This window comes from Tamandua tetradactyla, chromosome 26, assembly GCF_023851605.1.
Source record: "Tamandua tetradactyla isolate mTamTet1 chromosome 26, mTamTet1.pri, whole genome shotgun sequence".
Lineage (NCBI taxonomy): Eukaryota > Metazoa > Chordata > Mammalia > Pilosa > Myrmecophagidae > Tamandua > Tamandua tetradactyla.
This window is the reverse complement of record NC_135352.1, coordinates 38,206,939-38,495,296: the sequence shown is the minus strand read 5'-3', so window position 1 is coordinate 38,495,296 and position 288,358 is coordinate 38,206,939. Positions and strand designations below refer to the sequence as shown.

At 36.5% G+C, this 288,358-nt stretch overlaps 1 protein-coding gene and 1 long non-coding RNA gene across 3 annotated transcripts; one reads left to right on the top strand and one right to left on the bottom strand.

The window, feature by feature from the left end:
- The first annotated feature begins 53,205 nt into the window (after nucleotides 1-53,205).
- On the top strand, nucleotides 53,206-58,702 carry LOC143669841 (uncharacterized). Its single transcript, XR_013169088.1, has 3 exons — nucleotides 53,206-53,279; nucleotides 55,171-55,262; nucleotides 58,601-58,702. It is a non-coding gene; the product is annotated as an uncharacterized LOC143669841 (long non-coding RNA).
- An 8,414-nt stretch (nucleotides 58,703-67,116) lies between these two features.
- Nucleotides 67,117-277,882, bottom strand: GLRA3 (glycine receptor alpha 3). 2 transcript variants are annotated; one of them, XM_077144360.1, is made up of 10 exons: nucleotides 277,411-277,882; nucleotides 245,724-245,851; nucleotides 220,969-221,036; nucleotides 150,699-150,922; nucleotides 134,307-134,389; nucleotides 105,422-105,559; nucleotides 98,113-98,327; nucleotides 81,226-81,369; nucleotides 79,973-80,017; nucleotides 67,117-67,678 (listed from the first exon to the last, which is right to left on the bottom strand). In XM_077144360.1, the coding sequence occupies exons 1-10, from the start codon at nucleotides 277,527-277,529 to the stop codon at nucleotides 67,400-67,402; spliced, it is 1,443 nt and encodes a 480-aa protein (XP_077000475.1). In that variant the 5' UTR covers nucleotides 277,530-277,882; the 3' UTR covers nucleotides 67,117-67,399. The 2 variants fall into 2 exon arrangements, with proteins under 2 accessions (XP_077000475.1, XP_077000476.1); XM_077144361.1 differs by lacking the exon at nucleotides 79,973-80,017.
- Between the last annotated feature and the right edge of the window lie 10,476 nt (nucleotides 277,883-288,358).

Sequence of the window (288,358 nt, the reverse complement as noted above, 5' to 3'; positions counted from 1 at the left end):
TTATTCTCTTTATTGAAAAGTGTAGTGTCAACTACAGAAAAGGTCAGGTCACTGACATTTATTAATGGGCAAAAACCTTTTATTTTGATTCAGATTTAACAGCTAGAGACATGTAAAATATTACAGTGTAACACCTTTTAAACTTGAAACGATTAAGTTGTTTTATAGGCCAGAACATTTTTCGTCCACTTTGAAAGACATTAAAATTTGATGGTTTGGTTAAAGAAGAAATCACAAGTGAGATTAGGAAATACCTAGAGGCAAATAAAAATAAAAATGCAACATGTCAAAACTTATGAGATGTAGTGAAGGCTGTCGTGAAAAGGAAATTTATAGCTTTAAATGCTTACATTAAAACTAGGAAGAAAGAGATAGAACTTCAGGGAAGATGGCAGAGTAGAGAGCCCCAGGACTCAGGCCTTTTCCGAAAGAACTAATGGACAGGCAGGAACTGTCCGAAACAACCATTCTGGAGATCAGAGGCCAGGAGAGCAGGTGCAGCGTCCAGGGAAGAACGGGAAAAGGGGGCTGAGAAATTGCGGTGAAGGACTGTAACTGCTCTGCGGAAGCTGCCAGTGCCTATCCTCCACTCTCGAGGCAGGCTGCCTTGGGGTCTGGTCCCTGGCTGGCTGCTGTAGGCAAAAAAGAATGTGGAAGTGCTTTTCCCCCAGGAATGGGTTGGGAGTGGTCACAGCTGAGCATGCATCAAGACTTTTGATTGGCAAATTCTAATCTCTGGGACCCAGCTCTTAGCTGATGTGGCGGTCTGAGCAAGACAGGGATAGCTGTGGCCATTGTTTCAACTCAGCTGAGGAATTTTAGGGTCAAAGACAAACAGGGCCTCCTTAGGGCAGTGGGGAGCAGTTTGCTGAAGGGCATCGATTGCTGGACAGGACAGAAAGGTGCAGCTTTGAGGAGGAATCAAATGACTTTAGGTGTCTTTCTTGACCCTCTCCTCAGGATTCTCTTAAGCTGGTCTGTACTCATTTGTGGGTCCTTGGCCCTATTTTAGCTGGAAATGCTGACTTGGGAGCGTCCTCTCTGGGGTGAGCATCCTCCCAGAATTTTCCTTTCAGGCAAAAGTAGCTAGAGGAAACAGAGAGTCTAAGAAAATTAGAGAGATGAAAGAAAAGCAAAAACAGCTGATCACAATTCCCAGAAAAGGAGCAGAGGAGAGGAAGCTTTTTCCTGGGGGTGAAACAATTGCACAAATAGTGCTATCTTAAAAATTGTACGGCATATCCATCTAAGAATTAGATGAAGAAAAACTAAAAAATCTGATCAGTTATACATGGACAACTCTTAAGGTCTAGAATAAACTGAACCAAATATCAAAGAAGAGCTTAACACAAGGCCAAACAACAATGAAATCTTTGGTAAGAGAGAGAAGCAAACCTTCAGAGTAAACTCATCAAGATAATCAGACACCCAGAAATCAGCAAAAAATACAAACCATACTTAAGAAACAGGAAGATATGGTCCAGTTAAAAGAACAAATTACAACTTCAGAGGAGACACAGACTTTGGAACAACTCATCAAAGATGTTCAAACAAATACCATAAGTCAATTCAAGGAGATGAAGGAAATTATGGCAAAGGAGACAAAGGATATTAAGGAGATACTAGCAATGAAAATGTTCAAAAATTGATTGTGGTGATAAATTTACAACTGTATGATGATACTGTGAACCATTGATTGTACACTTTGGATGATTATATGGTATGCTGGTTTGAAAGTATTTTGTAGCCAGGAAGCCATATCCTTTAATCCTGATTCAATAATGTAGGGTGGAAACCTTTGATTAGATTGCTTCCATAGAGATTGACCCACCCAATTGTGGGTGTGGCCCTTTGAATAGATGGAGATGTGACTCCACCCATTCAAGGTAGGTCTTGATTAGTTTACTTGAGTCCTTTAAAAGGGAGACATTTTGGAGAAAACGTTGTTTCAGAGCCGACAGAGATGCAGATATTTGGAGATGCTTGGAGTGCTGACACAGAGAGCAGACAACTAAGTATGGATGCTTGAAGATGCAGAGCCCAGCAGATGTCACCATGTGTCTTCCTGTGAGATGCTAAGAATGCCAGAACCCAGAGTTGTGTCCCAGAGGAGCTCAGTGAAGCCCACAGATGCTTAGAGAGGAAACCACTGGCATCAGATGCTGGAAGCAATGGAACCAGAACAAGGACCAGCAGATGCCTGTCATGTGCCTTCCCATGTGGTAGACATCAGCCTTTCTTGAGTCAAGGTATTCTGTCTTTGTTTGGATATTTGTATAGCCTTAGAACTATAAGTTTGTAACTTTTTAAATTCCTTTTTTAAAAGTCATTCCATTTCTGGTATATTGCATTCCGGCAACAATCAACAAACTAAACATACAGTATGTGAATACATCTAATAATATTGCATAAAAACGACACTGGATGATCTAGAGAAGAAGCCTGGCAAATTATGGCAATGAAAGCACAATAGAAGAGACTAAAAATACTCTAGAGGAATGCAATAGTGGGTTTTGAACAGACAGATGAAAGAATCAGCAAACTAGAGGACAGGTTAGGCACTTTGGTACTTCAAAGGGCTATATGAAATTTAATGGCTTAGATAATGCATGTCCATCCTGGTAAGGAATTTTAGTCCCAAAGCACTGAGAGGCATGTTAAAAATAACTTTTACTCTGAAATTTTACATAAACCCCTATCCATGAAAAAAACACAGGTAATAGAGTCTTTTGATCAAGGCACTTCTAAGGGTAGTGTTGCCCAGAAACTGATTATTGTCAACTGGACACTATAGTAATAGGATAAAAAAAAAAGGTATAATCTTGCAGAAAGGAGAAACCAGAGGAAGTAATTCTTTAAGTAGCAGCAGGAAATAGTACAGAAAAAATGTTTAATTAAAGAAAAATCATCTAAAAATGAGATACAGAGATTAAAAAATGAGAAAATACTAATTATGCTAATTAGTAACCATTCAAATTTGGAGTACATTTCACCTGTGAAAAAGACATGATGAAGCAACATAGGGGCTTCTGAGGAGTTTTGTTTGGGTTTTGCTTTTATTTCTTTGGAGGAAGGGACAGAGGAGGGATAATGAATGTGAATTTGCAGTTGTGATTATCCATTATGGTTTTTAATCTTTCTATATCAGTATATAAATAAATATATATATATATTTCACTCTCTATAGATTAAGTGAAAAGAAGTTTAATCTCTAATTTCCTTTCTTAAATCTTTAATTAATGTTTAATACTATTCTAATTTTTAAAATTTTAATCTATGTTGTCAGGTAGTTTCCTATTTTTTTTCATTTCTAAGAGGAGTATATTTTACATATTACTACAAAACCTGGGAGTGGAGAAATATAGAAATAAAAAGATGTGAAAATAATAAAAATATTCATATAGTAATACAGGTGCTTTATAAAATCTTAAATGTTGGGAGTCTTTTGTAAGGCCGATCTTCTCATTATTAATTTCTTCTCAGTTCTCCCTATCCAGTGAGATGTGTGAGTCTCTGAAAATCTGCATCCATGGTTTAAATAATTCTGGGACAATTGTATAGCAGTATTTGCAGAGTGGATTTCTAATTAACTTTTTTTAAGTTGCTAATAAATTCCAAATTACAGATTTCACCCATTCCTTAATATAGCACACAAAGAGGAGGGCCCATATGCTTTTTAAGATTTAGATGGTACGTAGCACCTTCTATGACTGCAGTTTATCCCTGTCCCAAAATCAGACTGAGGGAAGGAATGAGTTAAAAGGGCCAAAAAAGAATGAGTAATCAAGATGGTATGAACTATTCAATGTTGCATGTTCTTGTCACTAAACTGTTAATAATCCCAAAGGGTTAGTTTCCAGCTGCAAATTATCAGGAAACCCTGCCCATGTTTTGGAAATCATCATGGTAGCCGGCAGTACGAATGCAGGGCTCTAAGCATCTGGAAATGCATACACGAATACAAGGCTCTATGTGGCATGATCACCAGCAGCTTATCTGAAACAAGAAAGCAATGAATTTTACTTACTTGAAACTTTTGAGATTTACTAATTCTATTAAATGAGATTATTAATCATCTATATAATCCATATGCTTGCATCTAGAAGTAAAGGTTTCAGATCTATAGGTTTATAAATATTAAGTAAGTTATACATTCCCCTATTTGTTTCTTTGCTTCTTTATTAGTAAAAACAACACAGAAGAAAGCTTAGAAATAAAGGAAAATCAGCTGCAATCCCAGAAAACAATCTATTATCATTTTGTTTATTCTCTTTAGGTCACTTTCACTCATTCACGTATTTATATATTCTCACTGAATGGTAATCTTCATTACAATACAATTTTCCTGCTATAATTATTTAACTATTCATTGTTGTTAGAAAGCAAGGCTTCCTTTGATTTGTACTAGAAACCAGGCTTGATCATGGTTTTACAGTTCTTTTTTATTTGAGAAGTTGCATGTTTACAGAACAATCATGCATAAAATACAGGATTCCCACAGACTGCCCCACCACCAATACCTTGCCTTAGCATGGAACATTTGTTACAATTAATGATAGCACATTTTCGTGATTGCACAATTAACTAAAGTACATGGTTCAACACAGGTTTCTCTGTTTGTGTGGTATGGTTCCATAAATTAAAAAAAAATTATTGTTATCAAATATACAACCTAACATTCCCCCTCCCCTTTTTTTTGTATGCTGCATAGCGGGGTCACAGTTCATTATTTCTCCAAGTGAGTATCCCATTATTCTAGCACCATTTGTTGAATTTTGTTTGTTTGTTTGTTTGCTTGTTTGTTTGTTTTGGGAAGTGCACAGACTGAGAATCGAAGCCTTGTCTCCTGCATGGCAGGCGAAAATTCTACCACCGAACTACCCTTGCACCCCCATTCCCCCTTTTAATCATATTAAGATATATATTTCAGTGCTTACAGTTTTTAATTGTTTTTAAAGACAGCAAGTTAAAACACTTACATGGGTATGAAGCTATAGCTTGGAACTCATTAATGCAGTAATCTAGTTAACCAAAATAATAAAAAGGCAGAATTGCTAATATATTCTTTAGCTGAGCTGGTGCTCTCTTTAAAAAGTCCTTCATAAAATGAAGAGAAAGAGCAAGAGGCACTTCAGGGGGTTTTACTTCCTGACCCCAATTTTTCTAACTTGGAATAGTTTCTCCTTTGCCCAGTGGAGAATCCTGGGTAAGTGTGATGCTTGACCACCATGGAAAATGAAATGACGGTAGTGGTGAGCTCTGAAATCTGTGGACGTTTTTGGCCAGCATACTAGCGGGTTCAATGAACGCACGTAGCATAAAGTGGGCAAGGAAAATGTAACAAAACCAAGAAATTCCAGAGAAAGTAGGGAGAGCACAAAGTTACAAAAAGATCTGAGTTCTTTCTTCAGAGATACTTAGCTTTCATGATCAGAATGGTGTAAATGGAGGATAAGGAAGAAGAGATTCTTGATTGTATTTTGGCACCTCCAACTGCCATTTAAATATTAGAGTTTGTGGAAAAGTATATCGAATCTAAGTAAGAAAAATTAATTCCAATTCAGTAGGGAGTATTTAAAACAGACATTTGGCTACTTCCGAGTGACCTGGAACCAACAAAATCTGCTTTTGTCAGTTGACCCAAGCTGCCAAAATATTATTTCAATGATTTTATTGTCCAGTTACAACTCTAAGTTAAGTATAAACATATAAACTCATTTAATCTCAGTCTAGTCTTTTTTATAATGTGTATCTATGGAGCCCATGGATTAAAAAAACACATCTTTTCTGGTCACTGCATATATTTTTTAAGATAATTCACTTGTTGGCTAGGTTTTTCCAAGAAGGGTTTCCACGGATTTTTGAGAATAGACGTAAAACTACCCACAATATGGGTCATTATTAAGGTAGTCTTCCTGATTGTCCATTTCCAAAATAAAATTTGAAACTTAGTTGAACCTCCTGTACCACAGTGTTGCCATGTATTCTAAAACCAAATTACATTATCACCACAAATAAAACATTCAATAAAATAGCTGCCATGGAAAACTGATTTTGAATGGGACATTTCAGGGTTTGGTGTTATCTTTAGCATCAGCATGAAATAATCCTTGAGCTCCCCTGGTGTAGCACTCTATTTGGCACTTTTTATATTCATTTTGTATTTTTAAATGATTTTTGTGTGGATTAAGTTAGTATTACTTAATATGATACTAAGCAACACCACTTTGTTATTTAAGTGAAATTTCAACTAAAATATTTTTCTATTAAAATGAATATTTTTTAATTCAATCGATGGTACAAAAAAGGTATTTGAAGCCAAGTGAAAAGACGTGAATTTAAATTGGACTCGTACGGGAAGGCCCTCTGTTGATGTAAGGTTTCTCATCTCTCCTGAAAAAAAGCAAGGAACAGATCACTTTTGTGCCACATGCACCCTTGTCTGTGTTTTGACACGCAGGGGTGGACAGTCCAGGGATTTGGGCATTTATCCTCTGTGTCGCTCTGTGATGGGAAGTCAGAGAGCCAGGATTGAGCCAGTCAGTGACAAAGGGCTGTATGTTTTATTTTCTCTTCAACCGTGGGATAAAATTAGGCATTTAAGAGCATGTTCTTTAAGGGGAAGTGGGGAAGGCAATGATAGAAGCCTTCCTGTACATTTTTTGTACTTCTTCAGATTATAAGCAACTCACTTTGTCATTGTTTTTTTCATGTAGTATTACTACAGATACTCACTTAGATTTAGATTGTGCAGTAACTCACATTTTAGACCCCTTATTGTGCACTGAGCTGTATTTCAAGGACTTCATCTGAATAACACAGGGAGTATTGTTATCCCCTTTTATAGGTGAAACATCTGAGTCTCAGCTTAAAAAATGTAACCAGTTCATGGTCACACAGCCAGTAAGTGGCAGAGTTTCCAATGCAAACCCGGGTGGGCTGCATTAAGAGTCCAAGTGCTTACTAATTATGCTACAGTAACCCTATGATGATCATGATTATTTGGTAGTTTGTCCCTATGTCACAGGTTTTTTTATTTTTTTTTATCTTTTAAAGCTGGATTCTTCTAGCTGTTGCTTTAAAGAAGTTCAAAAAAAGAAACTTTATATGTGCTGATTAAATCTCCTAAACAGAAAACATGAAATATCCAAGGATGTCTGAAAGTTGCACACTTCTCAAGAGACTTCTGAAGTCCTTAAGAAGCTACAATTGAGAAGAGAAAATGAATGGGCAAATATGGTACTTACTGGTGGCCTAGCCCTACAGAGAAAAGGATAGTTCCTTGATTTCTTAGTGCTAGGAATCAGAACTTGGCTAAGCGCTTTCGCTGTGCTAGGAACTTTTATACTAGTGCATTATTTGCTCATTATAATTTGGTTTTTTTTATAGATGAGACAGCAGAGGCTCTTCTAAGAGGTAGGCAATTTGTCAACTCTTAACACAGCTCATTAGCGGAAAAGCCGGGATTTGAACCCTGTGACTTGAGTCCAGAGCTTATACTTTCAATCATAGTACCAAAATATTTCACAGTGTATCTCTGGCTCAAAGAAGATGGAAGGTGACGTAGTACGCTTTGGTCCACCAGGAACTTGCTGCTTCATAAGCCCTGAATGTCCACCCTTAGAAGAGTTGTATTTCAACAATGATGTTGGCAATGGTAGGAAGTAGGAGGCCACCATCCTTATGTGATTTTATTACAGACTGGTGTATCAGGAGAAGGAGGGAAGCCTATATGGAAACTCTCTTGGAACTCTCTTCACCAAATCTGGGGAGAATGTGGACAGAAATATAGCAGATGGTGGCAAGTAGCCAAATACCAGTATTAATGCTATGTGCTTCATTTGTATCCACTTGCTTGCTCAGTCTAAGGTCTCTTGCATGATCAGATACCCTTTCAAAATACAAATTAGCAGTTTTATTTGTCTCAGAGTAAATGAATTCCACAAGGAGAACCCCATAGTTACATAAAAATGTATCACTAGGGAGAGAAACCTCAAGGGGATGTAGACCAAAAGGCATTAAGTTCCTCTTTGTTTTCCTTTTTAGGTAGGAATGGCATAATTTGCAAACATTCCTCCCTAATTAGGGAGGCATTTCCACTTCTCTTTGGATGACATCCTCTCCCCCCCGACTCCCAAAATTTCCTAAGAAGGTGTACTTGGCTGTTCCTGCTTGTCTTTTGTTGTCATTCTCAGAGACTGTGATCGTCCCTTGATCTGGGCAAGTTTTTTGGCCCTGTCATTTAAGATGCATGCCTGTGATAGAGTCCATGAAAGCATTTAGTGTAATACCTGATGCACAGCCTTGCACAATTCCAGACTTCTTTGGCAAAGAATGGTTAAGGACAGTGATCTGTTTGGCAGCATGTATTTCGGAGCTGTGTTTGCCTAGCAAGCATGAAAACATTTTATGTTTTTATGTTTATTTTCAGGTGGCTTTGGAAAGTTTGCCGGAAAGTGTGAAGGGATTTAAAGCCTCAACCCACCTCTCCAAAATTAATGAGAGCATTCTCACCAAGGCTAGTATTTCAGAGTTTGTTGAGATTTCTTTGAGCAGTTCAATGTGCTCTGAGAGATCTAAATGACAGTATTTCACAAGTAGCATGAAAAGAATGGGTTCTAGTTTGCTAAGTTTCTTAAAGCTGATGCCATAAAATGGACTGGCTTTTTTTTTCCTATTTATTCATCATCATGATCATTTCTTAAAATATCTGCATCAATTCAGAAAAAGCAATAAAAAGAAAACAGAAAAAAATTCATGCATACCATATCCCTTACTCCTCCCCTTCAACTATCACCAGCATTTCAATCTACTAAATTTATTTTGACATTTGTTCCCCTATTATTTATTTTTAATCTGTATGTTTTACTTGTCCATTGATAAGACAGACAAAAGGAGCATCAGACACAAGGCTCTCACAACCACACAGTCACATTGCGACAGCCTCATCATCATACAATTATCTTCAAGAAACATGGCCACCAGAGCACAGTGCACATTTTCAGGCAGTTCCCTCCAGCCTCTCCATTACACCTTAACTAAACAGGTGATAGCTATTTAAGGTGTAAGAATCACCTCCAGCATAACCTCTTGACTCTGAAATCTCTCAACCACTGACACTTTATTTGGTCTCATTTTGCTCTTCCCCTTTTTGTTCGAGATTTTCTCAATCCCTTAATGCTGAGTCCCAGCTCATTCTAGGATTTCTGTCCCATGTCGCCAGGAAGGTCCACACCCCTGGGAGTCATGACCCACATAGACAGGGGGAGGGCAGTGAGTTTGCTTGTCGTGTTGGCCGAGAGAGGCTGCATCTGAGCAACAGAAGAGGTTCTCTTGGGGGTGACTCTTAGGGCTAATTTTAAGTACGCTTAGTCTATCCTTTGCAGGATTAAGTTTCATATGAACAAACCCCAAGATTGCAGGCTCTGCCTATTACTTTGGCTGTCCCCACTGCCTGTGAGAATATCAAGAATTCTCCACTTGGGGAAGCTGAATTTTCCCCCTTTCTCTCCATTCCCCCTAGGAGATTCTGCAAGTACTTCCCTATTCACTGTTCAAATTGCTCTGGGATTTATCTGGACATCACTCTGGACAAACCTTCAAAATCTCATGTCCTATGCAAGGTTCCAAGTAATATGGTCTTCCATTAAGCTGTCCACATAAGTTATAATAGGAAATGCACTAGTCAAAATATAAATTTGTACCAAATAAACACTTTTTGCTTGTCTCACACATATGTTAAAGTTTCAAACTGTTAATTACCATCTATTTTCAACACCCTGCATTATTGACATTCCTTTGTTCTTCCTGGTGCAGAAACATCTTTAAATTTGCGCATTTAGTCGCTATCATTATACACTCCAGGCATTCCTAGATTATACCATCTCAGTCTTTATTGTCTATCTTTTCTTGTGATTTCATTTGTGCCCCCAGGCCTCCTCCCTCTATCATTCTCACATTCAGCTGAATGTGGACTGGCTTTTAAGAACAGGGATTTATTAGCTTATAAGCTTACAGTTTTGGGACCATGAAGTGTCCAAAATGAAGACAACATCAAGGCAATGCTTTCTTCCTGCAGACTGGCTCCTGGCAGTCCTGGAGCCCTCTGTCACATGGCAAGGCACATGGTGGCATCTGCTGGTCTCTCCCTTCTCTTCTGGGTTTCCTTACTTTCAGCTTCTTGCAGCTGTGGCTTTCTCCCTCTCTGTTCATTCTGTTTAGAAAGGACTCCAGTAAAAAAAGCAAGACCAGTGCTGGGCCATGCCTTAGCTGATGTGACTTAACGACAAGATTCTATTACAACAGGTTTACTACCTACAGGAAAGGATTAGCTTTAAGAACATGATTTTCTGGGGATAGATCCAAACGATCATAGGGTGATAAAAGACAAATTGTTTAATTTTCAGTTAATGGAATTTGAGGTATCTCTCCTCTCCCCCACCCCTTTTTTCCCTAACAAGAAAGTAGAGCAAGAACTGAAATGATGTGGCTTGCTATTTACTCTTTGCTTTGTTAATATTAGTAAAATACTTTATGGTCATGGCAGAAGTATTCCTTCTACATGGTTGACTGTACAAGAGAGTCAGACATGTAATTTTTTAATGTGAATTTGCTGTACCTAGGGATTTGCTGGGATTAGCTTCATGAACAAAGCTCTTTTGCTTTGTTCTACAGAAGAAGGACTTTCTTCTATGAAAGAAGGACTACTGGATTATAATGAAGAAAATTTTAATTTCTCTTGATGCACTTTCCAAAAGAATTGTTTCAATTTGCTATGCTTCCAGCAGCATGGGATTGCTCTAGGTTTAGCCCACGATGGCTAGGATTTGGGTGTAACTTACTATTCATGCCGTCATTCACCAGATATTTGTGCCAGCACTCTTCTAGGAGTTTGGGAAACATCAGTGAGCAAAAACAGATGAAAACAACTGCACTTGTGAAGAGAGAAAAAAAATTATTTAGTAGGGTTCAAAATAGGTCATTAAATTATTTTCAGTTGACATTCTTTTAATCACTAGTGAGGATGGACAATTTCCCATATTTTATGTACTATTTGCATTGCTTTGTGTTTTAGTTTTCTGCTCATATAACTCAAAGCAGTCTCCACAAGCCACTCTTCAAAGCAGAAATTCGGCTGTTGTATCCTAAATAAATCACTCCATATTTTAGGGAAGCAAGGACTCTTAATAGTCATCTTGCTTTCTTATGCCCTGGTACAGCATTGTACTTTAATGTATGTGGTGGCACAGATTTCTGGTACTGCCTCACATCTAAACATCACTTCCTGGAAAAGGTGTCTCAAGGCAGTGTAATAGGAACTATTAGCAGCTACAGCTGTCACCCACCCATAGAACCCACTCAGGAAGTTGCCATGCCCTGTTTGATCAGCTAATAGAACTCATCCAACACTTGGTGTGGATTAAATAGTTGATGCAGACTTCAACTGTTTAACAATATCCGCTTTTGCTGCCATTTCCTGCTACATTTTTTACTTGTGTTGAGTCAACGAGTTGTCATGTTAGATGGGCTTGTGCTTTTCCCCCAGTGAGTCATATTATAATCTGGGTGTGTCTTAGAGGGTGAGTGCAGTGCCTGAAAAGCCTGTAATCACAATCTGTACTGAGTGAAGCTGGCAACAATTCCTTGTCAGATGATTTTGCTTCAGATGATTTGGCTGTGCGCACTCAAAGAATAAGGAACAGCGCCCAGGGCACACAACACAAACATGAGTACTGTGTACATCATCATTTTAATGATGGGAAAAATGGAAATCACTCTAGGGACCTGTAGTCACGTTAAGGTGGACGATTTTGTGCTATACTTCTCTTAGTCTTAAGCATCCCTAAACACACACAGACACACACACACACATTTTATGGAGGAATGAATCCAAGAAAAAAATCAATTGTGGTCCCTGCAATTACTTTCTTGCAGAAACACAGTGGCTGTCCCATGATAAATCTCCTGCAAAGTCCAAACAAAAGATTAAAATATAAAATCTAAATCTACTCCCTAAAAAGATTTTGAGAGATGTGTCCACACATACATAGTGTAGTTGAATAGTATAAATAGTATAGTAGAATGTTCATGTTTGCTTGTTTTGCAATAGAGAGCGATCTTTTTAAAATGAAAAATTGGTATTGTCTGAGTCCAGCCCCATATCTTGACACTTTCCAACCTGCACCTATGTCCAGCCACCTGTGCTCTCTGTTGTACCCCTAATTTCCTGGAACTGCACACGTGTTCCTTCTGCCTATGGAAATACTTTGTACTTTCTTCTCTGGATAGATAACTTCTGATTTTCTCAAATATGACCACTTCTAGAAAGGTTTTTGTAACCCTTTCCTCCTCTCTCTGTCCCTGTCAGTTAAGTGATGACATAGCATTGTATAGTATTTATTATATCACACTATATTTTAGTATTTTATTCCTCATCTCTTTCCCTCATTACACTGAACAACCCTGTGCTGGTTTGAAATGATTTGTGTACCCTAGAAAAGGCGTGTTTTAATCCTAATCAACCTTGTGGGAGAAACGGTTTCTTCAAATCCCTATTCAGTACTGTATATTGGAAACTTTAATTAGCTTATTCCACGGAGATGTGACTCAATCAAGTGTGGGTATTAAACTGGATTAGGTGGAGACATGTCTTCACCCATTCCAGGTGGATCTTGATTGGTTTTACTGAGATCCTTTAAAAGAAGAAGCACTTTGGAAAAAGCTAGAGAACAACAGGAGAGAAAGCCACGAGACTCTAGGAGAGCAGAGAATGCCACAGAACTACGAAGCAGAGTCCACCAGCCAGCGACTTTTGGAGATGAAGAAGAAAAATGCCTCCCAGGGAGCTTCATGAAACAAGAAGCCGGTAGAAAAAGCTAACAGACTTCATCATGTGCCCTTCCAGCCGAGAGAGAAACTCTGAACATCACTTGCCTTTCTGAACCTAGGTATCTTTCCCTGGATGCCTTAGATTAGATATTTTTATAGATTTGCTTTAATTGGGACATTTTCTCAGCCTTAGAACTGTAAACTAGCAACTTATTAAATTCCCCCTTTTAAAAGCCATTTCGTTTCCAGTATATTGCATTCTGGCAGCTAGCAAACTAGAACAAACCCCAAAGAAGGAAATATTTATTTCGTCATTGTGTTTCTAGGAACCAACAGTGCTTGGCATGTATTGGATATTTTGTGTAAAGAACGAATGAATGAAAGCAACTAAATAAGTTAAGGGCTTCTTATAGATAATAGGACCATTTTCACAATTGAGGGAACAGGATACATTAAAAGGAAAATAAAACAAAACAATCTCCTCCAAATCTACTCAACTTCACAGTGTAACTTTTTAACAAATTTTTAACACAATCATTCATTATCTGCTTTATGAGGTATCACCATATAACATTCTGCTTAAAATGAACAGGAAGGCACAATCTTTGGATCTTTAAAGCTATATTAACAGAAAACTAAGGAGGTCATTTAATACGAAACAACAAGCATGCCTTGTATCATTTAATAAATAAATGAATACCAATATTACCTCAAATACATTTTAATTGAATTGTTAGAACTGTAGCTGATTTATAGTGCACAGCTAACGGGACGCTGAATTTCATCTATTAGTTCTCTTCTACATTGCTGAGGTTGTCTCTGTCAGAACAAAGACATGATTTTCTGAGCTGGCATGATGAAAGAAAAACTTTGTGGAAATTGCTACAAGTAAGAAGAAGAATGATCATTTTGTCTCAGAGAAATTAATAGCAAAGAGAAAAAACAACTTAAAATGAAAAGAAAATACTCCTAAACATCACACTCAATGGAAACATTCACAGAGAAGGAGGAGGAGAAATTCTCTTTGTAGATCTGAACCCAGGAAATGTAACCAAAGCTATTTGAAACAGAAAATTCGGTAAGGTAGTGGGCTATTGAATTAATACATCAAAACGATTAACTTTTTCTAATTACAAATAATCAGTCTTCAGTTAGAAAATATTATGGAAGAAAAATATCTAATAACAGAGGCAAGCAAATATTACTACATTGGTACATATTTAGCAAGAAATGGGCTTGGCTATAAATAAAACCTAAAAACTCAACTGATAGTCATAAAATTGAAAAAACTTTAATAAATGCAAAGATATACTGCTCTTCAGAAGGAAAAATTAGTATGTTAAAGTGGTAATTATTGATAAACTAATCCATTAATTCAAAAATATAATAAATGCCAAAAATATTTTGCAGATAAACTTTCAAAATTTTTTTATTAATTAAAAAAATTAACAACAAACAAACAAAAATATTAACATATCATTCCATTCTACATATATAATCAGTAATTCTTAATACTATCACATAGTTGCATATTCATCATTTCTTAGAACATTTGTATCGATTTAGAAAAAGAAATAAAGATAACAGAAAAAGAAATAAAATGATAACAGAAAAAAAAGGTTATACATACCATACCCCTTACCCCTCACTTTCATTTATCACTAGCATTTCAAACTAAATTTATTTTAACATTTGTTCCCCTTATTATTTATTTTTATGCCATATGTTCTACTCATCTGTTGATATGGTAGATAAAAGGAGCATCAGATACAAGGTTTTCACAATGACACAGTTGCATTGTGAAAGCTGTATCATTGAGCAATCATCATCAAGAAACATGGCTACTGGAACACAGCTCTACATTTTCATGCAGTTCCCTCCAGCCTCTCCATTACATCTTGAATAACAAGGTGATATTTACTTGATGCATAAGAATAACCTCCAGGATAACCTCTCAACTCTGTTTGGAATCTCTCAGCCATTGACACTTAGTCTCATTTCACTCTTCCCCCTTTTGGTGGAAGATTAATTCTCAGCTCATTCTAGGGTTTTTCTCAATCCCTTGAGGCTGAGTCTCAGCTCATTCCAGGATCTCTGTCCCAAGTTGCCAGGAAGGTCCACACCCCTGGGAGTCATGTCCCATGCAGAGATGGGGAGGGTGGTGAGACTGCTCGTCACGTTGGCTGGAGAGCGAGGCCACATCTGAGCAATAAAAGAGGCTCTCTTGGGGGTGAATCTTAGGCCTAGATTTTAAGTAGACTCAACCTATCCTTTGTGGGGTTAAGTTTCATATGCACAACCCCCAAACTGGGGGCTCAGCCTATAGCTTTGGTTGTCCACACTGCTTGTGAGAATATCAAGAATTCAACTTGGGGAAGTTGAATTTCTCCCTGTTCTCACCATTCCCCTAAGGGGGCTTTGCAATACTTTTCCACTCACTGATCAAATCACGCTGGGATTCATCAGGGCATCACTCTGGACAAACCAACAAAATCTCATGTCCTACCTGAGACTCCAAATACTTATGGCATTCAATCAAACTATATATACATAAAACTTTCAAAATTTTATCAATTTTTTTTTTTACTGAGAGTAACATCCAGAGAATGTTACTGGGAACATGTAGGGAAATTTTGTAACAGAAAAGTAATGAGTAGGTGCTAAGTTTACCATAACTTAAAATTTATGAAGTAACAGAGATTGAAATGATTTATTGAGTGGATTAAAGAGTACAGAAATTAGAACTAAACCAATGAGTGAAAGAAAATTAAGAGAAAATAATCAAAAGACATGCAGAAACATTTCAAGGAAAAAGACATACAAATAGCTGAAAACATAAAATGATCAATCTCTACATTAATAAATGCAAATTAAAGCAATAAGTTACCGCTTTTTTTTTAACCTTCATACAGACAGAAATTATTGATGAGCTTTTTAATTAATAAGCCTGGTGAGGATGTTGGTAAACAGGATTCTTACATGTTGATGAAAGGAAGCTAAAATGGTGCAATATTCCTGGTGGACAATTTGGCAATAGCTTCAAAAATAAATACGTATATTTCCTTTCATCCAAAAACCTCACTATTAGCAATTTTTCCCTGTGTACATATTCCAACAACCATAAAAAATTACTTATTGAACATGGTTTGTTAAGGAAAATAATTGAAAGAATAGATAGACATGTCTGTCCATCAGTGAATGTTTAACTACGCTTAATGCATTATAGAATACTTTACAATCATTAAAAAAGTAGATCTATATGTACTTATGTGTGCATATACATACATATATACATATTTATATACACACATATGTATATAAATATATAAAAAGGTAGATATATATATACAGGTAGATATAAATATACAAAATTTATATTGTATATAAATATATAAAAAGGTAGAATTTATTCCTTTCGGTTGAGGTGAGTGCTAGAACCACTGATTAAGAATAAAAGAGAAATTATAAAATGATCATCATTTATCATCTTAACCATCTCGTCGTCCTGGCCAATCTTTGTAGTAAGTATCCTAGGTTTGGAGTAAATGTCCAATGTTGCTGCTCCATGCAGAGTTCTTGGACACCCCACAATAGTGCTTTATCTGAGATTGCTTTCGGTGGCCAGCCCCGGAGCCTCCTCTTCTCATGACTAGTCCTGGGACTACAAGATCTGATTGACAGAGAACTGAGGTATCTGCAAGTAAATTCCACCCTCCTTCTCCCAGCCTCCCTCTAAACCATAACTGTTAGGTACTAGAGTATGAACGCTGGGCTTTCTTACTTATGGCTGGTATGACTCCAAGATGCAACTTAGATTCCTGAGCCTGTGTTAATGTCTTTGCTTGGCTTCTCTCTTTCCCTGTCTACTACCATTTTCTTATTCATGTCCCGTAGGAGAGCTTCTATAATCAATCAGTTGCAAGTGAGTCCTCATTTCTTGACTGATTCTGGAAAACCAGATCTGAGATCCTTACCCAACTTTACGTTATTGTCACTCCAGAGCTACTTATGGCTATACTGCTTTCCCTAAAGTATAGCAAAATCTTAGGAAATCCCATTTCAAATTATTTCATTTATGAAAACAAAAGTAGTCACTTTGTAGGAAATAGGGCAATTGTTTAAAATTGTTAAAAAATACATCAATGTTATTGCCTACTAAAACCAATTGCAACTTTAGATGTTAGCCTTTTCATAATGTAATGCAAAGTTCTCCTGAGATAATGGTATGACGGGGCTGTTCAAATTAAGATACTGGCTTCATTCCTTCCTTACCTAAACTGCTCACATATGGTACCTAAGAATAAATGCCTTGGGCTTTTTTGGTGGGGACTTTGTTAGCTTTCTCTGCCAATTATGGTTTGGTTTTGTACTATGCACCATTGTTCATCAAGCAAGTGTAAAGCATTTGGTATGAAATCAGTGTCAACTGAAAAGTAGATTAGGAGATATGCTTAAGTAATAAGAATTAATTTGTGAGTAACTTAAGAGCTCTTTCTGATTACTTTTAGTTGTCACAACTTGAAAGTATAGGATGAAACTAGATTTTAGGGAAAACACTTTATGCTGTGGTAAGTTTGCTGGTCTTTCCTGATATTTCTTGATTCAAACACATTTAGTGTAATCATTTGATGGAATACGTGGGACCACAAGAGCTTGCTGCATATAGGAGATGCTTGAGACTTGCCTGAGGCCAAATAAAATATTTTTTCCACAGAATATTGGTTCTTTTTTGGTGTTTTATAGTCACTCCACAAACTGTAGTGTATACTCTAGCACTTATTGTCATTCCCACCTACTTCTTCAGGGAAAAATTTTTCCAAAACATAAAATTGCACAACTTTGCCTGTGTTAACAAATGTATATACTCATATAAATTCAACTGTATTAAGATCTATAACATTATCACCACTCCAGAAAATTCTCCTGTACTTTTTACTAGACAGTTATCACTTGCCTCCCCGCCATAGGCAAAAAAAAAAAAACAAAAAAACTATGATTTTTTAAATCACAGATTAATTAATTAATTTCACCTATTCTAGAATTGCATGCCATTGGAATCATATAGTGTGTATACTTTTATGTCTGGCTTTCACTTGGCATAATATCTGGGAGTTTTTCTATCCTGTTGAATGTGACAGTGGTTTATTTCTTTTTATGGATGAAAAGTTTTCCACTGAATGAATATACCACAACTTCTATGTGCATTGTCCTGTTGATGGGCACTTGGGCTGTTTTGAATTCTTTGACCCTCCTTAGGCAAGTCTTTGTGTGGACATAGGGTTTCACTTCTCTTGTGTAAATTCCTAGGATTGCCATTGCTGGGTCATGTGGTAAGTATATATTTAATTCCATAAGAAACCGCCACATTTCCTAAATTGATTGTGCCATTTTCTATTCTACCAGCAATGTATGAGAGTCCCTGTTGCTCCCCATAATTTAATGTTGTCGGTCTGTCAATTTTAGCAGTTCTCGTGGATGTGTTGTATTTCACTGTGGGTCTAGTTTGCATTCCCCCAATAACTAATGAAGTTAAGTACTTTTCAAAGCATCTTTTAGCCATTTATATATCTTTCTGATGTATCTGTGTAAATTTTTAGCCCAGTTGTTAAAAAGGTGAGTTCTTTTTTTCTATAGTTGGGTTGGAGGAGTTTTTTTTTTTTTAATCTAGTTTAGAGACATTGTTTTTTAAGTTGGTGTTTTATAAATACTTTTGTATATTCTGTGGCTTGTATGTTTACGTTCTTTCATTGAGTCTTTTGATGAATGGATGTTTTAAATTTATTAATTTAAATTTATTTATGAATCCATTTTTTCTTTTATGGCTACTGTTTTTTTTCTTTTGTGCCATTGCTAAGAAATCTCCATTTACCTCCAGGTCGGAAAGATATCATTCTCTGGTTTCTTCTAGAAGATTTATAGTTCTAGGCTTTTTGTTTAGGTCTATGATCCATCTTGACTTAGATTTTTGTGAGGTAGAAGTTAAAGTTCATCTCCTTTCCCAGAGGACATGCCATTGTCTGAACACCATTTGGTGGTAAGGCTTTCCTTGGATTCAGGATAGCTGAAGATAATGGTGGCTGATCAGGTCTCAATATTTCCTCCCAAAATAATTGAGAACAACAAGAAGATAAAAAAAAAAATCTATCCCAAAACTATGTCTTCAACATAACTTGGAGAGAACACTCATATCTCAAAATAACCAGAAATTTAAAAAGCAAAAGAAAATGTCTGAAGCATAGAAGATCTGGAAATAATTATACAAAGTGTGCTGGTAGATTAGGGCATAGTCAGCAGGGAAGGGATTTAAAGTTATGTGTGACATGCAGCCTCTCAAGTGCTGGAGGAGAAAAAGGCAAAACAGAAAGGAAGAAGCACCATTTGGTAATTAGGTACTGAAGGAGAAAAGAAACCAAGGGAGAAGTTATAGAGTCCTGCAAACAGAAGACAAATAAAATGCCCAGAAACAAGCATTCCCTCCCCTGCCCTCGCCAGAGACATCCTACTAAAGAATCTGGACTTTGCTGTAGTGAATAAAGTTAAGCCATGAATTAGCAGTCTTGCAAAGCTCCACAGTACCACAAACATGAACAAACAAACAAACAAAAACAAACACATAAATCCATACAGACTTAATACAAAAAACAGAAAATGAATTTTAACAATCCTTCCTTCAAAAAACAAAAACTACAATAAGCAACTACGCACTGGTGAACAAGTCCTTCCCTTTATTAAACAAAAAATCCCAAGAAGCAGAATCAGATGATAATCCCTCCAAATAATAATTTGCTGTATAATTTGCAGATTTAAAAGGATTTATGATCTACAATTTAGCACATTTTAATACTGTCCTCAATATTTAACTAATCCTTAAGTAATCTTTGCGACTCTTATTCCCTAATTTTCCACTAGCTATTGTCTTGAGTTAATAGAGTAATATTACATTATATTTTCTACAAAATAATTAAGTTTCAGCTTGTTGGACTTGAAAGAAAGAGGAGAAAAATATATGTCATTATGAACAGGTCACAAAAAGATTCTGTTTTTTCTTCCCCTGAAAATCTGGTCAAAAAAATTAAGTGAATAGCCAGAAATGACTGATTCTGGAATCAAAATTCAAAGATTACAAAAAGAAATGTTAAGCATGGAGATGACAAAATTTTGCATGAAATAGTCTGGGAAGACTTCCACTTCAGATAATTGAGAAAGTTGTGCTGCTCCTGAAATTTGAAAGATAATCATATTTCCAAGAGAAGATACCAGTTGAGGCTGCAATGTCTGTGACTGTAGATATAATATTGGAAGTTGTTACATGTTTTTTGATATGGTCTGGGAATAAACATGAATGCTTACCAAGAATTAGGCAGCTCTAAAGAGTATAAACTAAACAAGTGCCTCCTTCCTAGATTTGGAGGACACATTGTTCCAATCACTAGCAATGTCCTCTTTAAGGAAGAAGGGATTTTCATGTCAGACTGTTGTCTTGCCTAATTAATTATCACAGAACACCCATCTTCTTGTGCTGATTCAACATGTATTGAACAACCTAGTCTGAAAGCCTACTAGAGGGTCGGGTTTCTCTTGTTCACTGCTGTAATCAGTGTCAAGGCAGCATCTGGAATTTGAACCCAGGTCTGCGTCATTTCTGTATCTGTGCTCTTTCTCCTAGACCACCGTGCTGCAGACCATCATATAGTGCAAAGTTTGGGAAAGAAAAAATGTCTTTATTGAACATCTCACAGGTTTCCTGGAGAATCTTCTACACTGCAAAAATGTAAAAGTATTAAAAACAAAGAAATGAGAATTTAACATGTTGTTAATTAACAAATAGAGTCAAAATAATCTCAGAAATAATTTAGCTAGATTCTGTGATGACTTTGTTTACTCCAAAAGTAGTGTTCCGTGGCTCTCTGGAAAAAGGGGAAAACTTGACTGTTTTGCACACTTACACTTATAACTCTTTTGCTTTTGTTGCTGCAAAGAATTTTTCTGGGAGGTAAATGAACATTATATAAACAAAAGAAAAAGACATCTGCACAAAAGGAAATTAGGAAGAAAGTAGAATAAAAACAAAGAAACCCTCCATAAATAGAAGTTAGATGTTCAAATTGGACATCTTTTATGGTTTGTAGTTTGTTATTATTTATATTCTTGTTAGATATGTTGCAAAGGCAAAAATCATTATCTTATTTTTCCCAATATATTATTATTTATTTTTGCTGTGGTGTGGCTTCTCATTCTGTAGTTGGAATGAATTTGGAAAGTCATGAATGTTTCAGACTTAATGAAAGTATTTTTTCCATTTCAAAAGTTTTCTCCATTCAAACAACCTCTAGTCATGTGAACTAAATATATATTGTATCAGGGTTTCCTATATAGTGCACTAATTTAACTGTGACACATTTCTTCAAATTAGGAATTGGGTTTCAATCCTCTAACTTCTGAGTTTCTGCTAGGCAGGGCTTAAATCTGTGGATCAGATGACAGCTAGTATCCACTGTAAGAATTCTATTAAAGTTTAGAATTAAATACAATACTATAGATTTGTGGAACTTCCCATTTACTTTTCTACTCTGTGCTAATTTCTTTAAATCTGCCATCTGTCTTTCAATGTTTCATCTTAGTATTCTCAACCATTTAAGAATAAATCCTTAGTTTATGCATTGTTATTATTTTTAAATTTAGATGCAGCAATAGAATTTTTAAATCTCAGGAAAAAAAAAGTTGTTAGGGAATAAACTCTTTAAATAATCCAGAACATGTTGATCAGTTGTTGTATTGTTTTTGTTGTGGAAAAAGGAAGACCTTTACCCATAGGTTGTTTATTCCACAACGTTTTTTTGGAATAATGTGTACTTTATGTGGGCCTTTGGTACAGCCAGTGCTCATTATTGTAGTATGCATAGCCTTATGCCAGCTCAGAACTGGGCATAATGTCAGGATTTTCCAGAGAAATAGAAACAGCAGGATTTGGATAAATAAAGAGATTTATTACAGAAATTGGAGTCTGAGCAACTAGGACAATGACATCATAAAAAGACTGCAAGAAATCTGGAAGTGAAATAGTGCGGGGCATAGTTTCAGATATGTTGAATTGGAAATAATGAGCAATTCGGTTGGAAGAGACCTGTAGCCACCTGGAATTGCGGAATTCAAATACAGTTAAAAAATTAAGGATAGAGATATGTTATTTGAGAGGTGTGGTGGTTTGAGTTGTGGACCTCAGTTGAGGCATGTCTTGATTTTGATCTGCATTCTGGTGGGCATGACCCCTTCGCAAACAACATCTCTTGAAGGTGTTACTTCAGTTACGATGTGGCCCAGCTGAGGCAGGTTGGTGGATTACTACATTTATAAGCAGAACAGAATTCAAACAAAGAGAGAAAAAGCCATGGGAGGAAGCCAGAAGACAATGGAACTGGAAGAGAAAGGAGCAGAAGTCATCATGTGCATTGCATGTGAAACAAAAGCCAAAGAAAAAGGGGGGCTCATTAGCTAAAGCAACTAGCTAATTTTTGTGGCTGATTGATCAAAATAGTTCTTAGCTATTTTGATATTTCTTTGGGGAGAAGGCATTGACCTGCTAATGCCTCTGATTTTGAACTTCTCTAGCCTTAAAACTGCGAGCCAATAAGTTGCCTTTGCTTAAGCCAATTCATTTTATGGTATTTGTTTTAGCAGCTGGGAATCTAAGACTGTTTTTACTCTCAGTCCCAAAAAGTATATTAGTCTGGATTCTCCAGAGAAATAGAAACAACAGAATATTGAGAGATTTATTATAGGAATTGGATCTTGCAAATGTGAAGATTGGCAAGTTTGAATTCCAAGGGCAGGCCACAAATTGGAAATTCAATGAAAATGATGAAGAATTCCACAAGGAGAAACTGGTTGGCTGAAGTAGAGATGCAAAAATTCTTCTCTCTTACTGTTGAAATCATCAGTTTTACCTTTAAGATCTTCAAATGATTAGATGAGACTTCTTTCATTGTTGAAGGCAATCTGCTTTATATATTATTATATCTTATGTATCAGCTATAGATGTATTTACTGGCTAATGATTTAAAACCATGAAATATCTTCACAATATCAATCAAGTCAGTGTTTGCTTGACCAAACAACTGGACACCATAAGCTACCCAAAGTGACACATGAAATTAACCATCACAGATATGTAGCTTTGATACAAAAAAGACAACTGTACTTTTTTCTTCATATTTAAATACTAATTTTGGCTCCCTCCTCCATCCACCTTTATTGTTAATAATGAGCAAAATAAGCTCAGTCTCAGGGTCGCTCATCTAATGCTTTTTATATTTATATTATATATATATATTTTAACCTTTAACATGAAATATTATGACAAATACTGAAAACAGGACACCAGAAAGCTTAAGCAATTTTCACTGCTAAGAGATTATTTTTTTCCCTCTCCCTTCCTTCCTCCCTCTCTCTTTCTCTCTCTGTCGTTTCCTTTTCTTCTTCTGTATGAGTTAAGGGTTCTCTAGAGAAACAGAATCAATAGGAAACACTCACAAATATAAAATTTATAAAAGGGTCTCATGTGACCACAGGAATGTAGAAGTCCAAAACCCACAGGCATTCTGATGGAGGGTCTGAGTAAACTTCACAGGAGAGGCTTTGCCAGCCAAAGCAGGAAGAGAGCCTGTCTCTTCTAAAGCCTCCTTAAAAGGCTTCCAGTGATTAGAATGAGCATCACTCATTGCAGAAGATACTCCCCTTGGCTGATTACAAATGGAATCAGCTATGGATGTAGCTGACATGATCATGATCTAATTCTATGAAATGTCCTCATTGCAACAGACAGGCCATCATTTGCCCAACCAGACAAACAGGTACCACCACTTGGCCAAGTTGACACATGAACCTGACCATGACAGTCCATCCCTTGTCAACTTGGCAGCTATATTTATCACCTTAAACCATACCTAATTTCTAAATAGAAAACATTAAAGCACACATTTTTTTTTCTTTCACCTAACAATAATCAACTGTCCTGCATATAACTGGAAACATATTAATTCTGTCCAGAACAGGGCACAAATCCTTGGGTACTGTTCATTCTTAAACTTGATATCTTACAACTTAAATAGTGCAACAGGAACAGAGCAGCATCAGTGTCCTCGTTTCTGTAACTGATCACGTAGTCATAGTTCATATTTATCACTACCTTCTTCCACTACCCATTCCACGTTCCCCATACCCTCAGCAAGCACATCAGCTGGCTGTGGTTCTTTGCCTGGTTGGGTGACCCAAACCTTCATTCCTGAAGTTTCAGACCTATTGGTAGTCCTGCCTGGATTGGGTTGTTGCAGTTTTCCATTGATTTTAATCACAGGGCATGGTAGTACTAAAAGATGTCCTAGGGGGATCTCCTATATTCCAAGAAAACTCTTCTTTACCTCCATTATGTAGTTGCAGTCCTATTTCCCCCTAGTAGTCAGGGTCAATCACCCTGAACAATAATGCAATCCCCTTCTTGGGTTGTTGTTCCAGGGGCATGAGTAGCCCAAAGTGACCAAATGGCAGTCTTAGATTCCAGTTCAATGGAATCATTGTTGTTTCTCTTGGTAGAAGCACACCCCCTTATGGAACTAAAACCTGTAGACCAGCAGAGCTCAGGGTCTCAGGGACAGGAAGCAAAAATTTTCCTAGTGGATCACTAGGAGTAACAGTGAGTGGTGCCATGCCCATTTCCACCCCTTGGCTCCTGGACCCATGGATCCTGGCTTTGGGAGAAACAGCATCATACAAGCCAACATTGATTCAGAGCATATACAGCTTCCTGGAGAACATTACCCCAGACTTTCAAGGTATTGTCACCTAGTTAGTACCATAATTGAGTTTTTAAAAGGCCATTCCACCATTCTATCAATCTAGCTGCTTCTGGATGATAGGGAACACGACAAGGCCAGAGAATTCCATGAGCATGTGCCCATTCCCACACTTCATTTGCTGTGAAGTGTGTTCCTTGATCAGAAGCAATGCTATGTGGAATACCATGACAATGGATAAGGGATTCTGTAAGCCCATGGAAGGTAGTTTTGGCAGAAGCATTGCGTGCAGGGAAAACAAACCCATATCCAGAGTATGTCTCTATTCCAATTAGAACATATTGCTTCCCCTTCCATATAAAGGGAGTGCTCCAATGTAATCAATCTGCCACCATGTAGCTGGCTGGTCACCTAGGGGAATGGTGCCATATCAGGGGCTGAGTGTGGGTCTCTGCTGCTGGCAGATTGGGCTCTCAACAGTGGCTGCAGCCAAGTCAACCTTGGTGAGTGAAAGTCCATGTTGCTGAGCCCATGCGTAACCTCCATTCCTACCACCATGACCACTTTGTTCATGAGCCCATTGGGCAATGACAGGAGTTGTTGGGCAAAGAGGCTGACTGGTATCCACAGAACAGGTCATCTTATCCACTTGATTATTAAAACCTTCCTCTGGTGAAGTCACCCTCTGGTGTGCATTCACATGGGACACAAATATCTTCATGTTTTTAGCCCACTCAGAAAGGTCAATCCACATACTTCTTCCCCATACCTCTTTGTCACCAATCTTCCAATTATGGTCTTTCCAAGTCCCTGACCATCCAGCCAAACCATTAGCAACAGCCCATGATTCAGTATACAAATGCACCTCTGGCCAGTTTTCCTTCCAAGCAAAATGAACAACCAGGTGCACTGCTCGAAGTTCTGCCCACTGGGAGGATTTACCCTCACCACTGTCCTTCAAGGACACCTCAGAAAGGGGTTGTACTGCTGCAGCTGTCCACTTTTGGATGGTATCTGCACATCTTGTTGAATCATCTGTAAACCAGGCTCGAGTTTTCTCTTCCTCAGCCAATTCACTGTAAGGAACTCTCCAAGAGGTCATAGTTCTGGTCTGGGAAAGAGAAGGTAACATGGCAGGAGACCATGGGCATTTGGGCCACTTCTTCATGTAACTTACTTGTGGCTTCAGGACCTGCTCTAGCCCTATCTTGTATATACCATTTCCATTTTACAATTGAGTGGTGCTGTGCATACCCAAATTTATGGCTTAGTGGGTCAGACAACTTCCAGCTCATGACAGGCAACTCAGATCTCATGGTAACTTGGTGGCCCATGGTTAAGCATTCAGTCTCTAATAAGGCCCAGTAGCAGGCCAAAAACTGTTTCTCAAAAGGAGAGTAGTTATCTGCAGCAGATGGTAAGGCTTTGCTCCAAAATCCTAAAGGTCTGCATTGTGACTTTCCTATAGGAGCCTGCCAAAGGTTCCAGACAACATTTCTATTTGCCACTGACACTTCCAGCACCATTGGATCTGCTGGATCATACTGCCCAAGTGGCAGAGCAGCTTGTACAGCAGCCTGGACCTGTCACAGAGCTTTCTCTTGTTCAGGTCCCCACTCAAAATTAGAAACTTTTCTGGTCACTCGATAAATGGGCCGGAGTAGCACACCCAAATGAGGAATATGTTGTCACCAAAATTCAAAGAGACCAACTAGGCATTGTGCCTCTTTTTTGGTTGTAGGAGTGGCGAGATGGAGCAACTTCTCCTTCACCTTAGAAGGTATATTTCAACCTACCCCACACCACTGGACACCTAGAAATTTCACTGAGGTGGAAGGCCCCTGTATTTTTGTTGGATTTATCATCCATCCTCTGACATGCAAATGCCTTACCAGTAACTCTACAGTAGTTGCTACTTCTTGCTCACTAGGTCCAATCAACATGATATCATCAATATAATGGACCAGTGTGATGTCTTGTGGGAGGGAGAAACGTCAAGGTCCCTGCGGGCAGGATTATGACATAGGGCTGGAGGGTTGATATATCCCTGAGGTAGGACAGTGAAAGTATTATTACTGACCTTGCCAGCTGAAAGCAAACTGTTTCTGGTAGTTCCTACTAATAGCTATTGAGAAAAAAGGATTTGCCAGATCAATAGCTGCATACCAGGTACCAGGGGATGTATTGATTTGCTCAAGCAATGATACCACATCTGGAATAGCAGCTGCAATTGGAGTTACCACCTAGTTGAGTTTATGATGATCCACTGTCATCCTCCAAGGTCCATCTGTTTTCTGCACAGGCCAAATAGGAGAGTTGAACGGGGATGTGGTGGGAATCACCTCCCCTGCATCCCTCAAGCCCTTAAGAGTGGCAGTAATCTCTGCAATCCCTCCAGGAATATGGTATTGCTTCTGATTTACTATTTTACTAGGTAAGGGCAGTTCTAGTGGCTTCCACTTGGCCTTTCCCACCATAATAGCCCTCACTGCACGAGTTAGAGAACCAACGTGGGGATTCTGCCAGTTGCTCAGTATGTCTATGCCAATTATACATTCCGGAACTGGGGAAATAACTACAGGATGGGTCCGGGGGCCCACTGGACCCACTGTGAGATGGACCTGAGCTAAAACTCCATTGATCACCTGGCCTCCATAAGCCTCCACTCTGACTCGTGGACCAGAGTGATGTGTTGGGTCCCCTGGAATTAATTTCACTTCTGAACCAGTGTCTAATAATCCCCGAAATATCTGATCATTTCCTTTTTCCCAGTGCACGGTTACCCTGGTAAAAGGCCATTGGTCTCCTTGGGGAAGGCTTGGAGGAAGATTAACAGTATAAATTTGTGGCAGTGTAACAGGGTCTCCCTCAGAGGGAACTGCCCTCCCCTTCATTCAAGGGGCTCTGGGTCTGTAAACTGTCTCAAGTCTGGAAATTGATTAAACGGCTGTGACTCTGTGTTTTTGTATTCAGATTAGACTTCTGTTCACTTGACCTAGAACTCTTTTGTTTATACAGCTTGAACAAGAAGTTAGTAGACTGCCCTTCTATTGTATTTCTAGGTACCCCATGATTTACTAGCCAATGCCACAAATCTCCGTGAGTCACATAATTTTGACTCCTGCTTTGAGTTTGCTGTCTATTATAATAGCCATGTCTACCCTGTCATTGTTGATTAAGTGCTGCCACCTGGTTTCTGCCAACTTAGGATCCTATCATCCCCATTGTGTTTAAGGATTCCAGCTCAATACAGCAGTTCCTACAGTAATATCTGACTTACAGAGAAGTGCAACTACATAGCTATTCAGGGATGTTGGTGTTATCTCACAAATTTATTTCTCACTGTTCTGGTAAAAGGTACATCTTCTGGACACTCCTGGGGATTAAGAGCAGGCTTTGCATGATAAATCCACTCTAACATTCCAATCTCTCTAAGCCTCTGGATTCCCTCATCTACATTATACCAGGGCAGTTCTGGCATTTCAACCTCAGATAATGTCGGCCACCTTTTGATTCATGTTTCAACCAACCATCCAAACAAGTTGTTAATACCTTTTTTAACTCCCTTGAGCTATAACATTGAATTCAGAATCTCTGCTTAATGGGTCTATATCAATAAATTCAGCCTGATCCAACCTAATATTCCTCCCACCATTATCCCACCCCCTTAAAATCCATTGCCACACATATTCCCCGGTTTTTGTCTATATAAATTGGAAAACTCCCACAGATCTTTTGGAGTATAACATAACTCCTCATGTGTAATACTTTGTACCTCACCTTTAGGGACCTGTTGGGACTTTAGTCTAGTTATAGGTCTGGAAGAAATGAGGAGCGGTGGGGGTGGGTCATGAAAAGAATTAGAAATATCTTCCAAGCCATTTGCTTCAGGGCATGCATTTGCAGTTTCTACTGATGAAATAGGATTAATCACTCTAGGGCTAATCCCTTCAGGAGGAGGTTGGGTGGCCAATTCCTCAAGGCAGGCTGAAGGTGGGGTGGCTATATCCTCAGGGCAAGCTATTACAGGGTTATCTAGAGAAGACTCAGCATGACCCAGGGTTTCAACCTCACCCCTTACATCATTATCAATCAACATGTCACCATCCCATTTTTCAGGGTCCCACTCCTTTCCAATCAATGCCCTCACTTTAACGGCAGACACCATGCAACATTGAGATTTCAGTTTATGTTGTAAAGTTGCTACTCCAACAATAAGATTCTGAGTCTGATTTTCAGAGATCTCAAGTCTACAGCTACAAGGAAATAAGATTTTCCTTCAGGATACTCATAGAAACGTCTACATCTGTCAGATGGCGCTTAAGTTTCTCGTTTGAAGCCTTAAGCCCATCCCTTTCACTCCTTAATGCAGCCAGTGTGTTTAATAACAACCAACAATATCTTCATACCTCTTATTTCCACAAAACTCTGTAAAGGTGTCAAAAACATTATCCCCCAGAGCCTAGCTTTGTACAAGTGAAGCATTAGGAGAACCAAATGGTGATATTTTGACTATCTCTTTTGCCATCTCACTCCATGGATTGGGAGTGTCATTCTGATTATGGGAATCAGAGTCCTTAGTGCCTTTTCATCCAGTCAGAGTAGAAAACCATCCATAAAAACCCATTTTTAAGGTTCTGTTTCTTAAGAACCACTTCTGGTAACTAGATGTATTAGTTAGGGTTCTTTAGGGAAACAGAATCAACAGGGAACACTTGCAAATATAAAATTTATAAAAGTGTCTCATGTGATCACAGGAACGCAGAGTCCAAAATCCACAGGGCAGGTTTGTGAAGCCAGTGATTCTGATGGAGGGTTTGAACTCCACAGGAGAGGCTTGCCAGCCAAAACAGGAAGAGATTCCATCTCTTCTGAATCCTCCTTAAAAGGCTTCCAGTGATTAGATTGAGCATCACTCATCGCAGAAGACACTGCCCTTGGCTGATTACAAATGGAATCAGCTGTGGATGCAGCTGACATGATCATGTTCCAATTCTATGAAATGTCCTCATTGCAACAGACAGGCCAGCACTTGCCCAAGAAGACAAACAGGTACCAACACTTGGCCAAGTTGACACATGAACCTGACCATGACACCTTCTTTCTGTCTTTTCCATGCCTCTTTAAATAGACTTCAAGTACACTGAATATCAGCATCTTCTAGGTTTTTGACCACCCCCTTCCATGTAATTTAGTTTGTTCCTGAATATTATTCTATTTGTCATAGCTCAGTTATTAAGAACAAATCATAACTAAAACAACTAAGAATTAGATAGACATGTAGAACGAGAATACAATAGAAATTGGTTTTTAGCTATTTTGATAAATGTGTATCATATACAATATATGATAAATCTCACTGACCTTTGTTAATTTGATTAGAAATAATTCCTCTAATTTGATTACTAAAAATATTATCTGCATCTACATCTTTCTTTGGAAATCTTTCAGTCTTGCCCCTTTCTTATTCTTCTTTTTTTGCCCTGTGATATTGGGTATAAACAATAGAAGGAGGAAACAAGTACGTGCTTCTGAAATCCAAACTCTGAGGTTCAGTTATTTTAATGAATTTTCTCATTAGCTTAAAGTGTGGTTTTTCAAACATGAAAATAAGCCCTGTTCCGAATGCCAGAGTCTTACATTACGGGGCAGCCATCGGCTATGTCTCCATAAAGACAATGGGAGAAATTTAACAGGCTGGAGAATCACATTCCTTTTTCTTTCTTTGGAATTTCCATGGCAGTGTGTGCTAATCAATTCCCAGGATATCTGTTTCAGACTTGTACTTTTGTATGCTTTTGGTAGAACAGTGAAAGAAGTTCTCTAATTCTGAGAGGGAGAGCAAAAGGATTTTGCTGATTTAAGAGGAATTAGGGTTAAATCACTTGTGGGAGGAATCAGGTGGAGTTCAGTAGTTTAAAACTGTCAGAATTCTGTGTATTAATTTTAACGTTTCCTTGCTTTCTTCTTCCTTTTTTTTCTCAAGCTTTGAGGAATGATGTAATTTGGTTTTATTATATAAGGCTCCTACACATAGATATTTTATTCCTTATTTCCCAATTGCTTAGTTTTGGATTGCATTCAGTGGAACATGTTTGACTTTATAAGTTTTCATACTTTGTATAAACATATTATAAAACAAGAAATAAATTTCAGACATATCAAGCCGCATGCAGGAGGCAAGTACATGGGCACCTAACAGGTCTTTTAGGGACCTTCAAAATCTGACATATACCCACTATTTCAGCTTTTTCTCAATTTATTTACAGAGGGACTTACTATCTGTTTGGGGACACAGATATAAATCTAAACAGAAAATAAAGAGATATTAATCTTGTTTCAGTTTGACTCAGAAAAAGCAATGATATTTGAACTGAACTTTAAAGGATGGCTAACACCATACAGGGTGGTGGAAATAATACAAGCAAATTTTCCAGGATACTTTGGCAAGATGTCAAATGTTCTGGTGATACTTTGGCAAGAGGTCAAGCATCCTGGTATGAACTGCTTCCAGGGTTTGTGTGGAGGTGGGGTACATGGAGGTATAACATGAGTGGGGCTAGGCATCCAGACCCCTAAAAGCATGCTCAGAAGTTGTCTCCAGGACACTATCAAATATATTGGGTGAAGATTAAGACAAGGTTAGAGGGTGGGCCGTGGTGGCTCAGTGACAGAGGTCTCACCTGTCATGCTAGAGACACGGGTTTGATTCCCAGTGCCTGCCCATGCAAAAAAAAAAAAAAAGATTACAGCCATGCTTTTAAAAGTCCTCCCTTACTCCAAGTCTTTATCACCTTCTAAAAGAATTAAACAGTTTATTACTGTGTTCATGATCTTTTTTTTGTCTCCTCCCACAAGGAGGATCCAGAAAAGGCAGATTTTTTTTGATTTGTATAAACAAATATTTCCAGATGGCTGGAATGTGCCCCGGTACATAGTAGATAATGAACATTTTGTGAGTAAATGGATGAATGGGTGAATGTATAAATGTTTTGTGAAGTTAATTCAGGTGACAACATAACAGAGAAATTGCTATGAGATACTATTTTCCTTTAATCTCAAACTTGATTGGCCTATTTGTTCATCCATACATGTGTATTACATATTTCCTTCCCTTTGCCTTTGCTAATCTCTTCCTTTAGCTAGAATATTTTCTGTGTCCCACCACTTCTCTTCAGCTCTTTGAATCTCAACTATGAGAAGTGGCGTGAACACCACAGACCTAGGTTCAAATCATGGTTCTCTGCTTCCTGTCAGTGTAACCGCAGGACATTTACCTCATTTATGTGTTGTTTTAGTTTGCTCAAGTTCCCAGAATGCAGTATACCAGAAATGGGTTGTCTTTTATAAAGGGGATTTATTAACTTACAGACAGGTTAACAGTTCTAAGGTTATAAAAATGTCCAAACTAGGGCATCTAAAGAAGGGTATCTTGACTTAAGAAAGGTTGATGGTGGAGGAAGGGCAGGATGGTGGCATAGTGAGGTGTGGAATTTAGTTCATCCTCCAGAACAGCTAATAAATAGCCAGAAACTGTGTGGTACAGCTGCTGGGGAGACATCAGTGAGTGGACCGACAGTGTACACCAATCTGGAAAGGGCAGAACAGCTAGGATCTCACAGAGAACTGCAAGTCTCCAAGCTGTGGAGGCTGATGCCCTTCCCCATGGGCATGGCAGGCCGGTTTCCTGAGGGGAAAGGAGATAGCCTTGTTGAGTAACAAGGGCTTATTTCAACCAAGCTCCATTGCAGAATTAATTAACAAATTCTGACTACTGAAAATAGGCCCAAACACAGATCAACCTGGAATAAGCACTTAAGAAACCAGGTTTTTGCCCTGGCAGAATGGGGGCAGGGTTGATAGGGGGAAAAAAAAACAGAGACTTTTTGAATTGGACAGCATAAAATACTGCATATAATCTGATCATTCTCAGATACTTCAGGTATTTATGTGATAACAGAGACACAGAGTTAGAGCTCTGACATTATAAAAGTCAGCATTGCCCCCATACAGCAACTATTAAAAAGATTGAAAAGGCCATCAGACTTTTACTAGAGATATGAATGAAGCTGATCTGGATAGTATTAAGTAAATAAGAATAGAATAATGGATGATATGGTCCATATTTTAAAACTTCAATTTCTAAGTGGAACCAAAGGGAAAGATGTTTATCTGGTACAAAGTTTATATTTTGGTTAGCACATTATTTAATTTAATTTGTATGGTCAGTTTATTTGGATACCACAATTACATGAAATCTTGAATAGGTGTGGGATCTTGTTGGTTTGTACAGATTAGTGTGATGCCCTGAATAATTTGTGCAGAGAATAAAAAAGTATTTGAAAAATCCCTTGAGTGACTTGGGATAAAGGAGGAAATAGTAAACTTCCCAATCTGGGGAATTCCTGATATTCTTGCAAGCATTGGGGACAAATAATTCAATAAGCTGAGCCCTTGATCTTGGGGTTTGACTCTAGGAAAGTTATTCCTTCAAAGAAGAAGCTAAACCAACTTATAATTATGCCTAAGAATTGCCCCCTACCCCTGAGAACTCTTTTGTTGCTCAGATGTGGTCTCTTGCTCTCTAAGTCTGCTCGGCAGGTGAACTCACTGCCTTGTCTTCTATGTGAGACATGACTCCCAGGGGTGTAAATCTCCCTGGCAATATGGGCCAAGACTCCTGGAAATGAGCTGGGACCAACCATCATGGGATGGAGAAAGCCTTCTTGACCAAAAGGGGAAAGACAGTAATGGGACAAAAATAAAGTTTTATTGGCTGAGAAATTTCAAACAAATTCGAGAGGTTACCCTGGAGGTTATTCTTATGCATTGTATAGATACCTCTTTTTAGTTTGGTGTATTGGAGTGGCTAGAGGGAAATACCTGAAACTCTTGAACTGTCTTCCAATAGTCTTGATTCTTGAAGACAATTCCATAACTATATAACTTTTACGTTGTGACCATGTGATTGTGAAAATCTTGTGGCTGATGTTCCTTTTAGCCAGGATATCGACAGATGAGTAAAAAATAATAAATGATAGAGAGGGATAAAAGGTAAAAAAGTTGAGTGGCTTGAAGTACTAGTGGTCAATGAGAGGGAGGGTTAAGGGCGTGGGATGTGTGTTTTTTTTTTCTTTTCCTTTTTATTTCTTTTTCTTGAGTGATGCAAATGTTCTAAAAATGATCATGGTGATGAATAAACTATGTGATAATATGTGAACCATCGATTGTATACTGTGGTTAGACTGTACGTTTGTGAAGACTTTTCAATAAAAATATTTGAAAAAAATGGAAAAGAAAGAAAGGCTGATGATGTCGTCCAGAACACCTCTGTCAGCTGTGAAGGTACGTGACTGTCGTCTGCTCATCCTTTGGGTTTTGGTTTCAAACAGTTTCCCCAGGGGCATTTTCTTTTTGCATCTCTGAACGTCTCTGTCTGTGCACACTCTGAGCTTTTCCCAAAATGGTTCCCTCTAAAAGGACTCCAGTAAGTGGATTAAAACCCACCTTGAATGGGTGGACATATATCTCCATGGAAATCACCTAATTAAAGGATCCCGCCCCCAGCCGGATGGATCCTATCTCTGTGGAAACAGCCTAATCTAAATGCCCACCCTAAACAATAGGTCTTCCCCCAGAAGATTGGACTAGCAAAAAAAGAGCATGGATTTTCTGGGGTACGTAACAATTTCAGACCAGCACATGGGTAAACTGTACATAAAAATATTTCTTCATAGAATTTCTGTGAGGCTGAAATCAGAAGACCTGTACAATTCCTAAGAAAGAGCTTGATAAATTAAAGAGGTTTACTAAATGCTATAGTTTCTTTAGCTTTCTATTTTTCTACCAGAGCCTTAAGCCTTTTATAAGAACCTGAGCCCGGCATTGCTTCTCTCACTTCTGGAGTACATGTGCTCTCATACAGCTGTGATTACAGGGCCCCTGGGCTAACAGCGGTCCTCTTTCTTTGATGCAGAGATACACACTCCCATTTATTCCACTTGTCCCTGAATGTGTATGGTTTTGAGGAGTTATTACATCTGATTCTTCTGTTTCTGTCATCTCCCAGACCAGCTTGCACATTATGTCATGAACAATACCTGCTTGTATTTGTTGTGTCCTGGCCCAGATCGTGTTACTTTACAGTTGGTGTTCTTTACATTTTATGATTATTTATTAATTCTTTCAACATTATTTACAGAGCACATACTATGTCCAGGATTTGGGGATAAATCTGGGAAGAGAGAACATTTTCTCTTCCTCATGGAGCTTACAATGTCACAGAATAAGTTTTGATTCTATAACAGTTCACTGTTGATGCCGATGTCATCACTTTGCAGTATATAAAAAAGATTCTCTGGAATGTATGTCATGACATTCCAATGATATAAACCTTCTTGAGTTTTATCTGAAAGAGAATATAAGAGAGTTGGATCGTGCCTACTGGCAGTTTTGCTTTGCATCTGCTTACAATCCTCATTATGTAGATTTCAGATTGTTTTGGTCAATATCCAAGGATTCAGTGATACTGATTTAGCAATCTTACAGTGGGATTGTTATGGTTTTAATTAACCAGGCCTTTAAACTATTTTAATAAGAATATTTACCAGATTTAATCCTGTCATAGGTAAATTATTCTCTTTATCCAAGATGCTAAATTAGTGCATACAAGTTACTATTTAGCATGCTTATATTACATGAATTTAGCCATGTTATATTGTATGTTTATAATTCCTTACAGTATTCATTTAAATTATAGGTTCCTTGAGAACAAGAAATCTGTTTCTCATTTTATAAATTATTTTATTGTTCCGAATAATGTATGCCTCAAGGTGGATAATCATTTCCTTTCAGAAGTTAATGATAATAAAAGACAACAGAAAACTTAGTTTTTCTCTTATTTTAGAATCAGTATTTCAGTTTTATATTTGGATAAGGACCACAAAGGTGAGTGTGAATGCTTATTCTACAGTCCACACCTCTCAACTGGAATCTAAAATCTTAAGGTTACAAGTCTCATTTTATTGTATTGTGTTTCTAATACTTGCAGAAAATTAGAGAATCTATTAAAATTGTTTTAAATTTATATGAAAATATAATGGAAATATCTTTAATTTTTAATAAAAAGAGAGAAATTCAGGTCTGTCCCTTTTTAACCAGGTTGTGGCATGTACCAATTTCCTCCAGTTACTTTTAAATAAATTCAAACCAAAGAAATATTTTGATGAATGAACTATGAGGAAGTTATGTTACATTGTATTTGAAAACTTTACATAGCAAAAAGTGCTTAAATACTTAGGGGAAAAGAGAGATACCTCTTACTGAGTTCTCAAAATTATATATTTATATAATATATATTATTATATTATATTATTGTATATATTATATTAAATATATACAATATGAAACAAATTCTTAGAACCTCTGCTTTAGGAGAAAGCAAATAATTAACTGAAAAGTTGCAAAAGTAAAAAAATGTTTGAAACAAATATTTTACACCAGTGATAAGAAGAATGAAGTAGTTAATAGGAGAAACTATAATTAGCCAGGAAAATGAAGGCAGGTAGAATATTTTGATATTCAGTTATGACATTTTTGATATTGTGTTCTGCTCTGAAAATAAGGAAAAGATAGACAGGTTTATAAGAAAGAGAAGCCATGGGAAATAGAGAAATCACTAAATTTATGTGGAAAATCCCTTCCCATGATAGAGATTTCAGTTAAATCCCCCCATAGCAGAGAAGGGTAAGGCAGCAAACAACGTCTTCAATAGTGGAAAGTAAAAACGGAAAGGCCTCTTTGTCATCAGAAGAAACAGAAGGTTGCTTTTATAGGTAAATAAGATAAATCACTTTGAGCAAGAAGAGTGCCTTTGGTAGAAAAGGAATAAGGCATATAAAAGGAAAGGAAAGGAGGAAGAAGCACATTAACAGCATTCTGCAAATGCTCTCATGCTACATTTGTAGCAAAGCAAAATCTCAGGATTTCGATTTTACCAAATTGGAGATGGGGATTAATCATGAACTAGCCAGAGGGCTTCTAACAGGGACAATTTCCAAACCAGTAAGGACTGGGTGCTTCTACCATAAGTTAGAGCTGCATGGTGGACACTACCACCACAACAAAAAGGAAACAGTAAATCGAGAGCAAAAAAAAAGAAAAAAGGAAGTGTAAGGTTGCAAAAGGTGTCAGAGATCCCCCAAGACTTTCCAGAATGTTTCACCTGCATTTATAACTTATGGCTTACTCATTTTTTTCCCTATAGTTCATCTGAGAAGTGATTTATGGGAAAGGATGATTCGATAAACTGGTTCTCCTTAATTAAGTATGGTAAGATGCAAGATAAACCTTGAATTTTGTTTTGTTTTTTAGCATGGGTAGGCTCGGGGAATCAAACCCAGGTCTCCGGCATGGCAGGCGAGAATTCTGCCACTGAGCCACCGTTGCACTGTCCCATATTGCTAATTTGAGATGGTATTTCCTGTGTTTTATATATAAAGAGAGCATATTGCAAAATTGTAGATTAAGCCCACGTTAGGCAGAGCATATCAATTTAATCATATAAGCCTCGTGTTGTGAGCCCAAAGCCCGGGTCCCAATTCATAATCAAAGGCGGAAAAGGTTAAATTTATGGAAAGGAGGTATGCTGGCTAACACCAGAGGATTTCTTTGACAGCTTCTTCGTGCATACACATCACCCAGGGAATCTGCTGAAACGTAAACTCTGATTCCGTTGGTCTGGGGCAGGGTTACATCCTGCCTTACTCAGGCGCCCCGGGGTGTGCATTTCTCCATAGAGCCCCGAGGCCTGGAAGAGCCCTCTGATTTGATTCACGTAGGTGCATTTCAAAATCATCTTGCCTATTTTTGGATTTTTAGTTTTCCAAATAAATTTTAGAGTTGATTTATTCAGCTTCATGAAAAATTCTTTGTATATTCTTAGTGGAATTGCGTTAGATTTGTAGAGTAACTAGAGGAGAAACTTAAAATATTTACGACATTGGATTTTCCCAGCTGTGATAATGTCTTTCTCTAGTTATTTCCATTTTATTTTATGTCCACCTATAAAATTTTATCATTTTCTCTGTAGCAGTTTTGCATATCTTCTGTTAGTTTTGTTCTTAGGAACAGTATTTTTGGCACTGCTATCAAAAATAGGATCTTCTTATATTGTCACATCTTCTAATTTTTACTCATGTGTAAAACCACCATTTACTTCTTCATATTGGTGTTTCCACCAGGATTCCTGCTGAATGCTCTCGTTTGTTAGAATAGTTTGTTGATACATTTCTTTAAGTTTTCTATGTTGACAAATATTTTACAAATGAAAGTTCTGTCTGCTTTACTACCCTGGTACCCCTTATTTCTTTTACTTCTTTTTTTTATTGGCAAGGAACTCCAAGACGATGTTTGTTTTTATTAACAATAATGGGCATTGTGTTGCCTTTTCTTTAAAGGGCACTGCACAGCCAATAGTCCGTAGAGCATAAAGCGTGATTTCCTACCTTAGAACATTTTCACATATCATTTTCTCTGCCTGTAATGTATTTTGTCCATACTCATCATATGACTAGTCCCTCATATCCTTCATTCTAAAGCTTAAATCTCTTTCAGTATAATGGTTCAGGAATCAAACACAAACTAAATTAGGCAGTTGCAGAATAATTTATTGGCTTCCCAAACTGAAATTTGCAGAGATCAATTCTGCCTCTACTTATAGTCGGATTTGGTATTGAGTATTCCATCTCTTTTTCGAAGATGCAAACATTATGATTGCCCACTTCTCACACGCTTAGCAATTCCACCAGGATGAGATCCTTTTAAATCTAGATTGCCTTAGCTTGTGTTATTTCCTCATCCCCAAACTAGTCACTGCTTTAGGGAAAGGAGCCACACCTCTGCCTCTGTGATGGGGTAGGCCCACTGGCTGACTGACCAAAATTTCTCAGCACTGATAATAAAGAGTTCACAAATAACTGAGTGACGGGTGAATAGATCAAAACATCAGTAATCCAATATTTTCAGAAATATCTTTTTTGACATATGTTTTTACTCTCTAAGACTTTTGCACCTTTATGTTACTTGTTATGATTTGAAATAATTTTATTTATTTATGTCACGTGCACTAAAATGTAAGCTCCATAATAGAAGGTCATCGCTTTCCTTGTTGACTGTTGCATCTCCAGGATATAGGATGATGCTTAGCACATCGGAGGAATTCAATAAATATTTTGTTAAAATTATGATAAACTTAACTGAAAACATTGGGGTTCCGTAATTGTGAAAGATAACTTCCTGAAATTTATTAAGAGGTTCTGATATGGAATAGTATAGTCTTATTACCTTTTTTTTTTTAGTTCACAGGAGAAAGTTAAACATTATCCTTTTGCTTCTCTCTTCTAAGGAGTCTGTTGACAGCTGACGGTTAGATTGCTATTTGCAGCTCAACTGATTTATGAATCTCACCATGAACCTGAATGAATGAAATCTTTGGGCTGGTATAAATGCATAATTTTTAAAAGTTCTCATTTTTCATAATTTGAAATTACATCAAATCTTGATTTTTATACTTACTGATTATCAATATATTTTCACCTATGTTCTTTACTGTAGTTTAAGTTTGATCTCTGCCCCTTACCAGCTGTGTTTTCTTGGGGTACTTTACTTTAACTTCTCTAAAGCTTTCATTTTGTTACCTATAAAACAGGGTCTTAATGTCCACCACACAGAATGTCACAAAGATTAAATGAGATACTGTATTTTAAAAACCTAGTGTAACTTTGCGATATTGACAGAAACATGATAGTTGCAATTGTAATTGTTTCCTGCTTCTTGGTGTGAAATGTATTTTGGGGGAAGAATTCATGCTAATCACAATGAACTTGGCTGGATTCCCTTAGGACTTGGCCTTCATATGGAGATTCCTTTGCCATATGGTGCATGTATGGTCCTCCTAGTTCGCTCCTCTGCTTTTAGGTTAGCTGAGCTTGTTTCAGCCATAGTTATAAAACAGGAAGGAATAAAACAGTCATGGCCAATGCCTTAATATATGTCAATGCCTATGGCTTCCTGGGTATCCTGGCCTCATGGCTTGCTCCTTGGGGTTCACATCATTGATAGAGAGCGTTGGAGGGAAGGTACAGTCGGAATTAAATATCTCTTCCACTATCCTGAAGTTATTCCTGCCAAATGGCTTGTAAATCATTTTCAAGGGTTACTAATAAAAATATTATATGGGTTTATCATTAAGGACATTGATTTACTGGTAAAATGGTCTAAACCAAGCCAAATGAAAAAAATAGTAACAAAATGTAAGTTAAATTGAGCTGCAAGGATGTTCTGAGCTGTTCAGATGTGCTTGATAAAAGCTTTTCTTTTGGCATGTCTACTCCCTCTCACCTGTGCCAGGTGCTTTCACTCTCTTGCTCCCAGGTTCACAACCTAGTCCTGTCCTAGAAATTTCCAAGTGAGGTATGAGAAGTAAGGTGGAGGCCGGAGACCAGCTAGTAGGAGGTCTGTGGGACCTCACTTCTTCAGGGAGAACTCTCTGGTATGTCCAAACCCAGTAAGCTGAAAGGTAGCTGGCACCAAAGAGCCAGTGAGAAAGGAAAAATTATCGGAAGCCTGAATTCAGTACCAAGAATTACAGGAGAAAGGAGACAATACAAAGAGCAGGTTATGGTGTGTCTTGCAATGGTTTTGCTGTTTAATTACTTTCTTTTATGTGAAAGCCACAGTGGTGTGTGGGTGTGTGTATATGTGTGTGTGTGTCTGTGCATGTGCATTAAAAGAACAGTGGGTGAGATAGGTTACTTATTCCACCAGTAACCAAATAGTTAGTCAGAGTGCAGCAGACACAGAGCCATCTTGCTTAGTATGATCTCAGTACTGGGATTATGCATTTCTATCTGCTTTTCTAATTTTGTGGATTTCTTATTTTCTTTACATTTCTCTTTTTCCCCCCACTTTCTTCCTGTCTGTTTGAATACTTTATTACTTCATGTCTGAATCTTTGACATGTCTTTCTGCTACCGGTTTCATTTCACATCCTTTCCTGATTGGTTCATCTCCATTTTCATTCCATTGTCTACTTGTGTGTCGACATGCTTTTCTCTTTTCTTTTATTCCCATGTTCATCCAGATTATGATCGCCTGATCATCTTGACCTTAGATACTGGTTTTAGCAGGTGTGGTTTTCCTGCCTGATGACTCGCCTTGTGGATCCCCTGACAAAGAAGGATGGTATTTTCAACTGAGCAGTGGGAAGCCCAAAGAAGTAGAATGTGGAGTCCCTGTGGTGAAAGGAAGGAAAGAGTGCTTAAGAGAGAAGACTGACTACCTCCCCAAATCTTTGGCTCTTCTGTAATTTTATCCAAATTCAACTTGACTGATAATAATGTCTTTTAATTTGAGCTTTTCCCTTAGGTGGTTTCTCTGCCAACACTCTTTAGTCCATTTATCCAGTGCAAATAATCCTTGATTATTTTTCTTGAAAGAAGTGTTGCTCATCTGATTGCAATCTTTTCTTGCATCCTCTTGCCTAAAGTAATGCCCTTTTACCCCTGTGAAGCCAAGACTTCACCTACAAGGGTCTCCGCTACTGTGCACCGTCCCGTTCTCGGCTTCCATCCCAATACTCATCACTGTTTTTTTCACCCTATGAACCTATACTCGGTTCCAACATTATTTTCCCAAATAGCACATTGTTTTACGATTTTACATCATTATATATATTCCCTATAACTGGGATTTTTTTTGCCCATTTCTGCTCTTCAGCTTTTAAGACTCACTTTCAAATACTAACTTCTCATTCCGGGCTTACTATTCCAAATGTCCATTCTTTTTCAAGGCATTTTTACTTATGCCCTCTTTAATAGTTGTCACTGTCTTCCCCTCTCTGTCCCTTTCATCCTTCTCTTCTTCATTTTCTTCTTTCAAAAAGTAATTTTGAAATGTCTACTCTGTGCCAGATGGTGTGTTAAATGAGAATAGAGGGTCTCTGCCCTCAAGGAGCATGCAGTTATAGTGCCATCTAATCATGTATTATCTGTGTCCCCACTAGTCGGAAGCTACTGGGGAGTAGGAACTGTCTTGTTGTTAAAACTTCAGTGACACTCAACACAACAGAAGGCACAGAAGGGTTCCCAGCAATAGAATCTGAGATTGTTTTATAATCCCTTCTGCTACTACAGACAAAACTTGTTTAATTGAAATTCACTTTATTGTGCTTCATAAATACAATGTTTTTTCCAAATTGGAGATTTGTGACAACCCTGCCCGGAACAAGTAAGCCCCATTTTTCCATCAGCATGTGCTCACTTCTTATCTCTGTATCACATCTCGGTAATTTCAAACCTCTTCATTATTATTATATGTGCTATACTGATCCATGGTCAGTGATTTCTGGTGTTAATTCTTTTGGGGCACCACGGATTGCATCCATATAAAATGGTGAACTTAATCAATGAAAGTGTATGTGTTTTGACTGCTCCACCAAAGGGACTATTCTTCTCTATTCCCTGGGATGCAACAATATTGAAATTGGGCCAATTAATAACCCTGCAATGGCCTCTAAGTGAAAGAAAGAGTCACTTATCTCTCACTTTAAATAAAAAACTAGAAATGATTAAGCTGAGTTAGGGAGGCATGTTGAAAGCTAAATTAGGCAGAAATCTCGGCCTTTTGCACAAAAACAATTAGCAAAGTTGTGAATGCAAAGAAAAGGAAATTAAAAATGCCACTCCAGTGTGCATGAATGATGAGAAAGTGAAAGAGCTTTATATTATTTAATTATATAATCAATATATATTAATTATTCATATTATTGCTAATATGAAGAAAATTTTAGTTAGAAGATCAAACCAGTCACGCACGACATTCCCTTAAGCTAACACCTAATCTAGAGCAAGGATGCAACTTTCTTCAGTTCTTTGGAGGCTGAGAGAGATGAGGAAGCTGAAAAGCTTGAAGCTAGCAGAGGTTGGTTCACTAGGTTTAAGGAAAGCAGCCATTTCCATAAGATAAAGGTGAAAGGTGAAGCAGCTAGTGCTGAAATAGAAGCTGCAGCAAGTTTTATAGAAGGTCAGCTAAGACAGTTGATGGAGATGTCTACACTAAACCACATGTTTTTAATGTAAATTAAAAAGCCTTATATTGGAAGAAGATATATTCTAGGACTTTCATAGTTAGAGAGAAGCCAGAGCATGGTTTGGTTTGCAACCATCAAAGGACAGGCTAACTCTTTTGTTAGGGGCTAATGCAGCTGGTGACTTTAAGTTGAAGACAACGCACTTATTCATCATTCCCCAAATACAGGCGCCCTTAAGAATTACACTAAATCTACTCTGTGTCCTATACATGGAACAGCAAAGACTTGATGACAGCACATCGTTTACTAAATAGTTTAGACCTTTTTTGAGACCCACTGCTCAGAAAAAATATATTCCTTTCCAAATATTGCTGCTCACTGACAATGCACCTGGTCACCTAAGAGCTCTGCTGAAGATGTACAGTGAAATTAATCTGTTTTCATGCCTGCTGGCATGACATCCATTTTGTAGCCCATAAATAAAGGAGTTATTTAGAAATTCAAGTCTTATTATTTAAGAAATACATTTTATGAGGCTATCATGCTTTAGGTAGTGATTTCTCCAATGGATCTGGGTAAAGTAAATAAAAAAAGCCTTCCAGAAAGGATTCACCATCCTAGATGCCATGAAGAACATTCATGATTCATGGGAAGAAGTCAAAATATCAACATTAACAGAAGTTTGGAAGAAGTGAATTCCAACCCTCATGGATGACTTCAAAGAATTCAGCTTTCAGTGGAGGCAGTAACTTTACATGGGGTGGAAATAGCAAGAGAACTTGAATTAGAAGTGGAGCCTGAAGATGTGGCTGAGTTGTTGTAATTTCATGGTAAAATTTTAACAGATGAGGAGGTGCTTATCATGGATGAGCAAAGAAAGTGCTTTCTTAGGAAATAGCCTGGTGAAGATATTGTGAATATGGTTGAAATGACAAGGGATTTAGATAGTACATAAACTTAGTTGATAAAGCAATGGCAGGGTTTCAGAGGATTGATTCAATTTTGAAAGAATTAAACTTTGCATGCTACAAAAAACTCTTTCATGAAAGAAAGAATCAATATGGCAAACTTCATTTTTGTCTTATTTTAAGAAATTACAACAGCCACCCAACCTTTAGCAACCACCACTCTGATCAGCCAGCAGCTGTGAACATTGATACAAAACCTTCCACCAGCTAAAAACTTATGACTTGCTGAAAGCTCAGATGGTGGTTAGCATTTTTCAGCAATAAAGTACTTTTGATTAAGTTATATGCATTGATTTTTTTTTAAAAAGCTTAATTATTTCACATTTAGACTGCAGTATAATGTAAAATATATTTTATATGTAATGGGAAACCAAAAAAAATTGTGTGACTTGTTTTATTGTTATACTAGCTTTATTGCAGTGGTTTGGAACCAGCCTACAATATCTCTGGGTATGTCACTACATACTCCTTAAATTTGTCGCCATTCTTCTAAGGTAATCAGAAGCTATTACAAGTTAAACATTTGCGAACTATATGATGTTTTTACATGCTGACTCAAATCAAAGAAGAAGCATATTGTTTTAAATATATGGAATATTTTGTTCTCTACTTTGTATGTATGTAATGAATTTCTGTGACACTTACCATGGGGTTGAATTTGAGTTTTGTATTATACTTTTACCATTTCTGAGGGCCTTCTATGTTTCTCTCTAACATGTTATTTTAAATATTAAAAAATTCATAGAGTATTTCCTAATTGTTAGTTGATATGTTAGTCATGGGTGTCTGGAAATGAAAAAAATAATGCATGGTCTCAGAGGACAAATAGTAAATTTGGAGAGACAGTCAATAAAATCAGTGGTGGTACTAGCTATTATAATGGAGTTGTACAAAGAGTATTTTGGAAATCAGGAAGAAAAGCCCAGAAGAAAAGCCTGAGTTTAATATATCCCATATGTTTCTAGGACCTGAAAATTATACGACAATCTGTAGGTATTAACCACGTACTTTAGACAGACTCAGTGCCATCTTATAAAGACCCTCCTGACTTATGGTAATGTTTAGAAATTTGAAAGTAATCTAGTGTTTCTGGACAAAAGATATTTGTAGTTCCTTGGTGGGAGACAGGGCTGGAACAGTAGGATTTCCAGTCTATAAAGGCTTGCCTTCTAAGTGCTTTGTCAGAAATGGAGGTTCATTAGACAATTTTAAGCTGTACTGTGCATGATAGAAGTTTGTCTTTCTTCTTAGCACTAGCTCTATGGAATGACGGTAGGTGTGACTAAAATATAAGGTGTGGACATGACTTGGAATCCACATGAGAAAAGATTAAGTTCTCAACCATAATAGTGACAGAGGAAACAGATATAATTTATCATTACATACAACAAGTTAAATTGAAGGATGGATGGTAAGAGAGAAGCTTCAGATAACGTAAAAATATTTGGCACAAACCGGTGATGCTTTTGAGTGCTAGAGAACACTGGAAGATAAGCCATGACATTGTTTAATGTCTTGGAGAGAATCCATAAGGAAAAAAATTAATTCAGCAGATCTAAAAAACATTAGTAGCAATATGGGGGCAAGATTGTAGAGCAAGTTGCTATACAGTGCATTGTTAGAACACAGGATCAAGCACAACAGAGATTCTCAACCAATGACCATTTTATTATTTACATAGCACAAAGGAAACATAAAGGGAAAATGTCTCCTGAGGAGGCCAACTGCTCAGGTCAAGGTCAATGGTGGCTCTTCAGGCCCTGCTTCCTGTTGGAGTTGTACTGCCTGAGGGATGAGTATGGATACTCCCGGGGGGGCCTCCTCCCCACCTCAACACTGAGCAAAAAGTATATATCAAGCAAAGTTTGTGTAGTGATCCCACACTGATAAGAAGCTGGGGCTGCTTGTTCCTGGTGTCTGATTCAAGGTGTGGTCTGGCTGTTCCATTAGACCGAAAGTCTTCTCCAGGCTTGAAATGGAAACACGTGGAGACATCTGCATGCAAGCAAGCAAGAGGGGAAAAGGAGGGGTATTGCAAAGACTGGGGGATCGCCGCTGAGCCCATCTGTGACTTCCCTAGCAAAAATGTTTTCCAAACTTAGACCAGTGTAGTGGTGAATGCAAGTTAGTATTGGTTAATTTGAAGAATGTCAAAACACACTTCAAAATATGAAGATACCTTCTATTGCAGCAAGAGGAGTTTCTTCATATATCCAAGAATTCTCATGGGTTTTGGACAGAATGGTCTCTGCACCAAAAGAAGTAGATATGCTCTTGTTTCACAAGCTTCCCTGACTAATACGAAGGTTTTCGAGAGAATGAGCCTTAGCCACAGCACTTGACAGCAGCTGCTGGTGGTATTTCTTGCTGAGTTCAGTTCTTGTATCTCTTCTTAAAACACCCAACTGATAGCAAATAACTGTGTTGAATGACTTAAATTAATTTATGCCATCCATTAATTCTTGCTGATTTTTAATCCCTTTGTGTCCAGCACATCTTTTCTTAGTTGACTTTGGCATTTGTTTTCATGTAAACTTTTATTTTCTCATTCAATACCTTATATACTTGAATAATTCATCATTTACTTGTTCCCCATTTTCTGATGTAACATATTATTCCTAAGAAGACTCATGAAACATGAACATTTTGTAGTGGTTGTATCATGGGTAGCATGGCAAGAAAGTTCAAAGAGATTAAAAACAAATTAAAAGATTGAATCAAAAAATTAAATTATACACAAATACATTAAAACTTAAATTAACGTGTAATGAAGTAATAAAAAGCCTCAATTAATGGGATTAAATGAATTTCCTTTCTTAGATTTAACACTAAAGAGGAAAGGTAAATTGAGCATCTGTATTTGCTGCCTGTGCATCTCTGTGTCTCTATAACCACACTAAGAAGCCGTGTCCAGAATGATTCCATTTTGGCATTTAAATAGTCATTTTTTTCAAACTATGTAATATTTACTTGCTTACTGGATTTTACTTACTACTAGAGAAAAGTGAAGTCTTAAATGTTTGAAAATTGTCCAGTAGCTTTACTCAAATTAAATGGGTTCTTGTGTTAATACTCAAGTTTCTAAGTCCAGAAACAGGAACACTCATTCTCCAAGCATAAAGGGTGATTGAAATTTAACTATGATATACTTACAGATTTCTTTCTCACTAACTTATGTAATTGATTGAATACGTAACAATTATATGTTACTGCTTTAGAATGGCCATACCAAGTGCAAGTGGATATATTTACATCATGGACGATGTGTAGTATGTCACCAGGACTCAATAAATATATTTTAAGTAGTTGAATTTTACCATTTTGTAGTTTGGTTAATAATGTAGACTTGAACCAATCCCAGGGACTCTAAGGAGTTCAATGAATGGATTGAATATTTCCATATTGCAATAAGGAAAACAGGTCAAAGCCATAATATCTCAGCTTGTCTTTATATCAGCTACTAGGCTCTGATTAATAAGAACTAAAAGCTAGAACATATTTTTCAAAAAAAATAAGGAGACTAAGAATAAGCAAAATTGGGGGATTATATTTTTAGATCACTTTATGTCCATATTGAATGCTTTCCTAAGATGAGTGTTCAATTAAATCAAACATTGTCTTTATTTTTATAGTCTTGCTAACTGAATTGATTTACCAAATTAGCCCCAAAAGTTGAGTCATGTGTGCTTGTAGCTGGCATTTTTTTAATGCATTTTTGCTCACAGGAGTCCTCTGTATAACGTGGTCCCCAAAATTCTGTTCATCGCATTTGTAAATACTATAACAAAAAGTAACAAGGACTGATATATCCATAAAATGGGATATTAGAGTGAAATACTGATTTGTGCTACAACATGGATGAACTTTGAAAATACGGTAAAGAAAAGAAGCCAGACACGTAGGGGCAAAGGGTCTGATTTCATGTGTAGGAAACGTTCAGAATGGACAAATCCTTATGGACAGCAAGTAGATTAGTAATTGCTGGGCCTTGGAGGAGGGGGAAAAGGCAATAGGGGATTGTGATAATGAGCATGAGATTTCTTTTTAGAGTGAGTAAATGTTCTGGAATTAGATAGTGGTGATGGTTGCACAATACTGTGAGTGCACTAAAAAAACACTGGATTGTGCATTATAAAATGACAAGTTTTATGGTATGCAAGTTTCATCTCAATAAAATTTTTATAAAAATTTAACTTGGGCCATAAGCCAATATATATCTTTTCTTGGTAATTTGCTCTAAAGGATGTATTTTTCTTGTGACAGTCATAGGACTAACGTGGTATGAACTGGAAACCATTCAATCAGGCTGCAATAAAAATAGTTTGTGGAAAAATTGAACTTGAGATACTCCCTAGGATTAATACTGATGGTAGTTTGAATTATGATAATCTGTTTCAATAAATGCTATTGAAGATGTGATATATGACTAAACAATCTGATGTGTGCGAGTGCAAAGTGAAATGGAAGAAATAATATATTTAAGCAATTCTAGGATGAGTTTAATAGACCAATGTGTGTGAAGAGCTGAACTTACTAAGTCCCATGTCTTTGGGATTCCCACTCACATTTCAAAACTGGCTCTGTTTGAAAGATATTCATTGGTACAAGAATGGATAAGCATTGGGACAGATGACTACTGACATTTTGTGCTATTTCTATAGGTTTTAATATAGAATGGATGTCTCATCCCTTTTTATAATTCCCTTGTGGGTAGACTATTTATAAACTACTCCCTTATATACAAGTTGTTGCATCTGACGAATGACACTGTTAATTATTCAGTCTTGTTTTAGGTTTATTCCCGGCCCCACTTACCCAAAAAAAAACCTTAGTGCTTTATTAATATGTCTTGGATAGAACAAATAAACTTTGCACTAACTATACAATCCCTTTCTAGGAGGCTGCAGACTGAAGGCTGTGCTTACAGTCTTTGTAACCTTTTCTTACACATAGATTTCACATTTTACTTATCGCTCTACTAGATGACTCTCTTGTTTTGGTCGCAGTAAACGAAACTAGAGTGGTAATCAAAACCAAACTCAACCAGTTTGTAAAATGGCCAACAGATTAAGAGGTAGCCTCGATGTACAACTTTGCCAAACAGAGGCAGATTGTATTTGAACACCTGGCTTTGAGTGGTTTGACTGGGGGACATAGTAAGAAGGTTGTGGAAGCAGAAGCTGAAACAGTGTAGAGAAACTGCAAATAAGGAGAAGTCATGAGGCATAGAGAAAAGCTAAGAAAGATTTTGTGGCTATTGATAGGGTTATTGATAGGAAAGTTTACCCATGGCAATGAAACACTGAGTCCCATTGAGTAGGAAATAGTGTACCTCTGTGTGAGGCTGTGATCAAAGAGTCAGTATTTTGATGTGTATTTTGAAAGACTTTTCAATGTCTAAGAATACTGGCTTTGTAGTGTTTCATTCATTATTTATTCAAAAAATAACCTTGTAAAGACATATATCAGGTGAAGTATACATCAATGAAGAGGAGAGCTCTCGATCTCAGGGAGTTTATATTCTAGTGGCCAAATTTATTTTCTTAATTTTCCTCTATGTCTTTATGATAAACCTTTGTCACTTGAATGAATCTATACATGTCTTTGCAATCTCATAGTGCCTAATAAAAATATCTTGTTTTAATTTCATTTTAACAGGCATTTGTTTTAAGATTTTGTTTTTCCAGTACAAATATGAATTCATTATATTTTTAGGATAACTCTAAAAGTAACTAACTTATATGGAAAAAGAAACAAAGGCAAAAAGAGGTAAAATAACTCATCTAAATAGATGGTGATTGTAATACCATCTACCATTAGCAGCTGGTGCCCCCTGCCTTTCAATTTAGGTAATTAGGTTGCAATGTTCATGCTGTTAGTTAGCCACCTTTCTATGCCGCCTGTTAAAACACCTGTGGAATTTTCTTGAGTTCTGTATAATTACATATATACGGATACGATTCTACTCATGTCCAATTTGTATCTCCTAATTAATTTTATTTTTCTTGAGAACAGGTTGTTATTCAGTTTTTAATATATATCACCACAACTGTCTACAACTAAGGAACTACAGATATTATGAGACAACACAGTGAAAATCTTACCACTTACCTTGGTCTCCAATTATATCAGAAAATCATGAAATCTTCCCAGAGCCATCAATCATTCTGGAAGTCTATTATCATATGCGGTAACATCATGATGAATCACAGTGGTTCTCAGAGAAATGTACGTGTCGTTGAATCTTTTATGTCCCAAAGTTCTGAGTCACAGGAGTGATTTAAAGCATAACTGGCCTCCAGGTCTGACAGTAATTCTTAAAGATGACTAATGGTTGTTTATTATATAATACAATTGCAATGATTTCCCATATGAGTTTCGCATTTGCTGTGTGGTAAATCTCTATGAGTTTTGATGCCTTTTTTTTTTGCAACTTTTTAAGTAGTTTTATTTTTTGGAATTGTATAAAATGCTTGAAAGTATGTAAATACTTGAAATACATATGCAACATCTGGTTGACCTCACTCTGCCTACTTAATTTACAGCAATGGTAGAAGCAAATACAAAAATGTGTTCACACTAGATTGTCTACAAATGTATTTTGAACGTTATTCTATCTTCTCAGTTTTGTTTAAACACATTGAGCCTTTATGTAATTCACCAGGATCCCAGAGTCTAGCACAGGTATTTTGGAGCAATATTTGTTAAAGTTCAAAGGGGCACCTATACAAAAACCCTAGAAGAAACCATAGGGAAGCATCTTCAGAACCTTGTGGTTGGGCAGTGGTTTCTTAGACTTTACACCAAAGCACAGGTTGCAAAATAAAACATAGATAAAAGGGACCTCATCAAAATCTAAAACTTTTGTGCTTCAAAGGACTTTATTATAGAAGTAAAATGAAAACTTACACAATGCGAGTAAATATTTGGAAACCACATATTCACTACGAGTTTAACATCCAGAATATATGAAGATTTCCTTAAACTCAACAATAATAACACAAAAAAAATCCAGTAAAAAATGGGTAGGGTGGGCCACGGTGGCTCAGCAGGTAAGAATGCTTGCCTGCCATGCCCGAGGACGCGGGTTCGATTCCTGGTGCCTGCCCACGTAAAAATAAATAAATAAATAAAATGGGTAAAAGACTTATATAGATATTTCTCCAAAGAAGATATACGATTCACTAAAAAGCACATGAGAGGATGCTCAACATCTTTATCCATTAGGAAAATGCAAATCTATACCACAATGAGATAGCATTTTACATCCAGTAGACTATCTCCTATTTTTAAGAAATGGGAAATTGCAAGTGTTGGAGAAGATGGGGAGAAATAAGAACACTCATCTATTGCTGGTAAAAATGCAAAATGTCGCAGCCACTGTTTGAAACAGTTCCTCCAAACGTTAGGTATAGAATTACCATATGGCCTAATAATCACATTTCTAGGTATATACCCCAAGGAATCGAAAACAGTGACGGAAACAGACATTTGTTCACAGTGTTCATAGAAACATTATTCACAATAGCCAAAAAGTGGAAGCAACCCAAGTGTCCAGCACCCAATGAGAAATAAATAAAATATAACACGTATACACAATGGAATATTCTTCGGCTGTAAAAAAGAATGAAGTCCTGACACACGACACAAATGAGTGAACTCTGAAGACATCATATTACATGAAATAAGTCAGACACAAAAGGGCTCATATTACATTATCTTAATGATGTGAAATAATTAGAATAAGCAACATCATAGAGTCAGCATCTAGAATATAGCTCACGAGGGGATAGTGTGGGGGCAGGGAATAGGGAGTTCATGCTTAATTGGTGTAGAGTTTCTATTTGGGATGAAGGAAAAGTTTTGGTAATGGGCAGTAGTATTGGTAATGTGGTAACACAGTATGAATGTAAATAACACCACTGAATTATATATATTTGAATGTGGGTAAAAGGGGAAATTTTAGATTGTATATATGTTACCAGAATAAAATTAAAAATAAAAATCCATAGAACTGCACAGCACAAACAGTTAAGCAATGGGCAAAAAAATTCGAAGATGCATTTATCTTATTGAAATTCACTAGGTAAAAGGATTTAAAAGTTTGAAACACTGCAGGTGGCTTTTAAATTTATTCCCTGAGGTGTGAAACTGTCACCAAGGAAACATTTTCCAAATGTTAGTAAATGTCTCAGTTTGCTTCCTTTTTACCTGTTCCCATAGTTCCTGTGCATTAAACTCTTCTTGCAGATTAACGCTGGCAACTTCCATATCTGTTATGTTTATAAATACATTATGGACTGAAAAAGAACTAAGCAGAATTGTCTGGCAGAAAATTTTTCTCACTTTCTTTCCAAAGAGAAGACAGCAAGTCAGAAGATCACATTGATTACAGATAGTTTGACCGATTTGAAAAATATGGGGTGATAGGATTGGAGGATTTTGGAGAAAAACAAACAATAAAGCAATTCCTCAATTTAGAATGCTAACCATATTTAGACTAATCTGGGTATTGCAAATTCCAATGTTGATTGTTTTGGGAACAATATAATAAACTGAATTGGAGGTCAGAGTTAAAGTTTGCTTTGCAGCAGTATCATTTTCCAGGACCATTATAAAACACCTCTTTATACTTTTAAATATTTTCAAACCACATTAAGTATCTACTCTACAAACCAAATATTGCATTATAATCCAGATTCTCTTCTGCTCTCATCTTCTCAATTTCAGGGCATGTGTGAGGCCACGCGTTCCAAATTTGATAGGAATCTGGTACACTAAAATCCATTATTTTGTCTGTCTAGACAAGGTAATTGTGGAAGTTTAAGCTGTATGCAACCCACAAAAACTTGTTCTTAAATTTAATCTATTCCTGTGGATGTAAACCCACTGGAAGGTGGAAATTTTGATGAGGCTACTCAGTCAAGGTGTGGTCTTAATCCTATACAGGAATCCTTTATAAGAATGGGTGAAATTCAGACAGAGAGAAGAAGCCCCGGGAAGTAAGAAGCTGAATTTTAACAGAGCCTGGAAAAGAAGTGTGAGACCAGGAGACGCTGCCACGTGCCTTGTCATAGTAACAAACTAAGGACCAAGGATTGCCAGCAGCCAGACCTAAAATGTCACAATTTTTTGGGAGAAAATATTGGGTTGACGATGCTTTGATTTGGACTTTTTTCCCAGCCTCATACCATGGCCAAATAAATGCCCATATTTAACCCAGCCCATTTCATGGTATTTGCTTGAGTAGCCAATGAAACTACAACAGTAATATAACTCTAGTTTGGAGAGATAAAGTCATAACACAAATTAATATGCATTAAACTTGGTTGGTGTCTATGTTCCATCAGCGTATTTATATTTCTAAGGAAGTAGTTAAAAAAGTTGAAACATTAGCATCCTGACCATCCATTACATGTCACAGTTTCCACAATAGTTTATTTATAAAACAAACATACAGTTATTGATAACTTGCTAGATACATATTTGATGTTGAGTTTACAAATCTAAACAGTACCCTTACTTCAAAAAGAACATGATCAAGTGAGGACATGTAAACAGAAGAATTATAATCATGTGGTATTAGAGATCTGAAAAAGGGAAAACGTGAGTTTTTATTGCTCTTGATCTTCATTACTAAACTCTTAACACACTCCCTTTAAAGAACGAATGTTGAAATGATTAATCTTGTATACAAGGAACAGTTTACTCATGAGTTCATACATGGGTAAAGGTTTCGGTGACTGAACAAATCTGATACTAGGCAAAAGGCTTGACTCTCAGTACTTATAGCAAAGACAAATCCACATATTTGTGGCCTTGAGCTCCTTTCTGTCTTCACTTCTGGCTTTTCTCACTAGAGGTGGCTAGAGAAAATTAATCTGGTTTAAAGGTTAACTGATTTGGCCACCCCCAAGGTTTTTCTTAAGTGGGTCAGTTGTCTCACTCTAGGATGGGTTTTTTTTTCCCTTCCTTAAAATGGATTCCTTTGGTTTACAGAACATTCTGAGCAGTGATTCTGAACCTAGTCAGTATTCCTTAAATTCTGAAAATTTAAGATGTCATAGGGCAGATCTGAATTTACAAGAGACAAAAGAAGACAACATATTTATCTTGGAACACTTCAGTTAAACTCCTGATGTATTCACTGAGTTGAAATAGTTTCTAGTTTTCCAGAAATAGTGATGTGAAAATTATTTTATTCACTGAAAATTCCTGTGATTTATTTAAACCATAACCATAGTTTTAAGTAGTTGCTTTTTATGTTTTGAAAATGACTGCTAAGCAGAGTTTATAAGCTGCAAACCATTTTAAGGAAATTTTATTATTAATAAATATACAGAAATTGAAAGCAAACTCATAGTTTCAATTTTTATATTGAACATCAGAGAAGCAATAAAAATATCAAATGTTCATTGAAGAAATAGTCCAGGCATAACACATGGTTAAAAAAAAAAGACATAAGGATGAATAGTGAGAGCATGGAAATAGCCAAATAACTTTCAAACATTTGTTCCATTCAAATAATTTCATGTTCTCTTTTTTTCTCTAAAACATCCGTTTTTGTATTTCAGTTCTAGCAGACTCAGCAATGTTTTTCAGGGGTGACGATTAGTTTCAATTCTTATGTTTTTCAGTATTTTGAAACTGGAGACACAGATCATTTGTAATTTTTCTTCCTAAATTCTACTTTTACCGTGTACAATAAATGTTAATTTAATATATTTTATTTTTCTTTAGAATGACACAGGAGAGATGAATCAGGGAATTTTGTTCAAATACCTTTCAAAATTGAGACATGAAAGTTTTAGTTGTCTAAACTATTTATATTTTCATTATTAAATAAAAATTGAAATTGAGAATCAAATTTAGTATATTGAAATTCAGAAAAAAACAATGGGATGGATCTAAATTAACAAATTTATGCTTCATGGTTTACAGAACATATTAAGACACTATTGCTACTCTGAAAACATACTTTTTTTTTTTGCATGGGCAGACTCTGGGAGTCGAACCTGGGTCTCTGGCAAGACATACATTTTAAAAAATATAATGACATAAGGCAACTAACATAATAAATGGTTGGAATTAAAACTTGGTCATTTTGACAACATATTTTAAGTGTATACATGCTTTCTGAAGTAATTGATACGCTGAGGACATTTCTATAATATTGAGTGGACAGTTTACTCAGACAAAGGAAATTTAACCAGTTGCATTAGTGTTTTAAGATGGAAGTTTCTATTAGGTTGAATGATTGAGAAGCTAAGTAATCTCTTATTATCTTCTTGTTCCTTTTTCATGTGGCGTTGCCTCTGCGTCTAGCATTTCCAACCTTTTGCCATTCTGTCAATTGTGGAAGTCTAAGTTGATATAAAATGGAGCACAGAGATATGGAATGTGAACCTATTGTTAGGGATATAAATGCATATGACATCTTCACTTCAAAATTAATATATATTCCCAACAATGCCTGTTCTGTATTCTATTTAAACAGGCTCCAGAGAGACAGCATGGTTTCCAGTGATGGTTAAACATTTTCACTGAGAATCCTCAACAAAATTGGAATGGAATTGGAAAAGGAAACGGGTATTTGCAGCAGATTTTCCCTCTGTAACACTGAAATTTCTTTTCAATTTTTTTTCATATTTTACATTTCTTTTATAATACATTTTCCTCAAACTTTATAAAACCAGTCACTATAAGATGATGTTACTACTTATCTCATAACTTTAAACCTGGTAAATCAGAGCTCTCTTCCATCAATTCGAAGATGAATAACAAGGACCAACTGAGAGTGTAGCTTTGGCTTCAAAAGTGACTAGGATTGGGGTGGGCCGCGGTGGCTCAGCGGGCAAAGTGCTTGCCTGCTATGCCGGAGGACCTCGGTTCGATTCCCGGCCCCAGCCCATGTAACAAAAACGGAGAAACAAAATACAATAAAGCAAGAAAATGTTTGGAAATGTTTCCCTTTCTTCCTTCCTTCCTTCCTTCTCTCTGTCTTTCCTTTAAAAAAAAAAAAAAAAAAGTGACTAGGATTAATAGCATGGACGAAATTACCTTTTATCTTTAGACCTCCTTTCATCATTTATAAGATAAGAGTTTAAGTAGGTTATTCCCCAAAACTTTATGTAATGAAGGTGTTACAATCTAGAGTTATATTGATTTGTTGCATCGTTTTCTTTTGTTCTAGTATCCTTTAATGCCAAAATATTACCTTTCATGATTACAGAAATTAGCCTCATCGGTTTAAATAACACTTACAATCCCGAAACCTATGAGAGTGAGCCATCTTTTGGTTTAGGCAGAGAGTGGTTTCTGTTCTACCTACATTGATAAAATAAAAGAATAGGTAATCTTTGGAAATATAATAATCTTTGACATCTTTTAAAAGTGATCTAAAACTTAAATATTCAGGTAATTAAAAAAATCCAATTCTGGATATGAATAGCTATTCTTTAGACAATTAAGGGACTTGTTTGAAACTAAGAGTGTGCAGCACATGCATGCTGCTGTCTGTTCTTATTTAGTGAAAATCTTTTTGTAGGTACTGACTTAGAAGTCGTGATGCTTAGGGAAGATAGTGAAACCTCACTTGGGAAATCTCACTCAGAGGGCAGAATAATGACATTAAAATAGGCAATTACATATTACTTTTTCTGATCTGTAACTGTATTTCTGGGTCATTAGATTCAAACATTTTGATCAGTTAGCAATTTAAACATGCTAATAACATCACGTAATTTTTTTTTTAATTTTTTTTATTAATCAAAAAAAAGAAAAGAAATTAACACAACATTTAGAAATCATTCCATTCTACACATGCACTCAGTAATTCTTAGTATCATCACATAGATGTATGATCATCATTTCTTAGTACATTTGCATCGATTTAGGAAAAGAACTAGCAAAACAGCAGAAAAAGATGTAGAATGTTAATATAGAGAAGAGAATTAAAATAATAATACTAATAAAAAATATATATATATATAAAGGAAAAAGAAAAAACAAAAACAAAAGATACAAACAAACAAACAAACAAACAAAAAACTATATTTCAGGTGCAGCTTCATTCAGTGTTCCAACATAGTTACATTACACTTAGGTATTATTGTGCTGTCCATTTTTGAGTTTTTGTATCTAGTCCTGTTGCACAGTCTGTATCCCTTCAGCTCCAATTACCCATTATCTTACCCTGTTTCTAACTCCTGCTGGTCTCTGTTACCAATGATATATTCCAAGCTGATTCTCGAATGTCGGTTCACATCAGTGGGACCATACAGTATTTGTCCTTTAGTTTTTGGCTAGACTCACTCAGCATAATGTTCTCTAGGTCCATCCATGTTATTACATGCTTCATAAGTTTAGTCTGTCTTAAAGCTGCATAATATTCCATCGTAGGTACACACCACAGTTTGTTTAGCCACTCGTCTGTTGATGGACATTTTGGCTGTTTCCATCTCTTTGCAATTGTAGATAATGCTGCTATAAACACTGGTGTGCAAATGTTCGTCTGTGTCTTTGCCCTTAAGTCCTTTGAGTAGATACCTAGCTGTGATATTGCTGGGTCGTAATCCATTCTGCCAGTCTATGTCTTTTGATTGGGAAATTCAGTCCATTAACTTTTAGTGTTATTACTGTTTGGATAATATTTTCCTCTACCATTTTGGCTTTTGTATTATATATATCATATCTGATTTTCCTTCTTTCTACACTTTACTCCATACCTCTCTCTTCTGTCTTTTCGTATCTGATTCTAGTGCTCCCTTTAGTATTTCTTGCAGAGCTGGTCTCTTGGTCACAAATTCTCTCAGTGACTTTTTGTCTATAAATGTTTTAATTTCTCCTTCATTTTTGAAGGACAATTTTGCTGGATATAGAAGTCTTGGTTGGCAGTTTTTCTCTTTTAGTAATTTAAATATATCATCCCACTGTCTTCTAGCTTCCATGGTTTCTGCTGAGAAATCTACACATAGTCTTATTGGGTTTCCCTTGTATGTGACAGATTGTTTTTCTCTTGCTGCTTTCAAGATCCTCTCTTCTCTTTGACCTCTGACATTCTAACTAGTAAGTGTCTTGGAGAACGCCTATTTGGGTCTCTTCTCTTTGGGGTGCACTGCACTTCTTGGATCTGTAAATTTAGGTCTCTCATAAGAGTTGGGAAATTTTCAGTGATAATTTCTTCCATTAGTTTTTCTCCTCCTTTTCCCTTCTCTTCTCCTTCTGGGACACCCACAACACGTATATTTGTGCACTTCATATTGTCATTCAGTTCCCTGATCCCCTGCTCAAGTTTTTCCATTCTTTTCCCTATAGTTTCTGTTTCTTTTTGGAATTCAGATGTTCCATTCTCCAGTTCACTAATTGTAGCTTCTGTCTCTTTAGATCTACCATTGTAGGTATCCATTGTTTTTTCCATTATTTCTTCTTTGTCCTTCACTCCCATAAGTTCTGTGATTTGTTTTTTCAGATTTTCTATTTCTTCTTTTTGTTCAGCCCATGTCTTCTTCATGTCCTCCCTCAATTTATTGATTTGGTTTTTGAAGAGTTTTTCCATTTCTGTTCGTATATTCAGCATTAGTTGTCTCAGCTCCTGTATCTCATTTGAATTATTGGTTTGTTCCTTTGACTGGGCCATATCTTCAATTTTCCGAGCGTCATCCATTATTTTCTGCTGGTGTCTGGGCATTTGATCAGATTTCCCTGGGTGTGGGACCTGGCTGGTTGAAAACTAGATTAGTCCCTAATAGACAACTGCTTCCAGGGGCCAAGCAGGTGACACACAATTCAGCGATGCAGGCTGAATGGGGAGCACTGGGAAAACTGGGGAGAGCAGTCCCTGACTGACTGCCTTCAGATTAAAATATATATATGTATACACACACATCCATATACATGGTGAGCCCTACTAGGTCTTGTCCATACAGATTTGTGGTCAAGAGCTTGATGCCAAAGAAGGAAGAAATATGGATCTGAGAGTCTACCAGCAGCAGCAGCAGCAGCAGCAGCAGCAGCAGCAGCAGCAGCAGCAGCAGCAGCAGACATCACGTAATCTTGCTAGCTTATTTTGTTGCTTAAGATTAGAACATATAATATTACTATGTATATTTTAAGAAAATATTCTTACAATATTAAATAATATGACATCAATGCTACTTTTTAGAGTTTCGTTTTAAAAGTTAAGATTATATTGCCCAGTAGTTGAATAAGTCATATGAGCATACCTTCCCTAGAACTATTTCTCTAGGTTTAAAATAACATTTGTTTTCATTTATCCCAATATTTTCATTAGTCAAAACTCATAGACAATATAAAAATGATATATCTAACATAACCAATTCAACATTAGTCAATGGATTCTTATTTGTTTGAGCCAAAGAAACTTGAAAATAATAAATCATCACCATTTATTACTCATTATTCCTCTTTTTTTATTCAACTGAAAAAAAAAATCACCTGAATTGGAAAAGTATTTTAATTTGCATGCAACATGTCAACTTAAATCTCATCATTTTAGCAAAGGTTGAATCTTGCTTTAAGATTATTGATTACCTAGAAAAGGTACTAACTTAAAAGTGTACATAAAATAAGCCTCTCAAAGTCCATGACACGTGGTTCCTTCCGCTGTTCTTTCCTTCTTTACTTGGCTCCTGAAAGTGGAGAAAGTTTTCTCGGCTGCCATTCTCTGAGGTTTTTGCAGCCTGATGTAGGAGGAACTCAAAAGGATTTGTTGTTGACCATGAAAGAACAAAGGAAGCACTCAGAAGCCATAATATTAACACCAGAGAGGCTTCTGCTTCAATCCTGGCATTTAGTAAATACAGTGTAATAGATGAAAATCTATTTCTTTCACGGAATTTAATAATTCATTATCAATCTTCTTTCAACAACTCTCTGGCATTAAAAAAGAAGTCTATGAATTTGGATTTTCTACTTTGTGACAATAATTTTGGTAATTTGAATAAATTCACTTTTTCCTTATTTTTATATCATTCTATTTTTTATTGCTCATTTAGGAAGCATACGTTTACACCCAAAAGAATGATTTTGAATAGAATAAATAGTTCAAGCAAGGTTAATCTGTAGGAAATTACCGTTTTGGAAGGAATTGTTTCAAAAAAGACCCCATAAAAATGATTATTTCTGTAACAGATCATCCAGAATAATCCTTTATTTTTTTGTAGAAAAAAAAGGGATCTGGCATCAACTCAAAAGAATGATTTTAATCAATGGCTTAAAAATCAATAGTCTGTCCTGAAGACCACAGGCCACTGGCGGACACAATGACAAGTAAACACTGTCGTTTGACTTACAATTAGTATTCATTGTTTGAAGAACAGATGTTCAGACAATGCCTTCCTCCTGTCATAGAATGGACTCAGGGTGGCAGCCTCCTCTCACTGCCCAGCTTCCAGTTAACACCTCACGGGAGTGAATTTTGTTAAGTAGTGCATTGTTAGATAAAGAGAGTCCAACTGAGGTAACTCGATAAGCAAACGCATGGAGTCAACCATAAGGACACATAAAATGGAGTATCTAAGTACGTAAAGTGTACTATAGCTAAGTAACTTGGGCTGCATTCTGATTTTTGATTCCCAGGGATTGCAATTAACAATGTTAACTGCACAAAATTACAACGCAAAGAAGGGATATGTTTTTTAAAAATCAGTTCAAGGAGAAAAGCAACTGAGAAAAGTGATGCTGGGGGTTGAATGAATGATTTTCTATATGGTTGAACACTGCAGCGTGTTTGGTTAATTATCAATTTTGCTTTTCTGTGTACCCGTCTCAATATTAGTTTATGTCTTAAGTTCTTCCATATGAATGTGTAAAATAATTTCCCCATTTATTAAGACTTTTTTTTCCTCATTCTGTCATGAGTAGAAAAGTACCATCCTCCTTGTTATACTTTTCCTACAGTGAAGTGGATATATCAAGGTTTCTCTGAATGATATATCACTGGCTTTGTAAATCCTAGATGTAATAATTTCCAACAGAACAGAAATGTAATATGCCCTTTGTCAGAAAAACAGCATGATCCTTTGATAAAAGATGGTCTTTATAAAAATAGGACCAAAGAGGTATTCATATTCTGGGAAAACATCAATTTTATTGTTTTTGATCAAAATAGCTACAGTTTCATGATAAATATCATATACTGTACATGAATTAACATTCTCTGATTATAGAATTTGTTAGTTGAAGAACTGAAGTAAAAATAAAATAATGAAAAATGAGTTGATGAAACTGTGCATACATTTTAAAATATAATTTCAGTATAATTTTCTGAAAAAAATATGACATTATCTGGACACAAGACTCAAGAAGACATTTTTAAAATCTATAGAAAAATAATTAACATCACAACATTGAAATACGTTTTTTCTGGCAATCTTTCGAACATCTTGGCTTACTAATATTAAAATCACTGTATATTATGTTAAGATGGTACACTGCAAATATATGGCATATTTTCTTTACATTGTGTTTCCCATTATGTATTATCTACCGTCTGTGAGGACTCTTCACTCTTGTTTTTTTTACAGTAGTATCATTTATTTTACATTAAATACAAATTTAAGGAATGCTTTTTGCATAATTCATAGAGATGAAAGTGAAGGTCTACAATTGTGTTCAAGCATGTTTAAATACAGCATTATATCCCAATCCTTTCTTGGTTTTTAACCCTACAGCTCCTAACATCTTCATTTACATTAAAAGTTAGGCAGGATAATGTTCATGTAATTTGGATTGCCTGAAACATTTTTGCTGAAACCATTCCAGAAAAAAATCAACTGTTAAAACAAAACAACTTAATTCTTTATATTTTTCTTGTATCTTTACAAGAAAATAAATGCATTATGTTTGATTGATTTAAAAATATTCCCATTACTAGATAGGATTTTATAAGATTTCTTCAGATCATGAAATACATTTTTAAATATTTAAAATTATTACTAATGTACAGGAAGATATTTACAGTTGCTGCAACCTATTATATAGATATTTTCATCAATTTCTCTTTTTCTATGTAGACAATTGGTTTTACATTCCATTATATTATAAACATGGAAACATCTCATCATTATTTAACAGTAAAGTGCAGTTACGAATGGTTTAAATACGAAAAAAAACATGGTAATACATTGAAAGGGAGTATCCATTTAGCCTACATTTAGGCAGTAAATGACAAAACGTGATTGGCTGTTTTGTGGGAATGGAGTATACATACTTGGTATTTTATGAAGGAAAAGTCATATTAAGATAAGATTACATTTTTATCTTGTAGAGCTATAACACAATAGAACAAGCTGCTCTAAAATAATGAACCACCTTTTGCTACTATGATTCTAGGATAATGTGAATAATTTTGTATCAAGAATATAACTGAGGTTTCTAACATTGGGAGGAAAGCTAAACTGAAACACCTCAAAGGTTTATTTATTAATTATTAATTATTATTATTATTTTGCATGGGCAGGCACCGGAAATCAAACCCGGGTCTCCGGCATGGCAGGCGAGAACTCTGCATGCTGAGCTGCCGTGGCCCGCACCAAAGGTTATTTTTAATTCTAAGAATTTGAGAGACAGCTAAGCTGGATTACCTGAAGAAAAATATCACAGAATTTCAAAGTGTTAACTCAAAATTTGTTTTGTCAATAAAACCTTTTATATGTATGCTCACGGTCAAATGCTCTTCATTTGTGGAACTTTGTCAATAATCCGATGTTTCTGTCTTATTCCAAACATACTGAATTTAGCACTTAGATCAGTGTCAGGCACAAAGAAGGTGCACCGTGAAAATTTGCTTAAACAATACTTGAACCCAATCTTATATACTGACTACCAAGGATATACATATATATATATTTTTAAAAACATAAGGGATTCTGATGTATAGCCAGGTTTGGGACTAATTTTTTAAAATTCACTTCTTGTTTTGCTTGTGTGTGAACCATACAAGTGCTGAATATGCTGCCTGTTAAGACACTGGTAGGTGAATTCTATATTTTATGTACAATTGTTCTGTAATCTATAACTTGCCTAATAAAGGAAAAAAGACACTATAAAATCCTTTGATATAACTAGTCTTTGGAAGAGCTATTTGTCAAAAGTGTAGTCATTTCTTCAGAGACAGTTCACGTAGTGTTTTAGAATTCTATTGCTAAGGTTTGGATACACAATTTGATCCAGATAGCTTTGTTCATGTGTTTTTGAGGCAAAATATGTTTTCCTATTTAAGAGAAAAAGGGCAATCAAAGGACTGTACATACAGTCCATGTTTCCACCAGGGGTCACTTACATTGCAGAACATGTCACAGAAGTATGGCCCTCTCTCCAGGAAAGTTGACTTCATTTGCTCTTCGAATTTGAAAGAGTTCATCCCATTAAATACACATAATTATATGCCCACATGCTTGTGTGCATCTGTGTGTGTGTGTGTGTGTGTGTGTGTGTATGTGGTCTGTAAGAAAGGGAAAAGGAGAGAGACGAAGGCAGCATTTAAGATGGGAAGTTTAAAAAAAAAGAATGTGTAAAGAAATCCTAGCTACTAGCTGGGGATTGTACATTTTGGGCCAGATTTCTGGGGAAAGATTCTACAGAAATATTTCCTGCCCTAGTCATTTTCAAATCTTAGGGAATTATATTTTACGCATGTCCTGGCATCTTTCTTATGGAAGAATATGCAGCACTTAATGTTTTTATTCTTTTTAAAAACTTAGACTAGCAGCTGCCCTCCCTGTGGAAGTTCATTTTTTTAATATCAGGGTGTTTTTAAAGATGAGCAGGGACTGGGATAAAAGTTTCATCTTAAAATTAATTAAACTAATGCAAATCAGAGTGTATGATTATTTCCTCATGAAGAGTTTATGTAGCAAGAGAGTAAAATGGGATTGCTGTCCTTTACCACTCTGCAGCAGATGAACAAGAAAACAAAACTAATGTATGCGCTGAGGACATCCCTTAGAAAGGACTAAAAGCACAGTGGGTACTATGGCTATTTTATTTTTGCTCAGTCAAAAAGGAACTTGCACGTCCACATAAATTGTGTCTTCCAGAATACTTTAATAAAAAAAAAACCATTGAATTGTCCACTCTTATAGCCACAAGCTATAATTCTCCTTATCAATTTTAGCATCCCTTTAACATGTCAAAGTGAATGAGTCAATAAATATCAGCATCTAGAGTAAAAACCCAAAGACATCTATTTTCTTCGCTGTAAGTTTCAAATGGTACATGAGATACAGAGGAGGGCTGTGTGTTTATTAAGTGATCACAGAGATGGATAAAGATTATGTCATTATTCCTGCAGTGTGAGAATGGTATTGTGAATTTAAATAGAGCAAGCGCTAAGGAAGTCAGGTGTGGCAGAGCACAAGTCTTGGTTGTCGTTATCTTCAAAATGTCACAGACTTTTCTACAATTCTGATCTCCATGGTCATACCTTTGCCTTGCCTGCTATTCAGTAGGCTCAGCTAGAGAGACTGGCCAGAAACTGCATCAGATAATCCTTCAGTTTTGCTTGGGTACATCAGAAAATTTGGGGCCCAATTTTAAGATATCAAAACTGCCATTTAAAAAAATTGTGTATTTTTTGCAAATAAATTCTTCTCTGAAATGCATATGAGGTGAGCAATTGAAAATGTATCTCAAAAGTGTATAGTCTGTTAGAGCTGATTGTACTAGAAGTTTCAAAATCTCAGTCTAAGAGTCAAGTATAGACAATAAAATGATCTAATTAAAAGATTGAATACCCAAATTAACAAGCAAGATGTACAGTTATCATAACTCCACTTAGTGGGTGGGTATAATTCAAAAGACAAGCTTGCAGTTGTAAAGATCCAAAAAATATTCTCTGATTCACTAAGGCAATTCCCAACACCCCACACACAGGGAATTAAAATATTTATGTTTATAGATTACATTCTTATTGATTATATTTTCCCTGTTAATATTAAAATTTCCTGTGAGAGCAACCATATTTACTCTATTATATGTCTATCCAGCCCATTATTTGATAGTATTTGCCTTGCCACTCACTGAACACGGAATGACTAGGTATAAGTTTACACTCGCCTAGTTGGAATGACCTGCTTTTCTTTACTAGTTCAGCATCCACTAAATGAGAAATACAGATGGTATATGCAGATAAATGTTGAGAGTGTGTGCAATTATCTATGTCGTGAAGTATGTGAATTCCACTTTGGAGCGGGAGATGTGACCTCAAAGATTATTAATGATTACACCAAGGGCTGTGGCACGTTTTCATGCTTAGAGTTCCATTCTTAGTTTCGGTTGTTTTCAGTTGTTGTTGGGTGGCAGCTGTGAATTACAGTAATGCCAATTTCCTACTTTCAATATTAATGGTATTTTCTATTTTTTAATATTGGCAAGTCTCATATTTTCTCGAGTTGATTTCATGGAATCTTCACTTTATTGATGAAAGAGAAATTTAGCTGCCAGTTTAATACTAAATCCTTCTGCACGACCAGGGTGAGAGATTCCATGTTGAGCTAGAAAAGTATATTTTTAAAAATAGGCTGAAGGATATTCAAAAAAGGGGATGTGTAAGATGGAACATTTTCCCGTTTTTCTCTAAAAATCTTAACTGCTTAAGTTTCACAGAGTGTTAAATCTTGCTCTTCTCATGGCTCATTTTTTCACAGGCTTGTTGTTAAAATTTCTATTATCTTTCATAAGATCTTAAGGATTCATAAATTCAATGCACTCATTCCTGTTTTAGGAGTGTATACATTTTCACATGGTGATGGCTTCAGATTAAACCCATAATGTGGTTCACACACATCAAATGATGAAGCATATGTTTGTCTGGAACAATATTTAGCTTTTGGGAATGCAGTTCACAAAATAGTCTATAGTGACAGCCTCTTTCAGTTGTGGCATTTACACGTAATGCAAACCTGATGATATTTTTTCTCATAGTGCTTGGTTTTAAATGACTTACAAAGGACGGGAATTTGGTCTTTCCATAGCAAAACTGCTGAGCATATACTTTTTAAAAGTTATTTAGAAAACTACAGTTATATTGAGAAATTTTGTTTTAAATAGCAGTTCCTCCTTTTAGTTTGAGAGTTGTTGAAGGTTAGGGCTTGATACCATCTGTTCGAGAACTGGCTTAATTTTCTTCAGATCTCAGTTAATTGTTTCCTTAAAAATTTAATTTTTTTCTATGGCTAATTTGAACCACGGAATCAATGATTTTAACCAATAATTAAAACTTATCTAACAAGCATTCTAGAGTTTTCTTAAATACAGTATTTGTGGTAAAAATAATGCAGAACATTGGAAAACAAAAATAATCAGAGTCTGGTTCAATTTAACAAAGGACAAGATCATACATTTGCACTTAATTGCACTAGGAAAAAATCAGTTGATGCCCCATTCTAGTTGAAATAATTACATGGGGCTATTGAAAAAATTGAAGTAAAAAATTCATTTAAAATGATTCACATCAGTGAATGGCCTTTATATTGAGACTCTTAATTCAGAAATATAAAGAAATCCTCACTTTATAGAAATGACTCATTTATGTAATTTAAAATTAAAATCCTTTCTCTTATATTGGAGTTAAGTGTTTGAACCCATATACTCTGATGGAAAAACTATTCTTTATTTAAGAAAAATCTCTCATGAATTCCTTGTAGTTTTCATCCAATTCACTATTATCACATTTTAAATCCCTTCGAATTTTAAAACTTGTTTTTTAACTAAACTATATATAACTTTGTGTCAATTATATTAAAAGTTTAAATATAATCATATACAGACAATTAAATAGCTATTAAAAATCTAATAATAACAAGGGGATTGGTTTGAATTTTTCAGAGTTGGTCAATAATTAAAAGTACATAGTTATAATACTTACTCAAAAACAAGAATGTCTTTTAAAATATTTCTACCTTCATTTGTAGAAGTATAAAATTTAAGAAAAGTAGATTTTATATATAATATGATCTCTTAAGCCACTTGATTTGAATTTTCAGGCAGAACAGATTGTCTTAGTATTCTAAACAATTCAAGACTTTTTCATCATTTAATTTGAGTTTTTGAATTATTACCTAATTGGTCCTTTAGTGTTTGCATGTACGATCCCCCATTAATACTGAATGAGTTTTCCACTAAAATGATCCTAGATCATTTTCCTTTTTTGTAACTATGCATAAGAAAATATTTTTAACCTCAAGCTATTCTTTTTATTTGGCAAGGGCAGGCTCTGGAAACTGAACCTGGGTCTCCAGCATCAAGCTATTCTTTTTAACTTCACATTTTCTCTTCTTTCCATAAGTTTACTATGCAAAATTTGCTTTTGTAAGATGTAATATCATAGAATTAAAAATCAAGGCATTCAAAAGTGGTTTTATGTCTACTATTATGTGACATTATATAACATATAAACACATTGGCAGTAAAGTTTCCACTTATAAGATTTACTGTGAAAAACAGATCTTAGGTTAATATGAAATAGAGTCCCCATATTTATGTATTTTGTATCCATGAAAAGAATCTTAACTGAGCTCAGGTCTTTTTGTAGCAAACCAAAACACAACACTGTTCCATATGCCATTTAAATACAATGGTCATCGTTCGTACACTACACACGCACACACAGACACACACAGACACACACACACACGCTACATGCATGTCTACAGCAAAGACACTCTCTTTGAATTGGCCCTTCACACTTTTATGCTCCCAGAGACTTAATCTTGCTGTTGATGAATATCCTCATGTCTAAGAATTTTATAGATAACCCAGTAGAAAACATTAAAAATCAGAAAGGCTAATGGGAAGCACGCCCGAGAGATGGTGTCGATCTTCTTGGCCCGGTCAACAAAGACCTTTCTCATTTCATCGGGGCTTTTTGGCATCGCCTGGATAGGATGGTTTGGCCCCTGTGGGATCACACCGCCTTTTGCTTGTAGACAAGGCCCCATTCCATAAGCTGTGAAGCTGAATCGACCTTCCCTTACCTCATCATCCTGCCACAGGAAAAAGGTAGGAAAATGTTTTAGTTATGGAATAGAGCACATGTAACAGGCACTTCCTAAACATAACTTAAAGTTTATCACGATAGATATATATAGTAACATAATGAAAAGATAAATAAAACATATGTAGATGAGTTACTTTCTCTCTGATTGAAGTTTTATTTATTTTCTTGTTGCATCGTATGGATGTGTCCCTTCATAAATGCAAAACAATCAAATGATCTATTTTAAAGGAAAAGTTGCACATTTTGGTATTATCGTTATATTGCTAGAACATAATGAGAACAAGAAAATAAGTATCATTGAGCAAGTGTGCATATATGCTCATACACCTCCTTTTAATATAATATGTCTAACTGGGCAAATATGTGACATAGGGGAAAATACCAAGATTATTGACAGAATTTTCTTTCTTATAGAGCTAAAATTTTTTTCCTATAATTTTAATTTCCTTCCCTGGAAAATATAGTATAACTCAAAAACACTGTTGTTTTTCATTATCCTCAATTTCTACTACTTCTCTGTTTTATACTAACCCTTTTTGGGAGACCTAAAGGATGTTCACATATTCGGGTTTTTACAGAATTATTTTTCAGGTACATTGGTTTGGTTGAATTTTAAAGGAAATTTCAATTCAATGAAAATAATGAATTTTGGCAGAAGTTTATTTCATATTATAAAATAAATTTTAATGTCTCTAAAAACATATAAAGAAAATTACAACTGAAATATGTGCCTCTAATAGATATTGCCACTTTTCTCATAAGTTTGACAGAATGAAGAGAATTTTTCAGGTATTTAAATGAAAAGAAAAACAAATTTAAAGGAAAATTTGCTTAAAACATATGATAAATGAGATGTGCTCAGTGTATAAAACTATGGTATCTAATACTTTATTGTGAAATTCATTTATAAATAGTCTAATTGAATGTATTTATATAGAATATAAAAGTATATGGCTACAAATTAAATAGCTTTTTTGTTACTAAAGCTGAAAGTTTGAAAGATGACAATTACGACATTTTATAAAGTTTTTATCTTTCCTTTTTTGATATCCTTTTAGGATAGTAATTTTTGATAGTAAAATGTAAGGCCAAAATAATTAATTGGCTCAAACTCTTGAAAAATCATTTTGAGCCTGTGAAAGTAGTTACTTACTGAACAGTGTATTATATAATAAGAAAGTGCGAAGTGGAAATTATAATGTATTCTAAAAATAAAAGGACAACTAAAGTTCTTGCGGTAATGCATAAAATAGGTTTTGAGAATTATGAAAATAAGGTATTAACACCTGAAAAACAAAAGCATAAAATTATCGGGGACTATCTCAACTAAAATGTATAAGCAATTGAATATTGAGGAAACAAGTCTGAAATAAAAAGCTGATTATCTAAATTACATGTAAGTACTGTTATAATCTGGCAAGAACTGAAAATTGATTTTCCAATGCTTTTTAATACATATGTTCACTTACACTGGGAAGTTTTTGGAAATTTTAAGAATAATTTATTCTTTGCTTTGAAATTTCTCTAAGTCTATCTTGAAAACAAATGGATAAACTAGGGATTAAACTCTTCCCTCTTAAGTGTTGAAATAACATCCTTATAATTTAGTAAAGTATGCTGGTATTTCCATTCCAGAAGAAAAATGGAGATTCCCTGGGTATTTTGTGTGCAAACCAGCTGAATATTGAAACATAAAATAGCCTTTTCAACTACATCAACTACGTGTTTTTAAAAATCTACCTTAAAATAGGACAAAAGATAACTTCTCAGTGAGCATTTATGATTTTGTTGGCGACATCAGTCAACCAATTGAGAGATTACCAAAAAGCTAAGATTTCAGGAATTCTAGCTGATGCTTTTAGTCAAGCAGATTCCATTGACTAAATTTCTAACCATCTGTGCCTGGAAAACTTATTATTTTAAAATCTTTAGAGAACCCAGCTGCTTATTTCAAAACAGGGAAGATACATTTAAGTTTTATTAAATGCTACTATACTTAGCAAACTGCTTTATTCTCAATCACATGTTTTCACATAAATGACCATGAGCAAAGGGCTAACATCAGGCTTGGCCTGTGGCAGAACTGCTGAATATGACCTCTGATTCCTACAGCATCATTTTCTTGGAACACTAGAGCTGGACTAAATGAGAAATGTGGTGTCTGCCTCCCTTGCGGTGAGGGACTGCAGCTGGACGGCTAGCTGTGCACTGGCATGCAGACCCTGAACCCATGTGACTGGACAGTATGCACATTTTATGGGAAATAAAGGCTGTGGCTTCTCTGTATCAAACTCATCATATATACGTTGATTTCTGTCCATGGGCATCTTACCGAGTGAACCCAGTGGGTTAGAGAGGTAGGTTAGGATGCAAAAGAAGCTATGTTCTTGAGTAGGTGCTTTGGCTTGCAATGAGGAGAAGGACCTATACCTGAGGTGTCTTTTGCCTGATCTTTTCCTATAAACTAAATGTATGTAATGTTAGGTTAAATCCTATTTGTGTCTCAAAGGTCTGATTGCCAACTAAAATCTCAGCAGTGACTTCAGGAGCTGACCCTTGACTCAGTGTGGCCAAAAGTCTGAGAGGGAGTCCTGAGGACAGCATGAAGCCTGGATTCCTGCTGATTCACCGGGGTTTCAGGAAGCAAAAGCTCTGCATCACCGGGGATAAATCTCATATGGGTGACACAGATCTATCCTTGATGAACTGGATAACCTGTGAGATAAACTGAGGAGAAACAGGGTGTTTATTTGATGGTAATGTGGCTCAAGGTAGAATTTCTTGTTTCTATTAATTAATTATTTGTGTGGAACTGAAACCATCTGGGTGGGAAATTAAACCAGAATGAGTGAAACAAGTATCTCTATGGCCTGTGCTCAAGATGAAAACAGACCCATCCTGCCAAACAAAAGCCCAGCTGGGACTTGGAAGTACCCTGCACTCAGTATTAGTATTGGCCCATTGCAACCCCAGGCAACTGACACTGTAAACTACTGACTAGAATGCAAATATAAAGTGAGCTGTGACTGAAAGCCATGCATGTATTCAATTTTACATTAGCCACATTTTAACAAGTTAAAAGAAACAGGTGGAATTAATCGTGATAATATATATTTAGTTTAACTCAATATGCCCTAAATATTTTGTCAACATATATTTAAGGTAAAAATTACTTTTGAGATATTTTTCATTTTTTAAATTTCATACTAAGTCCTTGAAATCTGGGTGTATTTTACATTTACAACACATCTCATGTCATATTATCCAGAGTTTTAGTGGTTAGTAATCACTAAATAAGACAAAGCAAGCACAGTATAAACAAGCTGGGTCACTTCCCTAAGTAGTGCTGGCATATAGCTGGGCAGTCCATGCTTCCCTAGACTTTTAAGTAAATGGACTTGGAGCTAATAATATATTTTTGGATGTTGCAGCATGAAAAGAAAGGCTACCCCCTCAACTCACTGCAGTGTTGGAATTCAGGAATTTCTGACAAGGGTAAGATCAACGACGCTTTTGGAGTGGGGAAGGCTGGGGTGGTTTGAATCTATGCCTGGTTCCCTCACTGCTGGAAAATGGAAAACTCCTTTAGAAGAAGCAGATATGTTAAGAGCAGTAGCAAACGTGAGATTGTCATACAGTAATCAGAGAGGAGCCTTCTCAAAATATATCCTCTAGACCAAGCTCTGGCAGACACTATGGTTAAGGGACTCTTCAGGCATGGGTTCCCCTGGTTCCCCTCCTTTTGGGGATGGGTGGAAGCGTATACAAGATTCATGGAAAAATATACTCTTGCAGCTGCTCTGCTGGGTTTCACTGATGGGATGAAAATCTGGGATCTGTAGAAGCAAAATCATGGCGGCAGGTGAATCTAGTAGCTCTCTTTAGGTGGCTGCTAAGATAAAGAATGCACAGGATGAAAGGACAGGATTTCTATGCAAGATTTCCTGGTACACAAGGAGGAAAGAAGTTTGCTCCAGCTCCCACAGACTCCTCGCCTAAGAACAATGTCAGATCTGCTCCTTTTATCCAGCTAGGATGAAGTTCAATCCAAAGATGCCAGCACAGAATAGAAACAAAAGGTGCTGAACAGGTTACTGAATCTGCTCTGTCAGCTAGTTAAGGCAGCTGAAACTAAAGGGGATTGTCTTGAAGGCCAGGAGATCCTGGACCTGCCCAATCCTGACTGCTATTCCAAGGCAATAATTGGTTAAAGTTGAATGGCCTGGGTGTGTCAAATGCAGCTTTTTGGGATTACTGGATACCAATACACAATATATGGTGATACTTGCTGGGGAGTGAGAAGGCAAATTTAAAAACAAAATGGACACTGGTGTGAGAGATGGGATGTGGTGGGGCATAGTGATGCTTTGATAGAAGGTGTAATGAATATAGTAAAACTGCAGATAGGAAAATGAAAATGTAAAATATAGACAGTAGGTCATATCACCTTTGGAAAGGATATGATACATGCAGGGAAGGTACTGACATTTCTGGCTTGAGCATGCTCTGAGGCAAAGTTTTCCTTGCTCAGGTTTTAATGGGATGCACTAAAATGTGAGTCCCTAGAATTGCCCCAAATCTCTTCTATAGTAAATATTAAAGTACAGGAGTCCAAGAAGATAATGGGAACTCTCATATCTGAATAAAGAAATGATGGAAGCTGGGTGATTCCTTTCTATCCTTTGGTAATATTGAATGGGTCCTGCAGGCTGCTGGTGAATACTGTGGGTTCAATAAAGAAGCCTCTAGGCCACGGGGGCATGGTGAAAATATTCAAGAGCTTCAGAAGGCCAAAGGAGACTAAGATGCCCTGATAGATTTGACTAATGCTTTCATTTTAATCTCAATCAAATAATAGATCACAGTATGCCTTTATGTGACGTTGACCCAATTATTATCTTACTTTCTTTCCCTAAAGGGAACCTAAATTCTCTAGCATACTCACAACCTGGTAAAAATACTAGTTCACACTGCGGCAGGTTAGAATATGACATCAAGGCTGTGGTCCCTGGTCTTCTATTCAGCTATGAAAGATTTAATACAGAGCTGCAAATTTCAATGGCAAGCTTCATGGGACAAAAATTTCCCCTAAAACCCTGAAACCTCTCCAAACCATTGAAACCTCCCCAAATGATAAAAGCTTGCAAAATCCTGGGCCCAAAGCAAATTCTTAGTTAATGATAGTAAACACAGGGTCGTGAAGATTGTTAAACATCTTCCCAAGACAAATTTTGGGTACGTGATGGTCTGGCCACAAGCATCAATGGTTATCTCTTCCTGAAACAATGCCAGCCCTATAAGCACTTGGTCAATACAAACCATGTAAGTTCCTAATACTCAAAGGTCTATGAGAATCTGCACAAAGAAAATACCTGGTGCTCAAAGGTTACTATGGAAACCTGCCACCATCAAGACTTCCTATAAAGCAAGCAAAACCTATCCCACTTGATGTGTGAACCTCCCTTGGGCATGTCTGTGTTAACCTCTGTAATTTGTCCTCTCTCTCTCTTTGATAAGCTTTACTGCCTATCTCCACTGGCCCTCTCATTTATTTAAATTCTTTTAGCAGCTTCTGGACCTAGAACAGGACTCAGCTGTTACAACTTACAAGAGTAAATGATTTGATGAGAAGTGATAGTTTTTCCCTCAGAGGAGAAAGTCAGGAAGGGTTTGGAAACTGTAATGGCACACACGACTAGGTAAGGGTGGCTGATTAATCCAGCCAGCATTCTTGGCCCAGGCCTATCAGTCCTCTTTTGGACTAATCTGGGTTGAGGCCACTAGAGACAATTCACAAACTGCTTATCCCTTCTGAACCCCACCATGGACAAAGCAGCTTGTAGGACTATTTGAAATCTGGTGGATGCATTTTGAACTCCTGTTGGCCTCACTGTACAAAATGATTAGAAAACAGACTGAATTTGAAAGGGTGAATAAAGGCAAACTGTAAGAGATCTGAGTCTGACAATGTCCCAGGCAGCCCACCTGGGGCTTTATAATTCATAAATGACTGTAGTGGTATCTGCAAATGAAACACATAGACTGGGGTTTCTGGAGAAAATGTAATAGCATCACCCTCATGTGGTTACTGGGATTCTAGGCTGGAAAGCATCTTGATGCATTGAGTAGATATTGGCATTCTCTTGAGCTCTAGTAGAAACAGCACCCACAACTGAAAGAATCTGAAGAGCATCAGATGATATTTAGACCTGAGACAGCTATCATTTTATGGGTGATTACAAAAAAGACATTCCAATTATGAGTAGTTATACAACAAATTTCCATGATAAAATGAAAACAGTCCATTAAGGACCTAGTTAAGAGCCTTAACTTTAGGAAAGTGCATCGTATCCATGAGAAGTTAGCTTCTCGGATTATGGACCAGTGATGGAACCTCCTCCTCAGCTACTCAGAGTGGTGCAAATCTCATGACCTTCTTCCCACTGAGGCAAAACAGGCCATCTGGTTTACCAATGGGAAGTCCCATAGCAAAGCAGGATCTCAACTATACATGGCACAATTGTCCCAAGAGAATGAATAACCCTAGTTGAAGAAGGTAGAGGTAAGGTTACACAAAAGGCTGACTTGAGAATAGCATCCATGGAAATATCAAAACGATGAGGTTTGTGCCTTCAGAGTGATGTCCTAGAGCCTAGCCAATGGCCTTGCCTGTGAAACCACTGTTGTGGTAAGAGCCTCTCCTGAACAGTAAAAAGAGAGAAATCCAGCCTAAAAATTGCTTGTAGGTGAATTTCCCAAGGATGACGGCTGACACATAGCTGGCAGGTGGGATATCTAGGATTTCCTCCCATAGTTCCAGGAGGATTCAAGTGAATTTGGGCAGAAATGGGCAGGTGGCCCACTATTAGGAGAGTCACAGACACCAGTTAAGTGGCCATCACCCAGACCTCATGTACCTCCGCCTCCATCTCTAGGGAAGTCACAAACACACTAAGGGCCGTGTTCCCATCTTCTGCGATCCCCCTCTTTTATTGGGTGCTCTTCCACAACCATAGAGGGGAAGGTGTTGAGTCCAATGAAAAGGCTCAGCTAGACCTTAAACCCAGAAACGTGGGACAAGTAATTCCCAATGCTTATCAGAACAGGAATTCTCTGTGGCAGGGCCCCCTCCCTCCAAAGTGGGTAAAAACCACATTCAAACATAGGGATTGGTTTCTCCTCTTGGTGCAAAGTGGAGCTTATAGAGCTGCCATCTAAGGATCCATACCTGAGCAGTTTTGGCAACTGGCTCCATAGCTATTTGGGGCTATATTTATACCAAAAGAAGCCCCGGCTGTAAGTGCTATTAAGGATTTGGAGCAAAGCATTTTTACTTTTAGTTTGAGCCCCTGGAATAATTGGACTAAGGGATACATTTTAAAATGCCAGTGCACAAAAAGACCCGGAAGCCACTGTTAAAATAGAGGGGTTTTGCTATACGACTGCTAGGATGCTTTGCAAATCTAAATTCGGTAATCAAGGAGTTCGCGTCTTAGATATGTCCCATGAAGCAGCACACATTTTAAAGTGTTCTCCATGAGATGAGGCCCACAGAGTCATCTCAAAGTTCTCTCAGGAAAAAGATGTCAGCTGTGTGGGAGGCAAGGACCAGACCATGCATCAGGACCCATGTCTGCCTTTGGTGAGTCAGAGGGTGAGACAAGGAACTTCCCTGAGAGGTCAAACAGGTCAAGTGATTATGTTTAAAGATGGGGCTGACTTCTTGGAATTTCTCTTTCTTTGGAAGGCTACCCTTAAATAATACTTGTAAATGGGCTTGAGGATTTCTAGCAGTTTAACATTAATTTTAGATCGCTAAATTAGAAGTTGCACTGAATTATTTTATCAATAAACTAACAGTTAATAAACTGCTTTGAAGACCCCAGAATAAAATTTTCCTTTGTGCATGTGTGTTTAGATGTGCTGTGATATTCTTTATTCCAACTAGTAATCAACTATTTCTTTGAGATAATTTCATTTTCTGGAAATATCTTTAGCTTAAATTTGTAATGGACTGAATGATGAAAAAAAAAATCCAAGAAATTAAAATAAACTCCTAAAACTTTTGACTCAGAGACTCTATGTATTAGCCAATATTGAATGTTCATAAAATTAAGGTATTTTACAACTCAAAACATAGGTAATACTAAAGGTTAAATAGGATAAAATAAACTAGGCTAAAGAACATGGATGTTTTAAGAAGTAAGGCTATGGAAGTAACTTATCCTGTAAATATGCTTTGAGCACATTAGAAGGGTGATATGCAATAAGAATGAAAAAGTCATTTATTTACTGTACAGTTCTTTCTATGGGGAGACACATTTATACTATGTTCAAAAACAAGAAATATATTTCAGTAATTTAGCATCAATAATACCATTGTGAAACATTCAAAGTGTCTTTATTGAGAGAATTATGAAAGATTGATTTGTATAAATGCATATTAAATTAGACAGAGATAGATGAAAAATACAAGGGTGAATATAGTCATTCAATTGAATGGTTTCATCTCTGTCATCAAACATAAATATTAATATACTATATATGTGATAGAATTAATTTCCTGTCCTCTTAGTCTTCAGAAATGACCCCCAAACAATCCAACTTGTGTGTGAGAGTAGGGGAGTATGAAGATTGCCATAACAAAACATTAAACCCCTAAGAGAGTGTGAAGTGATGATTATGTGAAGTAATGATTATTATAAGATGTAACAATGAATACGTTATTTTCACCCTCATGTTTCTCCTTTAATAGCTACCCTTAGGGCATACAATCAAGGTGTTACAGAGATTATCTCAGAGATCTTTTTTTTCTTTAGAGGTCTTTTGTCTAAATAATTTTCTGTAATTTTTAATTGCCATATGGGAAGTGAATTGCAATTAATTTCCATTTACATGATTTCAAATGACGTGGGCTTATTTTTAAAAAAATTGCTAATAAACATAACGATGGCTTATTTGGGAAAAATCACCACCACTTGGAAAATTCTGAGATAAGATGGAAGATATGAAAGAATTAAGAATTGTTTATCTAAAATAAACATCAGCCTAAAAGAAAATACTCAGTTTCATGTATCTATATCAATTTCTATTATCATTTAAAAATGGAAGAAAATGGATTGAAAGAGTGCAATTACAGATGAGGTAAAAAATTCCTTTATGGTTGCAAGTCAATTGTTAACATAATTTTTAAAAAAAAATCTAGCTCCCAGGTGAGCCTTGCATTTATTATAGATGACATCTGAATTAGCTATGAATTAGCCAATGTATGCTTGGCATATGGAGGTTAGATCTAAAACTAGTTTAGAGATTACTGAATGGCAAATGTAAGCTTAAAGGGATGAATGTTTTCGATGAAAATTATTACAATGTAATATAAATATTTTAGGGGAGAGATGAGAAATCAATGGAATAATTTATTCTAAATATTGATATATCTATTTCTAGAGTAATATACTTGAGTCTCTAAGTGCCAAGTCATAATTATGGAGTGGCGTAAGATAACACATTACAATAAATGGCTTATGTGAAAAGCAATATTTCCATTTATTATCTTTGAGAGGGAAGTCGCCACAAGCATGTACATATAGATTTAAATAGCTGTTAATTGATTGAATGCTTTTGTTTTTGAAAATATTTCAGAAATATTTTTGCTTAAGATAAAATCTGTTTCTAGGGAATAATTAAATTCTTAATAATTTTTATTTAACCTGACAGGATGAAATTTCAACACCTTTATATCGCAGCATTCAAATAGAATTTTGTTTGAATCTAAATTACTAGGAAACTACTTTTCCTCTGGTATATGTGAAAGAAATTCCCAGGAAATATTTTATCTATTGATCTTACACTCCAGAATATAGCATAGACTGATCTAGACTGGGAGGATTATTAAATGCTGTAGTATATATAATGACATATAACTATGGAGTGTCATCCCTTCAACAAAAATATTATACGTGCATATTGACATTTTGCCCTAAGTCTATAGTGTGGATGATATGTACAGAGTAGAAAAATCACTTTTGTTTTTAAGAGTTACTTTTGAAGTAAGACAACATACAAACACATAGGTAAATACAATAATTGTAAACTTGTGAAGATAAACTAATAGTCCATTCTTAGTTTATATGTGTATGTAAATAATTAAGGTACAATAATAAGTAGTAAGACAGCAGTATGAGAAGACTGTGAGAACGTGTTTTCTCTCAGCAAGCCACTGCATCATTACATTGCAATGCGAAAGAAGCTACATGAAATACATTAAAGTTATCCTATTTTATCCATATCTTTCAACAAATAACCTGTATGCAGAAATAATTTGGCATGTCTTTATAACCACACAGGAGTAAAGTTATGATATCATACATGGAATAGCAACTTCTAACCAACATACTTTCATATCATGCACACACCCACACATATACAGCACTCAAGCTAAGCACCCATGACATGGTGTGGCGGAGAGTTACTGCACAGCAGGCTATGACAGTGTGGGGTGGGGAAATCTGGATACAAGGGCAAACTTGTATTCTTTCACAATATACAAAGGATTCACTCATACATTAGTAGAGAAGGGTATAAATGATTGTATTCAACACCTAAGCCAATGATGAACCAAGTTAAAACTTTCCTAGGAACAATATTTATGTTAGTATAGGTTCCCTATTTTAATAAACTTTCTGTAATGAGGCAATTTTATTTACTTTGGTAATCCTGTTAAATTAAAGCACAGAGGAAAACTTATATAAACTAGTACTCATGGAAAAAAAGGCATAGGGTCAATATTTAGACTCGTTTTGATTACTTTGATTGAAAGATTTATATTGTTCAAACAGTTTCTAAGAAAAATATACAGTTTTTAAAAAATGATGAATTTTTTCATCTCAGTGTATTGTCAGGTTGAGGTAAATAGTTTTCAAAAACTTGAGATAACCAACCCCAAACTGCATGATACTTAAAATACTATAAAAATAAATGGAATGTGTACAATTATAGATGTATTTGCATTATCACATTGTTTCTTTTTTAAAATAAGTATTTATTGGCTGTTCATGAGGTGTGCCTGTTTTTATCAGAATTCTTTTAGCTTTGTTTTATAAAACCATATTTAATTGACTATATTTCACTATAAAGCTCCAGTGAGCATTAGGTATCATATTGATATATGGCTAGTAAGTATTATATCTGATTATTCAAATTCCATGCAATTACAATTTTACAGTTAAGACAATCAAGTAAAGGCATTTAGAATATGTGAAAATTTTTTTCAGGGATGTAAAATAAAGGAAGAAATGGCTATGAAGGGAAATAACATGAGACTTTAGTAGCAAAGATAACTAGTTGATAGATAATATAAGATAAAAGAATTTAAATGCTTTAAACAATGGCAAGTCCAGCTATGTTTTTGAGAATGAAGTTCTATGAAGTTGAGAGTACTGCAGTATACATTTATTATATCTCTTGCAGTGAGTCTTAACCAGGGGAGTAAAATAGAATCATGTGAAGAGCTACTTGCAGATGCACTTTATCCCAGAACTTTTATTTAGTAGAGGAATATTTGTATGTGATTCCATAGCTAAATTTTTGGCTTTCACAGATTTGTATTCAATTACTGACTGCTACCTTATGGGACCCCAAGTCAAGTCACCTATGTATCGATACAGTATAGACTAATTTTCTAAAACTTTAGCCATTATACACATGGATATGTGCCTTTATGATCTCTTTTTAATTGACAGTATCAAAGGATACCGCCATGATAACACAAATGATTCATTTGCTATAAAGAATCTCAGTATGTTTTAACATTAAGAATGGATTCTAAAAATACACACAATGCACAAAACATTTTTTTTCCTTGTGAGTTCTCTTTGTTTTCTGACAAATGGGACTAACTTTAGAAATGTGTTTCTATAAATAACTTCCCACTTATTTTGAAACTAATTTTGTCAAATTATATGATTATTTCTTCCACAGAGATTATTATAAGGTATATTTTATTTAATATATATTTAAAGATCATCTTCACAAATCAAATAGCCCATCCTGTTAATAAGATGAAGGATAATATTTATCTTTTTACTGAGTGAGATGAGACAGAAGTGGGATTCTTAGAAAAAGAGAGTATCTCTCATAGCTGAAGGGGACGGTGTTTGTTTGGCATTAAATATGGAAGGGGCTGGGTTTCCCCACCAAACACTGCCTGGGTGCAGAATATGCTGTTTGCCTTTTACTGATAGCCACATTCCTCTACTTAGAGTTAAGAAAGTGAATTTACCGTGTCTGAGAAACGGTAAAACTTCTCCAATGCAAAAGCTTCTGTCTGTGGGAAGGTAAAGTGGACCAAAAGGGATTGAGAAACCAGAGAATCAAGTCATATATGATTAATATAATTGCACAGTTGGTTTTAATTACATATAGCATTTGAACATACATACATATAGATTTTCACATATGCAAGATATTCACCCCCCCAAAGAATGAATTAAATGGATTTTTTCTGTACTAAATCTTAATTACAGTTTTTGCCTCCTGAATATTTCAACTAGTGATTAAAAATTTATAAGATATTACTATTTTGTAATTCTACATTTTCTTAGAGTGCCAAAGTGCACTATATGAATCAGATTATTATTTTTAAGATTTGAGTTATGTTTTAAGTTAAATATTCCAATATACTGGATCCTGGCCACAATTTATCCTAGATAGACAATTTTGACATTTATCTAATTTTTTAAGAGACCATTTGCTTTTAGAATGTCATCTGGCCCATTACATTAGAAGTAAATTCAAAGATTTGCTGGTCAAAAGACCTCTTCCTTATAGAAAAAGAATGGAGGATGGTGTAAAAAAGGAGGCTGTTACAAGTCTTAATAGAGGAGAACAACCCCATTTTGGACATTCAAATGCAATCAGATTATTTCTACAACCTCCTGTGATCTCCCAATCATGCTTAAATAAATTTCCTTCTGGATTCCTCTTTTATCAGGAGACAGCAATGCAATAATAGTACTTACTTTTGTTTCCCAAGAGGTTTCAGAAGAAATGTTTTAATAACTAAAGAGATGCATAAAAAAATGAAACCACATAGTTTTGAACGAACTTGTCAACACAGTATTAATGAATAGGTATTATTTGATGGAAACAAAGGAATCAGCTTAGAAAAAAGGAACAACTTTAATAACAATATTTGAGGACAACATCAAGTTACGCCATCAGAAATACTCTTATATTGCAGGTAAGAAAGGACATATTTTGTTAAACAAGAAACAGTGGTGTTCCAGGAAGTACATTAGAAAGAAGTTGATAAAGCTCTTGTGTCACCAGATATGCTGAGTAAAGTAGGTAGGTGTCATTTTCTAACTGAAGCAATTTTAACACTTTGGTTTCAAATTCAACAAAATCAAGAGAATTTCATACCATTTAGTTCCCAACCCCCATTTCTTCTGTATACATCTCTGTTGAATATAATAAACTCACTTTCTGGAGAAAATTGGTCTCTCACCTAACCTACTGCAATTAATGGTTTACCTTATTCTTTCTCTTCCGTCGAAATTTCAGAAGTTCTTTGTGTTGTCTTGATACAAAATTTACAGCTGCATATTCCAGAAGTGCTGAGAACACAAAAAGTAGGCACACTGCCATCCAAATGTCAATAGCTTTGACATATGAAACCTAGTCAAGAAAAAGAGAAAAATCAAGCAAATTGTCATTTTATTACTTCCATTGAGAACAAAACAGATTATGTTTCTGATTCTGAATCATATCCTTATCTACCAGCCTTTAAAAATAAAGAGAAGGTGCACGGATGGTTCAGTGGTAGAATGCTCGCTTTCCATGTGGGAGACCTGGGTTCAATTTCCAGACCATGCACCCAAAAATATAAAAATAAAATAAACAAAGAGAATGACACAACATTTTCTGCTTAATAAGAATTTTTCAGAAGTTACATATACATGTATATATATTATTGAAATGACTCTTTTAATCAAATGAGACACTAGCCCAAAATATGAAGGAAGACAAATTAAGCTGAAATATAATTTTATTTTCAGGATAGTTTACTTGGAAACCATGATGCAAATTGAAATATAAGTAAATCTGCTGATCTTGTAGTTCCATATTTTCTTCATTTAAAATTTATTTTGAAATAATTTTAGCCTTATAGACAAATTTAAAGAATTGTACAAAGAAATGCCAGGTTCTCTAGTTGTTAACTTTTGACCACATTTTTTTTCACTTTTTTTTTGTTTGTTTTGTTTTGTTTTGTTTTTACATGGGCAGGCACTGGGAAATGAACCCAGGTTTCCGGCAAACAGGTGAGAACTCTGCCAGTGAGCCACCGTGGCCCACCCAACTTTTGACCACATTTATAGTGGTAAAACATATCACTATATACACTGTGCATGTGCTTTTGTTTTCCTGAACTATTTCAGAGTAAGTTGCAGACCTGATGCCTCATCACCTCTAGACAATTAAATGTGTATTTTCTAAAAGAAAAAGACCCTCTCCTATATAGCCTCAGTACATCCCCAATAATCAGGAAACTAACATTGATACAATACTATCATCTAATCTTAAAATCCCTTTCCCATTTCACCAATTGCCCAAATTAAAAAAATTTTTTTTTTCTTTCAGGCTGAGTTTCAATCCAAGATCATATTTTGTAGTTAATTGTCATGCTTCTTTAGTCTTCAGTAAGAAACATTTGCTCAGCTTTTCCTTGCCTTATATAACCTTGATATTTTGAACGAGTACAGGCCAGCTATTTTCAGAGTGTCCTTCACTGTTGGTTTGTCTGATTTTTCCTCATTTTAGAAAGACTATTGGAGTTTGAATGAAGTCCCCACGAAAGGCATGGCCAGTTCCCAGGCCCTCGTCCTGTGGGTGTGGACCCATTTGTAAACTGGACTTTGCAATTGTTTTAATCCCTCAGAAGGTGAGCCCAAATGGAACAAGGGTGGCCCTTAATTCAATATGGCTGAAGTCCTTATAAACAAAGGAAGCTGGACATAGAAGAGAAGCCACGTGAAGCAGCCAGAAGCTGCAAGTCAACAGAATCCTGAAGAGAAATGAGAAGATGCTGTCATTTGCAATACCACGTGACAGAAAAGACAGCAACCAAGGATCACTGGCAGCCAGCCCCAGCCCCAGGAGGCCATCGTGTTTGGGGAGAAGTAGCCTCGAAACCATAAACCAACCCATTGTATGTATTTGTTTTAGTAGCCAGGGAACTAAGACCCAGGTTATGGATTTTTGGTGGTGGCTCGTCAGCAGTGGTACCCTCTACTTCATTCTCAGTGTGTCATATCAAGAGGCATACGAGGCTGATCAATTGGTTAAGGTGATATCTGTTCAGTTCTCTACTACAAAGTTATTACCTAATTATCCCTTGTATGGATCTGCTTAAGAACTAGGTAAATATCCTAGTACTCTTTAAACTTTAGCCCACTAGAATTAGCATTCACAATTGACTTTTTCTTTTTTGTGAAAAATAACATATATACAAAAAAGCAATACATTTCAAAGCTTTATTGTAGAACAGATTTCTGAGTTTGGCATGGGTTACAATTCCACAATTTTAGGTTTGTACTTCTAGCTGCTCTAAGATACTGGAGACTAAAAGAAATATCAGTATAATGATTCAGCAGTCATATTCATTGTTAAACCTGACCTTCTCTGTATAACTCCACCATCACCTTTGATCTTTCCATCTCACTCTTTAGTGGTATTTGAGCTATGGCCATTCTAACTTTTTCATGTTGGGAGGGTCTGTCAATAATACGGGATAGGGAGCTGGGGAACCAGCTAGTGTTCTGGAGAGACTGGGCCCTCTAGAGTTCACAATTTATTTGGTCTAGGGATCTATCTGGAGGTTGTAGGTTCTGGAAAGTTACGCTAGTGCGTGGAACCCTTGTGGAATCATATATATTGCCCTAGGTGTTCTTTAGGATTTGCTGGAATGGTTTGGTTGGGGTTTGGCAAGTTATGATAGGAAGCAACGTCTAACGGAAGCTTGTGTAAAAGCGACCTCCAGAGTAGCCTCTCAACTCTAATTGAATTCTCTCAGCCATTGATACTTTTTAGTTGTACTTCTTTTCCCCCCCTTTGGTCAGGATGGAAAAGCCTTTCTAACTTTTATCTGATAGTTAATAGTGAAGTCAGTCTACAAAACATATGCTGTAAAGTCCTGCATAGTTCCTAGTTCTGATCCTAAAATCTGAAAATTTCCCAGCAGATAATATAGAAAAAGACAATCTTGTTTATATCAGGTAAAAGCAAACTAGTTACTCAGGAGAGGCAAAATTATTACTGGAAATATTTTTTCCCGTGAGATACAATGGAAGTCCCCCTCAGTAGTGTTCTTACATTAAATATAGCTAAGTTTTCTGTGTGCTAGGAGACCACTGCCTACCTGCTACGTGATAATCTTGCAAATCAGCTTGATAAATTAACATTTGAGTGCCCAGAGCTAGATACTGCAGGTCTTTGTCTTTTTCACTCTAAAAGTTAAGTTTCATAATTTAAGGAAATAAATGAAAATATAGTATATTCTATAGACTGCTTATATCATGTGGTTTTCTTTTCAGTCTTTCTACTTTACAATATTATCAAAAAACATAGAAATCATGCATTTTTCATCCCAAATAAGGTGAGAAAAATATAATTGGATTTTATCACTGTCAATCATCCTGGTTATAAAATAATCAAATCATCTTGCCCCAGAGCTTTTGCCTATGCATGCATTTCTTTGCATCCACCCTTTCAACAATGGGAGAGGGTAGATATGTGGAGAATACCAGCTTGGCTTGTTGCTGTAATGAACAGCTCAAATCTCACTGGCTTGAAACAACTAAGGTTTATTTTGTGCTCATATTCCTCATTCATTTTGAGTCAAATGGGGACTTTGGAGTCCCAGGTTATGGAACAACCATTATCTGCAACATTGACAGTGAGTATGGCAGAGGAAATACAGGGCACACTGAGGCGGGAAGTGGCAAAAATCCCACTTCTGCTCAAAACTCAACAGCCAGAATGATTCCCAGCCCACTCCAACTACAAGGGAACTAGGAGGCATAACTCTGTTACATGCGAGAAGGGGTTACAAACCAGAATGAGTAGCAAAGAACAAAAAGAGGATTATAGATAGAGTGGGGGGTAAGGAGGTTTCTGCTATTTGTACTTCTGAAAAAAAAAAAAAAAAAGGTCCCTACCAGCACAGGATTGAGGCAAATGTGGATTATGAATTGATTTACTATTAATGTTATCTTGAGCACAAAATGAAGGTAGCTTTGTTAAAGAGCAAATACCACTGCATTATATGAAGAGGCTCTTAATTAACTAGGGCGTGAGCAATAAAGAAGAAAGCTCAAACCAGGGGACCAGACTAAAGTTAAGTAAAATCAGTGTTAAAGGAGTTCAAAAAATAGAGTTCAGGTAGCCTTCTGAAGCATTAATTTAACCTAGATCGGTAACAGATTATCTAGATGCTAAGGTTAAAGATAGACAGCGCTAGTCAAATTCAGGCATGGGAATGAATTTGCTTGGACTACACAGTGTTTCAAAAGAAAAAAGAAGGCGGGCCGTGGTGGCTCAGCGGGCAAAGTGCTTGCCTGCTATGCCGGAGGACCTCGGTTCGATTCCCGGCCCTAGCCCATGTAACAAAAATCGGAAAAACAAAATACAATAAAACAAGAAAATGTTTAAAGATGTTTCCCTTTCTTCCTTCCTTCCTTCCTTCTCTCTGTCTTTCCTTTAAAAAAAAAAAAAGAAAAAAGAAAATGCTTCTAAGGAGAGAACACACCTCACCCATCAACATAGGCCTCATCTTTCCTTTTGATTTATACAAGAACACTGTGTTCATTTATTGAACACAGAACTCATCTGACCCCTAAAGTCATTTGAATTTGTGCTTCCTGAACCAGAGGTAAAATAGGCTGCCACAGATCTCAGGGAATTCTTCATACATAATTTTACTCTTAAACTAGCTTCAAATAAAAGTATTGAGTAGCAGCAATTTAAGATTATATTGGGCTATATTGAGTAGCCCATTGGAGGGGCTCTATTATATTATACATTATATTGTAAATCAAGTATGATACTGTATGCTGTCATTGAGAAGTCTGCCAAGATACATGCCTTCCCCTTATTCCAGATGGGAGTGTCAAAAGGATCACCTGGGGGCCAATCTCCTTTACTGTAGCTCACAGATGACAACATACTAATGGGTAACTCTTTGCTAGATGTATCCATGCTGAATTGTACCCGAAACTACTATTTGCTCAATGGATTCCAGAAAGAGAAATTTAAAATGCATGTACAAACACAGCAAAGCTTAAGTTTAAGAGTAAGAAATGGATTAAACCAGAACCGGAAGGTTCAATATAATCTCATCAAAATGTACATGGAGGCGCTTTATAAGGTAAATTTCCAGGGATTTTTGGTACTGAAGAATTTGCTGATTTCTCTCTTAATTGGTAAACTTGCTTTTTATTTGAGTTCAGGTTTACTAAAACAACACAGTGTATGGCATTTGATCAGTTATAATAGCTCTTTGAATAGAGGGCTTGCTCTTTTTTTAATGACAATCAATCCTGGTGATTTCCCCTAGTTTCTCAGAATTTTCACATTAACCCCGATGAGTAGCTTTTGCCTGTGGAATGGCCAAGCGACTCAAGCATACAGATAAATGCTTTTTTTCTGAGATATGCTGGAAATTTCCCTGCTTGTGTCATGCTTCCTCTGGGGGTTTTATTTCAGATCACATCCACTATTCCTCTAATCTTCCATTTTTAAAATTCAAATTGTAGGACACTTCATCCTACATTTCTCTTTAGTGCAGAAACTGTATAGGGACTTTCGCATTTTGTAGTATTTATAGAAAAAGAATATTCGTCTCAAAATCATTTCAAATTTCATTTAAGGCTTGAAGCCAGGAAGTGAAAGGAATCAGAACAAAGGAAAAGAGGAAAAGAAAAAAAAGTTTTAAAAACTGGTATGGAAGTAGAATGAAGCTGATATTGCAAAGCCAAAGAGAATTGTCGTCAGGGCTGTTCTCTTGGAATCACCACTCAGGCTGTACTGCCATTCTGCCTCCTGGAGCGTCCGAGGAAACGCTGAGTCCTGCAGAAGTCACGTTCCCATTCCGTTTTGATGTTTGTGATCTTTAGGAAACGAACGATGCTCCGAACACAGTATTTATTTTCCACGCAAAAGTTTTCATTTTAAGAGATAAAATGCAACAGAGAATCACATAACAGCACTGCTGCTATTATGCACGGGAAGTAGAACCAAAAACGCTAAGGGATTTTGAAAGGTCACGCCATCATCTGACTTCCATTTCAGTAATGCAAGCTTTAGCATTGCCTTTTCTATAAGACGTGACCTTTATTTCTTATGTTTAACACTCAGATGACACTGTAAAATAAATCTAGATGTCATTGGAAATGTTTTTTCTCTTAGTTGCATGCAGTTAGTCTCCCTGGCATTTCTTAATGTATTATCTTATTTGAGCTATTCAGAGAAGGTTAAATTATATTTGTGATCCTTCTCACTTCTGAATTTTTATATTGGAGGTTTTGTATTTATAAAACACCATCGTCATTGTATTCACAGGCTTTTCCATTCTTTTATTTTCTCTGAGGTCTAAGACTTTCATTTATAGCTTTATACTGGAATCATGAAGACAGATAAAGTCTGCAAAATGCTTTTCAACACTGATATTGGGACCAAGTTCTTTTCTACACAGGCAAAGGGATAGCTGTTATATCCACTTATACTTTTCAAGGGCATTGCATTATGATTATAGGATATATATGAATGCAATAAAAGGAGTTTAAGATATTATTCAGATAAAATCAGGTCAAAATTGAAATATATCTTTTATTTAAATTGCCTTCTCACCACTGCCTTTACGGTATCCCATAAATTTTGATATGTTGTTCTTATTTTCATTCATCTCAAGATATTCACTGATTTCTCTTGCAACCAGTAAACTAAACACTGATTGTTTAAAAGAATGTTTTAAAAGAAGCTTTTGACTTAAAATTCATTTTGTCCAATATTAGGATAGCTACCTATATGAGTTTGTTAAGCTGCCAGCATATATATCAGAAATGCAATGACTTTTAAAAGAGAACTTAATAAGTTACAAGTTTACAGTGCTAAGGCTGTGAAAATGTGGAAATGAAGCCACCAACAAGAGGTTACCTTGACTCAAGAAAGGCTGATGCTGTTCAGAACATCTCTGCCAGCTGGGAAGCATATGGCTCGTGTCTGCTGGTCCTTGTTCCCAGTTCCATTACTTTCAGCTTCTGAAGTCAGTGGCTTTCTCTCTAAGCATCTGTGGGCCTTCCCTTAGGTCCTCCAGGACACAACTCCAGGTCTTGGCTTGCTTAACATCTCATGGGAAGGTACATGGTGACATCTGCTGGGCTATACTGTGTCTCTGTTAGCTCTGGGGCAACTGTTCTCCAATCATCTGCATCTGTGTGAGCTCTCAGGTTTCTTCAAAAGGTTCCCCCCTTTTAAAGGACTCCAGTAAACTAATCATGACCTGCCTTGAATGGGTGGAGTCACATCTCCATCTAATCAAAAGACCACACCCACAACTGGCGCCACATCTTGGTGGAGCTAATGTAATCAAAAGTTTCCACCCTACAATACTGAATCAGGGTTAAAAGAAACAGCTGTTCACGAAAGATTGGATCAGGTTTAAAACATGGCTTTTCCGGGGAACATAATAGCTTCAAACTGGCACAGAACCCAAGCTGTTTTGATAGTGGAGTTTAATACATTAACATTTGGTGTTATTACTGTAAAGGCAGTTCTTAGTTAGCCACTTTGGCCTTTGGTTTTATATGTCATATCTTTCGTTTGATCTCTCTTTTCCTTTATTGAAATCTCCACTTCTGTATAGTTGATATTTTGTGATGTATCTGACTGATCCCTTTCTCATTTGTTTCTGTATTTTTAAAATACTCTTTTAGGGTTACTCTGAAGTTTATATTATAAAACGCACATCTATAACCTACTAATTTGAAAAGATACCAACTTAGCTTCAATAGCATACACCTCTTCTCCCATATGCCTCTGTTTCCCTTCTTGTTGTTTTTTTCCCACTTTACCTCTTTATATTTTGCATGTCCATTATTAGGAAATTTGCCTTTTTCTAGTTCAATTTTATTCTGCCTCATATAGGAATTAAAGAGTAGAGTTGTATTTAAGGATACACTACTACTGAGGTTTGTATTTACCCTTAGCGCTTTTCTTCATTCTTCGCACTACTCGAAGACACTCTCCTGTCTTTTCATTCAACCTGTAGAACTCCTTTAGTAATTCTTATAGGGCAGGTCTTTGTTGATGAACTAGTCCAGTTTCTACTTATCTGTGAATATTTTAAACTCTCCCCATTTTTGAAGGGCAGTCTTGCCAGATAAGGAATTTTTGGCCAGCAATTTTTCTCTTTCAGTGCCTTCTGCCTCCTTGCCTCCACGGTTTCTGAAGAGAAATTTGGTACAGTCTTATTAAGGATGCCTTAAATGTGATAAATCAATTCTATCCTGCAGTTTTCAGAATTCCTACTTTGCCTTTGCAAAATTTGACATTCTGATTAGTATATGTCTCGGAGGAGGTCTAGTAGGATTTATTCTTTGGTGTATGTTCACTTTTTGGACATGTATTTATGTCTTTCATAGACTTTGGAAATTTTGAGGCATTATTTCCTCAAATATTCTTTCTGCTCCTTTATCATTCTCTACTTCCAGGACACCTATGAATGTATATTTATGTGCTTTGTGCTGCCACTCAAATCTCTCAGAGACTGCTCAATTTCTTCTTGTTCTTTTCTCTCTCTAGTCTTCTGATTGAATGATATCTATTGGTCCTGTCTTCCAGTTCACTGATTCTTTTTTCTGCCTGTTCAAATCTGCTGTTTTATACCTCTAGTGTATTTTAAATCTCTATTATTGTGCTTTTTATCCCCATAATTTCTGTTGTGTTTCCTTCTATACTTTCAAATTCTTCTTTTATGCTCATACATTGTCTTCTTCATATCCTCTAGCTCTTTATTCATATTTTCCTACATCTCTTTGAATTGATTTAGGAGCTTTATTAATTTTTTATTTATTCCCTTGTTTGTACGCTATCTCCCTATTTCTTATATGGCTTGTAATTTTTGCTGATGTCTAGGCATCTCATTATCTTGATGAGTTAACTCTGAAGGTCAGTTCACCCTCTTGTCCAGGGTTTTATTGTTGATCGGTTTGGTGTCCAGGCTTTTCTGTGATGCTTGGTTCAACTTATTCTTAGCCTCAATAGCATACACCTGTTCTCCCATATGCCTCTGCTTCCCCTCTTGATGCTGTTTGTTTCTCACTCAGAATAGCTTGAGTTTAACTGGTCTTATTTTTCCAGCTCTTTTTCATCTGATTCTTGTCCTGGACATGTGGTACAATTTTTTAAGATTGCTTTTTTTTGTAATTGTTTCACCTCCAGGAGAAAGCTTCCATTCCTGTTCCTTCCCTGGAAATCTTGATCTGTTCTGTTTGTTTCATACAAAAAAAAAATGTGTTCCCCAGATCCTATAATTGTTCGAATTCTCTCACTCACTCAGTGCCCCATTTCTTTATATTTTCTGTTCTGTTTTACATCAGCCTAGTTTACACTCACCCCCTTCTTTTTTAAAACAATTTTTTTTTTATTTCTGTGAGGGATTTCTGTCTCTGGTTTCTTCCCCATTAATGTATCCCATTCCGGGAAGCCATTGGGATTAATCCAGAAAGGTAGGTCACTCCAGAAAAGTCTATTTTGTGTTTAGATGTTCTAGCCAATAGAAACTGGATTGAGTGAACACACCTCTTGTCAACTGCTCTACTGTGGTCCCTCTTTTTTTACACTACCCTCCCCCCAAGCCCTGAACCCTTGTGTAGGCAGTGCTTCCCAGCAGTTTGTGTTCCACCCTGGTCTCTGAGGACTTCGCTGCCTGAGCCTGGGTATGCCTGGGGTTCTAACTGGTTGCTGTTTGTGGCTCTACAGGCTGTGTTTGTTGTGGGAGGGGTCTGGGTCACTGCCTCTGAGTGACTCCACGCTGCGCTTGACCAAATGAAGGTATGAGAACAGGCCAGTGGGTCTGGGGTGGAAATTTCCTAACATAGTTTTCTTTTTCTTCGATTCAGCACTTGTAGAGTCCTCCTCCAGTCTCTACCATCCTCCAGAGTTCTGAGAAAGTGCGATTTGTCCTTTTATTCACTGAAACTCTTGGGAAGCTTTTCCAGGAGATCTTATAGCTCCATGTTGATGATGTCATTCACTGATTTACTCTCTTTGCTTTTCAAGTTAACTGAATATTGAAAGAGCTCACGCTTTCTTTAAATATCTGCATGACAATCATTCAATAGTTATTACCAAATTAGGTTCTGAGGATGTAAATATGTAAAGGACTGTTTGTCCCCTTCAAAAGCTACTTCTGGTTGTCTCAAAGACAACTTGAATCAGAAAACAGAAGTGGAATTGAGTCACTTAATGCAGTCACTATAGAAATATCAAATAGCTCCAGAGTCTAAGTAATTGCCGAAGATAAACAACTTTTGGTATAGTATTTACAACTTGCATAGACTACAGGTTTTGAGTGTCTGTGAAATATTTATCCAGTTAGCTACTTTTGAAATTTCAGGTACTTCTTATTTTTCACGTTTTGTAGCTTTGTTCAGAAAGGAATAGCTATGGTGATGAAGGTAGGATGGGAGAAATCCATATAGAAACTCCCTGAGATTCCTTTCTACTTCCTTGCTCATTCCCTTCTTCCTTTCCTTCTTACTATTTTATTTTTAGTATCTACTAATGTGTGAAACTCTGGTCTAAGCCAGGAGATGGAGATTTTAAGCAAGCGTTTTTCCTGTAGTAGATACGATTATTTGTTCACAATCTCCTTTTTCCTCCCTCCTTCTCCAAGTCTTCCTTGCAGGTGGAGTACACTTCCCCATCACAATGACGCTGGGCTTGGCCATGAGACTGGCTACAACATACGAGATGAGGACAAAAGGACTGTGTATATTTTTGCTGGCTTTCTTGTGTTCCCACGTACATACTAAAACATGTAAGAACTTAGGTAGATATTAAAATAAATTTATATTGAGAAATGTGAGTAATTGTTGTATCCTCTCTCTCATCCCTGACTAAAACCTAATACTAGGGTTGATTGCTTTTTCACACCTGCAAAGTACAAAATGTTGTGATTTCAGAGAGCTTGGGAGAAAACTTTTGGGGTAGTTCTTGCTTTTGATCAAGCTCCCCGACCTCTGCCATGTTCGGGATAGATAGAACCGGAGAAGGAAAGAAAAAAGGAGACCGTTGGAATCCAGGCCCATTCCTGGCTGGAGGAAGACCCCACACAATTATTCTCCCTTTCCTTTCTTTCTGGGCTTTCTTTCATTCTTAGAAAAATTATCTTGGAAATGTGAGGACTAGGTGTCCCCTAATCAGAACTTTGAAGGTTCTGACTTTTTGACAATTCCACCTGGTTGTTGTACAAATATTTCAAAATTAAAATGTTCAGAAAGGAACTCTGGATTGCTCTCTCTCCCAAACTTCACCATCATTGCCTACCACCATTGCCTACCCAATTACTTAGCTGAGTCCTTCCCTTAACTCCTTCTTTTCTCTCAATTCGCGAGATCTAAACACAAGCAAATCTTATCTGTTTCACCTCCATATACATTTTTTCAATAACATCAACTTATTTCAAAATGCATCTGTTTCTGTCTCTGATACTACCAATTTAGCCAGACCATCCTCCATTTCAGCCTACAGTAGCTCACGTGCCACTCCCTGCCTTCCACTTTTGTCCCTTCTAACGGGTCTTTGGAGAGAAGTCAGAGTGGCCACAGCTCTTATTAAAATTCTGCAGGGGCCTATCATTGCACCCCAAATTAACCAAAAATCTTTATCAAGGCCTATAAAACCCTCATGATATGTCCCTATGGTCACTGCCATTTCTTCTCACTCCTCTGTCCCAAACACTCTACGAAAGGAAAGTGTTCCTAAAAGTAACAGCCGTGAACAATTGCTGGTGTTGGAATGTGTATGTCACCCTCTTCTAGTCACTTAATGCAGTTCCTACAGAAATATCAAACAGCTCCAGGTTCCAAGTAATGCATCACCTCTAGCTTTGAGCTATTACATGTTTGACTAATGACACTAGAGGCCGAGGTAACAGAAAAATCAACTATGTAGTTCTCAAGCTCCTTCTTAAAATATATTCTTTGTGCTTTCCTTCTCTGAGTCTTGCCTGACTGGTTTATAAGTTCCTTCTTATCTTGGAGACATATTGTCACAGTCTGGACAAAACAAACACTCGACAATCATAAATTAATTATTTATTATGTCTTATTCCTATGTCTGATAATCCCCTGTCATTTTCCTGGATTTAATTTTGCATTCTGATTTTTAGAATATATTGGTAGAAAAATGAATGGTGAGCATTTCGGTGGCAAGACTTTCAAGCATCGAAGGATTTTGTGTAGGTGGGTGAGTTTGAGAACTGTAGATCTTAAAGTCAGAGGTTTTAGATATGTGTTCTAATATAAGTGTGAGCCCTCACCCTCTGCCTCTCTAGCCCCCCAAATCACAGAATTGGAATGACATCTTTCAAGAGATTTTCTACTCTTTTTAATGGTCTCATCTTACAGATTAATTCTTGCAGTTTATCCCGGGTCTTCGGAATGAACACCTATAAAATCCCTAGTGTATGTAACTAAAGTGCTGCACTTCCCTTCTTTAAGATTACAAAGTCTAAGATGATGTGGAGTCATTTTACCACCCAATTCTGTTTTGTTGGTCAGAATTAAATATGCTGTCTCATTTTCAGTGATCATGTTTTTCTATGATGTGAGAGATGGGAAGGTTTTCTATACATGTATGTGTATGATTGAACTCATGGTTGAAAATTTATTCTTTCCCTGTTAGCTCAGTGAAATGAATGCCTTTTTAAAATCTTCCCATTTCATGAGAAAAAGTGTGAATCCATCCCAGTTTCCTCAATTTAACTTGTGTCTCCATTCTGCCTTTCTGATTTATTGCTTCTTTTATTCTGCTTCTTCCATGCAAAGCTCTATGCTCTCTAGTTCTACCCTGTCCTCTGTATCTAAATGCCTTTCTGCCAAGCCTCATGGAAAATAGGAAAAACTCCTAATCTCTGTTTTTAAAATTTTCTTTTAACTTTTTGGTATGAAAATCATGACTTTCCTATGTATTACCCTAAAAATTCTTTACTTTCTCACATTTCCCCAACTAAATGAGGGACAATTTAAGTATAGTCGTATGTACATTTAAAAAAATTTTAATTTTCTTCGTTGTATCTTCTCTCTTCATTGTATTATGTTAAAAGTATAAAATGCACCCACTTCTTCATCATCATCATAATTACATATCTCTCTTAAGAACTAGAAACTAGTATCTCCAAATAATTTTAGAGCTATATCCTACTTGTTCTCTCCCTTTCTGCTCCTCCTGGCATTCCAGTAAAGGAATAAGCAGGTTCCTTTACCCAAAACTTATCAATCTTTGTATCCATCTCTTCAAAATACAAGGAGAAGAGATAGTAAATCCATGTGAAGGCAAATTTATTAGGAATTGTTAAGAATAAAGATTGAAGGAGATGTGTAAAATCATAGCGTTTTACAGATCTGCACAAAAACAACTCTGGGTCAGCAATGGACAGGGAAACATGGATGATGAAAATGTTGTTCTTTGAAAAGTTACAGAATGAGAGAATGGGAAATTGCTGAAATTATTAAAAAATGATTCATAGAAGTGCCCTTTCAAATATGAAATGAAATAAGACTCGAGAGAAATATTAGAAAACAACTAAAAATAGAACTTCAACAGGCTGATGTAAGGAAAAGATCTAGACAGAAATAAGATTGGTTGATCAGGATTCCATCAATTCCTTAGTTAAGGGAGATAAGAACCACACTACTTTATACTTGTAGTTTGTTTAATGTATTTTGGTTAGCAAATTATGCATAAATAATTAAACAACATAGGTTTATTATCAACTAATCCATTTTGCTGCCATTTTAAAATACTCAGATAAAAATTGTGGAAAAATCAGGCACATTTATAAAGGAAGGTTAATCTGCAAAGATATTTTCCAAATAGTTTTTGCAATGGTTAGGTTCTGGTGTCTTCCCTGTTTTGTTATGAGTACATTTGCATTGGTACATAAGCAAATATCTTGTTTTCCTCTTCTCATATGATATAAGTTTTACTGTTCATGTCATAAGTATTTCAGTCATAGCATATGAAGCTTTAAAATGGATGTTAAAGACTTGCACTCTATTCTGGAGGGATGTAGTGCATTTCTGATTGCATGCAGGGCAGTTGAGTATTGTTAGGTGAAACATATGTCTGTTATTGTGTTCTCTTTGAAAATTAAGTGTGTTTCAAGTTGATGTGTATAGCTCCCAAGTTGACAAGGGTGGATTGTGATGGTTAAGTTCTCATGTCAACCTGGCCAAGTGGTTATACCCAATTCTCTGGTTAGGTAAGCACTGGCCTGCACATTGCTGCAAGAATAGTTCGTGGCTGATTGATAATCCAGAAGGTTGGTATATTAAATCATCAATCAGTTGACTGCATCTGTGCTGATTACATCTCTGATCAACTAAGGCATGTCACCCATAATGAAATAACCCAATCAGTTGAAGGCTTTTATGGGAGAAGTGAGATTATCTTGCTGCTTCTTCAGCCAGTGAGCTTCTCCTGTGAAATTCTTCCAGATCCTTCATAGGAGCTGCCAGCTTCAGGGTTGCAGTAAAAGTTAAGTGAGCCATGACAGTCGATTTATAATTTTCTTGACATGGCAAGTAGTTAGCATCAAATATACACTCAAAGTCAATATTTTTTTTTGCACTGAAGAATATCAATGTAATGAAAATAAGAGTGAAGCTTATTGGACTTCCAAGCTTATTGGATTTTGGACTCTTCCATTCCCATGGTTGCATGAGAAATCTTTATAAATCTTATATTTACAGATCTCTCCTGTTGGTTCTGTTTCTCTAGGGACCCTGACTAGCACAGTCTTCTCTAATCTATTGACATTCTTGAAATCAGAAATGTGAATGTTTTAAAAATATTCATAATATTAAAATATTTATATGAATCACATTGATTTTTATCATTGTAATAGGCATTCTGATCTCCAAGCTGGCAGTCCAGGCAAGTAGCATGACAGGTAGAATGATGACAAGATAAAGCTCATTCCTGTCTGTTGGTTCCACATGCTACATAGAGACAGTATATGGGTGGATGGTTATTTGATCAGTTTAGGAAGAAAAAAATGACAGCGAGGAGAGAGAGAGAGAGAGAAAGCAAGAGAGAGGGCTCTGAATGAATTAAAGCAGCTTCCTGAACTGGAGTGTTTTGTTATCTCTTTCTGGTTGACAACGTACAGAACTAAGCTGCCATTTCTGGTTAGCTCATGAAGAAAATCAGTGGGTAACATGGGGATTGATTTTACAAATGGACCATGGAATTTCAACTATTACCCAGATCCCTTGAGACGTTTATGCAGATATAAATAAAAATGATATTTATTAGTCTATAAATTATACACAGATCTACAATTTCACAAAGACAATGCTTCAGAAAACACCAATTGATGTGTACTATGGTGAAAGTGCAAATAAATATTAATAAAATGCATACTTTTGAAAGATAACCATTAAATCTTAGAGAGGTAGAATGAGCATTATCAATTATCAAGTTCTTGCTTTATTGAGCAACAATTTTTAATGATAAAATGCCCTGTCTTCACTTCTATTTATTTAGACAGTTTAATTTACATGATTAAATTATACAGTGTAATTCACAGTAAAAGTTAAGTGAGCCATGACAGTCGATTTATAATTTTCTTGACATAGCAAGTAGTTAGCATCAAATATACACTCAAAGTCAATATTTTTTTTTGCACTGAAGAATATCAATGTAATGAAAATAAGAGTGAAGCTTATTGGACATTAGACAGGGTTATTATATTTACATGATAGGAAGTCCTTTCTTAGAGGTCATTTAGGAGAAAGAAAGTATTTTTTTATTGCTAGATAGACGAAAAAGGCTTTATGTTTTATTTCAGCATATCTTGTGAAAAGAAATATTGGATTCTTTAAACCTCATTAAAGGAATGCTTTTATTTTAATTCTGGCAATGAGCATGGGCTAATATCATGGAATTAGATAAGCTCTCATTTTTATTGACCCATAGTTACTTAAAAGCTTGATAAATAAACAAGTACACAAAAAATAAACCTGTATTTATATTTAGCCCAGGACGCAGTGCTGTGAGCACTCTCATACAATACTTCTGGGACTATAATTGCTATAAAATTTTCAGGGGGAAAATCTGACAATACATATCAATGTGTTTTTTAGTTTGTAAGCTACTGGAATTGATACACCAGAAATGGAATGGCTTTTTAAAAAGGGAATTCATTAAGTTGTAAGTTTACAGTTCTAAGGCCACGAAAAAGTTCAAACTAAGGCATCCAGGGAAAGATACCTCAATTCACGAAAGGCCAGTGGGTCCAGGATAACTCTGTGTGCTAGAAAGGCATATGGTGACATCTGCTAATTTTCTTTTCTTGCTTCTCATTTCATAAGGATTCCCTGGGGGTGTTCTCCTTGTGCAACTCTCAAGATCTCTGTCAGTATGGCTTTCTTGGCTCTGGTAACTCTGTTGGCATGAGCTTTTTCAAAAAGACCCCTTAAAGGGCTCCAGTAAGCAACCCCACCTTGAATGGGTTGGGACACATCTCCGTGGAAACCATCTAATCAACAGTTATCACCCACAATTGGGTGGGTCACATCTCCATAGAACCAATCAAAAAGATTCCACCCAGCAATACTGAATGGGGATTAAAAGACATGGCTTTTCTGGGGTATATAATAGCTTCCAACTGGCAAATGTATATAGACATCAATTCAGCAGCTCCACTTCTAAGAATTTATATGAAGAAAACAATACTAAATATGTGAAAAGATTTTTTCACAATCCATAAAATGGAGAATCGTGTAACCATTTAAATCTACATTATCTTGTAGATTCAACTTACATATATTCTAAATATATGACATTTTCCAACATATTTCTAAATGTTTAAAAGTCTACAGATATAGAAAATCCTATAATAAATGAGAGTATTATTAATGTTGAAATAATTGGGAGTCATAAAATAAAATATAAATAGCAGATATTGTTAGTAGAATTGTTTTCTTCATCTATTTCTGTGTCTCCAAGTTGCCTGCTTTGATTATATATTACTTTAAAAATCAATAATGAAATATAAACGTCATTGAAAAAATCTGATGAACGCTGACAATGATATCTCTATAACTATATGTGCACATCACTCAGGGCACTTACCTTTGGTAGGGAAGCTCGTGAGCCCGAGCTCTGTGTTGTCATAGTCAGCACAGTGGTTATTCCCAAAGCGACTCTGGCTGGGGCTGCATCCATATTTATCCAGAATGAAACCCAGGAGAGAATAACGATCAGGAGGCTGGGAATGTACATCTGGATCAGATAGTATCCCATTTGTCGTTCAAGATGGAATCGCACTTCTATACACGTAAACTTTCCTAAATGGTTGCAAAATAAAGGTAATGATTGATAAAAAATAGGTCTTTGTTATGCACCAAGTATCACAATTTTGTTGTCATAATAACTTGCCCTAAAATTTTCTATGGCAATAAGATGTAACCCTAGCTCACAAATTCAAATTGTTTTCTCAAAAATATTTTCTTACTTTTAATGTTAGTATATAACAGTATATGGGCATGCACTGTTTCAGGAAATATTATGCAATCTAATTACTTCACATTTGAGTAGCGTGTCTTACTTGTCAAAATACTAAAAAAACTTTTATTTCACTTGATTCTAACACTTGCCTCTGAGACAGACAGGAGAAAAACCTTGAATATATGTGCATTTGCTATATAAAGGCCATGATTATTCACTGACCATTTTGGTGCTTTTCTTTGTGTGTGTGTGTGGGCAGACATCGGGAATCGGGCAGACATCGGGAATCGAACCCGGGTCTCCGGCATGGCAGGAAGAACTTTGCCTGCTGAGCCACCATCGCCCACCCCATTTTGGTTCTTTCAAGTGTTTCTTTTAGAGCCATGTGTTAGTTGTTCCAGAGGCTTTACCTTATTTAACACTTTCTTTAAAGTAAATGCTAGAAGACAAATCAAATTGAAGATGAATAGTTCCTTAAATAATAATGTCAGCAAAAAATAGGTGTTTCCCATGAATAACTTTAAACATTATTTAAAAACATACTTAAAAAAAGTAAGGTATATTTGTCCCATGTATTTATGCTTTCTGGTCTGTAATATGCAAAGAAATTAACAGAGGAGTAAATTAAATGTTAATCAAACATGATGGTGATTTTTCTGCTTATCTCTGTCTCCACTCCCCGTTCCCATGCTATTTCTCTTTAAAATAATTGGCCTTCTGAATCATCTAATTTTCACTTTTATTCCCTCCTTATTCTGACTATTTGGAGATAGAGATGACAGGAAGTAAACATGCCGCTCTGTCTTTGAATGATGTTCTGTAACCAAAACATGAACGCGAGGCACCAGCGAACACATCCAGAGAAACCGGCCGTGTGCTGCCAGCAGGACTCAGTACAGAGCTTCTATTAAGGCGATGGGGACGCATGCTACTGGGATGCAAGGACTCCAGCTCCGGATGAAGGGAGGATAGGAGTTCAGGTTGAAAGGTCTCGAAGGAGACTCATCAGCTCTGGAAAAGCTCTATTCCCCTCCTAAGTGTCTAGCAATCAGAAGCATGTTCAACCTAGTGAAGATCCTTTCATCAGCTTATCAAATAAATGCAGAATGACTAAAGATTCCTAAAGCGCACGAAAAGAGTTTGGATTTTTAAAGCTGTATTCAAGTGTAAATATTTTTAAAATTTTCATGAAATGATGAAACATCATAAAATGAAATGGAGCAAAAAGGACTGAAATATTTTCAGGACGTCACTGTTAAATAACCCTCAGAGTAATCTTCTGATGAATGAATAGCCATTACTGAACACTCGGATTTTTTAATAAAATCATTAAGGTTCGTAGGATTCTCAAGAAAAAAAAAAGATCTCTTTAAGTTTTCATTAAAAAAGTATTTTAAGTAACTATCAGTAGCATAGAAGACAACAACCTTACTATTTGTATATAAATGTCATTATTAGAATCATATACTACTCCCTCTCCCACTTTTCAAATTAAATTCAATAGTGAGAAGAAAACAAATGCATGAATAATAAGAAAAACTAAGAGAAGAGAGAGAGAAAAAGCCAGTATAGCAATTTAATAATACATTATTTTTGGAGATAGAATTAAGTGCACAATTGTACTGAAAAGAGACAATTTCTTACAGTGAAGTAAATGAGACATCATGAAATTGTGTGATGATTATTGTGACATGCTAACACTAGTAGAACAATACTGTGAAACTACTTGAAGCATGTTTATATTTTATCATCTATTTTACAGCATTTGAGCTTTATCCTGAGTTAATTGTGATTTGAAATTAAAAGTATGCTTACCCAGATTGATCAAGCAAAAAGGAAGAAACAAATTACTGAAATTAGGAATAAAGGAGAGACATCACTACTGATACTACAGAAATGAAAATAATTATAAGAAAATACTAGGTATAAGTGGATGCCAACAGATTAGGTAACAAATGAAATGGAAAACATATAAAATAACACATATTACTGAAAATAACTCAAGAAGAGATAGAAATCTGAAAAGATTTATAACAATAGATAGAATTAGTAATTTTAAAACTTCCTATAAAGATGAGTTTAGGGAAACATGGTTCGATGGTGAATTTGTGCTAAACATTTAATGAAATTTTTTGTTTGTCTGTTTGTGTTTGACATGGGGAGGCACTGGGAATTGAACCCGGGTCCCCAGCATGGCAGGCAAGAACTCTGCCACTGAGCTGCCACAGCCTTAATGAAGTTTTGATGCCAATCCTTCACAAATTCACAACCTTCCCAAACAAAAGTAAAAGAGAACGGAACAGTTCAACTTATTTTATGAGGCCAATACTCTTAACATCAAAATCAGAGCAAGACATCACAGAAAGAGCACTGCAGGCCAATATGCCTTATGGATATAGCTGTAAAAACGCTCAGCAAAATACTAGCATGTGAAATTTAGCAACATGTAAAATGGACTGTACACCAAAACTAAGTAGAATTTATTGAAGGAATGTGAGGTTGAATTAACATCCAAATATCAATTAATGTAATATGCTATATTAATAGAATAAAGACAAAAATTATATGATCATATGAACAGATGCAAAGCATTCGTCAAAATCAACACTCTTTCAAGATAAGAACACTCAATAAAATGGAAAAAGAAAGGAACTTCTTAAACCTGAAAAATGACAGCTCCCAAAACCTTATAGCTGACATCAAACTTAATGGTGAAAGACTGAATGCATTCCCACTAATATTTGGAACAAGACAAGAATTCTGATCTTGACATCCTACTCAAAATTTTACTGGGAGGTTCTAGTTAGGATAATTAATCAAGAATAAGAAATATAGCACATTCACATTGGAAAAGAAGAAGTAAAACTATCATTATATGCAGATGACATAGTCTTGTATAGAGAAAATCCTAAAGAATCCACTAAAACACTATCGGAAATAATATATGAGTTCAGCAGCAAGTTTACAGGATACAAGCTAATATGCAAAATCAACTGTGTTTCTATACACTTGCAATGGTGGTGATAGCACAATATTATGAGTGTAATTAACGTGAATTATATAGGTGAATGTAGTAAAGGGAAATTTTACGTCATATGCATTGCTAGAATAAAAATTAAAAGATGAAACATAAGACTGTATAACCCAGTGAATCCTACTGTAGATGATGGACTATATATAGTTAATAGCACAAGTAAAGGAATGGTCTTTCATGATCTATAACAAATGTATGACACTGCTAGGTGTTAATAATAGGGTGGTGTATGAGAAAAACACACAAAATATAAAGTATAGACTATAGTTAATAGTATCATTTCAATAATCTTTCATCAATTACCATAAAGATAACTGCTATTAAAAAAATAGTTGCTATTGTCAATTGTAATAAATATTCCACACCAATGCAAGGTGGTGGGTGGTGTATGGGAATCTGTTCTTTACTAGAGAAAGTGAAAAGATAACACACACCTGGAGAAAGTGTTCGCTCATCTTACTGAGAAGAAAATAATCCAATTAGACAACCAGCAAAGGATCTGAATATGTGTTTTTTCCAAGGAAGATATACAAATAACCAATAAGCACATGGAAAGATGCTCATTGTGAATTGTAAGGAAGATACAAATCAAAACCACACTTAAATACCACATCCCACACACTTGGATACCTAAAATAAAAGAAAAAAAAAAACTGAGATAGTATCCAGTGTTGGTAAGGATGTAGAGAAAGTGGAACTTCAGATATTGCTTGTTGGAAAGTAAAATGGCTCAAAATTTTTAGAAAATAGTTTGACAGGTCTTAAAAATATTAGACATGGCTTCATTATATTTCTCAGTAATTCCACTGCTAGATATACAGGCAAGAAATATAAAAATGTACATACACATATGAATAATCTTAGCACTGCTGTTTATAGTGAATGATAGTTGGAAATATTCTAAATATCCATCAACTGATGAATAAATAAATACAATGTGGTATGTCCTTACAGTGGAAAACTATTTTGCAATAAAAAGGAATGAATGCTACAAAATGGAATATGCTCAAACCATTTTGCTAAATGAAAGAAACCAGGCAGAAAAGACCACATGGATTCCATTTCTATGGAAGACAAACCTATAAAGATAAAAAGTAGATTTGTGATTTTTTTAGGGCTGTGGCCTGAGAATTGGATGGGGCGTGAATGCCAATATATGAGGTTCCTTTTTTGGGTGATGATAATCTTTCAAAATTAGATTACAGTGATGGCTACACAAATCTGTAAATATACTAAAAAGCATTGGACTATACACTTTAAACAAGTGGATTTATGGTATGGAAATAATATTTTAATAAAGTTGATTTTTTAAAAAAGTGTTTTTACTGATAGAGGCATAAAGGAAACTTTTTCTCTGCCTTCCCCATGCCAGGGAGAAAAGCTATAATGTCCTCACATGTAGAGTTCACAAATTTCCCATGTTCAAATCCATTCTTTGTTGTTTTACTCATCAAATATTTCTTGAGCAGATCCCAGAAATAGAGACATAAACAGAGTAGATATTATTTTTACTTTTACAAATATATGACAATGAGGGGAACAGATATTAAACAAACAAACAAACAAACAAATAAATAAATAAGTGAAAAATATTATTTCAGAGAGTGACAGCAGAAAGTGGAGGGAACTGAGTGTTTAACATATGCCTGTTAACGACAGATATGTTAGTAGCTGGCATTTAACCAGAGATGTGAAGGACGTAAGAGTTTATGTTTGGAAGAATGTCAGGAAAGAATCTTAGGTACAAAAGGAAGAGCAAGTGCAAAGGACCTGAGGTAGGAATGATTTTGGCATAAGTGAGAAAGTCATTGTGGCAACAGACAAGAGAGCAACGGGAGAAAGGCAGAGGAGGATTTTGGAGATATGGGTAAGGGACAGATCATGGGGCTTTGAAGCATACAATCAAAGAACATTTTCAGATAATGAAGATAAAAGTAAACACAGTCTTTAAATCTGTGCAATTCATTTGTGAATGAATGCATTTTTGACCTTAGTGTTTTTCACTTTATAATGAGGAAAGCCTATTTACAAGTGTGGTTCCTATGTAACATAGTATTTTTATTCATTTAACTTGTATACACCACATAGTGGAACTACGAGGTATCCTAGACTATTATTGGGAAATAATCAGCAGAGGGTCCTATTATGAGTGTTAAAATAAAGTGGAGCTTAGGATCTGGAGTAAATTAATTGCATATCTGAGTGAGAACTTTTTCAGATGCCTTTACTTTCTCTATAATTTTTGGGCAGATAATTGTCTTATACTCTCTTAGACTGTAAAGTCGTGAGACTTCTAAGACTCTTGCTGAAAGGGCCTTGACCATGGAGATAACTGAAAATATGCAGGTCTTGACAATTCACTCCTAGGTGGTTGTTACAAATTAGTTAAGTCCCGGTGGAGTGCACGGGTGCAGCATAATGGAAAAACCAAGGTCACAATGCCTGAGAAAAGAAGGTTCGTTACTCACAGGTCTCAAAGAGTGAGAGGTGCCCTGAGGGGTCCATAGGAAGTGCCACCAGCTCAGATGTCTCAACCAGTGGGTGGGGAGCACACAGGCAGAGCAAGAGTGGTCCCTGTGCTTGTGCCTTTATGTGATCCAGAGGTGGCAGTTAATAGATTCCCAGCGGGAGTCAAACATTGGTTTGTTTAAAGCAAGCATGTGCTTAGAGAGAAAGGAACTGGGCGTCCCAGGGTGGTGGGTTCTGGTGAGGTGTGTGAATGGTGCTGGTAGAGGCTGCCCTGGACTCTGGAGGAACTTATGCCCCAGGGCTGGAAAGCTGTTTGTTAACTAGACCAAATGTCAGAGTTGAGGCAAGAGACTTCACCAAGTAAGATGGAAGCCAAGGCAGTACAAAAACATTTTGATAGACCATTGGTGTTCACAACTTCATTTCCCTGAACTAACTCTCTGGGGTTTTAGGAATTCTCTAAAATGACTTGATCATCGCAGCTTCCCCTAGAGAGGTGATCAAGGATGCTGCAAAAGAGCTGCCTGCCTTTCGTCTTTGTATTGTGATATTAACCTTGAACCTCTAAGTTAGATATCAGCCTCACCACTGAGCTAAGAAAATTGCAGGGAGTTTGTCACCAGATGTTGTGAATTGACTAAGAGTTAAGACGGAATAGGGACCATGTATGTGGAAAAGTGAGATCACAATTCTGGAAAATGTTGAGTCCTAGATGAATCACAGTTACTGTAAGGAAACGATAAACGCATCAGCTGATGTTAGAGGGTGATCATGCACTCAGCACATCAGGATGCTGCTGCAATTGTGGGCAGTCTGATGGAAGGCATGAGAACACTTTATGTGGTAGGTATTACGGGAATATCCCATGCTAGTTGAGAATTTAAAACCGAGCTCATGAATGCACGGATATCACATTAAGTCTCTCAATCTTGTTGATAACTATGTCTGGTATTTTCTCAAAGTCAGGAGTTTCCCGTGTCAGTATGTGGGTGGTAGGAGCTTAAAGAGAAATATCTTGAAATACATGAAAATGTGGACAAAAGGAAAGTTTCGACAAGTGAACCCTAAAAAAAATGTCATATTTCATTTTCATTAGCAAACACAGTGTTTACTGCCCAAGGAGGATAAGAAAATACATTTTATTGCTCATAAAGAAATTGAAGGAACTTTTTCTGAAACACCAGGATTATGTAATAATGGGGTTTCTGCACATACCAAAAAATGATTTAAATGTAACTGAACACCTCACATTTCTTTGGTTCCATTTTATATAAGAATATGCAATAAGTTGAAGCATCCATAAATGCAAATACATCCAGTTTCTGCTCTATGATTATGGAAAATACATTAACCTGGCATTATAGTTAAGAAATATCTGCATTATTATAAAACCGTAAGTCACACATCCTATGACAAACACTGAGCCCCTACCTGTATTGTAATGCTTAGTGCAGTATCGTAAATCTTTCTCTTCTTTCAACAGAAACTGGGGCAAAGTGAGTCCTTCTGCCACTTGTACAGGTGCCTCATCTTGCCATTCAAAAATGAGATCATTCATTGTGTACCCAACTAGGCAAAGCATAATAAAAATATTAAAAGCATAAAAAAGGGCATTGAAAGAAATGAAATCAAAAGCACTTGTACAGTTTTCATAGGATGGGAGTATCATGATATCTCTACCAATTGAGCTGTGTGTTGTCCAACTGCATTTCACAAAAGTCTATTGAAGTCTATTCATGTGGAACATTCACAAAATAATGTAAGAAAATGAAGTAGGCTAATAAAAAGTATAACATGGCATATACAAACAGTAAAGAAAATGCATATACATTCTTTCCTGATGATTGTCAGCTAATGGGTTAATTCAGTAATTCTCATTTTGGTTCCACTCCATTAGTTTTCCCCTCAACTCCTCTCAAAATATGCAAGACCCTTTAAACAAAAACTGAAATTATTACTTAACAGATTACTTAAACTATAACATCCATGGGGAGAAATTACCAAAGCTGGCATTTTCTTGATTTAACCATTAATTTTTTCAGTTTCATGTTTTCTGCTCCTTTATTCCAAGTCCCTAATTAGACAAAATGGCATCTTGAAAAGACTTGTCTGCTACACAGGGAAAATCAGGATACAAAGGAAACCCATGCAAAATAATTTGTGAGGGAGGCAACTCTTGCACATACCGTCAATGATTTCAGGAGAGAATTAACTAAGGTATCTGGTCAAAAATTTTACTAAATTAAAAGTTCATGTTTCTGTATGGAAGGTATCTAGGAATAGCAGAATTTTATCTTTTACTTTCCTCTGAATGAGACGTTTTTGAACCATAAGTTTGAAGACTGCTGCAGAGAGGGAGTCAGAAGTGAAAGGAGACTGTGGGGAGACTATTACTACTTGGAACAAAAAGTTCTTTGACGCATAACTACCTTGGAGATAGAAATGGAGAGAAGCATGGTCTGTCATCTGAACGGAGTCAGATGGTCAGATAGAGAGAGCAGAAGCTCCAGGTCCACGAAGTAGCAGACGAGGGAAACTGTCCCAAACAAATCCCCTTGCAAAGAAGCTTGTTTTGTGGGGAAGAGACTGTGTGCGTAGATATAGCTGGCCTGGAGCATGTGAGGTGAACAGAACAACGGCAGGGGAAGGACGTGATCATGGCTCCCTTCTCACCCACCTCTCCAATACCGAGAAGAGAACCTTCCAGAAAGAGCGAAGGATCTGCTCTAATTGTGGCAGTGGCAAGTGGAGCCAGAGCACACAACTGACTCTCTGGCACACCTAGCAACTACCACTGCAGGGATGAAGAGGATGGAGATGCCAGTAGCAAGAGCCTCAGAGATGAGAGAGTCTCTTTACACAACCAAATTCTTTAGCAGCAGCACCACCAGTGTGATGGCTTGTTATGGAGCAACCACACCTCATTAGAGACTGTGAAGTCCTTCAGATTCAAGGGGGCAGGTCTGAATTCCAATTTTCTGAACAACTATGGGAACTTCACAGGACTACCCCTGTAAGTTCCATTGGACTTAGCACTACAAGGATATATGTTTGACGTGAGTACGTAGGAATACATTTCATTGAATCCTGCAATTAATGTTAATTTATTAATAGAAGGCTTTCATTTTATACATAAGTCCTTTAATATAGCCATCATAAGTACCATTTTATTTCTTTTGACAAATGCACATTTCCCAAGAAACTAAAGACAGTAACCAATTCTTATCTCCATCAGGTAAGATGTATCCTTTTCTTCCATATCTGAAATCATTGAAGATGTTATATGTGAGATTTTGCCCCAATTTAGACAGGTGAATGGAGAATGAACTAAAAAGCCATCTTGCTTTTATACTCCAAAGTCTTCTGCTAAAAGAAACTAGCTCTCTGAAGTCCCCTCAAAGATAAGCTTTAGTTAGTCTAATAAAATTTACAACTGGCATATTTAGCTTGTTCTTATATTGATCAGTAACATTAAGTGATTTAAGTATTGCCGTTTCATAATCAAAATAGGCTAATTCATTACAGTCCATAAAATAAACTTAGGTTGAAAACCTAAAGGAAATTAGTGAAATGGTCGAATTTAGGGAGCAATTTGTTTATTCTGAATAACTTCCTTGATAATCAAGGAAAAAACTAAATGGTATTGTGTGTTTGAAAGGATGGATGTACCGTAGAAAAGCCGTGTTTTAATCCTAATCTTATTTTGTAAAGGCAGCTGTTTCTTCTAATCCCTATTCAGCACCATGTGTTTGAAACTGTAATTAGATCATCTTCCTGGAGACGTGACTTAGGGAGTCACATCTTGATGTGATCTTGAGTGATCAAGAGTGTTAAAATGGATTAGGTGGTCTCCACCCATTTGGGTGGGTCTTGATTAGTTTACTGGAATCCTATAAAAGGGAACCACAAGAGAGAAAGCAGGGATATTCAGAGCGAACAGACAATGCTGAAGCACCATGAAGCAGAGAGTCCATCAGCCAGTGCTTTGGAGATGAAGAAGGAAAACGCCTCCCGGGGAGCTTCATGAAATAGGAAACCAGGAGAGAAAGCTAGCCGATGACGTCTTCTTCACCACGTGCTGTTCCAGCTGAGAGAGAAACCCTGACAGTGTTTGCCATGTGCCCTCTCACTTGAGAGAGAATTCCTGAACTTCATTAGCCTTCTTGAACTAAGGTGTCTTTCCCTGGATGCCTTTGATTGGACATTTCTATAGACCTGTTTTAATTGGGACATTTTCTCAGCCTTAGAGCTATAAACTAGCAACTTATTAAATTCCCCTTTTTAATAGCAAACTAGCACAGGTTATTACCTCTACATCTGTCTTCAAACATGATTTTAACACAATTAATACCCTACACAGTTCAAAGTGCTTTAACCTCATTGTGTGTTTGGTTGGGAGACCTTTATACAAATCTGAGTGTGTTAAGAAGAACAGACTCACTCATGACATCAAGCTTGTGAGTTGAATTACCTTGAACCATAACAAGATCGACAATGAAAACTACTTTATTCAGCAAAGACACTGAGAACAGCCAACCATCTCATATTGTAGTTGCAGTGAAGCATATAAATGAATGACTCCATGGAACCAAGCACTTGCTTATTCAGCAAGTATTATTGAAAAACAATTCTATCCAAGGCACACTGCTAGGCTCCAGGGAATGTGGGGTGTTATGACAGGTAGAAAATAAGTGGCTTGGGAAAGGTACAAAATGAAGAAGAGGGATCTATGTTAGCTGGTGAAGCCTCATTTGTGTTGGACCCTGAAAACAGGGGAAGATGGGAAAGAAGGTGGGGTACTCCATGCAGAAGGAATAGTACAATTATTTGAACTAAACCACAAACTCCCAAGGTTTATGATAGAATTGCAAATAGCTTCATTTGTCTAGAGCTACTTTGCCTGAAGGAGTGCATTGGTTTGAACCTGTATGTACCCCAGAAAAGACCATGTTCTTAAAGCTAACCCATCCCTGTGGACTTGGATCCATTGTAAGGAGGATCTTTTGGTGGGTAGGATCTTAAGTTGAGATGGGACCCACCTCATTCATGGTGGGTTTAATTCTCTTACTGGAGTGCTCTGTAAGAGTATAAAAGATAAAGAGAAGACACAGAAAAAAGTGCCAGAGAGGCTCAGAAAGAAAAGCCAGAGGAGCTGAGAGGCAAGGACACGCTCAGAAACTCAGAGAGGAAGCCATGAAGCCAGAAGCTGGAGGCAATAAAACCCAGGAGAGAAGGGAGAGACCAGCAGATGTCGCAATGTGCCGGGCCACATGATGGGACAGAAGAATTGAGGATTGCTGGTAGCGAGTCTTCAGGGAGAAGGTATCGTCATGCCGATGCCTTGATTTGGACATTTTCACAGCCTCAGAACTGTAAAGTTGTAAGCAAATAAATCACCAATGTAAAAGCCAAACCATTTCTGGTATATCACACTTCATCTGCTTTAGCAAACTTAAACATGGAGCATATGGAATTAGAGATACATTAATGTAAAATGGTATAGAATTTAAATTTCAGGTTGAAATGTTTGATTATCCCCTTCCCTAAATCTTCCCCACTCTTGCCATCCCTACTGCATGGGAAGTGATGAGCAGCTGAAATCTTTTGAACAGGGGAGTGACATGAGAAACACTGTGCTTTAGAAACACCTGCTCTAGCAAGATCTTTCAGAATATTCACATGCTTTCATCATCATCATCATCACCATCATCATAAATCACTTGTCTATTTTTCATTGTATCAACATTTTCCCTCATGGTGAAAAAACTATGGTGGGTAAAAAGGCTAGCACTTCACCATGAATCAAGGCAGTGGCCCCAAACTTTGCTGGTAGCCATGGCTTTCTCCAGTGCCCTGCCTTGCAGCAAAAATCATGCTACTTTAATTTAAGAATGTCCTAGATGAAGCAGTTACAATTTTTAATTGAACATTGTGTAGGCATTTTTTTAATATTCTGTGTGTCAAAACAGGATGTATAAAGCACTTCTGCTGCATACCACAATATAATGGTTCTTTCAAGGAAAAGCACTGCTGTTGTTTGAGTTGCAACCTGAAGTAGTTGTTTTTTCATGAAACACCATTTTTATTTGAATAAATGATTGATGAAATGTGGGTAATGTGTTTGAGTATCTCGCAGAGCATTTTCTCAAAAATAAAGGAAGTCAATCTTTTGCTTCAAGAGAAACTGACAATATTTGTTGTCAATGATAGAATTCAAGGTTTCATGGAAATATTAGCTAATTCTGGAGAAAGTCTTTTCACAACCATGAGTTTGACAGCATCCCAATACTTTAAGATTTTTATTTTGGGATTAGATTGATGGTGACATTAACAAATGTGCTCATTCGATATTATCCAGTGAAATGTGTCAACATTTGGAAGATCTGAATGACTCAATGAACTAATATTTTCCTAATGACTGAAGCATGATGGTAAGACATCATGCACACCTAAAACATCCATCAAAGTTCAAATAGACACTGGATTTTAATGTGATAGAGTATGAAGAATTCATTGATATTTCAGATTTCACTTTGCAACTAATCTTTAAAAACTAATCCTTCTGAAAATTCACTTGCAATGATCTGGTAAGAATATAAATCAGTAGTGATATTTCAATATATCATTATGCTAAAATATGCAATTAATTGCTATACAATCAAGGGATAAATTAAAGAAATGTTCAAAGTTCAAGTCTATGTCACTGCTTATGTCTTATTCTATTTGAGTAACCTTATACAATGCCTTTCCTGTATTTAGTCTACATTATCTCCCTTTCCTTTTTACATTTTTTCCGTAGTATTTATTCTTATCCATCATCACATATATATATTCATCAGGTTTTAATTTTTTTATTTTCTACCTTCTCCCTTGGAATTTAAACTTCAGAGAACCAGAAGTTCTATTTTCTATTTTATTCACTGGTATATTTTCCAGTACTTGAAATAGTATGTGGCATAAAGTATGTCTTCACATTGTTGAATGAATGAATGAATTCAAAGTGGGGAAAAGTAAAGGAGAAAGAGCACTTGTGTGTGTGCATATGATGAGTGTATTTGGGGGTACACTGTGTTTAAGGTGCTAGCAGCAGATGCAGGTGAAGATGTCAACAAGTCTCAACATGGATTGTATGATAAAAATAGTTGGAATCATGTACCTATATATTGATAGCAAGGTCAGGATTGGAGACACAGGTTTGAGAGTTTCCTGCCCACAGATAACAATTAAAATTATAGAATATATGGAATTATAAGGGGAAAAAAAAGCTATAGGAAGAATTTTAGAAAGCACCTTGGAAGAGAAAAGTGAAGACAGAAAAGTAATAACTAAAATAGGAAATCCACAGAGGCATATTTCAGATAATTATGTCAGAATATTCTACTTGAATGGTCTGGCAGTGGAATGGCAAGGAAATAAGTTTCCTCAAGCAGATGCTATGAAATCATTTGCCAAGAATGTTGTAAGGGACTTGGAGATAGTTAAAATAGAGGAACTTCAAGGGCTCTCCCAGGTCTTTGATTTTATTATATAATCAAATACAGTTTTAAAAATCTATTCAAACTATTAAAATCTGCTATGAAATATGACATGTAAAAAACATTTGGCAGACTTCTGGGAAGATGGCGGGATAGGAGAGGCTGGATTCATCCCTACTCCAAGGAACATTTAGAGAAGTGACATAAGAACCACCAGGACACCGATTCCAGGGTTCAAGTGACCTGAAAGGGTCTCCTACACCACATAGGGAGGTCCTAGATGGAAAAGCTGACGAATTGGGACACAGATAACAGGGTGAGTGGGCTCCGTTAGGCCTTCCTCAGGGACAAGAGGCCACACCCAGGTAAATGCCTGCCTGGCAGCAAGCTTTGAAGATCAGCGCGCTCAGCTGTGCAGGACTGAGCTCCCTTGGAGAACCTGGAAGCCAGAAAAGGAGCTCTCCCTGCTCATGGAGACCATCCAGCTAGAGCACAGAGCCCTACTCACCCCTTTCCAAACCAGAGATCCCAGGACCTCAAGGACAGAGGTGGGAATGAGGAAGCAAGCCACGCCCATGTGCTCTCATGTGTGCTGCCCTCCCACCTGTGCCCATGTCCCCCATGCACCCACACTTGCAGCCTGCACCCCAGCCTGACGCCCTGTCCCTCCCCCCTGCCCCACACCCAGGTACTGCCCTTCTCAATGGAGGAGGAGTTGGAGAAGATAGGAGTTAGTGAATGAGTATGACTGCTGTATCATTATTTCTTTCAGGATCTGGTGTCCTGGAGCAGTCAGAAGAAAAAAAACTAAAATTGTAGAACTGTAACCCATACTGTCCTAGCTTGCTAGCTGCTGGAATGCGATATACCAGAAATGGAACAGCTTCTAAAAGGGGAATTTAATCAGTTGCTAGTTTACAGTTCTAAGGCTGGGAAAATGTCCCAATTACAACAAATCTATAGAAATGTCCAATCACAGTCATCCAGGGAAAGATACCTTGGTTCACGAAGGCCAATGAAGTTCAGGGTTTCTCTCTCATCTAGAAGGGCACATGGCGAACATGGTGTCATCTGCTAGCTTCTTCTCCCCTGGCTTCTGGTTTCATGAAGCTCCCCGGGAGCCGTTTTCCTTCTTCATCTCCAAAGGTCGCTGGCTCGTGTACTCTGCTTTGTGGTGCTGCAGCATTCTCTGCTCTCTCCGAATCTCTCTCATTCTCCAAAATGTTTCCTCTTTTATAAGACTCCAGTAAACCAATCAAGACCCACCCAAATGGGTGAAGACACGTCACCTAATCCAGTTTAACAACCACTCGACTAAATCACATCATCCAGGGACATGATCTGATTACAGTTTCAAACATACAGTATTGAATAGGGATTATTCTACCTTTATGAAATGGGATTTTGATTAAAACATGGCTTTTCTAGGGGACATATATCCTGTCAAACCAGCACACATACCAAACTCGGAAATTTGTTCTATAACTTACATTGTGCATCAAAATTTATTACTTTTTTTTGTATACCTGTATATATGTTATATTTCACAATAAAAAAATGTTAAGAAAAACCCATTTGGTACTGTTAGAAGAACAAGAAGACACACCAAGGACTCCAGGATAAAGTTTAGAAGGAGATGTGAGCACAGGTAAACAGCCCCGTCCAGCGCGGGCAGCGGAACATCACACGACCAGGCAGCGCGGGCACCAGCGATACCCGGAAAATTGGACATAGATGTAATCGTGAGAGATGCAGAAACTATTCGGGGTCCTGACCTTCCTGAGACCCAAACAGGACAGTGTCCCAAAGACCGCGACTGCGGCTGCTGGCAATGTGGATGCCAGCGGGAGAAGCGGCCACCTGGGAGGCAGCGGGAGAGGCTGTCCTTGACCCTGCAAACCCCAGCACGGTGCTGCAGCCCTAGGAGCAGAGGGTGCCTGGAGAATTTGTACTAGCAGCTTCCCATCAGCCTTGGGCAGTGGGGGGCTTGAAATGGATGGATCTAGAATTTTTAGAATATGCATAATTACTAGCACACAAATATCTGAGAAAAATACATTCCTGCTACGTATTTAAATGATCAAATTTCTAAGGAGGAAAACATATAAGTGGACATGAGTTATTATGAGGGAGATGTTTCAATATTTGAAAAAAAAAAAAGATTTGTAATGATTTTTTTAGTTCTTTCCATGTCCACCGAAAATAAAATGCAAATTCCCAATTCTTAGTGACACTTCATGTCGCTAGATAAGAAAATAGCTTATTCTGAACAATTTGAGTCTTTTACTTTAGTTCGGCAAAAGAAATATAAATAGCTGATTGAACTTATAAGGTTTAAAAAATTCTTATTACCAAGGGTTGCCCTGGAATTAACTTGTTAAATTATTTATTAAATTAATTCCAGGGCATCATTTTAATAAGAAGATTTTAAATAATATTATATATAATTATATTTTAATAATATAATAATACTGTTATAATAATATGAGAAATTTAAAATTAATATAAATAATTTAATAAGTCATTACTGCACACTTATTCTATGCTAAGCACTATGTGAGGTACTGAAACTACAAAATTACCTGGTTCCTGTCCTCAGGGTTTTCGCTACATAATGGAAGCTGACAATTAAACAAACTAATAGATTCTTTTTACCACAATGATGACAGCCACCAAAATTTACATTTATATTCATCACAAACAAGTAGGATTTAGTTTCACTTTTGAACTTTTAAATTAAGACAGAATTTAACATGACACCGGATAATTTCACCTTCAACAAAATGTAACTTTAAAGCTTTACACTGATTACAGAATCGGATTCATAAATTAAATGATTTTAGAACTAATTTAACTGCTTTTCTATTTGAAGCAAGAAATGATTCTTAAATAAACTTGGCATCATTTATGCATCTTACTAAATTAAGAAATCTAGGGAGCTATAACATTATTGGAATTAGTTGCAATGCAAATATAATTTATTTTAATCCATAAAATCTGTTGAATTCCATTAATTGAAGAGAAGCTTTCCTGTCCAAATTTATGTTCTTAGGATATATACACAATTTGAGTAGTTGAACTACACTTTTTTTGTGAGTGGAAAAGCTGATGCTGAATTAAAAATAATATTTCATCATTGCTTGTGATGCTTTCTCTATTTACTGCTTTTCATCAGTTGAATTTTTTAAAAGTTTGAAGTACTTTGTTACAACATATATTCTTCAATGATATTGAACTTTTCGTAAATGGATTTTCTAACTCAAAATCATCTGATAAATATTTAATCAAATTATTTTATGAATGGGAGCCTAAAAGTTTAGATCCTGAAGCTTTTTAGCTAAAAATGAAGTTTCTCATTCTTCAAGAACACATTGAAGTTAATCTTTATAATAGAAAGAGAGAAACCATGCTCAAAAGATGCGCAATATTTGAAATTTGATAAAGATTTTGAATATCTCAGTTTATGGGAAGAATATATTAAAGTGGCATTAATTTTTAATTAGATAAGATATTTTTATTGAAAGGGAATGAATTAAGAAGGTATATTTTGCAGTATCTAAATTGGGTGAAGATTGAAAAGATGCATAAACAGAGGCAACTAATTTGGTTCAGTTCTGACCTATAAACAGAGTATATATAACAGGTACACGGAATCAAGACAAAAAGATAATATCCATAAAAAATATGGGTTGAAATAGTTACTTATTTTACCACCCAAGTAGTAAAATCAAGTTTTGAGATTACCGAGTATCTTAGCAAACAGAGAAAAAATATTTTCTTAGTTAAAATTATTATATTCTAAAAAGTTGGGTCAATTGAAGGTATAAACAATTTCAAATTTAGTAATAAAAATTGCAATTTTAAAGATGAGTTCACGCAATTTTATTAAAAAAAGATGACTACACAGATAAAAATCTTTTTTTCTGAAAAGTACCTGTGAAATAGTACTAGTATTAGAAATATGGTTTTAAAAACTGATTAAAGCATGTGATTATGTACCAAAAATAATTCTTTAATTTTAAACATTCATTATGAAAAGAACTTTACTTTGTTTTTGCTTTAATGTGCCAGGATATATTTCTTTAGAATGATTATATTTTAAGACATAGTTTAGAACCATGTTGTACATCCATTAATATTGAAAAAAACAACTGCCATATTACAAATAAATATTTCAAAAATCTATTAATTTAAAATCTGTAGTGCCTTCTTTTCTTTTAAAAAATGTCCCCATTTTAATGATGAGTTGTATGGACACCGCGATTGCAGGGAGATGTTAAAGCACCCTCACGGAAATGAGGAAAATTCATGAAGGCCCCCAGATCCATGCTCTCCTTTGGTCTGTAGCTGCCATCTGCTGCAGAAGTTTGACCTCCCATCTGGGGGATGTGCCAGGCAGCCAAGGAATCCATGACTGTAAAATTCACGGTCGGTTCGCCTGGCATCGTTGGGCTTTGATTATGAGACAAGGCATGTCAACAGGGAGGCAATTCCTCTGAATCTCAGCCATATCCTCCAAACAGTCCTTGACTTCACTTAAGTAAACTTTCAGACTTTGCTCAGAGACCTTTCCCCCTGCTCTAATAAGAGGTTGTGGAAGATTTTATTATAAACCCCATGGTGGGTCATTTTCATGGTAGTGCATGGGAATTTCTAGACCTTTTTGAAGGCATGTAACAGCCCTAAGGGCTGGTTTCACCTATTGTGTATTTCTCTACATCTCTCTCTTCCTGTCTCTATCAGTCTCTATCATCTATCTATCTAATTATCTATCATTTATCATCTGTCTGTCATCTATCTTTATCATGTATCATCTATCTATCATTTATCTGTCAATCTGTCATCTATCTATCAACATGTATCAAATCTCATAATCATCATCAGCTCCCTTGCTATCACCCATCTACCTAACAGCACATGGCTCAGCAATATATTTTTATTTGTTACAGCTGCCAATATTGGCTGGGACCATGCTGCAAGGTGATCTTTTCTCAGAACTCCTGAAAGGTGCAGTTCACCTCCATTTTCTAAATCTTTCTAGCCATTGAAGTTATCACCATTTTTGCTGCACTGTCTTCCTACTCCACACTGACTCCCAAAGAGGTGAGTGTAATGGGTCCCAGAACACGCAGACTCTTTCCCCCTCTCTCTTTTCTGAAATACTTCATCACATTGGAAGGATTTTCATTTCCTAATATAGTCACTGAGAGTTCGCCCCATATGTTATATTCTATTTTCTACCCTATAATTTTACCTTCTCTAAGCAGTTCTTTACCTTCTCATCTCTGGGCACTAAAATAAAAACCTTTTCAAGGTAGTATCTATTACAAAACACATTTTAAATGCTATTATACCATTTAATATTGAAATTATAACGAGCTCAATCTGCTTGCGTCAAACAGATTTAAAATCCCTAATCGCTTACTCATCAGTAAGCCAAACAAAACTTTTCATTCTTAATAGCAACAAAAATATAACGTGCTTAGGGAAGTTAAACTGCATGTAAAGTTAATAAAGTAAATATGCAAAGTTAAATATTTTGAAAGACAGTAAAGAAAATGACAGTAAATATAGAGACATCCTATGTTCTTGAGTAAGATGACTCATTATTGTAAGTTTTATTTTCCAAGAATGGATCTGTGATTTCAATGCAATTCAAATGAAAATTCTAATGTGATATCAACTGGAAATTAATCTGAATCTTACAAGTATACATAGCAAAGGCAGTTTTGAAAATGTAAAAATAACTCACAGAGTTCAAGTTATACAAATATAGCTTCAGCTTTTAAGTGAATTTAGGAATAGTCAATTTGATAAATGGTAGAAAAGAGCATCTAGAATCAGATCTATGTAGAGAATTTTAAGGTAAATATGACATTTCAAATCAACATGGAAAAAATTTAATATTTAATTGTCATGGTCAGGGACATGTGTCAACTTGGCCAAGTTGTGGTACCTGTTTGTCTGGTTGGGCAAGTGCTGACCTGTCTGTTGCAATGAGGACATTTCATGGAATTAGATCATGATCACGCTGGCTGCATTCACAGCTGATTCCATTTGTAATCAGCCAAAGGGGAGTGTCTTCTACAATGAGTGAGCTTGATCTGATCATGGGAAGCCTTTTAAGGAGGATTCAGAGAAGACAGGTTCCATTCCTGCTTTGACTGGTGAGCCTCTCCTGTGGAGTTCATTCAGACCCTCCATTGGGGTAGTTGGCTTCACAGCCTGCCCTGCAGATTTTGGACTCTCCATTCCCGCAGTCACATAAGACACGTTTATAAATTTTATATTTGCAGGTGTTCCCTGTTGATTCTGTTTCTCTAGAGAACCCTAACTAATACATCTTGGTACCAGGAGTGGTTCTTAAGAAACAGAATCTTAAAAATGGGTTTTTATGAATGGTTTTCTACTCTGACTGGACTCAGAGACACTAAGGACTCTGATTCCCGTAATTAGAATGACACTCCCAGTCCATGGAGTGAGTTGGCAAAAGAGATAGTCAAAATATCATCATTCGATTTTCCTAATGCTTCGCTTGTACGAGCCAGACTCTGGGGGATAACATCTTTGACACCCTTACAGAGTTTTGTAGAAATAAGAGGTATAGAGATGTTGGTTGGTTGTTGTTAGATACACTGGCTACATTAAGGGGTGAAAGGGATGGGCTTAAGGCTTCAAATGAGAAGCTTAAGTGCCCTCTAAAAGATGTAGACATTTCTATGAGCATCCTGAAGGAAAATCTTATTTCCTTGTAGCCGTAGACTTGAGATCTCTGAAATCAGACTCAGAATCTTATTGTTAAAGTAGCAACTTTACAATGTAAACTGAAATCTCAATCTTGCATGGTGTCTGCCATTAAAGTGAGTGCACTGATTGGAAAGGAGTGGGACCCTGAAAAATGGGATGGTGACATATGGATTGACAATGATGTCGGGGGTGAGTTTGAAACCCTAGATCATGCTGAGTCTTCTCTAGATAACCCTGAAATAATTTGCCCTAAGGACATAACTGCCCCACCTCCCGCCTACCTTGAGGAGTTGGCCACCCAACCTCCTCCTGAAGGGATTAGGGATTAGCCCTAGAGTGATTAATCCTGTTTCACCAGATGAAACTGCAAATGAAGGCCTTGAAGCAAATGGCTTGGAAGATATTTCTAATTCTTTTCATGACCCACCCCCACCACCCCTGATTTCTTCCAGACCTATAACTAGACTAAAGTTCCAACAGGCCCCTAAAGGTGAGGTACATAGTATCACACATGAGGAGGTACGTTATACTCCAAAAGAACTGTGTGAGTTTTCCAATTTATATAGACAAAAATCAGGGGAATATGTGTGGCAATGGATTTTAAGAGTGTGGGATGATGCTGGGAGGAATATAAGGCTGGATTAGGCTGAATATATTGATATGGGCCCACTAAGCAGAGATTCTGCATTCAATGTTATAGCTCAAGCAGTTAGAAAAGGTATTAATAGTTTGTTTGGACGGTTGTTTGAAACATGGATCAAAAGGTGGCTGACATTACCTGAGGTTGAAATGCCAGAACTGCCCTGGTATAATGTAGATGAGGGGATCCAGAGGCTTAGAGAGATTGGAATGCTAGAGTGGATTTATCATGCAAAGCCTGCTCTTACACTCCAGGAATGTCCAGAGGATGCACCTTTTACCATAACTGTGAGAAATAAATTTGTGAGACTAACACCATCATCCCTGAAAAGCTCTGTGGTTGCACTTCTCTGTAGGTCAGATATTACTGTAGGAACTGCTGTCACTGAGCTGGAATCCTTAAACACAATGGGAATGACAGGATCCTGAGTTGGCAGAAGCCAGGTGGCAGTACTTAATCACCAAAGACAGGGTAGATGTGGTTATTATAATAGACTGCAAACTCAAAGGAGGCATCAGAATTATATGACACGCAGAGATTTGTGGCATTGGCTAGTAAATCATGGGGTACCTAGAAATACAATAGAAGGGCAGTCTACTAAATTCTGGTTCGAGCTATATGAACAAAAGAGTTCTAGGTCAAGTGAACAGAAGTCTAATCTGAAGTACAAAAACATAGACTCATGGCCCCTTAATCAATTTCCAGACTTGAAACGGTTTATAGACCCAGAGCCCCTTGAATGAAGGGGAGGCCAGATCCCTTTGGGGGAGAAACCTATTACAGTGCCACAAATTTATACTGTTAATCCTCCTCCAAGCTTTCTGTCATGGTTAGGGACACGTGTCAACTTGGCCAAGTTGTGGTACCTATTTATCTGATTGGGCAAGCGCTGGCCCATCTGTTGCAATGAGGACATTTCATAGGATTAGGTCATGATCACATCAGCTGCATCCACAGCTGATTCCATTTGTAATCAACCAAAGGGGAGTGTCTTCTGCAATTAGTGATGTTAAATCTAATCATGGGAAGCCTTTTAAGGAGGACTCAGAGGAGACAGGTTTCATTCCTGCTTTGGCTGGTGAGCCTCTCCTGTGGAGTTCATCCAGGCCATCCATCGGAGTCATCAGCTTCACAGCCTGCCCTGTGGATTTTGGACTCTGCATTCCTGTGGTCACGTGAGACACTTTAATAAATTTTATATTTGCAAGTGTTCCCTATTGATTCTGTTTCTCTAGAGAACCCTAACTAATACACTTTCCCCAAGGAGACCGACGGCCTTTTACCAGGGTAACTGTGCACTGGGGAAAAGGAAATGATCAGATATTTCAGGGATTATTAGACACTGGTTCAGAAGTGACATTAATTCCAGGGGACTCAACACGTCATTTTGGATCACCAGTCAGAGTGGGGGTTTATGGAAGCCAGGTGATCAATGGAGTTTTAGCTCAGGTCCATCTCACAGTGGGTCCAGTGGGCCCCCAAACCCATCTTGTAGTTATTTCCCTAGTTCCAGAATGTATAATTGGTATAGACATACTGAGCAACTGGCAGAATCCCCACATTGGCTCTCTAACTTGTTCAGTGAGGGCTATTATGGTGGGAAAGGCCAAGTAGAAGCCACTAGAACTGCCCCTACTGAGCAAAATAGTAAATCAGAAGCAGTACTGTATTCCTGGAGGGATTGCAGAGATTACTGCCACTCTTAAGGACTTGAAAGATGCAGGGGTGGTGATTCCCACCACATCCCCATTCAACTCTCTTATTTGGCCTGTGCAGAAAACAGATGGGTCTTGGAGGATGACAGTGGGTTATTGTAAGCTCAACCAGGTTGTAACTTCAATTGCAGCTGCTGTTCCAGATGTGGTATCATTGCTTGAGCAAATCAATACATCCCCTGGTACCTGGTATGCAGCTATTGATCTGGCAAATGCTTTTATCTCAATAGCTATTAGTAAGGACCACCAGAAACAGTTTGCTTTCAGCTGGCAAGGTCAGCAATATACTTTCACTGTCCTACCTCAGGGGTATATCAACTCTCCAGCCCTTTGTCATAATCTTATCCACAGAGACCTTGATCGTTTCTGCCTCCCACAAGACATCACACTGGTCCATTATATTGATGATATCATGTTGATTGGACCTAGTGAGCAAGAAGTAGCAACTACTCTAGATTTACTGGTAAGGTATTTGCGTGTCAGAGGATGGGAGATAAATCCAACAAAAATACAGGGGCCTTCCACCTCAGTGAAATTTCTAAGTGTCCAGTGGTGTGGGACATGTTGAGATATCCCTTCTAAGGTGAAGGATAAGTTGCTGCCTCTGGTTCCTCCTATGACCAAAAAAGAGGTACAACGCCTAGTTGGTCTTTTTGGTTTGGCAACAACATATTCCTTATTTGGGTATGCTACTACAGCCTATTTATCGAGTAATCATAAAAGCTGTTAATTTTGAGTGGGGACCTGAACAAGAGGAGGTTCTGTGACAGGTCCAGCCTGCTGTACAAACTGCTCTGCCACTTGGGCAATATGATCCAGCAGATCCAATGGTGCAGGAAGTGTCAGTGGCAAATTGTGATGCTGTCTGGAGCCTTTGGCAGGCCCCTATTGGAGAATCACAATGCAGACCCTTAGGATTTTAGAGCTAATCTTTACGATCTGCTGCAGATAACTACTCTCCTTTTGAGAAACAGCTTTTGCCTGCTACTGGGCCTTAGTAGAGACTGAACACTTAACCATGGGCCACTAAGTTACCATGAGATTGAGTTGCCTATCATGAGCTGGGTGTTGTCTGACCCACCAAACCATAAAGTTGGGCATGCACAGCAGCACTCTATTGTAAAATGGAAATGATATATATGAGATAGAGCCAGAGTAGTCCTGAAGGCACAAGTAAGTTACATGAAGAAGTGGTCCAAATGTCCATGGTTTCCATTCCTGCCACATTACCTTTTCTTTCCCAGACCAGAGCTATGACCTCTTGCGGATTCCTTACAGTGAATTGACTGAGGAAGACAAAACTCAGGCCTGGTTTATAGATGATTTGGCATGATATGCAGGTACCACCCGAAAGTGGACAGCTGCAGCATTACAACCCCTTTCTGAGGTGTCCTTGAAGGACAGCGGTGAGGGGAAATCCTCCCAGTGGGCAGAACTTTGAGCAGTGCACCTGGTTGTTCATTTTGCTTGGAAGGACAACTGGCCAGAGGTGCGTTTGTATACTGACTCATGGGCTGTTACTGATGGTTTGGCTGGATGGTCAGGGACTTGGAAAGACCATAATTGGAAAATTGGTGACAAAGAGGTCTGGGGAAGAAGTATGTGGATAGACCTTTCTGAGTGGGCTAAAAACATGAACATAGCTGTGTCCCATGTGAATGCACACCAGAGGGTGACTTCAGCAGAGGAAAATTTTAATAATCAAGTGGATAAGATGACCCATTCTGTGGATACCAGTCAGCCTCTTTCCCCAGCAGCTCCTGTCATTGCCCAATGGGCTCATGAACAAAGTGGTCATGGTGGTAGGGGTGGAGGTTATGCATGGGCTCAGCAAAATGGACTCCCACTCACCAAGGCTGACCTGGCTACAGCCACTGCTGAGTGCCCAATCTGCCAACAGCAGAGACCCACACTCAGCCCCTGATATGGCACCATTCCCCGAGATGACGAGCCAGCTACATGGTGGCAGGTTGATTACATTGGACCACTCCCTTCATGGAAGAGGCAGTGATTTGTTCTAACTGGAATAGACATATACTCTGGATATGGGTTTGCTTTCCCTGCACACAATGCTTTTGTCAAAACTACAATCCGTGGGCTTACAGAATGCCTTATCCATTGTCATGTTATTATACTTAGCATTGCTTCTAATCAAGGAACACACTTCACAGCAAATGAAGTGTGGGAATGGGTGCATGCTGATGGAATTCTCTGGTCTTACCATGTTCCCCATCATCCAGAAGCAGCTGGATTGATACTACGGTGGAATGGCCTTTTGAAAACTCAATTACGGTGCCAACTAGGTGGCAATACCTTGCAAGGCTGGGGTAATGTTCTCTGGGAAGCTGTATATGCTCTGAATCAGCATCCGCTGTATGGTGCTATTTCTCCCATATCCATGGGTCCAGCAATCAAGGGGTAGAAATGAATGTGGTACCACTCACTAGTGGTGATCCACTAGGAAAATTTTTGCTTCCTGTCCCTGCTATCCTGAGCTCTGCTGGTCTTCAGGTTTTAGTTCCAAAACAGGGAGGAGGGTGTGCTTCCTCCAGGAGAAACAACAATTATTCCACTGAACTGGAAGTTAAGACTGCTACCTAGTCACTCTGGGCTATTTATGCCACCAGATCAACAAGTCAAGAAGGGGATTACATTATTGTCTGGGGTAATTGACCCTGACTATCAGGAGGAAGTAGGACTGCAACTACATAATGGAGGTAAAGAAGAGTTTTCTCAGAATGTAGGAAATCCCCTAGGGCATCCTTTAGTACTACCATGCCCTGTGATTAAAATCAATGGAAAACTGCAACAGCCCAATCCAGGCAGGACTACCAATGGGTCTGAAACTTCAGGAATGAAGATTTGGGTCACCCCACCAGGCAAAGAACCATGGCCAGCTGAAGTTCTTGCTGAGGGTAAAGAGAACATGGAATGGGTAGCGGAAGAAAATAGTGATAAATATGAACTATAACCATGTGATCAGTTACAGAAACGAGGACTGTAATGCTGTTTTGTTTGTGTTATACTATTTAAGTTGTAAGATATCAAGTTTAAGAATGAATGTTGCCCAAAGATTTGTACCCTATTCTGGAGAGATTTAATGTGTTTCCTATATATGCAACACAGTTGGGTATTGTAAGGTAAAAGAAAAAATGTGTGTTTTATTGTTTCATTTGGAAATTTGGCATGGTTTAAGGTGATATATATATAGTTGCCAAGTTGACAAGGGGTGGACTGTCATGGTCAGGGATATGTGTCAAGTTGGCCAAGTTGAGGTACCTGTTTGTCTGGTTGGGCAAGTGCTGGCCTGTCCGTTTCAATGAAGACATTTCATGGAAGTAGATCATGATCACGCTGGCTGCATTCACAGCTGATTCCATTTGTAATCAGCCAAAGGGGAGTGTCTTCTACGATGAGTGATGCTTGATCTGATCATGGGAAACCTTTTAAGGAGGATTCAGAGGAGACAGGTTCCATCCCTGCTTTGGCTGGTAAGCCTCTCCTGTGGAGTTCATCCAGACCCTCCATCGGAGTCATCGGCTTCACATCCTGCCCTGCAGGTTTTGGACTCTGCATTCCACAGTCATGTAAGACACTTTTATAAATTTTATATTTGCAAGTGTTCCCTGTTGATTTTGTTTCTCTAGAGAACCCTAACTAATACAATGATAACAAAAATCTTCCATTTGCTTAGAAGAAAGATTATGCAGAAGTAAAATCTACTCAGATTTAAAATTATAAACACCATCTATGCTATAAGGTTCTAGATTAAAATATATGGTGACATTTTTGTAATTTGTCATGTAAAATGCATAATTTATAAAGAAAAATATTTAATTCTATGCAGTTTTAAAAGTCTCTGTACTATGAAAGATATACAGAAAGGTAAAATGTGAAATAATATATATGAAATAACGTATAGAAGTAAAAATTGAAGACAATCCCATAAAAATATGGGCAAAGATTCAGAAAAGACAATTTACAGAAAAATAGCTTTGGCTACTTTTCTAATTTGCTAGCTGCCAGGATGTGACATACCAGGAACAGAATGGCTTTTAAAAGGGAGAATTCATTAAGTTGCAAATTTACAGTTCCAAGGATGTGAAATTTTCCAAATTAAAGCAAATCTATAGATGTCTAATCTAAGGCATTCAGAGAAAGATACTTTGGCTCAAGAAGGCCAATGATGTTCAGGGTTTCTCTCTCAACTGGAAAAGCACATGGTGAACATGGCGATGTCTGCTAGCTTTCTCTGCAGGTTTCTTGTTTCATGAAGCTTCCCCAGGGGTGTTTTCCTTCTTCATCTCCAAAGGCCCCTGGCTGTGTGGGCTGTGCAGCTCTCATGACTCTCCCTCTAAAATATTTCCTCTTTTAAAGGATTCCAGTAAACTAATCAAGACCCACCTGGAGTGGGAGGAGCCACATCTCCCTCTAATCAAAGGTTAATTCCCACAATTGGGTGTGTCACATCTCCATGGAGATAACCTAATGAAGTTTCCAACATATGGTTCTGAGCAGGGATTAAAAGAAATGGCTGTCTCCACAAGCTGGATCAGGATTAAAACATGGCTTTTCTAGGGTACATCATCCTTTTCAAACTGGCATTGCTACTAAGTATGTGAAAAAACTAGTTTAACAGGGGGATGTAAATATAGTGAAATACAATTTCACATCTGTTAGATTAGGAAAAAAATTAGATCTGAAGCAAAATGGAAATGCTAATATAATTGATGCAAAAATACTTAATTTCCATATTTTTATGTTTGAAATGTCTTTTATAACTTTATAATAATACATATCTTGTGTGCATACTTATACACATGCATACACACACACAGTAAAAGAAAATAATGGTTATGAAGCAAACTGAAAAGTAAATAACCCAGGTGAAGGGAATTGTGGGTTAAGGCTAAGGCATTCTCTTTTTTTGCACTTTACACAGTCCCCATTGTTAAAATTTTCTAGTCCAAGCATACTGATACTAAAAACATTCAAATTTATCATATTATCACTTTTTAAAATTAATGATCTTTAGTGATTTAAAAATAGCTTTAAAGGGCAAAGAGGAAAAAAACAGTTGTTGTATACTATGATATACAATGGATGGTTTATAAAAGACGTATTTATTCAAAGGAGAACGTGGGTTGGAAATGTATTTAAATTCAAAACAAATTTTGATATTTTAAAATAGATTATAGATTCACATGCAGTATTAAAAATATACCAGAATCATGCTTAGCCCAGCTTTCTCAAATGAAGACAGAGAGAAACTGAGAGAGAGAGAGGAAAGAGAAAGAGAGAGACAGAGATTTCTGGGTTTGCCCCAGTTTGTAAACACTTATGTTCTTAATCAGCAGCTGGAATTTAAAAACAAAAGGAAGAAAACACTCACTCTTGGAGCATACTGATTATTGCCAGGGGAAATATTACTCAACTAAATTTCATTGACTTGACAGGAACAACTGTTACCCCAAATTGTATTTAAGCAAAATATTTAAATTTATAGTTTGTGCATTTAATTTGACTACTCTTACCATAAATCAGGCTGTTACATTCAATTTAATTTAAGTTATAAGCCTATAAAATGAAATATATTCTTAATAATTACTCTCCGGCTAATACTTTGATATAACTAACTTATAACCATTATCCCACGAATACTTGGTTAAATTTGTCTTTGGAGACCTGAAGCATTTTAGTATTTATTACAAATTTAATCATTTCCTTCTCTGTCTTGGGATAAACGAACTGTTGTTCTTAAGTAACAATTACACTGATGACTTTGTTCAAATTTACAAAATTGCCATACGTAGAATAGATGGTGTTTTAAAGTTCTTGTGAGGAATCTCAACTAAAATCAGGAAAGGACCTGACCATAAGTCCATCTTAAGTGAGCAAAAAGGGGTTGTGATTTTATTTATGATTGGATGAATTTCTCTGCTAGGGAAGGTTATAAAAAGGCTCTCCAAGCCACTTTCTTTGGAATCTTAATGACAGGAAGATTCGAAGTTCAGATCTGCTCAAATTTATGAAATAATCAATTCATTTCAAGTCCAAAAATTAAAAACCAGGAATTGTGAGTTAAAATTAGTTTGGCAGTATTTAAAGGTGGTGAAATGTCACTTTGGGTAGAGAATAATTCTTCACTGGTCTCAGGGTTTGTAATGCCTGATATGTCAAGGTCACTAGAAAACATTAGGCTAATCCTAGAGAGGGAAGCCTTACACATTAACAAGAACCTAAGCTACACTTCAAATTTTTATTTCTAGATGCATAAGAAGAGTACCATTATGAAATAGCAGAAATTTTAACATGATCTGATAGTTTAATCATTGGAGAATAAGTTTTTAGTACAATTTCTCTTGAAGCAAACTATTATAAAATATATATCATCACAATGCATTCAATAAAGTGTTCAAGAAAAGATAATTAACATTATGGTAATAGATTCCAGACACTTAAATTCATATTTACTATGCAATTAATAAAAATTGATCCAAGCTGGCCTTGACAGAAATCAAGATGTTATTATAAATAATTTTTAAAATGTTCAATATAAATAAAGCATATATTTTCTTTTAGACTTCATAATACTAATATATATATTTCCTATTAATTAATATTTCTTACTTATTATTAAAACGTTAAAGAATATTGTAAAATACGTAAAAGAGAGCTGATGTTTTATATGCAACCAAAACCTATAACATCAAATATACTTAAAATGAAAATGGGATTTGTGCAGTAAAGGTCCAAATTATTGGAAGTAAAAGACTACATTATTCTTTTATACTCAAGCAAATCAAGTAACACAGCAAAGTCAGTGGTGGCCCAGAAAAAATAGGTTTACAGCAGCCTTGACATATTGCTATGAGAACTGCTGCAATGATAAAAGTTCACCTACGGACTTCAGATATTTTCAAATGAGTTGTCCTTTTGATGGAAGTATCAGATAAAAAAAATTGAAGGTTTACAATTTGAAGTTGTATAAACACGAAACTGCTCATTACAAATGAACTGGAAGTTTAAAACTGTACTCACTTTTAAACATTGCTATATTATTTTAGAAAATACTATTTGTTTTACCAGTTAATGTACAAGGAACTCGTCTGTGTGTTCTAATTAACAGCTTGCTAACTAAGTGCTGACTTACTTTAGCTAAAATAAAAACCAACTCCAGACACAGAGGGTTCCTGAACCCAAGGGCTAAATCATGGCTATCTTCTAATGGTGATGACAGAAACAGTGATGAAAGGCATTGCAAGGGTGAAGATTTGAATTAAAAAATAAGCACATTAACTTTATCTGGAGAACAAGTCACCAGCAAAAATTTAACCTACAAAGATGAAGACAGACTAAAAGGGCAAGATTGGGACAGATTAGTGTTAAGTAGGTTGGAATGGTTGTTTAGGGGGGCTGATTTTATAAGGAGCTAATTGTTGGTGAATATTTTGTCTTGGGATGACGTATGTTTTCTAATCAACTTTGTAACCACACACTTAAGTAGTAAAATACTCAGGAAACAAGAACTGTCTGCACCTCTGACAGTTGAAAAATATCCACACTATATTAAATTATGAAGGAGTGTTAACAGTAGAATTATCAAGAAATAATTGTGGAAAATCATTGTCCAATCCATCCTACTGCCATAGCCTTAGCACAAATCCCAAAGTGACTGGTCTAAGGAATATCAGAAATGGCTTTAAAATGAATCTGAGAAATTAAATCATGAAACTTTCTCATCCACCTTTAGAAATTTCTATCCAAAACCCCATTAAAGTATATCTCAGAAGTTTCTTATAGTATTTGTCAGTGTATTTTTTCTCAAATTGATCCTTAAAAATCTATTTTCCTCTAATTTTAGGAACTGCAGAAAGCATTCCTTTCTTCACTGTTCCGTTATCTTTTATCAAATCTGAATATTCAAGATGTCTTTGGCTCTTACACATTTGTGATGTTTACACCTTTTGTTACTCACATTTGTCTTTAGACATAAAATACATAACTGATCTACCATTTATTTGGTAAAAGTGTATGTATGCCACGTCTTGGCCTTTTAATTAATGACAGTTTTATCATGAATTAAAAAATTATTATCCAACATTGTTTTTCCAAGATAAAAAGAAAATTCTTTTTTCCCCCCACTGGAAAAAAATTGCCCATTTAGAAATTTTTCTTATGACATAAGTAAATGGCTGAAAATGAAATCTATAGTTTTTCCATTACCACTTTCATTAATTTGGAATGTAAATTCCTTAGGGGCATTCTTAGAGGTAACAAACAAAATGTACTTAGACATAAAACTGTGTTCATCAGTGAAAACTTGTCCTTTGGAAAGATAATCTTCTGTTTTTTCTTCATTCTAGGCAGTTCTAAAAAAAGGATCATACAGTATATACTGAAGCTCAGAAACGAATACAGTCTAATCTTGAGAAGATGTGTTAGTGATTACTTGGTATATGGTTTATCTTTACCAGAAACTTTTTTGACTTCACATATTATAAGCAACAACTCCATAAGAAAACTTGGGCTCAAATTATTTGCTATTTTATAAATTAAATAAAAAATTTAGAGAAATGCAGGGTTTTGTTGCATAATCATTTGCATGGCACATATAGTTTAATATGTTTATTGCTATTTTACGCTTCTACTTATGTGAATTTTGGACATGCAAAATTTTCATAGTAACTGGCTTGTATCTTCTGGCTGAACATGAGCATAATAAATGAATGTTAGAAAGAGAGAAATAAATGAAACCAATACATTTTCTCCATACTCAGAAGCAAGCACTCATAGTATTTATTCCATATTCCTCACATAATTCCCTTGTGAGGTTGATTGAACAATTTCTAGACTAGAGGAATAAATTGTATGTTGAGCTTTGGCTTTTATAAAAACAGGTTAATTCTGGCAATTTCAGGAATAAGCACACTATGAGGTAGGTTTTCATATTTGATAGGGAAATGTCTGAACTTGGAACATAAATGTGGCCACAATTTTCTCTTGCCCTCAGAGAAATTCTCAGTGATGGGATTTGGTTTTCTATATCAATGGAAAGGCAAAATTTGAATCTAATGCAGTTATTTCATTTTGATATTAAATGTCAGCAGTCTGAAACATTGCACTAAAATCATTTAAGCTGCAGCTAATGGGTTTTTATTTATACTTAATGATTGCAAAGAATAGAACTAATACTGATTTCATATTTTTGAAGTTTAATTTAAGTGCTATATGAATCTGCACCCACTAATAAGCTCAATTACTTGCCAAATAGCCTCTAGGAAATGTATTGTTAAAATGTCACAAAGAGTTAATTATGATTTTTCTGTTTTCTTCTTTCTGTCCTTAGGTTTTTCTTAACTCAGTGATGATTTCTGACTCTTGCTCTCTTTTGGCTTTCATTTTTCTATGCTGTCTTTAGAGAGCTCATTTATTATCATGGCTAAGCAGTCTTTCTAAACTTGGTTCCCCATTTCACAACCATACCTAATTCAAGCTCTATTTCAAAACTTCTAATAATCCAACATATATTTCTAGTTGAATACATATTTTCACATGAAACACAGCATAGTTAAGTAAAAATCAGCAACTATCATTACTTGTTCTATTAACCACCTTTTAATGCAGAAAAATATTGAAAAAAATCTTCGAAATCTTTTGTTTTTCCCTTAGTCTTTTGAAATTCTCATTAATGTATTATTAAATTAGCTATCTGCATGAATTTCTTTTCCATAGGCTCATTCTCTTCTTCAAATAGAGTGTTAGGTTGAGGTAGTTAGTTATCTGAGCATATGCGGCAGTCTTTTCTAAAGCCCTATCAATAGATATGATTGTAGAAGGTAAAATTGCTCAGAATTTTCTTTTATAGTTTTTAATCTGTTATATCTGCTATTACGTCCACCTCTTCATTCTGTAGTTTTTATATGCAACCTATTTTTTTCCTTGAAGTTTCACCAGAGGCTGACCAAATTTTTAGACTCTTAAAGTACCAGCATTGGGTTTTAATGTGATTCTTTCCATTATTCTCTTTTTGGTCTTCTGGAATTCAGTGTTTAGTTCAATCATTTTTGGAACAAAAAACTGCTTTAGTAGTGTGTCTCAGATTTTTGATACATAGCGCTTTCATTGTCATTCAGTATTGAGTTTTTCTTAATTTCCTCTTTAACCAAAGAGGCATTTATTACATATATTTGGTTTCTAGGTATATAATTTTATAGTAATTTATGTTAATATAGTCATTTTCTGTAATTATTATTGATATCTACTTTGATGCACTTTTAGTCAGTGATCGCATTCCATAATGTGTTGATTCTTAGAAATTGATTGATGCTATCCTTCTGGCTTACTACATAGTCAATTTTTATAAGCATTCCTATATGCTAAAACAAATAACTGAACAAGCAAACAGAAAAATAAAGTACTTTCCTCTCTCTATATGACCTTAATCATTTTGTTTAAATTTTTTTGTGCATTTACTTTCAGGTAAATTGTTTATTTTTTTATGTAGACCTGCTCATTTTTCTTCATATATTTGGGAGCCATATTACCACCCTCATAGATTTTCATAATCATTGTAGCTTCTTTATATATTGTTTCTTTCATGGCATGTTACCAAAGTGTTTGTGCCTTATGGTTTTCTTTACAAATTGTTTATTTCTGATATAAAATTATTATCCTAGATTTATCTTAGATACATTTTTCCCATTTCTTCTCCAAACTTTTCATGATATTTTGAAAGAATGTTTTAGTTGACAACATATTGTTGGGTCTTGGTATGTGCTAACATCTGGTTTGAGAATTTCTTTATTTTGCCATGTGAATTTAACCCTTTTGCATTTATTTTAGTTATTGTACTATTGAAAGCTGCTTTTGATGGTTTTTCTTTTATTTGTCTACTTTCTCACACTCTATTAGATGAATTATTATTTTTAGCTCTGATTTGAAAGTTTTTTTATTTGCGTTATTTGGCCTTTTTTTTTTTTGTAAACATGGGCAGGCACTAGGAATTGAATCCAGGTCTCTGGCATGGCAGATGAAAATTCTGCCACTGAACCACCGTGGCCTGCCCTGGCCATCATTTTTAACAAACAAAGACTCCTACATGTGTTTGCTTTTTCTCATCAATTTCTAAAGCAAGATTTCACTTTTCTTTGAACTTTCCCTGCATGCCCTTCCTGGTAACCCTTCCTTACCCCACAGTAGGAATTTTTCATCATCCAGAGTTTAAATCTAAGTCAGGAATACATTTTGTGTATGTGTGGGGGCGGGAGGGGGGGGTCATTGCTTATTTAGACAAAATATATTTTTTAAGTTACTTACTCACCCTTAATATTATTCTTCCCTTAATCACTTTGTCCTTTATGCCAACAATATGCTTATCATCCTTAAGTGAATTGTTACAGTCGCATAAAAACTGCCTTCAGAAGCCCCTGAAGGTCTTGAAAGCAGGGAATTTTGTGTTGTATCACCCGACATAATATGTGAAATTTATTATGTACTTGTTAGATGGTTTTTCAGCTAGGTGAATGAACATTCCTGACTCACTTAGAATAGCCCTATTGACTCAGATTTGTTGAAGGTTTATTAAATTCAAGGAAGTTGGATCATAACTGGCCATTAAGACCTTTGCTTTAAATAATGCTTACTTTTTGCTTATTTTCCGTATTTCTCACCCCAGATTTCTTTTTTCTCTTAGCTGTCAGAATTCCTCCAAGTGTCCACAGTTGAAGCTGGAAGGAACCTTGTGTGTGTGTGTATATATATATATATATATATATATATGGTTTTGTTTGTTTGTTTGTTTGTTTTGCATGGGCAGGCACTGGGTTCCAAGTCTCCAGCATGGAAGGCAAGAATTCTGTGGCTGGACCACCATTGCACCGCCCCCCTTGTGTATATTTTTAAAACCTACTTGCAGTAGGCTAAAATCTTTTCACTTGTGAAATTAAATCATTGTTTTATAAAAAAAAAAGAGTTTGATTAAGAAAATACCTTGAAGAATTTGACTTCAGCAGTTTCAACTTTGACTGATAGGATTTTCTGAGCATCTGCTGAATTTAGTAAACACTGTCTCCATTGTAAAATAAATTAATTTTTAATAACAAGGCAGGATGTGTTTAATAACCCCAAAATACTAAAGTGACACGAGACAATTTAATCATTCTTGATAAAGAAATTAAGAAACAAGAGGGAAGAGGACAAGAAGCTGTTTTCCCTTGTTAGATGGTAGATTAATTTGGAAATGTCCTGGAAAGGCAGAAGCATAAAAAGTTATATCAGCACTCATGCCCTGCAAAATATCCCCAGTAAACTTTCCTATTCTAAAAAAGCAGTCCAATGACCCAGCTATCTCTCGGGATCTATATCCTTTTTTGTCTTTCCTCAAGAACTAATATTTGTGGAACAGATTTCACTCACAGCTTCTGGTTTCACAACACCCACTTTCTTTTTGCATCTTTTTTGGGATTCAGTGTTAAGCATCATTCTAATCAAATTTCTCTTTGATTGTCATAAATATCAAGGTTTGTGTTCTCCAAGCCCTGTCGTGTATGTAGTGTTGCAATCAAGATGTAGAATCAGCCTGTTCTCAAAATGGCTTTCTTTATGGTACATGTACAAAAATCTGTGCAGCTGTGAACATTTTGTTGCCCCCCCATTTATATTACTAAGTAGCCCTCCTAAGACAACTAGATCATTTTCTTTTCTTCTCTATTACTTTAATAAGAAAGAACTTCACATGTGTGTATGGTTACTATTTAAGGACTATTTAATAAATCATTACCTTTATTTTCTTAATAAAAACCAACTATAGGAGAATGTAGACCCTCCCCCATGAGACAGGTTCACCATCTAGTGGCAGCTTGATTACACTACAACTGGTGCCCCTGAGGCATGTAAGATTTTAAGATCCACCTTCAAATCTTCTTCTTGGAATATATCAAAATAGGCGTTTTATTTTTAAATAAAATATTTCATAATGCTTTCTTTTTGCATAGAATTAAACTGCAAATAAATAAATTTAGGGTTATGTAGATAAGTTCCAAGAAAGAGAAGGGTCAGAGATTTTATGTTTTTACATTAATCATGATGTGTATGTTTGAAAAAAGAAACATAAAAGACTGCATGAAAGCCTAGATAAGTCTCTGATAAAACTATATAAATCTCAGATAAAACTTGAGGAAAGGATTTTCTCCTGAAGTAACATAGATGACATACCTAGCAGAGTACAATTTGCATAAATATCAGTTCAGAGGTAGCAGCTATAGTACAGAGGAAGAACAGGCTTTAGAGGCAGACATTGGTCTGTCATCAGCACATCTATAAACTGGAGTACAACACGCAATTCCTAAAAATCACCTTTTGATAATGGAGAGCACATATTCCTTGTGAGTATAAGAAATAATGTATGCAAAGTGCTTGGTCTATAGCAGGCACTCAATCAGTTCATGGTAGTTTGTTTTTTATAATTATGTCCATTTCCTGTTGCTGGTTTGCACATACACATATAGCTATTTTCAGTCTTAAAAGCTGTTATTTCGAGATCACCGATGTGATTCTTTAGCCTGGCATGGAGTGTGTATGATGACAGCTATCATTACTTCCAATACCTGCTTAAAATTACTCCCTATTTGGTGAAGAGATAGCCACCATGATGGCAAAATGATTATCCATATTAGCCATTAAAAGTTATCTAACATATTCTTCAAAGTATGCAGAAAAATTAAATTGCCCATACTTACAGCTTTCCAGTTGCATTATACATGTTTGTACATCCATCGGGAAATTTTTGAGATCCATTGGGCAGGAAAGTATTAATGTCAATCTGAAAGAATTCAAATTAATTATTCTTAAAGGAAATTCTTAATTCAAATAAATTATTCTTAAGCCTTGATGGTGCACAAAAAAATGACATCATATTAATACTCTATTTTTTTTCAGGGTACAATTTAAAAACAATGTTGCTTGGCTATTACTAACATCTATTCAAATAGAATCTACTCCTAGCTGGGTCTATTATTTACCATAAAACAGGATGTACCTTATATAGAAATTTGTTTTATGAGGGATGGAAGCACATGCTCTATTGATATTCAATCACATCTATCTATCTGTATATCCACCTATCTAACCTGTATATCATCTAATCTATTACGTATCAATCATCCATCACCTATATATATCATCTGTCTCTTTAGAGAGGGCTACAGATGTATAAAAGAAGTCTACACTTTCAGAAGAGACCCCCCAAATAGAAATGTGAGAGTGGGTTTTATAAAACTAAAACAAAACGTGAAAAGACACATTTCCCCCCCAAATCACAATGACAGTGCCTGTAACATTAAAATATTGAAGAAGCAAAACTATCAGGGCAATTGGTGTTCTGAGCAGGAAAGGCAGGTACAGAGAAGTAACTGTATGATGAATTACAGTCATCTTTGTACCCACACTGAACAATTTGTCATGAACAACCAGCAGTATTTAACAGAAAAAGAGAGGAACAAAAAACACCCTGGATCTGGAGGACTTGAGTATTCCGGGTATCAGAGTGGGCTCTCCATCGAGGGTCTAGGGTAGACCATCAGCTCTCAAAGGGATCAATAAGTAACCCTCTAGAACATCCGTGAAATAATTCCATACTCACCAAACAAATTTTGGTTTGGTTTCACACAAAGACACAAAGTGAGATAAAATCTGGATGATGCGCAACAAATTATCCATATTAGCATTAAAAGTTGATATCAACCATATTTTTGGTAGATATTTCCACCCAATGGAAAGGCTTTTTTAAAAAAAAATTCCATCCAAAAGGTATTAATATATTGGCATTGCAGTTTATGCATCACTCAAAATTTTTTTTTATTGTTGCAATAGTGTATTATACAATCCTTTTAAGGGATTACCAAGAACATGTAGTTCCTGGATCTGAGAGAGAGAAGCTCAGACCCAAATAAACCCAGTTTTATTCGAACAAAGAGTTTTTTCTAAAACTCTCTAGCCAACCTCTTGTGTTGAGAGTGTTCACATTGAAATTCAGCTTATGAGTTAAGAATGAGGATGTATCATAAAAGTAAAATAACCTAAACAATGGAGGAAATATTTGGAAACCATCTATCTGATAAAGTTTTAATATCCAGAATTTATAAAGAAAGCCTTCAAGTTAATAAAAAAGCAAAACAATCTAATCTCCAAATTTTTTGGAGAGAAATCTATTAAAAATCTTTTGCCTAATTTTCAATTAGATTGTTTTGCTTTTTTATTAAGTTGAAAGATTTCTACCATCATTAGCCATCACTTAATACAAATATTTTATTAATGGATGGTGGTGATTGTAGCACAATAGCGTGAATGCAATTAGCAGTGCTAAAATATGTATCTGAGTATAGTTAAAAGGGGAAACGTTAGGTTGTCTATGTGGTGACAGAATAAGTGTTTTTGTTTGTTTGTTTTTTTAATCCATAGAACCACACTACACAGTGAGCCCTAAGCTAAATCCCACGGACTTTAATTGATAGTACAATTGTAAGAATGTGCTATCAATTCTAAGAAATGCTCCATACGCAAGGAGGTGGCGGTGCACGGAAATCCTGTATTTTATGTATAATTGCTTTGTAAATACACAGCTTCTCCAATAAAGACAAAAACCAACAAACTCTGTAACCATATATCCCATGTCACAAAACCAAAGGCGCAATATTTTAGCTTCACAGCAAATCAGCAGCGCCACGGAAACGGTGTACCAGCACCCCAAACCAGGCCGTACGGACTGGCCTTCGCAATGGGCAGCCTCCTTCCCTGCGCACCGCCCCGCTCCCAGCGGTCCGGAGCTCCCCGCCGAAGGCGTGCGGAAATGGGAGGGAGGGGACTGCCCAGACACACAGCCTGCATCGCCCCCCCCCCGACCCCCGCTCCACCATTGCTCTCAGAGCGGCCTGGACCAGCACCCAGCGCTCACACCGGCTGTGGTTCTCTGAGCCTACCCAACATGCTCGGAAACAGAGAGGACATGGCCATGTTCCCACCTCCACCTCCCTTTCCCTCTTTGCATCCCCCAGGTGACGAGATTTCCCCCCCCCCCCCCGTCGCCCGACTTTATCTTATGTATACTGCAGCCCCATCTTGGGCTGCTACCCTAAATGGACTGGAATAGTATTATCTTGCCATTTTTAATTTTCTGAAAGGACTTGTTTTCTTTCCCGCTTCTCCTGTACTACTATTCAATAATAGCAAATAGTTGTAATATTGTGCCTTGTACTTTTGCAAGGACTTTCAAGGTACTCTTTTACGTAATCCTTGCAACAACTCTACAAAATCAATACTATTATCATCTCCTTTTTGTAGTTGAGGAAGCTGTGGTAGAAAGAAAAATCATGCCCTGAGTCTAGAAAGTGAAGGGCCTGAGATTTGCTCATGGCTCAGAAGTCCCAATGTGTAACCTTCAAACTCTTCGACCTCTATATATCATGTGATATTAATTCTTTAAAATTTGTTGAAACTGGCTTTATGATTTAGTAGATTATTTTAAAAATGGATCACATTAAATTAAAATGAATATATGTCATCTAGTTTTATGTACAGGGTTTTAATAAATTATACTTATCCAGAAAAAAAAAAAAAAAGAATAGGTGTCTGTAGCCAGATGCCTGCTGGCAAGCTCCTTAGTTGGATTTATTAACCTAACCTTTGTTTCTGTAGGCAGATTATTTCACCTCACAAGATCTCAACTTTCTCATCTCTGAATTGAAGATACTCTACTATCTACCCCCAGGCAATTATCATTGTTATGTGTTAACATCTATAAAGAAATTTCACAAGTGCTTTACACATAAATACACACTCAACAGGTATTGCTTACTATTAATTATCAGTGCACCCTACTATTCCTGCACTATCCCAGCCCCTCCTTCTAAATACTAGAGCGTGGGCTCAAGATGACTGAATTAAATCACATAGAAGAACTATTTCAGCTTTAACAAAAAGTAACTGGTAGCTTTACTAAATGAAGCCACATTCTTCACAATAGTATTTATATGCAGTTCATAAACATAAAAGTTGTAACAGTATATGTACGGCAGTGTATACTCTTGGCGAGTCAGGTTTAATGAACGTGATTTGGGAAACATAACTGGACAGATATGGGAAGCTGTTCCATTTCTAAAGAAGACTCCCAGGAGAGTAATTAACTCATCAAAGTCAGAGTCCATAATACACTTTAAAAGAACTCATAGAGTTCACCCTTAAGCCATTTTATCTGGCTCAGCTAGGTTAAGTGGCCCTGCAAATGTGAATCTGTAGATTAGGAAGTTCTTTCTTAAAAAGGCACTTGGAATAATAGGCGGACGTGATGCTCCCTGCTTTGTGAGAGGGTTTGTTAGAAGTGTACGTACAAGTACATTCTGAACTTGCAGACATTAACTTTTCAAATCGCCAAGGCTCTGTGGTCAGCCTGTTTCAAATATTAAAAGGGAGAATTAACTCTGTGACCTTTTGGATGGAAGTAAATAACATTCTCAGAATCTTTTCCAGATTCTCACCATGCATGTGCTGTCAAATGCATACACTGGCTATTTTTCTGGCATAAAATGAGAGATATTACATAATTCTTTAACAAGTGTTTGAAAGGAATTTTTTGGCAAAGAAAAACACTGTGTGTAGAACTTCTGACATAAATCATATTCTGAAAAATCTATTTGACTTTTCTTTCCTTTTTTGTTGAAAGTATGATACAAAGTCCTCTTTAATAGCATACTGCTTAAAATTTATTTGTCAACTTGGTGGGTTTGATATTGAATTTCTTTATCAAAACATTACATATAAATTAAAGATATGTCCTGACCACCTCAAAAGAAATCTAAATCAAGTGGCAATTAATCACATCCTTCTGTTTTGGAAATGAATGTCTCCTTGTGTAAGAGAGTACACTAAGTTCCCTTTCTGAGACAAGACATGAAAACAGGATATGACAATTTTTATTTACCCCTAAGATGTCTTGGTTTAGCAAAGTAGCAGTGGTAAAAAAGCTGAGTGCAATCTTTTGACCTTATTAAAACTGGGATATTATCAATTTTTGAACAAACATTTCATTGCTTACAGTGGTCTCTATCTTAGCTACTGATTGGAGAAGTTAAAGAAATATTTTATGATTCTACTGAAAATGAAAATTATTTTATTTGCTTTTAATATTTCTAAATTTAGTGTGATAAGGACAATTGCCTCTTAGTTATATATCAACCGAAATATTACTTGTATATAATAATAACAGGGAATACATCTGTAGTGCTTACTATGTGGTAGGCACTATTCTAAAATGCTAGTTTTATTATAATTTATATACGTAATCATTCCTTAGCAAACTGATAGTATAGATAAACTATATTACCCCCATTTTAGAGATGAGGAAACTGAGAGATTAAGTAACTCACTTGATAATACTCAGCAAAAATTAGTAGACTGGATTTGAACTCAGGGTCAAGTTCTAAATTTGACACTCTTAAAATTTAGGTTCTTCTTGAAGACATTAGAACATTTTTCATGTATAGGGGTTCTATGATAAAAATAATTTTTGAAATTTTATATTTAAAACAGAAGGGATGATATGCTGCATGTACTATTTCTTAATGAACTTGAAGTAAAAGATAAATAAATGATTTTTCTGAATGAAATCAATAAATGTAATCAAATTTTAGAAAATATAAGGAATTTCTTCATGGATTTTAAATATTTATGTGAGTGATTTAATGCTTTATTATGAATGATTCCATAACGAATAAACAACTTTTGGGAGAAATTAGATTGTTGGAGCACTAAAGGGAGAACAGAGCTAGTTTCTATAACTACATCTGGAGTTTGGTTGTCATTTGATTATAGAGACGATCATAAATATTAACAATCCATCACCAAAGCAACCTGAGTATTTTTGATAATCTCTTTAAGAAGCATATGTAAGCTATGGACAGTTTCAGAAAAACATACGTCATCACACGCATGCAAAATTCTGCTAGCAACATATTTATAGTAACGTAAATTGATTTTCTTCACATAAACAACATTTTTAAAAGAATATTTTTAAAAATTTGCTTTTCTATTTAAAAATCAATGTTCAAGAAAAAATACTTATGGGGCAAATATGGCAAACTTTAATTCTTTTCACAACCAAATTTCCAAGAGTAATTATGTTTAGCCTTGTTAAAGTGGAAACCACATCTTCATCTTTGACAAGTCATTGCGAATAGTATCTTTGGTGTAAAACTACTTCTCATTATTTGATTTTTAATACAATAATGCTTCTGTAATTAATATAAGTAATAAAGTTACACATAAACACAAATAACTTATATGGAATGTAAGTAATAAACCATCATTAGTGGTGTTGTATTCATAAAGTAAGCAGTAGACTATATTTAACTACCTATGATTGAGCTTCCACTAATTGAGAAGGATATAATCCCACGTCACTAGTGATAAAGCTGAGGTTTAGGTTAAGAACTTGCACCAGTCCACAGAATGCTAATTTATGGATTCTGGGACATCATAACCTTTCTTTTCGATTCTGGAAAGATAAAAATAACTGCAGTGAATTTAGTGCCTATTGAATGCCAGGTACTATGCTGGGTATTTTATACCCATTATTTCAGGTTCAGGGTAATTAATATTATCACCATTATATAGATAAGGAAATGGACACTTGCAGAAATAAAGACTTGCCACAAATCATAGCTAGCAAGGAAGCGGGCCTGTTCTGGGGTGGGAGAGGCAGTTCTCCCTGGCCTCTGTCTTCCTGCACTCCCTGCTGGACGTGCCAGGACCAACTTCTCTTCCACCCGAACCACGTGTCGGGGTTGTTTACATGGGTGCTAGTTTTTAGAGGTGACATAACTCACCCGGACAAAGAGCAAGCTTGCTTACAGTTTGCGGTGGATTTCCCAAAAGCAGTGGATTTCCCAGAGTGTTTCATAACCCGTGTTATGAGCATCTGGGCCCATGGCATGGCCTCCACGGGACCTGAGGGCAAAGGAGAACGGGGACAAACACGTTTGTGCGACTGCTGCTTGCTTGTGGTGAAGGATCAAGTCCTTCGTTTCTGACCCAAGAGTCTTCTGTCTTCCACCCATCCAACAGTGATAGGTTAATCTGATAGTTTGTAAGTAGTGTAAAAACAAATCCCAAACTTGTCAATCTGAAGTTATGCATCTGACTGCAAAATCCTTACCTGAAAAGCACTTCATATAGAAGGTATCAATATAGTCCACGTATATGATGTAAAAGTTTACATGCGTCTATAATGCATGTAAAAACAGTTGTACCTTTGTCCTACTCACCCACTCCAAGTCCTGGCTCCTCACAGACTACCTTAATTTAGCTGTTTGTCTATTATTCAAGTTCGCATATTTGAGTTTCTATAATATTATGCTTGACTTTTTCAATTTTTGGCATTGCCTATTAGTTTCCTAAAAGAATTGCTTAGCATGCCACCATCCATATGCATTTAACTCTCCACTAATTCTCTAAATTTAGTTGTATAAAAAATTATAATTAAACCAATATTCACTGTTTATATGTTATGACTATGAATGTATTATTCATGCGTAAGCTCAATATTTTGCAATAATTATAGCTCTTTAGTTGTATGACATTTTATTTATCTGACTGTTAATAATTAATTCTTCTCTGTATTCCTATTACTATTTCAAATTCAGCAAACTCTCTATTAGGGCTCCAAAATTCCTCTCAGTGGATAAACACAGCAGGTAGTCTATCAATTCCACGTTTTTCTTGGAAATCCCTTTTCTCTCTCTTTCCTGTTTTTTCTTCGTCTACTGAAATTGGACCTTTGTACTGATATTCTGATTTTCATATCCTTCTCTTATTTTCTATTTCTTTGCATCTTTATTCTGTTTTCTATTTCTATGTATATTTATTCTACTTTTTCAGTAGATTTCTTTACTTCATCTCCCAAGCACTTTGCTGATTTTTTTTTGTGTGTGTGTATGGGCAAGCACCAGGAATTGAACCCGGATCTCCGGCATGGCAGGTGAGAACTCTGCCTTCTAAGCCACCGTGGCCCACCCACTTTGCTGACTTTTATTGCTAGTTCCAGTTTTTATTTGCTATTTCCTAGTTGACATGATTAAAGAATAAATTGGTTTTTGTGCATTGTTTTTAGAAATCTAGCAAATGACTTCATTTACTGTTATCTCTTATTATACTCTGAATGTCCCATTTTCCAGTTGCTAGTAATATCTTTACTTACGTCATGCCTAAAGATACTGCTTTTTATGGTCTCCTCTATTCCACATTTTTTCTTAAAATTTTCTTTTCTTTCTTCCATTCTTTTCCTCTGCTTCTTTCTTCCAGTCCCTGCTTTTTTCTTTTTAATATTATGCGATGTCTCCAAGTGTTTTTTTATATTTAAGAATGAAGTACTAAAAACTATTTTGGCGCTCAGTCAGTAGCAGATGTCTTGATGAGGAGTGGTGTAAGGGTGGGGCGATAACATGATCCCCAGATGTCACTGTTCCTTCCTCACTTGTCAGTATCTGTACATCTTTTCTCTTGAGCCAGTTAGTTTCCCCAGAGATGGATTCTGTTGTCTCTTGCTTAAGTCTGACTTCCAGCATTTGAGGGAGAGCAGTGGATCACCATTTAGTATGCAGACCACATGAAATCCTTGTTTTCTTAGTACTATGCCTCCTGATGGATCCCAGTAGTTCCTGGAATCCTGAATCCTGGAGCACTTGGCACAGCCCTCAAATGGTTCCTGCCCCCGTCCCCAGCCCCCGCCTCTGTACTGGTTAGGAAGCGAGGATGCCGCATGTGCTCTGAACAGTAGAGGTGGGGAAATTAAGAAGGGAGGGTTCACTGTCACTACAAAAAAATTTAAATCAATTATTTTCCTTTTAGCTGTTTTCTAACCCATACTTTCTGAAGTCACAGTTGCTTCAAATTGCTGATAGTGTGAAAAATTACGATTTGTTTTCTTTTGGGTTCCCCCATTTTGGCTTAGGTTTCAGCTATCTCAGTCTACTAAATAAATCATCCACAAGCTCCCTAAAATATGCTGTCCTCACTCATGTTTCTGTCTTCTTTCCCATTACTTTTATCTTCCCATTTTTATTCCTTACTCTTTCTCTATTTCTATTACATATAAGCACGTAAGTTTAATAGATCACATTTTCCCAGGACATTTTGATTTTCTTTAAACAAAAGAAAAAACAGATCTCTCACAAAGCCCCACAGACGCTCCATTTGTAAATTGAATGAAATCTTTGTTCTAGCAAAATTTTTGTTAACAAAGAAACTGTTTGCCACTTGAAGATTTCAAAGTACTGTGCGGTTTCCAAAAGCAACTCACAAAAAGTCAACTTATTCTTTGATCATGTCAGCCAGGATACAGCACATAAAAATTAGGAGCTGGGTTCACTGAGAGACATCATGTATTCCATTTAAATTCATATTGAAAGTAAAAAAAAGGATGCATTTATGAATCATTCCATAATTTTCATCAAAATATTAGGAGTGTGAGTAATTCTTAATGGATGACATCAGGAAATTACAGCAAGAGATGTGGCTACTGTTTTATTCCTCTGCTACATGACGGAAAATAGTCTAAGCATTTCCAAGAGGCACAATACCGAGGTCTCAGTAGTTCTATTAAATTATTTAGCTTTTTCTTGATTGTGATGTATTTGAATTGGAGCAAATCAGTGCTTTTAGTACAGTTGTGGTCTTCAAATTATGTAACCTTCGTAATGAAGAGATCCATCCTGTCTGACACACTTTCCAGGTGGATTGAGATAAGTGCTTTTCAATTTATGACATCATATTGCTACCAAGAAGTTCACCATGCAAGAAATAGTCCAGTTATTACATTCTATTATGTCCAGTGACAAAGTGAAAAAATCGAAAGTAGTATCTTCTTTCCTTCCAACTCCAATAAAGCTTAATATAAACCAATAATATCCATGACCATATTGGATAATTGTGTATATGCATGTATATGCATTTTAATTCGATCAAAGGAAATAGTCTAAACTTTGCAAAATGATTATGTTTTGCTATCATGATAAATTCTTGCAACCTATTCCACCCAAAACCTATCTAATATGAAATGGAGCCCTATAATGTGATTAAAAATTAAATATCTTTAACAAAGATTATTTTCAAGTTAGCAGGAAAGAAATAGAACTTCAAGAAATGTACACCGTGTTCTATATCCCATGATAGTCATGCTGAGTGCACAACACAGAAAAATCAAGAATCACAAACTCAGGATACGAACCTTTGTGACTTAAAATATAGGTGTTTAATTCATAAGAAATACATATTCATTCTGAGGAGATTCAGAATTCTCATTCTACAAAATTCAAATAATGTAAACCTACTTGACATAAACAGTACCTTTCTCCTTTATTCCTGCCCAAACCCCACTACTCAGTTAAATAGTTTATTACTCTCAACAAATTGTTGCACATCCTTCTAAACTTTTGTTTACATTTACGTTTATGTGCGTTTCTACATATGTAATTGTTTTTACATAAAAGTTTTTTAAATAAAAACAAATATAAAACATTTCATTTACACTTAAATAAACCTTGGAGGCTTTTTATGAATGAATTTGTGTCTATACCATGAGGGGTATTTAGTGGTATATGGCTCTTACTGTGTCAGTCATATTCTTATTGATAAATAAGTAATCTCCTTTCTTCTGTTCCTACTTTAGCACTTCAATGGGCATCTTTGTAAATGTATTACATGTACATGTGAACACATATGTAATTTAGATTCTGAGATATAGAACCACTGAGTTGACAGATATATGAGTTGCATATATTTGCACATCTTAACAGATCATCTTCCTCGTTGATACCAAGTTATATGTATTTGGGAACACCAGATATTACCAGTTTTGTTAACTTATGTTAATATACTTATAAAAATATTGTCTCTCATTTGTTACTTTCCATTTTCGCCCTATAAGTGAGTGTAAATCTCATTTCATTTTTTCTTTTCTGAATTTTCCACTACAGCCTTTTGTCCATTTTTGATTCTGTCATTTGATTATGTTTCTTATTCATTTTATTATTTCCCTACAATATATATACCTAATACATTCTCAAGTGTGCCAGTTATTTTTTAATTTTATTACAATATCATTTTTATATAAAAGACTTTAAATTTTTACAAAGATGGCTTTATTAAGATTGTGTTTTAATATTGAAGAAGTTAATCTGTTCCGTTATGACTTCTAGTTTTTTTTCTAACTCTTGTTTAGACTAGCCTTGCCCAGTTCAAAGTCGTAAAATTATTCCCACATATTATTTTAATATTTGTAAGATACGCCTTTTTATTGGTATGTTTTATTCCATCTAGAATTAAACTTTGTATATGGTGTAACGTCCCCAACTATAAAACACACACAAAGGAGGAGTCGATTTCCTTCCATAGTTTATCGAATGTTTGTTACTTTCACTTAGCTTCACCTAATTGTTGATTATGCATGTATAATCATATACAGTCTTGTGCCAGTCTTAAACAATGAATCTTAACAACGACAACAACAACAACAAAACGGTCTTTAGCAGTTTTTGGTCTGACATGTAAAGAGCTTGGAAGTCATCGTTCTGATCCTCACGGCAGGAGAAAGCCAGCTGAGAAAAACTGAAGGACAACCACTTCCTTACGTCCATTAGGGCAACTCGCCACTCTCCAAACTGGAGAGTCAGGTGAATACAACCAAAGCTGCTGCTGGAGCCTGGCATGCACACTTGTAGGTGACTGAGGACAAGTTTGAGAGATTAAAAACACCTGGACAGCAGCTTTAGGAAACTCCCAACTATTGTGAGATTTACCTCCAGCAGCCCCAGCAGGTTCTCAGAGAAAAATCCTCTCATGCTTCTAGGAAAAAGTGATCATTTGAAATAATCTGTTCTCCACAATAACAGTCTGCCCTCAAGGGAAACTATTTTGCCAGACCCTAAATAACCAAAACCTAACTAACCTAGACAAAAGAAAATATCCAGCTTCAGCTCCCTCTAGTCTTCCTGTCTCATCTATGGCAGGGGAAGGACAATGCTGAGAAATGTTTCTGAAGTCAGAGCCCAGGGGCACAGGCTGACTTAAAGACTGACTGCTAATTGCCAGACAATTATTAATGGGGGAACGGACCATTCTGTAATCTACTCCCTTCACAGCTTACATTTCATCAATATGCCTGTATAATAACACGGGATTACAGCTGAAAGGACTGCAAGCCTCAGACCTTATTTAAGAGGGGGAACATCTAAAGAAATCCAAAGATAACAGGGAAGACTAAAACAAGGACATCTTTGATGCCACAGCTGCACAAACAAAAATACAGCCTAGCTCCTAGCCAGAAAAACATAAAACCTCACACAAAAGGCCTATTTATCTCAGTCCTTTTTACCCAATCCATCATATCCAGCTTTCAACAACAAAGTACAAGGTATGCTAAAAGGCAAAACAGAGTCCGAAGAGAGAGACAGACAGAATCAGACTCATATATGGTAGAAATTTTGGAGTTATCAAAACAGGAATTTAAAATAAGTGTGAGTAATATCCTAAGGGCTCTAAGGGAAAAAAAATGGGCGGCATGCAAAATCAGATAGATAATTTAAGGAGAGAGACTTGGAAGTCCTAAGAAAGAATCAAAAGGAAATACTGTATTAGTTAGGGTTCTCTAGAGAAACAGAATCAACAGGGAACACTTGCAAATATAAAATTTATGAAAGTATCTCACGTGACCGTAGGAACGCAGAGTCCAAAATCCACAGGGCAGGCTGCGAAGCCGATGACTCCAATGGATGGCCTGGATGAACTCCACAGGAGAGGCTCACCAGCCAAAGCAGGAATGCAACCTGTCTCCTCTGAGTCCTCCTTAAAAGGCTTCCCATGATTGGATTTAGCATCACTAATTGCAGAAGACACTCCCCTTTGGCTGATTACAAATGGAATCAGCTGTGGATGTAGCTGACGTGATCATGACCTAATCCTATGAAATGTCCTCATTGCAACAGACAGGCCAGCGCTTGCCCAATCAGATGAACAGGTACCACAACTTGGCCAAGTTGACACCTGTCCCTAACCATGACAAATACTAAAAGTAAAAAATACTGTAACAGAAGTTAAGAATACTTTTGACAGGTTCATCAACAGGACTGTACATGGATCAGGCATAAATTATGAGATTGAAAATATGTCCATAGAAACTTCCCAGACTGAAAAGCAAAGAGAAAAAGAATGAAAAAATACAACAGAACAGCCAAGCAATGTAGGCACATTACACAAGATATACCTTAAGTGCAATGGGAAAGCAGGAAAGAGATGAGAAAAAGGAACAAAAAAAGGTCTGAAGAAACAATGGTTCAGAATTTTCTAAAATTATTGACAGACAACAAATAGCAAACCCAGGAAATTTCAGAGAACACAAAGAAGGAAAATTAAAAACAAAAATTACAACTAGACATATCATATTCAAAGTGCAGAAATTCAAAGCAAAGAGAAAACAATAAAAGAAGCTAGAAGGGGAAAATACACTTTGACTACTTTGATAGGTTATGTGCTCCAGAGAAAGAAGCAATTTAAGCACTGTAAATGGGACCTCTTGAAAGATGTCAGTATAAATTAAGGTGTGGCCAACTGAACCAGGATGGGTCTTAGTTGTATTACTGGAATTATAGGGAAAGCCACAGAGAGAAACCATGGAGAGTAGCAGAAGCTGGAAGTCAACAGAACCCAGAAGAGAAAGGAGCTGCTGCCATGGGCACTGCCATAAGACAGAAAGCCAAGGAACTCCAAAGATTGCGGGCCCTCCAGAAGGCACCAACACAAGGAGGGAGCGTTTTAGCCTCTGAAACCATGAGCCAATCAATTCCTATTGTCAGGTCAACTGAGGGATGAACAGGGATAAGAATGTTATCCCTTGGAGTTTTCTTCAGAAACCATGCCAACCAAGAAGAGTGGAGTGAGACATTTAAAATGGAGAGAGAAAAAACCCCACCAAACTTGAATTCTGTAGTCAGTGAAAATATCTGTCAAAAATGCAGGAGTAGTAAACTTACTCAGAAAAACAAAAATTGAGAGGGAATGTGCCACGAGTAGAATTTTTCTTTTTCCAGGAGATGTTAAAAGAAGCTCATTAGAGAGAAGGTAAATGATATTGGTCAGAAACTCAGATCTACAGAAAGAAAATAAGAAAATTGGAAAAGGAAAGGCATAAAGTAAAATGAAATCTTAAATTTTTATATCTTAATTAACGTAACAGTTAATTAATTAATTAATTAATTATCTAACTGTTAATTAGATAATAGTTCAAAATAATAATAGCAACAATAGATTGGTTGGTTATAACATATGTATAAATTAACTACTAGCAGCAGTGTAATAAGAGACAGGAGGGAGGAATTGGGAATACTGTATTATAAGGTACCTGGACTACCTGTGAAGTGGTGCAGTGTTATTTGAAAGTGGACTTAGATTACATTAGTTGTAACATGTTCTAGGTTAAACATTAACTTCTTTTTTTTTTTTGTTAAGTAGAATTGATATGCTGAAAGAAGAGAGAATGGAATTGTATAATATGCTCTCTTAAAACCAGACAAGGCACAAACAGAATGGAAGACTAAAATAGAAAGAAAGAGCAAGGGCAACAAATAGAAAACATTTACGAATACAGTAGATATTAATCCAACTGTGTTAGTAATCATTTTAACTGTGAATGGTCTAAAGGCACTAATGAAATTCTGAGGTAATTAGAATAGTTAAAAAATAAGACCCAACTATATGTTGTCTACAAGAAACTCACTTTAGGCTAGGAGATTTCAAATAGAGTCAAGAGGCTATTCTGGAGGTTCCTCTTATGCAAGCCACAGCTAGATAGTGCTAATTGCCATGGCATGCCAAGCCGCAACCAACAGTACTCCTGAAAACCCTAAAGAATACTCAGGGCTCTATCTAAGACTGTGTAAAAGTTTCACTCATTAAGTTTATTTTGCAGAAACCTAAAGCCTCCATATGGTACTTAGTTCAGATAAGCCCTGAAATCCAGTTACCAGTCTCTCCAAGAGCATCAATAAGTTGCATCTCCTACCCAATAATGTTGACAACACTTTGCAACAAGACGTTATAGTGGTCATTGCCCAAATGTCCCTAAAGAGTGGGAGAAGGATCAAAGGAGAAGGAGTTGTAACAGAGAAGATAGGATTTAACAAGTGAGTATGAATACTGAAATGTTATATGGATTCTTTTTTAGTCTCCAGTGTCTTAGAATACCTGAAATTGTGGAACTATAACCACTATATATAACTATAACAGCTACTATAATTACTATATACATAATTATTATAATTATAATTATAATTGTATAATTATAACTATAACATAATAGTTATAATATAACTATTATATTATAACTATAACCATACTTCAAATTTGTTCTGTAACTACTTGTTAAAATGTGCTTTGAAATTTATCGCTTTCTTGTAAATATGTTACGTTTCACAATTAAAAAGTTTAAATAAAAAAAACCCTCTTTAAATATAAAGACATAGATAGATTAAAAGTAAAGAGATGGAGAAAGATAATTCATTCCAAGGGGAATTAGCAATAATCCTGCTCAACCTCTTCCAAAAAGTTGAAGAGGAGGGAATACTGCTTAACTGATTTTATGAGGCCAACATCACCCTAACACTAAACTTGATGATAACATAAGAAAAGAAAAGACCAATATTCCTCATAAATATAAAGGTAAAAATCCTGAGAATTACTAGGAAACTGAATCCACCAACATATTGAGTATAATAACCCATGATCAAATAGGATTTATCTCAGCTATGCAAGTATGGCTCAACATAAGAAAATCAATTAATATAATACACCACATTAACAGAATGAACACGAACCCACACAAGATTACCTCAATAGATGCAGAAAAGGCATTTTGACAAAATATAGCACTCTTCTTTATAAAAACACTGAGAAAACTAGGGTTGGAAGGAAAATTCCTCAACATGATAAAATTCACATGAAAAACCCACCCTAGCATCACACTCAATTATGAAAGACATCTTACCATGATGTCAATTCTCCGCAAAACAATTTACAGATTAAATGCAATATCAACTCAAATTCCAACAAGCTCTTTTGCAGTAATGGAATAGCCATTACTCAAATTTGTGTGGAAGACTAAGGACCCCAATTACTCAAAAATTTCTTGAAAAACAAGAGCAAAGTTAAAGGATTCACTTTTTCTGATTTGAAACTTATTGCAAAGCTACAGTAATCAAAACAGAATGGTATTGGTACAGAAAGTCATATAGACCAATGAAATAAAGTGAGAGTTCAGAAATAAGCCCTGACATCTTGTCCAAAGTAATTTCGATAAAGTTGCTAATTCCATGCATGGGGAAAAGAATAGTGTCTTCAACAAATGGTGTTGGGAAAATAGGAAAACAGGTTATCCACATGTAAAAGGATGAAAGTAGAGCTATACCCCAAACAGTTTATAGAAGTGAACTGAAAATAGATCAAAGATCTAAATATTAGAACCAAAATGATAATATTCCTAGAAAAAAACATGCAGAAGCATCTCCAGGAACTTGCGTTAGGCAGTGATTTCTTAGAATTTACACCAAAAGCACATGCACAAAAAAAGAAAAATAGATAAATGGGACCTCACAAAATGAAAAACTTCTGTGCATCAAAGGACCATGAAAATAAAGGGACAATTCATACAATTGCAGTAAATATTCATAAACCACATACCTGACAAGGGTTTAATATCCAAAATATAGAAAGCAATCCTACAACTCAACAACTAAAAGACGAACAACACAAAATTTTAAAATAGGCAGAAGATTTGAATAGAGAAATCTTCAAATAAAATATGCAAATGTCCAACAAGCACATGGAAGAAGCATAATATATTAGGCATTAGGGAAATGCAAATAAAAAGCATTCTAAGTTACTGTTTGATTGAACATATTTGGGAAATATATTAGAGGAACACAAAAGGAACAATATAGTAGTATTCCATCCCAAATTTCACCACAAATAGAATCTTTCACATAAAAATGGAAGCCTCTGTTTCACTGATATCAGAAATTAAGTCTATGACTCACCTTATTGAATAAAGAACATTTCCATTTTTGAAAATTCTTAGCAACTTGTTGTCTGTTGTAACTTCATGGAAGTTAGCCCCTTTTTCATTGGCAAAGAACAAATCAGGTTTCCAGATGGAATCCAACATAGAAGGATCCAAGTCTAAAGAATCATCAGGATATTCACTATATGCTAGGCGAGGATCATTCCACTTCTGACGAAGAAAGATATTCACTCTGTAATCCTGGAATAAAAGAAAGGAAAAAACCCTGCTTGAAATGTTTAAGAGGTCCTTGCCAGGGGTTTGGATGAAAACTGGGATGGCAGGGGGAGTCCTCTTCCATGGGGAAAGTGGGAAACAAAGACCTACATTGAGCCAGATTTTGGTCAGCAAAATGAGGGCATAGGAACCCTGCAGTTCCAGCCCCACGCAGTCAGATGCAGCCTGGGCTCCAAAGGCAAACAGCTTCTGAGGCCGATTTTACTAAGCAGCACCCTCTGCTGGGCACACTGGAAAGTGCAAGGAATTTGAAACTGCAGAGATGTTCCCGAACATATTTCAGGCCCACAGAGGCTGATATAGACTCCCTGCATGGGACCCTGCCCCTGATTTTTGTCTGAGACATATGGATGACACCAGTGAGAGAGATGAACAGATAGAGAACAAAACCAGCCAACAAGGAAATCCTAGGTAAAAAAGATAAAAGGACCTCCAGAATAAACTAAGTAAGGAAATCAGATGCCTCAACACCAGCAAGAAATCACAACTTATACCAGCAAGCATAAAGCTAAGGCCCAACCAAAAGAACAAACCAGCACCTCAACTAAGATACAGGAGTTGAAACATCTAACAATGTTCAAATAAATCTAAATCAATTCAATGAGTTGAAGGAAAATGTGGGAAAAGAGATGGAGGATATAAACAAGACACAGGGTACCCACACCAAAGAATGTGAAAGCTTGAGAAAAAAAGGCAGACTTTATGGGAATGAAAAGCACAATAGAAGAGGTGCAAAACACAATAGAGACATACAACAGCAGATTTGAAAAGGCAGGAGAAAGGATTAGTGAACTAGAAGACAGGACATCTGAAATCCTACATGTGAAAAACAGGTAGGGAAAAATGAAAAAAAACTTGAGCAGGGCCTTAGGGAACTGAATAGCATCATGAAGCACATGAATATACATGTATGGGTCTGCCAGAAGGAGAAAAGAAGGGAAAAGGTAGAGAAAGAATAAAAGAGGAAAGGATCATTGAAAATTTCCCTACTCTTATAAAAGACATAAAATTCAGTTTCAAGAAGAACAGCAAACCTAAAGTAGAATAGATCCAAATAGATGCCAAGACACTTATTAATCAGATCGTCAAATGTCAAAAACAAAGAGACAATTCTAAAAGCAGCAAGAGAAAAAGTTTGGAGAAGAGGCTAGAAATGAATACTATTAGTAAGCATAAAAACAGAGAGAGAAAACATGAAACATGACATATAAAATCCCAAAGACAAAATGGTAGAAGAAAGTCAAAAGACATAGACTAGCAGAATGGATTAAAAAACAAGACCTTTCTATATGTTGTCTACAAAAGACTCACTTTAAATTAAGGACCAAAATAGGTTGAAAACGAAAGGCTGAAAAAAGATATTTCATACAAACAACACCAGAAAGAGTGGGGGTAGCCATACTAATATCAGACAAATTAAACTTCAAATCTAAAACAATGAAAAGTGACAAAGAAGGACATTAAGTATTAATAAAAGGGACAATACATCAATCATAAGTACCTATGTATTGAGCTAGTGTGCACTAAAATACATGAAACAAATATTAACAACTTGGAATGGAGAAGTTAACAACTCTACAATAATAGTTGGAAACTTCAATACACGACTCATCTCAACAGACAGAACATCTAGACAGAGGATCAGAAAGGAAAGAGAGATGTTGAATAGCATGATAAATGAGCTACATATAACAGGTAGTTATAGAACACTGCACCCTACAACAGCAGAAAAGACACATTTTTCTCAAATGTTCATGAATCATTCTCCAAGATAGACCACATTTTAGGTCAAAAGCTGGTGTCAATAAGTATAAAAAGATGGAAATTATACAAAACACCTTCTTGGATCCAATGGAATGAAATTGCAAACCAATAATAGGCAGAAGTCTGGAAAATTCAAAATATACGGAGGTTAAACAACACACTTTTATACAATCAGTGGGTCAAGGAAGAAATTACAGGAGAAATCAGTAAATATCTTGAGGCAAATGAAAATGAGGCTACAACATATCAAAACTTATGGGATGCAGCAAAGACAGTGCTATGAGGGAAAAATTCATTGCCCTAAGTGCCTATATTAAAAAAAAAGGAGGAAAAATCACGAAATTAACTGCTCATGTGGAGGAACTAGATAAAGAGCAGAAACTAACCCCAAAACAAAGAAGAGGAAAGAAATAACAAAGATTAGAACAAAAAAATGAAATTAAGAACATGGAAACAAAGGAATCAATAAAATCAGAAGTTGGTACTTTAAGGAAATCAATAAAATCAGTGGACCCATAGCTAGGCTCACAAAGAGAAAAAGATAGAGGAGGAAAATAAATAAAATGAGAAATGGGAGGGTGAACATAATTACTGAGCCCTCAAAAATAAACAAGATAATGAGAGGATATTATGAACAACTATATGTTAACAAACTAGACAACCTAGACTAAATGGACGGTTACCTAGAAAAGCATGAACAACCAACACCAACCTGAGAAGCAATAGAAGACCTCACCCAGTCACAAATAAAGGGATTGAATTAATCATCAAAAATCTCCCCAAAAAGAAAAGACCATGACCAGATGGCTTCACATGTGAATTCTACCAAGCATTCAAGAAAGAATGAATACCAATCCTGCTCAAACTCTTCAAAAAATTCAAGAGTAGGAAAATCTACCTAACTCACCTTTGAAGCCAACATCATCCTAATACCAAAGCCAGGCAAAGATAGATAAGAAAAGAAAGTTACAGATCAACTTCTTTAATAAATATAGACCCCAAAATTCTTTAACAAAATACATGCAAATCAAATTCAACAGCACATTAAAAGAATTGTACACAATGAACAGTGGGTTTTATTTCAGGTATGCAAGGGTGGCTCAACACAAGGAAATTAATTAATGTAGACACTACATCAATAAAAGAAAAAAACACACGAACATCTCAATTAATGCAGAAAAAGTATTTGACAAAATTCAGCATTCTTCCTTAATGAAAACACTTCAAAGGATTGGAATAGAAGAAAACTTCAGCAAAATAATAAAGGGACCATATGAAAAACCTACAGTTAACATTGTACTCAATGGGGAAAGAGTAAGAGCCTTCTCTTTAAGATCAGGAACAAGATAATAATACCCACTGTCACCACTGTTATTCACCATTGCGTTGGAAATTCTAGCTATAGCAATTAGGCAAGCAAAAGAAATAAAAGGCATCCAGCTTGGAAGGAAGAAATAAAACTTTTACTGTTTGCAGATGACACAATCCTATATATACAGACAATCCCCAAAAAATCTACAGTAAAGCTACCAAAGCTAATGAATGAGTTCAACAATGGGGCAGGATACAAGATCAACATGCAAAAATCAGTAGTGTTTTATACACCAGCAATGAGCAATCTGAGTAGGAAATCAAGAAAAATATTTGATTTACAATAGCAAGCAAAAAAATAAAATATTTAGGAATAAATTTAACCAAGGACATCAAAGATGTATACACAGAAAACTATAAAACTTTGCTAAAAGGAATAAAAAAAAGACTTAAATAAATGGAAAGATACCAGTTTGTGGATTGGAAGAACAAATATAGTTAAGATGTCAATTCTATCCAAGTTGATTTATGGTTCAATGCAATACCAATTAAAATCTCAACAACTTAGTCAAAATAGAAAAATCCACAAGCTAATTTATTTGGAAGGACAGGGGCCCAACTAGCCAAAAATATTTTGAGAAAGGAAACTGAAGTGGGAAGTCTTGCACAATCTGACTTTAAAACATATTACAAAGTACAGTGGTCAAAACAGTATGCTACTGACATAAAGAGAAATTTGCAGAACAATAGAATCAAATTGGATGTTCAGAGGTGGACCCTCTCATATGTGAACAATTGATCTTTGATAAGGCAGTCAAGTTGGCTCAAATGGGGCAGATCAGCCTCTTCCACAAATGATGCTTGGGGAACTGCATATCCATATACAAATGAATGAAAGAGGACCCCTACTACACACTGTATACAAAAAACAAACAAACAAAAAAACCCTCAAAATGGATCAAGGACCTAAACATTAAACCTAAGACCATAAAATACTTAGAAGAAAATATAGGGAAATATCTTAAGGCTCTTGTAATAGGAGATCCTTAAGTTTCCTAGATCTGATGCCCAAAGGATGAGCAAGGAAAAAAGAAATAGATAAATGGGATCTCCTCAAAACTGAACACTTCTACACATCAAAGGACTTTGTCAGAAAAGTAAAAAGGCAGGCTATGCAAAGGGACACAATATTTGCAAACTACATATCAGATAAGGATTTAATATTAAGAATATATGAAAGTATCCTACAACTCTACAACAAAAAGACAAATGACCCAATTAAAAAAATGAGAAAAAGACATGGAAAGAAACTTTTCCAAAAAGGAAATATGAGTGGCTCAAAAATATATGAAAAGATGCTCAATGTCACTAGCAATTAAGGAAATGCAAATCAAAGCCACAATGAGATATCATTTCACACCTACTAGAATGGCCATTATAAAAAAAAAAACAAACAAGCAGGAAACTAAAAGTGCTGGAGTGCATGTAGAGAAAAAGTTACGTTCATTTGCAATAGATGGCATGTAGAATAGTGCAACCACTCTAGAAGGCAGTTTGGTGGTTCCTCAGGAAGCTAAATATAGAATTGCCATCTGATTGAGCAATTCCATTATTTGGTATATATTTGGAAGAACTGAACCAGGGACACAAGAGGATATTTGCACACACGTTTATAGTGGCATTTTCATTGCTGCCAAGAGAGGTAAACAGCCCATATGTCCATCAATGGATGAGCAGATAAACAAAGTGTGGTATAAACATACTATGGAATATTACTGTGCCGGTCTGAATCTGTGGTGGGCCCCAGAAAAGCCATGCCCTTTAATCCTCATTCAATATTGCTGGGTGGGAGCATTTTGATTGTTTCCATGAAGATGTGACCCACTCAGTTGTGGGTGGTAGCTTTTGATTAGATGATTTCCATGGAGGTGTGTCTCCACTCACTGAAGGTGGAGTTGCTTACTGGACTCCTTTAAAAGAGGAAGCATTTGGAGAGTCCCTTTTTGGTAGAGCCACGAGAAAGCCAGTAGATGCCTCCATGTTCGCCATGTGCCCTTCCAGCTGAGAGAGAAAAGTTGAACATCATCGGCTTCTTTTTTTTTTTTTTTTTTTTTTAAATTTTTTTTTTTTTTTTTTTTTTTTTTAAAGGAAAGACAGAGAGAAGGAAGGAAGGATGGAAGAAAGGGAAACATTTTTAAACATTTTCTTGTATTCTGTTTCTCCGTTTTTGTTACATGGGCTGGGGCCGGGAATCGAACCGAGGTCCTCCGGCATAGCAGGCAAGCACTTTGCCCGCTGAGCCACCGCGGCCCGCCCATCATCATCGGCTTCTTGAACCAAGGTATCTTTCCCCAGATGCCTTAAATAGGACATTTCTATAGACTTGTTTTAATTAGGACATTTTCTTGGCCTTAGAACTGTAAACTAGCAACTTATCAAATTCTCCTTTTTAAAAATCATTCTTTTTCTGGTATGTTGCATTCTAGCAGTAGCAAACTAGAACAATTACACAGTTGTAAGATAGAATAAAGTCATGAAGCATGCAACAACATGTATGAACGTTGGTGACATTACATTGAGTGAAATAAACCAGAAAGGAAAACACAAATGCTATATGTTCTCGCTGATAAGAACCAACTATAATGAGCAATTTTGAGAGTCAAAGTAGAGAACACAGGTTATCAAGAGATAGAAAGAAGGCAGAGTTTGGGCACTTGGTGCTGAAGGAGTACAAAACATTCAACAGGATTGATTGTAAAGATCCAGAAATGGATAGCACAATACTATAGGATGGTTGCCTGATACCATGTGATGGTCGAACAATACAGTATGTATAATGAACAAAGCTGAAGGTGAGTATGGTTGAAAGAGGAAGGTTGGGAGCATATATGACATGAGAAGGAATGATAGAGGATAAAATCTGAGGCTGTATAACATAGTGAAATCTAGAGTGGAAAATGTTAGTGATAAAATTTACAAATATAAGAAAGGTCTACTTGAGGGAGAACAATTGAAGGTCATCATTGTAAGGTGTTAAAAATCAGACAGCATATAGAAAAAATATAATTAATACAAATTGGGGTCTCTGTTTAGCAGTAACATGGTGGTGTTCTTTCATTAATTGTAACAAAGGCAATATACTAAAGCTAAGGTCAATAATGAGGGGGATATTATAAAGGGGTATTTGATTCTTATTGTTTCTTTTTTTTATTTTCTTCTCTTCTTCCCTCTTTGTGGAAGGAATTGAAATGTTCTCATATAGACTGTGGTGGTGAGTGAGTTACTGTGTAATTTTACCATAGGGAAATATGTGATTTTTTGTAGGGAATTTCAGGGCAGCCCCTCTGCAGGGCTCTGGAGGTTCTATAGGAAGCTAAGTATAAGGTTGCCACCTGATCCTACAACCCTGTTATTAAACAAAGACTTGGGAGAACTGAATGCAGAACATGAATAGGCATTTTTGCACTGATGTTTATGGTGGCATTATTCACAATTTGCATTGGATGGAGGTGGCTAAAGGATATCCTTAATGATGAAGGGAGAAATGTGGTGTATGCATATGAAAGATATTGAGTGGCTGCAGAAAGAAATTAAGTCATATGGCATGCAACTAGGAGAATGAAACTTGAGGACATTACATTGAGTGAAATAAGCCAAAAAACAAATGGACAAATAGTGTATGGTCTCACTAACATAACTATAATGAGCAAACTTTGAGAAGTGAATTTGAGTGCATAGGTTATTAAGGGATAGAAACTGGGCAATGATTGGGCACTTGATGGGCAATTGATGATTAAGTAATACAGAATGTTCAAATAAGGCTCATTGGAAACACTCCTGGACTATAAGCTATTACAGCAGTCACATCTATTCTTGTATTTCAACTATCATTTCTAAATTTTGAGATGCTATGCTTTGTGTATAACTGGTAGTTCGCAAGAACATTGGATATCTGTGGAACACCTGAGACTCAGAGTTCTGCAGCTCAAAAAGCTGGTGTTATTCCATACAGCAACTGTTAAAGAAGCTGAAAGAGAGATCAGACTCCAGTTAGAGATATGGGTGAAATGGACCTGGCTAGGACTAAGATAGATTAGAATACAGAGTGAAGGATGATCTTGCTTGTATTCTAAAACTTCAACCCTTGTGGATGACCAAAGAAAGGGATTTTTATTTGGTCCAAAATTAAAATTTTCTGCAGTACACAATTGAATTTAACCTATCTTGTCAGCTTACTTAAACAACCTAATTACATGTAACCTAGAATAGGGAACAAGATCTTATTATTCTATACAGGTTAATGTAATACCTGGGTAAATTTCAGAGTACTTGGTGCAGAAAATGTAAACATATTTGTAAAGTCATTCTGAAGGACTGGGAAAAAAGGCAGAACTATTAAACTTCCTCTCCTGGGGAATTTCTGTTATTCTCTCAGGCATTAAGGACTCCTAATTTTGAAAACCAAGCCCTCAGTTTTGAATCATAATGAGACATATCTCTGCAATAGTTAAGATAGGCCTGCATGTCACTATGCTTAAGAATTATCCCTTAGAGAGCTTCATTTTTCTGGTCATGTGGTCTCTCTCTTTAAACTGCAGATCAAATTGCTACCATCCCCACAACATGGAACATGACTCCCAGGGGTATATGTCTCCTTGGCAAGAGTGACATGACCCCCTGGGATGAGCCTGGCACTGGCATTGTGGGATTGAGAATGACCAAAAGGAGGAAAAGAAATGGAAAAATTAAAGTACAGTGGCTAAGAGATTTCAGATAGTCAGCTGGTCATTTTGGAGGTTACTCTTATGCAAGCTTCAGCCAGATACTTCAAACTGCCACCATACACCATGCTCTAATCAGCAGTATTCTTGAAAACCCTAGAGAGCATCCTAAACTCTAAGTCTATAAAAGTTTTTCTTAGTAAGTTTATTTTTTCAGAAACTTAAGACCTCCTGATTGATCCTAGACTAGATAAGTCCTGAAACCCAGACATGCCACTCTCTCCAAGAACAACCAGGTTCATTCCTCTATCCCAAAAGTTCAACACCCCTTTCCAGCATAAGAATTTAAAATGTTCATTGCCCAGATACCCCTGAAGATTGAGAGAAAGATCAAATAACAGGGAGAAGGTGGAACTAGGAAATTAAGATTTAACAAACGACTGTGTGCTGGTTTGAAGCTATTGTATTCCCCAGATAAGCCAAGTTCTTTAATCTTCATTCAGTACTGCTGGATGGGATCTTTTTTATTGTTTCTGTGTAGATGTGTCCCACCCAGTTCTTGGTGGTAACTTTTGCTTAGGTGGTTTCCATGGAGGTGTGTCTCCACCCATTGAACATGGGGTTGTTTAATGGAGCTCTTTAAGAGGGAACATCATTTTGGGGTGACATTAACATAAATGTGGGTAGTGTATTCACCTCCCAAATGTGGAAGTTTCCTCCTGAGGATGATGTCCTCTGTGACAGACTAACTCCACAAATTAAATGAGACTTACGGATGGGTTTGTGGAACATTTATATGAGTGGGCTGAAGAGATCATGAGTGGGCTCCATGCATTATTTTATAGAGAGGTTGCCATAAAAACTCCTTGTAGCTTTTATATAATAACCAGCAAAGTGCTTTAAAATGTTAGTTCTTTGTAATGCTATGTACATAGATGTCACTGTTTTAATTTTATGAAACTCTTGTCTTAAACTTCATTGGAATTTAAGGCACTTGCGACAACTGGTTGTTTGGTGGAATTGAACATTAAACATTTTGCAGAGCAAATAAGACAATTATAACCAAAGTCATTTTAATACTAAAGATATTTTGCCTGGCTTTTCTTCTGTTAAAATAGCTACTACCCGCCCTTGGACTTCCAGGTTATAAAATAGGATACACGGCTAAAAGATTATTTTTTGCTCATTATTTTTCTCTGTGACCATAGGATAACTTTTTATTTATCAAGATTTTTTTATGCTTTTGGAGGCAATTGTGGTATTCTAGGCTGATGAAAAGAGGATATACCATCACGTTTCCTGCTTTATTCTAAAAGTTTTAGTTTCTGTTGTGGGTCTATAGAGACAACCATCCAATACAAATGTGACTTGGTGTCAGCTGGATATCTTTGTAAGCTCAAGAATGTGAATCTGTACCAGTATATAATTATTCATGCTAACTCTTCCAAATCCATAAAATTTATGTTCAAATGACCTGCCTTATAGGGAGGAGTTTATTTGTTAACTGACTTTCCTTAAGAATTAGTTTTACTTTTATTTTTTTCTCAGTAAGTAGCAAAACCAAATTTAAAAAGTGTATTAATTGCTAAACAGAAAACATCACATCTGAATGTTGCCAAGCTTAACAAAAATATAATATATAGGTATACTTATATGTATAAAATACTTACACAGATAGATGCACTCATACACTTTAAAACATTTACAAGTCCTCTTTAGGCACAGCATATTAATAGAATAAGGCTCTTGGGTGAAGTTGAGAGAAACAGCGGTAAAAATGTGAAGAGGAAATGCTTAGAAATGATGTTTATCATGATATTTTAAACTTGCTCCCCTGAGACTTTAAGAAGACTAAAACTTAAAATTTTCAAATTAAGAAGACTATCAGCATTTTAATGAGGAATTTATTCTAGGAAAGGGTGTTAAACTAACTAGATTTTTTTTAATGTCAGAAGATAAGTATTATATCTTTATAAAGCTTCTCTAGGATATTTATTTAGATATTTTTAAATGTGAGAAGATATATATTATATTATATATGTTATATATTTATGTAGCTTCTCCAGGATACTTCTCTTGTTTTCCTGAAGTAACTATAGAGTACATTTCTTTGTCATCAGCCATAAATTATCGTATACTTTAGGTACAGATTATTTCATACAACACAAGCTCTGTTGAACGATTTTCACTACTGTTTGTGAACATGTGTGTATGATTTGCATGAATATATTAAGGACTCTTTTTGTTATGAAGTAGTCAGGTGGACTAAAAATAGAATAAAAGCATGACTTATTGGTTTCAATAGTTTATCCAATATTCAGTCAGTGCAGAAGTTCTTTCAAATCATTCTGTGACTATAATATTCTTTGGAAAGGAACCCTCATTTTTTTAGGGTTTGTCTGTTTTCCTGAAGTGATGAGGAACATACAGTTCTGTGTTATTAAATATCCTTTTCATGAATACCATAAGATTTTTACTTTTAAAAAAAGTCCCTATTATTTAGGGGGTGGAAGGGTAGTTTGATGGTAAAATTCTCGCCTGCCGTGTGGGAGACCCAGGTTCGATTCCAGGTCCGTGCACTTACCAAAAATCAAACAAACAAGCGAAACAAACTAACAAAAAACCTAAAAAATGCTGCTGCTATAACAGGATGATCACATGGAAAAGTCATGAAATGTGATCCCACCATACAGCATACAAAAAAAAAAAAAAAGATGTTCTGTTACATAGATGGTCTGATTTTTGCTCTTATCACATAAAATTTGTGTATTTCCTACCAAGGAAGCCTGAGTAACTTGGATAGAGAATGAATGAATATTCCCATGTGTTAATGAGGGAAAAAATACTGTTTTTGAAGAAGCATGACTTCCTATAGGAGGTGGGGAATTAGGGAACAATTGAAAATGTCTGGAAAACCGTAAAGCATTTGTGTCATCAGGAAGTAACTAGTGACGCTAAATTGACTGAAGCCAAGAATGACTTTCCTTTTGTTTTTGAATGGTGTCAAATGAATTCTCTGTAATTTTGTCAGCTTAAATAATATGATTTAATAGATTGCTTCAGTTATTATCACAAATGTAATGACATATGAGAATGGGGAAGTTTGGAGAAAGCATATTTTTATATTTTTGCTTTGATCTTTTCCCTGTGCCTTAAATCTTTAATAGGTACAATAATAATGAGTCATTACAAGTAAAGATTAAGTTGTGTTCACTGTTTTTATATGGTTCATTGTGTTTATAAATTCCCTCTGCAAGGAAAATTATTTGTGTTTTTATTAAATTATGGTATTTAGTTTTTACTTCTGTATCACTGTTCACTCTACAATGCAAAAATTTACTGTATCTTTTGAGTAAATAGATCTGCATTTTATAATACTAAAATATGTTTTGGTGGTTTATTGTTTGTTTATGATGTCCTTTGACATGACATTTTCAACAAATACAACAGAGATGTTTGATTTAAACTACGCAAAGATGCAGTACATGAAAAGTTTTTTCATTTGACATAGATATTAAACTTCATTATGTAAGACAAAAATAAAAAGAGGGAGCCATTTTGGAAAAAGCTTTAGAGCCAACAGAGCCAATGGAGCCCACAGTGCCAGAGAACTTTGTAGATGCAGAAGGAAAATGCCCCTAGGGAGGAAATGAGAAGAAAAAGCTAGCAGATGTCACAGCGTGCCTTCCCAACTGAGAGAAAACTCCCAAACTTCATCAGCCCTTTCTTTGGAGTTAAGGTATCTTTCTCTGGATGCCTTAATTTGAACATTTTCATGGCCTTAGAACTGTAAACTTGCAATTTAATAAATGCCCTTTTTAAAGGCCAATCTACTTCTGGCATATTACCTTTTAGGTGCTTGCAAACTAAAACAAACTGTAAAACTGATTTAATATATACATATTTCTTTTTAGTTTCCAGAGTTTAAGAATAACCAGAAGAAAATAACTGAAGTTGTTGAACTGGAATCCAGTAATCTTGATCTTGATGATTGTGTAACTGTATTGCAAGAATAAATAAACAGATAGATAGATAGATAAATAAAATCAGTTGCCTGTGTTTATATGGATCTACTTCTGGATGTTTTTTCCCCCCGCTGGTATACATGTCAACACTGAACTGTCTTAGTTAACCTACCTCTACTGTAGGCTTCAAGTTTGGTAGACTGCAATACTTGTGTTCAAGAACAGGCAAGAGTATGGGGTATGGGGTGGTTGGGATTTTGTTTTTGCTTTTAATTTCTTTTTCTGGAGTAATGCAAATGTATTATGAATGACTATAGTGATGAATACACAACTATGTGCTGATACTGTGAACCACTGATTGTGCAATTTGGATGGATTTGGTGTGTGAAGATATCTCAATATAATTACATAAAAAATGTTTAGGATCTCTGTGCTGTTGTATGGGATTCTCAGAACTATAACAAGAGCCACTGACATCTTTGTGAGCTCTCTATAATCCACAATCCTCATTCATTAATACTTACACAACTCATTCCAGTTTTGAGGCTTCGCTCATGTCTTCCAAGACCAATATGTATTCAGAGAGCACAGCTTTATCATGCTTGCATTTTTCCGTTCCATTCAAAGTTTGTTCTGGTTTGTCAGAATTTAAATATTGAATTTATGGAGACAGAGTAAAATATTTTCATCTTCACATTTATTTTCTAGAATCATTTCTTTTAGTAGATATACAGTAGCATCTAGGAATACATTCTAGTAAAATTATATTGAAAACTATCTGTGTTACAAGATCTGTGATACAAAATTGACAACATATTTTGTAACCTAGTTATGGTGTTCTATAAAATAGTTGATTTTGATAAAGGTGACTTTGGAATTATGAAAGAATAAGAAAGGAACATTATTGCCATTAAGATTTGGCTATTGAAATTTGCCAATGAGACCTTTCATAGGTACTTTTAAAAGGGGAGAAGTAAATTATTTCAATTCTTGCTCCCATTTTCTGGACTAATGGTATAATGAAAAAGATTAATAATCATGTTAGTGTGAGTGTGTGTGTTGCTTATGTGTACACAGCATGCTAATATAAGCATCACCTATCATGTTTTATATAAAATGAGCAATTCAATGAGCTCAGGAGACAATCTATTTAGGATTTAATTTCAGCTTTGCCAATAAATAGCTCCCTGTGCCTTACTTTTCCAATCTGTACAACAAGGATGGGATGATTATAACAGTGCTTCCTTGATTGTATTGCTGTGAGTGTTGAATTGATTCACATAAAGTACTTAGAACTGTATCTACCACAGGGTAAGCACTCATTAAATATTAGCTTTCAGATATAAATGAATATTAGAACCATATTAAATAGAAATTTGATTGTATTTTCTGTTACTAAATTAGTGTTTTAGTACTGGGAATATTTTCATTTGCCATATAAGAATTTCTAACAGAGAAGTGAAACACTGAAATCTGATGCACAGCAGCTTGAAGAAAATTTCAGATTTATTACTCTCAAGTTTATCATTAACTTTATGTATTAATGTACTATATTTCAACATTACTGTACTTTTACATTTTCTGTCTTTATTCAATTGCCTATATAATAATTGCTTAATATAGAATGAGTGTTATATTTGTATGTATGTATATCTATTTTGTCTAGAATTAATGGGTATAGTCTTTAAGCATTTGGGAGAGAAGGTGTAAGAGAAGATGAAATGAAAACAGCAGTGACATCAATGCCTTTTTCTCCAGGAAGGGTGGAATTTTTCAACTTTCTAAGAAAGACTGTGGATAAATTTGACCTTATCATTTCAGATTCAAATTCAGTTTTCACAGATTTGGTTTTATAAGCTGCCAGTTTTCATGACGCATTTAGTAAAACGTCCACTAATGTAATGGAGCACCAAAAATATATAACTATAATTACTGAATCATTACCTAAATGCTTCCTAACTTTTTGATATATTATAATACAGTTAAAAGCAAATATCTGTTAGTGTTGCAACTCACTGAACTGTAACCCAGATGCTTTGTTTCTTTAATGCTTGAAAGCGTGTGCTAAAAGAAGAAACCTGAACTTAAGGTGACCCGGGACATAAAATACTCTGCGAGTGGAAATCAAAGTGGGCAGATCCAACAGGAAAAAGAAATATATGACCTGAAAGAAAGCAAGAGGTTCATCCATTGTTAATGCCGCGAACTTTTAAGCAGCAAAATCACAAGTCTACTCCTCAAAATATCGGAACCTGTCACCTAGTGATAAGATCTTACTTGCAAGCCCTAATTTTAATGCAGACACAGCCAATGATAATAGCCAATTTACAACACTAAGTTTAAATGTTTCCTAATCTATCTCCATGTGCCAAAAGCCCTAACCTTCTTATCTCCACCTGTCTTTGTTTTATCCAATAAAAATCCTTAATCTTTACAGCTCAGGGAGACAGATCTTAGGTAAACATTGTCCTCCAGACTTCACAAGGCTAAGTTTTAGTACATAAACTTTTTCTCTTCTCCAGTTCTGGTGCCTACAGATTGGACCTGTACACGTATCATGTGGAGACTGACTTTTAAGCAGCACTCTAATTAATTAATTCTGAAGTTATGTGGTGGTTTCAAGAATAATTATGTTATTATATTATACTGCACCACTTACATATATTATGCATATAGTTTTATACAAAATTTTTAAATATCTAAATGCAAAATGAGTCTTCTTTCCTGGAAATACTCTATTCACTGTTGTGTTTTAACATCTATGTGCCTTTTTGGAATATATTTTATAATTTTTAAGGAACATTATTAGCATCTTTCTAGCCGAGCCTAAATGATGCTGTGTTAAGCAAAACGATGGCTCCCTAAAGAAGTCCATGTCCTAATTTCCAGAATGTGCGGGTAAGTTACCTTACATGGCAAAAGGGGCTTTGCAGGTGTGATAAAAAGGATATTGAGAGGAGATTATCCAAGTGGGTCCAATATAATTACAAAAGTCCTTTTAAGTGGAAAAGGGAGACAGGAAAGTCAGTGTCAGAGGGCTGTGATATGAGAAAACCTGAGCCGTTGCTGGCTTTGGAGATGGAGGAAGAGGGTCATGAGCCAGGTAATGCGTATGATCTCTAGAAGCTAGAAAAGGTGCGAAGGTCTGGGAATGGATTTCTCCCCTAGAGAGTCCAGAAGGAAGGCAACCCTACAAACACCTTGATTTTAGCCTAGTGAAGTCCATTGTGACCCTCTGAACTCCAGATCTGAAAATGATTCATTGTGTCATTTTAAGCCGCTAAGTATGCTGCAATTTATAAAAGCAGTGATGGGAGACTAATCCAGATGTTTTTCTTTTTAATTTGTTTCCATACATTAGCATTCTCATTTTTTAAAGAGGTTTCTAGAATAGTTTTTCTTTCTTTGTTTGTTTATTTTTTGCCAGTCACTGGATAGGGTGAAACATTTAAAGGAAAATGACTGCCAAAAGAGATCATGGTTAATGGAGACATAACTTCAGATTCTTCCTGTTTTAACGAGTTATGATCAGAGATCCTGGCCAATTTCAAAATGATCAGAAAATAGTTTACGTTTATCTATGAATAAAGACAAAGTCCAAGGCCCCTAACAATGTGTCATTGGTTTGGCTTTGTAGGATCTTCCTTTTGTGAAGTGCAGCACAACGTGGGGCCCCGTGCATCACAAAGCACAAGACAGGAACATGCATTGGTGAGGGTTTTGTTTCTGAGGTCACCACCGCCGTACCCCATGCTGACCGCTGCAGCCACTATAAGAAAGACCAAATAGGGAAGGGCTCTGGGGCTGCTGCATCTGGAATAACGCCCACTAGGAAAGCACCTTTCAGTTCTCAGTGACTAAACCTGCAGGGAGGAAACCATCTTATTGGAACTACCTAGAGGCTTGGAAAGGTTCTCTCAAATCTGTCCTTGAATTCTTCATTATCTATATGGTTAATTATTCTTCTAGAAAGAGGCTGAATGACTTAAAAAAATTTTTTTTAATTCAAAAAAACTCATTGGGTACCAATCCTGAAACACAAAACAAAGAGTTTCCACATATTAAAATAGATGTTCAAAAATACATAGAAAATGGGGTAGGCTAGTGTGGCTCACCAGGCAGAGTTCTCACCTGCCACGCTGGAGACCCAGGTTCGAGATATATATATATATATATATATATATATATATAATGAAATATGAACAAAATCAGTCTGTGTTTTTCATAACTTAACAGCATTTTTCCAGTAATAATGGTATTTGATGGGCACTTTAATTAAAGCAACCACATGGTTTATCAGGATTGGCTAGAGTACATAATCTGTGTTAAATCAATGTAATAGCATTGTCTCATTTACTAACTTCTGTTTTAAATACAAGTTTGCATGTGAAAATACTGGCAAAAACATAAAAGAGCTATATTCCAGTTAGAACATGGCCTAATGCTCACACTCCAATGCAGGAATTTCTGAAAAAATAAAATTAACTCCTGGGAACATTCCCCAGAAGCTGAAAGAGATTTATTTCGACTAATATAGTTCATTCAGTTCAAGGTCGAATGGCTTTAGAGATGAACACCTGCACAGAGCCAGTCCTTCCAGTAGTTTCCCTTAAAAAAGCAGTACTGTATGTCACTCTGTGGTTGTAAGGTAACAAGTTATCCTCTGCCTTAACGTGCTTCATATTGGTGTTCCCCAAGACCTCATTCATTTAGAAATACCCCTTTTTCTCCTCTGCTCACTTAAGCATCCTGCTCAGTTCTTCAATGTCTAATTTTCAGCCTTGTGAGAAGGTGAGCTAGACAGCTAGAAAGAATGTGCTCTTGCCTTCACATCAACTTCAGTCAGCAAACCTGTAAGTGAGCAGGTGGGGGAAATGGCACAATTTCCTGCCCCATTTTTCTGCCCACTTATCAGATCTTAAAGTCCTATTGATTTCATTTTGTGTTACACTAAATAGGAAGAGAAAATTTCAATATTCCTCCTGGTTTGGGTCACACAGACTGGAAATCCTGTCACTACTATTTCCATTCATGACCCAAAATATATATCACAAATCCATTCACTCCAACATGGAATTTGCTCATTTAATTTGATTTTATTTATTTTTAAATAGTATTTTTATAATTTGCATGTTAAAATGAACTTACCCATAATGGTTACACATGAGCACTTATAAATTTGCGTATCTACGACATGTGGGCATTGAACTGAATTTTTTTTTGGTGGGGCGTTTCTATTAAACACTTCTTCTTCTACTACTGGAATATGGGTTGGACCTTTAAAAAAATTAAAGTCTTTGGGAAAAGAAACCATAATTTTGTTTCAGAACATCCCGTTGTCAATTGATGCTACAGCTGCTCTTTAAATTAAGCAAGAAATTCTAAGAAATGTCTTCTATGGGAAGAAAACTTTAAGGAAAGCTAAGAGGCACTTCACACTGAAAAGATGGGTAATAGAGTCTTAAAATAATCATGTATTGAAGATCTTAGAACTAGCAAGATTCCTGGAATGTATGTATGGTGTAAATCGTGCTGTACTTTATGATATATGTGTTTTTAAAGTGTATTTAAGAACAAAGAGATCATGTGTTCAATTTATAGAAACTTGGAACATATTATTAAGATAATTATATATGCAAGCTGATGAGTGTCAAATATATAATGTTCTGAAAGAGAACGGTAAAGCTACCCATGTATATAACTATATCATCATAAAATCATAGCTGCATAACAGAAGGAAACCGAAGGCAATAAGTGAAACAATAATTGATTACTGACTGTTTTAGTTTACTAAAGTTGCCAATATGCAATACACCAGATAAGGACTGGCCTTTAATAGTGGGGATTTATTAGCTTACAGGTTTACAGTTCTGAGGCTGTGACAATGTCCAAATCAAGACACCAACAGGATGATACCTTCTTCCGGAAGATAGGCTGCTGGTGATCTGGGACTTCTGTCTCATGGAAAGGCACGTGGTGACGTCTGCTGGTCCTTCTCTCCCAGATCCATTGCTTTGTTTGGGCTGCTCCGTCTGTGGCTTGCTTTCTGAGCTTCCGTGTGTTTCTCTTTTAGCTTCTGTGTATTTTTCTCTATTTTATGCTTTTAGAAAGGGTGCCAGTAAGAGGATTAAGACCCACATGGGGCATGCCTCAACTGAAACAACCTAAGCAAAAGGTTCTCCCTTCCTCCCTCACAAAAGAGCTCCGTACCTATTGTGGATTAGCCTTAAGAACATAATTTTCTGAGGTACACACAGCTTTGAGCCATCACATTGACATACATCACACCGAATTTCATCTAGAAGTTATAAATAAAATTTGGAATGCAAAAAATTAATAGTTCAATTTGAACTTCATGTAGAAGCTATAAATATAATTTGGAATGCAAAAACTTACTAGTTAAAATTGAACTTCCATATACGTTTTCAGGAATATGATTAATCCTGAAAATGTCTAATAGCTCTATTTTGTGTTGCATATATTTTTCATGATAGCAATGCCTGCCACTGTGAGAGTGTATCTATTCACTTCCCACAATGAGGTTTCATATCATGCGTAATTGGCATTAATGTTATAGAGCTGACTAATGAAAGAGAATTTACTTTGAAACTGCATAACATTAAACATCACCAAAGTAAACAAATGATCCAAACCAGGACTCTTTACCTCAAGTATTTCCAGTTTAAAGAGACCTATATTTTTAGTGTATGCAGCTACATATTTTTGAAATGCATTCTATTATGTCTTGTGTAATGTTCACAGTTCCCTTCACAATTTTAGTGAACTATTAATTCTTAGAGGCTTACTGTTAGGAGAAAGGATATGGTTTAGGTATTAAAAACAAAGAATAGGTGTTCTTGGCAAAGGATTTTTGTTTTGTTTTTATGCTTGTTCTGCATAGACAAAAAGAAGTGTGTAAATAAAATTCTAATAATTCTTTTCACTAATTTCAGATTGTTCTCAACACAGGGACTTATCACATTTTTTTCATTTTAATTTATATTTTGATTTTCAGAAATTTAAATCACATGAATTTTGGGAATAATCTTTTAATTTATGAAAGTTTATGTCATAAAGTATCTAGTATCAAATATTTAGAAGTCGAAAAATTTTAAACAATCATGTTGTCATGGTTGGGGACATGTGTCAACTTGACCAAGTTGTGGTACCTGTTTATCTGATTGGGCAAGTGCTGGCCTGTCTGTTGCAAGGAGGACATTTCATAGGATTAAATCATGATCACATCAGCTGCATCCACAGCTGATTCTATTTGTAATCAGCCAAGGGGAGTGTCTTCTACAATGAGTGATGCTTAATCTAATCACCGGAAGCCTTTTAAGGAGGACTCAGAGGAGAAAGGCCCCATTCCTGCTTCAGCTGGTGAGCCTCTCCTGTGGAGTTCATCCAGACCCTCCATCGGAGTCATCAGCTTCACAGCCTGCCCTGTGGATTTTGGACTCTGCATTCCTGCGGTCACGTGAGACACTTCTATAAATTTTATATTTGCAAGTGTTCCCTGTTGATTCTGTTTCTCTAGAGAACCCTAACTAATACACATGTTTTGGAAAAGTTTTATGAGTAAAATATTATCTGTCCAAGATAAAATTAAATTGTACTTGGAAGATATATTCTCTGTGAACAATCCAGATAATTCTTATCTAGCTATTAATTGACTTGAAGATTGGCCAAGAAGTCATGTGGAGGCTATTCACTGCACTGCAAAGCTGTAGCGGTCATAGCTTCCTTTATAAATTATTATTGACTATTGTATGCTTATTTAAGGCAATTTTTGAGAGTAACAAATGAAATTTTTGCTTCTTTAGCCTCAAAGCAAATAATCACTATAAAAATCCATAATCTACTCATATAATTTAATCAAAGCAACCCATCAAAATCGGAATTAAATGAAAATGCAATCAATCTTTAGATACAGTTTTTTGGGTAGACAACATGACATATTTTAATATTTTTATATTAATGGATGTGGAAGTCACAGGCACATTCAGTGGTCATTTTCCACCACTCACCGACCCCTCCTTTTTTTCCCTTCTTGTTTGTTTGCATGCAGGTACTTGGTATATTTCCATCTGTGCTTATTATTATTATTTTTTATTTTTATAATTTTATTGTAGCAACATATGGATGGTACACCATTTCCCATTTTAGTCATTTTCAAGTGTACACTTCAGTGGCACTAATCACATTCATCAGGTTGTAACGCCAGCTGTACGTCCATTACCAAACCTTTTCCATCTCCCTGAACAAATTGTGCTCATGAAGCCACAATTCCCCTCCTCCCACTGCAGCCCCTGCTAACATCGAATCTACTCTCTTTCTGTATAGATTTGTTTGCTGTAGATATTTCATATAAATGAGGTCATATAATGTTTATCCTCCGTGTTTGGCTTATTTCACTCAAGAGGTGGGCCTCGAGGTTCACCCATGATATAGGGGAACCACCATTTCATTCATCTTTACAGCTGAATCATAGCCCATCCTATGACTATACACACGTCTACTTTATATGTGTGTTCTGTGTGTCTCTGTGTGTACGAGTGTTCAGTGTGTTTCTATTTTGCAAGAGACTGCAGGCAGCTAGTAGAGACATTAAATCTTCCATTTCTCTATTATTACTTTTGTTATATACCCTCTGTTGCCCCTTGATTAACACAGGAATCATGTATCTGTGGGCTAAACTGAATGGTTGCTCCTGCCCTATACAGCCTGAGTAGAGATGTTGACCTATGACTGGGGGACTTAAGGGAGGCTATTGTCATCCTTTTGAGGAAGGATGGACATAAATGGGATTTTGAGAATCTCTCCCATGAATGGTAAGGAGTTGGGTAGGTAGTTATAGGTGGAGACCAACCAGGTACACTTACTTAGCTCATGGCCTCTTCTGTTCTCATTCTGGAACTAGACCCACCCACACTCAGGCCACCTAGACTCATCTTGAGGTTAAAGTGTGGATTAGAAAGGGGTCCCCTAAATAGGGCAATAAACTAGTTTTTCTACTTACCCATGGATTTCTCTGGGAGATGCAACTGAATGGTTTATCATGCCCTTCCTTTCAGAACATGCTACTAGAGCAGGGGATCTAGTTTCCAATGGACAACTTTGAAAATAGAAATTAGGAGGGCTATGGGCTCAACAGGGACAATGTCCCCACATCCAACCCCTTCTTCAAAATCCTCACATATAGGTAGTAGAAGAGGGGGAGGATCCTGAACATCTTATCCTCTCCCCTTGGGCCTAAATGAGGAATCTGGCCCTGGGGAAGGAACTCTCCACCCAGATTTGACTAAATTGAAAATGGCCTAGGGTTGAAGGGCTCCATCCTCCCCCCAGGTACCAAAGCCATATACCGAAGTCCATGTACAATTTTTGGGCAGTGAGCAAACTTTTATGGATGTATTTGGATGCAGGCACCCTGGTCACTATCATTCTGGGAGATGCAGAGTAGAGAGGACTACAAATAACATTGGGAATTTGGGAGTTTTGAGGCATTCCACATGGGTATCAGGATGGGAGATCACTCCTACTTTGTGGGTTGGTCCCTTTGGCTCCTTGGATCCCTTGTGGTCATATTTTCTATAAGGAATAAATTATAGTGGTTGACTCCTCCCAGATCTTCCCCTTATCCATTTATAAAACAGTTCTAACATGTTTGGTATTTGCAAATCATAGCAGCACCCTACTCTCTGGTACCAGCACACTTATTGTTTTAAATTTGTGTGGTAGTTAGATTCAGTCATCAACTTGGCCAGGTGAACGTGCCTAGTTCTGTTGCCATGGACATGAGCCAATGGCATGTGAACCTCATTTGTTGCTTATTACATCTGCAATTGGCTAGGAGGCATGCCTGCTGCAATGAATGATGTTTGAGTTAATTGGCTGGTGCTTAAATGAAAGACTCAATGTAGTACAGCCCAAGCAGCTCAGCATACCTCATCTCAGCACTCACAGCTCTGCCCAGGCCTTTGGAGATGCAGAATGAAGTCAACCCAGGGAAAGTTGTTAGAACCCAGAGGCCTGGAGAGAAGGCCAGCAGAGGCCATCCTGTGCCTTCCCATGCAAGAAAGACCCTCAGTGGAACGTTAGCTGCCTTTCCTCTGAATAACTAACTATAAATGTTAGTTTCATTTCCTAACAAAATAAATTTACTTTTATTAAAAGCCAATCCATCTCTGGTGTGTTACATTCTGGCAGCTAGCAAACTAGGACAATTTGTAACAAAAACTTTTAAAAGATTAATGCAAAACACAGTAAAATGTGTTAAACTATTAAATTCTCATGTTTTTCAAGAAAGGTAGTTATTACTATTTAACCGGTAAGATAATGATTGCATACTGTTACCATCAGTCAAATGAACTGATATACCCTTCATTAGCTCAGATGACAAAATGAAAACCATAAGAGAAATTTTTGTGAAGAAGCTTTTAATTCAAAGTTAGTACTTATTTCAAGAGTTTGAGACCACAGATGACAATTTAACACAACCAAGTATAAAATCTATGTTTAACACTCTTTGAGTCATGACTTTTCAATTAGTTTAAATGTCTTTAAATTTATTCTGCTCATTTTTTATTCCAAGTTTTCTAGTGTATATACAAAAGTGACAAAAGCTGTAAATGTGTGGGCTCCATGAGCAAAATTTAATTGCAAATAATTAAATTTTTCTACTCATACCAATAGCATTTGATAACTCAAAGAGATTAACTGTTCAAATCATTTCAATAATGGCTTAAATTTCGTCACAAAATACGAATCAGATCACTCTGGTCAAGATGGTAGAATCAGATGTAGGGCTCTGAACCCCCATAGAAGCTTTGAACTAGCAAGAACTGGAAGAATCATCTTTCTCAAAACTTCAGAAAACAGTTAAAGGATTGCAGTAATAAAAGAAGTATTACATTAATAAAACGCTACTTAAAAGTAATAGGATCTCCTGGCACACTTGCTGGCCCTTACTCCATCCTTCACAGCTTAGTGTGGGGCTGGTCTGTGCTCCATGTGCACACATCCCTGGTCCTACCTCAAGAGGTAACAGAGTAGCCCACATCCACATAATAGGAGCATATATTTCCACCAAAATATCTCCACTGGTGGCCTCAGGGACTCATCATCCCAGAACTTGCCCTAAGTATAGAAGGTGGCTCACCAAGCTTCCCACAGTATGCCATGGGACAGCAATTAATTCATGCAACCTGGGCCAAATGATTGCTAGCTACAGGACATACAATGCAATGCTCAGGACTATGAAGAAACTGTTTCCTAGGGAAGAAGGAACATTCAGAACTGTATAAATGAGGAAATTCCTAGTGCTGAATACATATTTCCAAGACAATAGGTATGCACAAAAAGGATCAAGAAGCCCAATGCTTTGGCCTAGAGCTATTCTCTAGAGTTGTATGGATAAACTCTGAAAGAAAGCACTCACACAGGTCAATCTTCAAAGACTGGAAGGTGATTTATTTTTGCTTTCTTTTATTTTGTTAGCTCCTTGCATCCAAGAAAAGTTCTGACATAATTCTAGCAGTGCATAAGCTTAAGGAACAGATCTTCAGAATCTGAATTTCAGGGGTGACATCTTAAAATATCAAAATGTCCAAGTTTCAACAAATTAGTTTACAAAACATTCAAATAATCAGGCAAAGGAGAAGATTAAAACATTGGAAACCATTAAAGAGGAGGACAAGATGTGGGGTGTACCAGACAAAGTCTTTAAAATCATAGTCTTAAATATGCTAAAAGAGATAAAGGAAAGCATGGAGAAAGAACTGAAGGAAATTGAGAAAACAATAAATAAACATAAAGAGAAATTAAATAAAGAGATGGAAATTATGGAAAGGAACCAAACAGAACTAAAGTTCACAGTAACAGAAACTGACAATTACCTAGATAGATCAACAGCAGATTGGAGCTGGAAGAAGAATTAGAGAATTTGAATAAATGACAATTGAAATCACTGAGTCTGAGGAACAGAAGGAGGAATGGAGGAAGAAAAGTGAACAAATCTTGAGGACTCTGTGGGACACCAACAAGCATACCAATATATGCATTGTGGGAGTCTCAGAAGGAGAAAAAAGAGAAAATAGAAGAGAGAATATTCAAAGAAATAATGGCTGAAAACTTCATAAATTTAATGAAAGCCATGAACACACACATACAGGATGCTCAATGGACTGCAAACAGGATAAACCCAAAAGATACACAGCATGATGTATTATAATTAAACTGCCAATCACCAAACATAGAGGGGCTACAAGAATGTACTGTTCAATACTTTTATATAAGCTACTTTGAGAAATATGATTTGAAGAGTAAGAGCATTCACAGTAACATCTCTGAAAAGCACAGAGGATTCCTTTAACGACATTATGACCTTTGGTTATAAAGTTGTCTTTCTAGCCAAAAATAAAGTAAAATAAGATAAAGCATGAAAAGTAAGAACACGTTTAGTTTGCTAATGGCTGCTGGAATTCAATATACCAGAAATGGAATGGTTTTTATAAAGGGGATTCATTAAGTTGCAAGTTTACAGTTCTAAGGCCATAAAAATCTCCAAACTAAGGCATCCAGAGAAAGGTACCTTGACTCTGAAGAAATGCTGATATCCTCGACCTGGGAAGCATATGCTGGTCCTTGCTCCCAGTTCTGCTGCTTCCAGCTGTGGAGTCCTGACTTAGCCACTCTGGGGCAAAACTCTGGGTCTGGATTGCTTAGCCCCTCATGGAAGGCACTTGGTGATGTCTGCTGGACTTGGTTTCTAACAGCACTCCAAGCTTCTCTCTTGGCATTCTAAGCATCTCCAAATACCTGCATCTAAACTTTCTCCTAAATGCTTTCCCTTTTGAAGAACTCCAGTAATCTAATTAAGACCCACTTTGAATGGGTGGGGCCACACCTCCATGGAAATAATCTAATCAAAAGGTCACATCCACAACTGGGTGTGTCATATCTCCATGGAAACAACCTAATCAAAAGGTTCTACTCTAAACAATAGGTCTGCTCACACAAGGTTGGATCAAGATTAAAGGAACATGGCATTTCTGAGGTACATAATAGTTTCAAACTGGCACAGATCAGTAAAGGTTGTTTAGCATGTTCAATTTTCCAGAATACATTACATGTTATAACCTATTCCACAATAACTATAGTGGTAGTTATACCACTATACAGCACCAACAGCAAACAATTTAGCCCTGATATTAAGAAGAAAGAGAAAGCTAAGAAAGGAAAGTCCAAAGTCCTCTGACTATGCAGGCTCTAAAGCTTTTTCCAAAATGTTTTCCCCTGGAATCCTTTAAGCAACCCCACCTTGAATGGGTGGAGACACATCTCCACAGAAACCACTTAATCAAATGGTTCCACCTACAACTGGGTGGATGACATCTCCATGGAAACAGCTTAATCAAAAGATTCCACTTAGCAATACTGAATCGGGGTTAAAGAACATGGCTTTTCTGGGGAACATGCCAAAAGGCATGTTCTTTCCTTGTACAAAATATATTCGTTCCATTACAATATCAAAAAACCTTAACCACTTTAGTAACATTACAAATACCATACAAAGTCAGAAACAGTTCAAAATCTCATCAAAGTCAGCTACAAGCATGGCCTGTCCTAAGGCAAATTTCTCCTCTGTCTCTGGACCTGCAAAACTCAGGATAAGTTATCTGCTGCCAATATACAAAAGAGGGACAGTCAAAGGATACACATTTCTATTTTCATAAGGAGTAATTGGAAGGAATGCAGGTGTCATCAGACCCAAACAATTCCATTAGAATTGCAGGACAAACTCCATTAGATTTCAAAGTTTGAGAGTAGTTTATTCTCAGGGTTTTAGAAAGCAGTAGACCCATCCTTTCCAAGGACGTACACAGTGGCCCGGTTCTCTCCAAATGCTGGGGTGAGAACTGCAACCTTGAAGGACATTGGGGACCACCTTTTACTTGGTTCCACTCTCTCCAAGCAATGGGCAATACTCAGGTTCTGCCATCTCCGGGGCACATGCTCAACCTCATCAGACCAATGTGGTTACAGCAAGGTTTTCTCCAATCCCTAAGAAAAGTGCTCCACCCTCTATGAGGCCTGGGACATTGAAAGTCCAGGCCTCTGCCTTTGGGGCAAACTCACCCTCTCCAATTGCATGGGTAGGTCCACTCTTCTGGCCTGAGGTTTCTTGACTTCCGATCTTAGTTTCCATGGTTCTGCCTTTGGACTTATTTTTCATTCAATCTGTCCCTTTTTTTGTCCCTTTTAGTCCAGATTGGCAGTGGTTCTATTTATACAGATCCCACAACACTCTTGTTTTTTTTTCCATGTAGTATACTGGGACCATACCCATCAGACAATAGGACTTTCCACAAATCCTTTCTGGATAACACCATCTCCAATCCTGGCTTGTCATGTAATGGCTGACTGGTGCCATGTTTGGTTAAATCCTCATGTGGGGTACTATTTTCTGGTGTCTCCCCTTCTAGAAGCTCAGAATTTCTCAGGCCATAAATTTCTGGTTTCTTTATATCCAGGAGTTCAGTTCTCAGCTTACCTCTTTCCTGTAGTATTTCACTATAAGCTACAAGAAAAAACCAGGCTGCACTTTCCACATTTAATTTGGAAATCTCTTCAGCTAAGTAACCTAGCTCAGGGTTTTAAAAATATGTCTTCCAGGGGGTGCAAGGATAGTTCAGTGGTATAATTCTTGCCTACCATGTAGGGAACTTGGGTTTGATTTCTGGTCCACGCACTTCCCCCCAAACAAACAAACAAGCAAAACAAACAAACAAACAAAAACAAAAATTCAACAAATGATGCTGCAATAATGGGATACTCACATGGAAAAATAATGAAATGTGACCCTGATATTTGGCATTAAAAAAAATCGGTCTTCAATCCAAAACTAGTACTTAATTTTGGCAGATTCCTTGCTACTTTAAAACAAGCATCACCTTCCTTCCAGTTTGCAATAACACATGCATCATTTCTGTCTAAGGCCTTATCAGCAGTATCTTTAGAGCCCACATTTCTACCAACAGTCACTTCAAAGCATTTTAGGCCTTCTCTATCAAGCTTCTCACACCTCTTACAGAATATTCCACCTATCCATTAAAAAAGCAATTCCAGGGCGGGCCGCGGTGGCTCAGCGGGCAAAGTGCTTGCCTGCTATGCCGGAGGACCTCGGTTCGATTCCCGGCCCCAGCCCATGTAACAAAAACGGAAAAACAAAATACAATAAAACAAGAAAATGTTTAAAGATGTTTCCCTTTCTTCCTTCCTTCCTTCCTTCTCTCTGTCTTTCCTTTAAAAAAAAAAAAAAAAAAAAAAAAAAAAAAAAAGCAATTCCAACATGGTTGGTATTTGTAAACCACAGCAGCCCCCACCCCACTTCTTTTGTACTGTATTAGTCAGGGCTCTCTAGAGAAACAGAATCAGCAGGACATATCTCTAAATATAAAATTTATAAAAGTGTCTCATGTAACTGTGGGAACATAGAGTTCAAAATCCATAGGGCAGGCTGTGAAGCTGAGAGTCTGGATGAACTCCACAGGAGAGGCTCGCCAGCCAAAGCAGGAAGAGAGCCTGTCTCTTTGGACTCCTCCTTAAAAGGTTTCTAGTGATTAGATTAAGCATCACTCCTTGCTGAAGACATTCCCTTCGGCTGATTACAGATGGAATCAGCTGTGGATACAGCTGACATGATCATTATTTAAATCTATGAAATGTCCTCATAGCAACAGAGAGGCCAGCACTTGCCCAACCAGACAAACAGGTACTACCACCTGGCCAAGTTGACTCATGAACCTGACCATGACAGTCCCCCCCTTGTCAACTTGGCAGCTATACACATCACCTTAAACCATACCTAATTTCTAAATAGAAAACAATAAAAGACACAATTTTTTTTCTTACCTAACAATACTCAACTGTCCTGTATATAACCATAAACACATTAAATCTCCCCAGAATAGGGTGCAAGTCCTTGGGTAATATTCACTCTTAAACTTAATATCTTACAACTTAAATAGTATAACACACAAAAAACAGTGTTACAGTCCTTGTTTCTGTAACTGATCATGTGGTTGTAGTTCATATTTATCACTATCTTCTTCCACTACCCATTCCATGTTCCCTTTACCCTCAGCAAGCACTTCAGCTGGCTGTGTTTTTTTGCCTGGTAGGGTGACCCAAACCTTCATTTCTGATGTTTCAGATCCATTGGTAGTCGTGCCTGGATTAGTTTGTTTCAGTTTTCCATTGATTTTAATCACAGGGCATGGTAGTACTAAAAGATGCCCTAGGGATCTCCTAAATTTCAGGAAAATCTTTCTTTACCTACATTGTGTAGTTGCAGTCCTTTTTCCCCCGATAGTCAGGGTCAATCACCTCAGCCAGTAAAGTAGCCCAAAGTGACCAGGTGGCAGTATTAGATTCCAGTTCAATGGAATCATTGTTGTTTCTCCTTGTGGAAGCTTCACCCCTACACACACACCCCATTTGGAATTAAAACCTGCAGACCAGCAGGGTTCAAGTTCTCAGGGACAGGATGCAAAAATTTTCCAAGTGGATCACAAGGGATAATAGTGAGTGGTACCACACCCATTTCCACCTCTTGGTTCCTAGATCCATGGATCCTGGCTATGGGAGAAACAGCACCATACAGTGGGCATTGATTCAGCACATACACAACTTTCTGGAGAACATTACCCCAGCCCTTCAGGGTCTTGCTACCTAGTTGGCACCATAATTGAGTTTTCAAAAGACCATTCCACCATTCCACCATTCTATCAATCCAACTGCCTCTGGATGATGGGGAACGTGGTAAGAGCAGACAATTCAATGACCATGTGCCCATTTTCCACACTTCATTTGCATGAGTGTGTTCCTTGATCAGGAGCAATGCTATGTAGAATACCATGATGATCAATAAGAAATTCTGTAAGTTCACGGATGGCACTTTTGGCAGAAGCATTGCATGCAAGGAAAGCAAACCCATATCCAGAGTACGTGTCCATTCCGGTTAGAACAAATCACTGTACCTTTAATGAAGGGAGTGGTCCAATGTAATAAATCTGCCACCATGTAACTGGCTGGTAACCTTGGGGAATGGTGCCATATCAGGGGCTGAGTGTTGATCTCTGCTGTTGGCAGAACAGGTACTTAGTAGTGGCTATAGCCAGGTCAGCCTTGGTGAGTGGAAGTCCATGTTGCTGAGCCCGTGCATAACCTCCATCCCTACAACAATGACCACTTTGATCATGAGCCCATTGGGCAATGACAAGAGTTGCTGGGGAAAGAGGCTGACTGGTATCCATAGAATGGGTCATCTTATTCATTTGATTATTAAAATCTTCCTCTGCTGAAGTCACCCTCTGGTGTGCATTCACATGGCGCACAAATATCTTCATGTTTTTAGCCCACTCAAAAAAGCCAATCCACCCACATCTTCCCCAGACCTCTTTGTCACCAATTTTCCAATTATGGTTTTTCCAAGTCCCTGACTATCCAGCCAAACCATTACCACAGCCTGTGAGTCAGTATACAAACAAACCTCTGGCAAGTTCTCCTTCCAAATGAACAACCAGGTGCATTGCTTGAAGTTCTGCCCACAGGGAGGCTTTTCCCTCACCACTGTCCTTCAAGGACACCCAGAAAGTGGTTGGAGTTCTACAGATGTCCACGTTCAGGTGGTACCTGCATATCATGCCGAATCATCTGTAAACCAGGCCTGGCTTTTCTCTTCTTCAGTTAATTCACTGTAAGTAACTCTCCCAAGAGGTCATAGCTCTGGTCTGGGAAAGAGAAGGTAATGTGTCAGGAGTAGAGACTGTGTGCATCTAGGCCACTTCCTCATGTAACTTACTTATGCCTTCAGGCTCTGTTCTGACCCTATCTCGTATATACCATTTCCATTTTATGATGGAGGGCTGCTGTGCATGCTCAAATTTATGGCTTGGTTGGTCAGACAACATCCAGCTCATGATAGGCAACTCAGGTCTCATAGTAACTTGGTGGCCCATGGTTAAGTGTTCAGTCTCTACTAAGGCCCAGTAGCAGACCAAAAGCTGTTTCTCTAAAGGAGAGTAGTTATCTGCAGCAGATGGTAAGATTTGCTCCAAAATCCTAAAGGTCTGCGTTACAGTTCTCCAATAGGGGCCTGCCAAAGGTTCCAGACAGCATTTCCATTTGCCACTGACACTTCCAGCTCTATTGGATCTCCTGGATCATATCGTCCAAATGGCAGAAAATAGCTTGTACAGCAGCCTGGACCTGTCGCAGAGCCTCCTCTTGTTCTGGTCCCCACTCAAAGTTAGCAGCTTTTCTGGTCACTTGTTAAATGGGCTGAAGTAGCACACCCAAATGAGGAATATGCTGTCGCCAAAATCCAAAGAGGCCAACTATTCATTCTGTCTCTTTTTGGTTGTAGGAGAGGCCAGATGCAGCAACTTATCCTTCACCTTAGAAGGGATATCTCAGGATGCCCCACACCACTGTACACCTAGAAATTTCACTGAGGTGGAAGGCCCTAGTGTTTTTGTTGGATTTATCTCTCATCCTCTGACAAGCAAATGCCTCACCAAAAAGTCTAGAGAAGTTGCTACTTCTTGTTCATTAGGTTCAATCAACATGACATCATCAATATAATGGACCAGTGTGATGTCTTGTGGAAAGGAGAAATGATCAAGATCTCTGTGGACAAGATTGTGACATAGGGCTGGAGAGTTGATATACCCCTGAAGTAAGACAGTGAAAGTATATTGCTGACCTTGCCAGCTGAAAGCAAACTGTTTCTGGTGGGCCTTACTAATGGCCATTGAGAAAAAGGCATTTGCCAGATCATTAGCTGTATACCTGGTAACCGGGGATGTACTGATTTGCTCAAGAAATGATAGCACATCCAGAGCAGCAGCTGCAATTGGAGTTACCACCTGGTTGAGTTTATGATAATTCATGGTCATCTTCCAAGGCCCATCTGTTTTCTGCACAGGCCAAATAGGAGAGTTTAATGGAGATAGGGTGGGAATCACCACCCCCGCATCCTTCAAGTCCTTAAGAGTGACAGTAATCACTGCAATCCCTCCAGGAATCTGACATTGTTTCTGATTTACTATTTTGCTAGGTAGGCACGGTTCTAGTGGCTTCCACTTGAACTTTCCTATGATAATAGCCCTCACTCCATGAGTTAGAGAGCCAATGTGGGGATTTTGCCAGTTGCTCAGCATGTCCATTCCAATTATGTATCCTGGAACTGGGGAAATAACAACAGAATGGGTCCAGAAGCCCACTGGATCCACTGTGAGATGGACCTGAGCTAAAATTCCATCAATCACCTGACCTCCATAAGGCCCCACCCTGACTCGTGGATCAGAGTGACATTTTGAGTCCCCCTGGAATTAATAATTCTGAATTAGTGTCTAATAATCCCCCAAATATCTGATCATTTCCTTTTCCCCAATGCACAGTTACCCCAGTAAAAGGTCATTGTTCTTCTTGGGGAAGGCTTGGAAGAAGGTTCTTTGGTGATTAAGTGCTGCCACCTGACTTCTGCCAACTTGGGATCCGGTCATTCCCATTGTGTTTAAGGATTCCAGCTCAGTGACAGCAGTTCCCACAGAAATATCTGACCTAAAGAGAAGTGCAACTACAGAACTCTTCAGGGATGATGGTGCTAGTCTCACAAATTTATTTCTTACTGTTCTGGTAAAAGGTGCATCCTCCAGACATTCCTCGGGTGTAAGAGTCGGCTTTCCATTATAAATCCACTCTCTATCTAAGCCTCTGAATCCTCTCATCCACATTATACCAGGGCAGTTCTGGCATTTCAACCTCAGATAATGTTGACCTCCATATGATCCAAGTTTCAGCCAACCATCCAAACAGTTAATGCCTTTTCCAACCCATCAAGCTATAACACTGAATGCAGAATTTCTGCTTAGTGGGCCTATGTCAATAAATTCAGCCTGATCCAGCCTTAAATTCCTCCCACCATTATCTCATACCCTTAAAATCCATTGCCACATATATTCCCCTGATTCTGTCTGTATAAACTCACACAGTTCTTTTGGAATATAACGTACCTCCTCATGTGTGATACTTTGTACTTCACCTTTAGGGGCCTGTTGAGACTTTAGTTGCAGGTCTGGAAGAAATGAGGGGTGGTGGGGGTGGGTTATGAAAAGAATTAGAAGTATCTTCCAAGCCATTTGCATTCATTTGCAGTTTGATCTGGTAAAACATGACTAATCACTCTAGGTCTAATCCTTTCAGGTGGAGGTTAGGTGGCCAACTCCTCAAGGCAGGCTGGAGATGGGGCAGCTCTGTTCTCAGGGTAGACTATTACAGGGTTATCTAGAGAAGGCTAAGCATGACCTAGAGTTTCAACCTCGCCTCTGACATCATTATCAATCCATATGTCGCCGTCCCATTTTTCAGGGTCCCACTCATTTCCAATTAATGCCCTCACTTTAATGGCAGACAACATGCAAAATTGAGATTTCAGTTTGTGTTGTAAAGCTGCCACTCTAACAATAAGATTCTGAGTCTGATTTTCATAGATCTCAAGTCTATAGCTACATGAAATAAGATTTTCCTTCAGGATACTCATAGAAGCATTTACATCTGTCAGATGGCGTGTAAGCTTCTCATTTGAAGCCTTAAGCCCATTCCTTTCACTCATTAATGTGTATGGTGTATCTAACAACCAGCCAACATCTCTACACCTCCTATTTCCACAAAACTCCATAAAGGTGTCAAAAACATTATCCCCCAGAGCCTGGCTTCATACAAGCAAAACATTAGAAGAATTGAATGGTGATATTTTGCCAACTCACCCCGTGCATTGGCAGTATCATTCTGATTATGGGAATCAAAGTTCTTTGTGCCTTTGAGTCCAGTCAGAGTAGAAAACCAGTCATAAAACCCATTTTTAATATTCTGTGTCTTAAGAAGCACTGCTGGTACCAAGCTGTATTAGTCAAAGTTCTCTAGAGAAACAGAGTCAGCAGGAAATATCTATAAATATAAAATTTATAAGTGTTTCATGTAACTATGGGAACGTATAATCCAAAATCCATAGGGCAAGCTGTGAAGCTGATGACTCTGATGGAGGGTTTGGATGAACTCCACAGGAGAGGGTTACCAGCTAAAGCAAGAAGAGAGCCTGTTTCTTCTGAATCCTTCTAAAAAGGCTTGTGATTAGATTAAGCATCAGTCATTGTAGAAGACACTCCCCTTGGCTGATTACAAATAAAATTAGCTGTAGATACAGCTGACGTGATGATGATTTAATTCTATCAAATGTGCTCATAGCAACAGATAGACCAGCGCTTGCCCAACCAAACAGGTACCACCACCTGGCCAAGTTAACACATGAACCTGACTATGACAAGTACCAAAATCTGTATTTGTTTGTTAAAGATGCTGGAATGCAATATACCAGAAATAGAACAGCTTTTAAAATAGAATTTATACAATTGCAAGTTTACAATTCTAAAACCATGAAAATGTCCCAATTAAGACACCACCAAGAGGTTACCTTCACTTAAGAAAGGCTGATGCCATCTGGAACACCTCTGTCTGTTGTTAAGGCACATAGCAATGGTTACTAACTTTCTCTCCTGGCTTCTTATTTCATAAGGCTTCTCCAGGGATGTTTTCTTTCACATCTCTTAAGGTCTCTGGGCTCTGCGGGCTCTAAAGCTTTTTCCAAAATGGTTCCCTCTTAAAGGACTCCAGTAAGCAACCCCACCTTGAATGAGTGGAGATATATTTCCATGGAAACCATCTAATCAAAAGCTCCCACCCACAGCTTGGTGGGTCATTCTTCAATGAATACAACTTATTCAAAAGATAAGTGATATTGAATCAGAGTGAAGGACATGGCTTTTCTGGGGTATACAACAGTTTCAAAACAGCACAGAGAGTATCAGGGATTTCCCAAGTGGGAAAATATATTAGTTCCACATTTTTCTTCAGTCCCTCAAGGGACTTTGCTAATACTTTTAAATCATCTGCCCAACATATTCTGAAAGGTATATGGGTGTTATATTAAGCTATAAAGAATTGCAAGTGCTCTTGCTTTAGGTTTAAGGTCCATAAAACCGCTTCCAATTGTAAGATTCATAAGATATCTCCCTACATTTTCCTCTAACTGTTTTATGGTCTTAGACCTAATGTTTAGATCTTTGATCCATTTTGAGTTAACTTTTGTATAGTGTGTGAGATATGGGTCTTCTTTCATTCTTTTGCATATGGATATCCAGTCTCTAGAGCACTGAAAAAGGAAATAAATAAATGGGAACTCCTCAAAATTAAACACTTTTGTGCATCAAAGAACTTCATCAAGAAAGTAGAAAGACAGCCTACACAATGGGAGATAATATTTGGAAATGACATATCAGATAAAGGTCTAGTATCCAGAATTTATAAAGAGATTGTTCAACTCACCAACAAAAAGACAGCCAACCCAATTACAAAATGGGAAAAAGACTTGAACAGACACCTGTCAGAAGAGGAAATACAAATGGCCAAAAGGCACATGAAGAGATGCTCAATGTCCCTGGCCATTAGAGAAATGCAAATCAAAACCACAATGAGATATCATCTCACACCCACCAGAATGGCCATTATCAACAAAACAGAAAATGACAAGTGCTGGAGAGGATGCGGTGAAAGAGGCACACTTATCCACTGTTGGTGGGAATGTCAAATGGTGCAACCACTGTGGAAGGCAGTTTGGCAGTTCCTCAAAAAGCTGAATATAGAATTGCCATACGACCCAGCAATACCATTGCTGGGAATCTACTCAAAGGAATTAAGGGCAAAAACTCAAACGGACATTTGCACACCAATGTTTATAGCAGCGTTATTTACAATTGCAAAGAGATGGAAACAGCCAAAATGTCCATCAACAGACGAGTGGCTAAACAAACTGTGGTATATACATACGATGGAATATTATGCAGCTTTAAATCAGGATAAACTTATGAAGCATGTAATAACATGGATGGACCTAGAGAACATTATGCTGAGTGAGTCTAGCCAAAAACTAAAAGACAAATACTGTATGGTCCCAATGATGTGAATCGACGTTCAAGAATAAACTTGGAATATGTCATTGGTAACAGAGTCCAGCAGGAGTTAGAAACAGGGTAAGATAATGGGTAATTGGAGCTGAAGGGATACAGACTGTGCAACAGGACTAGATACAAAAACTCAAAAATGGACAGCACAATAATACCTAATTGTAAAGTAATCATGTTAAAACACTGAATGAAGCTGCATCTGAGCTATAGGGATTTTTTTTTTACTATTATTACTTTTATTTTTTTCTCTATATTAACATTCTATATCTTTTTCGGTTGTGTTGCTAGTTCTTCTAAACCGATGCAAATGTACTAAGAAACGATGATCATGCATTTATGTGATGATGTTAAGAATTACTGATTGCATGTGTAGAACGGTATGATTTCTAAATGTTGGGTTAATTTCTTTTTTTCCGTTAATTAATAAAAAAAATATTAAAAAAAAAAAAAAAGAATTGCAAGACTTCGGGTGCATGGGTTGTTCAGTGGTAGAATATTTGCCTTCCCTGAGGGAGACCTGGGTTTGATTCCTGGAACATGCAGCCAAAAAAAAAATTGCAAGACTTCATTCCCAATTCTAGGTGCCGTGTGATTAGGCTGTTTAACTGTTTAACTGAACTGGTTAGATGGGTTAAGTGTGCTACAAAAAAATTAGGTTTCAGACAAAATAAACCTCTTTTCCTTTGGTTTCATGCAGGACATGTAGTTCTAAAATACAAATTTTATCATCCTTTATTCTGTATTCTGATTTACCTTAGTCCCAACCAGATCAGTTTTATTCTTATCTCTAATTGAAAGATGATCTCTTTTTTCTGCTTAATTAACGGTTGCTTTATGTAGGAATGTTGACTGTCAGAGCTGCAGAACTCAAACTCTAGTCTGAAGTGTCACACAAGTATCCAAAATTCCAGGAAAATACCAGGTTATACACATATAGAACAGCATCTCAGAATTTAGAAAAGCACCTAAAGTTCAGAAATAAATGTGACTGTTGTAAAAGCTTATAATCTAGGCCCCAAGTTTCTTATAAGTATTTTAAAAAGAGAAAATACAGTATTTGTCCTCTTGTTTCTGGCTTATTTTACTCAATACCATGTCCTCACAGTTCATTGGCTGTGTCTTACATGTCTCATGGCTTCATTCCTTTCTGTAGCTGCACAATATTCACCCTTCTGCTTCTCAGTCAATGTATGCTTCGGGCATCTTCATCCATTGGTTATCATAAATAATGTTGCCATAAACATCAGTGTGCAAATGCTTATTTGAGTCCCTGATCTCTGTTCTTTTGAGTTTATTCTCCATAACGAGATTTTCTACTCATATGGTGAACCTATATTTCACCATCTATGGATCCATTTCATTATCTTCTGGAGGGGCTGCCCCATTGTGCTACCCTACCGACATTGAATAGGTACGACTTTCTCTCCACATTTTCTCCAGCACTTGAATCTTTCTGTTTATTTATTTTGAGTCTGCAGCTTTTGTTGAGATGTATTCTTACAGCATATATTCTATCCAAAATAAACAATGTTTCACAGTATCATCACTTAGTTGTAAAATCATCATCACTCTCAATTTTTGACAATTTTCATTGCTCCAAAGAGAAAAATAGCAGATAGACACACCCACACCAAACAGAAAATCGAAAACTCCCCTTAACTCTTGTCCCTCCTCCAATTATTTACTTACATTGTTGTGGTACCAGTGATATATTCTTGTTAAATACTGACCACAGCATTCAATAAGTAGCTTTTCACATATACGTCTGGTGTTGGTTTGCAAGCTGCCAGAATGCAATATATCAAAATTGGAATGGCTTTTTAAAAGGGGAATTTAATAAAGCTACAAGTTTACAGTTCTAAGGAAGTGAAAGTGCCCCAATTAAGGCAACAACAAGAGTTTACCTTCACTCAAGAAAGACCAATTGGTCTGGAAAACCTCTGCCAGCTGGGAAGTCACATGGCTGTTATCTGCTGGCCCTTTGCTCCTGGGCTCCATTGCTTTCAGCCTCTGTTTCTGTAGGGGTTCCTCACTTTGCTTCTCTGGGGCTAGCTTTCATCCCTTGGCTCCCCTCAGGTTCTCGCTTGCTTAACACCTCATAGCCATAGCTGCTGGGCTCCAAGCATCTCCAAAAATCCATGTTTCTGTTCTCCATGTGTCCGCATCTGTGCCACCTCTCTGTGATGTTTCTGTTGACTCTGAGACTTCTCTTGTTTCCATTAGCTCTGCCATTTCTGTTGTTTCTGACTCTCTTCAAAATGTTTCCTCTTTTAAAGGATTCCAGCAAACTAATCAAGACCCATCCAGAATGGGTGGAGTCACATTTCCATCTAATCAAAAGATTGCACCCACAATTGGACACCTCACTTCTCCTTGTAGATAATTTAATCAAACCTCCAGCCTACAGTTTTGAATAGAGTTTAAAAAAAATAGCTGCTGCCACAAGATTGGATCAGGATTAAAACATGGCTTTTCTGGGGCACATAACACTTTCAAACTGGCACACCCATCCATTATTAACTCTTTGAACAAGTATCACACCTTTGAAGTAGTTCATGCAAGAACTTATTTATATTTGTAGTATTAATCGGTGAGGTGCATGGCTCTAAACAATCCCTTTGACCATACCCACCTTCAAAATGGCACAATTACTTATAAACCTATTAATAAACAACTATCACCTCCCTCCATTCCCATATTTTTACGTTAAATCTCATTTAGATGTGAAAGAATACACCCCTGGGGAAATCGTATGAAACAAGAAGCCAGGAGAGAAAGCTAGTAACGATTGTTATGTGCCTTCACAACCGACAGAGGTGTTCTGGATGGCATCAGCCTTTAAGTGAAGAATTCCTTCTAGCATTTCTTGCAAGGCTGGTCTCAGCTCTGTATCACCCCTTCTCCCGAGTGGAGGGTTCCCCAGTGTTAGCCAAAGCCAGGCTCCCACAGCAGCCAGCCTCAGGGGTGGGGAGGAGGCACTGTGCACCACAGCCACGGAGCTCCTGGCTATGGAGCTGAGAGGGGAGATCTCTCAAGCTGATATGGAGGTGGGAGGGCAGGAGCACCTCTTTTTCAGCACCTGCTTTAGCCAGTGCATTGCAGCCACCCCAGGTGCAATCACGACTGGGTAAATTCACCCTGTCTTCTCAATCATAATTTCTCTGCTTTTTCATCCAGTTCCTCCTTATATAATGTAGAAGTCTCTCTCTGGCCACTTGTACCCTGGAACTGCTGCCTTGGTCATTTTTCTATCACTTCTCTAGTTGTTCCATGGATCAGGGGTGAACTCGGCTTATTCTATTCCACCATCTTTCCCTTATGTTAATTTTTGGGAACTTTTTTATTTTCTGGCAATAGATATTCTAGGTGGCTTATCTTGTATCTTTCCCTGCCCCAGCCCTAGACTTAGCTATTTCTCTAAGGAGTTTTGGATAGCATTTAGAAACCAAGAAACCAATATCTGGGCATTAAGTATACTCATGGATATCACGGCTGTCAATTGCTCCTAGGCCCTTTTAGAAGTTAAGGCTCAGAAATATATGTTAATATACTAGCACACTTGAAAGAGGATGTGAATCATTTCATAGACATCTGTCTTTAAGCATCTAATCACCTTTTTTCCTCTATATACCAGGTTTTAATTGTGTTTTAGAAACATCTTTCAATACACTATTAGGCTATACATCCATACTAAGCATATGAAACAATTAATGACAGGGAAAAATTAATTACAAACTCAATCTATTTAGTGCATTTCCAAATAAGTAAGACTTTTCTTCCTTTATCAGCAAAATAATTTAGAAATTAACTTATTCAAAATATTCAGCAAATGGCAAATTAATTTCCTTGAAAATCATAGTCACATATAAAGAGGAGAGGCAGGACAAGTTCTACCCACTTCCATGAGTTTCATCAAATATAGGACCTACTCAAGAATGGACAGAAAGTCAGCTTTCAAAAAGGACTATATTATTAAATGAAGCAATTGCGATTCTTCTTCCAAGAGCACCAGGCGGGGAACACGTTTTCTAAACCAGATCTAGGATATGGAATGTGGGATCAACCCATCCTCCATCCCTCGAGGACTGGCCACCACTGGCTAATGAATTTAAAAACAAAACTAGACAAAAAAAAATCTCCACAAACTCCCTCCCCTGCAAAAGGAGAGAAAGAAAGAAAGAAAGAAAATACACAACACTAAGATGTCTCAGAGTACTCTGCAGAGCTGAACCAAGGAGCAGCTTTGTCAATTCAAATTAATTTGTTATAGACTCATCACAAGCATGCTTTGCTTTTAAGCAAAAAAAAAATTTTTTTGAAACAAAACAAAAAGGAGTACTGATCCCTTTTCTGACGATACACAATTACTCAGAATTAGCTAGTATTGGGAGGAGCAGGAGGGCCACACCTATGGGCCTCGCCTCAAACGAGTGCATGTGGGTAGGTGGGGGGCATTTGTCATTATTGCAAAAGCGAATTTTGATTTCTATTCTTTCATTTGACCTAAATCTTGGTTTCTCTCTGATACTACACAGCTGTGCAGAAAGGGCCCTGGAGACACGCTCACAGCAGCACACACTTGACACTTTGCTTCGGTTCTGGAGGCCCCAGGGCAGCAGTACTGCTTCATGAAACACATTCCTTAGGCCTTTCTGCATAAGTGCCAAGCACCTACACAAGTACCAGCCTTCAGGTTCCAGGCCAGCTTTTCAGTAGTCTCCTGACTTAAAAGGCTTCTGGTTGTTCTTGGCAAGTTTCGCAATAGTAATGGATCATCTCTGAGATCAACTTGGGTCCAAGCAAGAAAGAAAGGGGTCTTTGGACCATGGTAATTTATCTCAGGAACCCACTCTTCTTTCACATTTTCCAATAAGGACAGAGAGATCACTGAAACAGACCAGAAATACATCTGTTTGTGGATAACTCAGTGGTTGTATTTGGCCATAATCTTCTTGCCCTGTGGTATCAACAAATCTGAGAGTCTATGGTTCTTCACGATCTTAACTGTGATGGCATGTGTTCTAGTCTGCTAGCTGCCGGAATGCAATATACCAGAAACAGAATGGCTTTTAAAAAGGGGAATTTGATAAGTTGCTAGTTTACAGTTCTAAGGCCGAGAAAGTGTCTCAATTAAAACAAGTCTATAGAAATGTCCTATCTAAGGCATCCAGGGAAAGGCACCTTGGTTCAAGAAGGATGATGAAGTTGAGGGTTTCTCTCTCAAGTGAGAAGGCACGTGAAAAACAGTCAGGGCTTCTCTCTCATCTGGAAGGGCACATAGTGAACATGGCATCATCTACTAGCTGCTTCTCCTGGCTTCCTGTTTCATGAGCTCCCTGGGAGGCATTTTCCTTCTTCATCTCCAAAGGTTGCTGGCTGGTGGACTCTGCTTCTCATGGCTGTGTTGTTATGCTTTGCTCTCTCTGAATCTCCTTCTTTCTTCCAAATATTTCCTCTTTTATAGGACTCCAGAAACTAATCAAGACCCACCCAAATGGGTGGAGACATGCCTCCAGCTAATTCAGTTTAACAACCACTCTTGATTAAATCACATCTCCAGGGAGATGATCTAATTACAGTTTCATACATTCAATACTGAATTTAAGGATTAGAAGAAACAGCTGCCTTTACAAAATGGGATTAGGATTAAAATATGGCTTTTCAAAGGTACATACATCATTTCCAACCAGCACAGCATGGTTGTCAAAACTAGGGAGTATATATTCAGATGGAAATGTGTTTGTTGTGTAGGATGTCAGGACACATGTTTTACCAATGCCACCATGACCCATGACAATGTACTGAATTGTTACATTGCTGAAACAGCTTTGCATTCACTTTAAATAGTTCAAGTTCAGTGTTGACCTTAGCTTCTACACCACGGTGTTGGAAGTATTCAAGTAGTATCAGCATTCATTTTTCCTTTAACCTTAATGGTATAAAATCAGTACTATTTTTTGAAGTGACTTAGATTTATTCTTTGCTTCCTCATCCCTGTAATGTGGTTATGCTATTCATTTGTGAAATAAGTTTTATTTGTTAATGTTGCATTATATTTGGTCCTTCCTGACCTTTGCATACTGGCTGATATTAATTATTTACTCCTGGTGAGGTGAAACATTTCCCTGGTTCTTCCTGCATGCCAGAGCTTTACAAAAATATTTTTATGGATGCATAGGCCATTTTTAAGTCTTTTCACTATTTCTGAAATTGGAATGCTACACACAACAGATATTTACATTTAAGTCAGTGTCTATTTAAGCCAAAAAAACTGTTATTATTAAACAATAAGATGTCTTAAAACTGATAGCACCTTAGAATGATATGTAAAGGAAGAATGAAGTTTTAAGGTTGAACAATATTGACTCATTTGGGTTACAATCAGAGTTTACTTTTTACATGGCTGTGGGTAAACTGCATATGGACTCTGCTGGACTCATGCTCTTATTGGTAACCAAGAATCCTGACTTCTCTCCTTGTGCCTATTTCTTGTAATAGGAATTATGCATGTCTGTCTTTATAGTTGGTAAAATTATACACTGCTGTCATGAGTGGCCATGTGATCTAGAGGTATGTATGAGAAGATTAGTCATTGAGGAAGTGGGGATGGTGGTAGAAGGAAGAGTATATGAAGAAGGAAAAGCAAACACAATTAAACAGAGGTAAATAAAAGATGGCATATTTGCAAAAGTAAAATTTCAGAGTATATACCTGGGATGCAGAATGGGTTAGAAGATCAGATGGGGGAGGGATGAGTCTGAAGACTTAGGGTGAGGCAGATTACATAGGCCACTGTAAACCACACTGGGGGAATTTGACCTTTGCTCAAGGAGCAAATAATTTGGAGCCAAAAAGAGCAGAAAAATGACTGGATCATCCTCAACTTTTAGAAAAATCTTTGTAGCTGCAGGATAGAGACTGGATTGCAACCAAGCAAGAACGAAGTTAGGTCAGTGTCCTGGCAGTGGGAGTGGTGAAATAGTGGCAGATTTTAGATTTACTTAGGAATTGGGGCTGTTTGGGAATTTTCAGTTGGTTAGATATTGAGGTTTGAGGAAGGAAAGTGTCCTGAATTCACTCAGTGAACTAGCAAACTAAGGTGAAGAAGTAGATTTGGATATGATAAGTTTCAGGTTTCTGTGCAATAATAATACATCCAGTTCAGATATTTGAGAAATACATTTATTAAGTAGAGTATAGTATTGATATACAGTGAATTCTGTCTTTAACATTACAGCACACAATAAAAAAAGGTAAGTTCCAAAGTTACTTAGATTTGTTCTTTACTTCCCCATCTTTTTAATGTGGAAACATTTGGGCTGAAAATAATCATTTAAATATTACCAACTATAAGGAGATTATAATTAAAACCAAGGGGGAGAATAAGCTTACATTGAGAGGATGTGCCTAACAACGGGAGTGCCTCTGCTTGAACTCTGAGAAAAACCAAAAATCCAAGAAACATAGGAAGAGAAGGCTGCAAATCTACTTGGGAAAGAGTAGGTCAGAGAGTTAGAAAACCAGGAGGCTGCTGGGTCAGAGAATCAAAGCAGGCAAACAAAGCAAGAAGGACATGATCACAGTGGCAGATTCTGCAAAGAGGTCAAGAGAGTTAAGGATTAAGGGTCCACTGTGGTTATTTAATTCTTCGGGAATAACAATTTTAGTGAAGTGATGAGTGAGAAGTCTGATGACAGCGGGTTGAGAAAAGAGTTTTAGGTAAAGGAAACTTCAGTTATTTCAACCCTTGAATTAATTTGGCTGTGAAAGGAAGGAGGGAAACATGGAACTAGCTATATATAGAGAGACATGTTGTCGAGGTAAAGTTCTATTTTTTGGAGAAAATTTAACAAAATGAAAGTTTGAAGGGAGGCAGGTGAAGAGAGGAGGTGATACACATTGAGTGTGGTCTAGAGTATTAAGAACCTCAACATTTGACATAGAAAAACTTAGGAATCAATTTTACATAAAATGAGAGAAATATGCCTCAATATAGTAGCTGGGGTCTTGGTGTGGATGCAGGTTAGAACTTAGTTTTGGTGGCATGTAGTTTAGGAAGTGCTTCCTATGATGGTTTCTGCTTTTTCTGTAGGGACAGAGGTAAGGTCGCCTCTTGAGATTGAGAGCTCAGATTCAGAGGTTTGAGGACATCTCTGGTCTACATGGAAAACTATCACTCAACATCCACTTGACCCTCCTTCTAAGGTGTCTGCCTGCACTGCGGAGACTATAAAGATAGAACAACATTAAATCTAGGGATCCCAGTGCGACTTTTGTTTCACCAACCAGGTGTACTTCTGAGTTTCTGCTTTCAAGTGAGGTGGGGTATGGTAGCATTGAATTTTTCTGCAGCAGTGTCTGCTGATTTCCTATTTCCTGTCACTATTTTCATGCTTATTGAAGGAATAAATGTAGAATATTTGGTATCCGGTGCATATCTGGCAGGTTCCTGTGGCTCAGTGCTGTGATGGCTTCCTGATTTCTAGATTTCATCAGAATCATATTCCTAGTGCCAACTATTTCAAAAGCAGTCTCCCGATTTCCTGCCTTACTGATTCAGGCAGTGGCAGCAGCTTTGCTGATAGACTACATCTTGGAAAATAAGTGGATTATCTCAATCTCAGTCAGCTGATGACTCCAATGATAGCTGTTGTTCCATGTGTGACCTCCTTATTGGAACAAACCTGTGTAGTTGCTGGCACTTTGTTTGTGACTGATGTGTCAAATAAATTTTTTCCATACCCATATGGAAAGAATATTGTATGCATTCACTTTCAACTGGCAGAGATCTCTTTGCCATCCTGCCTCAGGAATAGATCCAACTGTGAAGCCTAGTGCCATAATTAAGTTTATGAGAACATAGGCTGCTTAGCATCACACAAGACATCCTGCTGGTCCAGTACACTGATGACATCATGCTGCTAGAATAACTGCGTAGGGAATAGCAGATGCCTTTATATAATGCCAGCTAATAGGAAATCAACCCCAGGAAACTTCAATGCAGTTTCTAGACAGGCAGGGGTTGGGACATGGCTGCTCCTTTAAAAGTGAAGGACAAGCTGTTTTCCTGCCACTGGGAAGGAGGAGATACTGGATAGGACTCTTTGCGTTATGGCACCAGTGAATATTATATCTGAGTAAGCTGCTTTGACCCATTTATCAAGTAACTCGTGAGGCTGCGAGTGTTGAGTGATGCTAAACCTAGAACTGCTTCTGCCTGTCCTTCAACAATTGTTTAAGCACCTTATTTCCTAGTTCTGCATCCACTGCTACATAAAAAACTAGCGATGTTTCTTGAGTATGCAACTTGATGCTAAAAGATAGAAGGGAAAGAGAGATCTGAAATTGACACCAGAGGTTGAAGTGTTTGAAATTTGTTTAAAGTTTGGAGCACATTTCATGTTATGATGGAGTCCTGGACATATCCATGGAGGTGGGGATTGAAGTTAAATGAAAAGATGTTTAGTGAAGGTGAGGAGGTCAGGGGGATGGAAGTGCTGATTGTCACATTCACTTAGAACTATGGCAGACCTGGTGATAAAGAGGGAGACCATGAATCAGCTGCCCAGTGGAGTGACCCCAGGGTAGGCATGTGACATGTCTAAGCCAGAAAGAAGGGTGAACAGTCAAAGATGGCAGCTTCAAAGCAAGAATGAAGAGGAAGGATCTTGAAGTGGAACAATGAAGTGAGGATACACTGTGCCTAGTTCCTGGTCTGCTCTTCAAGGGTTGTAGGTAACAATGGAGAGCAGCCTCCTTCAAGAATATCAAGAAAATACAGTTCTCTTCTTTGGAGAGGTTAAGAATTCTCTGCTGGAGAGGGAGTACATAGGAAGGTGGTTGGGTGAGTAGGCAGGTGTAGGAAAAGTAGGTTGTTAACCAAGACAGGGGATTCTAAGGGCACGGTGGAGAAATTCATGAAGGAGGGAGGCAGTGGGAAATGGTGATAGATGAACAGAGGGAAGTGTGGAATTATTTATAACTGCTGCAAGTGAAGAAACAAGAAATATGAAATGTGGTGTCTACAAACAGCATGAAGCTTCTGAAAGGATTACCCCTAGTCATAACATGGGAGGGGGAAGGGGGGGCAGAGGCAGACGCCCAGTCACTGGGCCTTTCTCTCTGGCGGGTTGATCTTCAGGTCTTAGGGAAAGTTTTCAGAAAAAATAAAATGTCCTATAAAGAGGTTTTCTTTCAGGGAATCCATCTGAGGCACAGTAGTTTTCTTGGCTAAAATTACCTTTATACCAGCGTGATCTGGAAAAAGAGAAGTTTATTTATTTGTTTGTTTATTTATTTATAATAACCTATACTCTTATAGAACTCTCCTCTGGCTGAGCCATGGTAGCGATGTTATATGTATTGCTTATATTTCATAAATATCTGTTGCCACTAGAGCGGGTTTGAAGAATGAGCACCACAGGGAATATTTTGAGAACAATTTTATCAAATAGTGAAAGATATGACACAACAATGGTTATATGAGTGAAATGAAAAGATAAGTTATTGTTATTTTCAAAGAGAAAATGAATCAGAAATCTGGCTCTTGTGTCAGATATGGAAATCTGAAAGGTATTTGAATATATGTATAATTAGTATAGATATGTGTGTATGTGTGTGTGTGGATAGGCACACACATAATCTTTGAAAAGAAATGTGTAACAAAGAAGAAATTCATTCAATAAAAGAGAGAAAGTAGTTTGGCTTCCAGTCCATATATGTAAGCTTTTACAAATAGCTAGGTATATAAAACACTATTATTTCTCCTTCACAAGATGCAGTGATTCTGTCCCATTTCCTTCTGCTATTCCATTTGCTATTAAGCAATGGAATAGTTTTGGAGCATGAAAAAAATCATATTATATTTTATGCATAAAACATGGAACAAACACATAGAGATATAAACAGATATACAGCAACCCTGAGGCATTAAAATTTCATTGGGAGGGTAATTAGAAAGAAAATATGTCTCAAAAATCTCCGTATGGAGACACAATGAGAAAAAGATTGAAAAACACTGCCCTAAGTGAAACTGAAAAGCAAAAAAAAAATGCAGAGTATATTCATTTCTTTTCATGTTTGCTGTCAGATTTTGATTAATCATATTTAATCTTATAGTGCAGGGATGATGCATAGCAATTATCTTTATAGCTAGTTACAATACGATAAAGAGTCAAATATATTTAGAATCAGATGTTTTAGCCATTTTAGTAGCTCCTTCTTGGGATGTGCAAATAACAAACACAAAAATACAGTATTGTAGTAGGTGTATTAGGATGCCAAATAATCACTGAATGTCTGAATGGGCAGAAACCACAAGAAGATATAATGAGGATAAAAAATGGCTCTACAAAAAGGAGAAACTGCTAAAGAGCAACCTAAAAACAAACAAAATGACTTCCTCCAAAGAAAAGGGCTAAATTTCAACTCATCAGCCTAGACAGGGTTCTGGTTTCCTGTAAGACTGGAAGTGAAACAATATCATAGCCTAATGCCATTAAGGAGATGGAGGCAACTCCAGTGGAGGGAGAGGGGTTCGGAGAAAGAGAGGGAGGAGAGTTCAGTATGGGAAAAATAGAGAGGAATGCTTCACTAATACCACTCGTCCCCAGAGATTAAATGGCCCCAGAAGGACAGGAAGGCTTCACTGAGAAGCAAGCACTCCCAAATATCTTCCCTGCCCTAAAAGGGAAAATAATACTTCATCAACATCTGTTGATAAGGTGAATGGGTTTCACAGATGAAGGTTGTCCAGAATTTATCTTTGAATATAGGCAGTTTATCTACATAATGTTGATATATGTTATAAGGTAAATTTTCTTAATTAAACCTCTTAATGTAACTTTGTGGCAGGATTATTTGTCTTATGGTTTAGCTATGCTCTGGAGTGTTGACACTATTCCAAGTGACTAATTACCAGAGGATATTTTAAAAGATGGTGCACATTACAGTAATACATATTTGCTAATAAATCTATGTTTCTTTGTGTTCTACTATAGAGCAAAGGGTTTTGTTATCAAGCCTCTTTAATGAGATCAAAGGAAAAATGCCTTTCTCCATGTTTTGTAAACCAAATCTCCAAGTTCTAAGCATATCTTTGTCCAGTAAGAATTTTACATTTTCTAAATGACTTACTAAGAAACAGAGGCTGCTTCACTCTCATCTACATCAGTTCTATTTGACAGGGCACCTATGGCTCAGCCCCGTACCCTTCCAGTCTGTCTTGTTGAAATTCTTCATCATAGTTAGCTGGCTAGTTGATTTGTAGATAAGCTGATAGTCTCATCATAGCAACAGAGCTACACAACTGAACTGGTCTAGAGTGTGTCAGTGTTAAATCGTTCCTCTGTTGGAAGTTCAGCATCAACAGCCGAAGAAGGGCTATGTGCAATTTAAATTGATTGCCAAGTACGTAATACTAACTACAAGCTATGTCCATGACTGACAAGTTATAACTAGTGCCAATCGTCTTAGAGATTGGCTCCCAATCTTGCTGTCCATCGTACCTTTACAAATTGAAATGACATTTTGGAGCGCATTGTTTCAGAAAACCAAATTCTCTTAGAAAAAAAAGGTGCATGATGATAAATATCATGAAGATGAACACATGTTCAGCATAATCAAATGATTTCTATGTCATGTTAGGTGGTCAGTAAAAAGTGCCTGATAATTCTAATTACAGTGAAGTCTATATAATTTCCTCTTCGAGAGAGGTCCAGGTGTAGATAATAGTCACTTTCCATTACAAATTAACTTTAGAGAAAGCAGAAAAAGGGGAGGTTGTGATACATCTCTTTGCCACTACATTTACCCCTATAATTATCCTCATTTATTCCCAACCCAAATATTTCAAATGCTTAAACAAAACACAATTTACCTTTCAATATGTTTGTTCACAGTAAAAGGAAGCTCTATAAAAATATATGATCCAATAAAGGGGATAAATTGCAGAAGCACGTGCCTGACAACTCTTCATACAGCTTTTTCTCTTTGCTGTCATTAGGATTAGTTTCCCTTTGCCATTCTCCCCTCCTCCCATTGAAAGGGAAACATGTTCTCTAACAATGTGTGTGTTTTAACAGCTTTGCAGCATGACTAAACACTTGTACTCCTTGTGATGTTCTTCACAAGAAATTTTACCTTTGTGAACAGGTTCTGCAGACAGTTCCTTTTTGAGACACCATGTTTGTAAGGATAATCTTATGGATAACTACACCAGGCAGAGACTTACTCATGTTCCTGAGGGGGCCACTGAAGTGTGTAATTTCCATGCAGACATATCTCTAGCAATCTACTCCATATTTAAGTTCTTTTTTTTGATTCATCCTCACAGTGATAGTTTAGAGTCCTTTCATGCCAGTAGTCACTGGTTTCTCATGCTTGGAATTAAAAGTATTTCAGACCAATGCCAACACTATATTTGATTTGACTTTCTCTACTAAAACTAAGAAAAATAAGATCAGAAGGACAAGATACTAAAAGACAAGACTGTAACATTGAAAGGATAGTAGGACACTTTCAAACTATTCTCAAAAGAAATGGAATAGCATCTACCAAGTCATATTGCACTTTAACATTATTAAGTCTGTAAGTACGAATGGCTCAGTCACTGAATAATATTACGGCATTTGGAGGTCAATTAATCTTAGCAAGAGCTTAACTCGTTGACTATTAAGTGCAAGAGTAAAGACCCACTTTGTGGAAAGGTTACAAAAGGACAAGAGAAAATGACCTTTCCTTCAAATTATATAATTTAATTCCAGTTGTCATAAAAATTTTACTGAGAAGTTTAGTTGATTGCTGAAATAATTACACCTTAATGTTTTGTGATTTTTAAATTGTTCTTGGATAACTATGAGCAAGATATAATAGTTTTAGATTTAGGGTGGTGGCTTGCTTATGAGCAAAGGTAGCAGTCAGTCTGCAAGGAGAAAGGTATCTCTGAAGAAAGTGGCAATAAACAACCCCTGGTGGGAATCAACAGCGACTGGCACCTGAGGGAGTTATCTATCATCAGTCTTCAGCAAAGGAGGAAAAGGGGGGAAACAATACAATTACTTGGTAAAAATTACAATTCTTCCCACAGTTTTGCGTGTCTCTTACCTCTTTTCTCTTGCAAGAGTGTCTGCACATTTTCTCATGCGTGTAGTCAATAAACATTCTACTTGTTTGCTTAATCTGTGCTGTGCCCTTGAATTGTTTCTCATGGCATAGCCAAGAACCTACAAACTCAAATCTGGCAACATCTTTGGGTAAACCAGCCAGGAGATACTTCTCTCTGACCTTCTGGACTGGTGAGTCATGGCTATTGACCAGGAGGCTTGGCCACATGCTTCCTTGGCTTCTGTGTCTCTAGGAATTTGGGGTCTCTGACTCAGCTCCCCAGGACATAATCTCAGTCTAGTCTGAGTTCTCTAGCTCCCTCCTCAGAGGTTCCATGATGTCTCCACGTCATGCAGATCCAAGGAGACTCAGAGCTGTGGGTGATACTGCCCTTGAGACCTGACTGGGACTTTTCTCCATGTTGTACAGGAGTCCAATGGGAGTAAATCAAGACCCCTCCCCTTCTCTCCTTGCCTCTCCAAGACTTCCCCACACTCTCATTTCCTCTCTCTGGGGACTCAGACCCTTCTCCTGATGAATCTGTTCCTCTTTCACCTCTTTGGCAGAGGTCATCTCCCGCCTTTGTGAGAGTCCCCTTCTTTCATCTCTGTCTGCCTTTCAGTGCCTTCAGAGATATTCCATCTTTTGTAACACAGGATTCTGGGCTAAGGATTCTTGTACCAAACAAGATGTTTTCTTTGACATTCTAAGGAGCCACCTCTGGTCTATGCCCATTGCAATAAAGTGCTTTCTGGTGGGTATGTTTCCCCTGCCAGCCTTGATCACTTAGTTTCTGTTGAGTTACAGATCATGGGGAAAAAAGTTTACTTTTCAGTTACACTACTTTATTTAGTTCCTCTGGGACACATCCCTGAGTTCATGAGTTCATGGACTTCTCTAAAAGTCCATAGGCTCAGCTTTAAGTCCGAACTTCATTAACAAAAAGGAATTTTAAAACAGAAGTAGACAAGTAAATATGTGTTAATTAGCATAACCTTAGTAAATGTGGAGAAGTGAAACAGGACAAAATTTCTGCTATGATTTTTAGTTAATGACCCCAATATAAGACAATTGCCAAATATTTGTAAAAGTAGCTTGATTTCAAAATGTCTATAAGAAAATTAAGGCTTAAATTGTAAGCTCTTACAGCAGTCACATATACTCCTGAGCTTTAACTGTTATTTCTATTCTAATATGCTTTTCTCTGTGTATAACCTATCAGTTCCCTGGAACTTTAAGTATATGTGTAATACCTGAAACTCAGTTAAATTCTCCAGATCTGAAAGTCAGCAACGCTATACAGCAATATGTGACTTTTGATCTAGTTAGGACTAAGCTAAATCAGAATACAAGGTAAAAGGTATTATTGTCTGTATTCTAAAACTTTAATTTATGTGTAAGACCAAAAGAAAGCCAAAGTACTTTAAGCCAAAAAAAAAAATGAATAAATAAAAAGTATCTGCAAATTCCCTTAAAGAACTAGAGAAAATGTGAAACAACTTCTCTCCAAGTGTTTGCATCTGAGGTTTCTTCAAAATGTTTCCCCTTTTAAAGAGCTCTACTAATAATTTGGAGAGGGTGGAGCTGAGAGAAAGGTTGCCCTCCAGTGTGCCCCAGTGTTGTAATGCACCCCAGCATTTGGGGAGGGAGCAAGGCTGCTGCATAGGCCATTGGAAAGGGTAGGACTGCTGCCTTCCAAAGCCCTGGTGATAACTGACACCGAGACTTTGAAACCCAATGGAGTTTGCCCTGCAGGCTTTCGGAACTGGTTTGGTTCAGTGACCCCTGTTTGTGTTTTGATTTCTCCCTATGGCAATGGAAACATGTATCCTATGACTGTCCCTTCTTTTTTTTTTTTTTTTTTTTTTATTAATTAAAAAAAATTAACTAACACAACATTAGAAATCAATCCATTCTACATATGCAATCAGTAATTCTTAATATCATCACATAGGTGTATGGTCATCATTTCTCAGTACATATGCATCGATTTAGAGAAAGAAATAGCACGACAACAGAAAAAGAAATAAAGTGATAACACAGAGAAAACACAAATAAAAATAAAAAGTACAAAAATATATAAGAGAAAGAAAAAAAAAACAAAAAAAAAAACTATAGATCAGATGTAGCTTCATTCAGCGTCGTTCCAACATAATTACATTACAGTTAGGCAGTATTGTGCTGACCATTTTTTTTTTTTTTTTTTAGACATCATACCATTCTACATATGCAATCAGTAATTCTTAACATCATCACATAGATGCATGATCATCGTTTCTTAGTACATTTGCATCGGTTTAGAAGAACTAGCAGTATAACAGAAAAAAATATAGAATGTTAATATAGAGAAAAAAAAATAAAAGTAATAATAATAAGAACAAAACAAACAAAACAAAACAAAACAAGAACCTATCGCTCGGATGCAGCTTTGTTCAGTATTTTAACATGATTACTTTACAATTAGGTATTATTGTGCTGTCCATTTTTGAGTTTTTGTATCTAGTCCTATTGCACAGTCTGTATTCCATCAGCTCCAATTACCCATTATCTTACCCTGTTTCTAACTCCTGCTGAACTCTGTTACCAATGACATATTCCAAGTTTATTCTCGAGTGTCGATTCACATCATTGGGACCATACAGTATTTGTCATTTAGTTTTTGGCTAAACTCACTCAGCATAATGTTCTCTAGGTCCATCCATGTTATTACATGCTTCATAAGTTTATCCTGCCTTAAAGCTGCATAATATTCCATCGTATGTATATACCACAGTTTGTTTAGCCACTCGTCTGTTGATGGACATTTTGGCTGTTTCCATCTCTTTGCAATTGTAAATAACGCTGCTATAAACATTGGTGTGCAAATGTCTGTTTGAGTTTTTGCCCTTAATTCCTTTGAGTAGATTCCCAGCAATGGTATTGCTGGGTCGTATGGCAATTCTATATTCAGCTTTTTGAGGAACCGCCAAACTGTTTTCCACAGTGGTTGCACCATTTGGCATTCCCACCAACAGTGGCTAAGTGTGCCTCTTTCACCGCATCCTCTCCAGCACTTGTCATTTTCTGTTTTGTTGATAATGGCCATTCTGGTGGGTGTGAGATGATATCTCATTGTGGTTTTGATTTGCATTTCTCTAATGGCCAGGGACATTGAGCATCTCTTCATGTGTCGTTTGGCCATTTGTATTTCCTCCTCTGAGAGGTGTCTATTCAAGTCTTTTTCCCATTTTGTAATTGGGTTGGCTATCTTTTTGTTGTTGAGTTGAACAATCTCATTATAAATTCTGGATAGTAGACCTTTATCTGATATGTCGTTTCCAAATATTGATTCCCATTGTGTAGGCTGTCTTTCTACTTTCTTGATGAAGTTCTTTGATGCACAAAAGTGTTTAATTTTGAGGAGTTCCCATTTATTTATTTCCTTCTTCAGTGCTCTTGCTTTAGGTGTAAGGTCCCTAAAACCGCCTCCAATTGTAAGATTCATAAGATATCTCCCGACATTTTCCTCTAACTGTTCTATGGTCTTAGACCTAATGTTTAGATCTTTGATCCATTTTGAGTTAACTTTTGTATAGGGTGTGAGAGATGGGTCTTCTTTCATTCTTTTGCATATGGATATCCAGTTCTCTAGGCACCATTTATTGAAGAGACTGTTCTGTCCCAGGTGAGTTGGCTTGACTGCCTTATCAAAGATCAAATGTCCATAGATGAGAGGGTCTATATCTGAGCACTCTATTCGATTCCATTGGTCGATATATCTATCTTTATGCCAGTACCATGCTGTTTTGACCACTGTGGCTTCATAATATGCCTTAAAGTCAGGCAGTGCAAGACCTCCAGCTTCGTTTTTTTTCCTCAAGATGTTTTTAGCAATTCGGGGCACCCTGCCCTTCCAGATAAATTTGCTTATTGGTTTTTCTATTTCTGAAAAATACGTTGTTGGGATTTTGATTGGTACTGCATTGAATCTGTAAATCAATTTAGGTAGGATTGACATCTTAACTATATTTAGTCTTCCAATCCATGAACACGGTATGCCCTTCCATCTGTTTAGGTCTTCTGTGATTTCTTTTAGCAGTTTGTTGTAGTTTTCTTTATATAGGTTTTTTGTCTCTTTAGTTAAATTTATTCCTAGGTACTTTGTTCTTTTAGTTGCAATTGTAAATGGGATTCGTTTCTCGATTTCCCCCTCCGCTTGTTCATTGCTAGTGTATAGAAATGCTACAGATTTTTGAATGTTGATCTTGTAACCTGCTACTTTGCTGTACTCATTTATTAGCTCTAGTAGTTTTGTTGTGGATTTTTCCGGGTTTTCGACGTATATTATCATATCATCTGCAAACAGTGATAGTTTTACTTCTTCCTTTCCAATTTTGATGCCTTGTATTTCTTTTTCTTGTCTAATTGCTCTGGCTAGAACCTCCAACACAATGTTGAATAATAGTGGTGATAGTGGACATCCTTGTCTTGTTCCTGATCTTAGGGGGAACGTTTTCAATTTTTCCCCATTGAGGATGATATTAGCTGTGGGTTTTTCATATATTCCCTCTATCATTTTAAGGAAGTTCCCTTGTATTCCTATCCTTTGAAGTGTTTTCAACAGGAAAGGATGTTGAATCTTGTCAAATGCCTTCTCTGCATCAATTGAGATGATCATGTGATTTTTCTGCTTTGATTTGTTGATATGGTGTATTACATTAATTGATTTTCTTATGTTGAACCATCCTTGCATACCTGGGATGAATCCTACTTGGTCATGATGAATAATTCTTTTAATGTGTTGTTGGATACGATTTGCTAGAATTTTATTGAGGATTTTTGCATCTATATTCATTAGAGAGATCGGCCTGTAGTTTTCTTTTCTTGTAATATCTTTGCCTGGTTTTGGTATGAGGGTAATGTTGGCGTCATAGAATGAATTAGGTAGTTTTCCCTCCACTTCGATTTTTTTGAAGAGTTTGAGGAGAGTTGGTACTAATTCTTTCTGGAATGTTTGATAGAATTCACATGTGAAGCCGTCTGGTCCTGGACTTTTCTTTTTAGGAAGCTTTTGAATGACTGCTTCAATTTCTTTACTTGTGATTGGTTTGTTGAGGTCATCTATGTCTTCTTGAGTCAAAGTTGGTTGTTCATGTCTTTCCAGGAACCCGTCCATTTCCTCTAAATTGTTGTATTTATTAGCGTAAAGTTGTTCATAGTATCCTGTTATTACCTCCTTTATTTCTGTGAGGTCAGTAGTTATGTCTCCTCTTCCATTTCTGATCTTATTTATTTGCATCCTCTCTCTTCTTCTTTTTGTCAATCTTGCTAAGGGCCCATCAATCTTATTGATTTTCTCATAGAACCAACTTCTGGCCTTATTGATTTTCTCTATTGTTTTCATGTTTTCAATTTCATTTATTTGTGCTCTAATCTTTGTTATTTCTTTCCTTTTGCTTGCTTTGGGGTTAGCTTGCTGTTCTTTCTCCAGTTCTTCCAAATGGATAGTTAATTCCTGAATTTTTGCCTTTTCTTCTTTTCTGATATAGGCATTTAGGGCAATAAATTTCCCTCTTAGCACTGCCTTTGCTGCGTCCCATAAGTTTTGATATGTTGTGTTTTCATTTTCATTCGCCTCGAGGTATTTGCTAATTTCTCTAGCAATTTCTTCTTTGACCCAGTCGTTGTTTAGGAGTGTGTTGTTGAGCCTCCACGTATTTGTGAATTTTCTGGCACTCTGCCTATTATTGATTTCCAACATCATTCCTTTATGGTCCGAGAAAGTGTTGTGTAAGATTTCAATCTTTTTAAATTTGTTAAGACTTGCTTTGTGACCCAGCATATAGTCTATCTTTGAGAATGATCCATGAGCACTTGAGAAAAAGGTGTATCCTGCTGTTGTGGGATGTAATGTCCTATAAATGTCTATTAAGTCTAGTTCATTTATAGTAATATTCAGATTCTCTATTTCTTTGTTGATCCTCTGTCTAGATGTTCTGTCCATTGATGAGAGTGGTGAGTTGAAGTCTCCAACTATTATGGTATATGAGTCTATTTCCCCTTTTCAGTGTTTGCATTATATTCCTCACGTATTTTGGGGCATTCTGATTCGGTGCGTAAATATTTATGATTGTTATGTCTTCTTGTTTAATTGTTCCTTTTATTAGTATATAGTGTCCTTCTTTGTCTCTTTTAACTGTTTTACATTTGAAGTCTAATTTGTTGGATATTAGTATAGCCACTCCTGCTCTTTTCTGGTTGTTATTTGCATGAAATATCTTTTCCCAACCTTTCACTTTCAACCTATGTTTATCTTTGGGTCTAAGATGTGTTTCCTGTAGACAGCATATAGAAGGATCCTGTTTTTTAATCCATTCTGCCAATCTATGTCTTTTGATTGGGGAATTCAGTCCATTGACATTTAGTGTTATTACTGTTTGGATAATATTTTCCTCTAACATTTTGCCTTTTGTATTATATATATCATATCTGATTTTCCTTCTTTCTACACTCTTTTCCATATCTCTCTCTTCTGTCTTTTTGTATCTGACTCTAGTGCTCCCTTTAGTATTTCTTGCAGAGCTGGTCTCTTGGTCACAAATTCTTTCAGTGACTTTTTGTCTGAGAATGTTTTAATTTCTCCCTCATTTTTGAAGGATAATTTTGCTGGATATAGGAGTCTTGGTTGGCAGTTTTTCTCTTTTAGTATTTTAAATATATCATCCCACTGTCTTCTAGCTTCCATGGTTTCTGCTGAGAAATCTACACAAAGTCTTATTGGGTTTCCCTTGTATGTAATGGATTGTTTTTCTCTTGCTGCTTTCAAGATCTTCTCTTTCTCTTTGACCTCTGACATTCTAACTAGTAAGTGTCTTGGAGAACGCCTATTTGGGTCTAATCTCTTTGGGGTGCGCTGCACTTCTTGGATCTGTAATTTTAGGTCTTTCATAAGAGTTGGGAAATTTTCAGTGATAATTTCTTCCATTAGTTTTTCTCCTCCTTTTCCCTTCTCTTCTCCTTCTGGGACACCCACAACACGTATATTTGTGCGGTTCATATTGTCCTTGAGTTCCCTGATACCCTGTTCAAATTTTTCCATTCTTTTCCCTATAGTTTCTGTTTCTTTTTGGAATTCAGATGTTCCATCCTCCAAATCACTAATTCTATCTTCTGTCTCTTTAAATCTATCATTGTAGCTATCCATTATTTTTTCTATGTTTGCTACTTTATCCTTCACTTCCATAAGTTCTGCGATTTGTTTTTTCAGTTTTTCTATTTCTTCTTTATGTTCAGCCCATGTCCTCTTCATGTCCTCCCTCAATTTATCGATTTCATTTTTGAAGAGGTTTTCCATTTCTGTTCATATATTCAGCATTAGTTGTCTCAGCTCTTGTGTCTCATTTGAGCTATTGGTTTGTTCCTTTGACTGAGCCATATTCTCAATCTTTTGAGCGTGGACAGTTATCTTCTGCTGCTGGCGTCTGGGCATTTATTCAGATTTCTCTTGGTGTTGGACCCAGCAAGGTTGTAATATTTTTCTGTGAAATCTCTGGGATCTGTTTTTCTTATCTTGCCCAGTATGTGGCGCACGTGGCACACGTTTGTCTCAAGTGTTTGGAATGGGTCTCCCCCAGTCACCGATCTCCGTGGCCTGGGGATTTCGGATCCAATTCTCTCCGTTGGTTCAGGGGCCGCGCGTGGTGGGGGCGTCAGCTGCCGCGGCTTGAGGGGACCCTGTGGCTGGTTGCGGGCCGCAGCGGGCCTGGGGGATTCCCCACCGGACCAGGAAGCCTCCCGTGGGGGGGGGGCTACCGCGGCTTGGATAGCCCTCCTATCCGAGACTCGTATCCGCGGACTCGAAGCAGAGACTCGAAGCCGCCCGCAAAAGAGGGGTGCCGCCTGCCTCGGCTTGGGAAACTTGCTTCTCCAATACTCTCAGCCGGCCCGGAAAGGAGGGAGGGAGTAGCTCGGACCACCGCAGCTGCCGCTGATCGGGAAATCACGCGCCGCTCGGGGGTCTCACCGCAGCCGAGTCTCGCAGTCAGTCTAGCCAGCCCAGACTTTGGATAGCCCTCTGATCTGAGATTCGTAGCCGCGGTCTCAAAGCCGAGACTCGAAGCTGCCCGCAGAAGAAGGGCGCCGCCTGCCTCGGCTTGGGAAACTTGCTTCTCCGATACTCTCAGCCGGCCCGGGAAGGGGGGAGGGATTAGCTCGGACTGCCGCAGCTGCGGCTGCTTGGCAAATCACGCGCTGCTCGGGGGTCTCGCCGCAGCCAAGAGTCGCAGTCAGACTTGCCAGCCCAGACTTTGTATAGCCCTCTGATGCGAGACTCGTAGTCGCGGACTCGAAGCCGAGACTCGAAGCCGCCCGCAAAAGTGTGGCGCCGGCCGCCTTGGCTGGGAAGCTTGTCTCTCCGCGTCCCTCAGCCAGCCCGGGAAGGAGGGAGGGATTAGCTTGGACCGCCGCAGCTGCGGCTGCTCGGGAAATCGCCCGCCGCTTGGGGATCTCACTCACCGCAGCCGAGTTTCGCAGTCAGACTAACCAGCCCAGACTGGGTTACGCTGTGTGTCCATTCCCTGCTGTAGCCCCGGGAGCTGTTCTGTACTGTTTCTGTTCACCTATTAGTTGATTTGGAGTCGGAGGAACTAAGACACATGTACCTTACTAAGACGCCATCTTGGATCCAAACCGACTGTCCCTTCTTTGTATACAGGCAGCAGATAACTTGTTCTGAGTTTTGCAGGTCCAGAACCAGAGGAGAATTTTTTTGCCTTAGATCAGACTTTGGTAATATTTTGTAATTTCGTGTGTGTGTGTGTGTGTATTTGTGTTATATGGTATAGCTACTGTTTCTGAACTGGATTAAGGCTTTTGTGATATTGTGGTGGAATGAATGTATTTTGTACATGGAAAGAACATTTCTTTTTGGGGGGTCGTTTTAGTTAGGGTTCTCTAGAGAAACAGAATCAACAGAGAACACTTGCAAACATAAAATTTGTAAAAGTGTCTCATGTGACCATGGGAACGCAGAGTCCAAAACCTGCAGAGTAGGTTGTGAAGCCGACAATTCCAATGGATGGTCTGGAAGAACTCCACAGAGAGGCTCACCAGCTGAAACAGGAAGAGCCTATCTCTTCTGAATCCTCCTTATAAGGCCTTCAGTGATTAGATTAAGCATTGCTCATTGCAGAAGACACTCCCTTCTGGATGATTGTAAATGGAATCAGCTGTGGATGCAGCTGACATGATCATGATTGAATTCTATGAAATGTCCTCATCACAACAGACAAGCCAGCACTTGCCCAACCACCACTTGGCCAAGTTGACACATGAACCTGACCATGACAGTCCACCCCTTGTCAACTTGGCAAGTATACATACCACCTTAAACTATACCTAATTTCTAAATAAAAAACAATAAAACACATTTTTTTTCTTTCACCTAACAATACTCAACTGTCCTGCATATAACTGGAAACAATTAAATCTCTCCAGAATAGGGTGCAAATCCTTGGGCAACATTCATTCTTAAACTTGATATCTTACAACTTAAATAGTATAACATGAAAAAACAGCATTGCATTCCTCATTTCTGTAACTGATCATGTGGTTGTAGTTCATATTTATCACTACCTTCTTCCACTACCCATTCCATGTTCCCTTTACCCTCAGCAAGCACTTCAGCTGGCCATGGTTCTTTGCCTGGTGGGGTGACCTAAACCTTCATTCCTGAAGTTTCCAAGCCATTGGTAGTCCTGCCTGGATTGCGTTGTTGCAGTTTTCCATTGATTTTAGTCACTGGGCATGGTCGTACTAAAAGACATCCTAGGGGATCTCCTGTATTCCAAGAAAACTCTTCTTTACCTCCATTATGTAGTTGCAGTCCTACTTCCTCCTGATAGTCAGCGTCAGTTACCCTAGACAATAATGTAATCCCCTTCTTGGCTTGTTGATCCAGTAGCATAAGTAGCCCAAAGTGACCAGGTGGCAATCTTAACTTCCAGTTCAGTGGAATCATTGTTGTTTCTCCTGGAGGAAGCACACCCCATTTTGGAACTAAAACCTGTAGAGCAGCAGAGCTCAGGGTAGCAGGGACAAGAAGCAAAATTTTCCTAGTGGATCACTAGGGGTAATAGTGAGTGGTACCACACCCATTTCCACCCCTTGGTTCCTGGACCCATGGATCCTGGCTATGGGAGAAATAGCACCATACAGCGGATGCTGATTCAGAGCATACACAGCTTCCTGGAGGACATTACCCCAGGCTTTCAAGGTATTGTCACCTAGTGGGCATCATAATTGAGTTTTCAAAAGGCCATTCCACCGTTCTATCAATCCAGCTGCTTCTGGATGATGGGGAACATGGTAAGACCAGAGAATTCCATGAGCATGTGCCCATTCCAGCACTTCATTTGCTGTGAAGTGTGTTTCTTCAATCTGGACGAAGGGGGACACAAAGGGACAAATTGGAGTTTGCAGAGTGAGAACCATGGAAGCTCGGGTCTGAAGCCAAGAAACTTCAGCCAGGAGAGTGAACCCACCCATGTACATGGAAAGGGTGAGTTTACCCTGAGGGCACAGGGTGAGTCTACCATCTTGTTGCAGTGGAAGAGTTGTGCAGCCTCAGGCCTTGGAGAAAGTAGAGAACACTCCTTGGGGAACTGGGGAAAGCCTGGCTGCCACCACATGGAGGGTTGGGTATGTGCCCTGGAAATGGCAGAGAGCCCAGGGGTGGCCCTGATGCTTGGAGAGAGTGGAGCTGAGAAAAAGGTGGTCTCCTCAATGTTCCCTGAGGCTGATTTGGAAAGAGGCGGGCCACTGCATAGGCCCTTGGAAAAGGTGGGACTGCCACTTTCTAAAGCTGAACAATAAATGACTTTTGGACTTTGAAATCCCATGGTGCTTGCCCTGCAGGTTTTACATCTGTGTTTCTTCCAATTTCTCCCTATGGAAATGAAAACCTGTATCCTGTGACTGTCTCTCCTTTGCATATTGGCCCCAGACAACCTGTTTTGAGATTCACAGGTCCACAGCCAGAAGAGAATTTTTTGCACCTTAATATTGTTTAAGGTGATGCAAGTAGTTCCAAGTTGACAAGGGGTGGATATGTGGTAGTTAAGTCCAGTTGTCAACTTGGCCAGGTGAAGGTGCCTAGTTCTGTTGCTGTGGACATGAGCCAATGGCATGTGAACCTCATCTGTTGCTGATTACATCTGCAGTCGGCTAGGAGGCTTGCCTGCTGCAATGAATGACGTTTGACTTAATTGGCTGATGCTTAAATGAGAGACTTAAGGTAGCACAGCCCAAGCAGCTCAGCATACCTCATCTCAGCATTCGCAGCTCAGCCCAGGCCTTTGGAGATGCAGAGAGAAATCACCCCGGGGAAAATTGTTGGAACCCAAAGACCTGGAGAGAAGGCCAGCAGAGACCATCCTGTGCCTTCCCACGTAAGCAAGAACCTCAGATGAAAGTTAGCTACCTTTTCTCTGAAGAACTAATGAAATAAATCCCCTTCTATTAAAAACCAATCCATCTCTGGTGTGTTGCATTCCGGCAGCTAGCAAACTAGAACAGGGGTTCAGAGGGTGCTGGTTTGAAAATATTTTGTACACCAGAAAAGCCATGTCTTTTTCCTGATCCAGTTTTGTGGGGGCAGCCATTTTTTTTAATCTTGATCCAATAGTGTAGGGTGGAAGCCCTGATTAGATTATTTTCAAGGAGGTGTGACAAGCCCAAAACCTTTTGATTAGATGGAGCTTGACTTTACCTATTTAAGGTAGGTATTGATTAGTTTACTAGAGTCACTTTAAAGAGGAAACATTTTGGAGGATTCTGAGGTGCAGACACTTGGAGAGAAGTTGCTTCAGAGATGACAGAGACATGGGTATTTGGAGATGCTTGAGGTGCTGAGAAGAGAGAGTAGATGTCTAGACATAGGCAGAGCCCAAAAGATGTTGCCATACGCTTTCCCAAGAGATCCTAAGCAAACCAGAACTCAGAGTTGTGACCCAAAAGAACTAAGCACACTTTAGTTAGGAATGCTTAGAGAGGGAACTACTGGCATCAGAAGCTGGAAGCAATGGAACCAGGAACAAAGACCAGGAAATGACAGCCACATGCCTTCCCATATGACAGAAGTGTTCCGGACAGCATCAGCCTTTCTAGAGTGAAGGTAATGTTTTGTTGGTACCTTAATTTGGACATTTTCATGGCCTTAGATTTGTAAGAAATATGAGAGAAATTCTCTTTATAAAAGTTGTTCCATTTCTGACATATTGCATTACGACAACTTCAGCAAACTAATATAATGCCTCAAATAGACAGATCAATATTGTAAAGGAAGAATGGGGGTTGGAAGTCTCACACTTTCTGATTTGAAAACTTTCATAGTAATCAAACTGGGTTATACTAGCATAAAGATAGGCACATAAACCAGTGGAATAGAATCGAGAGTCCAGAAATGAACCCACAAAAATGGCCAAATGATTTTTGAAAGGTTTCAAGTATATTGAATGAGGAAAGAAAAGCCTCTTCAACAAATGGTGCTGGGGAAATCAGATATCCACACCAAAAAAATGAAGCTAGATCCTTACCTCATACCATATGCAAAATTAGGGTACCGTATGAAAAATTTACTCAAGATAGATCAAGAACCTAAACATAGGGATAAAACCATAAGACTCTTAGAAGAAAGCATAGGGGAAACCTTGATGACCTTTGAGTTGGCAATTATTTCTTAGTTATGGCACCAAAATTGTAAAATATATAGATAAAAATGACTTCATCAAAATTAAAAATGTTTTTTACATCAAAGGATATTATCAAGAAAGTAAGACAACCAACAGGATGGGAAAAAATAATTGTTAAGCATATATCTGTTAAGTGTTTAATTATAAAATATTTAAAATAGTCTGCTATTTAATAGCAAAAAGACAAATAACTCACATAAAAATGGAAAAAGGACTTAGACTTTTCTCCAAAGAAGATAAGCAAATGTCCAATGATCACATGAAAAGATGCTCAAAATCACTAGTCATCAGGGAAATGTAAATTAAAACTTCTATGATTACTTTACACTTCTTATTCACAATAGCTAAAAGGTGAAAACAACTCAAGTGGGCCCATCAACAGATAAATAGTTAAACAAATAGTGGTAAATGTATACTATTCTGAATATTATTCAGAATTTAAAATAATTGAAATTCTAATACATGCAATTACGTAGATGAAACTTGAAGATACCGTGTTGAGTGAAATAAGCAGGCACAAGAGGATAAATATTGTATTGTTTCACATACTTTAAATACCTAAAATAAGCAAATTTATAGAGACAGGGAGTGGATTACAGGTTACTAGGAATGAAGTAGTGGGGGAAGGTATGAGCAGTTATTACTTAATGGGTGCAGAGTTTCTGTTTGACATCTTCTAGAAACTCATAATCCTAGTCTAATCATGAGAAAATCAGCAGACAAATCCCAATAAAGTGACATTCCACAAAAAATCTATCTAATATTACTCAAAACTTGCAAAGTTATCAAACATAAGGAATGTCAAAGAAGCTGTAACAGTCTAGAAAGCCTGAGGATAATCACAGCTCAATAATACAATAAACTGGATGTAATCTTGAGTCAGAAACAGAACATTAGGTAATAAGCATGGAAATGTGAATCAGCAATTGATCTTAGTTAATAATATTATATTGGTTCATGAGTTATGGCAAATGTATAATATAAGATGTCAATAATTGGGGAAACTAGGTGGAGGGTAGATGAAACTGTCTTACCTTTGGAAACTTTCTGCATATCTAAAGCTTTTCTAAAATAAAATTCATTTTAAAAAAAATAAAAAATATAATATTTACAACAAGAAATATATCAATACTTAGGAACTGATTTAACAAACATATAACAGCCCCTACAAAACATAGCTGAATGTAACTCAATGTTCACAGATTAGAAGATTTATCCCCATTATTCATCTGTTTGTTTCATTGTTAATGTTCTATGTTTTGCAAAAAGTGTGATAGAAGAAAGTTTTTAATTTTGACAGTAGGTGTCTACACAAAATTCCAGCAAACATCATATTTATTTTAGGAATATTAGAAGTATAACCTTTAAAGTCAGAAATAAAATAAATTTCATTCAAGATTGTCTGAGCTAAAATAGCAAGACTAGAAAAATATTTAATATATAAGGATTATAAAGGAAGAGTTAATACATAATTATTCATGATGTTATGATTGTTTGCAAATTGAAAGAACTATACAGTATTAGGGCTAAAAGAGAGCATTACAGAACAATGTAAAAAACAATCATGGACTTACATATTAGCAATGAAGAGTTAGAAAATATAACTAAAATGTCTAATTTAAAAGTATTTTTTTAAAAATGGGATACAAATGATTTAACTTCAAAGATATGCAAGAATTTTTTGAGAAATTATGCACCTTTGTTGAATGATATTAAATAAGATTTACGTAAATGGAGGATGCTAAATAAGATTTTAATGAAGGTATACATCATATTCATGGACGTGAAGAGTCACTATTTTAAGATGCTGCTTCTCTCAACACCCATTTACTGATGTTCACTACAGATTTATTTTGTGAAACTTGAAAAGATGATTTTAAAATTTATGTGAAAAACCAGACTTCTAGGAATAGATAAGAATACTTTGAAAAACAATAAAAAGTCAGTGTCCAGTAGTTTATCCTATTAAATATCAAGTCTATTTAAAACTATATTAAAATTAAGGCAATATGGTATTGGTACAGTCATAGATAAGTAGATCATTGGAATTGAATTGAAAGTACTGGACACATTCATTTCAGGACTGTTCATGACAGAGTTAGAATTATAAATTAGAGAAAGTAATTACTCATTTGCAAAATAAATGATAATTAAATTCTTACCTCACATCATGCATCTATATGTAATTACATAAACTCTCAGGCAGACTAAAACTTCAAAAGCAAAACTCAGCTATACAAAAATATAGGAAACTATCTTTACAAATATGGATCAGAAGGATTTCTTAAGACACAGAAGCAAAGCCCATTAAGTAAAACAAAGTTAAATTTTGTAAATTAAAATTAAAATTCTCTGTGCATCAAAAGATATCATATACACATAGAAAAGAGAAGAAAGGGTGTTTAAAATTTATATGAATGGCAAAGCATTCATTTTCAGAACATATTTGCATATATATGTAAATTATAATATGTATTATTAGAATATATTGCTATATATAATATAAAAACAAGAAAGCATAAATGAGGAAAATATATAAGATATTCTTTGCACAAAGGAAACCTGAACATTTAATAAACATTTTAGAAATGCTTAACCTCATAGAATGCTCACCTTCCATGCAGGAGACCCAGGTTTGATTCCTTGACCATACACCCCCATCCACCCTGCCCCCTGCTCCCCCAATAAAGAATAATCTCACTATTAATCAAGGACACATCTGAAACAGGAATTAAATCCAATTACAAAAGTAACATAAATTAAAAAAATGAAAAAGTGGGTAAAGACTAAATGTCAATGGATATATAAAACAATGAATAATTTCATAAAATTGTTAGTAGGTATTTAAAACAGAATGGATACTTCTGAGGGTAATTTAGTGATACCTGGACCAAGTAATGCTACTCCTGTGGCTATAACTCTGGCCCAGATAATTACATTTCTGGTTATATACATTAGAGAATATATACATTAGGGGATTATGTGCAATAATTTTCAATACAGAATTTTTGTTAATACCAAAACCATTAGAAATAATCTTAATGTCCAGCAAAAGAAAAATGGATAAAAACATTATAGACTATACATTAAAATGAAAATGAATATAACTGATCATGTGTACAAGCACAAATAATCTCAAAAGCATAAATTTGAACCAAAAAATCAAATGAAATGCCTATAATATAGTGCAGCCATTTTGCTGATATTTTCATACATATAGAAAAGTTGGGAAGGTAGGAAACGCAGTACTTTGGTTAGGAGGAAAGAGTCTGCTTCACTTTATTTATAGTGTTTAATGTCTTGGAACGGCGATAGATGCATGAAAAAAATAAATAATATTATTATTTGTGCATTCTTTGTATGCCTGAAACTTTATTTGATAAAAATGAATTGAGGTAAAGAATGTGTAGGAGTTTAAAAATTTCATCAAGGATATGTAAATGAATGCTTTCAATTTTTATGCCATTTTGGCACACCTTTCTCTGGGGCATCTAATAATTTAATGATTCAAAGTAGCATCTACATGGAAATAATTATTATTGCAACAAAAATGTGACCCTGTCATTTGTGTGGAAATTGAAGTGTGCTTCATGGCAGACCCTGAGATAGTGTAGCTTCTGCAGCCTGCATCCGGAGATACATACATGTGAAAAACAATTAGCCAAAACATCTCACATTTATTTGGTTTGTTTTTATTTTGTAAAAAAAGCTTCATTCCATGGGCTCTGGTTAAAAGTAATGACTCAATGAGTAAATATTGACTTAAGGCACAAAGTGCCTTATGTACAACATATGTGTAACAGGATGAGGAGCCATCTGTTTCCCAAAGACAGAAAGTTAAGCCAATACATTTTAAAGTACTGCTACATATCCATACCCAAACTACCACATGTATATATATATAAGTTAAAATAAAAAGTCCAACTTAGAAATGCTTTCCTCCTGGCATTTGTCTTCAACTCACCCCAGGTTTGCAGAAGTATGCCTCAAATGTTCTCACCACAGATGTTTTTCTGATGGCTTCTGATACATGAGAGACAGAATATGAAATTGCTGCCAAAAGGCATGAACCACAACTGGCCCTCTTTTTTTTTTTTTTCTTTTTAGAAGTTTCACTTAATGTGAAGATCTTAAGCTCCCCTCATAGGAGCAATCATGAGCTCCTTTTGTCACCACAGGTTTTAAGGGCAGTGAGACATGCCTCCTTCCAAGGCTATGTTGTGAAATAAGAAAGAGAATGACTTCAATGGATGGTATTATGGGTTGACTTGTGTTCCTCAAGCAGGTATGTTGAAATCCTACCTGCCCCAGTCCTGTGAACATGATCTTATTTGGAAATAAGGTCTTTGAAGATGGAATTCGTTGACATGAGGACAAAGTAGATCAGAGTGGACCCTAGTGTAATATGACTGGTGTCCTTATAAGAGGGTAAATTTAGACAGACAGAAAAGGAGTCAGTCACACAGAGAAGAGAATACCATGTGAAAACTGAGGCAAGAAATAAGGCCAAGTAGACCCAGAGGCAGAGATTGGATGATGCATCTTCAAACCAACAAACCTCAAGGATTACCAGCAAACTACCAAGAGCCAGGAAGAGGCAAGGAGGGTTCTTCCTTACAGATTTCAGGGAGCTCTGCTGACACCTTGATTTTAGGCTTCTAGCTTTAGGAATATAAAGCAATAAATTCCTGTCATTTTAACCACAGTAAAGCTTGTGGTACTTTGTTACAGCAGCCCTAGGAGACTAAGACAGATAGTAAAATCTTAATTTTATTTTCTTACATATTTTAATTTTAATTTATTTTACAACTGTACTCTCCAAAAGCCATCAAATCATAGCCTTTTTAGAAGAATGAGAACTTGGACTAATGGAGTTTGATTACGTTCTTAGAAGATCTCAAAATGTATAAAAGTGTATGACTCAAATATAAGGCGACACAAATATAAGGGGAACAGAAGTTATAGTTAGTTATATCATTTTTAGAAAAAATCTTAATGATAAAATGTCAAAAAATAATAAAATTGTACTCAAGTAAGAACATGATTTACACTACATTAATTAGACAAACATTTGGAAAAGATTAATTTAGCAGATAAAATGATATTTGAGGTTATGCTATTGGAAAATGCACACAAATATTAAATAATGAACCTAAACTGAAACAAGAAGGTGCAAAATATGTTAAATATTTTAATTATCTTAATTATTTTTAAAAAGTAGCTGTTTTAATTTCCTGGCTGCTAAAACAAATACCAAACATTGAATTAGCTTAACAACCGAAATTTATTGGCTCACAAATTTCAGAGACTAGAAGGCTTGCCATGTCTTAGAGTCGAGATCTTCTGGATGGCCAGAAATCCTTAGTCCTTGGCTTTTCCATCATGTGGACATGGCGGTGTCTTCTCCTTTCTCTTCCTAGTTCCATTGACCTTTAGCTTCTGACTGCTTCCTATGACTTCCTCTCCGTGTCCAATTTCCTTTGATTAGAAGGACTTCAGCCAGATTGGATTAAGGACCATTCAGTTTGGGCTCACCTTAGCTAATAACTTTTTCAAAGATCCTGTTTGTAAATGAGTTTATACCCATAGGACCAGGGACTTTTTATGGGGGACATGATTTAGTCATCAACAGCAGCCTAAGAAATAGAATATCTACTAGAGAAACTTTCTCAAGAACCAAACAATAACCTCAAGTGGGACTAGAGCTATATTTAACAATAGAGAGAGATACAATAGGTTAGGCGCTGGATCAGCAGAGGGAACTCAGTGTATTTGGTTAGTAAGGACATTGAAAACTAGGTAAGATTTTTCTTAAGCAGAGATATGTAAATTCAAAGAATTACTTTTATTTCAAATACTTGTTCTCAACAACGAAGATATCCAATAATGATGTTTGAAACTTGAAATTCCATCCTCCTAACCTCTTAATTTTAATTGGCTACCTTAATTGGATTAGCAAAAGGAAAATATATGTACTGCAAGAAATGTGAATAATTTTATAAAATATATTAATGCTTTTGTAAAAATAAATTAATTTAAAATGTTATGACAAATGGGATGAATAAAACATATCAACTTAACCAAGCATGAACAAAATATTTTGTAGGTCTTTAGAAATCAAAGTTATAATTTTTCTGTTTCTATATAAATGGACACGTACTGCAGCTATTTAATTTAATCATCAAAAGTGTACAAATATAGGATCTAATCAATTTAATGGGAATACTTTCTTAACACATTTAGCGTTTAGGGGAATAAAAAGTAGGATACTGGGATAGATTTTGCAATACTTAGTCTCTGGGGTGTTTGAACAACATTCATCGATGTTGCTTATGACTACGAAGAGAAGAGCAATAGATGCTAAAAATGATTTCAAAGGGAATATGTGATGATGGAATATGCAAGAAATAACAGCTTACTACGCTGAGAAAAAAAAAATGAGTGAGGGCCACTGTGAGGATGTGTTCACCAAAGCCAGTGTGCTTTCTACTTGATATTAATCTACGTAGGTTGTCTAAGCCTATTAAAAGGTAAGAAATTCAGATGATATTATTACCTTATAAGTTGTGTGGCCATTTTAATGGCAGACTGGCTAATTAGGTCCTAAAAACGCAGAAATCTTCAGGAACCTGGCAATCTTTTGGTTTTTAATGGAAAGGAAATCTATGTGTAGTCATTTTTCCAAGTCCCTTCCCCCATCACACAAGGATGGGAAAGGCTGTAAGCCTTTCTAACTATTGCTATTGAAAGCAATTCATGGAAGAAATCTTATAAAAGAGAATGTGTAGAGAAACACTGCAAGGTTTACAGTGTACACAGTGTGTATAGTAGCAGTTAGGATGAAAAATTGCTATTAATGCAATTTGGAAAGTCTAAGTAGAATGAAGTCAGCAAAGATTCTTTAATCTTTAAATACAATGCAGACTACATATCAAAGTGGGATATAAATCAGGACCAGACATTAAACCAGAATCCAGAATATGTCTGCAACATGATTGCAGCCACTCCAGAGACAAAGTGAGGCAGAATTTCACTGTACAAACAAATTATAAGCATTTTCTCTGTGTTGATACTCATGTACCAATATTCGTTAATATATATATTATACTTAAGGCAATCTATATAATGCCCCAAAATATAAGTTCAGCTCTTCTGCACCGATGCTTTTGCTGCAGTTACATTACACTGAGTTTGAATAAACCACTAAAATGTTCTAGATGATTATAAACTTTGCACTCAAAAGGGAAACAACCATTTTTTTAAAATGGTGCCTGAATAGTGTCTTCCTGTTAAGATGAATCACCTCACACACACACACACACACACACACACACACACACACACACACACAGACACACATGTACTAATTTATACATTAGATTATTTCTCTTTTAAAATTCACTATCAAATGATTGTGTTTCTGAGGAATGGAAAATAAGCAGAATTCTCTATTTAATGATGGCTTGGGAAGCTAATAAAGTTTTAAGTATTTGCATATTTTAGTTAAAATCAATTCTAAAAATTAATGCAAACTATACCTGCTAAACTTTAAATTGGAGTATAAATCTAAGTAATTAAAATCCACTACACACAGTTTCAATTTCTTAAAAAATAAGTTTGATGTTAGATAGTTTTACAGATATTTGGTGGTTCACATGTCTATTGTCTATTTCTGCATCTTATTTTAGTTAAAATGCACAATACAAGGTATGGGACAGAAAAAGAGGTATAATGTGATGTTAACAGAAAAGAATAAAATTTCAAAACCTTAAATTTGATCTGTATTGATCACTTTTGTGTTTGTTCAGCTTAATAACTTGACTACATAAAATATGCGCAATTATATAGTAATGTTAAATGAAAGTATATGCGGCGATTTACAAAATATTTATGATGTTTAAGCAAATACTACATAAATTTGGAAAGGTAATCAAACAGAATGATCAAAAGAGTATGACAAACAAATCTATGCATATACAGAATAATTAAACATAAAAGTACTTACTGCTATACTTACATCTGTTTTTTTAAAAGAATATCTTGAAAATAAATCATTAATTTAAGTGGTAAAATTGTAGTCTTAATTTGAGATTTAATATTACATTGCTGAATTATGAAAATCAACGTGTTTTCATTTACATTTATTTTTAACAAAGAATAACAGTATTTTAATCTGTAGTTGACTGCAATTTAGTCATACCATTAATTTTATCTTTTAAAGTATTTTATATTAATTTGCTTTTAAATTACATAACATTAGTAGAAAAGCTGTTATTACTATGATTATAAATTAATACAGTGTTAAACTTGTTACAAAATGAGCATGCTTACCATGGTCGTCTCAGCGATAGAGCCGAAGCTGTTTATAAATATGTTGCATGTGACATTAACTGGAGGACCTGAAAAAGAGATTGCAGTGTAAGGATTGTTTAGGTACTTCTCTAAAATATGTTCAAATAGCTTCACACTGTTCATTATTATTTGCATGTGAATTTCTCATTTAAATGTGAACAAAAAGAACATATTTTTATATATGTATGTGAAAGAAGCTCAAAATCAAAGACAGTCATTTCATTCAGTGAAAACAATCTGGGTTGTGAATCAGAAGGTTCATGGTCTCTTTTGGACACTGAAGCTGATCATGATATGAAGGCGTTTAACGTCTCATGGCTCTAATTACCTTGATCTAGCTCTCTCAAATGACTCTGTAAATGCTTGACTTAATAAGTCCCATATCTGAGCCCTTTTAGGAATAGTTTTAATTGACTTTTTCTTCTGCTACGTATGAGTCATAATTGCTTCTAGGCATGTTTTGTAATTTTTTTTGTTGAAAGCCAGATAGTTTAGATCATAAAATGGAGCAAATCCGGAAGTCAGAACCCCTCCTTCCAACCCACTGTTTGTTGTTAGTAGTTTATCTTGCAGGGTTGTTTATTTAGTGGCTTAGTTGGACAAATAAATTAGTAAAGATTGTATTCCTTGTAGTGTACTGTTACTGAGGTATCTGCCCAGATAGCTTAGTAGTCAACTGATGATTGGTCAGGGATTTCCCTTAATGCCTGAACCAGTAAGTCTTCTACCCTTTGCCACCTTTTGCCAGGAGGCTTTGTGTGTGTGTGCGTTGGAGCATGACTCCAGTGTTCAGATAATTTACAAGTCTTATCTTTCACTTCCTGCTTGCAGGTATAAAGGCCAGGCAGAGGTGAAAGGTTGGGGGACTTTCAGGTCTTTCCTGGAATGGACACTGCAGATGCACATGACCTAGGCTTGCAAGTATGTGTCAGAGCTTTTCAACATTGCCTATGGATAGCTCAGTAGCCATAACTTATCTTCAAATATTTAATCATGCTTTTGTATATCCCAGCCCTAGGTAGCAATGATGTTAAATAATTGTAGCTCTTTGTTTTCGACAAATGCCTCAGGAATAAAGCTTTTCCCTCCAAGTGTGCTCCTAATAAAACAAATAAAAAGTCTAGTAATGACAAGCTCTTTGAGTTGGGTTCTTCTGGGGAGCTGCCAAACAGGTTAAATAGTGATAGTGCTGGGGAGTGAGGATGGGAGCATGCCAAGATAAAATATCTGCTGGTTCTATTAAGATTCAGCATTTTTCTTGAATAAACATTCTTCAATTATTGCGAGCTTTTGGTTAATTTTCAGAGTACTGAAAAGTTTTTTGATAATTTTGCCAGTGTTTTCATTTAATTTGTAGAGGAGTGAAATTATGGAGATCCTCTCTTTATTGTGCCAGAAGTCCCCTGTAAATTCTTGATTTATAATAAATGAGTCCCTGCCCATGCCAAAAAAACCCTATATAATAAATGAGTCCATTTATTCATTCCTTTACCAAATATCTAAAAACCTGTGGACAGCAAATTTAAGTATCAAGGATGTTATCATTTAGGGAGATATGAGGGGGGCAGGAGTCCTTAAATTGTTGCCAGGTGTTTTGCTGGTTGACCTACAGATTGCATTTAACCCATAGTAACACTGAGAATGGGTATTTTCCTCCATAATACAGCATAGGGAATTAAGGCCCATAGAGGATACATAAGCTAAGTAGCACAGTTAGACTTTGAACCTTTGATAAGAGTCTAAGAATTCTTCTTTTCTGTCTTATGATGCCTTCTCTCATTCCTCTTCACCTGACATTACAGTCAGTCATTACTGGTCACAGATTTTGTTATTAGGCTTATAGCTATTTAAATAAAGGTTTTTGACAGAGTTCTGGGACAATGGTAGAATAGGATAGGTCAAGTTCACCTCTGCTCCAAGGAACAGCTAGAGAAGGGAAGGGAGGGCGAGTGAGATGGCAATTCCAGGGTGTACGTGACCTTGGAGAGCCTTCGGCACCACATAGGGAGGCCCTGGTTGCAAGAGCTGAGGAACTGAGAAGCACAGAACAAGACTGTTCGGCTGGTGTGAACAGCCTAACACAGAAGCCTGGAGCCCTCAGGAGTGCATTGACAGGGAGACAGAACTAGAAGTAAGCCAAGTTGCATTCCTTGAATATACTACTCTCACCAGCACAGTCCTGCAACCCAGAACTCACCCAACACTCAAACCCCATCACCTGCCCCCCACACCATGCTCCAAATGCCCTGGCCTCACCAGCTCTCATGCACATATTCACCACAAAACCCCCACCACAAGCATGGCCATGCCTACCCTAGTCCAACCCCCGTCTCCAGCAAAAGTGCAATCTCGCTCCACCCCTCCTAGCCCTACCTCCCCTCTCTGTCCCCAGAAAGAGGTCACCAGTGCATAAAAGCTGTGGGCACATACCTTTATATGCAGGCTATGCCCGCATCCAGTCCATACAGCCCTACAAACTCTCCTCATATCCCCTGAGCTCTGGAAACATTGTACATCATTTTACAGTCCTCCAAGATCTGCACATGTCCCCCCCTCACACTACCCAGGTCTGGGCAAGTGCTGACTTTTGCAGCCAGGCTACATCCACCCCCAGCCCATGCAGGTGCAATGCTGACCCTGTCCACCGAGCTTTGCACATTCACAGAAAGGGCCCCATGCCCTAACCAGCACGCAACAGGGCCCTGCACCCAAGAACCATGCATGCGTACAGCCACAGCCTCCCTGCCGCTGGGTGCTCATGTTCACAGGCACCAGCATGGCATCCCCAACCTCTGCCTATACCTGTGTTGCAACGCCTCACCATACGGTCGTACTCCACCCCATGCTCTGCATCCTGCTCCACATCCATCCAAAAAAATACAAGGCTTTAGACTACTGAAGGAAATCAACTTCCAAAATAAATCAATCAAGATGTTTACATGTGATGAAAACAATAGAAGATCACTAAGCATATCATGATACAGACAGATATAGCCCATCCTAATGACCAAATGAAAACACCAGAGGAGACACAGACATTGGAACAATTAATCAAAGATGTTCATATAATTCTACTAAATAAAATAAATTGAATGGTTAATGACATAAAGGAGATCAAGAAGACACCAGAGGAGCCTAAAGAGCAATTTGAAAGAATAATAGAAAAATAACAGATATCACAGAGATTAAAGATTCTTTAGAACAAATAGAAAGCATACTAGAGACGCTCAACAGCAGATTTGAAGAGGCAGAAGGAAGAATAAGTGAACTAGAGGGCAGAACAACTGATTATAAAAATTCAAAACAGCAAATGGCAAAAAAATGGAAAAATTTGAATTGGATCTCAGAGAAATGATAGACAAAACAAAGCACACAAATACAAGAATCATTGTGAGAAGGGTAAAGAATTAGGAAGATTAGTTGAGGATATAATGGGGGGAAACATCCCAACCCTTATAAAGGACATAAATAAGAAGCCCAATGAACCCCAAAATAGAATAAATCCAAACAGGCCTTCCCCAAGACACATACTAACCAGTTGTCACATGTTGAAGAGCAGCAAAAAATCCTGAAAGTGGCAAGATAAAAACAATCTACTACATACAAGGGTAACCATATTAGACTGAGTTCAGACTACTAGACTCTAGAGACACACAACAGTAGAGACAAAAGAAAGAATAAGTGAACTAGAGGACAGAGTAGCTCCAGTCAAGGAGTTCCAAAGCACATGAGGTAGATAGACATTGGCAAAACCGAAGGGAGCAATAGATGTTTCAACAATAATGGTAAAGGACTTCAATACACCACTCTCCTCTATAGGTAGAACAACCAGACAGAAGATCAACAAGGAAATAGAGAAGTTAAACAACTTGATAAATGAATTAGAACTAACAGACATAAATAGAACATTACATGCCAAAACACTAGGATATACATTTTTCTACAGTGTTCATGGAAAATTCTCCAAGATAGATCATATGGTGGTGCAAAAAACAGGTCTTTATAAGTTTAAAAACACTGAAATTATTCAAAGCACTTTTACTGATCACAATGGAATGAAGCTGGGTATCAATAACCACCAAAGAATGAGAACTTTCACAAATGTATGGAGACTGAATAATACACTCTTAAACAACCAGTGGGTAAAAGAAGAAATTGCTAAAGAAATCATTAGCTATCTGGAGACGAATGAAAACAGCATCAAAACATATCAGAACTTGTGGGATGCAGTAAAGGCTGTGCTGAGAGGAAAATATATTGCCCTAAATGCCTATATTAAAAAACATGAAAGAGCAAAAATCGAGGACTTAACAGCTCACCTGGAGGAACTTGAGAAAGAACAGCAAACTAACCCAAAAGCAAATAGGAGAAGAGAAGTAACAAAGATTAGAGCAGAGTTGTATGAAAGGGAGAACAAAAGAACAATAGAAAGAATCAATAAAACCATAAGTTAGTTCTTTGAGAGAGTCAATTGATGGGCCACTAGCAAGACTGACAAAGAAAAAAAAAGAGAGAAGATCAAAATAAAATCAGAAATGAGAAGGAATGCATTACCACATACTCTGAAGAAATAAAATAAATCAAAAGAATATGCAATGAACAACCACATGCCAACAAACTAGACAACTGAGACGAAATGGACAAGTTCCTGGAAACATACAAACAAGCTCACTGACTCAGGAAGAAATAGAAAATCTCAACAAATCACAAACAAAGAGATAAAATCAGTCATCAAAAATCTTCCTACAAAGAAAAGCCAAGGGCCAGATGGCTTCACAGGGGAATTTTATCAAACATTCCAAAAAGAACTAACACCAATCCTGCTCAAACTTTTCCAAAAAATTGAGGAAAGAGGAATACTACCTAACTCATTTTATGAAGCTAATGTTTTAATACCAAAACTGGGTAAAGATGCTATAAGAAAGGAAAACTACAGACCAATCTTCATATTGAACACAGATGCAAAAATTCTCAACAAAATACTAGCAAATCGAATCCAACAACACATTAAAAGAATTATACACACTGCAACCAAGTGAAGTTTATGCCAGGAACGCAAGGATGCTTTAGCACAAGAAAATCAATTAATGTAATACAGCACATTAACAAATCAAAAGGGAAAAACACATGATCATCTCAATTGATGCTGAAAAAGCATTGACAAAATTCAACATCCTTTTCTAATAAAAACACTTTAAAAGGTAGGAATCAATGGTAACTTCCTCAATATGATAAAGGGCATATATGAAAAACTGATAGCCAGCATTATTTTCAATAGAGAGAGACTGAAAGCTTACCCCCTGAGATCAGGAATGAGACAAGGATGCAGTCTATCACCACTATTATTCAACATTGTACTAGAAGTTCTTAGCTAAAAGCAATCAGGCAGTAAAAAGAAATAAAAGGCATCCAAATTGGAAAGGAAGAAGTAAAACTTTCATTACTGTTTGGAAAATTCTGAGAAATCTACAACAAAGTTACTTGAGCTAATAAACAACTTCAGCAAGGTGGTGGGATATTAAATTAATGTGCAAAAATTAGTAACGTTTCTATACATAAGCAGTGACCTAGCTGAGGAGTCAATTAAGTAAAAAAATTGTATATTTTTTTTTTTACAGAAAAGAAAAAAAACTCAATTGTGATGATAAAAAATATTTATTTCTTCTAGCCTCCTATATTCTGGAGCAGCTAGAAGGAAAAATTTGAGATGATGGCATGGTAGCCCATGACAAACTCTGGGTTTTGTCCTGTAACTACTTGTTGAAATGTGCCTTGAAAACTATTGGTTTTTTTTAGCTTTGTATATATCCTTTATTATATAATAAAAAAGTTAAAAAAATATGAAAATTTTCAATATTGTCTGGTGGGGTTAAAATAACTCTGCTGGAGTTAACTTTATTTAAATTAGCCGTTAATGCTACATACAAAAACAAATCTGAGCCTACTTTATTTGCTTTTTTCCTTCATATAATTATTGAATAAATAACTTTACATTTGCTACACAAATGGACAGCAGCCCCTTGTTTTACACTCCTATACCCACTTCCTTAAAGATAGTCACTTCAACTTATTTAACAGATTCTTTTGGTATTTACTTCAATTTATTTAAATAATGCGTTTATTCTGCTACTTCTGGATGTTTCGGTTTTAGGCATGCATTCTGAGTATACCCACAACTGAGTATACCCAAGTAGATGAGGATTTAGCTTGATTTCACATACCATCCCCACCCCTACTAGCAAAGGCCCTACTTCTGTCCTCCCATCATCCCAATATGGTCATATTCTCCTTCTTGTTATACCAATATCCAGTTTCTACACTATCATGACAATGTAAATATTACCCCACACTAAGTGATATAAAATACTATGATTACTTTTCCCTGAGGTTGATCATTTCTTTACACAGTTTTCTCTGTATGTATCATTAATTTCATTCAAAGTTAAACAGGAAGTAGACAGAGATTTTTCTGTGAAATCTCATCTCCTGAATGGCTTAGTCATTTTGTCTGTTCTGGGGGCCAAATAGAGCAAGTAAGACCTGGGGCTCAACATTCCCCAGGTTAATGCTCATGTGTATCAGGGTCCTTTGAGACCCTCTGTTTCATACTCTCCAGATAATAAGCTTCTGGGACTTTGCCACAGTGAGAGAAGGGCAATTGTCTAGCTGCACTGTCTCGGATGGCGTCCAGTTATTTCTTTGAATGGTAATCAAATCAATCTGTTTTATTTCCAACTTCACACCCCCTTTAGGAAGCTTCTCTTTCTAAGCTGTTTAGGAATTCTATGAGGAAGATGATGATGCTTTTGAGCCTTTCCCACCTGATACCCATCTCTTACCCATTAGCTATAATTTGTTGTTCTTCCTGTGGTCTCCTCTCCTCTTCTCATTTTCCTTGCAGTTTTATGAATTTTTAAAAGACCCTTTACTGTCGTCGCAGTGAGATTTCATGAACTTAATTTTAAAGATCCATTTTAATTTTCTCTTCCTAACTTTCCCTTACTTTCTCTTATATTTCCTTGTCCAGCAAGGACTACTATCCACCACCATCACTCAAATCAGCAGCTTCTCCCTCCACCTTCTCCCCTAATCTATTCTAAATCCTATAGATGGGAACTATTAATAAATTCTCTAGTTTTCCCCTTCTCTTCATCATGACTTGCATGGCTTTAGTCAAGCCACCATCACTTTTTCCAGAGAGTGATCTCCTGGTTTCGTTGTCTTCCAGGAGAAGAGGAAACAGATTTGAGAGATTTTAGGAATCTTTGTGGATGAGAACGAGAGAAAGCGAGGGAGAGAGAAGAATGGAGCTCTTGCATTAGAACTGGAAGTCAAAAAGGGAGAAAGTTTACAGAAATGAGAAAAGGTGTAACGAAACAAACCTGATCAAACTCTGTCAATGGATATATTTCAATTTATATAAAATTTAAAGTCTTCTCTTGACATAGTTTTGCATATATTAGAGAATGAGGGTTCTCTTATATAATAAAAAATGGTTTTAGAAATCAAGGTGTTTAATAGCTATATGACCCATTCTGCTCATGATTTCCCTGAAACATATTTATTCTCTTATTGTTGGACATTTAGGTTGTTTCTCATGCACAAGAAATCACAAAGTGCATTGTTTTTATACTTTTTCTCTGAATTTTTCATTTTAGGACAGATTTATAGATCCAAAAATATTAAGTCAAGGAATATGAACTTTCTAAAAGTACCTGAAATATAGTACATTCTTTTGGAAATTATATATGCATCAATTATTAAATGATAAACTCATTAATATCCTTATTAATCTCACTGTATATTGTTCAAGAGTCCTGTTCTTACTACACATTTCAGAAAAAAACTATATTTTTATTTTGTGTATTTTTATTCATTTTGCATGAGCAGGCACCGGAAATCGATCCCAGGTCTCTGGCATGGCAGGTGAGAACTCTGCCTGCAAGCCACGGTGGCCCGCTTACTATTATATTTTTAGAAAGTAATTCACTAGTTAGGTTTAAAATGGCATTTGCGATTTCAAATTATAGTTACTTGATTACTGGTGGATAATTTTCATCTTTATTATTTCTGCTCATTCTCTAAATTTCCCATTTTCTCTTGTTGGATTAAGGAAGAAGAAAATCAATAAAATTATTTTTAAACAATGCCAAGGATTCACAGACCTACGAATCCACAGCAGACAATGAAATCTACCTGGGTCTTTGAAAACATATTGATGTTTGATTTCCACTTTCTATTTTAGTTGGTATGATGGGCAACCAAGGTGTCCATTTTAAAGCTCCCTGGGCACTAAGAATGTGTGTGCAATAATGTTTGTAAACCACTGGCCTAAGGATTTCCAGATTAGGAAACACATGCGGCCACTATATCATAGGACTGAAAATGAGCTGTAGTTTTCTTAGAGGTGCATAAATAGAGAGATTGGAGTTAGCCATTGAAGGTATTGAAAATGCAAGGCTATTTACTGTGATAAGAGCATTGTCAATTAGGAACTTGGGGAACACTGCTGATAGAATAGAAGCTGTGTACCTAGAAAGTGACCAGGGTTTGCTGAACATTGAGAGGCTAGGGATATATTAGTTCAACTGTTTTAAATCTTCAGGATGGGTATGCGAGAATAAGGAAACCTCAAATAAGTCTAAATCCTGAAGTGTTTTACTTATTTGATTACTAGTGGAAAATTTTTATCATCCTTGGCTATTTCTAAATACTTAATTTAACTTATAAGATTTGTAAGACAATAGTGTTGTCTTATATAGTACTGTGTGAGAAAGGGAAAGTATGAATATCTTACTCCATGATTTTTATTGTAAGGAAATATGAAGTTGCAATTAACTGTCAGAAATTTTTTTCTTAATTCAATTTATGTCTAAGTTGATGAGTTTTGAAAAACATAGATAGTCTGCTTGCATTGTGGCTAAACTAAAACCAGTAGTTCATAGTTTCTTGGTTATTTGCCTCTCTTTTTTCCAGATAACATGACACTTCTGCTGCTTTCTTTTTCTGGTAACAGCACTGTGCACCTTGAGAAAATCAGTTAGCTGCTCTGTTTTACTAACCCCCACCCTTTGGAGGACGGGAATCACAAAAGCATTGGTACTGGATTAATTCCCCTTCCATGTGCTGATGGAGGAGCATTCAGATGGGAGAACCTGGTCCTGGAAGAAGTTGCTACTAAAGTGCTGCAGGATCAATTTGACTGTAATCTCATTGACTGAAACCGAAATAAATGCAACAAAGCAAAGACGATTTTTCCTATTGCAATTTAGCAAAGGGTGGGGTCTTTAATTTTTTGACTTTAGTTTCTCCCAGAGCATTGAATAAAGGGTGAGGTATTCTCTAATATAATTCTTTGCCTCATCTTTTAACTTTAACTATTAATCAAAATTATATGGATAATGCTGGTGGAAAACTAACACAGGTGACTATTCAACTTAGGCATTAAGTTTAATAATGTCTGATTTGCTGATGTACTTCAGGGCCCCTCGTGAGCTGGTAATGCGTGGCTCACCCTATTTATCCCAGGAAGGCTGTGAAGAGTGGTGTTAGGTAAGGGGGAGAGCCACCCTGTGACGTTAGATGAAAGACTCTTCTGATACTTTGTGTTTCTCCATAAAGTGCAGCACTGGTATCCCTAGTTGGTCGGAGGCTTGAAGAATAAGGCTAGTGAATTTAAAAAGGGAAATAACAAGCCGAGGGACATTAATGTTTTCATGGAGGAGAGATAGCTCCAACAGAAGTGATTCATTTAGGCAATAGAATTACGATGTCTCATAGTATGTAAAGCAGGCAGCAGCCCCGTCCTCTCCAACCTGCCTCCAAATGATGTAGAAAACTCTTCCTTAGAACAAAATTTTAACATCTAAATTTCAGGTGGGAATAAAAGAACTCACACTCGTCTCAGGTCTAAGCTTTATTCCCTAATCTCGCTGCTATTAGATATGCTCCTTGCCTGGATATAGAACATTTAAAAGCGCCATTTGGTTCCTATTTGACTGCTTATTTCTTCAACAGAAAGAAGGGTGAATGGCAGGATTCAGGACCCAGTCTCCAATTCCAAGTCTCAAAACTATAGCAGACATTCACTTTGAAAGATACATATGTATACACATATATACATACTAGATACATATACATAAATTAGAATCATTTGCAGAACCTCTCAGAGCTCCTAACATGAAGGATTTGTAATTAATAATCACTGTTTTTTAAAGATAGCTTTAGGTTAGATCATGGAGAGTCTTCAGTGTGGTGCAAGGATATATTAGTTTGTTAAAGCTGAAAGAATGATATACCAGAAACGGAATGGCTTTTAAAAAAGGTATTCACTAAGTTGCAAGTTTACAGTTCTAAGGCCATGAAAATATCCAAATTAAGGTACCAGCAAGAGGTTACCTCCACTCAGGAAAGACTGATGCTGTCTGGAACACATCTGTCACATAGGAAGGCCTATGGCTGACATTTGCTGACCCCTGTTCCTGGTTCCGTTGCTTCCAGCTTCTCATGGCAGTGGTTTTCTCTTTAAATTTCGGTGGGCCCTCACTTAGCTCTTCAGGGACACAACTCTGGGTTCTGGCTTGCTTAGCATCTCATGGGAAGGCACATGGTGATATCTGCTGGGCTCCAAACACCCTGTCTAGGCATCTGCTTCCTCTGTTTGCACTCCAAGCACCTCCAAATGTCTCTATCAGCTCTGAAGCAGCTGTTTTCCAAGCATCTCTGTCAACTCTGGGCTTTCTCCAAAATAGTTCCTCTTTTGTAGGACTCCAGTCAACTCATCTAGGCCCACACTAATAGGTGGAGTCACATCTCCATCTAATCAAAAGGTCACACCCACAATTGGGGCTGCCACATCTTCATGCTATAATCTAAGCAAGAGATCACAGCCATAGCTGGGTGTGTCACATCTCCATGGGAACAGTCCCATCAAAGTTTCCCACCCTAAACAATAGGTCTGGCCCCACAAGACTCAATAAGGATTAAAACATGGCTTTTCTGTGGTACATCATAATTTCAAACTGGCACAAAGGACACTTGGAAACTTCATAAACTTTTGGAAGCCATTGCAGATACTTGATCATGGGAGTGAAATGAGCCAATGTGACAATGTGAATGGTTGAATGGGGAGGCAAAAGCTGGGAGGCACGGAACACAATTGGGAATTTATTGTGATAGTTCATGTGGGAGATAGAAGGGACCAGAGCTAGGATGGTGACAGTGAAGATAGATGACCAATAATAAAAATGGCTATAGCATTATAACTTTTGAAGGGTGGTTAGACTTCTAACCACTACTCTAAGGGTTAGACTTCTGCTCTCCATGTCAGATCCAGGCAGCAATCGTGGAGTTATCTTTATTCTCTAGCTATCAATATGCATATTCTAAAATGTCATAGAGAATGAAACTCAGAGAAGATCATACATCTTCCACTGCTATTACAGAGAACACCTGTTTAGTAGTCCTAGGTCAATCTGCTAGTTCTCCATGCCAATGCAAAAGCTGTTACACATATCCAATACACTGCTGTGTTTAGCAACAGAGCAAATACTGCTGTAGTTTCCACATGGCAAATTGCGGTTTTAAATTGTTCATTGCATTAGCCATTGCTTACTGGAAAAGCAAATGACAATAGTTGCAGATGTTTACAGCAGCGTGTTTCCTTCTAAATGTCCCATAAGTTCATTTAAGTTGGCTTTAAGTTCAGAAACTAAAATGCGGAGGCAGAAAAGCAAAGTACAACGCAAAGCCTTGATAATGATATTATTGTTATTCATACTGAGGAAAAACCCAGGCATCTGGGGAGGTCTAAAGCAAAATACAATCACCAAAAAAGCAAAAATAACACAAAGTATTCACGAGAATAGCTCTAATGGGATTTTTAATGTAATGTGGTATTAAAACCTTACCCTTTGCATAGACATAAGAATGCAATTGAAAGATTAAAGTTTAAAGTATTTCTATCTGGAGATTTGCCTTTATTTTAGATTTTATATATATAAAAAGCATGTGTGTGTATTCATGTCATGAGGAGTGATGCTATTCTATTTTTAAATTGACAAAGCATATTTGATTACTTCATCGGCAGATTTAAAATTATTTGTTAGATACCTTAAGAAGGTTTGTAAATTACAATATAAAGTAGGATCAACTTTACTCATTCCCTTCCTTTTCCACTTCCCTTCTCCTTCCTTACTGAATATACATTCCTAAAGTCTTTTGGTCAGGCAGTGCAGCACAGACTTCCAAGGCAGGTATGGGCAGAGAGTGTGACAACCCAGAGGGACATGAGATGGACATCTGAGAGGAAGGACTGTAGGACCCAAGGGTTAAAACAAGACCTGCAGAATTTGTTGGGAGCAGCTGGCATTAAAGTGGAGGCAAGAAATTGAGGAAACAGTTATTTGCATAATGGAGAACTGTCTGGGAGAGAGAATGTTTGTTTTGTCTTAGCCCCAGGTTATTTGTGGTCATCTTAAGTAAGCACTCTGTATTCTCACCAGGTGCATGGGTATTCTTTGTCACGTGAACCCTGCAGTGTATAAGCAGGAACCAGTTAAGAATAAAGTTGTCTGATGTCTCTGGTCTGTTATCGCTGAGCTTCAGACCCCCTGAACCCATCTGTGTCTATCTTTCATTCTGTCTTTCATTCTTTCTTTCTCATCATTCTTTAATATCCTTTGAGCTCCGTTTCATAGGAAGCAACAGAATGCCCACATGGCATGAGATGTGGGAGCCCAGGTAAGTGAGGTGTGAGTTCTGTATAGTGGGGCAGCTGGATATGGAGTGTTTGAACTAGTGGAGGGTAAGGATTATGTCCCCATGCAGCTTTGTGGGTTATACAGGTCAAGTTGGATGAAGTGAGTGTCCATATTGGACTAGCTCAGCATGCGATGGCAGAGGCCAAGCGGGGTGGTGAAACAGTGACCCGGCATGGAGAGTCAGAGTCGACAGAGCATCTTCCCAGGGACAAGGACCTGAGTGGAGTTTCCAAGCCCAAACAGGCTGAGGAGGTCATTTGTTCAGGAAAGGATGTGGTTGCAGAGAAGGGAGTTTTATGGCACATTCATCAAATAAGTAATTATACTAGGAGCCAGGTTTCTTGCTGTAAGCAAAGGAGTTAAAATACAGAAATTCGTAAATTTAGCATGAACCTATGTTGTTGGAGATATCAAAGTAAACTCACAGTATTGAATAAGTAGATGAATAAATAAAGAAGTTAATACAGATGTAAATGAGATATATGTGTGTGTGTATGTCTGTGTGTGTGCAGTATGACAGACATCAATGTAATCACGTAATCAAAGTGAGCATCATAAGTTATGGTTCAAGTTGACATGGTCCATCATCAGGGATGAGGCTCAATCACAAGAACACAGCATAATTTCTACGATAGTTCTGTCAAGATGCATGGCCTAACTTGAATCATGAGGACACACTGGACAAACCAAAAGTGAGCGCCATTCTACTGAATAATTGACTGATAACCTTTTGAAAAGCTCCAAGATCATGAAAGTCATGGAAAGACTGAGGTACTGGTGCAGACTGAAAGAGGCAAGGAGAAATCATAAATAAATACAACGTGTGATTCTAAACTGGATCCTTTTGCTATGAAGCCATTCCTGAACAGTTGATGATGAATAGGGGTCTGCAAATTATAATGCAAAAATCCTGGAAATGTATCTATTTCCATGGTAATTTCTATATCTCATAGGCCATGATTATAAAGGAAAACTTCCTCATTGGTAGGAAATACTAAAGAATTCAGGGGGTTGTGGCATCAGGTTGGCAACATACTTTCAAATGGCTCAAGGGGATAAACAGGTATTTGTACTGTATTTGCAACTCTTCTGTTATCGTCTATTTAAAAATTTTTCAAAAAGAAAATTACCAAGAATGAACAGCATAAATAAGAAAAGGTAAAATAAAATTGAAACTAAAAATATAATGTTTAAAATCTAAATCTGTGAACATTTTAGTGAACACATACAGTTTTAGAAAGATTTGTCATTCAAGAGACTCCTATTATTAAAATGACCTTGTATTATGCAAACATACAAATTGAAAACATACCTTTTTCAAAAATAATGGTGAATTTTATTAATGAACAGTAGTGTCTTGATGGGATAAAAATAGTAATAATGGATAAACAAGGCCTTTAAAATGCTAGTGCCTTAACTGAAAAAAATATGGTCAGAAAATCAGTTTTAGGTACAAATACCATCCTAGAGATAGAGTGAACTGTTGCAAATTCTGAGGAAAAGAGAGTATTCATCAGCAAAAGAATGAGAAAATTTAGCAGAAGAGGAATTGTATACTTGAGAGGAATTCAGAATCAGGTGGTTTCTGGTGTGCCTGGATAAGAGAATCAAGAGTTATCACAGACCAACTGAAAACCAAAATATTAAGGCCATAGGAAAAAAGTGAAAGCCAGCAAAGACTGGTAAAATATTCCAATGAAATGATTTTCTGCAATCTTCCTATGCATTTAATTTTATTTGTTATTCAATTAGTTGTACCTATTAAGTTTCCTTTGGGTTTGAAATGGCCCCGGGAGCTTCTGGTTCTAGTTGAGCGATTGGATGTAGTTTACTTATGCCTCTCTCTTAACACACACTCAAATGAAATGGAATAAAAATGAAAAGTAACTTTTACACTGAAGAGAATGGGAGAAAAAGCACAATTATTTTAATGACATAGACTATTTCCAAAAGGTAGTAAATGAATGAAAGTGGTTGACAGATGAAACACAGCAAACTGCTTAGTGGAGGGAAGAGAGCATGGAGAAGGGAGTCAATGTGCCCAGAGCAATCCAGAGGGATGCAAAACTGGGGTAAGCAGCTGTGGGAGGGAGATGGGAGCAAGGAGTTGGCTTGCAGCAAAAAGCCCTGGGTATCTGTCTCAGAAAGTGTTCTGCTTCCTGTCTATGTCACCATGAATCTAAGATGGCATTTAGCCCCATGCAAGTTTTGAAGACATGAAAATATCTTTTTGGAAAATTAGAGCAACCAGAGTACATAAAAATACCTCAAAGATGAGGGATTGAACATAGTTCAAACTAAAGCCTTTTCCATTTTGGCTTCTGGGGCACTTCAGCTCAAAGCCTGGTCACCAAAAGCAAATCTGTGACCAGGGCAGTGAAGCCTTGGTCAGATTTCTGTTCCATGAGAGAAAAGTAGCAGAAAACTGTCCCTCACATACAGAGCACACAAATCCTGTAAAAGCAGCCAAGCAAATAATCTCAGTATTTCCTGAACTGAGGAACATTGCTAGACATCTAAGAAAACTAGCCCCATAGAATGAGCAACATGAATAAACAAATTGAGATTGCAAGAAGCAAAGATAAATCATTGGACAGCAGAGGGATTGCGGGAAGATGGTGGAGTAGAGAGCTCTAGGATTTCCACCAAAACAATGATTAAACTGTCAGTAACTGTCTGAAACAACTATTTTGAAGCTCTAGAGGCCAGAAGAACACTGTGCAGTATCCAGGGAAGAGCAGGAGGAAGAGCTGATAAGTTGTAGTAAAGAATAGAAATTGCTTTCTCTGCGTGGCAGCTATTGGTGCCCATCTCCCACTTTTGAGGCAGGCTGCCTTGGGGTACAGCCCCTGCCTAGCTTGCTGGTGACAGAAAGGAATGTAAAAATCATCTTCCCACACACCAGGGGTAGAAACGGCTGGTCACTGATCATTTCTTTTGATTAATGACTGGATCACTGGGGTCCTTGCACTGACAGCAACCATTGTTCCAATCCGCTGGCCAAAGGATGTGGCAGAGAAAGCTTAAAGATGCTGTACTCCCTCAGGGCTATAGGCAACAGCTAGCTTGAAGGCTTATTTGCTGGGAATGCCAAGAAAGCTCAGCTTTGAGGAGCAGTGGAAGAAGTTTTTGCCTCCACACCTGATCTCTTTTTTCCTCATGGCATTTTGGAGCCAGTCTGTGTGCCCTTCATGTTTCCTCGGTCCTGTTTTGGCTGGAAGAGACTGGCTTGGGAAAGACTCTCTGGCATGCCCTGCCTCCCAGAATTTGCCATCCCGACAAAAGCAGACTACGATAACAAAAGGAGTGTAAGGAACTATAGAAGAACACCATCTGTGGTGAAGACTTGATGGCTTTGAATACATGGGAGAGGGAGATGTGTTTCTTAGGAAACAGAGGGGACAACCAAATACCTATGAATGGGGGACTCCAAGTCAACTAACAGGCAAAGCCCAGGACAAGACACAGGCCAGGGAGACAAGGGAAAACCCTGCCCACTGCAGTCTCCTTGGGCAGACCTTCCTGGTAGGAAAGCTGAAGATCAAGAAAATCTTTGTCTTATCACCAACTGGTTACAAAGTGGTGAAATAGACATCTCAGAGAATAAACTATAGACTTAATAGTTTAAAATATTAAAATGTATAGGATGGAACAAAAGAGAACAAGACAAACAAAGAAGCAAGAAAAGATGGCTTAGCCAAGGGAAGAGGATAAAAATCCAGAAAGCACCAATGAAGAAAATGGCTGAGGAGTAGAAGAAATCAGAATTATAAAAAGAAAAAATAGCCTAAGACACTTCAGAGATGTCATCAAATGTACTAATATATGCATCATAAAATCTGAGAAGGAGAAGAAAGAAACAAAGGGGCAGAGGACTAGTCAAAGAGTAATGCAGAGAATTTCCCAAACTTAACAAAATATGTGGATATGCACATCTAAGAGACCCAGAAAACACCAAACAGGATAAATTTGCAGAAAAATACACTGTGACATATATTGATCACACTATCAAAGGCAAAGAACAAGGAGAGAGTTCTGGAAACTGCAAGAGAAAGGCAACATGTTATGCACAAGGGAATTCCAATGAGACTGAATGCTAATTTCTTATCAGAAACCATGATGACTAGAAGATAGTGGGTAGATGTACTTAAAATGCTGAAAGAAGACAACTGGCAAACAAGACGTTTATACCCAGCAAGACTTTCTTTCAAAAATGAGGGAAAGATTAAGACATTCTCAGATAAACAAAAGCTGAGGGAATTCATCTACTCTACAAACAATTCTAATGGAAGTTTTTCAGACTTACATGAAAGCACACTAGACAGTGGTTCAAAGCAGCATAAATAAATAAAGACCTGCAGTAAAGGCAACCACATCGGTAATTATAAATTCCAGTATTATTGTAGTGTATTATTTGGTATGTAACTGCACTTCTTACTTCCTATGGGTGCAAAAATGTAAATGCAAAAATGCAAATAAAAAACACATTAATACAATGAAGAATTTTTTAAAACCATGCAATTATATCAATTGATACAGATAAGCCATTTTACAAATTTCAGCATTGCTTCTTGATAAAAGTAATTAGAAAACTAGGAACAGAAGGAAACTTCTTCAACATGATAAAGGACATATATGAAGACCACATGCTAACATCATGCTTAATGGTGCAAAATTGAAATATTTCCCTCTAAGATCAGGAACAGTACAAGGATTCCTACTGTCACCACTTTTATTCAACATTATACTGGAAGTGCTTGCCAGAGCAATTAGGCAAGAAAAGTAATTAAATCATCCAAATTGGAAAAGAAGAATTAAAGCTTTTCCTATTTGAAGATGATATGATCCCATTTAAAGAAAAGCTTGAAAAATCTACAACAAAGCTCCTAGAGTAAATAAATTAATTCAGCAAAGTGGTGGGGTACAGGATCTACACCAAAAAATTAGTAGTGTTTATATCCACAAGCAATGAATAATTGAAAGATGAAATCAAGAAAAAAATTCCATTCATAGTAGAAATTAAAAGAATCACATGTCTAGGAATAAATCTAAGCAAGGGTATAAAAGATTTATACACAGAAAACTACAAAATATTGCTAAAATAAATCAAATAAAACTTAAATAAATGGAAGGGGATTGTGTTCATGGATTGGAACACTAAATATTATTCCAAAGCTATTTATAGATTCAATGCAATCCCAACAACTTTCTTTCAAAAATGGAAAAGCCAATCATCAAATGTATATGGAAGTGTAAGGGGCCCCAAATAGCTGAAGGCATCTTGAAAAAAGAAGAATGAATTTGGAGGATTCATACTTCCCAATATTAAACTTATTACAAAGCCAATATAATCAAAACAGCACGGCACTGGCACAAACACAGACATACAGACTAATGGAATCAAATTAAATGTCATGAATCCACCCTCACATTTAAGCGAGCTTTATTTTGACAAGGGGGTAAAGACCACTCAACTGGGAAAGAATAGTCTCTTCAACAAATGGTACTTGGAAAACTGGATCTCCATTTGCAACAAAAAAGGAGGATCTCTATGTCACACCTTATACCACAATCAACCAAAATAGATCAAGGGCCTAAATATAAGGGTCAGAGGCATCAACCCCCTAGAAGAAAACAGATGAAAGCATTTTCAGGTCCTTTTGTTAGCCAATGGTTTCTTAGACTTTTTAACAACAACAAAAATAGATAAATGAGACCTCATCAGAATTATAAACTTCTGTGCCTCAAAGGAATTTATCATGAAAGTAAAATGACAACCTACACAGTGACAAAAGTATTTGAAACCACATACCCAATAAACTTCTAATATCCAGAATATATAAAGAAATCCCTCAACTTAACAAAAAGACAAACAACCCAATAAAAAATTTGATGAAAAATCTACTGTACAAATGGCCAGAAAGCACAGAAAAATTTATCAACATCCTTAGCCATCATAGTAATGGCAATCAAAATCACAATGAGATACCATCTCACACCCATTAGAATGGCAGCTATTAAAAAATAGAAAAAAATAACAGGTGTTAGAGGAGATTTGGAGGAATACAAATGCTCATTCATTATAAAATGTGACAGCTACTCTGGAAGACATTTTGATGGTTCCTCAGAAATTGAAATAGAGAACTACAATATGACCTGGTAATCCCACTGCTAGGTACATACCCTAAAGAACTGAAATCAGGGACCCAATAGATATGTTCATACTGATATTCATAGCAGCATTAGATAGAAGCAACCAAGTGTCCATCAACCATTGGATAAATAAATGTGGTGCATATGTACAATGGAACATTATTAAGCCATAAAAAGGAATGAAATCCTGATACATGCGACAACATGTATAAAACTTGAAGATATGTTGAATGAAATAAACAAGACCCAAAAGGAAAAATATTGTATAATCTTACTGATTTGATACAGTTAGAATAAGCAAACTCATAGCATCAGAATCTAGACTATGGGTTACCAGTGGATGGGGGGGGGGTCAGAGAATGGGAAGTTAAGGCTTAAAATGTACAAGGTTCCTATTTGGAATGAGGGAAATGTTTTGATAATGGATGGTGTTGATGGTAGCACAACATTGTGAACTCAAATAACAGCACTGAAATATATATCTGAATATGATTAAAAGGGGTAAATGTTAGATGGATATATGGGAACAGAATATATATATTTTTAATTCCAAAGAACTATACCAATGAACCCAAAGTTAAACCATGGACTACATTAACGGTACTATTAGAAAAATGCACTACCATCAATTTGTAACATGTTCTAAACCAATGCATCGTGTTATTCATAGGGTGGTATATGGGAATCCGGTGTTTTATGCATGATTGTTCTGAAAACCCACAACTTTTCTAATAGAGAAAAAGATCACTGGGCAGAAAGGAAAAATAGAAGAGGCAGCATGCAATAATAGAGATATTAAATTAGCAGTCTAGTGTCAAGGAATGTCATAATGCCTGCTTTTCAAAAAGTTTATAAAGAAATTGGACAACTTAGAATAGGTACTCATAAGAAGTTATCAATACTCTGGAGTGTTTTCCTAGAAGAAAGTGGGCCAGGGCATAGGGTGTGCTGCTTTCATCAACAGCATTTTGAACAACTGAATTGTTTACAATATTTATATGTAAGATTTTTTACCACCTTCATAAATGAAACAAACAGCTAAACATTTAAAATTGCACCTGCCTAGCAACCTGAGATACAACTACCATAACTTACAGTCAAATATTTAAAGAGGACAGTGAAAAAAACAAAATACATTCACAGATGAAAATCTGCCTAAACATAAAAAAATACACAAATGATACCATATAATATCAAATAAGTGATTTAGTGAAAAATAAGAACAGTTCTTACAAAATGCAGAGAGAAAGGACAATGGAGTGAAGAATATGAGGGGAAGATAGACACAGCTGAGAGAAGAGACTATCAGAGTTTTTAAAAAGGGCAGTTGATTTGGAAAAATGTCATAAAAAATGCAATTATTGCGTGGTGCCATGGTGACCCAGTGGCAGAATTCTAGCCTGCCATGCTGGAGCCGCAGGTTCTGTTCCCAGTGCCCGTCCATGCCTCCCCCTCACCCCCCAAAAATGTGAGCAGGAGTAATAATTTTGTTAAAGAAAAATATCCGTACTTAGGTAGGAAAAAAAGGCCATATGTAGAGGAGTAAAATCAAAACGGAATTTTATTTCTTCACAATACTAAATACCTGCAGACAATGGACAACAACTATAGATTTGAGCCAGAATTTTATTGTGCACCGACACTATAAAGTTCCTTTTGTGTCAATCCATAAAAAAATAGATTATCAGAAAAACTAGTATACCATAAACATATCACTCATACTCCTGTCCTTAAAATTAAAAACAAAAATCTTTTGTGATATATTTTTTAGTAAGAAAGACATATTTAAATATAAACTACTTAAAATCTAAAGAATGTGTGGCATATAAATAAAACTTCATGAAACTTCTGTAATACAAAGACTGTTGAATCTTCCGTCAGTAACACCAATGAACTATATGTTGACCAGTGGCCTGTGATTTTTGTCTGGCCGAAGTGCTTTCTTTCACTGTGTCTCTTACATTTCTACTCTTTTCCCTAAACAGGAGGAGTTCTAAAGTAAAGGGTTTAAAATGATCTAATAAATTCTCATTAACTCAAGAAAAAATACTACTTCTAGGAAATAAATAGCAGCATTATTTTCCTTTTCCAAAATGGAAATAAATGTTTCAATACTTACGTTTTCTCCACCTTAAGGCCAAACATTTGAAATAATGAATTGTGCAAAACCCTAATTTCTGTTGATTGATTAGTTTAATGATATACGAAACTTTTATTTTCTAATTCAGTTTAGAAGACTACCATTTCTAGGCCCATTTACCAGTATTAAAAGTATTCCTTAGATTTCAAAAAGCTTCATTATTATATAAAATATGATTAAGATAGTGATTTAGAGTAGTTATCCTAAAGGCACATTGTCTCTCTTGGAGAACCCTGATTCTCAGAAAGGATTAAGATAAATTATGACTATTCTGGAGGAGAGGAGAACTAATCAGCGAAAAAAGCTAAAAATAAATGTTAGTGAATTAGGTACCTAAATATTTAAATTTCTTCCAATAATTATTATCATAAATGGATAATATTTATGTTTGGCTATTTATTAAAATGATATTTGATGGTAAGCTCTATCCGTGCTAGTATCAAATTAAATTGCTTTAAGAGAATGACTCATTCCTAATTTTGAGTGGTGCACTTAAGTAAGGTATTTGAAATATTTAATCTTAAATAGAGATTTGATTTTAGAAATGTGTTTTTTTAGAGAAATGTAAAGGAATGCAAATGAGTGCAATCATTTTGGTTAAAGAAAACGTCTACAATTTAAAATTTTTAAAAAGTTATCTGCAACTCAAAGTTATAATTAATGAAGTAAATTTTAATTTTTTAGTAATTGTTTTCCACTATAGCCTGAAAGATAAATTTCATTTTAATGTAAAAATCATTGTGAAAACAGTAATAAATTTGAAAATAGGCTTCCAGGAATAAATTTCTTAATATAGTTGAGGCTGGAAAGGAAATTTTGGGTTAAATCATATATTCATTTTAAGGCTTTTGTTTCATATTGCAAAACTGCTTGCTTTAAATGATGTATTTTTATCAGTATCATACTCTCAAGAACAATTAGTATTATTTTCTATTGTTGGAAATTTGAAAGGTGAGAATCCTATCATATTATTATTACCGTTTGCATTTCGTTACCAGCACCACAGCACCAACGCTTTTACAGTTTGAAGGCATGTTCTCTATAGCATCATCTGTTATCTAAGTCATTTTTTGCTGGCTTCTTTTTTTTTTCAGTAACACATAATGCAAGAAGAAGTAAAACCCAAATCAATTATATTTTGTAATATAGTTTCACATTTGTTTTGGAAAATCCCCATACTTTATTCTTCTTTAATTAAATATCTAGTTAATTTTGCTCATTTTTTTCCAAATGAAGTTTAGACTAGATTAATAATGCATTATTAACTTTCATGTCCCCAAGTTTCCAAACTATTAATTCCTTGGCTTTGACCAATTGTCAGGGGAAGGATATCTAATCTTGTTTTAACTTAGTTCATTTAATTAGCTAGCCAAGTTCCTCATAAAAGGCAGAGGGAAGATATATTTAACCAAAATAGAAGAAAGCATCATATGTTTAATCTTGTAGGCTGTCCCACAGAAAATATGATATAAATATGATTAGGAAAATGGGTTCTTCACTCCATACTTCTATGTCTGCTGAGTTTTTTTCCCTTTGAGATGAGGGGCTCCCGGGCTTCTAGGCACCGGACAACAGAAGGCTGGTCTTTCTCTTCTGTCATGTCTTGGATTTGACATATGGAATCATGTGTTGGCGCCTTACATCTCTAGTAGCCATAAGGAAGAATATTTTATTTATATTTCCATATCAGGCAATGAAATGGCAAAAAATGTGGTTATTTCACTTATAAAATGTTGACCATGCTTAACCTGTCAATGGGTTACGAGAGTGTTTTCTGGGGTCCATGATGTTTGCCTCTCGGTAAAAGGATGCTAGCTAAAAACTAACAAAATTGATATTTTTAATACTGAAATCATTACTTTTGGCACTCAGATTCAGCATACACTTATTTTTATAATTTTTGGAGTACTAGATGTCTTGCAAAATCTTGAAAGAGAGAAAATCTAACCTCCCCCCCCTTCTTTCCCTCTTCTTTAGGGACACTGGAGAGCGAGAATCAGGGACACTGATTCTTTTATTTTCAAGAAAGTATCTATTCATCTCTGAACTGGCTTGATTATTAGCTAGGTTTTAGGAATGTATTTCCATTTTTAAAAAGAGAATCAGCACTCACTTTAAACTAGACCAAACCTTCAGCATTCTTTCCTGGCCTTGTATATAAATACTAATAATTAATTACATTAAAATGGTTTAAAACTCCTTTCTCTGCTAAATGGTTGAAATAATAAAATAAACTTTCCAAGAGTATGGCAAAGGGACCGGGGCCACTATTTTCTGGCCTATATTTTAATTCAAATATCTGTCAAGACTATTTACATGCTCTTAAAAGTATTCACAGTTGACAGAATATTTTCCTCTTTCATTTTCAGTGAAAACAAATAATTCTGAATCACTGATTGGAGCCATCCTAATGAATCCAGTAATTACCAATTATCTTCCTGCAGTTTACTGAGATGAAAACTACTGCATACTTTTCAAAATTAATTAAAAATTAGCTCTCAATCTAAAGACAAGGATACCACTATCCTTTCATTTGAAAAAAGATTCTCATATATAGTGAAATTTCTTGTTTTCATTTGTCTATGGTTCTGCTATGTGCTACACTATTTTTTTTCTCTTCTTGTGTAGGGAAATGCTTAGATCCAAAAACTTAGAAAACAAAAATGCAATCCACAATGTAAATGTGGATTTTAAAATTTTGAAATTGAGGCAATTCACAATTTTATGCTCATAAATTATCAGCATCATTTCCCTTCTTTCTCTCCTGCTACCGCAAATGATATTTATCACTTCAGTCTAAATAATTCTTACACCACTACTAAATGATTCTTTTATTTCTCCCATAAGGACAAATTTAGGAAAAAAAATGATTGTAGACTACATTATATTTTTTAAGACTGAAAATAGCTTAACTGAATCCTATGAAAAAAGTGTGCTTTTTTACAACTTAGATTATTTTCTTTATTGAATAAAATAATACTCAGAGGATATTTAAATAACTAGCAACATGGGAACAGCTTTCCAATCTTTTAGCCTAAAATTAGTTTGCAGGTCATACTGTGTTTTGAATAAACCACATATAATTTGTATAGATATGTTGCTTATCACTATGTTAAAGAGAAATAAAAAGGAATACTCTTAAATTGATAATTATATTCTATCTTAGAAATTCAGGTAAAACATTTGGTCAATGGAATAATGTCTTAAATATTATTAGCAGCTTTTAGCTAACCTGTCCCTGTCCCTTCTCCTGTATGTCAGTTTAACAAGTGTTTGAGTCTCCACAATATTGAAAGCCCTGCTGAAGGGGTCTTTAAGTGATGGGAAGGTTTACTGCCAGCTCTAAAAAAGAGTCTTTTCCAATTAGTGTTATGAGAAGCAATAAAATTAAATTATATATATATAAATATCCTAAAATGAATGGTCAAGATAATTACTATTATAACAATTAGAGAAAGAAGAAAATTGTTGGTCGAAAGAAGACAGATTATAAAAGCTATGAGCATGAAAATAGGTTTCTCCTTTCGAGGCATATCTGTAACTAATACATTGGAAGATTATTGGGATTAAACATTAGCATTTTGGTGGAATTGATTTTAAACTTTATCTTGTTTAAGCATTTAAAACACATTACATTATCTGTAAGCTGTACATGACGGAGCAGTGGATAGAACAATTACCTTTAAAGTTGGGTCTGATTCTTGCGTCATACCCTGATGTCCTTCCCATTAGTTTATCCAGAAAGTCAGAAGGTGACATTGGGGCAGTTCGGGATCTTGCACTTTCTGTTCCCTTTGTGGAAACCAAACTACAAATGAGGGGGAAAAAACAGATTTTATACGTCTTTCTGACAACTGTTTACTACAAATATAAAAAGGAAATGATAAACAAAAACACCTTCTAAAACAAAAAGATAGGCTTTATAGACCATACAATGACTAAAATCATAAGATAAATAGATATTCATAGATTTACAGGCAGTATTTATAAGATTTTACTTGTATTCAGACACCAATTGTCAAAGATAATATTATTTTGTGTTAAAACTGTAACAAAAATCACTTCCAAATTATTAGGCTTGCAAAATCTGTATTTATGCAAACCTGATTTCTGATCACAATTCTTAACTAAAAGTATTTCGAGTGCTTCAATCATAAGAAAATATGAAAATTTAGCTGTGAAATACATTTTTCAACTGCAGGAAACACACCATCTTTCAGGTTTTGAGAATTTTTCTCAGAAATAATAAAACTTCTGCCCAATAGATTAAATAATTTTCTTTATTTAATTCTGTGTATTAATATATTAGCAACAAACCTTCATTCTACTTTTACTGTGTCATTAACCTACAGCACATCTTGTTTAGATCTAGAATTCGAGTGTCAAGATTGAGAAATTACTACCAATGCAGTCTGTGCCCCAGGGTATGATGCTGAGAGCCTGTTGGTAGGATAGTGTTATTTTTCTCATTCAAATATCCGCCCCCCCCCCCCTTTTTTTTTTGCAGTTGCTCAAACTATAAGCCCATACATGTAAGTGCATTCCTTCTCCAGCTCCTCATTTACTTAGATTAGGTGGCACCCAGAGTCTGGCCTGCTTGCTAGAATCACATGATTCCTTTCATCCACAAAGCTCTGCTTGGGGAATAGAACAGTCTTTTCAGAGCACACATGGTGTCTCCAGCTGCTGTGTCCAAACCGATGTTGCTTCCTAGGAATTGTCAATTATCACATTCCTTCTGGTTCTGTGCCACTATGAAAAGCACTGCCGAACCTGAATATTTTAGGTCACCACTTAAGCAGCTGAATCAACCTATTAACTTCTTCATGAATCTCCTGCCAGAATTTTTAGTATAGCCTGAGAACATGACTTTAGTGCTATCACCATTAAGTTGCCTCCCACAAAACACATATATGCAGTGAAAAGTACAACTCTGACATTTAATCTCAGTGATAAGTGAGAATGGTTTTTCTGAAGGCATCGTATTGCAGTGACAGCTTCTATTAGCCAAGGCCCTCTTTTAGAGCTTCTACTTAGTTCGGGATATTCTGAGTCACTCATCTCCATAATGACTCTCATTCAGCCATCCTCACTTTCTGCCTGTTTTAGTTTACAGGACTGCTCAAGCAAGTACCACTCAACAGGCTAGCTTAAACAGTAGAAATTCAATGGCACACAGTTTTGAGGTGAGGGAAAAGTCCGAATCAAAGCATCCTTAAGGTGATGCTTTCTTCCGGAAGGCATCCTGGGGCTGGCTGCCAGCGGTCCTTGACCCCGGGCTTCTCTGCCACATGGCATAGCACCTGGTGGCTTCTCCTGGCCTCTCAGTTCTTCTCCAGGTTCTCTTGAGATCAGCTTCTGGCTGCTCCCTCTGTGGTTTTTTCTCTGTCTGAATTTCATTCCACTTATAAAAGACCCCTGTAATAGGATTAAGGCTCGTCCTCACAGAGCTGGGCCATACCTTAACTGGAGTCACCTCTTCACAAGCACCTACTTATAATGGATTCACAACCACAGGGATAGAGTCAGTTTAAGAATATGTTTTTCTGGGGCACATGCAGCTCCGAAATACTATACTGACTAAACTGAAGCATCTCTTCTTCCTACTCTGTCAGTTCTGTCATGCTTAAGACCTTTTTCTCATTGATTATTATTGCTCAGAGGAGCTCTCTGCCCTCTTTCTTCAGACTATATTCAGAAACTAACCACATGTCACAACTTCCTCGTCTGATATCCTAATCCATACCACCGAAATATCTTACATGGAACATTAAGGCTGTTGATTGGTCTCTGCCTGACCCTTGTCCACCCTGTAGTTTACTCTCCATACAGTAGACAAAGTGATAGTTTTAAACATAAATCAGAATATCACTTCCCTGTCCTAAAATTCCATCTTATCAGTAGTAAAATTCAAAGTTCTTAAAATAACATACAAGTCTCCAAATTATCTCACCCCATTCCCCATTCTCTAATGTCCACTAACCATTCTCAAGCATTCCTTGCCAATCTGTCCAGAGGGAGAGGCAGTAAGCATGTTCCTCCATAGGGCCTCTTCAGTTTGTATTGGAGAATCTTCCTCTCTAGACAGCTGCATTGCTCCATTCTGCTATTCAAGTCCCTGCCAAATTCTCACCATATTGGAATGGCTTCTCTATATTTCCTTATGTAAAAAGTCCTGCCGTAGTACCGTGCTTAATTCCCCCTGTAAATATACTCTTTATATATTTTATATGCATATAGATATGTAGAGTCTTTGTTTATATTTCTCTGTCCTTAGCTAAAATATGAATTTCATGAGAGCAGGTGCTTTATTTTTTTTTTACATGGACAGGCACCAGGAATTGAACCTGGGTCCTCTGGCATGGCAGGCAAGCATTCTTGCCTGCTGAGCCACTGTGGCCCACCCAGATGCTTTACTATTTAATTCATTGTTCCATTTTCAGAGCATAGAACAGTGCCTTATACATGGCAGGTACTCAATAGATGTTAAAGAAATGATGACTAATTGAGTGAGTGAATGTTATGTAGTATTGGATCCTTCTACTTATCTTCATTGTTCTTATATATTTTTTCTCTAATTTACACTCCACAGTTATTGAAAAGCTTAGCTGCTATCCCAGTTTTTCTTTCCAGGCCCACTTGTAGAGTCTATATGACAAACTTGTTCTTCAGTGTGCATAATTCATGAAAACCATCCATTTATAAAACTATATGTTATCAAATGTTCATTTTCCTTTCTCTGATCCTTTGTTCCTTAGACTAGATAATCTTAATTTACCTATCTTCGAGTTCACTGAGCCTTTCTTCTGCCTGCTCAAATCTACTGTTGAACTGTGTGGTAGGTGAATACTGGAATTCCCAAAGGATATCCATGTCCTTATTTCTGGAACACCTGCATGGCAAAGAAGAACGTGGCAGAAGTGATTAAGTTAAGGATCTCTAGATGGGGAGGTTATCCTGGATTATTCAGGGAGACCCTAAATGCAATCTCATGTATTCTTAGAAGAGGCAAGGATAGGGAGACTTGGCTACAGACAGGAGAGGAGACGGTGGAGTGAGTACAGAGGCAGAGACTAAAATGATCCCATGCAATCTAAGGGAGTGCCAACAGTCGCCAGAAGCTGGAAGGAACCTGGAACACATTTTCTCTTAGAGTTTCCAGAGCGAGCACAGTCCTGCTGAACTTTGATTTAGACCCAGTAAACTGATTTCAGACTTCTGGTCTCCAACACTATGACAGAGTAAATTTCTATTCTTTTAAACCAACCAGTTTGTGGACATTTGTTACAGCAGCCACAGGAAATTAATAAATCCTTGCAGTGAATTTTTCATTTCAGCTACTCTACTTTTCAACTCTAGAATTACACTTTTGTTCTGCTTTAAGCTCCATACTATTATTTCCTATGTATGTCCCATACTTTTTTAAAATGAAAACTTCACATTTTAAGTAAAATGTGGCAACTTCTGCCCCAGAGTTTGCTATTGGAGCTTGTGCCAGTTTGAAAGGATTATGAACCCTAGAAAAGCTATGTTTTAATCCTGATCCAATCTTGGAGCAACTGTTTCTTTTAATCCCTATTCATCACTCTAGGGTGGAAACTTGATTAGATCATCTCCACAGAGATGTGGCTCCACCCATTCCAGGTGGGTCTTGATTAGTTTCCTGGAATCCTTTAAGAGAGGAAGCATTTTGGAGAGAGCAGCAGAGTCCCAAAAACCACAACAGCCCATGCAGCCAGAGACCTTTGGAGATGAAGGAGGAATATGTCCCTGGGGAGCTTCATGAAACAAGAAACCTGGAAAGAAAGCAAGCAGACGTCGCTATGTTTGCCATGTGCCTTTCCATTTGACAAAGAAACTATGAACTTCATCAGCCTTTCTTGAGTGAAGGTAACCTCTTGTGGGTGCCTTAATTTGGCTTTTCTTATAGACTTGCTTTAATTGGGACATTTTCACAGCCTTAGAACTGTAAACCTAATAAATTCCCTTTTTAAAAACCGTTCCGTTTCTGGTATATCACCTTCTGGCAGCTAGCAAACTAGAACATAGCTGCTGTTGATTTTTTTTTAAATTTTAATTGACTTTTCTGAACAAATTCTTAAAAACCTATATTTTTTGTCAGTTGTGGATACAGAAGTTTGCTTTATGGGTTTATTGGTCAGCAAATAATTGGACAGGGTTTTCAAAAAACCTCTGGAATCAATAAATCTCCCAGTATTTGTCAAGGGAGTGCTGTGCGCATATTAGGGCATGCCTCTAACACTGGTCACAGACACTGACAACTCTGCTTTATCCTTTACTCCTGGATTACACAACATGAAGTTCTGCCAAAGTTCTCAGGTCTTTCCAGAGCATGCACACACCCTGGGTGGGCTCACCATTCTGTGCATGAGCACCGTATTCTCCAAAATACATCAAAGCTTTTCAAATCTCTTATGGACATATTCCTCTGCTTTTCCTTTTAAGATTTTTGGTTAGTCTATTGTTTGCCTCAACTATTATCTACTGCCTCAGACAGCAGCAAAGTTAAATAATTGCTTCTAAATCTTTTTGGCAAGCACCCAGGGGAAAAAGGCTTTTCATACCATGTGAGCTCAGAGATAGGTCAAATAAAAGCAGTCTTGCAAGTAAGACCTTCCAGGGAACCACCAGAAGGTAAAATAATAATAATTTTCTGAGAATGAGGCTTTGAAGGAGTTCCAACTCTATTCTACCCTCTCTGGTGGCTGCTGGATTGCTCCTTTGTTTGTTTGTTCTTATGGTTTTATCTTAAGTATGGGTTCTGGTTTACAAGGGAAGGGAATGGAAGTAGGACAAAATAAAATGCCACAAATCTCACTGTTATTACAGAAATACAGAACATTTTTCTTATTACACCATTCTATATATTCCTGCAAGCCTTTGATCTCCATAGTTCTGGAAAAATGATTCTGACAATTATTGCCATTTTCTCACTGGTTTGATGAAGAAGAGAATTTAAGGATGTCCGTACTCTGCTGTTTGCTGATGTCATCCCTCTAACCATTTCTTCCAAGAGTTCTTTTACATTTCTTTTATGTCTGTGCTTTGAAGAACTATGCTTCTAACATATCAGTCCTGAAATTGCTCTTCCTTGTTTCTCTCTAAGTAACTGTATTTACTCTAATGGTATCAATTACCTCCCATAATACTGTTTTTTAGGGATTTAAAAAATATATATTTAAAAATGAGTAATGTAAAGATTTTTAAAAAACCCTTTTTTATTATGAAACAGAAAATAGATACAAAAAAGTAATGATTTTCAAAACACATTTCATAAAGTAGTTACAGAAGAGATTTCAAAGTTTGGTATGCACTGCTATTCCATACTTTCTTGTCAACCCTTTTCAACATGAAGAGGTTAGAATGAGCATAGTCCAAAGACCCCCCCAGACTTGGAGATCAAAGAAGAAGGAGGAGTTTTAATAGAGAAGATAAGACTTAACAAATTAGCATAACTGCTGAATCACTATAATGATATTTTAACTTCCAGTGTTTTGGAGTAGCTAGATGGAAAAGCTTGTAAAGATTTTCTTTTAAAGGAAAAGATAAAGAATTTGGTCTTTTAGGTTTTCCAATAATGAGTATTCAAAAACTGTTACTGACTGAAAGTCAGTAAATATTCTATGTGATTGTTATTCTTGTGATAGTAATGAAGCAATAATTATTATCTATACATATAGGGAGACAGTTAAATATCAGCATTATAAGTGTTGCTAAGTAAACATTTTCAAAATTTGGCTAAATATTTTTTAAAAATATATCAAGCAGTAAATATTGCAATACAGAAACATAATGATGAAGGAAAGACAAATCAAATTAATAATTACATCACCTACCTACAATTTTGATAAAACAAAAATAATTTTGTTACTTTGGGGCAACAAATACTAAATTTTGTTTTCTGATAATTCCTTAATTCATGTAATTAATATATATAACTCAACGAGACTTATTGGCTAATAATTCAAATTGAAGATCTTAAATTTTATTTAGATTGTACTTTCTCATTTTAAGCTTTTTGTCTAAATTTTGTCTTAATTATTTTTTTCAATCACAATATGTCTCTCAATTCCATTTCTCTCCCAGTATTGTAGATCATTACTTCAAGCTTAACTTTTCTTCTAAATCTTCAGTAACTGCCCACACTCTCATTCCCTGAAAGTATAGAAGAAATCAAGATATCTTATATCTCCCACTGCCGCATCTCTCTTTCTACAAACATTAGAAGCCAGGTGGTCCCAATTTTCACCTCTATTCTTATGAATTGTCTGTTTTTACCACTGGTATAAATCTCTCCAACTGTCCCTGGATCCCATCTACTCTCACTTAATGAAGGATATCATTTAGGCCTTCCCTTGTCTATCAATAATATTCTCTCTGCAGGACCAACACCCTCTGCATACAAACTATGCTACTATTCACTCATTAAAACAAAACAAAACAAAGCACAAATAAACTCTTTTAACCCAACACCTCATTTCAGTTACCTCCCCTTTTCTTCTTTCTTTTAAAAAGAAAACTCTTTGAAATAGTTATCTATACTCAACTGTGTCTAATTACATTTTTTTATATTTGTTATTGAACCCACACCAGCTTCTCTCACCCACTCCATTAATAAATGCTTTTCAAGGTCCTTATATCTTCCACATTACTAAATTCAAAGTTTAACTCCTATTACTCATCTTACATGAATGGCATTAAAAAATATTGATCACTCCCACTTTTTTTGGCAACACTTTCTTCACTTCTCTTCCTGTATCCAACTTTCTTATACTTTTTCTCCTGCTGCATATTTATGAAACTTCATTGCTCATTCCTCCTTATCACCCTGGCTTCTAAATAGTAGACTGCATCTGCTCATTTATTGAACTTGTTCTCTATTGATAGTACTTCCTCAGTGATCTCATCTGATTTCCTGATTTTAATTAAGACATGGTATATGTTGGGCACTCTAATTTTGTATCTCTGGTCATGAGGTCTCTGCAAACTACAGACCATTAGGCCTAACTGCCTTCATGATATCTCCACTTGAGTATCAGAAACTTAACATGTCTGACTCAAAACCCTGCTTTTCCTTCACCAGCCTTCCACATAGGTTAGTGGCAGCTCCATCCTGCCAGTCTTCAGGATGAAAATCTTTTGATGAGTCTTGACTCCTCTGTTTACTTCACATATCATATCCATCAATAGAGGCTACTGACCCAACCTTCTAATTATTTCCAGAATCCAGCCACGCTGCATTACTTTTTCTTCAATCACTCCAGTACAACCTACTTTTGCCTGCAATGCTCACTGCTCTTTGTTTTAGTTTGTTAAAGCTGAAGAAACACAATATACCAGAAATGAACTGGCTTTCAAGAACAGGGGTTTATTAACTTAGAAGTTTACAATTCTGAGGCTGTGAAAATATCCAAATCAAGCAGCACCAAGATGATACCTGGACTCTGAAGACAGGCTGCTGGCATCCTCAGTTCCTCTGTCATGTGGGAAGGCACATGGCAGTGTCTGCTGGTCTCTCCCTTCTCTCCTGGGTTTCACTGCTTTCAGTTTCTGGCTGCTCAGTCTGTGTGACTCTCTTTCTGAGCTTCTTTGTGCTCAGAATTTTACCTCTTAGCTTCTCTGGAGATGTTTTTTCTGTGTCTTTTCTCTTCAAAGGCCTCTTATAAAGGATTCCAGTAGGAGGATTAAACACCTGGGGCATGCATCAATTGAGATAACCTAGTCAAAAGGTCTTACCCACAATGAATCTGTGCTCAAAGGAATGGATTAAATAAGAACATACTGTTCTGGGGTCCAGATCCACCAAGACATTACATTCTGCCATTCAACAAGTAACCCCTACTTAGCCCCAGGATATGGGTTCAAGGATCATTTCTTCAGGAAGCCTTAACTATTCTTTCTGATTTGGTTAAAACCTCCTATATATAGCTTGTATTTATGTTCTTCATTTGTAGCACTTATTATAATTGCAATTGTCATTTTTATAGTATTAATCGGTCAATGTCTCCTACTATTTATATAGGTTCTATTATTTAAGGAAAGATCATTACTGTTCCACTTGCTTTAATAGCCCCCAGAAACAGTATCCAGCAAATATTATATACTCAAAAAATATTTGTGAAATTAATTAGTTACATATAATGATGGAGAGGCTCAGCATCTGAATATGGCCCTCCCAATCTACCAGTAATTATGCTTAGAGTATATGTTAAATATTATAGAAGGAACAATCTTTCTCTCCTTCTATCTTTCTGCTCCAGATGAGAATGATTTTAATAAATAATCACAGAAGGTCATATAACAAATCTTTAGATATAGGGAAAAATCAAAGTATACAACTCTGAAAGAGAACCTTAGGACACCAACGTTATATGTCTGCAAATTTCAGTTTAATGGACCTGGAGAGTTGTAAATTGGAATACAGTTGTTGCCTTATTTTTTTAAACCAGACCTGAAATTGCAGCGTTGTCTCCATTCAGGGCTTCCATAAATTAATGCTTATTTGAAGTATCTATGTTCAGTCCTTGTAAGTTGCCGGTAATTGATTTCCTACTGCTGTGTATATGTGTGTTTGTGTGTGATGCAGGATGATAGGTCAGAGGGAGGATGGGAAAGCAGGATTCTATTAAATAGTAAGATAGATGACAAAGGATTAGATAGTTTGATATTTCTTAACTGTAATACTTACACAGCTTTCTGTTTTCTACAAAATTTATTTTTGACATAAAACATTCATTTTTACCGAACTCTAAAAAGTCTGAGCTACAAATTCATGATAATTAACTATAACTTCATGGAAACTGTCTAGAGCCATGGTCAATAGTTTACATCTTTATAGTTTTGGCATCAGTTTATTTCAATTGAAAAAAACTAAAAGGCCATAACACTGTTAATCAACCCACCGATTTGTGGCTTCTCAATGACTTCTTTGTTTTAAAGGAAACTAATTAAGTGCTTCAGAAATAAATTGAAAATTGCCTAGAATAGATTTAGTCATTCTTATTATGTGTCAAGTGCATAAGATAATTAAATGGAAGGCAGAACCACACAGCAGTTGAGGCTCCAGATGCACAGCCAGGGGGGTTGACTAGTTGTCTGGCCCTGGGCATGTCAGTTACTCTTTTCACAGTATAAAACACAGGCTTGAAATGGCGTATGTTTTTCACAGATAAGTTTTATAAATCAAACAATACAATATGATAAAACGATAAACATGGTTTTGAAAATTCCCAAGCTCTTTTGCTAAAGCTGACTTTCATATTTGATACCATAACTCTCTTCCTCAAGGATATTTTTATTGAAATAAAGACAAATTCTCTCAAGATAATACATGTAAAAGTGGTCGGGAGTTTCTCTGGATGCCTATGGTAGTATCTCATGAAACCCAAATGTAGAAAATACAGATAAGCTTCAGCAAGGACTGAGGACTCTTAAAGAGAAACTCTGACTGACCCACCCCGGTTTATGCATTCAGCTCCTGGTTGAAACATCTTTGGGAAGACAGGTTAAAAAATGTGTAGTTTTAGGGTCCTTAACTGGCAGACTTGTCCACACTTCTCCCTTAAATACAGAATATGACTAAGCAATTCATAGAAGATGTCAATTGATAAATACCAGACAGAGCTGTCAGAAAACAAAAATGCTTATTTGAAGGTCTTAGAATGGTGATTTGGGAGCACAGATACAGGTAGCAACCTACCCTGTGTCCTAAGTTGGGTCTGTTGGATGAGGGATCATAAAGGGAATCAATGGAAGAAAACAGGTGCTTGATAGAAGAGACCTAGATTGCTGCGCCCTTTTTCTTTCTATTCATCCCATTTATAAAAGACCCCAGTAAGAAGATTAAAGTCCAACCTGAGTAAGGTGGGTCACACCTTAACTGAAGTAGCCTCATCAAAAGATCCTGGTTTAGGGCGGGCCGCGGTGGCTCAGCGGGCAAGAGTGCTTGCCTGCCATGCCGGAGGACCTCGGTTCGATTCCCGGCCCCAGCCCATGTAAAAAACAAAAATAAACAAAAACAAAATATAATAAAACAAGAAAATGTTTCCCTTTCTTCCTTCCATCCTTCCTTCCTTCTCTCTCTGTCTTTCCTTCCCTTCCTTCCTCTCTAAAAAAAAAAAAAAAAAAAAAAAAAAAAGATCCTGGTTTACACCCACAGGAAAAGAGTAGGTTAGGAACATGATTTTATGGGGACTCATATAATTCCAAACCACCACAAATGAAAACTCATATATATATATATATATATATATATATATTTTCATTTTAAACATCTGATAGATATAATACTAGCTTATTTGATCAGTAAATCTGCATATGCTAAGGAAGAATATTTTTAAGGGTGCATGTATTTTTTACACTTAACATTGACAATTTAGAAGACCCAGTGTTGTAAACAAGTTAATATTAAATTACTATACAAATAGAGTATTTCCAACTTAAAATTTTCAGCCATAAGTCAGAACAAAACAGACTGAAAGACACAGAAAGACAAAACACAGAGGTGTAAAACTGACTAATCTATGTAAAAGAGCTGACTTCCTGTCTTTTCTCTATGTTATTTTTTCTTTAAGATTTTTTTTATCAGGGATTTTGTATTTTTGGTTAAAATGCTCCTTTACAATTATTATATTCATTAGAAGCTTCTGAATGCTTATTAAAGAATGTACCCCATTCTTTAATGGAATCTGAAAACATTTATTTTTCCCTTTGAAAATGGACAGTCTCATTTCCAATGTCCATGTTGCTTGCAGTAGAGTCAGCTATTCTCCTTTATATTTTTCCCCTTGGAGCTACCTCTATTTTTGTATTATTGACATTAAAAGTCATAATTGAGTCCTATTTTACAATTCTTTATTTCAATATTTTGGAGTTGCTATAATTTTAAAGCTATTATTTTATTTTAAAAATTTTTATCATGATCCAGAGTTCTTTTTAAATGTTCAGCTAATTTAGTGAGTTTATTTAAAAGAGGAGCTTCCCACACATTTTTTAACTAACTTTCTAAGATGAGGTTTAATTCTACTGACAAATAATGAGGACAGTGTCCTTCCAAAGGTATGAGCAAAAGATGACTGACTTGAATGAGCACCAAAGGTCTGAAACAATTGCTTCTTTTAATTCCAGACATATTCAAGTTTTTAAATTCATAGGTTCGGAGGATTGACCAAATAATTTTTGAAGAAAAGCATTTCCATAGCAATTTTTATTAGAAAAATTGTAGGTTCACAGAAAAAATAGGCAGAAAATATAGAGTTCCAAAGTTGCCAGCATTGCTAAAGTTGCCAAAATGTAATATACCAGAAATGGATTTGCTTTTAATAATGGGGAAAAACATGAGCTTACAAGTGTACAGTTCTGAGGTCATGAAAATGCCCAAAGCAAAGCATCAACAGATGATCCTTTATTCTCAAAGAAAGTCCTCTGGTGACCCCTGGGATCTCTGTCATATGGCAGCAAGGCACATGTGGCATCTGCTGGCCCTTCTGTCCTGGGATTTATTGCTTTCAGTTTCTGGCTGCTCCACCTGTGACTTTATTTCTGAGCTGCTGCATGTTTCTCTCGTTTTCTCATCTTCATATAAAGGACTCCATTAAGAGGATTGAGACCCTACTAGGGTGTGAGTCAATGAAATAACCTAATCAAAAGGTCTCACCCACTATAGATCCACACCCATAAGAGTGGATTAGTTTGAAGAACATGAACTTTTCTGGGGCCCATAAAACCACCAAACTATCACACTCCATCTCAGAACCCCCAAAAAACATATACTTTCCATATGCAAAATGCATTCTTTCCAGCACAATATCTTGAGGCAAAAATCATTTCAGTAACAATATTAAGTACAAAATCTCATCAAAGTATGTTACAGGTGTGGTTTGTCCTGGGGCAAAATTCCCATCAGGCTGTGGACTTTTGAAGTTTAGAACAAATTATCTGCTTCCAATATACAAAAGAAAAGACAGCCACAGGATAAATGTTCTTTTTTCCATAGGGAGAAGTTGAAAAGAAAACAGGAGTCACAACTCTTGGACAATTCTGAAAACCTGTAAGACTAACTCCATTCAATTTCCATGTCTGAGAATCATCTATAGAAAAATGCATTGTCCTCAGTTCTTCATAGATGGCAACCCCACCCTTTCCAAGGGCTTGCACAGTGGCCATGTTCTCTCCAAACACTGTGGTTAGGACTCCAGTATCACCCAGAATTAGGGTAATTGCCAGACCTAAGCAATTTCCAGGACAGAGGCTGAATCCCCTAAGAACAGTGGGGTGGTGACCAGACACTCTCCACTCCCCAGGGAATGTGCTCCATCCTCTCTGAAGCCTGGGGTGGCAGGAATTCTTCCTGAACAACAGGATGGCAAAGCTCTCCGCAATCCTCCAAACATGTGAAAATAGCTCTGAACAGTGGGATGGAAGGATTCCCTCTGAACGCTCAGGGGCATAACCACCCTTTACAGAAAGCAGTGGGTCCCCTCTCCTGGTCACAGAAAATGTCTTCGGTCCAGACCTCAACTTCCATTGTTCTGCCTTTGAAACGATTTTTCCTTCAATCTGTCCCTTTTAGTCCAGGGGGGCACGCGCACACACACACACACCCACACACACACACAAAACCTTGCTGGCTTCACATGCAGTACACAGGAGTCTCAACCATTACACAGTAGGACTTTCCACAGATCTTTTCTGGATAACTGTATTTCCAATCCTGACTCGCAGTGAAATGGCTGACTGGTTCCATGTTCAGTTAAACCCTCACACAAGGCACTATTCTCTGGAGACTCACTTTCTGGAAGTTCAGAATTTTCAAAACCATCATTTTCAAATTCTTTTACATTCAGGAGTTCAGTTCTCAATTTAACCCTTTCTGCTCACGTTTTACTATAAGCTGCAAGGAAGATCCAGGCCACACTTTCCACATTTAGTTTGGAAATCTCCTCAGCTATATATTCAACTTAGTCACTTTCAAATTCTGTCTCCCATCCAACATCAGTACCTAATTTTGGCAAATTTTCTGCCACTTTTAAACAAGGATCATCTTTCAGTTGGCAATGACAGAGTCACCATTTTTTCTAAAGCCTCATCAGAAGTACCAGCTTTGGCATTCAGTAGTCTCTTCACAGCAATCTAGGTCTCTTCTATCAAGCACCTCACAATTCTTCCAGAATCTTCCTCTTCTACACATATAAAGCTGCCCCAGCATGTTTTGATCAATTTAATTGGCCTTTTAAACAGGTGTCCCTCCACTGAAAATAACAATACCACAATAGGAGTACAAAAATTCCACTTGAGTATTCACCACATAAGGACAATTTCCTGGTATGCCAAAAAGGGTGAATAAAAGGACTGCTGCACAAGCCCAAACTAGAACAAAAATTCAAATATCTTTTACCAGAAGACCCCCAAAGAAAGTTAAGAACACTCAACCAAAAAGGGAGGTTCGGAAGTGACAGGACTCAGCAAAAAGAACCTATGAACATTGAGAGATGACAAAGTACAAGGGGCTCCAGCAGGTCTCATGCTCAAATCCAGCAGTGGCTCCAGAGCCGAGTTGGTGATCAGTTTGGATCCCTCCCTGACACCACGTAGGGTTGCCTGGGAAATAATAAACTGAACAGTAAAGCAGCTAAGGCATTTATTTTGAGTCTTGAATTGCAATTTGGGGAGCACAAGTTCAGGTAGCAACCTACATTGTGTCCCAGTTGGAGCTGCTACACAAAGGTTTTAAAGGTAGAAAAAAAAAGGAGATTTTGGTTAAGGTGGGACTCTTAGAAATAGATTTCACTTTTTCAGGAAGGGAGTAGTTTCAGTTACTGCTTAGGCTTTGCTCATAATGGTATTGGAATCTTTCTGTACGCACAGCTCTCTCACTCCATTTTAAGTTTTTAGTCTAAATTACTCCATGTTTCCTCAAAAATAGAAACAGAAATGCCCACTAATATAAAATAAGATGCTCAATCTCAGTAGTAATTAGGGACTGTTCAATTAAACTGAAATAAAGTACCAGTACAACTGGAAAACATTACAGTTTAGTAATATCAAGAATTGATGAGAATATGGGTAAAAGTTATCTTTATACACAATCTATACACCTTGTGGCATATAAAATGATATAACCATTCTAATGGAGAATGTCATGAATGTCATGTATAGTCATTTAAACATCTATATTAAATTATGAAGAGATCTCCAAATTAAATTATGAAGACATTAAATTATGATTATATAGCTATCAATGTCTTTTAAAAATTCTCAAATAAAATTTTACTTAGGATTTAAACAGTTGTAAACAAAATAAGTTTCCTATATATATTCTGAAATAGAAGGTATTCAAAGATTGAATGGAAAATGCAAGTTACAAAGCAAGATTTTTAGTATACTATTCCGATACAAGGAGGACCAAACTAGCACCTCCCCATCATCCCAATTCCCAATCTGGAACATTGAGAAAGTTTTTAACAAGATAAAGGGGGCCGTGTGATGGTGGCTCAGTGGCAGAATTCTGGCCTGCCATGCTGGAGACCCGGGCTCGATTCCCAGTGCCTGCCCATGCCATGTGCCTGATAAATGCAGGCACACTAGCTTCCAGACACTGAATAGAAAATGCTGCATGCACAGCCCTCCCTATTAAAGGTCTTAAGCTGAAAGGGAAGAGAAAAAGGCTGAGCGATACCTGTTGTGGTGTTTTGAAACTGCATGTTCCGCAGGATATCATGTTCTTAAGGCTAATCCATCCCTGTGCGTGGTAACTTAGTGTAAGCAGGTTTCATGAGGTTACTTCAGTTAAGGTAGGGCTCAGAGTGGGGTTTTAATCTTCTTATTGGAGTCTTTCATAAATGAAATGAATACACAGAGAGAAAGCCGTGGAAGTAAGAAGCTGAAGACAACAAAATCCAGAAGAGAAGGGAGAGACCAGAGGCAACATTGTACCTGGCCACGTGGCAGAGAAACCAAGGATCACCAGAAGCTGTCTTTGGTAAGAAAGCACTGCCTTGATGATACCTTGATTTGAACACTTTCACAGCCTCAACACTGTAGGCTTGTAAGCTTATAAATTCCCACTGTTAAAGCAAACCTATTGCTTTCAGCAGCTTAGCAAATTAAATCCCTGCCCTTTATTTCTTTGAAACCTCTCAAGCAGAAGACTGTCTTTTTTCTTCTGGGGTAGAAAGACGACACACAGAGGCCAAAACAAATTCTCAATGTAAATCCCTGCCCTTGAAAGAAAATGCATGGATGGGTAAGTAGTGTTAGCCCCTAATTAAAACATTCTTCTTTGAAAAATAAATAAGAAATCTGTATTTCTTATGTGCATATATAGAGTTATAAATACATAGACTGTGATTAAAGAAACACATCAAATGATTTCAGTCTTTATCTGTAAGGAAAAAGCTAATACAACTGTGACGACCAAGGGGAAGTTTTCATGCATCTAAAATACTTTTATTTTTATATTGAAAGCTTAATCATGTTTACCTAAGTAATTATGAATAAGTAAAATAAAATCCACACAAGTGATTTGAAATGGACTTTCATTAAACGCCTATAATGATTGGGTTCAAAATTGCAAATGCAAACCTGTGTTTGTTATTGTAGCAGCAGCTGCATATATGAGATTTTCCAAAGAATGCTAGTTACTTTCTGAATCTCTATAGCAACATTTCAGGGAAATATCTTTTCCGTATCACTTTTTCTTCATCAAAAGTAGTAAAATAGCAATTGATTTCCTAAGATGAGTCACAAACCATAAAATTTGTCTCATAAATATTAATCGTTGCCCCGAAGGATATTATTTATTCTCTCCATGACTTATCTACCAAGACTTCTTTCCTTAGCCTGAATCTAAACTACTAATATCTTCATGTTTGTCAACAGTGCATTTTTGAGACCCTCTTATTCTAATTGTGTTCACTCACCACTCACACACACACACTAATGCACAACATGTCAGAGTGCTTCATCACCTGTGAATATGTTCGCTATTGAAAAATGATCAGCAAATTTGATCTTACTGTAGAAGACAGAGTGCTTTCGTATAATAAGCTGAATAGAAACATCAGGTTTGCAACAAAATGAAAATTTGGGAGTTGAAATCTTAGAATAGCAGACCTTCCTTTTCTTCCAGTCAGAAAAGGGTCAGATCATTTACTCCAAGTGTCAAGAGAGTAATCATTCAAGCTCCAGAATTTATCCTGGTCACTGTTAATTTGAGTGGGCATTTTTGCCTAAAGGAATTTTTCTCAATTCTTCTGCTTAAATGCCATGTCCTCCATGATATCTTTTGTTGATTAATGGAGCTGGAAATGGTCCCACCTACAGTGAATTCCTGAATGCCATAGTTTATACAGTCTATATGATTCTCATCACTTCCCGGTGTTCATTGTTGATCTGTGATCCTTACAGGCTGTAAACTTCAAGGCTAAGGGCAGATCTTGTGCTTGTAGAATTCATCTTGAGGGGAACTAGATAAACAAACAGCGCTAATATTCTTTGCTATGATTTCTAGAGTCCTTCTAGAGTTCAATTTGCCAGTGAGTAGTCCATCTGAATTTCAAATAAGAGTATTTTGTTCTGAATATTAAAATTATATCCCAATTAGTTTAACTTATCAAAAGTTCACTGCATATGCTCTTAGGATCATTTTTCTAGGGATAATTTCAAAGTGATTACAAAAAATTCATGGGGGGGGATGTTGATCAAGAACTGTGTTCCTCTTCCGAATCTTTATTCGGTAAAACACCTAGGGCGTTAAAATATGCACAAAGCTTGTTAAGAAACGCTGTAACTTTCACTTCAATCTAATATATGCATATTGTACAAATCTCAGAGAAATACAGTAAAGACAAGAAAACAAAACGCTCTTTAATGTCAATAGCCAGAGATGAGCACTATTAAAAGAAATTACCTCTTTACTTGATATTTTAATGGTTATAGATCTTTACAAAGAAACTATATAGTAGAAGTCATGCTATTTTATATTGAACTTTCTATTTTCTATTTTCAATTAATTGTGCTTGGGTCAAGGCCTACTAATGAAATGCACCTGTTTTTTGTTTTTCTCTTGGGCAGGTGCTGGGAATCGAACCCCAGTCTCCGGTGAAACATATCTTCGTAAATCCCCAAATCACTAATGAAACACATTTTTATAAATCTCCAAATCAATAAGATTTGGGACATTTAAGCATAATATTTTAAAGCACTGTTTTCTACAGCCTATGAACTTTGAGCAAGATGTACACAGAATATTAAAATGGCGTCTTACTAAGTTAGTTTTCCAAAGTAGTATTGAACCATCGGAGCATTAATTCATTCATATTAGAGTAATAGTCCTATGGGTATGACTACAAATGCTCATGTAAATTTTTATTTCTTGATGAAAGTCATTCTATCTTAAACAGATTCAAGACAGACCTTTTTCTTTCTATGGTCTTGGAAACCCCATATCTGCCTGACCATTATGTTACTTTAAAGAGAGTGACATGGCACAGAACAAAGAAGGGAATCAAATAAGGCCAAAAAATAAATAAAAAGACTTTATAGTTGGAAATGGTAGAGAGAAGAGCTGAACAGTGACTAAGGATAGCATCATCCCATTTCCTGCTAGTGAAAATATTAGACTGCATATCAAGGTTTATATTGAACAAAATTCTCTAAAAACTAAAAGAGAGGAGAGGTCAGCAAGATATAATCATTGATGTTTACATTATAATTAAAACTAACATTGAGCTTAATTTATCCACCCCCTTACACACACCCACTCACAACCAGTTTCTTTCTTCCCTGTTCTACCTTCTATCTAAACACCTCAACTATTTTAGGAAAAACATTTACAGTTGCCTAGGAAACAAAAGGTTTTTTAAAATCTTTAGATTTTAGAAGTTACTTACTGTAGCAGTAAATGCATATATTTTCCTTTAATCAAGCACAGCAAAATCCCAAGTGACAATGCTTTACAGGAAAAGGATGGCCATTTTCAAGACCCAAAACCAAATCGTTCAGAAATGTATATCCATGTTGACATTGCCAACCTTGGTCCTCAGGTACAGATTAAGAAAAGAAAAAAATGAAAAATTCTGAAATTGTGTCTCATTCTTATATTCTCCAATGACAATATTAATTAAATTTCTCACTGTGGCTCTAATTTAATGAGTCAATTTTACCTTTTTGTGATTATTTCTTTCTCTTCTTTAGAACAGCTTAAGTTACAGGACTCTTTTTGGAAAAACAAATAACTGATTTGAATGTGGTGTGGTGGGCTCTCCCCCCGATTTGGTCACCACGATCAGAGTGGCCTGAACAAAGAGCATGGTTCTGGTCTTCAGGCTTCTCATGTGCAATGAGCCCGAGCTGATTCCCCAGGTCAGAGACGAGCTATGCCACTGTTTGGGGCAACATACACTCAGCTCTGTTCTGTGCTGCTCTGTAACTGGTTGGGCCACTAGTCTGTTTCATTAATCAAGTCTATCTAAACTGCTCATCCTGCTTCCTACTTGAGAGAGATAACTGAGACTTGCACTGTCGAGTCATGAAATCACAACCACCACATCTACAGCCTGACACAGTCTGCATTTGTTTCAATCTCATTGTTTCAAGTCTCAGAGAAAGACTTAGCCCTCTTCGTCTTCACAATCTACCTTCCACGATTGCTTTTAAAGTCTTTGTTTTTATCCTATCAGTAACTTTGCCCCATCTCTTATGTGGTCCTCTTGTGTCCCCCTAAGTTTTTCTGAATCCATCGATTTTCTTCCAGGCATAAGCAAACTCAAATGCCTTTTTAAAAACAAAACTAAACAAACAAAGAATGGCCTGTCTCATGCTCATAAACTTTACTTACCCTTTCAGTGATCCATTGGAAAAAAAAATCCATATATATCATTTTAAAAAAAATCGAACTCTCTATTCACCTTTTATTTTTATGGCATTTAATATTACTGACCATTCCTTCATTTCGAAAACTTTCTCTTCTTCCTTCTCAGTTTTCCATGTTACCTGGGTGATTTCTGAAACACAATCTGATCATGCATCTTTTCTACGTATAATCATTATCAGGTAATGGGAAACACGTTAATTCTCACTTTGGAACTTGTTACTCGTGCAAACTCTGAGCTCCGTTAGAGACCTCCTAAATCATAATCTGCATTTTACCAAGCTCCCAGTTTATTCATAAGCACATTTAGGGTTGGCAAGCAGTGTTCTAAGGACATCAACTGCTAAGGAATGGGCAGAGGAGAGTTACTGGCCAAAAATAGAAAAGGAGGTGCATAGTAAGAGAGGAAGGAAAAGTACAAACATCTCATGTTCCAAAGTGAGAATTATAGTGCTTGTTAAAGAACCACACTTTGAGGAATGAAGCCCTGGGCAGGGAAGAAACGTTTCCACACCTGTGTGTCTTAATTGGTTATAGGTGTGCTGAGTTAGTCATGCTTGACCTGCATTGTATGTAAGTGTGATGGGGACATTAATCTCTTCTAACTGTCTGGCCTATTTGTTTACCCCATTAGGATGTGAAGTCTGTGTTCACCCAAATGTAAAAAATATTGGAAAACTGTGCACCAGAATTCTTGTTCTCCAGTGTCACCTAGACTCAGATCTCATGCTGCCACCCCTATGCCGAAGTTTCCAATTACCTGGCTGTCTCATAGGCATAACGTCCACCGTATATCTGGAACTGAATTTGCCATCTTCAGGTGCTACTGACCTTCCTCAGCCTGTGACACCTGTGAGTTGGACAGTGCAGAAAACTTTCATGGCCTGGCAGAATTCAGCACATCAGAAAATCTGGGAAAAGTCTCCTCGTTTAAGACTGAAGCTCAACTGCCATCCTTCTAAGGCAAGCCCTGACCTGGACTGGGGTACACTGTACGTGATGGTGTAACGCAGTGGCTGACAGCAGAAGATGGAGGAGTAGGACATGTTGCCTCTGTCTTATGAAACAACTTAATGAAATTCACGACATGGGGCGGCTACCCACTAATCGTGTAATTTTACTGTTAAGCTATAAAATAAGAGCCTTTTCCATGGCAAAATATCTGCAACCAACATGGGGCATATCTTTCCCCTAAGGGGTAGCTACGGACCTGTGGGAGATATGGGTGACCCCATTTGCCCTATAACGGGAAAGGACGTGGGGACAGTCTTATGTCCTTTTATGACTTTTTTTTTTTTTTACCTTTTATGACTCTTTACATCATACTCCTAGTAATTAAGAAATGGTTAAAATTAAACGTACAATAAAACACCCTGTCTAGTAGTAGTAATCTTAAGCCATTCTTGCACCAGGTAAAGCTACAATAGTTACTAAAAACACCCGTGCAGCTTTAACCAATCACACTACCCAAGCACTTAATAATTCCAAAATAAGCATATTTTTGATAAATGAAGAAACCACACAGCTTAAAAAAGTAGTTTTACAAAATAGAATGGCTTTAAACATCCTCACTGCAGCACAGGTGGCACCTGTGCCTTGATTAATGTGCAGTGCTGCGTACATGCTCCTGATCATTCACACAAACCATATGCAAGAGCAATACAGAGCATTAATTAATTTTCAGTAAACCCCTTGTCTAAATGGTTTAATTAAAAAGTCATAAAAGGACATAAGACTGTCCCCACGTCCTTTCCCGTTATAGGGCAAATGGGGTCACCCATATCTCCCACAGGTCCGTAGCTACCCCTTAGGGGAAAGATATGCCCCATGTTGGTTGCAGATATTTTGCCATGGAAAAGGCTATTATTTTGTAGCTTAACAGTAAAATTAAACTCATGTCTGATTGTGCGCCTAGCATCTTCTTTGGTTTTGGAATTGTGCCAATCCAAACCCTTCAAAAGTTGAATTGAAACACATTGACCATGTACTGCTTTCTCTGCTTCTTCTTTTGCATTCTCCACTGCTCCACACACTCTCTTCTCAGATTTCCGTATTACTTCGATGCTATTTCTGAAACAATCTAATCATGCTTCTTCCCTACCTATAATTGTTATCTTTTGCTTCAGTTAAAGACTGAGTTCTTTAGTGCAGAATGCAAAGTACGATCTGGAGCTCTGGACCTCCCTTTAACAGCACTTCTAAGAATATAAAGATGCTACTTCTATTTACTATTTATTAGCCATAATTTAATGAATATAAATAGCTGTCAGGGAAACTGGGGAATGTTTCACTTCTTGAAAGTGCCTCTAAAGGGAAGCCTTTTTCTCCTTTCGCATGGCAGGAAAATAGCTGTGATAGCTGGAATCAGGGCATCTATCTTGGTCCTTAAGGAGGAAACTCCTTAAATGTTAAGTGTGTCAGTGCAACATGATAGAAAGATTGAGAAACCCATTCCAGTTTAGTTTGTTTACTTCCATAGTTTTCTTTTTCCTTTTTTCTTTTTTGAGAGGGAAACAATATTTTAAAATTAATGCTATTTTGCATTTCTGTCACTTACAAAGGACTCCAATCTGAAATAATATAGCAATAAAGCACTAATCTGATCATCCCCTTGTTTATTTTCCTGCCCAATACCTCTCACATCTGCCACTATAATGGATATTGGAAACCAAAATAATGTTTTGAAATAGAGTTTCCTGACTTTAACAAATGCCGTGAGATAAAATGTAGTGGTAATGCTACATACTGTGTATATACTTAGAGTGAGTTGCTACATATTGTTTACTGGGAACACAGGCTCAGAAGCTCCTACACCACTGTACATATTTTCTTTAAAGAAAGTTCATCACATTTATAATAACTGTACACATACAGAAATATAAACAGAGAAGTTTTAAGTTGACATATGATTTAGTGGGAAATATTCATGCTCCACATAAAACCTAACTCTCTTCTATTGTCTCAGGGGGCACCAACTGAAGTTTGCACCAGAGTAAATGCCTTTGATGATTCTCATCCTACTTAAAATTAGCAAGATGAAAAAGATACCCCAAATTGCAGTGATTTGGAGGAAAAAAAGGATTTCACAACCTTTTGAAGTGTTTTCTGATCCTTACAAAAAAATAACATACAGAAGAAGGGATTTCTAATAGTGGTATGTATTTAATGCCCTGTTGGCTGTATTCTTAACAATAAATACAATAGGGGGTAAGTTAAGGACATAAAGAGATTCATTTGTTCTTTCTGGCTATACAAAACAGATTGGTGTGCTATACAAAAATGGGGCCCCTAGTGATTTGATAGACTAAAGGTAAATCTCTTCTTATAAGGGAATTACTTAAGCATGAGTGTAAAATATCATTTAACACAGATGAGAACATTTTATTATTTTTATTAAGAAAATCATTATAAAATTAGATTTTTTTTTTATAAGTTCTTGGGGCCAGAACTTCATGGCCTATCAGGAGTTAGTTTTTTTTTTTTTTTTGTAACATTACCAAAAATCATAAATCCTTTTCTCCTTGATTTTTGTTTCATTTTATCCACGAATAAATTTTCAATCTTCACACTTCTCACATGCACAAAAAACAGACTTTAAATGATAATGATGAAAATTAATAAAAATATATGCATTGTAATATCAACAGAACAAGTGAACGTAAAATAGTTTACCAGAGTAGGTTCTTCCCTTAAAAATCAAATGATAACTGTGAAACATACTGTAATTGAGAAACTTATTATCTGAACAAATATTTGCTGTTATTTCTTAACAGTCTAGAACATGCAGAATTGCTCTACGAATTTGGTCCTAAAGTAATTGAAGGCATGGAATTTTTTGACAGCATAGCCTGGGGTTTCTGTGATAGGACAATCACTTTGAAGTTGGCCATGTCCTCCACCTCACTTGGAAACTGGCCTGTTGTCTCTGCTAACACTGCATTTCTGATGTAAAATGCTCTTCTCTCTTTCCTTCCCATTCAAATTTTCAGTAGCTCAAGGTACGTTTGTTTTCTTTCCTTCTTTATAAAGAATGTGTACTCCTTTCCTTTCCAAAAGGGATGCTTCCTTATCTCTATAGCTGTTACTATTTTTAGCAGTTATTTATGACTACAATTTCAATAGTCATCAGCAAAATAACTCATCATTCAGCCACCCCTTATTTACTCTCTTGGGCTTAAGTCATTCACTATATGTGAATAATCATATTAAAATTATCTGTGACATCAATGGTTCAAAATTAATCTGGAGAATTGGAAGCTTAGTTTCTCAAATCCAGAAACTATTATAGTTACAAAAATATTATGTTCTTGAGAATATGTATTATTTATTTATTATTGAATGTGGTCATTGGTTTTGTCTTCTCCTTCCTGTGCAGATTTTTTTATTAGAAGATAATTTTAAATCATATATTGATTTAAGGATACATCGTGTATATGAAATAGCTATTTTTTGCACCATTATCAAATGAAAGGTTATTTCCAGTTTGCCAATATTTAAAAGCAAAGGAGCCATCACAACATGAAACCTCAAAAATGCTTCATTTAGTAGAGATGGGGGGGGTGAATTTCAATTAGGAACAAGTGAAGCAACAATGAGTAAGTGAGGGAACAGAGAAATGTAGAACTCTTTTCCTAAATATTTTTATGTGCAAGAAAAGAGAGCTATGAGGCAAGTGGAAAAAGATATTACCACAGCCAGAATAAACTTAGGAATAAAGAAAAATGCAGTACAGATCTTTTCCCCTCCAAATATAAGATGCAGAGAAAAACAGTAGGGTACTTTTTGTTATTTCTGGAAAAAGTTGTCTGAAATTATTAACCTGCATTCAGAAACAAAAGTCCTTCATTCTAGAAATTAGTGAGTATTTTTTTCTGGGTACAAGACACTCTTTTAAGCCCTAGAAAAAGAATTTAGAATAAGTGACTATCCCTGTGCTGAATGACAGAGTAAGCACTGGGTGCCTGGTAGCAGACAGGAGGTACCCTGTCCAGCCTTGGGAGTGAGGAGTTTCTTAGAAAATGTAAAGAGAAGGAATTAGCCAGACAAAGAGATGGAAATCACAATTTCTTCCCAATCATTTGATGGAAAGCATTTGGGTTACTATTTCATTGCAGGTTTGAATCAGTTATCTTCTCCTCGGCTCCTAAATTAAGCTCTGTATGACCAATTTTAACAAAAATCAAAACCAAACGAAACAAAAAGGCAAACATATTTTTCCTGATTATTTCCTTACATCCTACTGACCATTAATAATCACTCCTATTTTCTTTGTTTTTGTTGCATTTTACTTGTTTCTACAATTTTCGGCCTTTCAGATTTGTTATTGTTTTATTTTTTTCATAATTTAGCATTACTCTCAGGTTTTTATACATATCTCTTAACTTACTTGGAGAATACCCTGAGCTAACATATTTACTAGCCGGTGAAATCCTGCTATATAACAATTATAAATTTAATTTTAAAAAAGAATAAAGGGTGCACGGGTGGTTCAGAGATAGAATGCTCACTTTCCATGGAGGAGACTTGGGTTTGATTCCCGGACCATACACTCCCCTCCGCCAAAAAGAATATAAACTCTTTTGGTTTATTTAACATCAAAAACAAAATGAAAATCAACAGAGTCTAAACCATAGAAAAATAAATAAACCCAAACTGATAATATGCTCGAGATTCTTTGGAATGGTTGCTTTTTCATATTATAGAAGTCATCTGACAATAATATTAGAAGGGGCAGTAGTGGTTTGAAATTTATTAATGGAAAGCCTAGTGGTTTCTGGAAGCCATATACATTTATGGTAAAAAGATGCTGCTCAAATTCTTTAATGCCTTAGGGTGAACTTACATTGAAGGGTGCCAATAGATAAATGATGCCAACTATTGGTTTATTTTGCAAAGATGTTACCCTAGCAGAATCCAAAACAAGAAACTTATTGCATTGCTGCTTTGTTTCTAGGCCTACAGCCCAAAATGGTACAACTAAACACTTCTAGTCTAAGCAGCAACATGGAAGAGTAGTAACCATTACACTATGCATTCTCAACTGGAGCGATTTCTCCCTACAGGTTGGGGGTAAAAGTTTTTTCTCAGGGGAGACTGAAGGGTATGCTTTATATATAAAGCACAGATGCATAAGCAAATATACACTACATTTGTGGTCTTAAAATGTCATGAGAGCAGTTAGGAAACAAAAGTTTTTAAAAGTCTCTTTAGAGGACAATAACGGGAAAATAAAGGTTGAAAAGTACTGCATTGAACAATACAAATTTCAGTCTCTCCTAGGGCAAAAGAGAAGCAAATCCTTGCTTTTCCACTGGATGCTGGCAGCTCTTCTAAGTGAGGAAATGCCTTTTAAAGAGACATATTTAATACTATAGCTTTTATAGAATCCTGAACTCAAGGTTCCCTACCTACTCCAGGTATTAATACAGACATAAACAGAATTCAACCTATTGAATCATAGATCGATAGATGTAACAGACAGGCAGAGACTGTCTCAGTTCTTCTTGCTTGTGGAGCATCTACTCCACGTATGAGAATGGATTAAATATTCTGAAGCTAAAAAAATAGACACGATCCTGTCCTCTAAGGACTTAGGTTTTAGAAGGAGAGAGATTTGCATAAAAATCTAAAACACAAATATGAAAGTGGTGTCACAAGTTGTCTCCCCTGCAGTGACAGATTCTGAAAGGTTGGGAATTTGTTTCTCCAGTTTTCACACACTAACTTGAATACTGTCATTTCTCCATAAATTTTTATGGAAGTTATATAGGGAGGCAAGTAGAGTGCCATGGGCACTCTGAAATTGAGCATTCAAGTTCATGCATGAAACAACTGCGAACATTTGTCAATTTGACAAAGCATAAAAAAGTCAAAGAAACACAATAAGTATTTGCCGGGGCAGATAGGAGAAAAAGAAGTCACTTTGGCCAGGAGAATTTAAGAAAGGCATTTTGATTTTTATTAATGAAGACTGTTTGATGAATATATGTCTTCTGAGGTAAAAAGGTCCTTATTGCTAGGACGTTTAAAGCTTAGAGAATGATCACTTAATAGAGATGTTATTTAGAGATTCTCAAATTAGGTAGGACCTCTGATGTATGCTAAATCATCCTATGTCATTAATGGTTCTACAATAGTAGAATTATCCCAGGATGTAGTCATCAACCCATTGGTTAAGGCAGATGTGCGGGTACACTCATAGAGAATTCTTCATTGCTTGTATTGGGAATTCTTTCATTTAATAAACTATTTCCAGAGAGTATCAATGACCTTTGGATTTTATTTTATATCTAACTATATCACTGATGCTACTGCTTTTGTGCATTGAATTGCCTGAGGATACTGGTAATGATTTCCCTTAAAAGCATCTCCAGTATAGAGACTGAAACAATTTCAGAAATGTAATATGATGGAGCTACTTCTTTTTAGCAGTGTTTCCTCTTCTGACAACATTTGAGGATTTTTAGTCCATGGGATTAGTTGAAAGTAGAATAATGTAATGTTCCTAGTGAATTGGTAGATGTGTGCTATTGATAAGAGAGCGTCCTTGTACTTACTAGTATAAAAGTATGATAAATCTGTGTCTTCCTCGTTTGGTTATGAACAGTCTCATCTTTACAGCTGACTCAGTGGATTCTAACAGCTTTTTCTCTGCACCCTGATCTAAAGTGTTCTCTTCTATCCTTATTACCATGTCAATGCATTCTCCATCCCTTCATCTTTGTACACACTATGATCACTTCTAACTCTTTAACTGTTAAATCTACAGCTCAAGCATGAGCTCTGCATTCCCAGTTGACCTAGGATACCCAGCTCTACAGCTAGCATCTCAAACTCAGAACACCCCAACTAAGTTCAACATTCTTTTTTTCTTCTAACAAATAAAATCCTCTACCTGACTCCATTTCTTTTATAGGATCATATTTTGTTCTGTAATGCTGTCTAACAATAAACAAGAATGATGAAAAATTCAAACTTGGTCCCCAAGTGCTAAATCAGATTAACTGGTTTCATGTCAAGTTATTAACAACTGCCACAACCAGATCAACATTTCCTTCTTGTGGTTTTGTTACTGTTATTTCCTTTACACAGTTAGTAGTACAATTAATTGTAATTTTGGTAAAAACTCTGCCTCTGAAAGAGATGGATTTACAGATAATTTTAGCCAATTTACAAGATCATTACTGTAATGAGCACTATTCAATGATAATGAAATTGATTCCATCTAAATTTTATTTCTCTTACCTTTGAAAAAATGCTGAGAATCCTCCATATGTGTGCAGGTTTATTATTGAGGCTTATTTGATAATCGTTGCTAGTAAAATATAATCTTAAACCATAAACTCTAATTTCTTCAACTGAATTTGATCACTGTACCCTAAGCATATTATATACACATGACATTCTTTTTTCATCGACTACTCTCTTTATATCTCATTCCTGCCTATTTAAAGAATATCTTACAAGGTCCAGCACAAGAATCAAGCCTTCTTGATAGCATCCCTACCTCCACATTCCCTAAAGCTTTGCTGTTTGTGTTTTTCTTTTGTGACTTGATTATTTGCAACATCTTCTCTGGTAGACTATTAAACTAGATTATCTACAGCTATATTGTGCTTAGCACAAAAATTTGTCCATAGATTTTGATGAATCAATCTTGCTCAATTGCTTAATGTTATAAGTTAAATATGTATTTGTTGATTGACTTTTCTTAGTACATATTTGTGTGGTTAAAGGAGAAAAATTATAGAAGGGAGGAAATATTTTAGAAGCTATTCTCTGAATGTGCAAGGCAAACTACATGAGGCACTAACTAGGGAATTGGGCCATGGTCCTTCTACAGTTGGGAAAATGTATGCCAAGTATAGGCACAAAGGGAAGAATGGTATACAATGTGTGTTTAAAAAGCTATCCAAGAATAATCATAATAGCAAAAGTTTATTCATTGAAGTATATCACATTTTTCAAAAAAATAAAAAGGAAACTCCAAAAATCTACCAAAAGCAAAAATAAGGAATTCTACACCAAAAATAGTTTTCTTAGGCTTTCTGAGTATCATAAAGTCAAAAATCTACACACTCAGTTTTTGACACAATGTATCATAATTTATTCATAGCAAGTCTGTATTGGTAGCAAACTGTAAAGATGAAAAGTAAAATGGTATGTTGTGAAAATAATCAATTTAAATGAAATATTTTTGGCAGGGCCCCTGCTTTTGGAATTTGTTTGGCAAGCTCTTCAGAATCATTTATTTGCATTTTAAAAGAAGCTGAACACCAACATTTTAATTTTTATCGTATTAGTATGAAAACTAGAACCTGAAAGTTTCTAAAGAATTATTTTGTAAGACAGCAATCTCTAAGCAGTGTGAAACTTTAAAAAAGTTCACTACCTCGAAATTCAGATTTTTTATGCATTTTTTATGTCTGTTTCTGTAACATTCCCACTTGTGTTTATCTTAAAAATGATCCTGTTTGAAGACTCCTTTTTAAGAATTACATTTCTATATTTGACATTCTTGTAATGAATACTTCTAAATGTATTATAATGATAAATACTTTTACCTTCATATTTTTTAGAGTCGAAATTATGCTAAGATAAAAGAACAAATTATCATCTTACAGGCTTGCTAAAATAGTCTAACCTCATGCTACACATTTTATAACATGACATTGATTAAGTGTACCAGTGTACCGGTAAGCAACAGGAATTCTAATATATTGCTGATAGGGTTTTAAATAAGTACTATTACTTTGGAAAACTGGCAGTATCTACTGAAGCTAAAAATATTCATACTCACCCTATGATCCATCATTTCCTCTCCTAAGAAAGTCTTAGACTCAAATCACATAGGTCCCCAAAATACTGTATTCACAAAAAGTATATGTCCAAAGGATGCCCATGCCAACACTATCCAAACCTTGAAAAACTACACAAATATACATCAATAGGAGAATGGATAAGCAAATTATGATGCATTCATATAATGGAAGACCATACATTGATGAGAATGGACAAGCTATTGCTAAATGCAACAAAAAGGATAATTCACATAAATATCATATTCCGTCAAAGGAAAGCAGACTCAGAAGATAATTTATATAAAGTTCAAAAGCAGGAAAAGCATGTTATTTCTGCATAGGTCAGGATAGTGATTATCTTTGGGCAAGGCAGTGCCTGGGAAAAACATGTTGATGGGAAGGGGCAGAGTGAGTGCTTCCATGATAACTGCAATTCAATTTTTTGATTCATGGCCTCATTACATAGGCATGTGCCCTTCATAAAAGTTTATCTACATGAAGACTTATTTGTGTACTTTTCTGTATGTACATTATATTTTTGAAAATTTTAAGAATCTTTAAAACCTATGGGAAAAAAATACCTGAAAATTATTTAATTATAAATACTTATAGTAACGGTTGTTGCTCTTGCCTCCAAATTGCCTAGGAAAGATCATTTAAAATTAATATATTTAAGTATGAATACTACATAATATTTTGTCTTTATTTTTTATTTGCATAATGTCTTTCTGTGCATGATGTAAAGGACATACATAATGTCTATTGAGCATGAATAAACTTAATGGATAAAAAATAACTTCCTGAAAAGTCATTTATTTTATGAAACATTTCCAGTAGAGGGAGCTTCCTTGTCTTTACTATGGGAAATCCTCCTTCAAGGGACATCACTGAGAGTAAAAATTTTAATTTTCACATATAATTAAAGTTCTTCATAGAATGATGAGTAACTATAAATGTAGTCAAAGATAAAGCAAACTTTTATTCTATTTATGAAAGAAGAAAACAACATGAAGGAATAAAAACAAATATTGTGTAAATCTCTACATTAAGTATGTCTTTTTCAAGGGATAGTAATTTTGATTTATTCCAAAAATACTTTTCTAACTAAAATTATTTAATATTAATGAAGAGAAATTCTTATAATTCCAATTGCCTGTTTGAAAAAATTTTCAATAAAACTGACAAAAATCATGGCATCTAGTGATTAAGATAATATAATAAATATGTTGGTGCACTGCAATCATGCAAATTTGATCTCACTGAACAAAATGTTTTTGTTGCTGACCTTAAAATTTCCAAATCTAAGCATCTATCCACTAAACTATTCTAATTTCTTTGAACAATAAGACTTGTTTAATTTCAATATATTTTCATCTGTATATGTGTATTAGCATTTAAACTATTAAGAAATTATAAAATGCTTTCCGTGAAACTTTCATAAATGCAAAAAGCTCTACACACTTTTTGATCACTACATGTTAAATTTCTGATAATTATAAAATTAAAAGTTCTACTACATCAAATTAACTTTTTTAAAAAATTTGAATATATCAAGATTCAACCTCTTAATTCAGAAAAAAAATTTAATTTCAGAAATATAGTAAACTTCACAGGTAGTTATTTCAAATACAGGCATATAAAATAATATAACTTTCTGTAAGGTGGGTTTTATTATATACACCATGTGATTTTTTTTAAGGTAGCACAGAAAAGAAAATTTACATATTGCAAATAAAAATTAGTATACATAGAAGTTAGTAAACTCTGATGATTTGACTTCAATCTTATTTAAAAATTTTGTGAGCCATAAAAATAGAAATCTTATGATAATTATATAGTAATAGTAAAATTCAGTGTTTACTGTAGTTCAAAAATCTATATCAACAGTGTCATGTTTTTATACATTGTATGCTAAAGAAGATAGAGTAATACTATACTTTGCCCGGGCTTTTTCTTCTTTTTTAATTAATTAAGAAAGAAAATAAGAAACAAGAGACTATCAAATATGACTGCAATGTTAAGAGAAAATTAAATGTCAGACTAATTTCATTATTCAGTAAGGTTATTTATAATATTACTTTCTTCAAAATGGTTATCATGATGAACACATATAATGATTATTGATGCTGGCACCTTCCTGTTTTATTTGAGCTAGGCTCATTAGGAAATAGTCCTCGACAATACTTTTTTATTCTTTTATGTAAACCACTAAATACATCAAAAATGTGTAGAACTACTCCAGTCAGTAAATGCTTACATTCAATAATTCTGCTTTGTAAAAGTCAATAAACTCCCAATTCTAATCACTAAACATTGTAACTTCTAGAGAGTGACGCCCAGAATTTATAATCCACTTAGAAAAGGGAAACTCTGAAAGTAATTTGAAAAGGAAAATCTAGGTTTCGGAAATTGTTTGACTTGGGTAATATGAGCTGCAAAGGACATGAGATGCCAATTATTAAAATACACTAATGAGTGAAAATATAGCAAAGATGTTTGTTGTCTGAGGAGCTAAATAGAAACATCTATTTAGATAGAAAATAGTACAATTCAAGGTACACTTTAAACACATCAATTCAGAATTGCAAATCTTTAGTCTGCACTAATAACCAGTGCTTGCAAAGTGGTGAACTGACTTAAATGAGTTCTCCAGCTGTTAAACACAAGTGGACTCACCTGAGTAACAGTGCTGCTTCCCAGAAGTGAAAACCCGACCCTAACCTCCGAAAGTGTCTCACGTGTGCCATCGTACCGAGAGGGAACCACGATCCTGAAATTAGCTGTATCCGAGGCATGGGGAGCCAGGAAGCCTTCACTGGAAAACGTGCAAAACCCTCGGTGGTGCTGGTGGAGACAGACTCCTGGACGAAGCTTCAGCACCTTAGACAGCTCCTCGACGTCCGCAGAGCCCCTCTAACCCAGACACTTGGAATTCGTGTTAACGTTCTCACCCCCGAGAGCTGAACTGAAGGGACAGGCACAGGTCACAAATGTGCAGGTGATCGACACAGTGCAACCAGAGTGAAGGGTCAGGTGAGTGTCTGCAGTACCTAGATTTTGGCCAATAGCTCACTGACGCTCTCTAGCAGAGAAGGCAGAAGGCTCATTCGTCCTTACTCAGACCCACGACTACGGCAAGAACAGCAGCAACAGTCGGAACAAGGAGGTTTTTCCAACCTGTCCCGAGGGCGGCCGGCGGGAATCCCGCTCTCTACCTTTGGGTTAAAATGCGAAACCGCGCAGCGAAGGGAAGCGGGGGCGGGGCCAGATGCTGCGGTCTTGCCCGCCAATCACGACCACGCAACGAGATAGACTGACAGGTCCTTCACGAAGGTGGGCGGTGCTTAACGTTTCACCCTTAAAGGAAAAGCCCTGGGAACTGGGGCTAAGACTAAGAGACCCTGGGAAGGAGCCCGGGGAAGGAAGCCTCAGGTCTGAGAACGAGGAGAAGCAGCGGCTTTGTGCATTAGGTCGCAGAACCGCAGGAGAGACGCTCCAGTGTCCCCTTCCAGGAAATGACCAGGTTTAGTAACAAAGGACAAAATTTAGTAAGGAGGGGACAGGGTGACCCTGCCTCTTTGACTTAACACCGAATTACAAGTGTCAACAGTAAACCCAGACCTTTGGGAAGCACTAGGGAAGAGGAGGAAGAGGGTGCAAGGGCACCAGCTGAGCTGGACAGGCAACTGCTTCTAGAACCTTCTCAAAAACCTGTCCATCTTCTGGCCTGGAAGCATTATTGGCTAGAGTAAGATGTTTCCTTCAGTAGTAAGGGTTCTAAAAAGATAAAGATCATTTCCCTTACCCTTGATGGTTTCCATATTTTAATATGAAGCTCAAGTGAGAAGAACTAAATTATACAGTACATCTTTTCTTCCATCATCTTTCTACCCTCTCTCTCTCCCTCCTTCCCTCTCTCTCTCCATGACCTGGGGACTTGGACTGGAAAACTGGAATATTATGTTTGTGTTTGTATGTGTGTGTGTTGTACCTTTCTAAACGTTAAAGAGTAGTGTTTCTAAGTTAATGTTGCATTCTGGTGCCCCAACAACAAATTTTTTTAAACTATTTTCTATGCTTTGGTAATTGCTCCTAATTGGCATTTTCCCTTTAAGTAACCAATATTTGAACCCAGTGAAAATCTCTTCCTGGTGAACATGTGTGAGCTATATATTAGAATTTCTTGAACACACCTGCAATATCAATGCAATGAAACCATTGAAGTGTAACAACTCTGTAAACATGGTTGTAAAATGAAGAGATGACCATCCACTTATTAATGCACTAACACCTAGAAATTCCAATTTTATACTTACACTTCTGTGGAGGTTTTTCCACAGTGTAGATTTCTCCATCAGACCGTGTGCTTATTTAAATAATAATGATAAAAACCCTTTAAAACAAGCAAAATCAAAACCACCAAAAGCTTAACTGGTATCCTTTCCTCACAGCCCCTCCTCAGCCCTCCCTCCCCACTCCAGCTAAGCTCACCAAGGAAAAATAAATATATCCTGGCAACCAACATTCCAAAAAGAAGGAGCCAGAATATGTGTTTTGAAAGGCTAAGTCTTCTTTATGCCTCACTCACAATTAGTTTCAGACCCATCAAAGGAATGAAGTGGTATCATATCCTGATGTAAGGAAAGGGTTAGTACCTTGAGTTGAGAAAGAGGATGCGTTCTCATTTCAGGCCAGAGGGTTAGCTCCCTAGAGAAAGTAAGTGCTCTTTTTCTACTAAACTTCAAGAAAAGAAAGAACCTTATTGGTGTGTGAAATCCCAAGGGATCACAGCACTCCCCAACCTAGTAATGCTCAACACAATGCAGTCTTGGTTTTAGGGTGCACAGAGCTTTCATTGACAAGCATGTAAAATGAAATAAAGCGTTATTATATGTATCTTTCTCTAAATATTAGTTATACAAACAAAAGTGAGTTATTCTAAAAAATTCTTAATTCATGGACCCATCAGCCCAAGGAGATCTGACCTCTCTCTCACCAACAATACCCTAGGTATTTTATATCAAAACTCAAAGAGTTAAATTTTAGAATTTGACTATAGGGAAAACATTTGAACATCATTTGTTTTAAGTATGCTTTACATGACATAGATCTCCTTGAAGATTTGAGGAAAGAACAGAAAATTACTGTCATGTTAATTAATGTAATTTTATGCCTAAATATGCTTTTGGTGATATGAAGATAATCAACTAGTGCTTGCTAAAGAAGTGGATCAACAGATAAACTTTTCTGTATTTTTTCCACAGAATCATTTTCTAGCATTGAATATTACACTATTTTTCAGTATGATATACAAACATAAATTGATTAAAGTGGTGAACTATATATTGGGGTATATAGCAATACCTTATTTTCAGAATGAGTGAAAACAACATTCACAAGCAAATTTCATGGAATATTTTCTTTAAAACTCGGTCATAATTTTAAAATCATGAATAGATACATTTTTTATCTCTTACATAATAATTACCTTAATTTATTGCCTGCCTCCTGCTTGTTACCAGGGTGATCTTGTCATTTTCATAACAGAGGTTTCTACCAAAGGTGCTCCTCATATTTATCTCTCTATCCTCAGTTATTGCCTGGCAACATTAAAAATTAAATTTAAAAATAGTTGTTTGGGATATTTCCATATTAGTTAAAGGTGATAACTAAGTTTATTTTAAAAATAGATTATGAACATAGAAATGTCATGTATCCTAATGGCCATTTATTCTTTAGAGGAGAATCTTTATACACCAGTGGAATGCTCTATCCATTCCGACAAGAATATTGACTCATTCTAAAGGGGCATGGTGTTTCCAAATGTATTTGTGCCAATAAATCCTTCTTCATGCCAGTTCTGGAACTTCAGCCTGTTATTTATAAAGATACTACCAAGTATAATGAAAGATTTATGAATCTCAATGTTACATTTCTAGGTTTGAAAATGAAAAGTTTATTAATTCCGCAATGATACCATATCTTATATACTCCTATTGATATATCTCTGAAATAATAGAATTGCTTCATTATCACTGAGACTAAGACAGAAAGGTCATTTAGCGTTCATGTGGACTGTTACTGAGCTTTAGGTTTGGGCAATATCTAACCACTTGTAATTTGAAGTCTAAATATTGTAATGCTGTTACTTTGTACATCATACTTTAATGATTATATATTCATGTTCACATGTCTTATTAGAAACAGATTAAGAAGGAAAATTAAGAACTTACTTATAATTATAAAATAACTGGATAGAGTGCACAAGTGATTCAGTGGTAGAATGCTCGCCTTGCATGCAGGAGACCCAGTTTCGATTCCCAGACAATGCACCCCCCAAAAAAGAAATTAAAATAACTGGATACATATTAGGCTGCATTCAGACCTATCATAGTGCTAATGATATGACAAAGAATTATAATTCATCTCTACAGAAAATTGTAATCTATGAATTTATAATGCTAGTAAATATTTTATGGTTTTTACTATTAATTTTGAATTTCAAAATAGCTATTGCAAAGGAAAATTATCATTTTCAACTTTTCTCCCAGTCTTTTTAGTAATTTCTGTTCCTAGTATTTTAGGCAGGACAGATACTCTAAAAAAGTCCATTACTAAAATAAATCAAATGCTTGCAAATGTCTGTTTAAACAACTTACATGCTTAGCTGAGATTGCACAAAATAGCAAAAAAAAAAAAAAATCCTCAGAGACCTAAACCAATGAAAAAACATGAATCCAAAAATGTAAGTGAGTGCTGAAGCTAAAAGGTGCCCCCAAAATAGAAAAAAATCCCCAGAGACCTAAACCAATGAAAAAACATAAATCCAAAAAGTAATTGAGTGCAGAAGCTAAAAGGTGCCCCAAAATGACCAGCAGATCACTCTTGAACTGGAACTTCAGTTCTAACCACATGTCAAAAGAATTGGAGGCAAGGACTAGAGCTGATGCAAGCCCTAAAAGACTGTGGGAGTTAACCACAGGAAGTAACCCAGAAAAACAATCCATATCCCAGAGGATTCTATCAAGGAAACTTCTGTCTCTCTCTCAGCTTTAGCCCTGAATGGGGGCAGAAAAAAATCTTACTGGAGAGCTGTTTGCCAAAGCCAACTCACCCACACCTGTAGCCACAAAAATGCCAAGTTACAAATCAGTGTTTAATGGTGCTGCAGTTATATATCCGCAAAACATGGCAGAAGTGACTACAGATCCTACTTGGAGGAATATATCTTTAGTTCAAGTCTGAGCGAATTCTAAAGGACACATGATCAATATTTAAAAACACTAAACATAATAAACATACCACCATGCGTGAGAGTCTAAAAGCAACTCAAACAGAATCAGAAATGCAAGGATTGTAGATATCAGAATAAATGTCTATAAACTATGAAACAAATATGTTTAATATGTTAAGAAATAAAAATTTGGCTGGGTGTGTAAAACTGGTCAAATAGATAAAAAAAAATAAAATATCTAGAAATGGAAAGTATAATGACTGAAATAAAAATTCATTGAACAGATTAACTATGCCAAAAGTAAATTAGTGGGTTGAATGATAGGTCCAAAAAATTACATAGTATACAATACAGAGTCAAAGTTATTAAACGTATGTGAGAAGTTTAAAGACATAAAGAAGAGGCTCACAATTTCTAGCAACCATTAGATTTATGTTCCAATAAATGAAAGAAAGAACATAAATTCAAGTCATATTTGCATAGTAAAATATGAAAAGGTAACTGAAAAATTTCTTTAAACCTATCAGAGACATGGATCTTGCCTTGCAGAAATGCAAATTTTCCCAGTAAGACACTTAAAGACTAGTTATAATTAGTTACATCTTAATAGAACTGCATAATGCTAAAAGCAAAGAAGTCTTAAAAGCCACTACAGAAAAAAGATTATTAAAAAAGAATGATAATAAGCAATAATAATTTTATACAGTCTATGTAAGTGAGGCATAAACTAAAGGATCTCTTTCAGAGATGAGGTAAATGTTAACCAAAGAAACTTAGTATAGCCACATACATAGCATAAAAAATTAAAGGAAACAACATATGTAAACACAAAGAAGGTCTTCATATAATGGGTAAAATGTCACCAAGAAGACGCACAATTTCTAAATTTGCTTTCACCTAATAACATAGCTTCAAAATATTAAAGTTAAAAAAAAGATAAATCCACCACTATAGTGGGACATTTTAATATAATATTCAATAATTGTTGGACCAAAGTTACAAAAACTTAGAGTGTGAGTTCTGTAAAAATGCATATAATTAGCAAATTTGATCTAATGGATAGTTATACAACATTGTACCCAAAATTTCATAATAGACATCTTTTGAAGCATGCATTCAATATTTATAAACAAAACATAATGTAAGGGCTAGAAAATAAGTTTCAACCAATTTAAAGAGTGCTATCATCTCAGTGAATACACTTAGTGATGAAAATTCCATAGCTAAAATTATTATTAACTCCATGTTAAGAAACTCATGGATAAAAGTAGACTGTATATTAATACGTATTACAAATCATAAAATACTTATAACTGAAAGATAATAAAAATACTACATATTGAAAGCAGCTCAACTGTGATTAAATATAACTGCTACCCTTAAGCAGCCATGAAAATAGAGAGAATGGAATGGGATAAGAAACAGTTTTGGAGGGGGACTCAATTATATTTACAATATTTTATTTATTTAAGCAGTTAGAAATATGGCAAAATTATAGTATTTGTAATAATGAAAGCTTCCGAAATTTGAAGAAAATACGAGAGTATCTTTGTGACCTTAAGTTTAGAAGAATTTCTAGATAGGATGCTAAACTCAAAACTTCAAAAGACAAAGATTGATAAATATATTACTATTCATTAAAAGAAACTCACATTGAAGAGGTGAAAAAGAAAAAGGGCGGGCCACAGTGACTCAGCAGGCAGAGTTCTCGCCTGCCGGGTTCAATTCCCAGGGCCTGGTCATGCAAAAAAAAAAAAAAAAGAAAAACACACAAAAAGCACAAACATGAAAAAGATGCCAGCAACATCTACAGAAATCAAAAGTTTTGTAGGCAGGATATTTCATTAAAAATCATTAAGGGATTTAGACAATGGGCATTCCAGTTTCCTTTCACTAAAGAATTGATATCTGAATCAATCATTCAGAACTTTTTTTTCCCATACAAAATTACTATTTTTTTTTTGCTTTTGCCATTTCTTTTGAAATATATTTCTCTTCCTTTTTTGTAACCTCCCATATCAGAGTATTACTCCCTCCATGTGACTCTTCACCATTCTAAAGTCCTTATTTGTAGCATTGTTATTTGGCTGTAATAAAGCTACTGTTTTTTATCTTTTACCTTATGCATGTATGTACTCTCTCTTTTGTTTCATATCTTGGGGTCTTCGTTTTTGCTTGAGAGCTGTTGCATACTCTCAAAGTAAGGTGTTAATTAATTATTAATGTCTTATGTGCCTCATCTATCAGCCAGCACCATCACAGTAATTGTATTTTAAATTAACACTAGACACAGTAATTACAGCTGATGAGACTTCAGGCATCATAATGATCTAGTTTGAGATTTGTTTTCTTTTAAAGTAGGTAGAGGTGCTTGTTAACTGATGGTATTCACATTACATCTTGTAAGCAATTGCCTCCCCTGCCTAGGATATAAGAATAGTTTATCTTCTGTTTTGGAGTTCATTGGAAGCCAGTTAAGTAGTATGGATGGTTAAGAAATTTATTTTCTATACACCATCTGTTGATTTTGTTTTTTGTTTCAGCAAGTACTTAGTTATCATTTATCACATGTCAGGCCTCATGGTATACAGATAATATTAAGATAAATAAGATATTGTCAATTACCTACGGAACCCACAATCTAGAACAAGACTTGGTTGATCTATGCTGTATTATCTCAAAGTAGTTCTTTAGCCCAGTAGAGGTGTGTTTTCTGGAAATACATGATTAACGTTAATCTGTATAAATTAAAGCAACATTGCCTCATATAATGAAGGATTTAGGGGCTTATTCATACCTGTACATGTGGGATATGTTTTCTTAGCCAATATTATTACATTTAATATTGAGACCTATTAAGGAAAGAAATACTTTATTACTGACCCCTATAAGTAAAACATAAACAAAGAAATATATTTGCATTATCATTTACTGTCAAAATTATTCTGGCTAAGTGGTGGTGCTGTAGAAGAACCTGTGAGACACTGGAGGATGATTGGAAGGATAGGAAGAGACTGAAAAAAAGACAAGGACAAAGAGATTTTTAAAAAAGAAATGGAAGAGAATTAATGGTACTAGATGAAAAAAATGAATTTTAAATGAACGCATATTGGGTCATTAATAAGTGAAAAATCTAAGACAAGAGATAGACATATACAGAAAGCTAGAATGAGAAATATCTCTCATTTAAATTCTCACTAAAACCAGTGCATTAAAAATCATTAATGAGGGTGGGTCACGGTGGCTCAGCAGGTAAGAATGCTTGCCTGCCATGCCTGAGGACCCAGGTTTGATTCCCGGTGCCTGCCCATGTAAAAAAAAAATCATTAATGAATCATAAAACATATTGGCCAAATAGTATATTTGCAGTGTCTGCAAATGCCTTTACATTTTTGGAGGGAAATGACTAAGAGTGACAACAGTGACAAAGGTTGGCAATTTAAGACCCAACATAATGCTATCTCACTCCTTATTAATAAGACTGAAAATCTCTTTGAAGGAAATCATGTTTGAAAATGTATGTGAAGATACTGTGGAAAATAAGAAATTCTTAGAAATATTAAGCAAAACAATATTGTAATGATCAGAATGCATTTCATTTTGAAAGTTTCTACTTCTTATGTTCTTTTTCACCTTTCCCTTGCTGCAAAACATAATGTACACTGGATTATAGAAAATACATTGATCTAGAAACCTTGACAAGTAAAAAACGTCATATACAACCAGTCAACATTTTGAATAAAGACCTGGAAAGTTGTATTCACTGGGATTAAAAGTGAGTTTAACTTGCTTAGGCTCAAATAACTGTTTCACTACTACTAGCTGTGCAAATTATTGAACTTCTCATTGCCTCATAATTTTTATCATTGAAGTGGAGATAATAAGATATTTTGCATCTATAAAACAAGTCTGGTATAGAATAAGAGCTCAATAAATATTTACATGTCATTGAAATTTGCTTTCTTCATCCAATGATATGTTTAATTTACCTATGTTAATTTATGTAGACATTATTGGTTTAAATTGCTTTTTATATACCATTTGTTCTAGTTTGCTGGCTGCTGGAATGCAAAACACCAGAGATGGATTGGCTTTTAATAAAAGGGGATTTATTTTGTTGGTTCTTCAGAGGAAAGGCAGCTAACTTTCCACTGAGGTTCTTTCTTATGTGGAAGGCACTGGATGGTCTCTGCTGGTCTTCTCTCCAGGCCCCTGGGTTCCAACAACTTTCCCCAGGGTGACTTCTTTCTGTAGCGCCAAAGGCCTGGGCTCAGCTGCAAGTGCTGAGATGAGGAATGCAGAACTGCTTAGGCTGTGCTACCTTGCGCTCTCTCATTTAAGCACCAGCCAATTAAGTCAAATGTTACTCATTGCAGACATGCCTCCTAGCTGACTGCAGATGTAATTGGCAACAGATGAGGGTCACGTACTGTTGGCGTATGTCCACAGCAACAAGATTAGATATGCTCACCTGGCCAAGTTGACAACTGAATCTAACACACCATTCCATATAATGAGTATAGCACTATTTTTATTCCAGTTTTCTTTTAATAGATTTTTAGGAATTTTTCTAATTTTTTCTTAATATTTATAATGCTACAATCAATATAAAGTTCATATGTTCTTGCAAACATGTTCTGGAATTTCTCTAGTGTATTTATATTGTCAAGTAGAATTGTTAATTTGAAGGTTATATACATGAAAAACTTCATTAAAAACCAAGTTTGACTTCAAAACAGTTGTATGAATTAATGCTCTCAGCAGTGCATGAACTTGTTTTTCCCCATCGTTGCCAATATGTGGCATTGTTAGATCTTTAAATTCTTTGTGATCCAATGTAAATGAAATGGTAATGCACTTCAATTTCGGTCTTGCATTTTGCTGATTAATGATGATGAGCATTTTACTTTGTTTATTGCCATTTTTAAATTTCTGTACAATAATCATTTATAACATATCCTTTTTTTCAATTGAATTGGCTTTATCATTTTTATTTTTAGGACATATATATAATATGTAAATAAACATAAAATATATAAATAAACATAAAATATATAAGCACATATAATAAGTATGAAGAATATATTTCCTATTATAAAATGTAATTTTTAAAAGCAAAATATGTAAATATACATATTTCTGAATGGATGGGTAGAGAACTAAACTGTGCACCTATCCAATCAGTAGCTATATGTTAATTTGTCTCTCTATCCTATATCACATGCTGTCATTTGTTATTACTTCCAGCACCAAGTTAAAATATAATTATTTCAGTAGTGATTGCAAAGAGAAGAAACATGAAGTCATTAATAATTCATTAACACCATGTATTGAAAGTAGTAGAAAATTCCAAGTTAGGAGAGACGGAAAAAGAGAGAGAGGGAGAGGGAGGGACTAAATTTGGATTTAGTCAATATATCAATATTTCTCTTCAAATTTTGTGGGTTTTATGTGTTTTTAAAGAAACCCACCCATGCTGCAAATTCATAAATAAATCATATTGTTGATTGCAATATGACATATATGTTTATAGGCATAAAAATATATACATACGTATTCTGATTTTCTATTTTTCTTCAGTGAATATTATTTATTTCTTTCTAGAAAGTCTTAATTTCATCAAAATTTTCTAATGTATTAGCTAAGGGTGTTTAATAGTACTCTCTTAAATTTTTCTATTCACTACTCTTTCTCTTTTAGGTCTGCATTTTAATTGACATTATTTATTTGAAACTTGCTTCTTTTCATTTGGATTACTCTTAAAAGAAACTGTATTTAATCAGATTTCTCTGCCATTTTCTGTTTAATTCACTTTTATCATTTAATTTCATTTACATTCTTTGGGATTTTATGAGTTACTTTTCCGTCTTGAGTTGAACATTTAGCTTATTAATTTCACTTTCTGTTAATTTAAGTGCAAGATGCACATATTTAATGCTAACACTTTCCTTTACATACAAATTAAATTATAACCCCAGTTTCACCTACAGGGGGGCAGGAAGTGTATATCATTTACTAGTGAATGGCAGGTAGCAGATACTGACTTCACAGCAGCAGCAATCGGTTCCATAAAGCAATGCAATAGTACAATGACACTTGACAGAAAGTAATCTAGAAGTCTATGCTTAGCTGAAATATTATTCAACAGTGGGAGTGAAGAGACATTTTTCAGACAGGAAAGACTGAAAGACTATATTACTCATAAGTTCTTACTTAAAAACTCCTAAGGATATAATTAACTTGTAAAGTGCTTAAACACAAAACAAAAGTGTGTAATGCAAGAAGCAATACTAGTAAATCTCAAAAAGCATACAAATTCATCTTAAGTAACAGTAAAAACAAACAGATTAACTTCCACTAAAGACAGTCAAAATTTTCACATTTGTTTAA

What these genes read in the sequence shown, in the direction of transcription:
- GLRA3 (XM_077144360.1), bottom strand. Translation starts at nt 277,529, where the DNA reads ATGCCTCGGATACAGCTAATTTCAGGATCGTGGTTCCCTCTCGGTACG. An exon ending in AATCAGACCCAACTTTAAAG is followed by an intron (nt 221,037 to 245,723) that starts GTAATTGTTCTA and finishes TCTCTTTTTCAG; the next exon opens with GTCCTCCAGTTAATGTCACA. An exon ending in TATAATGCAACTGGAAAGCT is followed by an intron (nt 105,560 to 134,306) that starts GTAAGTATGGGC and finishes TGCTTTGCCTAG; the next exon opens with TTGGGTACACAATGAATGAT.